Source organism: Archocentrus centrarchus, chromosome 16 (assembly GCF_007364275.1).
Source record: "Archocentrus centrarchus isolate MPI-CPG fArcCen1 chromosome 16, fArcCen1, whole genome shotgun sequence".
Taxonomy (NCBI): domain Eukaryota; kingdom Metazoa; phylum Chordata; class Actinopteri; order Cichliformes; family Cichlidae; genus Archocentrus; species Archocentrus centrarchus.
In genome coordinates this window covers 13,140,101-13,428,458 of record NC_044361.1, presented here as the reverse complement: position 1 = coordinate 13,428,458, position 288,358 = coordinate 13,140,101, and the positions used below count along the sequence as shown (strand labels likewise).

At 41.1% G+C, this 288,358-nt stretch overlaps 2 protein-coding genes across 3 annotated transcripts; both read left to right on the top strand.

Moving 5' to 3' along the window:
* Positions 1-47,858: 47,858 nt before the first annotated feature.
* Positions 47,859-60,845, top strand: has2 (hyaluronan synthase 2). Of its 2 annotated transcripts, none has more exons than XM_030750192.1 (4): positions 47,859-47,958; positions 56,791-57,417; positions 59,540-59,614; positions 59,785-60,845. In XM_030750192.1, exons 2-4 carry the CDS (start codon positions 56,791-56,793, stop codon positions 60,712-60,714), a joined length of 1,632 nt encoding a protein of 543 aa, XP_030606052.1. In that variant the 5' UTR covers positions 47,859-47,958; the 3' UTR covers positions 60,715-60,845. The 2 variants fall into 2 exon arrangements, with proteins under 2 accessions (XP_030606052.1, XP_030606051.1); XM_030750191.1 differs by having other exon boundaries at positions 59,540-59,641.
* Positions 60,846-97,167: 36,322 nt separating this feature from the next.
* On the top strand, positions 97,168-248,914 carry znf407 (zinc finger protein 407). Its single transcript, XM_030748966.1, has 10 exons — positions 97,168-97,241; positions 100,446-101,179; positions 101,373-103,574; positions 109,999-110,113; positions 164,015-164,089; positions 188,302-188,468; positions 197,058-197,141; positions 199,323-199,443; positions 205,374-205,552; positions 247,302-248,914. The coding sequence occupies exons 2-10, from the start codon at positions 100,513-100,515 to the stop codon at positions 248,147-248,149; spliced, it is 4,458 nt and encodes a 1,485-aa protein (XP_030604826.1). The 5' UTR covers positions 97,168-97,241; positions 100,446-100,512; the 3' UTR covers positions 248,150-248,914.
* The last annotated feature ends 39,444 nt before the right edge of the window (positions 248,915-288,358 follow it).

Genomic DNA, 288,358 nt, shown 5'->3' with positions numbered 1-288,358 from the left:
GTCCATGCTCGGAAACCATCAAACCTGACTGAACTGCAGATGTTTTGTGAAGAAGAATGGTCCAAAATAGCTTCAACCAGAATCCAGACTCTCATTGAAAGCTATAGGAAGCGTTTGAGGCTATTATTTCTGCAAAAGGAGGACCCACTAAATATTGATGTAATTGTTCTGTTGGAGTGCCCAAACTTATGCACCTGCCTAATTTTGTTTAAATAATTATTGCACACACTTGCAACTGAAATTTCAGATCCGAACATCCAGTGATTTATAAAAGAAAATCATGAAAATTATCAGGGGTGCCCAAACTTTTTCATACCACTAACATTTTTATAAGTTCACTGAAAAATAGTAGTATAAATACTTCACTTGTATTGTGGAAGCACCACAATGAAAAATGAAGTACAAATAAAGACAAACATGTGTAACCTAAGTCAAATATCACACAATAACCAATCCACTGTGGTGAGATGATGAGGTCAGTGGTTTGATCCATAATATGCTCATCCCATGATAGCCCATGTGAGGCAGCACTGAAATCTGTCCAGCTTACTCACAGTAAATCACGCTGGATTTGATCATGAGCTCAAACAACCAACTTCAGGGCAGTAACCCATCCAAGTCTTGTGGTTTTACATAATGAAACACACAAGAGCCAGTGAACATGTAGAGCTTTGCAGGTAGACTCTCTGATTACTTGAAAGAGAAACATCTGTTGAATAGATGTGAGAATTAACAGCAGGAGCTCTGCTGCTTGTTTGAGAACAAAGTGTAACAAAGTGTAACAAAGTGTAACAAAGTGTGACGGCGGAAGCCATTTGGCTAGCTTGTGTCTGTCTGCCTCCTGCAAGTGTCTGTATGCATGTGTGTGTTTGCATGTCCAGGTGTTAAGGGAGGAGAAAACTGTGGCAGGAAATTCTTTTTGATAGCATGAACCAAAAGGTGTTGAATGACTGACTGACCGCCTAGTTGAAACACACTGATTTGGGATTTACTCTTTGGGTGGCTAACTGACAGAACAACATGCCTGCTGGTTCCCTAACAAAGTGCATTACAGGTGACTGCAACCAGCTCATGGGATAGTTCAGACAGTTACTGGCTGGTTGACTGATGATGTTTTCAGACTGTCAATCAGTTGAGGGGGAGGTTGGTGTGAGGTGGGGGGTGTCTCTGCTAGTGTGTTGTTAACAAGGCTGAAACAACACGATCACCCACTTAGTTTCCTCTTTGCATCTATTTACAGCCATGTCCTGCACCCCGAGGAGCCAGTCCCAGATAAGACAGAGTCATGCTGTGGCATTTTAACGGGACAAAACTGGATCCGCTTTGGTACATCAAATAAGTGAAAGCATTCTCTGTTTAAGCAAAGTAGCAGGTATAAAATATAGTAGTGTGTTTTCAAATTATCCTAAATTTTCTACTGAAATCATTTCAAAATGCATGTCCTATTTAAGTTTTTATTTATTTATTTTAATGTCAATATATAATACTATCATTTCTTCCTTCAGGTGACTGTAAAGGGAGATTAACAAAATGAACTGATACAAAACCACTCAACTCAGACCAAATGAAATGGCAATAAAACTAACTTTGACAAAAACTAAATAAAGACCTTGTCAGTGTTGTGATGGATTACTGAGTCCGAGTCATTTTCACATCTGTGAAGAAAGCAAATGGATTCTTAAGGTGAGTAAGCAAACATTGATATCTGTTCCTCTTTGTGAGCAGCCGGCATGACACTTCTGACATGCTTTTCCCTCCAGATGATGTGATGTGCGTGAGGAATGTAACAGTAAAAATGTAACGAAGAGGCCAGGAGAATTGAAGCTGATTTTTTAAATTTTTTTTTTAATTTGATTTATGCATTATTTTAACATTTACTCAGCATTTCAGGTTGTAACTCTGCCATCTTCATTATTCTAAACTGTATGTGCTTTACAAAAAAAGACAATGTGTTCTCATGTCTGGGATGAATATATTGCTATTTTTCCAGATGTCACCTGTCTCTGCACAAGGCATCCTTTGGCATCAGTGTCTCTACATACTGGCTGCTGAGAGATAACCAGCCAGTGTCTGATCCTTACAAAGATCATGTTAAGAGGCTGGAGGAATGGCATTGGTATAAGTTGTTTGGTTTGCATCCTATTTGGAGGTTTGTGTTTTTCTTTTTGCATTTGCTGATTGGTTTGATTTTTGCTCACTTGCTGGTGGCAATATAAAAACTACTTGTGTGTAGGAAGAGACTATAGTTTATGGTGAACATACAGTACCATGTCACACCAGTAATTCTGCACTCTGAAATTCTGAAAAATTATAACTTGGAAGGGTCAAACATCCCACTAATACAAGGTCATTTCCCCTTCAAAGTCATCTTCTCATGCACCTCTAGACTGCTTTCAGCCTCAGTTCTTAGCTGACTGTCTTGACATTGTCAAAAAAAAAAAAAAAAAAATCAGTGTTTTCAATGCACTCTGTGTCTGCACACAACTGTGGGCACCACAGCTCAGGTGCTGGCATTGAATATTCTGCCTTAGATGCATGAAGATGTTGACAGTCTAACCTGGGGAATGAATTCACAACCTTTGTGAACCTCTGCCATGTTCTCTGTGCATGGTAGAGGTCCACAGTGAGACTCACAAATGCATATTTTTAGTATAAGGCTTCCAAGGAGTGATTGACTAGCAGCATACTTTCCATGAAAGTGGAAAAAGTGCATGAGAACATGACCTTTAAAGGGAGATCAGCCACATTTTAAGTTTTTTAATCTTTAAGGGCTTTGAGCTGATGAGCTACTACCATATCCTAAGTGTAAAGCAAATCCATTGAATTTAATATAAGTGCCCTGTGATATTTTATGTTTGATATTGCTTCATTATAAATGAAACTGCGCTTAACTTAATGCAGCACATTGATTCCCTGTTCAGCTCTCTGGGTTGGATCGTAAATCCAAAAGTGGCCAGCAAAATTCTCACCACAAATTGACATCTCTTCAAACAGAAGTTTTGTGAACCTTTCTTTACAGCGTGGCAAATCATAACAAGTGGCTTCATTTTATTTTCACGTTAATTTTCCTCCTGGGCTGGAGGGTTTGTCCCGCTGGATTGGCTTCTGTCTTGTCTGCAGAGAGAAACAGAAATCAAACAGTTTTGAAGTTTCCCACTGCTCTTTTATTTGAATAATAGCAGCTCTTATTTCACATTCCGGACAAAGTCACAGTGAGCTGACAAAAGGAAAATTGCTTCAATTTGTCAGCGTCTTTACTTTTCAGAGGAGCTGCCAGTCATAACACGGTGTTTGGTGAAAGAAAAAAAAAAAAAAAAAGAGAGAGACCGGCCAAATCATTGAATAAATACAACCAACACTGTGGAGTTTGGTGTTGGGTGGCTAAGCAAGTCTGCTTCACTTTGAATCTAAAATAAAGATTACAAACTTTGTTAGTTAGTGGTAAAACCTGAGCACCAACTCAAACTGAGTGGTGGGATGCTTCTTGTCTACTTTATGTTCTTATCAAACTTGTTGACAGAATTTGGACAAATACTTCTCTTCTGAGGCTGTTTTGTCTCCCCAAAATCTCTACGAACATCCTTTCAAGAATGTTATACATGTTATGGATACACACCGATGGCTTTAAAATTCTGTTTTTGGCAAAGGTTCTTTTGTCCCTCAAACACAGAGCATCAACTTGTTCTTCTTTGTGATTAAAAAAAAAAAGGTGTGATGGGATCTTGAACAGTCGTCTGACTGTGTGTTTACTTGCACAAATTGGTCCAATGTCTGCAGATAAGATTGTGCACCACCACACGTCCACGCTGCCGTGTCTGTCACTTTGTGTATTTGTGCTCACTGTGAGTGTCTGTGTACATTATGAGATGTCAGAAATTAAAAAAAAAAACAGCTGAAAGTTGAAAATTGCTCCTTAATTTCTTTTGAGTTCAGGACAGTGTAAGAGTGACTCGGATATTCCTTTTGGTTCACTGAATGCATTTAGTGGGATAAAGGGTGTGCATTTATGTGTCACTGTATATGCAGGCAATTTATTATGCTGCAGAACACAAGGATCATACTAATACTGTGAAGCCACTTGACTAAAACTGATTTTTTAAAGTGATTTAAGCGATCACCTGTCCCCCCTGTTTGTGTTTGTCTCTATGTTTGTATTTCTTGGATGGGTGTTCTGTTAACTGTAATTCCCCCATTGTGGGACTAATAAAGGTATTCGTATTTGTTTTTGTAAAATCTCTTCTTTGATTAGAGCAGGGGGGCATATTTTGGTTTAGTCTTAAAGCTGCTATAATGAATTTAATCAGTGAGTCCTACCATTAACAAATGCTTCAATCTTAAATATGATCAATCTATATTTATTAATTAGCTATGTACCACAGGACTTTAGGTGGCAGTAATTAAACCATTAATTAAAAAGCCATCACATGACCCAGCTGTCTTAGTTAATTATAGGCCAATCTCCAACCTTCCTTTTCTCTCAAAGATTCTTGAAAGAGTAGTTGTAAAACAGCTGACTGATCATCTGCAGAGGAACGGTTTATTTGAAGAGTTTCAGTCAGGTTTCAGAATTCAGCACAGAAACAGCATTAGTGAAGGTTACAAATGATCTTCTTACAGCCTCTGACAGTGGACTCATCTCTGTTCTTGTCCTGTTGGACCTCAGTGCAGCTTTTGATACTGTTGACCATTTATTACAGAGATTAGAGCATGCCGCAGGTATTAAAGGTACTGCGCTGCAGTGATTCGAATTATCTAATAGACTCCAATTTGTTCATATAAATGTTTTCTTCACACACTAATTATATTATTTACAGGGTTCCATACTAGGACCAATTCTATTTGCAATATACATGCTTCTATCATGACCACACTTGTACTTATTTGAGGATGTCAGTGGGGCACATTGAGCTCTTGTAGGCCGAGCTGAGATCACATCTGAGGAGGCAGAGAGCCAAGTGACCCAGAGCAGCATCTAGCTGTGTGTCTAAGATAAAATAGTATTATTTTACTATTTCCATATCATTGTCTATTCAGTACTGGTGCTCGTTTTGAGCTACAAGCACGTTTATTGTCAGATGAAGAGGTCTGATTGGTCAGATCCGTTCATTTGCACACAAAAAGCCTCCTGTTGATTCAAAATGCTGCAGCTAGAGTACTGACAGAGACTTCTCTTCATTGGCTCGCTGTTAAATCCAGAATCAAATTTAAAGTTTTCCTCACATATAAGGTCTTGAATAATCAGGCCCCATTTTATCTTAAAGTCCTCATAGTCCTCAGACTGCTGGCTTACTTGTGGTTCCTAGGATACTTAAGGCCCCTCTTCTGTGAAACCAGCCCCCAGTTTGGTTTCTGGAGACAGACACCCTCTCTATTTTTAAGATTAGGCTTAAAACTTTCCTTTTTGTTCAAGCTTATAGTTAGGGCTGGATCAGGTGACCCTGAACCCTCCCTTATTCATACCTCTATAGGCCCAGGCTGCTGATGGGTTCCCATGATGCACTGACCTCTTTTCACTCTCTCTGTTTATACACCACTCTGCATTTAATTGTTAGTTATTTTTTAATCTCTGGCTCTCTTCCACTGTTGCCAAGTGCTTGATCATAGGAGTTTGTTTCATTGTTGGGGTTTTCTCTCTATTATTGTAGGGTCTTTGCCTTATAATATAAAGCACCTTGAAATGACTGTTGTTGATTTAGTTATGCATTTACACTGTTTCTGTGTTCAGTGTTGGTTAATACAACTTTTAAGAGTAATGTTACAACATTACCTACTGAGAAGAGTAAGTCATAAGTGTACTTTTACGCATGCTAGTTATATTGTCCGGAGTATGTGCAGACAATGCCTCTCTCCGCCACCACAAAGCCAGCAACAAGCTTGTTAATGTGCCTCACAGTGACAGTTTAGCTAAAAGCTAGCCATTGCAGTTTCAGAACTGGCTGGCACTAGTGGTGAGAGTCCTCACCACTAGTGTGGTGGTTCTTTTCTTAGTTTGCAGGTGCATTTTCAATATGTGAAGTGGAGCTCCTGAGCAGCTGACAGACAAGTAGAATCACCTTGGCAGGAAATAATGTGAATACTTCCACTATGTAAATGCTGTCATCTCTTCTATCATGCTAGCTGACTTTAACATGCGCAACTGCAGGATTGAATGCAGTCCATAAGTATCAAGGAGTGGGAGGGAGAAACAAATGTGTTGGGAATTTTCTGTTCTTCTTTCTTTTTTGGACACAACAAGAGAAAAAAGTAGCATTTTTTTAACAGTAATTTATTGCTTTTTAATAGATAAATGAACGACAAAACTAATGTGTTCTTGTGAAGAAGCCAGTACAAAGGAGGTTACTGAAGGATATAGTGATCAGAGATTTCAGGCTGTATTTGGTGAGTCCAGTTTTACTGAAAGAAATAGATGCCATTCAATTCAGTTTTATTTATATTTATAATCACAACAAACAGTCACCTCAAGGCATTTTATATTGTAAGGTAAAGAGCCTACAATAATTACAGAGAAAACACAACAATCAAAATGAGCGAGCACTTGGCAACAGTGGGAAGGAAAAACTCCCTTTTAACAGGGAAAAACCTCCAGCAGAACCAGGCTCATGGAGGGGCAGTCATCTGCCGCAGCTGGCTGGGGGTGAGGGGAGAGAGACAGGACAAAAGACATGCTGTGGAAGAGAGCCCGAGATTAATAATAACTGATAATTAAATGCAGATTGTTGTATAAACACAGATAGAGTGAAAAGAGGTGAATGAAAAAGAAATACTCATGCATCATGGGAACCCCCCTCCCAGCAGCCTAGGCCTATTGCAACATAAATAAGGGAGGGTTCAGGGTCACCTGATCCAGCCCTAACTATAAGCTTGATCAAAAAGGAAAGTTTTAAGCCTAATCTTAAAAATAGAGAGGGTGTTTATCCCCATGTCATGGTGAAGTGATCACTACAAAATTCAAGTTATAGTAAGCTAGATACTTCCCTTAGTTTTGTCAATTTTCTCAACATGGAAGAGGGATGACCGCAACTGCACAGCTTCTCAGAAATGCTGTGGATCTGAGGGATGTTCAAGCTGGGTCACTTGGATCCCTTCCAGAGTGCTACAGTAGCTGCCATGGATGCTTGCCCCAGAGCTACTTCCACACCTGCAAAGCCCTGTGCTGTGTAATGGCTTATTTGAATTGCATTTTCCTGTGACATTTAACCTTTTCTCAACAAAAGAAATGGGTCATTGACACTGGATTCTTCTGTGTTGTATCTGTCAGTTGTTGTTATACTGCAATACCAAATCTGTACACTATACAGGAAGAAAAGTCAGGACTTTGCCGTGAAATACACAGTATTTGGATTACGTCCTGATCCAGATATGCATCTAATTGAAGGTAATGTTTTGGGTGCCTCACACTGCATCTGGACCTATGTGGGTCCTGTTTAACACATTAATCTATCATTCTGTCCTATGTGGAGAGGAAGCCAATGTGCTGAAGTATTCAGCAACAAGTGTGTCTACCTTAATGGAATGCACAGTGCAACATGGGACTGTTTCACAAATGATATTCACACTATGAATGTCCAGATAAGCAGAAAATGGATGGATGGATGATGGGCGGATGGGTGGATGATGGGCAGATGGATGGAAATTGTACAACATTGTCTGTCAGGCCTCAGAAATCATCAGACAGGGCAATGTTTAGTTAAATATTTGAATGTAAAGAGCAGCCACAAACGTACATTTTTCTTGTGGATTTTTGTGACTTTTTTTTTATGCCTGATCCCACTGCTGGTTATAAGCACTTACTATACAGATGACTGAAATGCATGAACAATTAAGTTTTTATGTTTAAGTGTATTCAGCACTCAAACCTTGACATATAAAAATAAAGTGCTATAAAAAAGTAATTGGCCCCCACCTGAGTTCTTGTTTTGTTTTGTTTGTTTTTGCATATTTGGCACACTTATGTGTTTCAGATCATCAAATACAATTTGACATTAAATAAAGATATCCTGAGTAAATTATAAAATGCAGTTTTTAAATGATAATTTAATTTATTAAGGGAAAAAAGCTAGCCAAACCTCCCTGGCCCTATGTGAAAAAATCATTGCTCTCCTTGTTAAATCACGAATTAACTGTGGTTGACCACATTTTTTGGAAAACTGAGTTCAGTTTTACTAGCCAGACCTGCTTACTGCCAGAACTGCCGAATGAAGAAATCACTTTAAAAATTCTGTCTGGCAAAGTGAAGCAGGCTAAAAGATCTCAAAAAAGCAGCACATCATGCCACAATGTAAAGGAACAGCTAAGAAACAAAGCCACTGACATCTAACAAAAGTCTGGAAGGTGTTACAAAGCCATTTCTAAGGCTTCAGGACTACAGTGAACCACAATGAGAGCATTATTCAGAAATGAACAAAACTTGGAACATCTTGGCAACCATGGGCATTCGAAGAACTCAGAGGCAAAAACCACTGCTGACCAAAAAGAACAAAAAGGCTCGTGTCAAATTTATTTATTTATTTTTTGCGTTTTTGGCCACAGCAGCTTTTGTTGGCAGTGGAGAGAGACAGGAAATGGGGGAAAGACACAGGGGAAGACACGCGGGCAAGGTGGCGACAGGCCGGGACGCGAACCCGCGCCGCAACACGGCATATGTATGTGGTCGCCGGCTTCACCACTAAGCCACCCAGGCGCCCTAGGCTTGTGTCAAATTTGCCAAAAAACAATCAGATGATCCCCAAGACTTTTGGGAAAATATTCTGTGGACTAACAAGACAAAATTTAAAATTTTTGGAAAGTTTGAGTCCTGTTGCATCTGGCCTAAAACTAACACAGCATTTCATAAAAAGAACATCAAACCAACAGCCAAACATGGTGGTGGTGGTGTGATGGTCTGGGGCTGCTTTGCTGCTTCAGGGGCTGGATGACTTGCTGTAATTGTTGGAAACATGATTTCTGCTCTCTACCAGAATCCTGAAGGAGAATGTCCAGCCATCGGGCTAAAAACAAAACAAAACATCGGGCTAAAAGGAAAGGAAAGGAAAGAAAAAGAAAAGAGTTTTGGAGTGGTCTAGTTAAAGTCTGGACTTAAATTCAGTTGATGCTTTGGCAGACCAGGCCATTCATTCTCAAAAAATTCCCCGAATGTGGCTGAATTAAAAGAATTCTGCTAAGAAGAGTGGGCCAAAATTCCTCCACAGCAATGTGAAAGGCTCATTACCAGCTATTGCAAACACTTGATTGCAGTTCTCGCTGCCAAGTGTGGCACAACCAGTTATAAGGTTTGGGGGGCAATTACTTTTTCCCAGAGGGCCAGGTTTGGATAATTTTTTCCCCTTAATAAATGAAATCATCATTTAAAAACTGCATTTTGCATTTACTCAGGTTATCTTTGTCTAATATTAAAATTTATTTGATGATCTGATGTAAGTGTGATAAATATGCAAAAATATAAGATACCTGGATGGGAGCAGATAACTTTTTACAGCACTGTAGTTTTCCCTGACATTCCCGGCTTATCATTCTGCTGTTTTGATATGGCTGAATGGATAAGGTCACGGAACAAGTCAACAATTAAAAATAAAAGCCAAGGATGCATATCTTTCATTTCTGCTCGATATAAAATGCTTTTTTTTTTTTTATCCTCCACACTGCTGAAGCACATTATAAGACATGAGTGTCACAGCACATGTCATCTCTCACCAAAGTGAAGCAGTGATATAATGATCCATTAGCTTAACCATGTTATGTAGCTTTGGTTTGGATGCAGAACACCAGCAAATGCTTTGTGCGTTATTATCATCAGTGGTGTTCTAGCTGTTCTTGAATCCTTTTATAACTTGGTCAGGAGAGAGACTGTCAACTCGTCCAAGGAATATAAAGGCAAAAATGGTCTGAAAACACAGATCTATGATTGCGGTTACACTCCACTGGTCATAAAACTTCAACGAGCTACAGATTGTGGTGAATTATACTCTGATTTTCCCAAGAAACTGAATCAGGAGCGGCACTACTGGTCTGCCAGGTTTGTGGGAAAACCAAGTGGGAGACTAAGTGCTGACAATTATCCACTGAAACTGTGGAATGTCCTTGTTAAGATAAATCCTAGGCAGATAGCTGATCACATTTATCTGTAATTGTGCTAATCTTTTGCCACACATTTATCAAACAAAAGAAACTATAGATTTGCTCAGTAAATATTGTGGTAACAAAGACACATTTATGCTCAAAGCAAAGCACTTGTTGGATGGTCTGAAACTCTTTTTTTCCTGACATCAGCATTGGTAGGGTTTGTTTTTATTACCAGTTCTCCAAAAGGGTTTTGCCACCTGGTGAGGTCAGACATCATATCTAGTTCGATTCAACCATACCCCTACCTTAAACCTCCAAATTAATTTTAAGATATCTTTTTAATGTCTGTTTGATTTAGATTTTTAATACTCTTAATAGACTCGTGAAAATTGGAGCATATCTGTTCAATGAGCGCATTTTTTTCATACATACATATAATTTATTACCATGTTCTTTTCTGTTGCTATTTGTCTGTTACAGAGTTGTGTCATTCCCACAGCTGGAAATGTATCTTAGCATTACCTTTCTGCACTTTCCCAGGGGTAATGACAGCTGGATGTTTGAACACAATAACATCATTATTGGGATAAACACAGAGAAATGCAGGAAACATTTAATGATAAATAATGATTTTTCTTTGTTTTTGTTCAGAACAATGGTCATCCATCAGTGACTCACTTCTTACAGACCTGACTAGTGGAAGTGATTCAGAATAGTTTCACTCGAGTTCAGTTTAGGGTAATAGCTTGAGGTATTGCAGTGTTATTACTGCTGATGTCAATTCATCTCACTGGCAACACACTGTGTGTGCATTTCATGTGAACACAACGGTGTTCAGGCTGCATTTCCATTAAGTAGCTGTTTAGGCAGTGTTTCCATTATGTATCTTCAAAGAAAGGAATTTATCTAAACTTTGTCTAAATAAAGGGAATACCATTACATCATAACCAAATACTTACATTTTCCCTTGACATGTGTCTGTATCTAAAGCAACACATTGCTGTTTGTCTTGGCATGAAGAAATCTCAATGTAATTCCCTGACTCAGATTTGGCTCTGTCTCCGGAAACATATGCAACATATGGAAGAGAAGCTGGATGGAAAAGAAGAGGTTAAAGGGGGAGAGTGAAAGGTACAGGAATTAAGTCATTGTGAAAATTAATCATTGCTTTTCTTATTTTTTTTATTTATTTATGTGTTTGCCAGTGATTAGATCAGTATTTGATGATATTTCAAGTAGTGCATTAGAGGCTTTCTGCTGAGTTTCACTCTGCTGAGAATCATGGCTTTGCACACCTATTTGACTGTGCTTGTTACATTTACAATTTACACAGGAAGTTAAACTTCCTCAGCTGTGCACCACCTGTAGTTGAGCTTCATTTCCACTAAGCTATGATGTGTTCATTATTCCAATGAAGCCAATGCCGTACTCTTTAATTGCGACACATTGGGAGTCAGTCCAGCTACTCTGGATTGACTGTGTTTGACTAAGACTCTGTAACACCTTTTAGTGAATGAAGCACAGCTTTGAAGTCCACCCCAGCTATCATCAGTTAAATGTAGTGTTTTTACATTTGGTGAAGACTGCAGACTGCCCATCTTTGCTAAAGTAGCTGTGGGAACCTGTCAGGAATAGAATTCCACCTTTGGCAGCACTGCACCAATTTGTACTCAGGCAGGCTTTAATTTAATGTTAGCATCAATCTTATGCTGTGTGCTATATCGCTCTTAAAGTTTTTCTGTGTTAAAACCTTTCAAGACTAAAATATGAAGTCTTTACCTTAGGGCTGCCATCGCCTATTGGAATATATTTACCAGCTGATTCCTATGTAAATAGATGTTTTTGAGAAATTGACTTTTGCAGCATGGACATTATGAATGAGATATATTTTTGCAAGTATTGTGGAGAAAATCAAACTCGATATACTGAGTTGGGAGCCTCCTTCAAGCTATTGCTGCAATTCATGTGACTGGAAAGCAAAAAGTCCCATTACTGCTACTGATCACATGCAATAATAAATAAATACAAGAATCTGAAATCTGGGCTGAACAAGCTGTATGCATGCAGTAAAAATGAGAAATGGCTTCTTATATAATTTTTTTAAACCTCACCTTTGTTTTTCTGATCAGTATCAGAACTTTAACCTCATGGAGCCACTGAAAGACTGGGATATTTCCAAAAGGCAGATGGAGATACTTTACTTGTATCTTAAGTTCCTCTAGCCCTGACTCTGGCACTAGTTTTCATCTAAACCTTGCTCAGATTCTGAAGGGAGGCATGTTTTGATTTGTTCTTGGCTTAGGCTGAGACATGGATTTGATCAGTGGTCATGATGTATAGAGAGGTTTATGCCTCTCTCTTTCTCTGTCTTTCTCCCATGAGTCTTACTCAGTCATCATTCAAAAGTATAAAAAAAATGTGATGAAGGCTGAAACCAAGAGTGGATTAACACAAGAGGGTGAGCTGAGTCTTGATCAGGAAAGAACATTTCCCAACAGCAAACACCTAATAGACAACAGGGTATCAGGTTAAGAGTGTCACTGATTGTGCAAAGGTGGCATCTGACAACCTTGACCTACTTGGTTCTCTGTGAATGAGTGTTTGACAATATATTGAATTGCAACAAATGCAATGCATGCAGTGGCTTTTCAAGAAAAAACAGCCACATGCTTTCTTTACCACTTAATTCAATTCAATTCAATTCAATTCAGTTTTATTTATATAGCGCCAAATCACAACAAACTGTCGCCTCAAGGCGCTTTGTATTGTGGGTAAAGACCCTATAGAAATACAGAGAAAACCCAACAGTCAAATCGACCCCCTATGAGCAAGCACTTGGCAACAGTGGAAAGGAAAAACTCCCTTTTAACAGGAAGAAACCTCCAGCAGAACCAGGCTCAGGGAGGGGCAGTCATATATATATATATATATATATATATATATATGCTGTTTCCTCTGAGCAGTCAGTTATGGGCAACACACTAAATCATAAAGATATCATAAACACGGTCCTGTAAAATCTGGTTCAGACATTCTTGTAGCTCTCAGGATATATTCAATTCAATTCAATTCAATTTTATTTATATAGCGCCAAATCACAACAAACTGTTGCCTCAAGGGGCTTTGTATTGTGGGTAAAGACCCTACAATAACACAGAGAAAACCCAACAGTCAAAACGACCCCCTATGAGCAGCACTTGGCGACAGTGGGAAGGAAAAACTCCCTTTTAACAGGAAGAAACCTCCAGCAGAACCAGGCTCAGGGAGGGGCAGTCATCTGCCGCGACCGGTTGGGCTGAGGGGAGAGAAAGACATGCTGTGGAAGAGAGCCAGAGATCAATATCAACTAATGACCAAATGCAGAGTGGAGTACAAACAAAGTAAATAAGGTGAATGAGAAGAAACAGTGCATTATGTGAACCCCCCCAGCAGACTAGGCCTATAGCAGCACAACTAAGGGATGGTTCAGGGTCACCTGATCCAGCCCCAAACCATAAGCTTTATCATAAAGGAAAGTTTTAAGCCTAGTCTTAAAAATAGAGAGGGTGTCTGTCTCCCGAATCCAAGCTGGAAGCTGGTTCCACAGAAGAGGGGCCTGAAAGCTGAAGGCTCTGCCTCCCATTCTACTCTTAAGTATCCTAGGAACCACAAGTAAGCCAGCAGTCTGAGAGCGAAGTGCTCTGTTGGGGTGATATGGTACTATGAGGTCTTTGAGATAAGATGGTGCCTGATTATTCAAGACCTTGTATGTGAGGAGAAGAATTTTAAATTCTATTCTAGATTTAACAGGCAGCCAATAAAGAGAAGCCAATATGGGAGAAATATGCTCTCTCTTTCTAGTCCCTGTCAGTACTCTAGCTGCAGCATTTTGGATCAGCTGAAGGCTTTTCAGGGAGCTTTTAGGACAGCCTGATAATAATGAATTACAATAGTCCACCCTAGAAGTAATAAATGCATGAATTAGCTTTTCAGCATCACGCTGAGAAAGGATGTTTCTAATTTTAGAAATATTGCGCAAATGCAAAAAAGCAGTCCTACATATTTGTTTAATATGTGCATTGAAGGACATATCCTGGTCATATCCTATTCCAGCGACTCTACTGATCACCCTTATTATCTCTATATTATCAACAATAAAGCAATCATAGAGAGTTTGAGTTAAAATATAGACCTATCATCCTCATAATTATATGGTTAAGGTTATGGAGTGATGGGTTGACTGCAAAAGGAAATGAAGGGGTCATGTGATGTAATAAAGTAAGGAAGATGCTAGCATTGAAGCTCTCTTACATTTTTTCGTCTCAGTAAGCTGTGGTATGGACCTGAGAACCAGAAATAAATACCAAATTCAGCTAAAAAGCACATTTTGTCTTCTGGACATAAAACCAAGCGTGTTAATGATGACCAGGAAGCTTGTAATGGCACTGAAAGAGGAATATCCAAGTAGAGTAGACATGCTAATCCTGCGAGAGATACGAAATAGCAATCAAGCTCTGGACCCCAGAATGACCTTATCTGTGCTCACTGCTGTGCAGAAACTGCTTCATTTATTCCTAAATGTATTTTTTATTATTAAAAGAAGACCCTGAACTCTAGAGAGGAATAGGATTCAAACATGAACACAACAATTGAGGAATAGCTCTGGTGCACGGTAGGGTCCGGTGTATCCTTCGTGGCCTACCATATCCCATGATTCATTGTGCAGCAAAACTCAAACACAGCAATGGTGGAGGAGAGCGACCGAAATGTTTGAAATATGACTGTTTCTGTGACACAAATTTAATTTTTAAGATTTTTTCAGGCAAGAATGTAGATATGTAAACCTCATACATTTGCTTAATCAAGATATCGCTTTATTGCAAGAGTGCTTTGACATTTTCAGAAATCCTGCTGTTCCATCAGCTCACCTCACCAGCTGTCAGCTGTCCAGGTGGTCCACACTCACTATACCCAGAGAGAACACCTGACTCCCGGGACATCCTTTTCAAACCTTCGCTGGCTTTTGCCCCTGAGAGGAAGTTAAACACAGATATAATTCGCTGAGATCATCTCTAATGGGCGATGTTTGGTTTATTTCAGTGTTTCATTTGCTCCTGAACAAAACGGTTTGACTGAGATTAAAGTTAAGCTTCATAACAGGATAGTTTTATTTAACTTTAATGTCTTGCTAGAGAGCTGTCAATATATCTGGAAATTAATCATTCATCCATCTGTATTCCTTGATGTAAAAATGTGTTGTTTTAACAGCTTATTTTCAATTAAAAGCTGACATTAAATAAACCAAAACAAAACAAAAAAAGGATCAATAGTTTGGGTTACATTTTAACAGCTTCTTTTTGTGTGAAGGGGAATGATCATTTGAATGTGTCCAGCCGGGACAATTCAAAGAGTTTTCGGGGGGGGATGAAGCTCCTAAGTCTGCTGGTCTTATGTTGTGTATGGAAGCTTGTTTCTGCCACTAAAAGAAAAATGCCATCTGTAACTCAAAATTTTAGTTTATAAGTCAAAATTTTGAGTTACGTATCTAAAATATTGGCGTTAATAACTCAAAATTTTGGCTTAGTGCTGCCAATCAGGAAACTCAGAGAAAGAGGTCATTTCCTTGTTACCCGGAAGCAGATGCTGCCAGCGTATGCGCACTCAAAATGGGGTAGCGACAGTATCAGTGAGCTAGCAGTTTCTAGCAAACGTGAACAAATTGTTGGCATCTTTTTGACTGTCAACGGTTAGCAAAAAAAACCCAGCTGCATAAAAGGTAAGGAATCAATGTTTTCATGTCGATCTGTTGGACAGATCTGATTGGCAGCACCAAGTCGAAATTTTGAATTATTAACCCAAAAATTTCAAGTTGTTTTCTCAAAATTTTGAGTTACTAAGTTGAAATTTCGACTTAGTAACTCAAAAATTCAACTTAGTAACTCAAAATTTCGAGTTAATAACTTGAAATGTTTTTTTTTTTTTTTTAGTGGCAGAAACAAGCATCTATAGTTGTGTGCTTTTCATAAGTTAACAAAAAAAAAACAACGTTTTAGTGCCATTGTGACAGCTAGTGATAGGTATTAGCTAAAAGTCCATTTTGAAAAATGCACAATTTCTAGCTAATGCTAACTAGTACCGCGGGGGAAATAATTATTTGATTCTCTGAATTTCTAAGTTTGTTCATTTCTTTGTAAGTGAGAGGTCAATTTTTTAAGGTAGTTTCATTTAAACGGAGAGAGACAGAGTATCAACCCAGCCAGAATTCTGACTCCCACAGATTGGCTGTGTGCCCATGTATAAAGCACACCTGTCCACAGAATCAGTTTCTTCCATTCCAACCTCTCCACCAACATGGACAAGACCAAAGACCTGACAAAGGACATCAGGGACAAGATTGTAGACCATGGCTGCACATAGCTGGAATGGACTACAAGACCATCAGCAAGAAGCTTGGTGAGAAGGTGACAACTGTTGGTGCAATTACACAGAAATGTAAGAAATGGAAAAAATATAAAATGACCATCAGTCGCCCTCAGTGTGTAACTCAACGCAAGATCTTGGCTCATGGGGTGAGGATGATCATGAGAAAGATGGTGGATCAGCCCAAAACTATATGGGAGGAGCTTGTAATTGAAGGTATTTGGAACCACAGCGACCAAGAACACCATTGGTAACACACTACACTATAATGGACTGAAATTTTGCAGCATCCGCAAGGTCCTCCTGCTCAAGAAGGCACATGTACAGGTGTGTTTTAAGTTTGCCAGTGAACATCTAAATGAGTCAGAGAAGGTTTGGCTGAAAGTGCTACGGTCAAATCAAACCAAAATTGAGCTCTTTGACATCAACTCGACCCACCGTGTTTGGAGGAAGAGAAATGCTGAGTATGACCCAAAGAACACCATCACCACAGTCAAGCACAGAGCTGGAAACATGATGCTTTGGAGCTGTTTTTCAGCTGAGTGTACAGGATGACTTCACTGCTACTGAGGGGACGATGGACAGGGTCATGTATTGTAAAATCTTGAATGAGAACCTCCTTTCCTCAGCCAGAGCACTGAAGATGGTCATGGAAGGGTCTTCTAGCATGACAGTGACCCAAATAATACCGCCATGGGAACAAAGCCTTGCCAGTCTCCAGACCTCAATACTATAGAAAATCTGTGGAGGGAGCTAAAGCTTGGAGATAACAAGCACAGCCAAGAAAGTCACATTTTGCTTGACTCAAATACTTTCATTCAATGTCATGCAAATGTCAAGACCTGCAGGATATGCAGACCGTTATAAGAACAGGATCCAAATGCAGATGTGTTGAAGCAGGCAAAGTGAACTGAAGATGAGTCTTTATTGGACTGATTGTGGGTGAATCAAAGCCAAATGCAAAGTCTTAATGTGTATCTGTATCTTTTTTTATTGATATATTTTATTGTAAATTCAGCATATATACAGTACCAGTCAAAAGTTTGGACACACTTACCGATTGTCCAAAATTTGACTGGTACTGTAGAATAAATTACTCTTTTAAATGATGATGATGATATGTCACTGAAAAAAAGCATGTTAGAAGTAAATCCATTCGTCAGTCTATCCACTGATGAATGGTGAGAAGTGGAGTTCATCCTGCAGGTCTCCAGTGTATCGCAGCGCCCATGACTAACATTTCCATTTACCAAGGATGAGTTATCTATGGGCAAGGGTGAAAACTGAAAAGGAAAAATACACACTTTCATGAGTCATTTAAAACAAGACAAAAAACAAGGCATTCATAGACTTTCAGAGTACATAAGGCAAAATGTCTCCCTGCACACTAGATCCCCCAAATACTTGTGAGCTAAGAGAAGGACTCAGTGTGGGCAAAGGTGAAGAGTCTTGAGCAATATCTACATTTGGAAAGTCTTGGTCTTGGGGGTTACCCTGTTCCTTACTAGACCTGATGGGAGAGATTAAAAGAGAAGTGGGGGGTAAAAGCAAGACAGAAAGAAATAGGAGGAGAGTGCGCTGGGTAAGAAAGGGGAGAATGAGTGAGTGTTGGGGGAAAATAGAGAGAAAGAGAAGGGCAAACAGGGAGGTGGAGGATTGTGGGAGAAGTGAATATATGAGAGGGGTAACACAGTTTGATTGTGGGGGGTCACATAGGCCCATAGAAGACCGTGTGCGCGCAATTCACTGGTAGGAGGCAACAGATGTCAGTGCAGGGGGTAAGGCTTTCTTCAAATTGAGCAGCCCCCCAGGAACATTACTTACTAACAGACCTAGAGGAGATGGTGGGGGTGGAGGAGAGGCAATGAAAGCAGGAGAGAAAACAGAAGAAAGAGCAAAAGTTTAGGAGAAGCAAGAGAGTGAATGGAAGGGAGGAGGTGAAAGGAGAGTATGAGGAGAGGGGAAAGAAAGAAGACTATAGCAGAGGATAAAGCCTCAAATGTGGGGCAGAAGTCACAGTGATGTTTAAAAGGTTCTTGCAGGCAGATGCTTCTAATACTGGACTAAGAGGTTTTCCTAAAAACCGTATCAAATTTAATTTGGCTGAAATTTAAAAAAAAAGTTTTCTTGCATGAATATGCTTAAATAAGTTAGTAAAATAAAAACATTTGTAATTTATCTTTTATTTTTGTGACAGACAAGATAAATAAAAGAAGTACCCAAAAGAAGGTACTTACTTGGCAACCTGCAATTTGATGATATTGAGTATATCTGCATATTTTGGCATTTATTTAATCTGTGTTTCAATAATAACTACTTTTGCTTATTTATTTATTTATTATAAGCTTAAACACAAATAGAACTGTGGATGCAAACCTTTGTCTTTAGCGCTGAAGTCCTGTAATGCCGGGACAGTACGTGTTGCCTTAATGTGTGCCTTACTTTCAAAGTAACCTGTAGTATATCTATGGTTACATGGGAATAACATGCTGTACTACATTGTTTCTAATAGGATGTGGGGGATGGAGCTGGAGTTGGAGAATCACGCAGGCTACAATAAGTTACATAACCCCTGTGATAATTACCAGCTATGATCACCAAATGTGCTGGGTCACAGTCAAAAGCCAGCTACTCTCAGCTTGTGACGAGCAAATATCTAAAGCTCCAACTTTGGCTCTATTAGCTTTTCAACTGTGCAGATGCCTTAAAAGTGTTTAGCACTCAACACAACTTAAATTTGAATTGTTTGTCCCCTGAGGCCCTCTTTACCTGTCATTAACTACATATAATGCATGCCATTTTTTACAAAAGAAAATCTGGCATTATGAAAAATCATGAACCCAAATACTTACACATACAGTACTGTGCAAAAGTCTTGAACTATCACTCATTTCTTTACATTTTGCTTGGAAACTAGGTGCAGCAATTTAATGAAACACGTGCAAACATAAATGGAAATACAGTCAGGGAGAAACAGAGCTTGTGCAATTCTAGTAAGCCTGAAAGTCAATATTTGGTATGACCACCTTTATTCTTCAACACAGTCTCAACTCTCTTAGGCAGCTTTCTTGTGATTTTGTTAAGTAATCTTCAGGAATAGTTCTCCAGGCTTCTTGAAGGACATTCCCAAGCTCTTCTTTGGATATTGGCTGCCTTTTGGCAACAGCTTTGATGTTGGCTGAGATGCAGTCCCACGCCATGACAGAGTCTCTGTTTACACGAGAACGTTTTTAGTGGAAATGGTCTCGTTTTCGTTTTGGAAACGTAACATGTTCACATGGAAACGTTTCAAAAATGATCTCCGTTCACACGGAAACGCAAGATGCTGAAAATGCTGTAGTTTCCATTGCCAGGCCACAAGTTGCCGGTGTGGATATACGAGTCGCACCCATAGTGCGCATGTGCCAGTATACCCCTGTTTTCAAAAAAGTAGTGTTTTTGTACATTTACATGGAAACGGAGGTCGGAGCATCTTGAAAAGACACTATTAAAATTTGTGTTTTAGTTCTTTGCTAAGTTGTCTGTTTTTGTGTAGGTTCATCCCTTGAGATAGGTGCCTTTTTTTATGTTTGAATCATTCATAGATCAGTGTTAAATGGCTTAACAACCCCAAAAAACATTTCTCTGAAAATGCTCAGGTACAAGGACTGGACTGAAAATAATACTGTTTTTTTTAAAAAAAAAAAAAAAAGAAAAAAGAAGGAAACAAAAAAGGAATGGGGGGGGGCTCAAGACATTTGCACAATACTGGAGTCGGAGGATATGTTCTTAGGTTCTGCGGTTGACTCTGCCTTTGAGAAAAGTATAATTACCAATTTTCTTCTGCCGACACCCACTACTATATTTTATTTCTTCATTCTGGGGGAACAGATACATATTTTCTGGAAACTTTGTTTTGACCAAATTATCCTAAGCAGATGTGTCTGTTTGACAGCTCCTTTGACAGAAAATCTGTGCTGAAAAATGTGTGAATCTGTCATAAACACAATCCAATGCTGACCAAGTAAAATGACCGTGATCTTTGCAAGCAAGTCCTGTTGGCAAACAGCGTCTTTGAAACCACAGTCCCCTGAGTGCATTCCCAGAAACTTTGAGAATTAAAGCATTCTTAGACTCTATCCATTTCCAGTCTATTCACAGAATATTCACTCCCCGTGTTTCTAGTTTTCTAATCCTAAATATTGCCTCTCCACAGTAGTTCTCACTGGTTTGCACTTTTTTTCCTGACAGCCTACCTGAGGTATGAGCGGAGATCTTTATCAGCACTGCTAAGCATTTTCTCCCCTCTTGAGCTGACCCTAGCATGAGCTAAATCTGTCACCAAATGTGTCCTGATGGAACTTTGCGTGTTCTTAAATTGGGAGAAAAAAAAAGATTCAATAACAAAGTTATGTCAGTCAGCTTCTCACTCACTGAACAAAATTAGAATTGCTTCCACTTATTTCCTCTGATGTTTGCTGAAGATGATTACATAGAATTAAGAACTGAATGTTCTACTGCACGGGAAATTTTTGAAAAAGAATTCTGAATGAATCAATTTTGAATAGATTTAAATCCCTTTACTCCTGTGAAAAGAGTCACTTGAATGATTTCCTTCTATTTACTATGATATCAGTGTTTTTATTATTTCACTAGGAGTCATGCTGCATTAAGTGACAATGAAAAACATAACTTCATCTCTCATAGTTCATCTGCTTGGTAAAGACAGTGATCAGATTATACAAAGGCTGGTGTCTGGCTACAAGTGTGAATGTGAGCCCTGAAATAGACTAGTGACTTGCCCAGAGTGTACTCTGCCTTTTGTCCTATGAGATAGACTTCAGCCACCCCATGATGACAGTGGGACAGACAGACATGTTGGGGTTACCCTTGCATTAATAATGTTGTATAAGCTTAGAATTTCCATAAGAAATTATATTAAATCTGGAAGAAGAACTCATGAATTCTCTGAGAGAATAAGGTTCCATTCATCCATTTTCATCCGCTTATCCAATTCAGGGTCGTGGGGGAGTCCATCCCAGCTGCCATAGGGCTAGAGCAGGGGTGGGCAACTCCAGGCCTTGAGGGCCGGTGTCCTGCAGGTTTTAGATGTGTTCCTGATCCAACACACCTGAGTCACATATATAAGTCATTAGCAGGACTCTGGAGAACTTGACTGCATACTGAGGAGGTAATTCAGCCATTTGATTCAGGTGTGTTGCATCAGAGACACATCTAAAACCTGCAGGACAGCGGCCCTCGAGGCCTGGAGTTGCCCACCCCTGGGCTAGAGGGAGGGTACACCTTGGACAGGTTGCCAGTCTGTTGCAAGGCTAACACAAAACAACAAACAACCATTCACACCTATGGGCAATTTAGAATCACCAATTAACCTAACCCCACTAACTGCATATCTTTGGGCTGTGGGAGAAAGCTGGAGTACCCGGAGAGAACCCCTGCAGGCACAGGGAGAACATGCAAACCCCACACAGAAAAGCCCCAGCCAGATGGTGGATTCAAACCCAGGAACTTCTTGCTGTGAGGCAACAGTGCTAACCACTGCTCCACCGTGCCGCCAATAAAAGAATAAGGTTATCAATCAAATCCACTCTTACACATGCCCACAAAAATCCACTGAGATGCTTTCAGAAAAAAATAGAAAAAAAATAACATGTTAAGTGTGGGGGGAGTAGCTGAAGTATGAGAGGCATACTACCCCACCACAAGGTTCGTCTAATCCTTTAAAACCTGCTTCAGCCTGCTGGAAAATGTCTATCTCAGTACAATGGGCTGCCAACTGCAGTGCTATGCCCTTGTCAAAGACATGATTTGCAGTGTAAAATGAGTGAGATTAATGAAGTGATAATTTTTGACTTCAGCTGCAGAAGTGGGAGCTTTGGATCCTTTCTCCAGCTCAGGTCCAGCATTCCCTACCCAGATTGCCCTGCAAGGTAGGTAGGACAGTTTGCTGGTTTACATCCAGCTGAAGAAAAGGCTCTGGAGAGGATGCCAATAAAACGGCTTCCTTCTCCAGGAAGAGCTGTCTGTAATGAAGTCAGAGCCCACTATAAATCAAGTGCAATTAGTGAACTTGCTGGTTCTTTACCTTTGTAGTTTTCACTTTCACTTATTATATTAAACAAGGTCAGGGTCAAACCATATCTAATGATCCAGACCTCAGAACCCACTCTCTCCTTTGAGGTCTTGAGCTCCAAAACTACCCATACTCTAACTGCTTAAAGCCAGAACCCGAGCCTCCCCTTTTCCACTAAATTAATCCCATCTCTAAATTAAGATGCTTTGCCTATGCTAATAACCTCTGCTCTAGCCAAAACTATCCCAGACCTAAAATGCCCCAGCTTCAGGTTTGATTGCCCACTCTTAGTCACAGCTACAGGTTTCCTTTCCTTATTCCTCCCTTCAGCAGTATTAGTTTCAGCCTGGCCCAATTCATAGCTCAGTCTGATCCAAACAAGGACCTAGCCAGAGTAAAACAGGGTGCACTTCATAAAAAGGTGATGTCAGATGGCAACAGGGACAGACAGTACTCTGTGCTCAGAGCATTTGACTGTGTGTGTGTTGGGGCACGTTTGGCTGGATGTGTGAACGTTGTGTATGTGTGTCACTTTGACCCAGTCTCCATCAACAGACAGTTTTCATTAGGTTTTAGCTGGCTTTGAAGTGATCTCATGGGAGCCATTAGCCAGAGCAACGGCCCTGCCTGAAGAAGAATGGCATCATGGAATAAATAAAATGGGGTGACAGCATTTAACGTGCACGTTTCTGCGTGACAGAAACAGTTAATGACTAGAGCCAGTTTTGTTGGACTGGAGACACTTTTTTACTTAATTATTATTATATTATTTTTATTTTACTGTACTTAATTGCTTTCAAGGCTATCATCAAATGATAAACTGATTTACACTGAACCATATCAGAAACTGTTGTTTCAGTAAATTCCATAATTTCCACTGATTTTCAGATTTTGTCACTTTAAATCAAATGACTGCTTTTTTAAACAAGTAAGTCTTTATGACCAACAGGTTTGCTTTTAACTAGATGACCTTTTACGGTCCTGTGCATCAGCTGTTTCAGCAAATGCCCCCAAACCACATGTAAGAACAATGAAATTTGCACACCATGTCAAACTTGTTCTTTTCAACAAAGGTCCTCTGACCTAAATTTATCCACAAATTTTCCTTGAACTTAACTAAGATGCTTTTACACCCAAACCTAATCAAACCTTTCCCATACTGTCATCACGCTACAATAGGGTTAGCCATTTATTGCTGCTACTGATTAACAAAAAATGAGAAGAGACAAAAATATCCTTGTGGTTGCCTCGGTTGGAGGACATACATTAAAGTTCAACAAAGAACAAATTCAAACTTTTTTTTCAGTATATGGATATTTTGATGCTGCCCTTCATCTTGGCCTGAAAGGTAATGCAGAACGTCGTCTCTTTCAGACTGAGTGACAGCACTGTGTTAAAAAACGAGGGGTGGTGTGGGGGATACAGCATGGGGCAGAATTCATTAGAAGTGTCAGGAAACAAAATGTAATACAGGAGTCAAAAAAAATAACAGCCATTCTAACCTTGATCAGAACTTGGCCTAAAACATGTGTGCTCTTGCACTTAAAGAAAAGGTCTGATATTTGCCAGCCTTCATCCTTCCATCAGATACACTTTCATGGGTAACAAATTTCTCCTGCCAGCACCTCTAAATTTCACAAATAAAAATCACCTTTTTTTTGTCTAATTTCATTGTAAGGGATTAAGGTTGTTAAAAAAAAATCTTATCAGATGGATGATCTTCTATTGCGTTCATCTTTTCATCTGTTACTCATACACACTCGCTCACTCACACATGAAGTTAAATTGAGTGATCGAGGCACCACACCCTGGTGGAGTCACGCCTTGATGCAATACAAAGTTACACCCCTGTTTGCTCTGATTCATGTTCCAAGTGGGCAGCAGCTCATTTTCCCACAGGGAGATATCAATAAGGGTGATCTGGGATTTTGAGCAGCAGCCACTCACTTGCATGTATGGACACTAAAACCCAGACAATGTGGATTTACTAACAGCTGAGTCATCAAAGACGCCAACTTGCTCAGAGACGTATTAACTCATGTTCCCTCTTTTTGTTCTGGTTTATGTGGCTTGCAGTTGGCTAAGTGTTGCCACTGCATTCCTGAATAATTTTCTTAGCATCGCTGAAAAATAAATCTTCATTTGCACCATTTTTGGGAAGTAAAGGGTAATAAAAAACGTCTGCCTGTCAACTAATCTGTGACAGCTGGAGCTATTGTACAAATGCATTTTAACCATATGTAAATACGTGGATAAACTGACCTCAGTTACCAATCTGAAAAGAAACTCAAAGGAATCGTGCTTACTTTTACATGTTACTTATTGAGGAGCAATTTCTGTTCTTAAGAGCAATAAAGACCAATAGCACCGACGTGACGTGCATATCTGCTTGAAGCAGGCATGTTTTGCCTCTTTGAAAACTCTTTGGAAGAATTGAAAAAGTGGGAGCACTTCTTTTTTTTTCTGATAAGTGGGACACTTTTGTAATTTGGCTCGGTCTGTTCACAGCTGTTGTTCGGTGTATGTGATGCGCGCAAGTGTGTGTCTGCATAAGCAGAAGCACAAATAAAAGTGCATGTACACAATAAACCTGAAAAGCATTCAAATATTATAAGGTTTATTTATGTAAGCATTTAGCAACTTCTAGAAAGTTTTTTCACTTTACATGTCTGCACTCATTTACATCTGTCTGTTAGCCATGTGCGCTAACGTGTGCACGAGTTTCCACCCAAACACAGAGTGTTTCCTAGAAGGCTAGCTTGCAGATGAAGCGTGGTGGCCTGTTTGGGCTGAGAGTGGGGGATTTTCCCCAACAGCCTAATTAGAGCCAGCAATGATGTCATAAGCTAACCATGGGTCACTGTTGTCAAGACGACAGGTACTGCATAAACCCTGAGCTATTAAAAAACAGTTTAGTTCAGTCTTCTCTGATAGTGATTTTAGTCTGCAAAGATGTGTGGCACATCTAATGATGTATAATGTAATATTAGCAGCAATCAGAGAAGTGTGTTTTCATAAGACTGTACAGGATTTCTTCAAAGTCCCCCTGCAGTGATCAAAGAAGTGATATGTTAATATAATTAATAAAGGCATGCACAGTCATGTTGCTCTGCACTAATCTTTCTGCTTAAACACAACCATGTATGCATGTATCACTGCAGGTCAAGCACACACACATGCACACACACATATGCTCTGCTGCAGGATGTTTGTGTGTGTTAGGCTAATTGCCTTCATACAATACTGTCTTTCTTTGTGCTAAAGGAGCAATAAAGGACGCATGGCCAGATGTTGCTTGGGAAATTGTCTACTAGTTTTTCTTACAAACAGACACACACATGCACATGCGCACAAACACACCAGCTTTAGTCAATGTGTTCCTAATTTTTTGAGGCAAAATGACACACCACAGACCCACTATCTCTATTTGAAGGCTTACATATTACACACAAATGAAAAGGTTCTCTGTCCAGATATTCCTGGAAATGTGTACCAAATACACACACATATACACACACACTGAGACACATCCCATCCTTGCATTGCCATGCCATGCTGTCATCACAGGGCTGACGATCCAACCATCCTTTTCCTGTTCAGCTCAGGTCAGTGTCCCGATTAGAATAGAAGTCTTTCAGAACATATTGGCTTGATGAACAATATACCTTTCTTATGGGAAACAATATGTCTCAAAAAAACAGAGACAATGGCAATATTTTAGCACAGTGTATGCAGTGGAAGGTGAATAACAGATCCTTTCACTAACAAAAGGCTAACAAAGCAATTGAAAAAGACACATTACACCCAGAAAAGCTACATTAAAAAAAAAAAAAACATAATAAAGCCTCTTAAAGAAACAAGTGGCTATGATGCTTCCAAAGAAGAAACTGCCAGAAAGTGATTAATGGTTCACTTAACAAAAAAACTACTAAGTCAAAGTAAATGGGGTTCTGGGAAGAGAGAAGAAGAGGTGACTGTGCTGTTTATCACCCAAGTAAAGACCCAGCCAACCTACTAGAAACAACCTGGTAGTGATTTTACAAGACAAAAGGTAGTCTGTCTTTTCCTAACACAATTCAAGCTCTACTTTTGAACAGTGTGCCATGTTGTATATACATGATGATGATGGTATAATGGCTTAGTCAGAGAATAGAGTAGAGCTGGCAGCGTCTGAGAGAACAAGGAGATGGTGAGGCTTAATATCCTGCATGTGGGGAGGGATGGGACAATAAAAACCAGGAAGATAAATGCAAAAGTAAGAGAAATTCAAAGAGGGTCTGCTAATGAGACAGAAAGAGAGAAACAGAAGAACAACAAAATAAGTGAAAAAGGAACCGTGCATAAGATATACAACATGAGAGATTTCATAAATAAAATGTGGAGAATGTGATGCTGTGGAGAAAACTGCTGGCACATGTAGTGACGTTTGTGGTGTGTATTGAGCGGCTTGTTTTCTGAAGCAGATGGTAGAGAAACATCTTTCAATCTGCAATCAGAGTGCATAAATGACGAGTGGATACACATCCTCTGTCATTTGTTGACAGAGGATGTGAGGTAAGCAGCAATGACTGAGTGAGCAGAGGCAGTACATCTAAAGGAAGACATTAGCTGCATTTACAGTGATTAAACACAAAGAAACCACAGACCCAATGCAATCCAGTACAGCAGCAAGTGATACTGTTATAAAGGTTCTTCCATCAGTTGAGAGATCCAGTCCAATTAACCCTCCAAGTCTCTTTGTTTCTTTGTTAATTTAGACATTCTGACACGTCAGTTAACATCACTTTTTTTGCTTTAGGTGATTTGTTCTTTGGGCTGTTTTGTTGTATTTTTGCAATAACCAAACACAAACAGAAACTTGAAAGAAGAAGAAAATCAAAAGAATCTGCCCCTAAATTTGCCCCATTAAAAATAAAATAAAATAAAAAATTCAAATAGATTTCCTAACTAGTGGTTTGGAAGTCATTAGTCAGCCTCAGAAGCCCAAAATGTGCCACAAAATAATGGAAATTAGTCTTCATATTTATGGATACTACGAGCAGTGTAATTAAAGACCTTTATTCCAGTAGTTATTGGAATATTTCAGGAAGAATGAACCCAATCAGAAAAGCATGCGTCATGTAAACAAACTGATCACGGGTGTGATTGTGGTGTGTAGCACGTGTGTGTTTGAATCCCGGACGGATTAAAATAAGCACGTACTCTTCCAGCTATTCTCTCATTTATTAGTATCTATGTTTTTGGTGATCGTGCTTGAACATGTGACTTCTATAGGTTTTCAAATAACTGAAATAATATGGATGGTTTTTTTTTGATGGGCATTTTTGAGTAAGGAATCGCATATGCGCAGGTGCCCAGTATAACTGCAGTGAAGGCAGGTTCACTGATTTCTACATATACTGGATTTAGAATCTCATGCAGAATACAGAAACAGGACACCTTATCCCACCATTTTATCCGGCACTCATGTAAATACTTTGATGGTGGTATTCATCAATTATATTTGGACAGGAAACATTTGGCTCGTGGAACCACAGCAACTGTTGAGTTCTTCAACTCTCTGAAGCCAAAATGAGTAAGCTGAGTGTGTCCTGGGACTCTTGGATCATTAACGCTTACTGAAACAGCCTCACATGTTTGGCCATAACACACTCACGTGTAAACCTATCAGCATTCTCCCATGCAAGGCCTTGGCTTCCCTTATGACCACATTCGTGGATATAAGTGGTATCAATAATACGCCACCTTTTTCAGAATCGATGGCTACTCAATTTCAGCACTGATTTCAACAATCTTTGACAAAGCACAGCGCATCATTACTTAACATGTGATGGTTTAACAACATTCGTTTAGACAGGCTATCACTCTGGCATTGAATTTAAGTGAAGCCTAATCTGCAAATTGGCATGGCAGACTTGGATATTGACATGTAATTGATTCCCTGATACATTTGCATGACACCAATTAGCAGTGTGCAGTATCAGATTAAGTTGTCCTTACAGGGAAATTAGGCAGGCTAAGGATCAAATGGCCTGAAGGAAACTCTGTGGTGGTCGAGTCTTCCTTTGTAAAATAAATAAAGACAGAGAAGTTTATTTTTACTGTGGTTAAACAGGAGAGAGGGAGAGAAAAAAGTAAAGGAGAACGAAAAAAAAGAAGAGAAGGTGGTTTGTTTTCATTGTAAAAAAAAAAGGGTTTGTTTTTAGTCTGTAGTGTTTGGAATTGAAGTTATCCCCTGTGTCAGCCAGATGAAAAGTCAAAGAGAAACGACAGAGAAAGAAAGGGAAGGTGGCCGGAGCGACAGGAAGGTGTAACACAAGATGGGAAGTGTGAAAGGCAAGAAGAAGAAAGAGAGGGAACAGAAAAAGTTTTGGCTCATATGTTCATGTTTAGTATTGGGAAATCAGAAGATTGCTACATCCAACTCTGAGAATGAATCCCTTTATATGTGTCTAACAATACCCTGTTGCTGTTGACGCATTCGCAGCATAACAGCGTCACTGATTTAATAGATCCCTGCACTGTGCGCAGAATAAAGGATTTTCTTACTCTGTGTTGGGAAACATGTGGTTTCACTGATGTTCGGCAAATAATGGTACTGATTACTGTGCTGTTGTGACAGCTGTTACATAATTGCTTTACAGTATTTGCAACTTTTGAGATAATGCCAATTTTGTTTCTCTTCAGAAGAGAATGGGATAAAAGATAGCAAAATGCCTAATGAAATTACCATTGAATATCTGTTGGCATCCTTCATCTGTTCTCAAAGTTCTAAACTGCAGCTCTACTGAATTTGATGCAACAGAGATGAAGCACAATAGATGCTACATTGAACAGTGGGATTGTTGCAGAGCAAACAACACCAATATATCTTATATTCAGAGAGATTCTTTATAACAATTTTTCTTCCTCAGGGCATGACTCATCTATAGACAGTGTAAAACTTGGTGTCATGAATCGGGCCACACAGCCATGACAAAAAAGGGAGATGCACACACAAATGCCAATTAAAAGACTTTTTTTTTTTTTTAATTAAAGGAACAAAGGTAGAACTTAAATAAACCATGTGTGTAGGCATGGCATATATAGAACACCATAACCAAGCGGCTTGCATAGTATGTAGGAACATCTATGCCCATTATGACCTAGAAATCCCGAAGTCAACATGGGATACGCCCAAGGGGTAGTGGTGAATGACCGAGCTAAGATCCTGTGGGACTTCTAGATACAAACAGACAGATCTTTCTTCTGCTTTTGACACTGTAGACCATAACATTTTACTTGATAGACTACATCGATGCGTGGGTATATCAGGCTCTGCCCTGAAATGGTTCACTTCATACGTGTCAAATCAATGTTTTCACATGGCAGTTTCTGATCTTAGGTCCGACTCTGTTTATCTTACTTATGGCGTCCCCCAAGGTTCTGTTTTGGGCCCTCTGTTGTTTCTGTTATATTTGCTGCCTTTGAGGCATGTTCTAAACACTTTTGAGGGAATATCATACCACTGTTATGCCGATGACATCCAGCTGTATATTTCTTTCAGGCATGAACATGTCTCAAAGTTGCAGATGGTTATTCATGCATTTATATCCTCATATTTGGACTATTGTAATGCATTGTTTACCTGTCTTAGCAAACATTCCCTGGAGCTCTACACGGGTTTATATCAGTGAACTCCTTCATTCATATACCCCTTCTAGATCACTGCGATCATGTGATCAGGGACTACTGTACATTCTACAAGCCTGAAAACGAAAGGAGACAGAGCTTTTGCCTCACTGGCTCCTCGTCTCTGGAACTCTCTCCCTGCCCATCTTAGAACAGCGACTCACTGATGTGTTTTAAAGGTCTTTTAAAAACTCATCTTTTTAGCTTGGCATTTGTTTAATTGTTTTTATCATTCTCTGTCCTGTTGTGAAGCACTTCGTGTCACCTGTATTGAGAGGTGCTATATAAATAATTTTACTTACTTACTTACAAATTGGTAATGGCTATCCAACCGGGCATAGTAGTCATGGAGAAGCAGAGGAAGAACATATGATGTACATAGCAATACCAAATGATGGCAACATCAAGAAGAAGGAACACTAGACATTCAATAAATACAGAGGGCTGAGAGAACAGCTGGAGAGGATGTGGAAAGTGAAGGTAACAGTGGTTCCTGTGGTAATCGGAACACTCGGGGTAGTGACCTCAAACTGGGAGAGTGGCTCCAAGAAAGACATCCGAGATCTCTGTCCAGACCACGCAGTCCTATGGACATTGTACTGAAACAAGCTAAAATTGAGTTATGATAGTCCAGGTTAGATTAAACAATAGCATGAATACCAATCACCATCTCAAATTTAGATACAATAGGACAAAATTTACTAGTTTTTTACAGCTGAAAACTAAAAGAACAATATAGAACCTTGACAGGGAATCCAGGAAAAGTTCCCCATCAAAAGTCACTCTCGGGTTTCCAGTGCTTGGTTTTGGTTTGGTTTTGACAATTAAATGATCTCAAAAGCTGAAGTAACGGAAGTGAAAACAACAGAAATAAATAAATAAAATAGGGCCAAGAACAGAACCTTGTGGAACATTGTGTGAGAGAGGGGCTGATGATGATACCCTTTTGCCAAATGTTGCCTAGCCAAACCATGGGCAAAAGAAAGTTTTCAGTGGCAGGCCCTCACCCATCTTCCTGGGTCATGACATGATCGCTGTGGGCCTGCACCTAACTCCAGTTCCACTGGCTGTCTTAGGTATTGACCAAACATTAGAAAGGTGGGACAATACCCTGTAGCACTGTGGGCTGTATTGTTATAACTCTGGGAGGTACTCTGGGCACCTAAGTTGATTTTCTGCTTGTGATGTAGCTTGTTATTTGAATATCTACAACAAATATGAATACGCCTTCCCTCTCATATTGGTTATGCCAATTAATCAGGAAATGATTTTAACTTTAGTCTTATTTCTTTCTGAAAGTACACCCCACAATATTGCTGTCCCTGGAAAAACTAGGTGCTCTCAGTTTTACACTTAACAAGGCCAAGTGTTGTCTGAAAGCTTAGCTGTTTTCACACATAAACTTTGACTGTTTCAGGGGAATCATGGATAGATTATTTCCACTCCTGTGTTCTTTGTCACATGTACTGTAGTACACAGCAGGGAGTAGTCTGCTTCATCTAAGCCCCCTGTAGTAGCGAGGTACTATGGATGGCTGCTTGGCTTTCTTGTGTGTGTGTGTGTGTGTGTGTGTGTGTGTGTGTGTGTGTGTGTGTGTGTGTGTGTGTGTGTGTGTGTGTGTGTGTGTGTGTGTGTGTGTCTGTGAATGAAAAATACATTGTGAAATGCTTTGTGCAACCTACTAAAGATTAAAAGGCAGTATATAAGTGCAGGCCATTAATCATTTGTTATTTACTGCTGGGTATGAAGAAGTACCTGATCCATTTTAGTCACAACATGTTAGCATGTTACCATGGTACCATCAATATGTATACGATTTTCAAAGTAAGACCACAGTGAAGAATAAACATCATCGGCAGAGTAGTGACACTCCAGATAATTATTTCTTGCATCACCATGAGGTGCTGCCAACTAACTGGAAGTCTAATTACTTCCATACATTACAGTGTAGCCAATATGACCTGATATTGATGCTTTCTGAGCATTACCCTGATGACACACTCGTGACAGTGCATTTTACTGCTGTCTTTCCCAACCACAAGCCTTTGATTTGAATTCAGTGGTTTAATGTTTATAACATTTTGTTGGAAACTTACTTCTTATAGTGTTCCCACCAAATCTGTTTAGCCATAAGCTATGAATAATTAATTTCTTAATGTAAATGCCTTTGAAACCTCTATTGCCTAATATGATCTCTCAAAGATAGAGTTTCACTAACAAATGGCTCTAATTATAGAGTCATGTTAGGAGTACAGTTGTGTAACTTAATTACAAAAACCACACTGAACACCAGGTTAAAACTAGGAAGGTCAGATTTTAACAGTTGGTGCCCAGACATGGCTGTGACCTTTAACCACTGCTGCCCTGCTGGATACCTGGAACAGCAGAGGAATCTGGACGTTTCATTTCTGTCCAAAGAAGCTGCCAGAAAGACAAAATGTGCTATGTACTGGGATCCCTCCCAATAAAGGGAAATCCTAAGGGCTTTATTAAGGAAAACAGGGGTGAAGTAAGGTTAGCAGAAGTGTAACACACTGATTAGTTTTGGCCCTAGCATGTGATTTGCCAAGGCTCACAACTTATTGTTTTATGACCCAGACTACCGACTGTGTAGTCTACCAAGTGCTGTTTATATATATATATATATATATATATATATATATATATATATATATATATATATATATATATATATATATATATAGTTGACCTGATTTTAATCAAGCCATGATAGATTTTGGTGGGTTTCTGTTTAATTTAACATTTCCCACGCACAAGAAAAGGTTAAGTCCAAACATGGTTTTTGACATCATTTTTAATCGATCAGTTTAAATTACATCAGAAAGCATTGTTTTGGCTGTTGGCTCAAGGGCTGATTCTGCACATCAGCTAAACATGACTTGAAAAATGTATAGTGGCATTAAATATTTCACTTCTTGAGGTAAAACAGAACTACACGCAGTATAATTGGAGCACCTTAAATCTGAGCAACGCCTTTAATACATTTTTCTTGGCCACATTTATTGAAAGTTCTGGCTCATTATCAAATCTGTCTTTTATCAATCACTGACAGAAATCACTTTACTGTCAAGAAAGCATGTGTTAACCGTCAACTGCAGCACAACTGCTGAAACCGAATCTAACCTGAGAGCCGTCATCTGTAGCATCAACATCTCCCCCTCAGACAGGCCTATTTCCAGTTTGATGATGGTAAGTGTCCACATTTAGGAAGACATTCATTAGTCTGTGAGATCAATTTTCACTTGGCTGCATAATGTGCGAGGCCGTGTCCTGTTTTTTTGTCCTGTATATGACATTATCATTGTGTCCTATTTTAATAATTCTAAATTAAAATGATAATTTCCTTGTTTGATAAGACAAAACTACATAAAACCTTCAGTTCTCTTCTTATCTCATCATGCCCTTTCTGTCCATGCTCATAAACAAAAGTGTGCATTATCTAATGAGGACTTGGAGGTTTAGTTTAAATTAACATTTAACTAAAATGACATGTTTTTTATTTTGTTTTTTTGAAATCTGAAATTTGCACAAACACAATAGTGATTTGATTAAAGCCTGTGGTGCCAGTGCAACGTGTGCCTCCTGTGGTGCTGACTCGTTATAAAATTCCTATCCAAAGAAGTTAATCATCTTAAGACAGGGCAAGGTGATTTATGTGACATTTAATTTAGTTATCATAGCCCAAAAACAATTATATTTCAGGTCAGTATACAAAAGTGCTAAAAGAGGCCGACTTCATGCCAAGTTTTAAGCTTGACCAGAGCTTCTTCCTCAGTGGAACTGTGGTCTATTTCCTTTAACCTCTGACCTGACAAATCAGAGTTTTACAACCGTGTGAAATGCATTCAGAGGTGTCATGGCTGCGATTTATGCTATAATTACCCCACAAACAACCTATGAGGTTGTTTTTTTAGGGAGTTTTGTTTTGCAAAGTAAAACTGAGTTCAGATCCCCAACAAGTCTGAACTGAAGGTTCCCATGTCAGATCGCCAGAGCCAAATAAAATTTAACCCAATGACTAATCATTCCAATTAGAGTATTTTCACTCAGGCATGAAGTCACTCAAAACAGCCTTTTTGTTTTGTTTCATACTTGGCTTTTGATTTTTTTTTCCCCTCAAAATCATACGTTAGGTTTAAAATGCTGATTTCTGGAAACCCAACAGAAGGCCGGCAGTGACAGAAAAAGATAGTAATGAGTGAACAACTTAAGTTTTTGAGCCAGAGAAAATTAATGCAAAAGATCAGATGACCTTAAGTGAGGAGGTCTGAAAGCCACAGAGTGAGGGATCAGCAGGTCGGTCAGGCGGGTTAGAGGAGGTGTAGGAGGGGGCAGCTGGAACCTCTGGATTAGTGATTACAGCAGACAGCAGCTCAGCTCACCGTGGACAGCTGCAGTTTGTCCACTCTGACCTCTGGATGAAATACCTGCACGTCGACGTGGCCTATATTCTCCCTGCTTTATCTCCACTGGGCCTGCTGGGAGGGGAATGAAAAAGAACGATTGACAGGGTTTTTCTTTATAGGGTGTGACAGGAGAGGATCTCAGAGGCCTTAACATGAAAGCTGTAAAAACGTAACTTAAATACCACTCCATTATTAGCTGTGCTTTCCCTTTTGTAAGCCGTTGGCTATTACACCATGGCTGGTCTTTAGCCTCTTATCACTAACTTACCAGGCCCCCTGAAGAATGACTGATTGCAATGACAGCACTATAATGTGTAGGATTCCCTTTGTAGCACAAAGGTAGGAAATGGGGTTCACCACTGCCAGTGATGCCGGGAATGTAGAGCTGATAGTCTTCTCTGTGGGCATGTTTTGCTCTTTATACTGGTGAACCTGGTGAATCTTACTCATAGTATCATTGCCATGTATTTTTAGTTTCCTTGGTTCAAATTCCATGTTTTATTCATTATTGCATTCCTTTTGCCAATTTTGCATCTGAAGTAAAAATCGATAGAAATCATTGCAATTTTATTTATGACAGTTTCTCTTTTATAGGAACTTACAGGAGACTTTATAAAAAGTCAAATGATAAAAGTCATCATGCTACATTGCCCAGCTCCTTTTACTTGTGAGCAGATCGCAGGAGGATTGAATCACAGCCCTGGGAGAAATTCAGACCAACGGAAGCTGGAGAAACAGCGGTGGATGACTTCATGATATGCAGCTGGGAAGTACGATACCGATTAATCTTGAAACATGGTATCTGTCTGCCAAAATCTGCAATTGTTTAAAACAAAAAGATAAGAAATCTTACTAAAACACTGAGGAAACAACATGCTTACAAGCTTTCAGAAACAACAATGACAGAGTAAAATTGTTAATAATTTAAATATTCACCTTTCATCAACAGATGCTTTTGGCTGAAGGCTTGCAAAGGTTTCTGAGCCATTTATTTTCCACTCCTTTCATACATCCAGCTGGTTCTGTGGCCACAGACCTGAAGAGTCAATTGTGACCTCAGACCTGACATTTTGCACTTTGACCCCTAAGATTAGAGATTATGCAGGAAATCATGTCTGCCCACTGATCACATCACAATCAAAGGAAAAGCAGGGCTTTGGTTTATGTGTGACTGTGTTATGCAGATAATTATGGTTAACAAGACAACTTAGGGATGAAGTTAAATTTGTAAAAGTGACTTGTGTTTGCGCTTGTGTGTGTGTCTGTGTGTGTGTGTGTGTTCTCCCATGTTCTGCGTGGGAGAGCATCTGTCTCACACCGAGGGTGGAGGTGATGCATAGAGAGAAGGATTTGACCCGAACTTCCTCCAAACCTGGGTGAGCAGGGGTCGAGGTCTGTCACATGTCATCTGTCTGTTCAGATAAGAACAATGAGCATGAAGAAAGGTCCAGACAGTGTGGTCAGGCAGCAGGATATTATTCTGATCTAATGAATAATATCCTGCTGACTTGTTGTGCTCATTGTGTCATCAGTGGGTCTTATCCAGAGCTTAAGATTAAATAGTATATACATTTAGATAACACATAAATAGCAATGCTTACGTAGAGAATTGGGTACTCTGGTTTCCTTCCACAGTCCATAGACATGTAGTTTGTGAGGTTAGGTTAATTGGTGATTCTAAATCGCCCAAGGTGTGAATGTGAGTGTGAATGGTTGTCTGTCTCTCTGTGTTAGCCCTACGACAGGCTGGCGACCAGTACAGGGTATGCCCTGCCTCTCGGTCAATGACAGCTGGGATAGGCTCCAGCCCCACTGCGACCCTGAAAAGGATAAGCGGAAGAGAATGGATGGATGGATAAGCAGCTGGCAGGATTGTCTTCCATTCACTAATCCATTTGACTCATTAGCAGACAATACTTACAAACCAGTTTGTGCAAATCTAAAAACATCCAGCAGACTGAATCCAAAGTGGGTCGTAAGTCATGTGTAAGGGGATGTGTCGGCTCATACACACTGTGTATGACATACAGTAAGAGTAAAATCAACACAGAAATGTGTTGCTGCAGCTACTGTTTGGCTTCTTGTAATAAATTATGGCTCTTTCATATACAGATGCACTGTCAGATCATTTCTTCCATTCATGCACTGGCTTAAAATAGCCACTAATCTCTTTTTATGGCCTTTACCAATATAAAGATCTCTATAAAGATCAACCAATTGGCTTTAAAACAAAAAATATGTCTCAGGTTTCAAAAAGGCTTCCTGTTAACTCTAATTCAGTCTTATATTTGTCTACTGGAGATAATCAGCACCCATAATACCACGGGTAGTATGTAAGTAATAATACATGAAAGACTGCGTGGTCGTTATGTTATCCAACACTCACAATTATAGTTCAGGTTTATAGTCATAATTTTCAAGGAATACTAGCTTCATCCTTTCTGGCATACATTTCAGGAAGCAGCACACCCAAGGGCCTGTTTCCTTTTAATATCAGCTTCCAGTCTCAATGAAAAATGCTGTCAGGTTCATTTACCAGACAGTGGTTGCATTTCCACTGTCTGGAAGTGTTTTCCAGCCAGCTTTAGCTTTAGACTCAATGCTGAACTCAGTGCCAGCAGATTACAGATGAGTAATGAGCCTTTACATGAAGTCAGCTAGAGAAAAATGTTAGTTTAAATATTTGTTAGCTAAACCGGGATGCCGTTTCCTGATAACCATGAAAATGGTGGTTGCAAAACATTTAAACAGAGTAAATTACCAATGAACTGAGTCTGTGTTTGAATCATACAACTAAATTCCAAGGGAAAATGCTTGGAGAGGTCTTTGTGTACTCATGATGATCTCAAGAGAGCCTTCAGCACACACGTGTTTTTAACCACACACAAAAAAAAGACCTGTTCAAATTTTTCTGTTTGGAGAAACAAGCAAAAAATTCCTGCAAGTCAACGTAGGGCAGAGTAACAGTTACAAGAAATGCTGAAATTGCTGTACATGCAGTAATTTCATCAAATACAGAAAGCAAAGTGAAAATGAAAGGGTCACAAAATTTTGGCTGCTCACAAATGTGCGATATTAGAAGGTTGCCCTCAAATACATTAAAAAAAAATCTGATTCACTCAAACCATGTTTCAGTCACAATTAAAAAAAAAAAAAAAAAAAAAAAAGCAGGTAAAAATAAGCCTTTAGTAACTTACAGCCTTGATTTAGCTCTCAGATAAAAGCCACGAAGTCCCCTGAGTAAAACCATTACTCTAATAATAGCAGCTCATTGAAGCAGGGAAAGGACAGCAGTAGCAGTAAAGAATGACCTGCAGACTTCCTGTTTCACGTAGGTAATTCAGTTAAATGAGTGTGTGTTGGTGTGTGACTTTCAAACTGGAAGTGTGTGTGTGAGTTCATTCATGATTTTTTTTTTTTAATCAAATCAGTGAGTCTACTTTTCTTTTATTGTCATCTTTCTAATGCATTTATGTATATAAATGATCATATTTCATGTTCAAAGAGCATTAAAGTAGCAAACCAGTGTTGACTGGACAGTTTGTTTAATAAAGTCAAAGTCAGACACTGAAGAAGAGAAATCACTGATTACTGGGCAACAATTTTTGGTTATTTGGTCCAAAAACACAAAAACAAAAAGGTAAAAAATTGTTTTACACCCCTCAAAGCACCAGATTCTACTTTTCATATAAATTAAAAAAAGATTCTAATGCAAATAACATCACTATAGTGTGTGATGATATGTGTGCACAGTACTGGAAATTTTTCACATAGACCCAGGCAATACATAAGAAACTATTTGCAAAGTTAGTTCAAGAAGAGTTCAGGTTTTTTTTTTTTTTGGCATCAGCCCTGTTAAAAGATGGATGTCTCTCAGGGGACTGCAATTACATATTTCATCTGGAATTATACATAAAGCAATCCATCAATCTGAATCCTTAATTCCATGTTGTCTTGAAAACGCGTCATGCCATCGCCCCAGTAATATAAGCCAAGCACTTGTTCTGTGCACAGGGGATATTTGAATAATACAGTCTATAAACTTGACATTGAGGGACAGTGACAAGACGCTAATAAATCATAGCTGCTATAGCATTAGTGGATTGTGAATGACACACTGAAAAAGCTGTAGCTGTGTAGCTCTTCTTTTACAAATCTAACCTGTACTCTAAAGTACAGAAAAAAAACAAAAACACTGTGTACGTGTGTCAGAATAAGCTACAGCAGCAGATGAGCCAGCTGCAGTGGAGGTGCTGTATTTTACACAGCACCTCCACTGCACTGGTCCCGCTTCATGAGCACTTTGCGGGGTCATCTTCTCTCAGAAATCAGCACACAAAGGTGTGTAGGTACGGTAGGTTAGTGTGCTCGGAACCATTCAAACGCTTACTTTATTGGATTAAATATTACTGAACCTTAGAATGGTTGCTGCTTATTAGGGGCGGCTGTGGCTCAGGAGGCAGCGTAGGTCATCTACTAATCGGAAGGTCGGTGGTTTGCATGCCAAAGTATCCTTGGGCACGATAATGAACCCCGAGTTGCTCCCAGTGTGTTCATCGGAGAGTGGTTATATGTGTTGATGTTAGATAGATAGAAGCATTCACATACATAATATTTAGTGCTCAGGTATAGTTGAAAAGTGCTATATGAGAACCAGTCCATTTATCATTCCTCCTCTCTTTCATATTATGATTTTTAACATGTCACTCTTCTTTTTGAAAAGCAGCGATACACATTCCATGTGCGAAGAGCAAATTATAAAATTTGCATGATATCAGAAACTCTGCCCCCAGTTACAAAGTACAGTAAAACTGGCACACATGCATACACTGTGAGAGCTTTTTGGCTTGACATGTTGCAAACATATGGAGCTGTTGGTAAATGCTGCTCATTGTCCTGTGAGGGGGGGATGATGATTGAATACATGTCAACTATAATTCTCACAGGTTGTGGCCCTGAGGTCTGCATGACCTCAAATAACGCCCAGCATTGGCTGAAACATCAGACTGAGGAGAGGAGAGGAGGAAACAAGATATGGAAACAGTATGAGGACTGAAAGAGAGATGCGCACAAAGAGGGAAAGAAAGAAACGGGCAAAGAAAGAGACACAAGTGAGTCGAAATTACTCAAATTCTGTCCAGTGGTATGGTTAAAAAAAAAAAAAAATGGTATTAAAACCGCACCAATTTGGGTGGAATATTCCCATCCAGACCCTCTTTGTCTTCTCTTCCCCACACGTGCACACACACACACACACTCCGAATACTCCTCCTCTTTCTCTTCTTTCTGTCAAAATCAAGCCTTTCTCACTCACTCAGTCTGTGTGGCCTCACTAATGGGTGTATATCTGACCATAGGTTCCATTCACAGACGATAACAGCTCAGCAGGTCACCATGGTGTTGGTGGAAAATCTGAGCCTGGAGGAGGGAGATGAGGAAGACGATTTCCTCTTGGGGATCAAGGGTTACTTCTATCCATTACCAGCGCTGCTCCACCTCAACAGAAGTTGTGTGAAGTTGGAGATTAAAGTGTGTACATGTGGATGTGTGTGAGCAGCCATCTCTGAAAGGTCACTGAAGGATGCTGAAAGCAGCACAGCAGAGACAAATCAGTCTGCACAGAAAACCACACTTTGTTGAAGCCTTTGTGGCTCACATTAAGTCTTGCGCTTCCTCAAATAATGGAATCTCATTGAGATTACAACATTTAGATGAAGAACATTTTGATTTGATAAAAAGAGTTCACACAAACTGCCTTTTAGTGAGTACAAATTGATTTATTGTCAATGCAAGGAGTGGCTTGCCTTGTATATATATAAATGTATCATGATTGATCAGCCTTTACTGTGCTTTAATTACTTGAAACAGTGACTTTATGTATTGTATATATCTTACAGTGAGGAGAAGGTTTGCGGTGTTTGGTATGATATGTGCTACAAAAACAGATTACTGTGACTTTTCCAACTTGCTTCACATATACTTCACTCTCAGCAGTCTCCAAGGTTACTGGCAACTTGTAAGGGAAAACACAACAAACCCAAACTAAGCAATACCCACAGTGTATCCACACTGTATCTGTGCAGCCACTGTACAAGCAATCGTCAGCTAAAGTGTAGCTCAAAAGTGGCTCCACAGTTACACTGTAAACCCTTAACACACAATTGCAAACTCATCTTTAGAATGCAGCCTGTTGCAGTTCAACTTAGGAGTTTTGACATAATCTCTATAAACCGCTATCTGCCTGTGAATCTGCAGAATTTCGGATTTCCATTTCTTGTTTGCTTGCCAAGGTCCAGACAAAGAGCGGTTCAGAAGACCCCTATGTTTGTAATAGCAAGGGAACAGTTTACCCTGCCCGGGATAGGGTTACCAGGGCCCCACCCTGGAGCCAGTCCTGGGGAGGGAGCTCGAGGGAGAGCGTCTGTCGGCTAGGCATTAGCCCATGGTGCTCGGCCGGGCGCAGCCCGAGGAGGTTACATGGGCCCGCCCTCCTGTAGGCCCACCACCCACAGGAGGCGTCGTAGCGGTCGGGTGCAGTGTGTGTCGGGCGGTGGCCCTGACAGACCAATCCCCGGCTATGGATACTGGCTACTGGGACATGGAATGTCACCTCTCTAGTGGGGAAGGAGCCTGAGCCAGTGCGTGAGGTTGAGAGATACCAGCTAGATATAGTTGGGCTCACCTCAACGCATGGCCTGGGCTCTGGAACCAGTCTCCTGGAGAAGGGCTGGACTCTGTTCCAGTCTGGAGTTGCCCTCGGTGAGAGGCGGCGAGTTGGGGTGGGTATTCTTGTATCCCCCCGGCTTGCTGCCTGTACGTCGGAGTTTTCACCAGGCCAATACCTGATGAAGCCAACAGGACCGCATCATCTGCAAAGAGCAGAGATGAGACTCTGAGGCCACCAAGGAAGAAGCCTTCCACCACCTGGCTACGCCTAGGACCATGGCCTCTAAGTCTGAGGCCATGGTCCTCAGCCAGAAAAGGGTGGAGTGCCCTCTCCGACTCAGGAACGAGTTCTTGCCCCAAGTGGAGGAGTTCAAGTATCTTGGGGTCTTTTTCACGAGTGAAGGGAGCGGGAGATCGACAGACGGATCGGGGCTGCTTCTGCAGTGATGTGGACGCTGCACCGGTCTGTCGTGGTGAAGAGGGAGCTTAGTGTAAAAGCGAAGCTCTCGATTTACCAGTCGATCTACGTTCCTACCCTCACCTATGGTCATGAGCTTTGGGTAGTGACCCAAAGAATAAGATCGCGAATACAAGCGGCAGAAATTAGTTTCCTTCGAAGGGTGGCTGGCCTCTCCCTTAGAGATAAGGTGAGGAGTGCGACCATCCGGGAGGGGGTCAGAGTAGAGCGGCTGCTCCTCCACATCGAAAGGAGCCAGTTGAGGTGGCTTGGGCATCTGATTAGGATGCCTCCTGGCTGCCTCTTGGGTGAGGTGTTCTGGGCATGTCCCACTGGGAGGAGGCCCCATGGTAGACCCAGGACACGCTGGAGAGATTATATCTCTTGGCTGGCCTGGGAACGCCTTGGGGTCCCTCTGCATGAGCTGGAGGAGGTGGCTGGGGAGAGGGAAGCCTGGGCTTCTCTGCTTAAGCTCCTGCCCCCGCGACCCAGCCCCGGATAAGCGGAAGAAAATGGATGGATGGATGATTTGCTTGCAGTCTGAGTGGTACTGAGCAGTCATGTCCGAACAGATTTTGGTTGGAGGTAAACAGTCAGTGTGGAGAGCAGAGAGGAGATTGCATTTGCTGATGATTTAGGGCTTCATTCAATTTTTTTTTAACAGGAACAGGAGGTCTTGGCTTACACCAGAAGCCCAAAATATATTGACTGTTGTCTCTAGAGTCTGAATGAGCTGACTAGCAGATTCCCAGATGGCAATGTCCACACAGGGAGAAGGGGTGGAGAGATGGGCAAAAAAAGAATAAATCAAGGAAATAATAATAATAATTTGACACAAAAGATCAATTACTCTGGTTTCAAACTGATAGTCAAGTGTTCCCAAATCCACAATCTATTCCTTAGTGGCCAGACTGTTTTTGACTCTCATATGGGTCAAATTCAGAGAGCAGAGACAAATGACTTCCATGCTTGTTTATACTGAAGCTAATAGCCTCAACCCTTCAGTGCCATTAAAGCCCTAATTTGCACATAGAACCTCCACTGTGTAAATCATTGTTATATAATGGTTCAAAAGCATTAACGGGTTTCACTGCACACACTTATGATCACTTAAAGTTGTTTTGTTTTGTTTTTTTGGTTCTGTTAAAACAATAATCTGACAAAATAAACCTTTTTGCCAAGATCAAAGTGGTAGTCTGAAAATGACAAAACTCTGACGTGAGCACAGCTGGCCTTCTCTGCAAATATGTCTGTATTTATTTAAAGGTAACAGTCAAATTGTAGTTTTTGAATGAGACAGTCACTGCTTGATTTTGGCCATCCTGAAATATTTCTTCATGATGGCTGATTGCATATTTGTGAAGGAGGACAAGGAAGAGCACCTCAATTGTCTTAAATTTGAGAAAATCACAGCCTAACATACAGCTCTCCAGAGAGATGCGAGGAAATCATAGACAGAAGGTTGTGACAAATTTAAGAGCAGCGACACATGGTACCAATTGGGCCTAAACTCCTTTGAGTAGCGCTCTTTGCGTCAGGGAGGACTGAGGACGAGAGCCTGACATGGTAGCCTGCTCTGTGAGTGTGTGTGTGTGTGTGTATGTGTCTGTGGGTGTGTGTGTGTGAGTGTCTATATGACTGTGTCACACCCAGCTCAATCCGTTTTGTGTGTGCCTGCACTCTATGTCTCTGACATAATCCCACCAGCCATAAAGGCCCTATGTTGACATCCAATCAGCGCCCGTTTTTGGTGGTTTTCTGATTAAGCTGTCTAGAAAGTGCTCTTCACGCCCTAAAACCACACTCTGCCACTCTGTCGATTCGAGATTGTGGTCAACCTACATTAAACTCTGAGCGTAACCGAATGTGCGGCTGGTATAAATCAGAGCTTTCAGCTTCTTTAAAACACAGCCCTAAGGCTGTTTTAATGCCAGAACGCATTGATTTCTGAACACTGAGGCTGATATAAGACTTCTGCAATAAACTCAGTGATGTCATTTGTTATGATGAGCACACTGTCAAACTGTGTATGAGCAACAAACAAGTCAAATCTGATGCATAAACATGATGAAGGAAAAAAAAAAGGCTCTGTTTACACTGTAAACAGAATATTTTTGGCATTTTAAAAAAATACAAGAAACATTTGAGAAAAGTTTCAACCTTTGAAATGGTTGTGACTGTGTAAAGGCATTAGAGTGAGAGCCAGTGGAATAACAGAATAACAGGGATGAAGCTGTTAGCAAAAATTAAAAAACAAAAAGGTTTAAACACATTACTGAAAACTGCAGGTTTATTTATTTTTTTACTAAGTTGGATGGTTGGTAGTTTGGCTCAAATTCTGCATCACCTCAGTGGTGATGAGAGATATGACTTGCCTTTACTTGAAAGAACTGGACTTGAAAGAGATGTCAGACGGGTTAATTAGCACACGCCTTCACACTAGATTTAAGAAAAGTAAGGGAAGACAGCTGACTACACTGGTTTCATCACCATGAGACGCCTGCTGCCTCTCATCCTACACTTGAAGGTAACTGGGTTGACAATTAGAAGCAGTAGAACAGTTTTACTGAAGGTTTTTTTTTCTATAATATGAGCTTGTTAAGGAGATGCACTTCAGTAAAATCATTGTTTTTGTACAGACTTGTTATTGGAGCAATGTACAGCTGCAGCAATGGATGTCTGCTCTATTCCAGATAAAAGCAATATTGTGGGAAAGTACTTTCTACATTATAAAAAAAAGAAAACTCAAAAGATGAAGTGGATTTGATTCAATACATTTTTTTCTTTTTTCTCAAAATTTGACTCTTTTTACTGACTTTACTAAGATTTAAACAAAGCTTCTGGCAACTTGAGTTATCTCGTTCGTCTGATTACAATATTCCTGTTCCAAATTTAGTGGCATGTCTACCTTCAAAACACACAGAAGCGATTGTTGAGCAAACAATAAAAGCAGCATCACCTTGAACTCAATAGCTTTCACATAAGAGGCAAACACACAAACCACTACTTTATTAAAGCACCGAGCACTTCAGCCGGATAAAGAAAGGTTATTCATGTTGTTGCAGCTGTAGTTAAGGAAAGCTGATTAAAAGCATGTTATACAGTATAGCTGAATGGGGCCTTGAGCTTCAACATCTTCAGAAAACTATTTAAAATAAAATTATTTGCCAAATATAAAGAGCAGGAGTCATTTGGTCCTGCTTCACTGCAGTTTTTCCTTGGCAAATACACAAATTTGAATCACCCCTATTGAATTTTTTTTTCTTGAGTTGGCTCCTGTAAAATCTAAGCCGCACTTTAGTCGGGCCTGGATGCAGGAGAGCTGTGTTCAGTCTCGGGCTGCCAAAAACATGAGTGACAGTTTGACATGTTTTGTAAAACATAGGCCTACAGCAAACTACAGATAAGCCCCAGAATAATTGCTCGGCATACTGTACTCCCCCATGAACTTCTGCTGTTTCCTGCCTATTGAGTCTTACAGTAGTAGACATAGAACACATTACATAGAAGGTGTGTACATGGACATTTTTTTGATATTATTGGAAATGCAAATGACAGGCAGTAGTGATGAACATTGTTACATATTAGCACAGGAAGCATGTTCAGCTGTTATTATTTGCTTGAAACAGGCCTCGCTGTCCTCGCTGTTGTATGAGTGAAATGTTCAGCAATGTGGATAAAGAAAAAAGTACAGGAAAAAAAAAAAGGCAGATAAGTGGTTATAAAAATGTCAGGACTTTGATTTATTCTTCTGAGTACCTGGTGATTTCAGAAAAGCTGTGTGACAAAAATAAAACCAACTGCCTCATTGAGGCTGTGTCATATGCTCTGCGCTGTGATAGCTCTACAGCCACTTCCAGGAGTCTGTAAGTCATTACGTGGCTCCTTGTTTAAATAAATACTTGAGCAAATGAGCTTGCACAATTTTTTTTTTTTTTTAAAGAGTGCAGGACTCATTTGGACCCAAAACATGCATGGCCTCTGTGACAATGATGTCGCTCACTGACCGGTAAAGTCAGGGGTGGAGCTTGGAAACTGCGTGTTTTTACTCCACCATACATAAACAATGCAGGTCTGCTGGAGGGTTCCTACCACAGGCCTCATTTGTATTCATCACTCCGGCTCAGAGAAAGTGAGGTTTATAAAAAGGAATCTTTGGAATACATTTCAGTGTTGGTGCAAAATGTATATGTTACAATTATGACCTAAATCTTTGCTGACAATATTTCCAAGTTCATTCACACAAATTATGCTTTGTCTTGAATTACTTTCTTGCCCTCTATTTACTTTTAAATCTCTTTCCTATGAAGATCCCACCTTTATAACACTAAAATACCGAATCACAGGAGCACCCGTTTAACACCTATGTTTTAGTTAAACGTGAACAGCCCTGACATCGCATTACAGGACAGGTCAGGTTTAAAAGTTTCTCAGACCAACTAGAACTGAGGAAGACTTATTTCTGGTAATAGTCAACTCAGTGCAGGAACAATTACTGTGGTGCGGCACTTTGACGTTGCTTTGTGGGATTAAATTGTCTTGTGGTAATGTCTTCTGGATGTAACTAAAAGATCTTAGTCACAGTGTGAATTCATACAGAAAAAAAAATGTGCTTTCAACATTCATAGGCCAGAAATTAATGCTCTAAAGCAGCCCTGTTTCTTTTGTTCTGGTGGGATTTTAAGAAAGAGATATTTGTTGCCCATAAAAGAACTTTTATCCCTACAGTTTATCTGGAATTTGTGTAAACCTGTGGTTTTGACTTGAGAATGGCAACATACAGCCCTTTTGTTTCCCAACTTTTGACTTTTCCAGGTAATCAACACTATGACGGTGGCGAACGCTGACTGACTCATGGCCACATGAGTACCATGAGTCCTGATTTTTTTTTTTTTTGGATAATCCCTTTAGGTTTGAGAGGAGCTACTGTACAGTTCAGATCCCTGGCTCTGGGTTCTGCATTGCACAGCACTACCTGCTGGTGAAATGTATGAACTGCATGAAACGACTGAAAATCTGTAACATCCAAAGTGCAGCTAACACGTGCTTATGTATGTCTTATAAACACGACTCTGTGAATTCTTATTATGCTTCAAATGAAACTTTTACTGTCCAGCTTCTCCTATTATTTTTGTTTTTGTTTTTTTTAATTGCATTTATGTATATATTTTTTTAATATTTACAGACCTTCGTCTTAATTGTGCCTCCCGTGGTATCATTAATGCAAAGCTCAGCATTGACATTTGAGCTGTTCCAGTTTTCATATTATGCAGCCTCAAGTTGTAATATAAAATGAATGGGGGCATATTCAGCCAGCTTCTCTCTCTCCCGCTCTCTCTTCCCCCATCTCCTCCTCCGTCCCTCCTCCTTACAACCCCCCCAAACCTCCCCCTCCTATAAAAACAACACGCCAATCTGTTGCCCGGTAAAAGGGGTTTGGGAGCCGCAGGAGCCATAAAGGAGGGTCCACACACACACATGCACACACGCACATACACACATACACACACATCCGTCTGGAAGGAATTAGACAGCTGAAACAGCGGCAGAGAGACTTTTTGGCCACTTCTGTGCGCTCTGTGTAACCTGGATGCTTGGGGAAACTATAGAAAACCTTACCTTAACGCCCCTTAAGAGCGCAAAATACAAAATCTCTGGCTCATATTATATTACTGTTTGCTGAATCTTTTTTTTTTTTTTTTTTTTTAAACTTGTGAATGTGACTGAAGCTGCCAACTTGATGGCTTTATCTTAACTTTTTTATTATTATTTTTTTTTAAGTATGAATGAAACAGAAGTTGATGGAGAAGAATATTTATCATATTTTTATAGTCTACGTTTTATTTATACTTTTTTATATGAATGAAGCCAAAGCTGACTGACATGATGTTTGCTTTCATACACCAAAGATGCGTGTGATCCGTATGGAGCGACTGCAGACAAACTTTTAAAAGTTAGAGAAGACAAGCAGTCCCGGTTGTTTTGGAAGCATCCAACTGAGCACACATAAAAGGACGCGCACGATTTTTTTCTTTTTTTTTTTTTTTAAAAAATTAGGCTTATGAGGACCATTTTAAGTGGATTCATGAGAGTCATTACTGCCCAAGCTCTCTGTCAACTTTTTGTCTTTGTGGATCGGTACCAGAGTCCCCGAAGTTAGACGCATCTTTTACTGGGACGAATAAGAGGACAGCAGCTGCTTCAAGGTAGGTGGCCAGTGATCATTTGGTCTGGCGATCATGCTGCATGCTGACAGACCACCAAGCCCCAAATATTTCACCACAAGCCAGTCATTCATTCATAAAGTGGTTTAGAAAATAATTAAGCGCACTTTTGTATGTGTGTGCGCGCGTTCCAAAAACTCTTGCAAACTGCATGCATATGGAGCTTCTTTTTTTTTTTCTTCAAGATTTATAATTACGACTGTGTTCAGTATCTTCAATATGTTTTTGCTCCACAAAGTCAGTGATGCTACAAGTTGGGAGCCTCAGCAGCAGCAGCAGCAAGTAGTGCTGAACACGCTGGTAGCGCCTCCTGAAAGTTTTAAAGTGAGACGCACTCGTTTTCTGTTGTAGTTAAAATATTATGAGACTACAAAATATGTGTCTGAAAAGTTTAATATAGCCAAAGATGCCAAGCACTTATCTTCTACTCAATCAAATTACTGACTAGTCTTTGTTAAAATAGTGACGCCTGCCTGAGAATAATCGCGCTGGTGACGTTACAAGCCATACGTCATTCTTTGAGATTTGTAAGCCAATGAGAGGACTGAATGGGGACTGATTCAGCGTGGCTTACGGTAGGCGCGCGTAATTTGACGCCCAGTGTGGAGGACTAACATTTGCATGCATGTGAATAGCTTCTTGACCAGCCTTCACATTTTGGCTAACACTTTAGTCATTGTTGATATTCATGTTCTGTGAGCAGTGGTAGTAGGCACTTGCCTTGCTGAAGAAAGCTTAGCAGTTCATTCAGTCCCTCCTTAACTTTAATACAAAACCAAAAGCTCATGTTAGGGATCACACAGACCCTGCACCTAACAGCATTGTTGTCTCCTTACACACCCACAACACACCACACACCACACGTACACACAAATGCAAATGAGCATCTGTCACACTCCCATGACATATTCTCTTTCTTCATCCACCAACTGAGTGTGCAGATACCACTGCTGACTCCCACTGTGTTCCCCACACAAGGAAAGCCATCTGTGAGTTAGATGGTTATTAGATAACTGAATTTTCCTGACATTTGTCCAAAATGTGCGATGTATAACTTTTCAACCTACAAGTAGAATCTCCTCCTTGCTGACCTGGATTATCTTTTTATTTTACTCATTTTACTTGCATTGTACTGGTCACACAATGAACCCTGAATCTGTGATGATATACTGTACTTATATATACTTGTAAGAATATCAGTGATGTGTATCTTTTAAGGAAATATCTCCTGGATGACTTATGTATGAGCCTTTAAACTGGCTTACCTATTAATCTGTGTTCACCTTTGACTTAGTTTGCAGTGAAAATGTAAACTTCAGATAAATACACACTACATACTCTCTGTATATTTGGGGCATGTGTGGACCTTATGTCCATGTCACCATGTATTCACACTAATACCCATGTGGTGTTCCTAATCTCAACCCTCCAGGGAGTTACTCTGCTGAGTGCAGGACTCAGTGTACAATGAGGAGGACAATATGACTTCAGTGCTAAGTGAAATACTCAGTGAATGTCACAGTCGTCTGCTATAGATGGTAATGCCAAAGAAGTTGTTTAAAAGTACCTTTTTTGAAGTCTGAGACTCATATAATGCACTGTAAACTCATCAGTGCTCCAGAGCGTACTCCCACACAGCATACAGAGCAGTTTACTACTGAAGAGAGGAAGCCTTTCCATGGCTGGCCTCCATTAAGGCTCACAACAAGTCTCACGTGTCATTACTGCTCTCAGCAAGGGTCCCTTAGTATAAAGGGCCGTGGGGCTGAGCTTAGAGACACAGCCCCTCCCAAACACCACCACTTAACTGATCTACTCTGTGTTAATACCACAGTTTTTTCCAGGTTCCTTTGGTATATACGCAGTAAAGCAGCACTGCAGCCAGCCAGTAAAAGTGAAAATTTGGATGTCAGTGAAGGTTTTGGGTAGAATTCTCACTGCCTCATGCTGAGTCACGCAGAGTATCACAGGGAGGGTTGATGCCAGTGCTAATTCATATATCCAGGAGTTGGAGCGTACCATAAAGTAACAAAGGCCCCTCACAAAGTAAACTGCTGGAGCAGCTTACAGCATGACTCTTGTGAATGCTATTTACAGTTGCTTCTTGTGGAAAGATGAGTGTCATAAAAGGACAACAATTCTCGTGAATCTTACTCTGACTCTTTCTTCCTTAATAATTATAAACCTCTTTTTAGTCATCTACTTATTGGATGTGATTATGCCTCTGTTATCTTTTAGCCACATTTGGCAGCAGTTTTAAAGAGTGCTATGAATAGAATCACATGCAGGGAAAGGTGTTTATTTTGGAGCGCTGCTGATAAATGCCTGTTGCCAATCTAATAAGAGAAGTGTTAGATCACTGGATGACACAGAAAGACATGCTGGATTTGCAAAAGAAGCGTATTCATTTATTTATTTGTTTATTTTTTTCACACAAAGAAGTTACTTTAGAAGGAGGAATTCCATACTCAACCACATCTGCACGTTGGTCTCTTGGAGTCTGCCGCAGTGATGTAAGTCCCGTGCCTCAGTTGGCAGTGAACAGATCCAAGTCCAGCACCATGCCTGCAATGTCCTGGCCCCACCCCGCTTTCGATGTGTGCCATCCATTCATCTCTGAGCAGCTTCCACCCAACTTCACCTCCTCCACTTTCCTTCCTACTACATGGATGAATCAAAGGGAGAAGACACGCCAAAATACCAAAAGGCATAGTTTGGCTTTGAAATAGGGAACAGATTTGCCCCGTCGTTGTATTAAATCATGTACACAACAACAGCTGTTGTGGTAACTGGATGAGATGTTGAATGCATGATGAAGAAACAGCTGGAGGTGCAGTAATGCGAAACAGTCTATGGGATGTCACAGCCTTTTACTGCTTTTCAGTTTTAGGCTTATCACACCTGATTCTAATAGCACACAGAAAGAGACGAGAAAAAGGAGCCTTCTTACTAAATTAACATAATAAATAGACATGAAGCAGCAGTCCAGCCTTAAATGTGTTAAGTATGTCGAGCCTAAAGATTGCAGCCAACTCTCAAGTCTTTCCTAGCCGCTCCCTCTCCTCTGCCTCGTCATCTTCTCAGGAAGACGCGAGCCTTTGCTGAATGCTGCTACGACCGTCAGGAGAGCCAGTTCCACATTTAATGCTTTTACAATGCACCACGGCCTTTTCTAGCCCTGCACAGCTCATACACAGACTGACACACACATACTGACAACCCAGTGCACACATAAAATCATTATCCAGGCAGTACATCTTTCCAATTTTACATAAGTGCATTTTTTTTTTCTTGGAAGTGCTCACTGCACTTGAGGTTTCAAAGGTGTGTATATCTCAGCAGGTCTGGTTTTTCGATACTAAAAGAACATAAAATGTGTTTAATATTTCTTCAGTGGATCAAGAGGCTCTTCGCAAAAACCAAAAATACCATTAATCTATATTTATTAGCCCATATCTATCTAGGCTTCGTTGAACATTTTCATGAATAATACCCTGAAAATTGTTCAATTAGAGCCCTTCCTTAACAATAACCGTGATTCATGTCTTAAGCACCAGCCACAAGTGTCAGCTTGGCCTGGAACATATAAAGTTTGATTTGTTATTAGCACTCATCCAGCCAGAGCTGCTGATTTGTGAATGTTACGCTTGTAGCCAGTGACTGCTGAGCCACACTAACATAAAGATGTAAGCTTTATGTTATCTCAGCTCCATAAAGACCAGCAGGCTGTCTTTTTTGGCTCTGCTTCACTATCACACTCTGGGCATAAAGTAATCACACACACACATTCATGCAAACTCATGCAGAAATATGGTTATAGTGTATGAAAACACACACACACACACAGTCTGGTGAGCCTTGTCATAATTTACGCTTCTATCACAGTCCTTGAGCTGGAACCCTGCTGATAGAGATTCAACTGCTCTCATGTGAGTTTAGTCAAACCATCTCTTTCTCCACACACACACACACACACACACATACACACACACACACACACACACACACACACACACACACACACACACACACACACACACACAGACACACACACACACACACACACACACACACGTCATGCTGTGTACACATGCATACATAGTATTGTTAGTGGATACATTTGTGCAGAGGTACACGTGGCATTCACATTAACCCACATAAGCAGCCTAAACTGTAAATCTGACAGCGATCCACTGATGTAACATGCATGCAGTTTATCACAAAATGCAGTGACTCTCCTGACTACTTAACAACCCAAACGTGCCCCTTATTTCACTGCTCACGAGAAATGCTCAAACTGATTCAGCATCAGTTATTTGTAGCCCAAAGGAATGACCAAATTTACAGTATTGTTCAAAAATCTCAAGTCAGCCCCTCATTTCCAGATAGTTTGATGAAAAAATGGGAAATAGGTGCATTGATTTATTGAAACATGCAAACATGAATGGAAATGCTGTACATGAAGCAAAAACAGAGTTTGTACAGTTCTAACCACCCTGAAAGTCAATATTTGCCCTGACCACCTTCAGGACAGCCTGAACTCTCTTAGGCAGCTTTCTTGTAATTTCTTTAACCTCCTAAGACCCTATGTCCACATATGGGGACATTTCATTTTGGCTTTGCTGCACCTTATACTTTATTCTGCTCAAAAGTGTTTTATACTTTGTTAAGCCATGTTGACATTGTTGTGTTATGCTGTAAAATAAACCCATTGACCCCATCTGACGACGTTTTGTTTTACAGAGATATGTAACAACCGCGTAACAAAATATAACTTCTTGTTCAAAGAGGAAGCTTTATAAAAAAAATCAGGTCAATGGCATCACAAATATCAAGGAGAAATTAAAACTGCATTGGAAATAGGAGCTCAGATCTCAGGAGGTTAAATAGTCTTCAGGAATAGTTCTCCAGGTTTCTTGAAGGACTTTCAAAGCTCTTCTTTGGATGTTTGCTGCCCTTTGTTCTGTTCTCTGTTGAGATGATCCCACTCTGCTTCAATAATGTTGAGGTCCAGGCTCTGGGGAGGCCAATCCATGACTGATAGTGTTCCACTGTGTGTTTTTCTACCCAGGTCTGCTTTTACTGTATTGGTTGTTTGGAATCATTGGCATGTTGAAAAATGAAGCAAATCAGAAGCTTTCATGATAGTGTAACGTGGTGAATTGTGAACAGAAATGTTTGGTGACCATACTTGTGCAGTTTCCTCAAAATTTTTAAGGGTACACTGCACACCATGCAGCTAATGGCTCTTTGGGATTCACTTTGTTGGGCCAAAAATACTATTTTATGCAGCCGATATCCAAAGAAAAACTTTGAAAGACCTTCAGAAAGCCTGGAGAACTATTGCTCAGGACCACTTTAAAAATACAAGAAAATCTGGCTCCATGGAAACAAAACATACCATTAGAGTTACTCAGTGGCGCCACCCTGGTGGTACTGAGTGAAATGTCTTCAGACTTATTGGATGGATTGCCATCAAAATTTGTGCATAAGTGTGCACATTTAGTACAGAATAAACTGGTCAGAATTTTGATTTAGCAAATTAAAAGAGTGGATGGATGGAAACTGTAGAAGGTCAGTATGCTGCTTCGTTCAGAAACAGAGGAAGTGCAGGCACGGTCTCTAGTTTCTGTTATAGGTAAATGCCTTGTTCATTGGTACTTGGGCACTTACACACTAATTTTCCTAATTCATATTTTAAAATAAAACAAACAAACACAAATCCAATGACATTCCTCTATGTCTACTTTTCATAGAGATTTGTTAGGGATTGCTGTCATCCCTAACAAATCCAGAAAACTATAATGTGATTCCAAATAAAGCCAGATGCACTTTTTCCAAGGATCCGGTTTTGCTAGGTGAGACTAATCCATCCACTCATTTTCTTTAGTCTTCACTTCATTTATCTACTAACTCACTAATGTGCATCCACGCAAGACTCAACATTATTGTAATGTTATCTCTGAAAGAGAGCCCGTGGGAGTTTCACTCAGGAGACTGTTAATAACGTCAGCAGGAGACTGCTCACGCTTCCAGCCCAAGGTCATTATAGGGTTGGCCACACACACACACACACACACACACACACACACACACACACACACACACACACACACACACACACACAAGGACATCATGACGAGATTCTACCCCTCACAAATGCCAAGATGTAACAACAAACAGAAAACTGGGGTGATATCATTAACATGTGTTAATGACACCCTCAGCTTGCACAGATACATGCTGTGGACCAATACACACAGATACGCATACACACTAACCCAAAGTGACTTCATTTACATCATCCATATGTGGATGACACCTCCACTGTCACAGATACAGCTCTGATTAAAAGGCGTTATCTCAAAGGCAACTGGCCAGAGTTTGGCCTCACTTTTAGTCTGCAGTTAATCTGTCTGCAGTCTGAGCTAATTGTCAGTCTGACCTCTGCACTGCACTACACACCCAAAATGGTGTATGAGAAGCTGCAAAGACCAGAGCATTGTAACCAGCAGCAATGGCTGAATTGGTTACGTTTACCTGTAAAGAGGGAACAGCCTAGATGTCATGCCTGGATGGTGGATTTCATTTCACAGTTTGGATTTCTACTTTCATTCCAAAGATTAAAGCAGAGCAAACATATATTCTTAAAGTGCAGATCATAAACAGAAAGTCAGCACTGAGGAGGGTTTCTGTCCTCATTGTCTTCAGTGCTTTTCTCAAGTTTTATTTTATTTTATTAAAGTCCAGTAGATGAAACAAAAAGTGAAAATTCTGAGCTGAATTTATCACTTTGTGTCAGATGTGATGGGCTTGTAAGCTGACAATGAAGTGCCCCAAACATCATGTTTTGTTGGCACATTTTTGCATAGTCCTAAGCAGTGGCTGAGTTCAAACAAAGGTAAGACATGGAGACAGGGTGGAAGAGTTTATTCTTGACTACTGTATATATACTTGTTATGAAGCATTATACACATTCTTACTCACATGCACATACACAAGCTGAAGGAGGCCAAAATTAAAAATGTCGTTTTTTTGTTTTGTTTTGTTTTTTGTTTGTTTTACAGACACACAAATGCACACATGCACGCACACACACAGTCTCTCTCTGCATTGGTGCAATAAGATTTTATATGTGCATTTCTGTGTATGTCTGTGCGTGTCAGGGGTCTTGTAAAAGATGGCCTGGTGTTAAAACCTTTGCCACATGCCGGAGGAGGTCTGCTACACTGGTCGTGACTTTCTCATCCAACAATCAAATGAACAAAGCATTATGTCTGAGCCAAAGGGTGTGTTTGTGTGTATTCTTCTCTGCAAGCACAGCCTCCCGCTCCCTGTTTCTACTACTCCCTCAGTGTCTTTTGCTTTCATTTTCCTTTGGATGGATGGATGGATGGATGGATGACACAGCCACTTTTCAGCTACTTTAACCAACTTTCTTATCCTCACCTTCTCTCTTGTGGCTTCTCCTGTATCTTTCCCATACTGTCTTTATTTTGCTCTGTATATGTTTTTTTCCTCTCTTTTTTTCATCCCCTCCCTTTATCTGTCATGTGATTAGGTGTGGTCCAAAGATCTCCAAAGCATGTTCACAAACATCACTCAGCTTTGTGACCATGTTATTGGTGTTCTGATGTATGTATTTCCCTCGATTTGATTAAATCTGCAAGCGTGACATCGCGTACATGGTGTTACAAACTCTGTTTTTGGCAAGAGTCACTCACTGTTCCGAATAGTATTGCATGCACCTTAATCTTAATATTGAAAAAAAAAAAAAACTGACTTGGAGACCAAAGCAGCATACTTAGCCCGTCAAAAGTCAAAGGTCTTTTCTCTGTGCTTGCTGGACATTTCTCTCTTTGAATCTATTTAATGGAAGTCATTTTCCTGTAACGCTCTCTGTACAAAGATGCAGACAGAAAGAAGCACACGTGCAGCATTAGAAAGCTCTTGTCTTCTTCTTCCCATAAAGATATAAACAGATGACATCACAGGGTGGTCCGCTCAGCGTTGAGTCAAAATGAGCCATGCTGACTGGGTCTCCGTTGGTCTGTTAAACAGATGGCGGTAGCAACATAATGAGAGCTGGAAACAAACTTCAGGAGATTGTGCAAAAGCATTGGTCCTCTCATAAAAACACCAAATAATCTTTTATGTTCTAGGTCAGAGTTTGTCATATTTGGTCTCTGACCTTTGAAATGCATCTCATTTCAAAACAATAATTTTCATTACAAAAAACAAAAACAAAAAAACATTGCTTAGTGCTTGGACCTTGATGGGTGGCAGAGGCAGCCAACCTGTTGGTTAATTAGGTCAAGAAATCTTGTAATGTGCGGCCACCCACACTAAAGGAGAGTTGGAACAATCGGCTACTCACAACTGTCTGACATTCAGGGGGATTTGGGGGAGGGGTAGAGGTAGGGAGAGAGATGGGGATGGGGATGGAGATGGGGATGGGGGAGGTAAAAAAAAAAAAAAAGGAGAAACTTTACTGCAGTCGCTTCCTGTTTTTGTTGTGTCAAAACGTAAAAGCTGTTGTGTGCCATTGAAAAGCATGGTGAAAATGTTTCTAATGCCATTATTAAAGTGATCGTATCCTGATGCTCTGAATTTATGTAAAGATAAACACTTCATTTTCTCTGCACATTTGCTTATTTCTTATACTAGGATATTTCCAGGAGGGCACTTTCTTCTTATGTTCAATTGTACTAAAACTGGAGGATGAAAGATGGCAAACTTTTCACTACCTGTTGATTCACCATAACATTTTTTAAACAACTGTTACTAAATGTAATCCTTTTCTTTTGTCCATAGATGAAGTGTCAAAGAGTCCTCACTTACCTGAGGATATTTGGGACCACCATGTTCGGCGTGTCTCTCCTGGTGGGCATCTCTACAGCCTATATCATGGGCTACCAGTTTTTCACTACATCCCAAAATCACCTGTCCTTTGGCCTGTATGGTGCCATTCTGGTTGTTCACCTCATTATCCAGAGCCTCTTTGCACTCTTAGAACACCGCAATATGCGGCGCTCCTTAGAGACTCCAATCAAACTGAACAAGTCCTTGGCGTTGTGCATTGCTGCGTATCAAGAGGACCCCAACTACCTTAGGAAATGCCTTGTGTCAGTGAAGAGGCTGACATATCCAGGGATCAAAGTGATCATGGTGATCGATGGAAATTCAGATGATGACTTGTACATGATGGAGATTTTTAAGGAGGTCATGGGATCGGACAGATCGGCCACGTACGTGTGGAGGAGTAACTTTCACAATAGAGGACCCGAGGAGACGGATGAGAGCTACGCTGAGAGCCTTCAGCAAGTGTCCAGGATTGTGCTGAACAACAAATGTGTGTGCATCATGCAGAAGTGGGGAGGGAAGAGAGAGGTCATGTATACAGCCTTCAAAGCACTGGGGAGGAGCGTGGATTACGTGCAGGTAAGGCTGCGTAACTAAATTGGTTAAAATCAGTTAATGTAGGTCACGGGGAAAAAAAAATCATAACCCTTTACATGTAAATGAAAATAATGAAACATGAGGTGTTATATTACGGTGTGCCTGTGTATCTTTGTAGACAACATGCACACACACAGAGCTGACATCTGAAGTAGGGCATAGTGTAAGCTGAGGGAGATGCAAACTAGGCAAACATAAGCTGATGATGGAGTGAAAGGGAATCGAAAGAGAGATGGCTGGAAAGAGAAGAGGGAAGGCTATGCCAAGCCAGATATGGGGTCCACAAAGAGTCTTTTGTTTTGCTTTTTAGCATGCACATAGTGTTGTGAAGTGTGGCGTGAAGAAGGGCAGCAGTGGCTAATGTCTAAGTGTAATAACAGATCTGTTTCACAGGGTGTTACATCATCTACATATTTGTATCAAAGAAAAGTGACATTCAGTATGTGTTTGTCTGCTGTTCAGAAATTTTAACTTGACTAACACAGACCTAAGACCTAAAAGCTATAGATTTGGGGAAACTGAATTCAATTGTGTGTTTGGCTTAGCTACATTGTGTTGGTGTGGCTTAAAGAATAAACTGTGGCTCGAAACATTAACTGCTTGGCAAAGCAGCATCCTGCAGGCAGTGATTGTTAAAAGTAATATGGGCTCTTGTGGAGGTATATAGTATGGCCATATTCAAGAGCATAAAAGTAATTACTAATAAATGCACCCTTGCTTGCTTCAGCACACAAAAGGGTTTTGATGCTCCGGAGTGACTTTGCCTAGTAGAATCAGTAGCCAATAGTGGCAAATGTGAACTAAACTTATCAACATCACAATGTAACTCACTTCTTTGCCACTTGCAGCCACAATGCCCCTCTTTAAAACTGCATTTACCTAAAGAATAAAATACATTTGAAGGCTGGTGAGGTAACATGTGTAATGTGGGTTGAACACGACTCCACACCTTTTCCTGAACCTCCTTTTTAATGCTAAACAGTGCATGAAAGGTACTTTCCAGTGACACTGTTTTTCTTTCCATGAGTAACTGATTGGGTATGTTGAACTACACAGAATAATCTGTATAGGCATGCCATAGGACTTTCTCCATTTTTAGTTTGCTTCACAGTTCAGCAGATGTGTTGTTATTACGTTCAGAAACCCAAGGCTAAATCAAAAATTCTCGTCTTCAGATTTATGTATAAATCACAACTGCTGAGTATCAGCATATCATTTTTGTTCAGTAATGTTCAGTGGTTGGTGTTAGAAAAAGCATTAAAGAGTGAGGCTCAACTCATGCTTTGTTCCTGTAACAGCTTTAAAATGATTCAATGGGTCGACATAACAAAGAAGGAGACTTTGAGAATATGAACTCAGAGCTATAATGTTGTCTAACACCTGCAGCTGGCTTCATCCTGCCAGAAACCATTTATTTAACAAAAGGTTCAATAGACCTTACTGCAGCATTGCCAGCAGTCATGCCAATTCTCTAAAACCTTAGGAATAGGAGGGACAGTGTTGCATGCCTTTTCACTCTCATCAGGCTCTGCCTGTAACAGATGTATTTTGTTAAACGGATTGAGCTCTAGGTTTGTTTTCATCACCTGATTTTGTTGGTCAGGAAAATTACCATTTATAGAAGAAAATGCAGAGAGCAAAAAAAACTATAGCGGGTGGCGATCAAAGTTGAAAGCAGCTACTCTGATCTTTCTTGGTGGGGATTATTATTATTCAGACCATGTATGTGTTTTGTTGGATGCATGATTATCTTTCTTATTATCTATTATCTCTTTATCTTTCTTTTGTTCTATGTACTTAATTTCATTTTAATCTCACATGAATGCTTTTGCATCTCAAAATTTTGCACTGCTTTTTGTCTCTCCAAGCACAATTTGATGCTTATCTTGGCTAAGCATTAATAAGCCAATATGCCACATTGACGGGTGGAGGAGATGTGTGGGGAAGATGTGTGGGGAAAAGACCTGATCATATAGAATTTTTTTTTTCTTGCTTCATCTTAATTTAGGGGTATGTCAAACACAGAAGACATCTTATTTGGGATTTTCTTCCACGTGTTGCTAAAACAAAGTTAATCCGCTGTTTAATATTTGTTTTTTTGTAGGTATGTGATTCTGACACCATGCTGGACCCAGCATCATCAGTGGAGATGGTGAAGGTTTTGGAGGAAGACCCTATGGTAGGAGGAGTTGGAGGAGATGTACAGGTAGACTGTCAAAACGTTCTTGCTGCAAGGGGCAAATTTTGTGAAATTTGAGTATTTAACATTAGACATGCACATTTTATATACTGTTTTTTTTTTTTTTTAACTTTTTAACTTTTTCTCTTTGTTTTTCAACCTTCCCATAGATCTTAAATAAATATGAGTCGTGGATCTCCTTCCTGAGCAGTGTTCGGTACTGGATGGCCTTCAACATTGAGCGGGCTTGCCAGTCTTACTTCGGCTGCGTTCAATGCATTAGCGGGCCTTTAGGAATGTACCGGAACTCCCTTCTGCATGAGTTCCTTGAGGACTGGTACAATCAGACCTTCATGGGATCCCACTGCAGTTTTGGAGATGACCGCCATCTCACGAACAGAGTTCTCAGCCTCGGGTATGCAACCAAATACACTGCACGGTCAAAGTGCCTGACAGAGACACCAATCACATATCTGCGGTGGCTCAATCAGCAGACTAGATGGAGTAAGTCATATTTCAGAGAATGGCTCTACAACTCCATGTGGTTCCATAAACACCATCTATGGATGACTTATGAGGCTGTGATCACTGGCTTCTTCCCATTTTTTCTCATCGCCACTGCGATCCAACTCTTCTACCAAGGAAGGCTCTGGAATATTCTCTTGTTTCTACTCATTGTGCAAGCAGTGGCACTGATTAAGTCATCATTTGCTAGCTGCCTCAGAGGTAACATTGTCATGGTGTTCATGTCATTCTATTCTGTACTGTATATGTCTAGCCTGTTGCCAGCCAAAATGTTTGCAATAGCAACAATCAACAAGTCCGGATGGGGGACCTCTGGGAGGAAGACAATAGTGGTGAACTTCCTCGGTCTGATTCCAATATCTGTATGGTTCACCATCCTTTTCATTGGGATTATATACACAGTAATACAACAGACTAGAAAACCCTTCCCCGAAACAGAAATCATTATTCTGATAATAGGGGCGGTGGTCTATGCAAGTTACTGGGTCATACTATTGACATTATATGCAGTGCTCATAAGTAAATGTGGGAAACGGAAGAAGGAAACACACTATGATATGGTGCTGGATGTGTGACTTCCAGACTGCAGTCCTCATTTACCACTGAAACCTTGAGTTGCTTTCACACACCATCTTGTTGCTATACAAGTGTTTCTTAGTTACAGAGCAGCTCTGGAGGCAAAGTGAGATCAACTAAAATGAACAAAGAATCAGAGTTTTTTTTTTTTTCAAACTTGAATGGCAAAACCATCTAAACACCAGTGACTGTGACCATGGCATCCATGATCCCGGTACATCCTCACACTAGCCATTTGGCACACTTTAAAAAAAAGTTTAGCTGAAGATCAACTAGTTTAGGCTAATTAGCTAATTTGGATAGCTCAGAATGGCAAGATTACGTATATTGCATTTGGCAGCAAGAGCGCTAGGCTTTACAATATTAGCTACCTCTTACCCTTGTCATTTTCGCTGGGCTTCATCTAATATTAGCAACTAAGCCAATGAAACTGGATTTTTAGCTTGGATTTTTGTGGATTTTGAACTGGGATTTAACTTGTTCAGTAAGAATATTTTACCTCCAGAGCACAGTCTGTCCAGTAAATGTTTTTTTTTTTTTAAACTCAAACTAAAGAACAATCTTTGTGTTTCCCTACCAAATGAAAGCATAAAGACAGCCAGTTTGTCTCCACTGTCAAAGAACTGAACAGCATCGACAAAGAAATTACGTCCATAGTGACATAAAGGTGTTGATAGAGGGTTTCACCAGGGCTATATAATTAGTTTAAGTATAGCATATACACATTTACTAAATAGATACGACACTCTATTTTACCACTGAAAAACTCACACATCCATCGAAAGGTATTTTGCTTTCATTTGATATTTTATTGCCACATGTTGAAGTTAAGTGTAACTTTGGAAAGTGCTACAGAATCCATTTATGAAGCCGGAAGGGGCGCAGAAAGGACTTTAAAGCTGCTTTCTTTCTTTTGTTGCTCTCATGTCATACAGGAAAAAAACAAACTTCCTTTTCCTCTTCACCTGTTAAGCTTTAAGGCAGCAAATCCCACATCTGGAATCGGCAAGAGAATCAGATAACCAGACTACTTTGCTTCTTATTCCAACTATGAGAAAGCACTTGGTTGGAAAAGGATCCGATTGGAATGTAACTAATGGACCGGCTGTTTAATCTATGTTTAATGTGAAAACATATCATACCATCACCCAGTTTTGGAGTATATTTATTGTTATTCCCATATGACATGACTGCAGTATTTTTCGTTTACAAAGTGAAACTGATCGCTGACCGGTAGATATAATCTCTGCCTGATCAGGTGACCAGGTGAACATATGACCACAAGAGAGAGACGATGAATCATTGCTGCTGTAACTGTTTTACAGAAACAGTGACTTTTGTTTTTCCTTCTTTTTAAAAAGGTTTTTTTTTATAGGTGTATGTTGCAAAAGTGGTTTAAACACTATTATTGTTAAGGTATGTTTTTCTACCAGTATGAATTTTAACCACCAAGCAGGCAAGGTGGACAAGTTCCAGTCCAAAGATTTTGTGATTTCTGCCTTCCTAATGCCCTTTCCCTCTCCAGTTCTTCATGTACTCATTAAGGATAATGTGGCTACATCTCTATGCTGCCTTGCATTGTGTTGACTTGCAAGGGAAAAAGTGAATGTGAGAAGATGCTAGTGTCCCCTGGGAATAGTACTACCTGATAATAGGAATGTGAATAAGGACAGTTGATGGAAGGAAGCAATGCTTTGGAATGAAACAAGTCCAGGGTTTGCTATAGACCAGGAGCAGACATGAATTTACAGTCATGCGAAAAAGTAAGCATGCCAAATCTTTTTCTTTTTTTTCTTGGACAAGCAAACACTTGATCCTCTTTGAAACAGTAGCTATAAATAAAACATTTTTGCATAATTTTTCACTATTCTTTGACATAACTGGCTGAATTTCTTTTTTTGTTACCACTTTTCCACAGAAATTTCTTTTACATTGTTTAGGGTTGTCTTGCATGTACTTCATATTTCAAATCCCACTGGCATAAAAATCAAGGCTTTGATTAGGGTTAATTAGGCCTCAATTTCTTTTTTTTGAGCCATTTCTGTGCTAGATTTCTCAGTCTGCTTGGGATCATTAACCTATTGAAATATCCACTTCTGCTCTTCCGTCAGCTTTCAGACAAATGGAGTAACATAATTTTTAAGCACACGTTAATAAGCAGTACTGATAGTTGAATCGATGACTGTAAGCTGTCCAGTCCATGAGACAGCGAAACAGCTGCAAACACAGCTGGCATGAGGTTCTCCGAAAAAGAAACTTAAACCAAGCTGTCTTTCTTTGTGCAGCACAGGTCTGTGATTACTGTGACTAAATATATCCTTTGCTTTGTCCATCTAGAAGACATTTTCTTTTCCAAAACGCCCGGTCTTATCTATATGTTTCTTTGCAAGCTGGAGTTTAAGTCTATTGTTCTTTATTTACAGCAAAAGCTTTTTCTAGTACACCTGCCATGCAGATCAAATCACCTCCTGTTTGTAGATAAGCATATTTTAACATCAAGCGACTGCACGAGCGCTGCCAGGTGTCACACAGATATGTTTTAGCGTCAGTGCCTCGACGCACCTCCTTGACACGTTGTGTTTCTGACAGCAACGGTTTTGTCAAAATAGCAAAGAGATTAAAGGCTTGCTTGTTCAAACATGTAGGAAAGGCAACAATTTTCATGGGATGTACTTACTTTTTTTTTGGACTGTTATTCATATGCACTTTTACGTCTCTCTCATCATTCTGCGTGATGCTTGACATAATGAAGATTAAATACCTCAGTGGTTCTCTTTGCATTGCATCAAGGTGTCAGAGTGCTCTCCAAAGACTGGTGCATTCTGATGGTTTCAAGTAATTTATGACCTGTTTGTGATATTAAATATAAAGGTGTCCTTTTTTTACACACAGTACCTTATTGAGTCAAAGCTGGATTTCTATGCCGTGTCAGCCCTTTGCTGTAGCCGTTTACTTATTTTACTATGTATTTCAATGCATTTTTATATATAGACATTTCCATTCTATTTTTCCTTAGCTACCAAAGATTCTTTATTTTCATTCATGTTTTTGTAAGAAAAAAAAAAGATAAATGTATTTGTGTGCTTTCGACTGTTCTGACAATGACTTGTATATCTGACCAAATAATGTGAAATTTTGAGCTGGGGGGAGGTTCTGCAATAGCAAAAATTAAAAAAAAAAAATTGTAGGGATAAGTTATTGATTTCAAGAAAAGTGGTGAACCTTTATATTTGTTACTTTGTACTTAGAAAACAAAAATATTTATTGAAGGCTGTTCTGTGGTTTTTAGGATTTTGTACTTAGATGTTTTCTGGTATCCATGTAAAACTTCTAGGGCCCCATATGTCCACACAGCAAATACAATAAATACATCCAGGCAAAGTTTTGATTAACACATATCATATGCATTTATACAATATGCAATAATGACTTCTCTACAATAAGCAATAAAATAAAGCAGACTGGAAACTTTTGTCCAAAAACATTTGTATATTTCAAGGTTGTGAAGTGCCTTACAGAACAATGACAAATAATAATTAAAAATAAAAAAAAAAGTGGCATTTTTATACAATTTTAAGGTTTGGATTTTTTTTTTTTTTTTTTGATGTGTATTTAATGAGACTGACAGTTAAACCACAAGATTGTTTTCATGTCAATTTAGTCATGGGCAGTGTTATCATAAAGCACTTTTGTGTCGTGCCAAATAAAAACAACTATTCTTTTCATTTGCTGTCAAGACTTTTTATTATTCATCTGCATCTTAGAGTAGCCAAGGAATTGCTTTTTTAAAAATCAGAGCACTGGTAGTCCTCCTTTCCTTAGGATGTTGCTCTGTCATGATAACCAGCACAAGCTAACTGCACACAGTGCAACCACAGAGCAGCAATTGTTACTAGAGCAGGTTTTTGTTCATTATGCATGGAGAAAACCCACATAAACTGCACTTTTAAGACCAAAAAGTCAACCAGTAGCTTCTAAGCCACTGAGCTATGTATCTTCTGGATAAAGATTAGTATTTTATTAGCTTTTTGTTTATACCGTTCCCTTACACCATCTTCATCTATGACTAATAATTTGGATGGGGAAAATGCAGAAGAAAATTGCTTTGTCTTCTTTTATCTTTTTTTTTTTTTTTTTTTTTTAACTCATGTCTGCTATTGTCAGCTTCTGCCAGCTTTATTGGAAAGTTTGGATCATTTTAAGTAGAAATGCATTCATTCATCTGCCACATTAGAAACTTCCAAATGAACAGTGATTTCCATGTGTGAGAGGTTTTAGGACTGGCATTGCTTTGTACAGCACTTAAATGAAAAAGTCACAGATTTTCTGTAAGATTACGAAGACTATGAAAAATTGAAAAATGAAGATTTTTTTTTTTAAATTGGTAGTTAAGCCAATATAATACATGATGACAGAACTGTTCTTTGTGCTAATCCACGTCACAGTCAATTAAATAGCATTAATTCAGGTACAGCTGATGTGTTTAGCATGTATTGCTTTGACTATTGGCCTGATAGACTATCAAAGAATCTATAAAAACATTTAAATGTGCGATATTTTTAAGTGCAGCATGAAAGAAAGGTCCAGAGGAAGTATAACAATGTTTACCTATAATGACATCTCAGCCGTAGTGTGGATTTATTATCTACTAAATACCTTACAAGAGTATGTAAAGCATAAAGCCTAAAGGTGAGTCAGCCCATGAATTTTGCCAGATTTTTGAAAATGGCCGACACAGACGCACATTTGGATCCAGATCCACTGGGAGGAAACTTGATTGCTTCTGTGTTATGTCTAACAAAACAAAACAAACCATAATGAATGGCCTTCAACAACAAAAAACAAACAAAAAAACACGTGTAAACACATGTCATGTGATTTGGGCGACTTATGTGCAAAAGCCTCTGTGTGTTGAATCAGATGAATCGTGGGGTTATTTTAATCTGAGGATACACAACAGTCAGGAAAGAAAAAACATATATGACTTGGACAGGCAGCCACAAATATAGTATCAGGAATCTGAGTTTGGCATAGCGCAGTAGGATGTTGTGCACATGTTACCAAATTCTGCATTGCTGATGGTGACGTAATTGTCTCTCTTTAAACATTTATTTGCTGTCAGACTTCCACTAGTGGTGCTCTTCTGGCTCCAGCAATAGAAACATTACAAGAGGCCAGTTCTTGTGTTTTTAGAAGATCAGTTGTCCAAACGTGTTTTTTTTTTTCCACCAATAATATCAATATTGTATTGTTGATATTTTTCTTAAGTAGAATTTTCCATTAAAGGTGTTATAATTCTGACAACATTCTGTGTGGACACAACAAAACCAATAATGTATTGATCACCTTATACAGTTTTGTCAGTGCATTCAAATTTTGATGTGTTCTATTCCTCTGGGCCACTGCTGTCCAAAAACTATTTCAAATCAATGAACAACACTGCTTTAGGTAGCATGTTCCTACGTGACCATGAACGTACAATAGCGAGTCTTATATACATAAACACTACTCAATAAATAAATAAAGAACACTTTTTAATCAGAGTTTAACATCAAATCAATTAAACGTCTGGGATATTGATCTCGTTAATGAAGTTAATGAAGTAACAGTTAATCAGTTTCAGCTGCTTTGGTGTTAATGAAATTTACAACAATGGGGCAACAATGAGACAACCCCCAAAGCAGGAATGGTTTTACAGGTGGAGACCACTGATATTTTTTTTTCCATCATCCCCTTTTCTGACTTTTTTTTTGCGCAGGTAACCAACTCCTCCAGGATGGCACATCAATATGTACCAATGCCAGAAGGTTTGCTGTGTCTCCCAGCACAGTCTCAAGAGCATGGAGGAAATTCCAGGAGACTGGCAGTTACTCTAGGAGAGCTGGACAGGGCTGAAAAAGGTCCTTAACCCATCAGCAGGATTAGTATCTGCTCCTTTGTGCAAGGAGGAACAGGATGAGCACTGCAAAATGACCTCCAGCAGGTCACTGGTATGAATGTCTCTGACCAAACCATCAGAAACAGACTTCATGAGGGTGGCCTGAATAATCGACGTCTTCTAGTGGACCCTGTGCTCACTGCTTGGCACCATGGAGCCTGACTGGCATTTACCATTCAATACCAGAATTGGCAGGTCCACCACTGGTGCCCTGTGCTTTTTGCATATCAGAGCAGGTTCCCCCCGAGCACATGACAGACGTGAAAAGGTTTGGAGAAGCTGTGTAGAACGTTTTACGGCCTGTAACATCGTTCAGTATGACTGGTTTGGTGGTGGGTCAGTGATGGTTTAGGGAAGCAGATACATGGAGAGACACACAATTCTCTACAGTTTAGACAACAGCACCCTGGCCACCATTAGGTATTGGGATGAAATTCTTGTACCCATTGTCAGACCCTACACTGATGTAGTGGGGCCTGGGTTCCTCCTGGTGCACGACAATGCCCAGCCTCATGTTTCGAGAGGATGCAGGCAGTTCCTGGAGGATGAAGGAATTGATGCCATTGACTGACCCCCACAGTTGTTCAGTCCATTCACATTGAGCTCTGATGTGTTTGAAAATGTTCCATTAGTTTTTTGTAGCAGTGCACTTTGGGATATAATTCATGTGACAAAGAAAGTTGTCACAGGACTCTATGCAGTCCTGAGAAAAACTAAGTACACCCCATGATTCAATAGCTTGCAGAAAGTAGTCATTTTCTGTATGACTTTCTTAGTCTCTCACCATTGTGAAGGAATTTTGGCCCACTCTTCTTTACAACATTCACTGAGGTTCACAGACATTTGTTTATGCTCTGTTAAGGTCCCGCCACAGCGTTTTATCAAGTTGAGGTCTGTACTTTGGCCAGCCCATTGCAACAACTTGATTCTTTTCAGTTTGTCAGCCATTCTTTTGCAGATTTGCTGCTGTACTTGGGGTCACTTTCCTGTTGAGCAACCCAGTTTCATCCAAGTTTTAGCTGTTGGACAGATGTCCTCACATTTGGCTCTAAAATACTTTGGCATACAAAGGAGTCCATAGTTGACGCAATTACTGCAAGGTGCCCAGGTCCTGTGACTGTAAAACAAGCCCAAATCATCACCCCTCCAGCACTGCGCTTGGCAGTTGGTACGAGGTGGTTATGCTGTTTTTGTTTTTTGCCAAACATGGCACTATTTATTATGACCAGATATCTCATCTGTCCAAAGGACATTGTTCCAGAAGTCTTGTGGTTTGTTCAAAAGCAACTTTGCAAACTTAAACAGTGCTGTCATACTTTTAGAGAAGAGGCTTTCTCCTGGCAAACCTTCCAAAGAAATAATACTTGCTCATTGTGTTTCTATCATGAACTTTAACATTTAACATATTAACTGAGGCAAGTAGAGTCTGACTTGTAGCTCATGAACGCTCCAGACCAGCAAAATGCCAAAGCTGACACTATAGAGGTGGTCACACTTGCTGATGATCAATTAATCAAGTGCATTTGATTATCAGCACCTAGCTGCTATACTTACCTTCTTAAGGACTAAGGGTGTACTTAGTTTTTCACCTAACTGCATAGATTCCTGTGAAAACTCTCTTTTTCACATGGCTGTACTGGCCTCTAGGGTTTGTAATAGAAAATCACATGTAAAATCTTATTGACAGTAACTGTTTTTGTTGTTTCTGTTTTGTTCTGTGTTTTATCCCAATCTTGTATTGCTATTTACTGCATTTAATTGTGATTATTCTTTGTTTTGTTTTGTTTTTTATTGTTTAGCACTGATTTTATGTCTGTGAAAGGTGTTTTATAAATAAACTTTACATACTTACTTCCTAACAGAAAATATCAGTGCTGATGTAAAAAACAAATTACAAGAGAAAGATGCTCGAGCTTCATATATCTTTTTTTCCCCCCTTTAATCATCTATATACTAAAAGTTATCAGCCTTGCACTGTGCACAAATCATACAAAATATGTCAGCTGCAACTTGGTGCTTACTACTGTTGTTTCTTCTTCCACAGTTGATAGTAAAATATTTACTGACTTTTTATCTAATCAATCCAACTACAAATCTCATAGTACATAAAATAAAGCCATCGTTATGGGTGGTTTTACAACTGCCCCCGTAGCATTTTCTCTGTTTCTGTTACTCTTATGGTCTTTCTGTCAAGCATATAAAGGAGAATAGCACATGTGGGCAAAGCAGAAGAACAGAAGAAGAAGCCAGACTTTCTTTCAGTGCGTCAGCACTCAACGCTAGCACTGACTGACTCTGCCAAATACATTACAGCACTGCTTAGCATTGTTGCTAGTTGGATAATGGCTCCCTTCTGGGATTCTGATTCCAGCAGCTGACCAAGTCTTACCCTCCTTGTCCCTCTCAGCTGGTTGATGCATTTCTTAGATTTTTGCAACTGCAAAATCCCTACCTTTGAACCCTAGCCCTACTCTTACCTTTAACCTACCTACTGTTAACTGCAGGACAAATTGCACCACAGAGTTCATATCTTCACAATCCCCCTGTGGTCATACCATGTCTAATGCTTTTTGTATGACCTGGAATTCAAGTTGCAGACTTTTTTTTTTCTTTTTTTTTTTGAGGTATTGCATTCATCTTTTTAGACATGTATGTAGCAATGTTACAAGAATCATAGGGTGTGGCATTTAAGTGCTGGAATAATAGAACACCACCTAAAGAAACTTTGATCAAATACAAGGACCCCACTTCAACACACCAGGACGACACCAAGTGGGATAATTCTTACAAAACAGTTAATCATGACCATGTCAGCATATGACAGCCAAGCACAAAATTGCACATTCCCTGAATAAGTTGCATTACCTTGACCACACAGGTAAGTATTTGTGACATTAAATACACTTGATCCTGTGGACCTGATTCTACAGGATTTTTAGCAAATGCATAATTTAAAGTTTGTTTGATTTAATGATTCTCTTTGTCCCAGTAGGAAAAGGGCATCCGCTTCTGATTGCTGGTCATCCAACATCTATTTACTCTCAGATTGCTAGTAGTAATTATGTATAATAATTGTGTGCCAAAACAAAACTGTAAAACAAAAGCTGGTGGAAAGAATGCTAGCTGATTTAAGTTGTAGGTGAATTTGTAAGTACACTGTGAATACTGGGTTTGCATTGTGCAAATTGTAATGTTGCACAAACATGCAGTCTAAATACCAGTGCTGACATGAGCAAAAGTGTAGCTGTAAATTATAAAGTTCATGCTCGGGATGGAAAATTTAAGACCAGAAACAGAAAGATGTGCAATTCAAGTTAGATTAAAGATGATGCATGAAAAAGAGATGCAACAGTAGCTTTCTGTTTTCTGGGACAGAGATTTATTTAAACAAAATGCTTCGAAATTGGAGGGCAAAATGACCGCAAAGTTGGCTGCAGCATTTACAGTGTGTCTAAAGTCATACAGATAGTTTAGTTAGTTTAGTTAATTCTACAGTATAGGCTATGGATTCTTAATTAGTGGTATTTACATACGTGAATTTCACAGCAAAGATATACACATCTATAAATAAAAAAACAGGCTACAGGTGCTTCACAAAGAGAGCGTGACATTAAAGAAAAAAGGAAGATGATGTTGCTTTTAGGATTTCTCCTTGGGAATCTTTGGTTTGGGGAGGTGATGTGACCGGATCCCTTCAAAGACTGTTAACTGGTTTTTTGTTTTCTTTACTGAAAAACTATTTTTCATACTTTTCAGTTGTCTAAGCTCACATCTGTTTAGCTTATTTATAAACACAATTTTCTCTGTGGATTTTAAATACAGTAACTGGGGTCTGGGGTCTTTGCAAAGCCACATGTCAGGGTGGAGTGTTTTTCTCATTTTGATGCACCCCATACACCCCTGCCTCATGAGTTTTCTCACTGTGTTTGGGGATTAAAGCACCTTTAATTCATATTACTTAACTTGAGCCTCCACCTTCTCCCTTACCTCCAGTCTTAACCACTCTTGCTTCTCCTCTAATATGATTTCCCCTTTTGCCATTTTCTTCTCATTCATGTCTTTCACCATTTACTTCCATGGCTTCAGTTTTCCCTCCTTCTCCCCATCTTACTCCAGCTTGCCTTTCACTTCCTTTTCTTCCCTTCAGAGCTCTGTAACCACATAATGAGCTTCATTTAGCAGAGCTAATTGTTTTAAAAACTCCCATGTGTTCTTATGCCTCAGGGGGATTTAAATTGGTCCTCAATGATAGTTAAAGTATCTGCCTTTTTGCATTTTGAGCACATTATAACATATAAATCTTATATCAGTTGTCCCTGAGATTCAGTATCAAATATTTGATTGTATTCTGTCTGTCTGTGATACCTGGAATAGCTGAATGGAGCTTTAATGGGTGACGTTGGCAGAGTCCAGATGTCTGTTGCCCCAGGGCTAACTAACAGGCCACCCAAGGTTTAGCTGACTCTTGATTTACACACATAATCCTGTGATGTAAAACATGCTTTGTTGGATGTTCTGGTGTTTTAAGCTCTATTAGGTCAGAAAATAAATAGCAAATGTAACTCCTGCAGAGTGCCACCAGTGAAATAAGATACAAGTATGAGGACCAAAGAGATTTTGTTGTTTCCACTGATTTTACTGAAATAAACATTTAAATTTCAGTCTAACAATGCAAATGATGAATTAAAAGAAAAGCCAGCAAACCAGCCTCTCATGTGGTTAGAACTGCATCACCGTTGGGAAGGCTCAACTTGAAGAAAATTGTGCTCATTCTTACATATAAATGCAGAATTTTTTTCTGTAGATGCGCGCGCTCGGGCGCGTGTGCATGTGTGTGTATGCATGCATTTAATATAAAAGGAACAAAATGAGAAATCACCAGCTGGGGCTGGATTTTCATGATGATTCTGAGTGGAAATGAGATCACATCTGGGAGGACAGTGCTTGGAGGATTGCAATGTGTGTGTGTGTGTGTGTGTGTGTGTGCGCGTGCATGTGTGTGTGTGTGTGTGTGTGCATGCGCATGTCTGGGAGGAAGTGTGTGCATGTATGTGTGTGTGTGTGTGTGTGTGTGCACCTGCATGTCTGGGTGTGTGTGTGTGTGTGTGTACCTAAAATACTCAAATTGGAGACATAATTCTGGTTAGTGTAAGTTTAAGTTTAGGGAACAGTTTGGGTGGAACAAATGTAATCCTGATTTTCTGTTCAGATGGAACATGTGGGCATATTGGTGCCTATTCTTTTTTTTAAACTGGGTCAGCACGGCGGTATGGCGGTCAGCACTATTGCCTCACAGAAAAAATGCCCTGGGTTCAAATCCACCACCAGGACCTTTCTGTGTGGAGTATTCTGGTTTCCTCGTGCAGTCCAAAAACATGCAGTTAGTGTCTATGGTGATTCTAAATTGGCCGTAGGTGTGAGTGTGACTGGCTGTCTTTCTCTCTGTATTAGCCCAGGGTGAACCCTCCCTCTTGGCCTATGACAGTTGGGATAGGCTCCAGTCCCTCAGTGACCCTGAAAGGGATAAGTGAAAAAAATGGATTTTTTTTTTTTTTTTTTTACCTTTACCTTAAAATCCAGTTAGTAAGTATCTTGGGACGTAATTAAGTAAGAAACTGGAGAAATATAGTAATTCAGAAGTACGGGAAACATAATTTCATGATTCCTTTTGAGAACTTTTTATAGAGTATTTTAAAATTTTACTACTCTTAAATTTTCCGTTTGCACAGTATATTGCAACTGTCACATCTTCAACTTATATGCAGTTTAGAAGACGTAAATAGTCTTTTATACCTGAGCATTTGTTCCAGTAATCTCTGTGCATTAAATGTTAAAGATAAAGAAAGAAGCGTTCAAAGAAAGAACAAAAGGAAGAATTGTTTCTCAATGATGAATGGTGGGGAAAAAAAATACCACTGTTTGGTATGTTGTCCCTCAGGTCCCTGCTTGTACTGTAACAGGCATACTGTCAAGCTCTAAATTGGGCCCACAGTGACCAGTGAAACCAAAGGTGCCAGCAATCGTGAGCTGTGTACGTGCATTTTGTCTGCATGTGTGTGATAATCAAGTTGCAAAGTTTACCCAGTCTCCCCTACCATGCCCACAAGTCTTCTTTATTTTTCTATCTCTGTATTTGTCTTCTCTGTTTCTTTGTATAATGCACACTAGCCCGTTCCCACAGTGCACATTGCACAATGTCTAATTTGATGATGCAGAATGAATCTGACTTCTCCCCAGTGGAGGCTGATTAAAGGACCACTGACTCTTGCAAGCTGTAAGGAAAGGTCTCCTCAAAAATGCCTGACCACAGGTTTGGGATATGGTGATAAAGATGATGACAATTTGGGGATTTTGGAGACATTAAAGGATTCATCAAATTCTATGCAAAGAAGATGTAGAGCAGATGCAGAAAGCAATTTCAACTCTCAGTACAAATGCATGAATTTAGAAAAGGAAGAAGAATGTTAATGATGGGCCTAAGATCCACAGTTAAAACTATTTACACATGCAGTGTTTCTTCAATGCTGTCAGTTATGATAATGAATAATGAGGGTGGGGTGGTTTCACGTGTTTGAACACCAAAAATCCCCACTGGGATAAACAGTGAAACAACTGTTGATGCAGAAAACGGTGGAGAGGGCTGAGAAAGCCCTAAGATGAAGGAGGCATGAGGCGCACACATCTTGACAACAGACAGTCATAACAAAATGCAGAGGCACGGATTCTGCTTTGTTTTAAGGAAAGTCAGAGACCAACACCACAGCTCTGGCTTCTCTGGTCTACCAAAACCCATCCAGTCCCCCAGGACTCTGACCAGTGCAAATCAAAAACCGAGCTGGATCCATGGGAAACATGAAATTTTCTATTAAGGTTTGTTCTTGGTTTTCTTCACCTAGACCCACAATAATGGGGTTTTGAACCATATCTCACCACACGATGACTCAACGAAGAAGCGGCCTTCATCTGTTGGTGGTTTGGATGCGATGTGGTTAAAATGTCCAGAGAAAGAAAGGACATTATTTTAGATTTTTTAAAGCTTCATTTTAATTGCAACATGCATAATAAAAAGCTGCACATTATACACATTTTACGATCACACTCCATTTTGTACTAGTGTGATATAGGGTGGCAACTTTCCTGCCTGTGGTAGTCAGGAAAATTGTTGGAATCACTATATTCAATTACAACAGTGTGTATTAAAATATTTGTACATTAGGTAAAATATAAAAACATGTCTTTGATAATAAGAAGCAGAAAAAAAATCACAAAAGCACAGAGTTAAAGGTATTTTTGGTGGAATGCTCCTTTAAAAGTATAATTGATAAATACAAAAATGTGGAGGTAACAAAAGAAAGCAGCAAGCAAAAGACAGGTGAGCATGACAAGCAGCTAAGGATCCCAGAGGTGCACGTAAAGACTTCAAAACTTCTCCCTTATTAATAAAATGTATTACTAGCACATGAGGGCATAAACTATAAAACTGCTGTAGGCTTCTAAATAATCCAGTGATGTCTTACGACCAATCTTTTCTGTAATTTATCAATTTTATACCATTATGTCTTTGTATAATCATACCATTTTATGTCACTCCAAACCCGTGTGAATGTATCAGAAATCTCAGTAAAATCCAAACTGACCTCTGATTGAGCTTTGATTGTATTCTTTTTGCTCTCAGGTTCTTACAAGAACAATGTGAGAACCTGGATGTTCTCATGTTCACAACTCTCCTCTGAGCCATCTGCCCCCTTGCCAGCTTTTTCTCATGAGGTTAAATGCCTTTTCATCCCCCAAAATTAAATTAGGTCATTTTTCTGTTAAAGTTGACAAGCAATTTTAATAGTCACTCAAACAGAAGTCACAAGGATCATCTAAAAGAGAAATGTATTCAAGCCGAGCAGAAGCTGGTTATTTACCAGTCACAGATGTGCTTTTAGACTTCAAAGCGGGGAAGCTGGAAAGGTGTGCTTTGGCTTGACTGTCACATGAGGATGATGAGCATGAGCTTTAGGCCTTCAATATGTTCCTCGCAAAAAATGTTAAAGCCAAAGTGAGTCATCTCAATCCTGGTCTGTGCAGCTCTCCGATCTGCTATACATGTTGCAGAAACTATACAGACATTTATCTCTCGGGGTGCGGTAGCCTTGATTGCACTGAGGAATTTCAAATAACTTGTTCTAAGACCACATAATGTTACCTATTCATATTTCCCAAAATGCTTTCCACCAGGATTGAGATGAAACAGTGAATAACGCTTTGATAAAAAGTTTCTCAAGGTCTCATGCGTCATTCTAACTGCATCAAATTTCCTAAATTAATTAAATTTACTCTGCACAACATTTTGGGGTTATTTAAAGACATGTCATATGATTGTATTTGAAGGGAAAATTTGATGTTTACAGAAATACATGTATTCACCTTGTAATCAAGAGGGAGGATAAGACTGACACCAGTCTCACAGAGAGCTCTTTTCTACTGGCTTCCGTTGACTGCTACATTTCTTTCTCTTTAGAGATCGTCCTCATTTAGGACTTTCACCCAGTGAATTAGGGTCCAATTTATCATTCAGGCTCTACTTCTAACTCATTTCTACAGTTCTTGTTTTCTTGTCCTTCAATGCACCTGTGACTAATCCACCAGTCAAGCTTCTGCGCTATGTGCAATACTTCAAGTAAAACTTTCCTTGTGTGTTCCTGTGCCTTCAGTCTACCTGCCAGCCACACACAGCTGAACACCAATGCTCCCACCCATCAGTCACACCTTTGCTGGCCAGGCTCTGGCAGCTTCAGGGTCGTGGTTAAACCTGATTTTCTAATTGTTTTCTGTTGTTGCTTAGTTTATTTTCATTAAAACTTATTGGTTAGGTTTAGAAAAAGGTTGTGTTTTGAGTAAAATGTTGGCATCTCACATCTTATGATATTTATAGTAAAAAATTGTGTATTTGTGGTTTAGATCAAGGTGCCTATGGTGCATTTTGTTATGTGGCTGGCTAACTTAGCTCAGAACAAAAGCTGGGAGCAGAGAGAAATAGCCAGTGCCTCTATATACACTTAATATGCTATTTTTAGTTTGTTATGTAAAAATCAACTTATAATAAATGACAATGCATCATTTTATGGGGGGGGGTTATTTGTTAGCTGAAAAAATTCCAGCCTAATTCTTGGCAAAAAAAAAAGTCCAAAAGTAAAGCTTTTCCTATAGCTCTTTATTTAAAGAGAAATCTAGCAGTATCCACAATGTAAGACATAAAAAATGAAGAACAAGATAACATGCAGTATAATTTATGTGCCAGATTTGGAAACAGTAACTCAACCATGGCTGCTCTCGTGTTATTGGAATAATTTGCCTGAGCTGTTACAATGGAAGGACACTGAATGAGTGTCTCATGACAATGAGTGGCTGTTAAGTTGTATTCTTCTGCCAAGAAAAGCTTTGTGAGGATAATGTGCTGATGAAGAAGTAGACATGCTGCGACTGCTGTAACCACGCCATACCTAATCTGTTAAAATTTTCCTGACATCCCACTCTCTTTTGCACACAACACTTAGGCTACAACCATTCTGAATAAATCAGGTTTACTGGTGTGAGTTTAATGTCATTCAGATTGGGTTTTCTCTTTGCATACGCAGAGCAAATCAGCAGGTATCTTGAATTTCTAAATGTCATAAGAATCAAAAAACCCTGGCCATTCTGATGCAATTTTAGTCCTCACATACACTATACTGCTAAAAGTATTTGCTCGTCTGCTTTCACACACATATGAACTTGAGTGACATCCCACTCTTAATCCACAGGGTTTAATATGATGTCGGCCCACCCTTTGTAGCTAATAACAGCTTCAACTCTTTTGGGAAGGCTTTCCACAAGATTTAGAAGTGTTTATGGGAATTTTTGATCATTCTTCCAGAAGCTCATTTGTGTGGTCAGACACTGATGTTGGATGAGAAGGCCTGACTCACAGTCTCCACTCTAATTCATCCCAAAGGTGTTCTATCAGGTTAAGGTCAGGATTCTGTGCAGGCCAGTCAAGTTCTTCCACACCAAACTCGCTCATCCATGTCTTTATGGTCCTTGCTTTGTGCACTGGTGTGCAGTCATGTTGGAACAGGAAGGGGCCATCCCCAAACTGTTCCCACAACGTTGAGAGCATGAAACTGTCCAAAATGTCTTGGTATGTCAAAGCATTAAGAGTTTCTTTCACTGGAGCTAAGGGGTTGAGCCCAACTCCCGAAAAACAAACCCACACCATAATCCCCCCTCCCCCAAACTTTACACTTGGCACAATGCAGTCACACAAGTACCGTTCTCCTGGCGACCATCAAACCCAGACTGATTCATCAGCTTGCCACACAGAGAAGAGTGATTTATCACTCCAGAGAACACGTTTCCAAAACTCTAGAGTCCAGTGGTGGCATGCTTTACACCACTGCATCCGACGTATTGCATTGCGCTTGGTGATGCAAGCCTTGGATGCAGCTGCTCGGCCATATAAACCCATTCTATGAAGCTCTCTATGCAATGTTCTTGAACTAATCTGAAGCTACATGAAGTTTGGAGGTCTGTAGAGATTGACTATGCAGAAAGTTGGTGACCTCAGTGCACTATGCACCTGAGCATCCACTGACCCCACTCTGTGATTTTATGCTACCTAACACTTCGTGACTGGGTTGCTGTCATTTCCAAACACTTCCACTCTGTTATAATACCACTAACAGTTGAGTGTGGAATATTTAGTAATGAGAAAATTTCACAACTGTACTTGTTGCACAGGTGGCATCCCATCATGGTATCACACTGGAATCCACTGAGCTCCTGAGCGTGACCCATTCTTTCACAGATGTTTGTAGAATGAGTCTGCATGCCTGGGTGCTTGGTTTTATACACCTGCGCCGTGGACGTGATTGGAACACCTGAATTCAATGATTTTGGATGGGTGAATGAATAACGCAATATAATGTATATCATAAGATAATGCTTGGTCCCCAGTATGACTCATGCTTAGAAATGACCTCTTAAATATCTGGGTGTTGTGCAATATTTTTTATGCAATCATGTTTGCTCAATGCGTCACACCAGAACCATTTTTTATACTTCAGACAATGATTCTGTTCCTCCTTCATTTAGATAAAGTACTTTTACATACAGCCTTGGTTTGTGACCTTTATGTGGCTGCAGACACAAGTAAACATTACAAAGACAGATGCAAAAATTCAAGACTGCCAACAAAGACAGGCACCAGAGAAAGGCTTTGAGGCCCCCCCTGTAGAATCCATTTGTCATAGTTATGATTTGACCCCTTGGGACCTCGCAAACATGCTCAAATTCAAATGTTTACATGCAAACACTCACACACACAGTACACACACCCTCTTTGTTCTCAGTAACTAGACTGACTAGACTTTTGGTTTCAATTTACAGAAGAATCAGGAGCTTTTCAGCAAGGCCAGATGAAACAGTGACTCTAACAGAAGGATTGTATCGATGAGTTTTTAGAGCAGTTTCATTTGTGGTCAGTGTCTTGATTGCATCACAGTGATCTTTGGTCTCAGATGTCTCTGTGGTGTGGTTCCCATCATTTTGATTCCCTTTTGGAAGGGACGGACGGAAATTAATCACGGACTTGCGGCTGAGAGAATAAAGAAGTCAAGGTTACTGTCATTTCAGTTAATGGTGTATCTAATGAATATTTGGTGCGGTAAATTACTTTTTAACACCTTCTTTTGTCTATGTGTAAACCAGAACAAGGAGAGAAATAACTGACTTTACTCTGAGGGGAGTTAAGAGGGGACGGCTGAGGTCAGACTACAGGGAAATGACCTCAGACTCAATGCTTCCATGTTAAATTCAGACATGCCTCATTTAGCCTTACACTCCAAACATGAGACTGCTGCTTAAAAGAATCATTTGACTGCAAACGCAACAGCGAGTCAGTTCCCTAACTAAACTGTCGTGTAGGACAGTAACATTCATGGCTGAGAAAAGCTTTCAAGTTTCTTTAAAGAAAAGATCAAAATTTGTCAATTGAAATAATCCTTACCTTATGTCACTTACAAAAGTTGGTTCATAGAGGGCCGGGTGAAAATGTCTTGCAGCATGTTGTATCTTAGGGCAGACAGTGTGCTGGCTGTTGATTTAAGGTTGCCATGGGGACCTGGGATTCAAGGATGTGCTCCAGATGTTTCATGAACAACAAGGGGACTTCCTGGTTCCTTAAGGACCGAAAGCACACGTCAACCTTTGTGTGTGTGTGTGCGTGTGTGTGTGTGTGTGTGTGTGTGTGTGTGTATTTTGGAGCTTCGAATGCTCATCAGCTGTAACTCCACCAGCATGTGTGTGACATCAGAGTAAACCTTTTCCACATCTATCTCCTCCCAATAGGACAGCATGTTTTCTTCTATGACTGGGGTGGGTAAGACATAAATTCTTACCCACCCCAATCATACAGAGGAAGAGCCAGTGAGTGGAAAATGGATAAAAAGAAAAGTCAGAGAGGAGGCGAAGTAATACGACTCTGACAGAAAGAAAAAGAAAGAGAAAGCAGTGTGTATTACAGTCAGTATCGGCAAGCGTGTAGTACAAAGCTACTACAAATGATGAGAACAAGATCCTGCAGAGTATTTACATCTTATAATTTAAGGGACAGGCCTGTTACCAATAAAATGTCCTCTTGCATGACTGATGACAATGGAAGGAACATGAATGAGAGCAACTACGTGCCCAGCAGCTGGGAGCTGATCTGATACCTTTAATATTTGTGCTCCAAGATGTAGAGTTCACTCTAAAGAAGTGAACTACAGCAACTCTCTGACTTGTATCTAGACTATTGACCTTGCAAACTCAAACTTATATTAACAGTTATATAATAGATGTCCTGGAATGGACTGGCATATGTGTAGCATTTTTCTAGTCTTACTGACCACTGAAAGCACTTTACAGTGCAACCCAAACATTCATACAATATTTTAGTCTATACACTTAAGCGCTTTATCTACCACACATCCACGGCTAATTTAGAGTCAGCAGTTAGCCTAAAATACGCATCTTTGGACTGTGTGAGGAAAGCAGCCAAGGAAAACCGACGCAGGCTGAGGAAGAACAAACAGCACATAGAAAGTCCGACACAGCCCTGGAGCCCAGGAGGTTCAAACCAAGAAACTTCTTGTTGTGAGGGAACAGTACTAACAACTGCACCACTGTGCCAATCCTGGAACATGAATAAGCAGCAGGCATTACCACAAACCCCGAATACTCACATCCTGTACCAGTTCTGTAGTTTTCAAACAGGCAGGAACTAGATGGATGCTGAACGCTCCCACTAACAACCCACTCATCATAGACTTTGACAAATAATTACATAGACACAGATTATGTTGTCTTTATTGTGTTCTCTGAGCACGATCCCTTATTTGTTTAAAGACATGGTCCCTTAATGTACACTGATATACATTACTGTATACTGAGTATGACCTACAGACTACACAGGAGAATGTCTTCAGCCTATACGTGTTTTCGGATATGGGCTGTTGTGTCCTGTTTTAAGACCTGAGAATGTGTTAATTCAAATGATGTGTCATCCCACGTGCCTAACAGTAATACAATGCTTTAATTTTTGCTACAGTCATAGCTCACAGAGTCTTCTGGCAGCCATCCAAGTTTCTGCTGAATGATGCTGTCTCATTTCATGGTGTGAAAGAAAAACTTGCTGCATAAACCACTTGAATAGAGGCTGTCAGGAAAGATCTGTGTGTCTGGTGTTTTGATGGCTCCTCTGAGGACCCGCTCCTCTCGCACAGCCCTCTACCCTGGAAAGTCTGGTCAGGATTATCACGTTACACTTTTTCAGACTCATTTTCTAGTCAGAAATGACGACTAAACAATTTAACTAACTATTTATCACTTTAGCCTTAATCACTGAAGCATGTGCTATTTGGTTCTGGCTGTTATTTTATTAAATGTATTCTTACATGTGTATTACATGTATGTATGACATTGATAAGCAATATATTTGAATGAAAAGTTTTAAAATCAAAGTAAACATTTAAGTACTCTGACTTTGCAATTTTCTCTTCAAACTCATGTTGCATGATGAGGGTTTGTTGTAAAGCATTGAGATTACATATTACAAGTAGTCATGTCCTGAGTTTATTAACGACTTATTTTACTAAAGTAACTAAGAAAAGTTTATTTATATAGTGCTTTTCAAGAACAAAAAAAGTGCTTTACAGTATAAAATAAGACACAACAATTAAAATGTTAAAACGTGCACGGGTGGGTCTGAAGCTTCTTTTTAAAGGTATCAACAGTGTCCACAGATCTTAAGTCCAATAGAAGTCCACAACTTGGGAGTCACAACCTCAAAAGTGCAGTCTCCTTTTGTCCTTTACCTTGACCTAGATACCACCAACAAGCATTGATCAGCTGACCTGTAATTATGTACAGATGTAGTAGTTCGCTAATATAGGGTCAGACCATGAAGAGCTGATCACCAAAATCTGAACTTTATGGGGGAGCCAATGTAAAGTGGACAGAACGAGTGTCACATGGGATCTTTTAGAGGACCTGGTGAGAAGCCTCGCAGCAGCACTCTGAGCCATTTGCAAGCAATCCAGAGATCATTTGCTCAGACAAAGGAGTAATAAATCACAATAATCAAGGCATGACAAAACAAAAGCTTGCATAATCATTTCCATTTCACACTGAGATACAATATATTTAAGACGGGCAATATTCTGGAGATGATAAAATCAAGTCTGTACAAAACAGCCGACATGTTTATCAAAACTGAATGCCTGAGCAGAAGCTACACCCAAATTTCTCACAGTTGGGAGAACCGAAAATGAAATGGATCCAAAATTTTCAATTACTGTGGGAACAAAGTTGTCAGGGGCACAGATAAGAACTTCAGTTTTTTTGTGTGTCTGAGGACAGATGACTGGCTGCCATCCAGTTCTTTATAGCATTAATTTAGTCCTGAAAGACAGATTATTTGGCAGCACTCTGGGGTCTGAATGACATATACAACTGGATATCATCTGCGTAACAATGATATGAAGTGTCTCCAGAGATGCCCACCCAAGTCTCTCAATCGGGACAGTGTGATCAACCGTGCCAAAGGCAACAGAAAGATACAAGTGCAAGAACTGAATATTCACCTACATCTTTAGGCATTAAAATATTTGAAAATCTAAGAAGAGCTGTTTCAGTAGAGTGCATCAGGGGATGCTTTCATTTTATCAAGCAAACCTACGAGAGCATTCGAAGATATTGGTGCAAAGACTGCCACCCAATTAAGGCATGGGGACAAAGAAGGAGCAATAATATTTCTCTAACATGATGGTGCTTATTAATAAAAAAAGGAAAGAAAGCTTTCCCACTGTTCGTTTGAGTGAATCGTTGGAGGAGGAGATACAGTTGCAACAGTGTTTCTGATCGTGTCAAATAAAACTTTCAGATTCCCTCTGCTGTGAAAATACGGGGCCCTTGCATCTTTCACCATATAATCCTGAGAAACAATCCTCAGGACACACTTCAATGAGGGGGCGTGATCCAGTTCAGTCTGCCAAGTTTCAGCCAGAAACAAGAAATCCAACTCTTTGGACTGAATTAGATCATTCAGAATAAAAGTCTTATTTGGAATACACATTTATCAGTGTCATGTTTACAACACTTCTGTACATTATTTCTCTAGTTATTATCATTATTAAAAGTTGCAAAATCTACTTGACTAGCCAATCAGAAGCTAGAATAACTATTTAAGTCTCAAATGAGCCAGAATAATGACTGCTTAAGAAGGGAAGTGGTCATTAATCAGTTATACTGAAATGCTGCAGTGCTGACCTACTGTGACCTATTATAATGCCCTGCTACAGTATACAGAAAAGTGTTTGTAAGCTGGAAAGTCATTGCATATCCAACAGCCTGCCTGTGGGGGATGTCATTATGGGCCTCCTTATAAATATGGACAAATATGAATTGTGTGAGCCAATCAGGACTAAGGGTTTGCCTTTGACTTTACTATAGCTAGCAGAAGAAAGTGGTAGTTAAAAGCCATAACTAGAAATGGAACAACAGCTATCTAACTTTTTTTTGCTACAGTGTTTCAGACCTTTTGTAAAGAACAATGTAATGAAACAAGAAATCCAATTAACAAGAACAATGTAAAGAGTTGTTCAAAAATCTTTGTGAAAGCAAAAAAAAGTGACCGTGGGTGCTTCGTGGATCTTAACAGACGACAGGTTACCATCTAGGACATTAGTGATGTTGTTCTTCTCTCTGAACAGCATACTAAAGACATGATGACAGAAACAGTTGTCTTCATGGTCCTCGCTTCAAGAAGGTATCTTTTAATGCCTTTACTTAAATAAGCTGCAGACACATAAAAAGATTTACTGCTGGTTCATAAAATGTATACGCTTATGGACATGCAGGGCTGTTTCCAAAACAGAAAGAAACAGCTCTGAGGATCTGCCACACCCTCCTTCAAAGGAACTGAACACAGCTGAGCAACAAGAACCTTAATACAAGCTCACAGTGCCATGTTGCTGGGAATTAAACTAGATATCAAAGAGCTGTTGAATCTCTACCAACATTTGAAATATCATTCCATCTGATCATATTTATAAAAGCTTAATTCTCCTCTGAAGTAGATCACTTTTAATGTTCTACGTTTTAATCATTCCCTGTCACGTACTGATTTAAATCCAGCATGTAAAATGAAGCTCACACCAAGAACAAAGACATGCCCTCAATATAGATAAGAAAAGAGTGAAAAGGAACTCGTTTGACTCGACTCCAGGTTTTGATCATATGGTCACAGAAGTCCTTCTTATACGTTCATCACCCTCTTTATGGTGTCCTTATTTTTCACATGCTAATCATGATAATGTTACTCTCACATCATCTTTAGAAAATCTGAAAAAAAAAAAAAATAGCATATAGTAGCATAACATTAGCATTAGCACATTATCAAGAGCACTGATGACCAAACCAGTCGCTCTGTATCTTAATTTGAACTTGAGCAGATCCTCCTGTTGTGTTAGGTTTCTGCCATGTGATTGGCTCATATTTGCTTTAAAGAGCAGTTGAACAGAGAGCACCAAACACACTAAACACTCTGCTGCAACTCTAATTATTAGCAATAAAACTTAAGAATGTGAAATGTTTCAGTTTTGGAACTGGAAAACAACTGTCAGTTTCTCTTTGTTGTTCCTTTACTCACATCAGTGGAGCACACTTTACTCCCAAGCAGGGCTGCATTAAGTGACTTTCCCAAAAGCTCAGTAACATTATAAAACCTTAGTCCTCCATCCACTCAACAATAGACTGAAAGAGATCAAGGTACTAAATCTGTTTGGGAAAATCACCCCTGCTCTCTCTCACCCTACCAGACTCCCTCCAAATGGTTTCAGTCTAACCTGGTTATCTAACAACGGAGCAAAGTCTTTAAAAAAAAAAAAAAGAAAGAGAAAAGGCTGATCTAAATTTCTTAAACAGACAGTCTAATAATTAGTGGGATATAGCTCATATTCTGACTATAGTTAGCAGTTATTCAACTGTTTGAAGAGATGATGAATAGAATAAATCTCTGAATATCGTGCAGTGTTTTTGCATCATGTACTCAGTCAGAAATACCTCTTGTTGAAAGCATGTGGGGAACTGCACAAAGGATAAAATCTCTTTTCACAAAGTTTGTTTCAAGATTGAAGTCATTCTTTCTCTGTCTATCTTTCTTTGAACACATGCTGCCGCAATTTTTGCTTCTTTTTTTCTGCACAAATTCTCAGTGTAGCTGTCCAGGGGCAAAGTGGGCCTTTGAGACCGTGACACACTTAAGCTGTAGGGTTGCTGGCCGGCTTCGGTGTTATGCTAGACTAAACACTCGGTAAACCGCAACAGATATAAACATATTCACAGCCGGCACAACAGCGAGGGTCTAAAAGAGACAGACAAAATAACAGAGAAGGAAACAGAGAAGGTTTGTGTGCCTAGGCCTCAATGAATAGCCTAAAGCTTGCACTTCTGTCAACTCCAGTAGCTCATTTTTTTTAATCCTCTAAATGTGAGTAAAGATTTTTCTGTTGAAGTCTATTTGCAGTATCAATTTTGCTGGCAAGTAATTTTTCTGGAGGCAACTGTGGACTGTTGATCTGGTTGTTCCTGTTAAACAACAAATTACTACGTTGATCAACCTGCAATAATTATTTTGGCAATTTTCCACTATAAAAGCAAGCTTGCTGAGCACCTGTGTTGTTCTGCAGTTAAACTGCCAGCCACTTGTGAAGGAATTTCTGAATTTGTGTTTCAAATCTTGGAGGTTCTGACTCTGAATGCAAGAAAGTAGTTCATGTGAAAATCTGCAATCTCCAATTTATCACAGTTATACAGTTACAGTTTTATGTAACTGCTGACCTTACCCCATTCAGTTGCAAACTGATAGCAGACTGACTCTGTCTTCGCCATTTTAATGCAACAAAGTTGCTCTGAAGTGACTGTGAGTGGTCGCAGACCTCGTCTTTGTAGCAACCATTTCAAAAGACAATGAGTTCACAGGTTTATTGCACTCGGTCACAGTCATTTTTGTTGCGCCTCAGTCTCCAATTCTTAGTGTGACTGTAGCATTATGGAGAACTATATAAGAGACTGTCATGCCTACGTGCTGATATGATGCAAATGTAAAAAGTTAGCAAGTTTCTTTGTTGCTGTGCTAAGCTAATTAGCTGCCGGCAATGGCCGTTCCCATTTGCAGTACAGACACAAGTGTGGAAAGAATTTTCTCATTGAATAACTGTATTTCCTTAATTTTTTTACATTCCACTGATCTCCTTTAACCTGCGTGCTAGTTTTCATGTACGTTTATCTGCACATCCACGTCGTATGAGTTTCAGCTTCACTGTAGTTCACTGCAAGGTTTAATTCACAATGTCATAAAAGCAGTTTTCTTACATACATTCATACTCAGTCACACATGCATTTCTTTGACCACACACCCACACACACACGCACACTCACTCTGAAACAGAAATACATACACACTGAGTCATAGGTTCTCAGCATTACTTTCAGTTGTGACTGTTACCGACAGAAACGTCTCCAAACATCAGCTGTTGAGGGTCTGCAACAGCTCAGGAACACTAAACAGGCTCAGGCACTCTGAAGACCCATTTAGCGCGAGTCACATGTGTGTAACTGTTTGTTAACATACTTTAAAATGCAAGTCCCCTTCTACGTGTTTTTAAGTGAGGACGGCGAATGAGTGAGTGCATGTTTGAGGGGACAGACGGTAACTAAACGGTTTCTTGGGTTCAACCCTAACACCAGCAGACGTCATGATGCCATTATCACCTTCACACATATAGGGTGTACACAGAGCCCTCAGAGCTAGGATACTGATTTGCAAAAGAAAACAAGAAACATTAAAAGATTTTGAAATGCAGTCTATAGCCCAGAGTATCATTTATCACAGTGCAATCTCACAGAATTTTTGGACTGGGTCAGAGACTGGGTTGTAAAATTTTCATCAGTTGATATGAGCTCTATGGATAAATGTCCATAAAGCTCTGTGGTGTTGCAGTGCCCTAATAATTAATATTCTGGTGAGACATGACATTTCCCATCACCTCTCTACTATTCCAGTGTGTAATAAAGGCATTAACTACACCAAAATTAACCTCAAACATTTTGTTATGTAACTATCACCTCTTTCTCCATATTATTTTAATATTATCTCCACTATTAAAACATATACATTGCAAGTAGGAACAGTTTAAAAAACTAAGTTTGCACGCAGCACCAACACCTTGAGGACCATTCTGACCAAATTCATGCCATTCTCACCCATACTTTAGTACTCAGGACTGAAGCACTATGCTCTTAATTCTGGCTGTAATGCAACAGAAAGTCATTTAGCAAGTTTCTGTGAAGTCTAATTTAATATCTGTAAGCGTACTCTACCAAAAGATCATTTCATACAATGGCTACTTTATTAGAAGGAGAATAGAATAACATAAAATGTCATATTTCAGTTGTAAAGGCCATCCTCTTATTTTATATCCTAAGTGGGTTGTGTCTGATAGCTCTTCAGATCAGTGGCTTTTACAGAAAGTAAATGTCACCATGTGTATTAAAACATATATAAATTCAAAAATGGGAAAAAAAATCAGCATGTGACAATTTCTACAGTGGGATTAAAAATATTAGTGAAAATCAGCTGGTTAGTCTTAGTACTTACTGAACTACTTGGTCAAAAAAAAAACAAAAAAAAGAAACCCTATGTGATCTGAAAGAACACCTGTTTGACCTGCCTGTTTTATTATACCAGACATGGCAGGATTTGAGGTCTCTTTTCTATCATCAAGACTTTCTGTGCTAACATGCTAACGGAGTACTCTAACTCCTCTACATCACACATGTTGAGCAAGTGCCATGTTAGTCAAACTTATGTGTTAGGATTATAAATCACAGAGTCCTTATGCTAGCCCTGTTTCCACACAATGCACCGATGGCTGATAAACTCAGAGCAGTAAAATCAGAGCCGGTGGCGTTTCTCTAGCAAACTGGAATCTCTTCAGGTTTAGCTACAATCTGCATGTGCAGACAACCAGAAGAAGCTGCTGCTGTCCCCTCAGCTTGACAAGCTCAAGCCACTGTTGGCATGGACATGTCCATGAAAACTGCAGATGCTATATGATTCCAATGACTCAGGCTCAAACAAAGTCAAGACCGCTTCCAGAGACAGTAGCCAACTGCAGCCACAAGATGGCAGTAATTTAAAGGATGGATGGAAACAGGCAAGAAACTTTCTGAACAGAACAGATGTTTGAGATGCAAGGAGAGAAATGGCTTTCACTTTAGTATGTTTTAGTTGATGTCCACTTTTTGATTTCACTGCTTGCCTTGCTGCCTGACAGAACGCTACTGCTTCAGATTCATAGACCTAATACTTGATGGTACGAAAAGCAACGAGTTCAACAGATGCAGCCCATTAACACGTAATGCATTGTTGTTTTAGGTCGAAATGCCCAGTTATACATGACAAAATTCCTATTATGTGTTGGACTTTGTCATGTTAAGACCTAAACCCGGTCACCACTATGGCCTAATATGCTATATAAAGACAACCATTCACACTAACATTCATACCTAAGGACAATAAAGTGTCACCACTTAACCAGCCTGGCTTAGACTGTACAGAAAATAATCAATACTGTGATTATTTTTGCTTCACATAAAAAAACAAGGTAGTACATGAGTGATTATGAGAGAAACAGGTTTATGTGGGCACTGTAGATGAAAGGGATCTGTCAGACAGTGCAGAACTAGACGGAATGAATTGGGTTACAAAGCAAAAAGAGAGATCAGACAATAGTCAAGATAAGACAGAGAGACTGATAAATACATAGCGAGATGATGAGAGAAACCACTCTCAGTCTGATGTCTCTCTTCTCTTTGGGTGGGCTGGGGGAAACACTGAAATTTAAATCATGGCTGTTTGACTGCTGTTATACACAGTCACTCACAAAAGCATCGGCCATGAGGATGTTTAGATGACCAGCAGCAGTCATAACGTGTTGAGTTATGCTCTCTGTGTTTTATGAGTTTGTTAACAGCAACCTCTCCTGTAGGAGCAATTAACTTCTCTTTTCTCATGCCCTTCATTTAGGTTTGCATTAACGCAAATCACAATATTTAAGTGGAAACACCTTTCATCTTTCCAGATGTAACATGTTATTCATTCTCTCTACAATATTTAGCCAATCTCACCATTATATAAAAAAGGTGGGACTGAAATGAAACACCTCTCGGTTGCAGTTCACTGCGAGTGTGCTGATGCAGAAACATATTGTTCTGAGTGCCGTTTGAGCTCAGTGATGGAGTGAGCGTACATTTATTGTCCGCCGCTTGATGCTGGAAACCTGGATGGTTTTATTGTGGGTGTTTGTGATAAATATCTCGAGCCACAGAGGTATTGATATCACAACGGTTGCAGAATGCATACCAGTTCCTTGAAATAGGTTGTCCATGCTCAATTTTTTAAGATTTCTTTCTCTCTTTTTTTTTTTTTTTTTTTTTGTGGCTTTGTAAGTAGCTGGAGAACTGAATTTCCAAGAAAGGGGAGAAGGGAGGATTAAGTCTACTGTGCTCCACCCAGTGCTGTAAAATTGCACTTTTAAACAGACACATTTTAGAAGCAGCTGCTTTAAAAAAAAAAATTTAAAAAAACTTTCCCCACACTCAAACATGTAGTACATACACATAGATACAGAGCTCAAATGCACACAGAAATATACTCCCCAGGTGATACCTCAAGCTCTAATGTGGTGTGAGGTAATGTTTCTAGGAAAGGATGGAGAGGTTGGAAAGTAGGGAAGGGTGGGGGTGTGACGTGTCTGAGGGTTGAGAGAGACCCTTAGTGTTCTGCAGCTGTACGGCCGGCATGTGTTGTTGTGTTTGCAGCCAGAAAAGTAAGGAACTCCCCCCAATGAATTCATCATCACGCTGTTTTAACTCAGACACTCAGAGTGTTTACTGAACACACAGGACCTTGATTTTCAGTCACCCTGCTCATGACTCAATAAAGAATCTCTTTCAAGCTTTCATTGCGATTCAGTGTCATGCTCTGACAGGTCGCGTACCAGGGCAAGCTACTGTAGGTAGTAGTCTTTCTGTAATGATACATCCTCTCTTTCCCTCTGTTCAGTTTTACTCTAATCCCTCACACATATTCAGCCCTGGATCCTAAGAAAGAAAGGCAGCTTTATTTAGATCCACCTGAAACTTGATCGGCCCCGTTTTGGCACAGATCTCTTGAAGAAAATGTCAGAACTTGAGTGACAAGGATTAAGAAGCTAGTCTGAAGGAATGTTACTGCGCATGCCATCCATTTTGCAAGCAGTTTATTTACTACGGATGGGACCAGCGTAAAGGAGCAGGCCATAGCTGAGTTTAAAAGAAGGATAATAAAGAAGCTTAATAAAGTTTTATCACAATTCACCATCTAAAGGGGAACCACTGAAGAAAGAAGCTGCTGTCTCCTGAAAACCTTCACACAGAATACATAATGAGGGGGTGTGAGTTTCTAATGTCCTGGACAGTTTTGAAAACTTTATCTTTTAAACTTAAAGCACGGCGCATATGTCCTCAAAGTCCTCATCCTAATCCAAACATTACAGCGCCCTATCCTGAGACTAACCTTTAAAATAAAGCTGTGTTTACACAGTGAGGTGATGCATTTGGGGACAGCTGTGACCTCATGCTCTTTGACTGGTGCTGGTATATAATAAAGGAAAAACTAGTGCAGGCACATATGTGCATTTTGGGAGGGAAAACTGGGGCACTGCTGAAGCCCAAGTTACTCAGGTCCTTCTAAAGAAAGAGCTCAAGTAATTGGACCACATTGAATGACAGTGGAGCGGAAAGTATCAATATGTTGTACGCAAGTGAACAGCTTGATACAGGGAGGTAGAGTAAAAATATTGATTGAAATTACACTGATATGTACTACCGCCAGAAAATATGCTCACTCTAAAATAAGAAATGACAAGGCTCCCACCTTCTAGTGCCTACTGCACTTTTTTTTTTCATTAAAAATGTAACTGTCAGCCTTCACTTTAAGTCATCACCTAGTGTATGAGCAAATGTAAACTTTTACTGGAATAAAAACTTTAATTCAAATGTGGAATCGAGGTTTGTGGCTGCTTCAGACTTTTAATATGCTTTTAATGAGATCGGAATATGCTGTGTTCAATTCAGTTTTATTTATATAGCGCCAAATCACAACAAACAGTCGCCTCAAGGCGCTTTGTATTGTGGGTAAAGACCCTACAATAATACAGAGAAAACCCAACAGTCAAAACGACCCCCTATGAGCAAGCACTTGGCGACAGTGGAAAGGAAAAACTCCCTTTTAACAGGAAGAAACCTCCAGCAGAACCAGGCTCAGGGAGGGGCAGTCATCTGCCGCGACCGGTTGGGCTGAGGGGAGAGAAAGACATGCTGTGGAAGAGAGCCAGAGATTAATAACAATTAATAATTAAATGCAGAGTGGAGTATAAACAAATTAAATAAGGTGAATGAAAAGAAACAGTCTATTGTGGGAACCCCCCCAGCAGCCGAGGCCTATAGCAGCATAACTAAGGGATGGTTCAGGGTCACCTGATCCAGCCCTAACTATAAGCTTTATCATAAAGGAAAGTTTTAAGCCTAATCTTAAAAATAGAGAGGGTGTCTGTCTCCCGAATCCAAGCTGGAAGCTGGTTCCACAGAAGAGGGGCCTGAAAGCTGAAGGCTCTGCCTCCCATTCTACTCTTAAGTATCCTAGGAACCACAAGTAAGCCAGCAGTCTGAGAGCGAAGTGCTCTGTTGGGGTGATATGGTACTATGAGGTCTTTGAGATAAGATGGGCCTGATTATTCAAGACCTTGTATGTGAGGAGAAGGATTTTAAATTCTATTCTAGATTTAACAGGGAGCCAATGAAGAGAAGCCAATGTGGGTGAAATCTGCTCTCTCTTTCTAGTCCCCGTCAGTACTCTAGCTGCAGCATTTTGGATCAGCTGAAGGCTTTTCAGGGAGCTTTTAGGACAGCCTGATAATAATGAATTACAATAATCCAGCCTAGAAGTAATAAATGCACGAATTAGCTTTTCAGCATCACTCTGAGAAAGGATGTTTCTAATTTTAGAAATATTGCGCAAATGCAAAAAAGCGGTCCTACATATTTGTTTAATATGTGCATTGAAGGACATATCCTGGTCAAAAATGACTCCAAGATTTCTCACAGTGTAACTGGAGGCCAAAGTAATGCCATCCAGAGTAAGTATCTGGTTAGACACCATGTTTCTAAGATTTGTGGGGCCGAGAACAAGAACTTCAGTTTGATCTGAATTTAGAAGCAGGAAATTAGAGGTCATCCAGGCTTTAATGTCTTTAAGACATTCCTGCAGTTTAACTAATTGATGTGCGTCATCTGGCTTCATTGATAGGTAAAGCTGAGTATCATCTGCATAACAATGAAAATTGATGCAATGCTTTCTAATAATACTGCCTAAGGGAAGCATGTATAATGTAAATAAAATTGGTCCTAGCACAGAACCCTGTGGAACTCCATAATTAACCTTAGTGTGTGAAGAAGACTCCCCATTTACATGAACAAACTGGAGTCTATGAGATAAATATGATTCAAACCACTGCGGTGCAGTACCTTTAATACCTATAGTATGCTCTAATCTCTGTAATAAAATGTTATGGTCAACAGTATCAAAAGCTGCACTGAGGTCCAACAGGACAAGAACAGAGATGAGTCCACTGTCAGAGGCTCTAAGAAGATCATTTGTAACCTTCACTAATGCTGTTTCTGTACTGTGATGAATTCTGAAACCTGACTGAAACTCTTCAAATAAACCATTCCTCTGCAGATGATCAGTTAGCTGTTTTACAACTACTCTTTCAAGAATCTTTGAGAGAAAAGGAAGGTTGGAGATTGGCCTATAATTAGCTAAGACAGCTGGGTCAAGTGATGGCTTTTTAATTAATGGTTTAATTACAGCCACCTTGAAGGTCTGTGGTACATAGCCAACTAATAAAGACTGATTGATCATTTTTAAGATTGAAGCATCAATAATTGGAAAGACTTCTTTGAACAGTCTAGTAGGAATGGGATCTAACAAACATGTTGCTGGTTTGGAGGAAGTAACTATTGAAGTTAACTCTGAAAGATCAACTGGAGCAAAAGAGTCTAAACAAATACCAGCAGTGCTGAAAGCAGCCGAACATGAAGAATAATCTTTGAGATGGTTATGAATAATTCTTTCTCTAATGTCTAAAATTTTATTTGTAAAGAAATCCATGAAGTCACTACTAGTTAAAGTGAAAGGAATACTCGGCTCTACAGAGCTCTGACTCTTTGTCAGCCTGGCTACAGTGCTGAAAAGAAACCTGGGGTTGTTCTTATTTTCTTCAATTAATGATGAATAGTAAGATGTCCTAGCTTTACGGAGGGCTTTTTTATAGAGCAACAAACTCTTTTTCCAGGCTAAATGAGCATCTTCTAATTTAGTGAGACGCCATTCCCTCTCCAGCTTTCGGGTTATCTGCTTTAAGCTGTGCGTTTGTGAATTATACCACGGAGTCAGGCACTTCAGATTTGAAGCTTTCCTTTTCAGAGGAGCCACAGTATCCAAAGTTATACGCAGTGAGGATGTAAAACTATTGACGAGATAATCGACCTCACTGGGAGCAGAGTTTAGGTAGCTGCTCTGCACTGTGTTGGCACTGAAGAGCATAACAATGAAGGAATTAGATCCTTAAGCTAAGTTACAGCACTTTCAGAAAGACTTCTTCTGTACTTCTTCTGAGAAATCAGACAGAAACTCTGAGTAAGGACCAGGTGGACGATAGATAATAACAAATAAAATAGTTTTTTGAGTTTCCCAATTAGGATGGACAAGACTAAGAGTCAGGCTTTCAAAAGAATGAAAACTTTGTCTGGGTCTTTGATTAATTAATAAGCTGGAATTGAAGATTGCAGCTAATCCTCCTCCTCGACCTGTGCTTCGAGCATTCTGACAGTTACTGTGACTCGTGGGTGTTGATTCATTTAAACTAACATATTCATCCTGCTGTAACCAGGTTTCTGTAAGGCAGAATAAATCAATACGTTGATCAATTATTAAATCATTTACTAATAGGGACTTGGAAGAGAGAGACCTAATGTTTAATAATCCACATTTAATTGTTTTATTCTTTGGTGCAGTCGATGAAGCTGTATTATTTATTGTTTTTGAATTTTTATGCTTAAATAGCTTTTTGCTGATTTTAGCTTTGGTTTTTGGTGGTCTGGGAGCAGGCACCGACTCTGTGGGGATGGGGTTTTGGGGGGATGGCAGGAGGAGAGAAGCTGCAGAGAGGCGTGTAAGACTGCAACTCTGTCTTACACGTTGTGAACAAAGCTCTAAACTCTGCAGGGCTTCACCTCTGCGATGTAAAGATCCGCTTACTAACGAACAAGATTTAAACAAGAGTCCAGTTGGTTCACTTAAAAAGAAAAATCATTCAAAAAGACAAAACAGAACTATGCTCACCGCTTTCATGTTCTACATGAAAGCGGTGAGCATAGTGCTGATCCCAGTGCAAATCCACTCTTGCTGTTAGTCAGTGTTCAAAAGGACAAAATGATCCAAATAACAAAAACAATCTGAGACAAACAATGAACATTCTGACATTATTATTATTATTATTATTATGGAAACTGGATGACATGATGCAGCTGTGGTTGCTGACCGGCAGTGTGTAACAAAATGTGCAGATTGCTCCATCTGGTGGGTGGGGTGAAGTAACCCATTGAAACCTATGCAGCTGAACACAATGCTACATAATATTCCATTGTGTTTAACAGGTAGCATTACCACCCCTAACAGTAAACTGACTCATATAACGGCCCAGCAGCCTAGGAGATAAACAAAGTCAGTGTCAAAGGATTGCAGAGAAATGAGGGGGTGATATAGTGCTCAGTCATAACTTCCAATGAGCCACTCCTTCCAAATAACTTAGACTGGATATCAATTTCTTGGAGATTGGAGGTCCATTTATAGGACAAGTATAACATTTCCCTGCATATGTTTTCCTGCTGCCTGTTCACCATGTGTCCTACCAACATGTTAAGATCTAACAATGCATATAAGCAGCCTTCAAAGTCTGATTGAAAGTTAGAGTTTAGCAAAGTGACAACTTGGTGGAAGCACTGATTACAAGAGCATAATATTTCACCTGAACTGCTTTTTACATGGATAGTTAAGGCCCTGCAGTCCTACATATGTTTTTAGTTATTCCTTCTGATTGGAGTGGCTTAGTTTAAAGTTACCTGAGGTAACCAAATGCCTTAATAGGAATAATTAAGGGGTAATTTTATCCTAGCTCAAGGTCTACAGTAGAACTTTAGCAAGAGAGAAGGCAATGGTCCTTTATCACAGAAGAACTTTTGTCATGTGACAAAATGAGATTAAAAATGATGATGGAATTTCTGAGCTGCTTCTGTTTTCAGCTTCAGTGTCCTGGCATTATGTGTGCTGGCTCACTGTCACACTGTCACGACTTATTGGGATACTCAAATGGAATAGCTGCCGTTGTTAATATTATAAGTAACACCTGTGGCTTTTCTGCTGCGCTAACTCAGGCGTCTGCTGTGAAATCGTTCCATTAAACATGACCTGCACAGACATTTGGTGCTAAGAAGAGGACTTAGGTTATAAATGGAAAACACCTGTGTGGATGGACCACTGCTGGAACAGCTATTTAAGACTATGGAATTCATTTTATTCTAATTTAATTTACTGAACAGTACCTTAACAATATTAACAAGGAAGTACACTATGTTCCCAAAAGTATTCACTCACCCAGGCAAATCATTGAATTCAGGTGGTCACTTCCACAGCCACATATGTATAAAACCAAGCACCTAGGCATGGAGACTGCTTCTGCAAACATTTGTGAAAGAATGGGTCGCTCTCAGGAGCTCAGTGAAATCACAGTCAGTGGATGCTGAGGTGCGTAGTGTGCAGAGGTTACCAAGTTTTCTGCAGAGTCAGTTGGTACAGACCTCCAAAGTTCATGTGGCCCACAGATTCGCTCAAGAACTGTTCTTAAAGAGCTTCATGGAATGGGTTTCTGTTCTTCAGGAGTTGGGCTCGGTCCCTTAGGTCCAGTGAAAGAAACTCTTAATGCTTCAGCATACCAAGACATTTTGGACTCACATCATATTAACCACTGTGAACCTCAAGTTCATATACATGGGGAGGCAGATGAGCAAATACTTTTAGAATAGAATAGAATGCCTTTATTGTCATTATACAAGAAGTACAATGAGATCTATTTTGGCAATAGAGTGTATATTTATAGGTAAAATATACATTTATGTAAATGTATGTACAAATATTGGTTGTATATATGTGCAGATAAATTTTGATGACTGTGATTTAGTACCTCTGTTGTCGATTTGACAAAGCTGTGAAATGATGACAATTACTTTAATTCAAGTGATGAACCAGTGTCGTGTCTACAGATGAAAGATGACTTAGGAAAAAAAAACATTTTAAATTGTATCTTTAGGCATTCTCAAAGAGCTAGTACCTGGAAACTTTGCTGTGTTGAAAGGTGGTCATACCAAATATTGACTTTCAAGCTTGTTAGAATAATACAAGCTCTGATTTTGGCTTATATGCTGTATTTCCATGTATGTTAGCACATTTCAATCACTGCACCTATTTCCCAGTTTCTGTGCAAAACATAAATAAATGACTGTTGACTCAAGACTTTTGCACAATATTATATTGTGGAAAGTGGGCCAAAATTAAAATGGAAAGACTGGACAACAATTTATATTAGTCTTAGTGACCACTCAACATGCCACTACGAGGCATATTTACGCAATCAAAACACACATTCATACAGTGTGTGTTTTTAAAACACACTGAATGCATGTAAATGAAATGAATGCTTCTGAATAGGAAAGTTTCATTTGTGTCTTTTGTGGGTGTGGAGATGTAAGTGGAACAGTTAGTGAATTTTATAGTAAAAGTCACTGAGGCAGCATCCATCGAAGCCAGCCTCTCCTCTTTAATAGACAACTAATGGAGAAAAATGAATGATTAATCCTTATGAAAAATGGGGGACAGGGAAGAGGGCGTTTGTGTTTTAAACCATCCACGTCATATAATTTTGACTGTGATGAATTAAAGAAAATTATTGGAAAAATAAACTGCATATTCATTCCGGGAGGTTTCATTTATCACCTCCTGACCTGTCAGACTACTTAATCAATTAATGCCCGTGCATTAATCTATCTTCAGTCATTATAAAGCTAACACTGTGTGTCACATGGAAGTGGTGATTCATCACAGACTTACCAATTAAAAAAAAAAAAAAATACTGTGACAAACTGTTCTTATTCAGTGGTTTTCATTTTTTTTCTTTATTTCTGTCTTTTTTTTTTTAACTTTCTATCAACACACTAACAGAAATAGTTTGATCACAGTACAAAACTGAAAATCTTTTCCAGCATCAGTTACTTGAACACTGTAGTATAGTCTATTATTAATATTGCGGAAAACAGTAGTTTAAAATCTACCAGAAAACCACTGAAAAAAAATTTAAATAAATAAGTAATAAAAAAAAACATTTTTAAAAAGGCAAAAAACAAGATTACAACATAACTTTGTGATATTTTTGAATGGCTGATTGTAGCTGTTTTCTGTAAACGATGAATTTAAATACATCACGCACTAACTGGTCGCGCTGTATAGCATATCCAATCACGTTACATTATTGCTGTTAATTAGTAACAACAATAACTAACCTATGTTCACCGACAGCAGTTCCAACAACTGCCGCGTATTTTACCGCAGTACCTTTACGCCGTGTTCCGTGTTTTTGTTTTCCCATGGAACCAGAACGCATCCCGTGATCAGATCAGCTGATGTAGAAAAAACAAGAAGCCGCGGGCAGCGAGGCCGCCCCCTATGACGTATGGCTCACGCTACGGTACGCCATTTGTGTCTAGCATCAAAAAGCGCGGACAGTGGAAATAAGCGTGTAACAAGAGGTAAGTTAAACTAGTATTTCACTGCATTCACATCTATTTACTCGTGTTAGTTTTATTTAAAGGATAGTGAACTCTCCAAAGTGTTATAAAGTACTGTTTCTGCAGCACAGAACACAGTTTCCGAGGTCGACGTTAGCCTCCTTTTTGGGCCTCTGTGCTGCCGTCGTTTTCCAAGCCTAGGTGCCACGTAGACCCGCCTTATCCCCGCTCTGATTGGATGTCACGGCTGGTATCGAATTTTAATTGGATGCCTAGTCCGTCTATCAAAAGACTGTTGGGGAACGTGTTGCTAGTTAGCAAGTTAGCAGCGGCATCCAGCAGTGGAACTACAACCTCTCTGCTCCGTGTCTGAGAGCATGAATCATTCAAGCGATGAAATGAGCGGCTTAGCAACATTTAAGACTGTGACACTAGCTGTCTTTGTGTATCGCTGCAGTTTCTGACGTGTTGTATGAAACATTTGCGGCTAACTTTGTCATTACTTTCAGCTAGCACTGACGCGCAGTGGTTAAACAGCTTCAATGTTCACTTTTTAAAAAGAGTGGACATTGAAGCCGAACTATGCTCACGCTCTTGTTAAGTACTGTCGGACGTTTACAGGAGACAGAACGCCTTCATTTGCTGCAGACACAACACCGACATCATTGCCTTCCGCTGTTATAATGACCTCCCTGTTTTGAAATGAGACTCTATAGTTCACTCGGAGTTCGCTCTTAAATTTGGCGTGTATGCAGCTTGGAGCGTAAATGGACAATCTGTTTCTGGAGAATCTTGATATGATGATACTTGTGGTAATACTGTAATCGGGTTTTACCAAAATAAACGGTAGACGGCGGTAGCGAGCAGAACGAAGATCGTATGACCTTTATACTTTGGGGCGAAACCCCTGAGATATATGCTGTGGCTCTTAATAAATAATATATGAGTATAAAAATGTATAGACACACTTCTACACACATGGGCTTGTTTTCTTAAACAAAGGGGGATGTACTATAAAAACAAAACATTTCACATGAGCTCACCCACAGACAAATACACAGACTATTTATGTGCATTCTGATTCCTTCCCACGGCAAAAGTGTGACTACCTGCAAAGCTTGCTTCTTAAAGTGACATCACTGCTGGCAGTCAATTCTGGTGTGCAATACAGACTACAAAATTTAACATTCCACTCGTCTAAGTTACCAGTTGTATCCGGACTGGCTTTCAAACTGCTAGTGATGTCCCAAAATCTGGTTTGCAGGCACAGACCCTAAACTGAATACAGTAAAATGTTTCTGCACTCAGCAGATTCATTTGAAAACACATGGCGTTGAGAGCTCAGTGTGCTGCAGCTAAAAACACCTGTATTGAAATAGAAGAACAAATTAAGAGAACAATCTTAAATTTCACGATGCACAAAACAAAGCAAGCACGTACTTGTTACATTGGTGCTTGCCTGCATGTGACTGAGGGGTCTTCATTTTAAAATGTGTAGTGCCTCAAGATGGTTATTGTTATGGAGTTATTTAATTTGAACTGAGCGTTGGCTCATTTTGCAGCACCATTGATGGCTGGTCGACTTCAGTTACCTTGCAGCATTTTTCTTGTAGTTTTTGTTCACCTGTGTATTTGATTGTTTTTGTATTTGCAACACATTTCTTTACTTGCAGCAACATTTACTGCAAAATTTAAACTTAAAGTGAATATAAAATGGTTAAAATGGAAGCAATGAGAAGAAACAAGTTAAATAGACTGCACTGTGAATATTGGAACCAAAGTAAAAACTTGAGTGCCAAAAAAAAAAAACACCTACAGTCATGTGGAAAAGAGTTTTTCACAGGACTGCACAGCCATGTGAAAAACCACGTACACCCTTACTGCTTGCATATGAATTAAGAGGGCAGTCAGGTACTGCTGATCAAATGCACTTGATTAACTAATCATCAGTAAGTAGTAATCACCTTCATAAAAGCAGAAGTTTGCAGGTCTCGAGTCGTCAGGTGTGTGTTAACACAACGCTACAATCTTCCCAGGAGTGGACGTCCCAGCAAATTCACCTCAAGGTCAAACCGTGCAATGTTCAGAGAAACAAAAATCCCAAGCGCTACATTTCAGACTCTAAAGACCTTAATTAGCATGTTAGATTTTTGAGTAATCACAGTACAGTTAGGAAAAGAATGAACAAGTGTGGCCTGTGGTGGGACCTGAAGAGAGCTGTGCATAAACAAAGGCCTGTGAGCCTCAGTGAGCTGAAATTCCTCCACTATGTGAGAGACTGATAAAGGCATAGAGAAAATGATTTCTTCATGTTATTGCTGCTAAAGGTCGTTCTGCAAGTTACTGAATCATGAGGTATACATAGTTTTTAACAGGACTCTACACAGTCCTGTGAGAACTTTACATATGTCCTATGAATATCACAGATTTGTAAATTTATTTCTGAATCTAATGGGAAATGCTGCACATTTGAATTAACTTCCTTTGCGAGTAAGAAAGTAGACTGTGAGAAATCACAAATATAGGAGAGGATTTGAAAGTGTCAGTAACCTGAGATATGTTATTTACAAACAAAATGACACAAAACTTGAGAAGACAGAAATATGGGCTCCAGCATGTTTGGCAAGGACCTGACTGCGACCACCACGGTGACTCTGCAGTGCCGGTTGAAAAATATGGATGCAAGAGCGTGCTGATGTGGGTGTGGAAACTCACTGATAAATCATATAAGCTGCATTTCAACTTGAAAATAATACAATTATTTCAAGAAGATACTATTTTGAATCTCTAATATTTGATTGGTATTAGATTAAGTTGGGTATAACAAAAGGAAAAGTACTGCAAATACAGACACATCAAGTAAATAGAAGCTCAGAAACAATACTTCATGTTCAGTACCTGATCTGTCTTGGCCATTGTAAAATTGTTTTGTATATTTGTCACACAGAAGGTTAGAATTCCATTAAATGACTGGATCAGCAGAACTTGAATAAGCAGCAGCCAGTTTTCATGCTGGAATCCTTCAACTAACAGTTTGTATTAGGAAGCACTAGATGGCAACATTGACTTGTGCTTGGCAGAAGGATCACTTTTCAGATGCTTGTTAGCTATACAGTTTGTGGCCCTGCACTTAAGTTTTTCATATTTTATTTTATTTTTTTAAACATATGCTAAATTGTGTTTCAGACAAATGACGGCTAACATTTAGTCTCCCACCTTCTCCAGGATTTGGATCCAGCTCTGATGATAGCGATCAGCTTCACTGTTGTGTGTAATCATAACAGGATATGATATGGATGAAACAGTGATATCAGGGAAGGAAGCTATCGAGGAGAAAGTGGCTGAAAATGACAGCAGTGGGAAAGCGCATACAGATGATGTAGAAATGGAGGAAACTGCAGGAGACTCACCCAGTAGGGTTGCTGAGCTTGATGAAGCAGATGAAGAAGTCACTGAGAGGCCAAGTCCAGATTCTGCACCTAAAGATGGGGACAACCTCTGCACAGTTTGTGGCTTCTCAGCCAAATGCCCAAGATCACTGAAAATCCACTTTGCACGAAAGCATGGAAAGATGTCTGATAAAGTTGCAAAGCCTTTGGAGAAAAGTACAAATACCTCTGATGTGAGTCCTGCTGAAATCCAGCGGGAGGCAGACATGGAAGCAGAGAGCGGCGCTGAGCTTAAACAGAAACAAGATTCTGATCGTGATGAACTGAGATCAGTTTCCAGTGACAGTGGCACAAACATGAAGAATTTAAGTAAAAAGCAAAGTGTATTAGACAGTCAGCAGGTAGAGCAAGAAGCAATAATCCCTACTACCCAAGAGAGAAGAGTAAGCAAGCGAACCCCAAAACCTAAGATTATTTATTCCTGCAACTACTGTGGGCAGGAGTTTAGGGACAAGTCTCCTCTAGATGTTCACATCCAGAGATACCACACCAAAGACACCCCATACACATGTGAGTATATCCTGTTCTCCTCTACATGGTTCTAAGCCCTCAGCATTACACGTGAGTTAAGTATTGGGTTGATATAATATTTGTAAAAATTATTAGAATTTTAAAAAAGTCCCAGTTTGTTTGTTTTTTCACCTTTTTTTATATTGTTGCCGAGGAAGACTTTAAACAACTGTGTCCTTGAAATCTCTTTCAGTTGACGCTGAAAGCATCGATGACAAAGAGGAGGACGTGGATCCAGGCAGTACCGTGAATGCTACTCCAACACGAGTGACGCCCAAACGTACCCTCAGCAGGTTCCAGCTGAAGTGCGCAAACTGTGATTTTCGGGTCAGCACCGCTGCGCTGCTGGAGAACCACACTCGTGTCAAACACCTCGAACAGGAGTGGTACCGTTGCAAATTGTGTAACTTTCTTTCCGCCACATCTGAGTGGATGGATTTTCACCTGTCCTCAGATAGCCACATGCAGCAGGAGAAAGAAAAGAAGAGCACAAAATCTGAAGTATGTGTCGAGAGGGTTAGCAGAGACAGCGCTGGCGATGGTGCTATCATAGATGATGTGGCTCAGATGCCTGGTGGAGAAGGGGTAGATACTTTGACAGCAGGGGAACAGGAAACTGATGAGGCAGCAGAGGCTGCCAAAGCTGTGTTAGCTGAGGAGGAGGAGTTGGAGCTGGGTCCTCCCAGTAAGAAAAGAGGAAGACCAAAGCAAGGTTCCACAACCACATGCGGATACTGTGGCCTGGTAGTGTCCAACGCTACCAACCTCAGTGTTCACGTTCGCCGTAAACACAGCAAAGATTATGGCTACAGCTGCACTCTGTGCAGCTACAGCTGTGTGACCAAAGGAGACATGGATCGTCACTGTTTAACAAAGAAGCATGTTAGACGTGCGCAAGAATGTGCAAGTAAGAACCCAATCACAAATCACATAAGTGCATCACTGCAGGAAACCAAGGACCCGAATACCACCTCACAGACCACCAGCAAAGAAGAAGAATCTGACGACACAGCTTCCAAAGACCACGATGGAGAGGAGCAAACTCAGCCAGACACAAACCAGAAAAAAAGCAAGTACGACTCTGTTAATGCTTGCAGCCTCTGCGATTTTGTAGCTCAGTCTATACCGTCTCTCCATCTTCATGTCAAGAGAAAACACACCAGAGATTTTGAGTATGTCTGTTTAGCATGTAGCTACTATGCTGTAACAAGCAGGGAAATGTCTCGCCATGCCAACACAGAGAAGCACAAGCAGAAAAGTCAGAAATACATGGAACAAAAGGGGAGCGAAGGACAAAGAGTCATAGCACTCCCACTAAAGCTAAATGATATCACAGAGCTTCCTGAGGCCAACTCTAACCCTGAATGTGAATCTGTGAGCCCCTCGGAGGTGTCCGAGTCCTGTTCTGTTGACAGTCAAGCTACGGAAAGCCAGAATGCACCTACATCCTGTGTCACCACGGAGCCTAGTAATGATGTGGTTAGTGTGGCTGGAAGTGGAGGTGAAAAGCAAGCAAACGCCATTACATCTTCTGCTGGTGGTGAGCCAGAGATTACCACTGAAGCAACTGGGCTAACTGCTGTGTCCGAACACCAGCAGGCAGAAGAATGTTCGCTTTCAGTCTCTGATTTGGCACAGCCAGATAGCCAGGAAGAAGAGGTTAAACAAGCAGATGATGAACAGTTAAAGGCAGGTGTTGTGACTACATATACGCAAATGTCCAAAGCCCTTCCCTTTGATCCCTGCATTGTATCTGTGAAGACCCTAGCAGAGCAGGAACAGGCAGCACAAGAAGGCCTGTCTCTGGAAGGTGAGGCCACTGTGATCTGTTTGACTGGAGGATCGCAGGTGACCTCTGGCTTGGTGTCCCCCAGTTCTGCATATGTCAAGAAGCTCAAACCCAAGGAAGGGAAAGTAAAGGAGGAAGCCAAATGGAGCAATTCTCGCATACGCTGCGAGGATTGCGGCTTCATGGCGGATGGCATCAGCGGCCTCAACGTCCACATCTCAATGAAGCATCCGTCCAAGGAGAGGCATTTCCACTGTCTGGTCTGTGGCAAGTCCTTCTACACCGAGAGCAACCTGCACCAGCATCTGACCAGCGCTGCCCACCTCCGCAATGAGCAGAACAGCGTGGAGGAGCTGCCCGAAGGGGGTGCGAGCTTCAAGTGCGTGAAGTGCACAGACCGCTTTGAATCGGAGCAGGATCTGTTTTATCACATTAAGGAGAAACACGAGGAGCTCCTGAGGGAGGTCAACAAGTACGTGCTGGAGGACACGGAGCAGATCAACCGCGAGCGTGAGGAGAACCAGGGCAACGTGTGTAAATACTGTGGCAAGGTGTGCAAGAGCAGCAACTCCATGGCCTTCCTGGCACACATTCGCACACACACCGGTATGTACGCTAATTTTGGTTACTGAAACACTTCCTTCTCCCTCTTTTTTGCATCTTATGCGCATATATTATATGCACATCAGTGTTGTCTGTTTGATATTCTTCTTTTTACTTGTGGTATTAAAAACAAGGACACATTAATGAGGCACCTGCAGCCCACAGTGAGTTTGTTAAAAGATTATATGACAACATAGGTGCTCATAATCCTTTGTATATTCAGTGTAAACGTCACCTCCTTGCATATATTGAAATTATTAACTTGGTAACGCATATTTTAGATTCTTGGCATTACAATTTATCAACTTATTTTGGCTTAGAAAGCTGCTTGTGATTAGAAAACTGAAAATGCATCGTATATATACATATACGTTTTTAACAATTATACTTTGTAACTGTTACATAAATTATTAAACCTCCTGTAACTGATACAGATTGGGTTTTTTGGGGGATATTAATGCCGTATGAACGCCCGAACACATCAGATTTAATCCAGAGATTGTAAAAGGAAAGAAAAGCTGCTGTTGGTGTAGCTCCTCAGCTATTACGCCTTTGTTTTAGGTCCAAAAGTATTGGGTGCCTCTTCTTTTTGGCAGTTCAAGCTAATGTTAGAACTACTATCTACTTGAGCCAGGTAATAGCCGTTTCAGTAGAGGTGAAGGTAAAGACTGATTGAGCTTCAGACCAGCAGGAGAGACGCTAATGGACCCCAGATTGGGATTCCCTGAGCAACGCTTGGTCAGAGACATGTGCGACTCATAATTGATGTGTCCATTACTAGGACTCAGTTGTAATTATAGTCAATAAGTCTCTGTAAATGTGTTAAAGCTTAGGCTAAAAGCATTGGAGGTCCAAAGAGAGGTGGGCTAATAATTTAAAATAATCAATGCAGACGTATTCAAAGCCTTTAATTTCCCTCGTGTCTGTACGTCCATGTTTGTGCGCTCGTATGCCTGGTGAATGTGTGTATATGTCAGCCTTCATGGCTAGCTGATTATCCTCAATCCATTAAGATTTATCTTGTCATTTATAATGCAAAGCAGGCCTACGTTTGGTCAGGGCTTCGGCTGGGAAATGTCCGGCAGGTTAAGAACATGGGGCGCTCCATTACTTTTCCCTGACCATGTGTATTAATTGCTTTTAAAATCAACTTAATGCAGGAACGAGATGTGAGGGCGCCATCAATAAATGCCCCTCTCTGCCTCCTATGGTCCATCCCCCTTTCAGCCGAAACTTTAATGGGACTTTAATTGAAGTCCATGCTCTGTGCTTACCATGTGTGTACACGATTGTGCCTCTGTGCGTGTGTGTTGAAGGGAAGATAAAACAGGAGGGTTTCAGATTCTGTGACAGTGGATGGTTTGTGTAGGGATTGTAGTTTTGTTATGTAGCCCTTTTGTACTGCTACTCCCAGTGTGTCTTATCTAAGCACTGAAGTTGATATTGTGTGCTTTGCTCCATAATGCCGGCTAAGATGATTCTGCAGTAAATGCAAAAGCATCCTTTCTGTTTTTCTCTGGTATGTATGCCAGTCACCTTGTGTGCCAAAGTCATATTTCTTACAGCTAAAACCCAACTGCTTAAAGCTGTAAGAATTAGAGGTTAAAATCTTGATGATTAATGTTGAGCCTCCACTTTCTTCTTATTAATGGTTAGTCTATATGTATTCATAATTTCACCCTCTGTCATAATTCTTGAGTTTTGAGGGCACTTACTTAGTGTTACTTAAGAAAATGAAAGCTTTGACACCGCGGTCCCAACTGAAGTCATCAAGTCAAGGGCACATCCTGAGGTTTCAACCGATGAATACTTCATTTTTTTAGGTATACCTCTTTTTATTCAATAGAGTTATGTTCTTCTTGTTTATGAGATTACATCTCCACTTTCATTTATGCTGTCTTGTTTGTGGGAAGCACCCATTTCTCTTCATTTTGACAACATATGCCAGTTGTTATTATTGCTAAGTTCCCTCATTACAGTGAATTATTCACCTTTTTATGTGGTGGTCATTTATTCTGGGAGTTTGTTTGTGGGGCTGACTGCGGAGCAGCACGGTGGGGGTCTGCCAGTTTCTGAGCTGGGAGCACGTCCAGATCCTTTTAATTAAGACCTAGTTTTTATTCACTTGATTAATCAGAGAAATCAGGAGACGGCAGTGGGAGGCTGCACACAGATTTGTCAATTTGTCCCTTAAAGGAATCGCATACACATGCTCGCATTTTGCCAATGAGGGCGCAGCTAGAATTTGCATTTTGAGGTAAATTGGTCACTTTTTCACTGGAGCGAGCTGTCTGACCTCAGACTGAGCCTTAAAGCAATGATAACACATGCTATGCATGCATGCTAGCATGCAGGATGTGGTTAGTTTTTTTTTTAGTAGCAATAGCTAAGAACTGTGTATATTTTAATGTTAACACGTCAGTACTTGTGATGGTTTAAGCTATGCTGGCTTTTGATACAAACATGTCTTAAGGTCTTTAAATCCTTAGAGTTGATTTTTATATTTCAGCAAGTGTAGAAGCACTTAAAAAGCCAGCAGCTCTGTTCACCTATAAGCAACACAGTGTATTTTACATTTGGTTGAGTCCACTTTGCAACAGGATAGACAAGAATGTCCAGAAAGGTTACATAAAAGCTGCTGTTGGCTTTATTCAGAAGGCGGCGCCACAGCAGGTAGCGCCGCATGTTTGATCTGGCAGATTTATTTATTTATTTTTTCCACAGATGCCCTTCCTGATGCAGCTCCAAAGCGATTTGTGTCTCATCCTGGAATCAAACTGGGAAGCTTTCACTTTTTAGGCAAACCACTATACATAAAACCTCTCCACGCAACACATTAAAAAAAAAATGTCCCAAATAGTTTTTTTTGTTTTTTTTAGAATAAAAGATGACATACTGATCTATTAGAATAGATAAAATTGATCTGAATAGATGAGATGCTGATTTATCAACGTTAAACTAATCAGCGAATTAAATTTGGGCAAAGAAAAAGTTGAAGGCTGGAGAAAAGCAGAAACCAAACCGATGCTAAACTGAAGCATTTACAGCTCTGGATTTAATTGCTCGCTTTCCATGCCAGTGCGTCGTGCTGCAGGACCCACCGTGCAGTGGAGGACCTGGGAATAAAAAAGCGTACAGTGGGAAGCTTACTCATACCTCTACACACCATCACCATCTACCCCTGAGGTGGTACCATATGCTGCTCTATAGACCTCAAGTCCAGAGGGAGAAGACAACATTTTTAGCACTATAGAACACAAATATGAGTGCCAGTGCCCAGGTGATTATGCAGAAAAGCGGTTCCTGATGACTCTAGACTTCTCCCTGTAATGGGTACAGGAAGTGAATTGGGATGAGTCGGATGGAAAAAGAAGGCATTATCGGGAATGTCAGTGTAATGTTTACGGAGGTGCATCAGATCTTGAAGGACATTTCAGACCTGCAATGGAAAAGTATTAGATTTGTGTAAATTCAAGAAATTCTAGGGAGACAGTGCAGAAATGTTGTTTTTCTCCTTTTTGTTTACATTTGCCTTCTTGGATATTCGTGGAACTTAGGTTTGCATTTTGTGTAAGAGTAAAATCCCAGTTTGCTCTTACCCATAATTTTTGTAATATTTCCTCCACCTTACTTGATTCTGGGAAATGTTAGACTTGGTAGAATAGGGTGGTTTTTAAGTTGTTTACAAACATTTATGAGCCTGATAAATCACTAGCATGTTTGCATCTTTGCCCATTAAGCTGAGTTTATTCAGTGTGAAGTTTGAATAAATATGCTTGGTAATGTCACAAAGTTTATTTTGACTTACAGGCTTGAGACTTTTTAATAGGAAGTCGGGGATGAAGTAGCAGTATGAGGCACTGGGTGTCCAAAGAATGGTGGTATGAAATTGCATTATGGGAAATCAAGGGTATTTTTGGATCCTGGGCCATATTAAGAGGCAGAGTCTTTGGGATTGTGTTGCTTCAGTGTTTCAGTTTTCTTTTAAATGCAGCTTCTGTTTGAGCTTTATAGAATGTAATGCTAAACTCCTATAGTGCTCCTTTTAATAAAGCCACATATTTTAAAGATTTGTGGGGTGATGCCATCAGACTTTGTTCGTTGTGCTTAGTGCTTCCTATCCTCCCCCTTGCATTCTGCTAAAGTATATTTTTCACACTTTGGTGCTGACGGGAACAGGTGAAATTTTCCTATAAAGAATCATGTTTAATATTTATGTGACTTGTGGCACTGCATTAACCATGTTCCAATCCACCCACTGTAATGCAAAGTAGAGCTGTTTGCAGGCTAAAGAAGGAAAAAAACAAGGCAACAGATTAAAATAAACTTTGATTGAATACCTGCAAGGCTGTTAACGGGTGTAACTCTGTATGAAACCAAAATTGTGAAACACGTAAGTGGAAACAAAATCTGTTTATTTATATGAAATTATCAGCTATTATTCTTTTCCTCTAAACATGGAAGTTGAAGCCAAGGCTGTGACAGGAGTGTGCACCATGTGTAAGACTTATGATAGCACGTTTTGTGTGTGTGTGTGTGTGCACGTAGTGAAACATTGCATGAGGTTCTTCTCTCCTCTCAGGAAATTAATTAGTCATTCCCTGTCTCATCTGGGATGTGCAGGAGCCACATCGCCCCTATGTGGATGGCAATATTAATTTAACATGACACTGCATTGATGGTCAATTTCAGTTTCACGGAGGCTGTTTAAGTGGAGTGGTGGAGTATTAATGTGATAAGATGTGAGAACTGAGGGACGTTACATCGCTCTCCTTTCTGCCATGTTTCATACTCAGCCAGCCATCTGGACAAATCAGCTCCCCACACGCCTCTCTCTCACCTCAACTTTAGGTTGCGTGCGTCTGAGAGTGTGTGTGCGTGTCTGTGTGTGAGAGTGAGAAGGGGGAAGAATGATTGTCTCTCCTTCTGTTTGTCCATGGGTGATTATGGTTTGTGAATATAATGCGTGTGTCTGCACGCACATGCATAGGTGTGAGGTGGGGCTCTGAATCTAGATGTAGGTAGGTGTAAGTGTGACGGTGGGTGTGGTGTGAGTGTGTGCATCTGTCTTTTTTTTTTTTATGGGTGTTGTTGATTTTGTTTTGTATTCTTTTTGTTTTTAATGTGTGTGCCTGAAAGTGTCACCACATTAAGGTGTGAAGGGTGTCGTTTTGAAGAGGGATATTATTTGTTTTTTGACTTTATTTGCTCTTCTGCTTATGCTGTGGTGATGTGTGTGTGTGTGTGTGTGTGTGTGTGTGTGTGTGTGGTATACTATGGGGACGTGAAATAAAGAGGTTGGCTTTGCCGTTGCCCATGTGTTGACCCCCCCCTCCATCCCTTGTGTTTATGGGCCTTGTTAGCACAGGCTTGCCTTTCAATCTTCGTTACCGGCATAAAATTCAATGTGTCGTACTTCCAGCTCACAGCAAGTGAACCGTGTATGAACGAATTAGTAATCTACACAAAGTGCTTAATCAAATCAGCAGCTGCCCCGGGAATAAATATTGCACAACGTCTTGGGATATTCACCAGGAGAGGCTGAGAGTTTGCTCAAAGATGCGTACGTGAATATTAGACCAGTGCTGCCACTTAAATTGGAGTGTCGTACTGCGTCAATTTGGCTCTCCTTGCTGAACAAAATATTCATTTTACTTTATCAAATTATAGGTTTAATCTTTGAAGAAATGTAAGCATTTATACATTTTTTTTTTTTTTTTGGTGCCAAACTTAAAATTTGGCATGGTCTAGCATGTCATATGTATGAGCCACTTTGTTTTTGCTTCTTTTCTTCTTTCTTTTTAACTTTGAGCTCGTAGATGTGTGTGTGTATCACACAGATAGTACAGGCATTGGCCCTCACTGCTCTGCTCTTAAATGATGAATAGCAGGAAGAAGCTTTGCCACTCTCTCAAATGCTACCCCGCCCTCAGGACTTATTAATGACAATAATTAGGGAGAAACCTCCCTGCGAAGCCCGCCAGAGTGATTAGCGCTTTAATGATGGAATGGGCGGTAGTGAGCGCACACAGAATTGATTTACGTATTCGCCCTGACCTTTGGAATCCAATTTACGCATCCACAGGCAAAGGAAGAGTAGGTAAGAGATGAAGGAGAGTGACAAGGATAGATAGAGAGTGAAAGAAGAGCTGCTTGGCACTTGGAGTGTGACTGTAGTTTTTATGGGGGCTGGAGTAAGGGCATCTGTTTCTATAATTCTGAAGTCATTTCGTGGCCGTGAAGTAGATTGAAGCCCTCGCACAGAACTAATAACAGTCTTCCATGCCTGGCATTGAAAAATGATCCATAATGTAAAATCAGATTTCTGCCCAGCGCTTATGCAGTCGTGTTTTATTAAAATTGCCGTTTCTTTCTTTCAAACACAGTAATATTGTTGCATGTGATTTCTCCGTGCTGTGTTTTGCAGGGTCTAAGCCCTTCATGTGTAAGCTCTGCAACTTTGCAACTGCTCAGCTGGGAGACGCCAGGAACCACGTGAAGAGACATCTCGGCATGCGGGAGTACAAATGCGACATATGCGGGTGAGTTACTCGAATGTGCGGTCTTTAAAAGTAACTTCTTAAGGGTAACAATTCTCAGTGTCAAGGAGTCAAACAACAGCTTGGATCACACAAATTGGAAGGATGATGAAATCATTAAAGCGCTGACCATTTACAATAAAAAGTCAAGTAATGACTCTCACCTCAGAATTGATTTAGCCCAATGAGACAAATCGCAAGTCACTAAGCAGGTATTTAGTTATTTGTCTCACATTTGATTGGATACACATTTATAGAAGAGATATTTTAATAGTTTCAAGAGAAGCTGCCATAGTTTTCAAGTTGAAATTTGAAATTGAGACAAGCATTTGGTTTATTCCTGCCATTGAGTGTGGCCTGCTGATTATCTATTGTACAGCCCACTTTAAACTGCATTTGTCTCAGGCTGATTCATAATTCAAACCCATTTAACCCTGCCTGGTCATAATAAGAGAAGTGGCATGGGTTTGCTAATGTGATGCAGACAGCTTTTTATACTGTCATACACGTCCACAGATTGTGATCTGTATGCCTTTTGAGAATCTTGCTGTCGTTTTGATGCAAACCCAAGTACATATGCTCCTATTTAATAAGACAGTAATTTGATCAATGTAAAGGCATTCAGTATTCACAACAAATGGCAGCGGTCCAAAAATAATCGAAACATTTCAGTAAACGCCTCAACGCAAAGAGCAGGGTAACAATAAAATGATGAAACTGTTTTCTTGTGTTTATTAATCTGGAGTGTTTTTGGCGCGAGTTCTCCAGTTTTGAAGATACCAGCTGTAGAAATGTCCGCTTTCTCTTGAATGTTCTGGCCTTGTGATGTTCATATCGGTAAAAATAAATAGATAAACCTGGGAAACTCAGCAGCATGTCTCTTTCCACAAATTATGACCCAGTTACTCAAAAATATTCCCATTTCAGTTTTTGGGTACAAGCTATTTATTTATTTGAACATTATCTGGATGGTTAATGTAAAGTTGACACTGATGTTCAAAAGTCTGTAAATGGTTAATACAGTTTGTGTAATGCAAACGTTAACTGATCTAGTTTGATAAAGATGTAAATTTTTATTATACTTGCTTTAAGGAATGCTAAAGTAGGCAATCACAAGACTGTGAACTGAGTGTGGTTGATGTACTACTTAGAGTAAACTGTAATATTTCATGCCCCGGGGAACAGTTACTGTTGATGAAATCTTGAAATCATGGTCAGCAACGATACTCAGGTACACCGTGGCACTTAAATGATGCTCAGTTGGTATTAAGGGGCCCTAAACATGACAAGAAAATATCCCCCACACCATCACACCACCAGGACCAGCCTGAACCTTTCATAGAAGCCAGGATGGATCCACGCTTTCATGCTGTTTACGCCAAAGTGTGACCCGACCATGTGACTGTCTCAGGAGAATTACTCAAGACTCGTGGTGATATGGTTGGCAGGTGTAGTTTGGCAGAAAGAAAATAGTTCCTACATTAAACTTTTCACACTGACGTTGGTTGATTATTTGTAGTAGTGGGAACACACACCCCCCCCCCCCCCCCCCCTTTAACATGTGACTACACTTACTCTAACCTTTACCAGACCTTCAAAGATAATTGTATTGCTACTTGTCAGTGTTCCATTTATTTTGCCTTCTTAGCTATACAAATAATCTTAATTGGAAGTTTATGTAGGTAACCATCATGCCATAAATACCCAGTAGTGCAAGAGTACAGTTATTATTGCACTGCTTTCTACCCCCTACATGTGGACCATATGTTGTGTTCAGCTCCTTTGGTTCCCATGGTAGACCTCCTCGTTGCCTTACCATGTTCAGATGGACGTGCTTAAGCTGTTTAACATGCAGACTGGGAATACAATAAATTGTGGGATTTCCGGCTTTGTTCCATCGAGCTTCTGTGGCTGCACGTTCGCTAAGATGAAGACATATGCAGCGTTATTAGTTTCTCCCACTGTGTAAACCGTTCCGTTTAGTTCAGTCGTAGGCCGATTTTGTTCTTCTAAAGCCGAGCGGAGCAAATGTGTTTATTTGCTCCCGCTGATGTTCGCAAACATATTACAGCAGGAGCAAACAAGCTTTGGTTTAAACACAGCTTCTCCTTTAATGAGAGGAAAGTCTCATGTTTCACAAGCCCTCCAGCTGAAAAACCCTCCTCTCCCAAGTGCTGCAAATGTGCTGCGCTTTGACCAAGTGTCTGACTTTACACGCACGCACACACACACACACCGGCACACACACACACACACACACATATATATACATACAGAACGGTTCTCCAATATGCCTTTAAATGGGACTACTAAGTACAGCCTCTGGTTTCACAAATCATGCAGATGGAGGAGCTATGTGCTGCCAGTGCCAGCCACTGGTGACAAATCGGCCCTGTGTGTGCTTTCAGTACTGACTGATCACCGGGCCATCCCTCGTCTTGACTAAAGAGCAGCAAACACAAAGAAACCCACAGACACACCCTCATTAAGGCCAGAGCCATACATTCACATAACCTGCTCCCCCTTCCCAAACTTTTCACATTTCATGATATGTCCTTAATCTGGATCTAAAGCACGCTACTAATGGATGACTGTGTTTCAGGTGTAATGTGTAATGTTATTACCCGTTTTGTTTTGGGTGACCTAGAAAAGTGAGATTATAGCGCGATTAAGCTCTGCTTTCTCTGCCAGCTGCTAATGACAGGCCAACTTTTTGATTAACCAAATGAGTTTTTGTGTGTGTGTGTGTATGTGTGTGTGTGTGTGTGTGTGTGTGTGTGTGTTATTCCAGTTTGTCATGTCAATTAACGCAACACTCAGTTGTAGTTGTATCACTTTATTTCATGCTTGCAGACTCCACAGCCTCCATGTGCCACAGAGTTTCTGGGTTAAGTTTATTGTTATTTTGTTTAGGCTCTGCGCATTGCTCGTGTTTTTTCTTTTTCTTTTCTTTTTTTTTTTTTTTAAATCTCTCCTCCCTGCTCACTCACACCGATTGCCGTGTTTCCTTGTTAAACTTTCAGACTCAAAGATCACCCCGGCTCTGACTCTGTGATCAAATGGACGCTGCGCCTTAGCTGTCCGCCTCACTTTAGCTTCAGCTCACCGCCGCTGCTTTCTTTTCAGCAGCGGGGGCAGGGAAGTTGTTGATAGTTAAAGATCATATTGTTGTGGCATTTAATTAACAAATGCAAATGCAAGGCCAAGACAGATTGGAACCCTTGACCATGCTGCCAGTCAGACCTGAGTGTGCTGGTCAGTGCTGCGCTCATCATCCTGACCACTTTATAGGCTTTCTGCCTCACCACTTCTTCTACTTCCTCCACATATGTTTGTCTGTGCTCCTCCCTATATATCTGCCCATATGAATATTTTTTTTTTTTTTCATTTTAAACACCAGTCTCTTGAAACTTTGCCTTAAAGAGCTCTTAAGGTGTAAAAACAGCAGAAAGGCAGATATTTGCTATTAGCATGCAAGATAAAATTTCTCATATTTAATTGGTTAAAAAAAAAAACCCTCCAGCATGCGAGATGGCAGATTGTTGCGTTTCCTCCTGGCATGTTTTGTCCACATTGGGGCTTGGCCACTTAATGAGCTTCCTCCTCCTTCTCCTCTCCTCCATCATCTAACAGAAAGGCCGTGGATTCAGCATTTCCACCCTCCCGCTCTCTAGTCCTCCCCAAAGATGCAATGGAGATCCAATGCTGTTGTAGGTGTTAAATTATGCATAAACAGTCTAAATGCTTTGAGGCATTGGTTTAATATCTCAGCCCAGACCTTAGAAGTATTAACACTATCATGGACGTGGATTGTCCTCTTGTGGACTGCAGTTTTATGATCATGGGTCATAAGCTGCCCGTTTGCTAGTGTCACTTCAGGAATTTGAACCCAAAAAAAAAAAAAAAAAGTTTCTTTCTTGCAACACAAAAAGTTTACAGCGTGCTTAAAACTTGTCTTCAGTATAGAGGAGGCTGAATTGTGTCCCCCTCCCCTCCAGTTTTCTTGACTTAGTGCTGGAGTATATATAGTCATGTTTTCATGTCGGGTGTTGTGTGTGTGATTTGACTGTTAACAGGATGGGGTTGGCTCATGTCAGGGTTTTTATGTCCCCCCTGTCTTGTGAGATTGTCTGGTCTGTTCCCAGAATAGCCCATCAGTTCCGCCCTGCGTGGCTCATCCGCTGTAATGTGCCTTAATGCCCAGGCCTGTATGAGTAGTGTGAGGCCTGGCAGTGACAGTGGAGGAGCATCTTAGCTTGCTGCTTATCCAGAGAAAGCCGTCACTTAACTCAGCCCCTCTATTGTCTGTCCACACCCCTCTCCTTCTCCCCTGACGTGATTCTCTATAATCCTCAAACAGATTCTGGTTAGAACTCCCTGAGAACTATTTTTATGTTTTTTTTTTTTTTTCCCCTTCCTTCCTCCCATTTAAACATTAATGGTTGTTGCAGATGAAGGGAAGGATCCCTATGAGGATGATTATAATGTCACTCCGCTGATCTCCCGCCGCCCTGAAATAATTGTACATCATCGCTTCATAACGTGTCACGGGGACACGTTGGTGGCGTGCAATTAAAACCGCAGAATATAATACACCAAATTACTGCCTGTCAGGCCTACGAACAACACACTCGGTATTTGAGTTACACTTAATCATCACGTACATTAGCGATTTCGCTAAGATCCCTCCACCCCACCCCCTCCGCTCGTACAGCAAGGGCGTGAAACACACTGCTCCTCGCAGGCTGCTGAGGGATTGTGTTGTGTGATACAACAGCTCCAGGATAGCTACGTATTTATGCTAGAGTTAGACCTTTTCAAAACTCATTGTGCTCCTAATGATTTAGACCAAGAGTATGTACTGCATGCTGGCAGGAACTGTAAGCAGGAATTTTGAATTTATTAACGGAGAACAATAAGCCTTTAGTGTTTGAATATTTCACTGGCTTTGTTTTCAGCCTTCAGATGCTTGTAAATATGCAACTGGATGCTCTTTAAGTGAGAGAATTAGAAAAATAAAGCATGAACACTTGAAGGCACCCTGCTAATCTTTTCTTTTTTTTTGTCTTTGAATGTTCTTCATTAATATTTATGTCATACCTAGAAGTTTGTGTACTGACCTTGACCCGCAAGTAGATCCATGAACATCTGTATGGATAAAATGGCAGCCACATATTCATATATCTGTTTTATGTATTCCTTATGTCGATTCGTATGACCCACTTACTTGATGAATCTGCTAAGATTTCTGCTCATCACACACAGAGCCTGGTACTTACTCCCATCAAGAAGATGTATTGCTGTTTACCGCTTCGGACACTTTAGACTCTCACTCTGGGAACACGGTCCTTGTCAGTCAGCGTAGACCTCTTCACCAAAATAAACACATTTTGCTCTGATGCATTTAACTAAATTTAGTGCGCCATTATCGGAAATGAAATAAGTAACGCTAAAGGTCATTTGGAAAATAATGCAGAAAGTCTGGTCTGGAAAGGTTAAGTATGTGACGGAGCTGTTCTGATGATAACGAGGCCTGCGTATGGCTCGGAGAGCTCTGCGTTCTGGTTTGACTCGACACTCTGCGATCGCTCTTTATGACCGAGACAGCTTTACAGCCCGTTACCCCCCATAACACGATAAAGCGCAGCATAATGGATTGGATGTGTTTAGTAGCCTTGGGCTGATGTTTGTAAAATTAATGTTTTTTGCAATAGAAACACACTCTCGCGCAGGCACACGTGCGCACACAGAAAGAGAAAAGAGAGGGGGGAGAGCGAAATCTAGACAGCATCGATGCATCAGTATAAATCCACCGGTGTACAGCTTCACACTTTTTTATGCCGAACTGTCAGACTCTACTTCCTCACTCGTGGCGTGTCCTCACAGGTGCCTCTGAGGTGAGATGACAACAGACACACGGCTTCATTAGCTGAGTTCGTGTTGTGAAGCCTCGCGTTCAGCAGAAAGGCAGCAAATGCTATTAAATTTGTGTTTCAGATTACACGGCACAAGTGCTCGCGGACGGTAAAGTCTGTTTGCTCGCTTCAGTCTCACGTTGGCGAAAGGATGCTTTTGAAGAGTTCGAATGGGACCCCACTCAGCATCTCTGAGCGCGAGAAACAAAGAGAGAAATCTCTGTCAGCATATCAGTCCTATTAGGTTTTAATAACAATCTCATATTCTTTAGTGGGTCCACAACAGGGGCCTCTGGGCTTCATGATCAAACCATTTCCCTTTAATCAAACGCAAACCAAAACAAACACTGGGCTCACACACTAAACGGCAGCATCAGTAGTTATGCTGTGCAGCCAACACAGCACATAAGCGTATGATTGTGAGTTATACAACTCTTGAGGACTGGCTAAGTTAAGAGGCGCATGTAGCTCCTTTTCTAAAAACATTAAACTTGTTGTGGTCTCAGCCTTTTCTCAGCTTTTTTATCACTTTTTGTTTTTGCTAAATCTTAACTTGCAGGACGAACAAAAAAAAAAAAAAAAAATGAAGAGAAGTAGTAACTTTTGTCTCACAAGACCCTTTCATGGTAGCATTTTTTTTACACTTTTAATTTACCTTCTAAAGACAGATAGCAGCTAACAGATGCCCTGTTAGTTAGAAAGTGCGAGTACAATAAGTTTAAAGCCTCCACCAGAAACCAGGACAAAGGAAGTGCAAACTTTATCCTGTAAAGTAGTTGAATTATTCAAAAAAATGTTGCTGAACAATCCATTCTATAGAGCTAATCATGTCATAGGTATATTGTAGGAGGGGGAAAAAAATAGAGAGAAGGAAGTTAATGAGTGATTAACAACAGCAATTAAAAGATGAAGAGGAAGGCAGATGAAAAAAGGGGTGTAATTAAAATATCAGTCCTCTCATTGTCAGAAGTGCGAGTGTCATCCATTGTGCACTTATTAAAAAGCTGGGTGGAGGGGGGGGAAGGAGCGAACGGCGCTTAATTCCAGCAACCCAAAGTGTCTGGTAATCTGCCCATGGATGGAGCTGGAAAAGGCTGTAACTCATGTTTAAGTGTTGGGGCCGTGTCATTGCAGGTTCACAGTCATGCATTTCTGTGTTGACACCCATCGGGGCAGGGGATATTTGGCAGTCAGGAGTAATTTAACTTAATTAATGGGATGCATATTTGATGGAGGAATAAAATATCCCAGCTCAGCAAAGTGGAAAAGGGGAAAGATTTAGTGGGAGTTAAAGGTGGAGGGGAGAGTAATTTGTGCATTCAGTTACTGGCTGCTTGAGAGACAGAGAGGGAGAGAGCAAAGGAGCAAAGGAGAGAAGAGAGAGAGAGAGAGAGGGAGCGTGCGTCAAGGCTGATAAAGATGGCAAGTGGGAGAGAGGAGGAAGCGGAGGGGAGGATGAGAGATGAATGGTTGACACAAAGCTAAGCTGATGTGTAGAGGGGAATGGGCTGTCCCTCCATTGAGAGGGCCATCAGACTGACAAAGCTTGATTTAATTGATATCCGGACTGAGCCTTTCTCAGCGCAAACAGACACATTACGCTGGTTTGCAAACTTGTGGCAGAGCTGCCGACTGCCAAAGGCCTTTTTAATATTCATGAGAGGGCTTTTAAGGGTGTTCGGCAGTGGTCTCCTTCCTCCGCTGCCGCTCGCTTTTCCAACACGTCTTTACTACCAACACACACACTTTTCCTTCCACTCACTCACATGGCAGACACGCAACGCACCGGTTCTTCTAGACAAACCCGTGGCCTGATGAAAAGCTGTCACGCTGCTCTTAATCTCCCCTGGCACTTTTTAATTGACTTCCTGTAGGTATAGATTATTTTCATGGCGAGTCTGCCACCGAGATGTTTGATACCGTCCTGGAGACTGGCATCTGGGATGTTTGTAGCTCACCGAGGATGACGCTGCTATCTCTGTCTCTGTCTCTCCTTTTCCCTTTCCTTCTTCTCTTCCATCTCTCTCTCCATGTGATGGCCAGACTTATTGAAGGAACAGGGGAGACGTAAAATGCAATCAGTCATTGCCATCATCATAATTGAACTGATGTACCTGCTGGGAGTGCTGGGGAAATGTTGGCTTGGGTGGAAGAGAGGCTCTTTTTGTCTGACTGAAGCTGTTAGTAGCATTAGACCGATGTGCAGGGCAGGTATTGCCCCTCTGTTAAGTGTTGGATGTTGGCCAGTCAATGCTGTCCAACTGATATGATGGATATGATGTAGTTTCTTTGATTACATACTCTATTTATTGTAAAATTAATCAACACTGCTGCCTGTTTGATGTAAGCCCTTAAGTCTAATGCAACAGCTTGATCAGATTCCAAATAATTATCCATAGATTATGATTAGTTGTTAGGTCCAGTCAGGTTTATCTGAATAGCCCATTACTATGGCGCCTCAGTGAGCTTTACAGTAAGCAACACGCCATGCATCTAATGCTGTGGTGTGGTAAGAGGTGTAAAAGCTCTGGAATACTGCTGTGACACTTCACTATATTACATTAACCTGGTGTTATGGTCTAGTCTCTTTCCACCCTTACTTTGACTCAAGTCTCAGAGAAGCACTGAGTTATAAGTTTTAAAATATTTTGGCCCTGAAAATAGTGACATTTAAAGTTATGAAGTACTAGCACAAACTGTCAGCTGTCAGCGGCTCGAGTCCAAAAAACATTGTTAGGGATAGAAGACTTCATATCCACTGGTACGCCAAATACCGCTCTCACTTTGTGTATCACATGTGGTCTGGCCCACACACGCTCATGCCAGGCACACAAGCGGACACGGCCTCCGCCTACATGCTACCAGCTATTTACACATTTGTCGTCTACACGCACCAACTTGCCTTTTTCTGTTATGATAAAAGCCTATTGATATGGCATCATGATTTAAACAGGCGTGATATCTCTGTGTTTGTGGTTTCCTCATAAGTCTCGGAGACAGCCAGAACCATGGTGGGGGTTTCATTTTTATTATTTTTAACCCATTCAGACTAATCCAACTATATATAAATTTCATGGGCTCCTCACTAACAAGTGCTACAGCAGGGACAGTTATGTGATCTGTATATTATCAAACCAGCAGGATCCTAGGACACAACAGTTCTCAGATGGCATTTGTTTGCTGTGGTCTTCATAATAAGGGTTCTATTTTCTGCTGAGGGATTACATAAAAAGTCTGTAGCCCTCGTGTGTAATCCGTCACATTATGTTGAACACTTGTTTCAGCAGGCTTTCTCGTTAAATTTGGCCCTCATGCTCTGTAGCCCATCATTTGGTGGCATCCTTCGGGCTTAATATCACAAGATCCCCATGATTCTCAGATTTATGAAGTGATATTGACCATTGTCTATGCGAACCAGATAATAAGCCGTGATGAATGGGTGACATTAGTGATGAAATTACATCAGCCTTAACAGGCTATTGTATTAACACACCTAGCCGATCCAACTCCTCCCCGCTGCCCGTTTAATTGATTAATTGCTGACGTGGATGGATGAGGGGTTGTAGGTCCTGAATCGGTGGCTGATTGCTAGTCAACCATAAACAGGAGCAGCCACAGTGGGCCCTCAAGGGCAATATTCATGCTCCCCAACCTTATGGTGATTCCTTATCCAGCTCTGACAAGAGGAAAAATATTCGGCCATAAAAATGCTGGTATCACTGGCCTGACATATAAAGCCCTCTGTCACTCCCTCTCTCTTTCCCTCCTCGCCTTCGCTGCTTCTCCTTTAGCTTTCGGTCTCCCAGCACGCCCGTCGGACTCTGAAATCACCCACCCTGCTCTGCATGTGTAGCTCCAGTCCCTCAGGTAACCCCTGCACCTCCCCAGCTTTAAATATGAGGAAATAATAGTGGAGTGAGTGATGCTGCCTGTGTCCTTGACTGGGATCCTCTGTGTGCTATAGCCACATCTCACTGTCTCCGAGCCCTTTGGGACGCATAAAACACCCCCGTAGAAAAACTCCCAAGGCTTGCTGGTGGCATCCGTTGGATGGATGCAGGGATGCAGAAAGGCAACGGGTTTCTTTGTGTGTGTGTGTGTGTTTATGCAAGTGTGGAGGAGGGTGGATACTGTTTACACTGCTGTGTGTTTAATGAGAGGGGCACTGTGTCCACTTTAATGTGTTTGCATTTCAGATGTGGTGCGACAAAGTTATTAAAATGTTATACAGCGCATCACATATCTTTAAGGTCTCGCTGTTTGTTTGCCTGCGTCTTTCGTGGCCCTGGTAGCTCGTGTTGTGTTGAGCAGCAGAGAGGTTAGGTTAAAGCTCTGTGGCTGCCACTAAGATCTTCTCATCAGCATAGCTGCTACCAAATTGTGCTCAACCTTGTGACAGGGATAATTTTTGTGGAGAACAAATTGTAAGATTGGGGGTTGGATGAATATCGGGGGGCTGCTTGCCTTCCAGTCCAGCATCCACAAGTGTCAGGCCTGTTGTGAAAAGAGAGGACATGTGGCCAGAAAAGTGGAAGACCCCATTGTCAGCTACAGTATCTGTGCTCTGTCCCGTGCAACGCCATGTTAACCTCTGCGCCACTGAGCCCCCTCCAAGGCAAGGAGTAGGTCTAAACTCCTGCAGCCAGCCGTGAAAATGCTGACACATCGATTACCCCGCTGGAAAAAAAAAAAAAGGGGTTGAGCGTGATGAGGAGGAACGCACCGTGTGAAGAGGAAGCATTTATTCATTTATTCTGTATATTCAGCACAACAAACAGAGGTCAGAATTATGCTGCAACACTGATAGCTTGTTGTCTATTACAGTTAAATTTCAAATTAAGGGGTCCACTCTGCCCACTTTTATGGTCATTTCAAAGCCTGCCTGCCCGCTTCCTTCCGAGCCCTGCAGCAAAATCAGATTACTTGGACTTTTACAGGCTACGTAAGCTTCAAGTAAAGCCAGGAAAAAGAACTAATTTGTTACTCTGAATGCAGTTTAAACTCAAAAGAAACAGGCGCCTGTGCGACTTGTGGTCTTTTTATTGAACATTAGATGGCGCCATTCAACTTGCTAGAAAGCCACAGTCACAGAACTCATTTGCAATATGTGACTGCTGGGTGTGTGGTACATCTGGGTGTCTAGCATGAAAGAAATGCAGTTGAGAGTGTGTTCACTTTGTTAAAAGATTAAATCAGACCTGTAACTCTCTCGACATTTATTTCATATGATATTTGTCAATTTAAAATAAGATGCGACTAGAATGCATTTGGGATATAACTGTTTGAAGTCAGTTACAGTCCCAAAGCTGATGGAAGTCAGATAATGAAGCAAAAGTTTCTTATAGACGGAGGTGATTTGTTTACAAGCAACTTAAACAATTAATTAAACGTGTGCATGCCTTAAAATGTATTAAATGTGAAGGCTCATTTAAATGTAGTTCACTGTCCACCTCTTGCCAGAGTCATACTTAGAAAAAGAACAAAGTTTGCGAACAGAACATTTCCCCATATCATTGTCGAGCCTGTAGAGTACCACTGAATGTTGGTGCAGCAGTAAATGAGTCAGGTTAGAGGCTGGGCAGATGTAGTGTTGGGGGGTGGGGGGTGGGGGTGGGGTGTCCCTGCCGGTGCTGCTTTAACTAGGACAAGCCTCTGTATACCGGTGGACCTCAGGGGCCGATCAGCAGGTCTCAGGAGAGACTCCCCACACCGCCGTCTCACCAGGCCTGTCACGAGGGGGCTGATGCTGGGCTGGCTGGCTGGGTGTGGGGCTGCTTATGATGATGGTGGGTGGGTGGGAGCTGACATGCCGAGAGGGCAATTACAGCAAGGACAAAGACTACACAGTGATAAGTCCCCACAGCACCCTAATGAAGAGAGCAGGTTAGCCTGTTAAGAGGACCGGGGAAATGAGCATGGCCTCAGTGCGTGTTTGTTTGCGAGCGAGTGTGTTTGTGTGTGTTTAACCTACCCGAGGAGGATACATTTTCTGAGGTCATGTTGCTACTATGCTCGCTAACCCCCCCGACTGATGCCTTCCCGAGCTGGTATTTTCTCCTTATAGAGCAAAAGCAAACAACAACACAGAACTGGAAACCAGTTCATCTTTAGGGAATTATATTCCTTTAGCTGTGTACAGTGAGAAAGAAATCCCCCATGCAAGCTATTAATGAAATGAAATCTTTAAAAAAAAAATAATGCCTTTGGTGGGTAATTGTTGCACATTAGCGGGTCTACAATTTGTTTTTATCACGCTACGTAATGATTTTTTTAATAATACCCCACTTAAAAATTCAGTGTATTATATTTTTGTATTTTACACATGAAATAAATTAAGAGTCTGTACGTCAGCAGATGTAGAAAATATATTTTGGATATGAAAAGAAAGAAAGAAAGAAAGAAAGAAAGAAAGAAAAGAAAACAAAACAGGGAAAGGGAATCATTTCCAGAGAAGGATTAACTGCTTTCCTCTTTTGGTCACTTTTGCATAACCGGCCTGGATGTGATTATAGCCAGATCGTGTTATCAGACAACAGATCCCAGATGCAGCACAACTCTTCTTCTTCTCGCTTTTCTTCTGTTCTAAGTTTTTTTTTTTTGCTTTTTTTTTTGGGGTGGGTGGGTGAGGGGGGGGGGCGCAGAAAGAGAGATGGTGTGTACCTGATACTGCTGTGTTGGCACACCCGTCTGGGATCTGATAAGAGAGCCTTTGGAGCGGCGCTTATTCAAATCAGTGCATGTTCACAGTGAATAGGAGCAGGTAAAGGCAATAAGATACAACGCGATAACCTTTCTGGAGAGGGAGAGAGAATAGTTTTACACTCTGTTTCACAGCTCTGCTACACCAGATGAGAGATTTTCAGCGTGGTCTAATTGATTTGCTTGATATGCAGTTTTACCAAATAAGGAAAAAAAACAAAACAACAAAAACCTTTCTTTCACTAGTGGTACTTGAAACAGATGTTGGAAGAGTTTACACAGTTTTGCAATGCATTTCTGCGATTTTTATCTGTAAGGTTTTTTTTTCTCCTTTTCTTTTTTGTGGCTTTGTAAATTCATCATTTTTCAACTTCCTAACTGTTTCGGCCCTGTTCACGTGTGTGTGTGTGTGTGTGTGTGTGTGTGTGTGTGTGTGTGTGTGTGTGTGTTTGTGTGTGTGTGTGTGTGTCTGTGGTCTGCTTTGTAAGAGTGCAAGCGTGTAAATATGTAGATCAATTTCTATGTTAAATGCATATTCAAACATCACATAAATCAATTTATTTTTTTTTTAATATTCACCCACAGTAATTTCTTCACCCCTCACATATCAAGTAAAAGCACAAGCGCACTGCAGAGTTTGGGTCTGTGTCTGTCCATGTATATGTAACAAACACAAGCATCACATTAACTCAATTAAATGTAAGAGCACTGATCCGCAGTGATCAGTTTTAAAGCCACTGTGAAGAAATCTGAAGTGAGGCTTAAAGTTTAATTGCATGGTGGAGGGTGGTGTGCCAGGGAGGCATAGGGGGCAGGGTGGGGGGTGGGGGTGGGGGTTAACATATGTTGCATGCACTCAGTGCAAGACTCAGCAGTGATGGTTAAACATTGGGGTGAAATGCATCCTCCAAGGGGCTCCGTGTTAATGTGTTTGCCTTGTACTGAAGTCAGCCTCTCTGCATCCCTGCATTTAGAACTGCAGCGCTGTAAAGCCATCGTCCACGCTGGATGTATTTGATGGAGAAAATTAAAAAATCATTACAGTACTAATAATAGTAATAGTAATAATTATCATGCTGCTGTAATATATAGTTTTTAAATACATTTTTATTTTTTAGGTATAATTTAGGAAATAAACATTTGGCTTTGCTGTGTTATTCTTGCTGTTGTAACTGTTGGATTTTTTTTTTTTTTTTTTTTTTAAATGTTTGTGTTTGAAAAATTTGTTTTTGTGTGTGTGTGCGCGCACGAGTGTGCGAGAGAAAGAGAGAACGCAAGAGCGGGAGGGAGAGAAAGGGAGAGAGAACAGTGAAATGTGCAGACTTGTGGTTGTAAACAGGTTTTGATTCAGGTCTTACAGTCAGACGCAAAAGTGATGTGCGGTCACAAAATATGTGCAAAGGGAAAATGGATCATATTTCTCACAGTTAATACATAAATAGTAGTAATTATAATAGTCTAGACTTAAATGCCTTTTAAATTCTGCACATATTGATTTGTGGAATTCTGACATGCAGTATGATAATACTATAATTTTCAATGAAGTAGGGTATTGTGCGGCTCATTATGGTCAGGGGTCTAATGTGCAGGCTCTTTTGTTAAATTAATCCCTATTTTCATATCGACTCTCACAGTATGCAGCCTACCAAGTGAACAAGATAATGAAACACCCCCTTTTTCCTCTTTTGCAACCAAACACCACTAATCTGATGTATTAGTCACCCGTGCTCATGAATGGGTGAGCTATTATTCTAAAAAGTTTCAACACCGCGCCGAGGTGACAAAGGGAATACGGCCAAGGAGGACTGCATGCACATTTGACGGCTGCTCGGTGACGCTGATAGGCCAAACGGTGGTGGGAACCCGCCACTTTTAATCATGTGGAGGGTGACGGCTTTCATAAGAGCATGCGGCGACTCTGACAACTCTAATAAGGAGAGGTGACAGAGAAAGTTTCTGTGTTAGCGGCAAAACAGAGGGGGAAGGTCTTGTCATTATTTTTTATTAAATGCGTGTGTGTGTGTTTGTGTGTTTTCTTTTTTTTTTTTTTTTTTTTTTTTTTTTTTTGGGTTGCGCATAAGAGACGAATTTCACAATCTGAGACTGGATTTGTGGTGAAAGAATGTCAGCATTAATAAAGGGCTTTGGGGACAAGGTCACACGGGTCCCTGTACACCAGAGCACCTCGAGTCTGTTTGTGGCTTTGGAGATAGGCAAAACATGCTAAGACGTCTCCCGGTGCATACGGTAACCGAGTTTTGCCCGTCAATGTCTCATCGCACACTCTAAATTATGATTCCTCAGCCTCTTTTATTCAAAGACAATCTTAGCTCTGGAAAAAAAGGAGCGAAAAGGAATGATGCTTTGAGGATATAATTAAAGATATCGTTCAAAGAAGAACTTTTTGCATATTTGAATTATTACTGTCGTTAAAAACCACACAAAATATGGAAATATGATTGCCGGAAGCACATAAATCAATGATCAGCAAGGCCTCAGAGCCCAATAAATATGGGGAGTTAAATACTTTAAAATGCAAATCACATCTTAAAATTTGCATATGGGTGAATTTAAAGGAAGTGTGCTTCCTTAAGAACCTCTGAGGTAGAAACTGGTGGAGCTGGAGGGAGTTCGTGCGTTGGGGTGGGGGGGAATGACACAGACAGGCAGCCTGGACCCCCCCACCCCCCCCCCCCCCCCCCTTTTTTTTTTTTTTTAATTTCTTATATTTTTTTCTCATCATTGGTCAAGTTGTTGGATCGCTCCAAATGATAGCAGCTGAAGTGGGCTGACAGACACGACTGCATCTCTTTTGTGGATCCAGAAAGTGCCTCAAGTGATCTGAATAATTAGGAGTTAATTATTCTTCATCCATCTAAATCAGAAAAGGACAGATATGGGAATGGAATTTATAATTTTAGCCCGACGTACTGTCTCGTTCTAATGTGGTAAACTAAAGTGACTGTGAATAATACCTACTGACCTTCGAGTAATTACGCCTCGCTTGGCAATTTGCTTGGTGTTGCTAATTGAGGGTATTGATTCAGTGATATTCATATTAAAAATACATATGTTTTATGGCTGGGATTTTTTTCTCTTCTGGTTGTTTTTAATGTATTATTAATCCTTATTATTTTTTTTTTAACAATAATTAGCAGAAAGGATGTGCTCCACTGGAGGGTTAGAGTAGTTTCTTTGTCCTACTCCTGCCCACTGTTGCAGGTAGTGTATATTTTGCCAAACTTCTCGCTGAATCTGAATCAATTTCTCTGTAATATGAAACACTGCATCGAACAGAAGTGCCATATGTGAAGCCCAAACTAGAGTCAGCAGCACAGTTTAATAAAAAAGAGTTGATTTTTTTCCCTATCAAATGGTAATAATGACTGCAGTAAAAAAAAAAAAAAAAAAAGAAAAAAGAAAAAGTGCTGCTAAATGCGCTGTAAATAATTTTCCACATGAAGGCTCTGGTCCCACTAGTTTAACATAACCCCCCTGTGTTTTCCCCCTCAGACATTTAAAGACGCTCTGGCGGCACCACTGGATCAATGGACATGATGTTGCTTTGTGCATTAACACTCAGGTTAGAGTTAGGTTAAAAATCTGCCCAGCACCTCCCTTCAAAAAAAAAAAAAAAGTAGCACAACAGGAAAAAAAAAAAAAAATCAATTTTGCCTGTGGAGTCAGAGGGGCAATCTGCTGGTTCTGAAGGCATCCCTTTACCAATACGTATGTGTCTGTGTGAGCAACGTGGGGGTGGCCGGAACTGTCAGCCGTGAGCGTTTACATGTGTGAATGCCCTTCTTGTGGCGCCTGCAGGTATTGACCAGCACAGAGGACGAGGTGGTTTGCCTCAAACGCATCTCTCCTTCCTCTTTAGCCCGTAATATTTTAAGCTTTTTCGACCAGCGGAGCTCCAGTGGCAGCTCACAGCCTCGTAATAACCCAGATAGGGATCGATGGCACTGGATTTAGGCACTTACCCCTGCTAAAACTGGTAAACTCATTTGTCTTTCCTAAGCAGTGTTCTCTCCGTTGTTTAAGGAGACACTTAAAAGAATCCCGTGAATTAAGATAATGTGACTGTTGGTGTGTGATCAGGCAGGCTCAGCTGAAAGGACAAGCAGCTTTAGCTCTTTTATTAGCTCTGTTCAAGGGGCCATACATGTTTTGACGGAGTCCAACTCTCTTTATTTTATTTCTGTCATGCCGATTAGTGCGCCAGGGAACACCCGCTCTGCTCCCGCACCCCCCCCCCCCCCTTCCCACAGGATGAGTGTACGTGTGTGTGTGTGTGTGTGTGTGTGTGAGAGAGAGAGAGAGAGAGACCGCATTAAGCATGCCAGCTCTAAATGAGATGGACCAAAGTGTGATGGCCCTGCTGCTCCTCGTGTTCAAGCCTACATGAACGCCTCAACACAAATTCTTGGTGAAGGACTCAATGGATGCTGTGAAATCGTATTTGCTGGATAACTAATGGCATAGGACTGGTTCTGCTGGAATGTTCCTCAGAGCAAGAAAACACATCATTTGGCTATGATGCACATTGACCACTTACACACACCACATATTGTACGCATGTTATACGGTGGTACGCGTAGCCTTTGAAGAGAGCCCACGTTTTGAGGAATTTGGACAAATGAATGCATTTTTAAACTACATGGCAATATTTTAAAGCTTTTATGGAAATATACAAGTGGTTAATGTTTCCCCCTAACTCTTGGCTGAGTGTGAGCTGGACAGCAGGTGATACACACAGCCGTACAGCAGCACAATGCGCCCGTGTTCAGCACACAGGGTAGAGAGACTCACTGAATTTTTGGAGGTGCAGTTAAAGGTGTCTTGTCTGGCAAAAGTAGGACAGAGTGTCACTTTGAGTGGAGGGAAGGGGAAAAAATTTGAAAACAAAGGAAGGAAATAAGGAAAGATGGAGACATTTTGATGAGTCAGAAAAGTGACTCTTATGAGAAGATGAGAAAGAAAAACAGCAAAAACTTCAAGACTTCAAACAGACCTCACTTTATACCAAACTACCTCCCAGCACGCACATTAACACACACACACACACACACACACATGCCCCATCGGCATCATATGGGTGTCTCTCTTTCTTTTTCTCTCTTCCCTTGCGCGTGTGAAACTACAAAGCGCTGTCCATCTGAAGGAGCCGTTCTGCCGTCGGTGCTGCTGCTGGTGGTAATTAGGCGTCACAACACTTAGGCCGGGTGTCTCGCGCGGCGCTGAATTCCTCCTGACGTGACGGAGGGATGGAAGAGTTATTCAGTTCTGCAGTTTCTTCTGCTCTGCTGGTCATCTGTCCTCTTCAGGGCCCATCAGCCTAAACAGCCCACCCAACACACAACATACACACACACATATACACTGCTGGACAAACCAACCCCTCCAACACCCGGAGGCAGCTGAGAGAAGCAGTGAGAGAGAGATATCAAAGCCCTGGAGGGGTTAGCGGAAGGGCCATGGGGGGTTAGTCAGAGGGATGGGGCGCGTGTGTGTGTGTGTGTGTGTGTGTGTGTGTGTGTGTGTGTGTGTGTGGTTGGAAGTTGGGTGCTGATGGAGATAGTGGGGGTGTTGGTCAATACTTAGACCTCTGCATCACTAACTGTACAGACAATGTAGATCAATATTAGGTGAAGGCACATATATTTTACTAATTACTGCAATAATTAAAATGGTCTGTTGTGATTAAAATAAAATCAGTACACGGTCAATTTTTAGCTAAATGGATCCAGACAGAGTGGACTAATTCTGTTTCAGCCTTGTTGCTCCCTTGTCATAAAATCATTTGAGAAAACAGCATTAGTGAGCTGAAGTATTTTTTTCCCCCCTCTGTGTCTCTCTCTTGATAGGTCAACCACGTAGACTCTGTCAGTTAATTGTTATTGCCACAGTTACCATTGTTAGTCAGTGGAAATACACCTGAATGTGATGTGGTCACTCAGACTGAAAAGAGTGTAAAAGTCCTCAGCATAGTTTAAAGCTTATTCACTGTGATTTTACAAAGAATATTAATCAGCTTTGGCTAGGGTTTCCTTGCTTGTGTGTTTCCATTTGCATATAGTTGTCGATCTGCTATTAATAACACACACATTAATACCCGCAACAAAAAGATTTGATTGAATAATGTAGAAGGCAGGATGGGGGGGAGTGTTCAGGGTTGGGAGAAATTTGCTGTGGCAGTAAATTCAGAGTTTGTGTGGCGTGCCGAGCACGACGCCGGGCTACAGGAGAGAGAGACATGCTGCTTTTATGTCCCTAAGCCATGTACACGTCCACTGAAGACTTCTGTTTTTACACAGGTAGGCAGTTTGGGGACTATCTCAGTAAGGAAGAAGAGAGGGTAAAAAAAAAAAAAAAAAGAGAAAAAAAGGGAGAGGAATCAAAGGATGTTCCCCCTTTTAATAATGTAACAAATATTCTAATTTCTAAAAATAAAACCTCCTCTTCATCCTTCCTGCTAATCTGAGCAGTAATTTATTCCAACCCAAGGCCATATTAGTATGCTAGCCAAGGGCAAAATGATTATGACAAGACCAAGTTCCCTCAAAAAACTTAGACACATATAAAACGAGAGTGAAAAGATCAGGCTGCAACTTGTAGACACCAACTGAATTTAGGATCGGCTCTTAACTCATTAACCACAATGTATTGTTAGTCTTATAAGAAATAAAGAAAAATTATAGCCTTATTTATTTATTTTTTTTGCTTGCTGAAATAACTCTAAGCAAAAGCTACACTAGCATATTAGATTTCCTTTGTACAGGTAGTAATAATTAATAGATGGAAAATTAAAGATTAACATTTTTTTTTCATATTAAATACAAAGGAATAGGGCAAGGTAACAGTTTTAGAGCTAAAATAAATGTAGCATAATGCTGCACTTGGCTCTGCGCATGCAAGCATTTTTATTTCTGATTAATTGCATCTGAACTCTGAGTTTCCACGTCTGCTTGTGCGTGTGTGCGCGCGCGTGTGTATGTGTGTGTGCGTGTCCACATGGATATATTGATGCCATTTTATGAAAAGCAATTGAGCAATGGGACTTTGTACTAACCATCAAACAGACACTTCATTATGGGAGCAGTGATAACAAATACATTGTGTAGGATAATGATGGCAGTGGTTCATATTGTTCATTATACGTCTGGGTGTCATACGGCACTTGCAAATTTATACGTGTGTGTGCTTCTGCATACGTGTGTGTGTGTGTCTTTGTTTTTGTCATTTTCATGTTTCAGCAAATTAACGTCTGAACCATTGGGAAGAAAAATATACCATCATTTGCCATCGGTGACAAACAATATATTTTGGATAATGATTGCATCTATTGGCTTCTGCATTTGTAAATGTGAGGTAATGAATTTCCTTTGTGAGCAATGAAAGCAAACAGACATATTATGTCACTTTGCTTGAACAGGCCTACTGGATGCGTGATGGGCTGTCATTTGACAACAAACTGTATCTGAAAGAGGAAAAAAAAAAATCTCCTCTTATAGGACAAACATGCTAAGTAACTGATTTGTATAAGGCACATACATTTTCCTATAGATTCTAATGCTGTTCAGACACATTGGCAACATCCCATGCAGAAAGCAGGTGGTGTGTGATGTGGAGTCTGACTGGTAGAGGCCTCTGGCGTGGTGGCTTCCTCTGACTTGTGGGCCTGTCAAAGGTTTTGGGGCACTGGACTGAGTCGATGCCTGCCACACACATGTCATGATTTCCCTCCTTGATGAGCCCCGCAGTGCCGCAATCAACAGTATTATTGCTTGGAAATGTATATATTTAATTTGTGAAACAATGACAGTTTCGCTTGATTTATGGTGCAAGGCAAGGTTTAATTAATTGAAAAATGCATATTACCCCGTGACTTAATTATTAGCTAATTAATCATCGCGTACTTATTCCGAGTTCCCCCTCTGTTCCCCCCCTCTTTTAAGGCATATTTCTGTGTGTGTTTGACACTTGAATTTTCTCCCGGGGTCATTTTTATGTGAGGTCATGCTTTTTCTTTCTGAGTGGCTGTTGAGATGGAGACCATGCACGGCAGAAAGCCTTTGTAAGAGCCAAGCGACACACACCTGAGGTTAAAACACGTTGAAATGGGTGAGAGGTGTGACTTTAACACTGACACTATGAATACAACATTCAGGACAGGATTAAATGTTTGATATGGAGAAGTGTGCATCTCACAAGTCCTTTCAGCAACTCTTCATCCTGCCACGTGTGAATAAGTCCCCATGCTGGTGGATTTTGCTCACTTACTTTCCATGCTGGAGTCTGAATGACAGTAACTTTACCTCGAGATTTCCCGTTTATGTGGGGGGCTCCTTTTAGCTTTAAAAATATGATTGCTGCCTGCACGGAATACAAACCTTCTTCTGGACTATCCCGATACTTAAACATCAAGCCTTTACTCGCAAGGGTGAGAAAACAAGAATTTAACCAATACCACCCCAAGCCCTGGACCCAATCACCCAACTGATGTGGCCTTAACCCTGGAGACCAGACTGCTGCTTCTAAATGTAGCAAAATGGGCCACCTCAGTGCCACTCGCAAACACACACCCACAGATATAAAAGTGTTTGCACGTAATACTCACTCGCCTTAATCATTATATTAAATTATACTCTACACTTCAAACTCTATAAAAAGCATAACTGCTGGCTTGTTGCGCACATAGAAAGTATTCATATTTTCTGTAGTAGCCTTGGGAAGCACAATTTGCCAGAGGTGTAAGCTGATCCTTGGGGTCATGGTCGAAAATGGTGAATAAATGTCTCACTGTTACAGCTGTCTGTGGTTTACTTCTCACTGGCGGAGGGTCTAAATAGTAGTATTTATGTAGTATGTTTGTTTTCTGCTGAAAATGCATGGCAGGTTGTTCTAAAGATCAAGGATTTCCTCTTATGAGAGCTTTTCCAGATAGCTGCCATTAGAAAATGATAGGGAATAGAAACAGTGGATGCATGCATGCAAGAGAGGGGAGGAGTTGCGGCTGCAACTCGAGTCCGGCCTGCCAAAACACTGTACCTCCAACAACTGTTCAGACTGCCCGGCCACTATCTGGCCCCCATGTGTCTGTGCCTGGTAATGGTAAGCGTTTTAAACTATTAGAGCTGCTGTGAAAAAGGCCTGTTTGAGTGCAGAGCTGTCAGTCTGCAATGAGGCAATTGGGGGTGGGGGGGCTGTCATGGCTGTCACTCAGTGAGAGGATGAGAACTATTTGGCCCTAATGGATTCCTCCAGGCGGACGGCTTACACAGCGGCTAGAAGTAAAATCGATGCGTTGTCATGAGCGAGTGAGGCATCATCAAACGGCCAGGTGGACGGGGAGGCAAGAAAGGGAAGGCCTGCGCGGGTAGTTACGTCTATATCTCAGCCTGTGTGTGTGTGTGTGTGTGTGGTTAGGAAAGGAGAGAAGAGACAGACAGATGCTCAGCTCAGCTTTACACGCCCAATGGGGTTTCTGCTATGATTGTAAGCATGAAAGGGGGCTCTGACCTCCATCATCTCTGTTGCTTTTATTTTCCGGTTCTCTTGGAATCAGACACAGATACACACAGACATACCCCCACACACACATACACATAGATAAATGTGAAGCTGTGCAGACAAGGGGTATGTTGCCCTGACGAAAATCAAACATCATCTTGTAGGCAAAAATCACATTTCATACAGCAGATTTCCATTCAGTGATTCCAGGTTTTGACTGGAACCTGCAGAGAATGAAGCAACTGAAGGCCAAATGGTCTAACTGTTGATGACAGACTTTCACATCTACACATTTTTCTGCAAACTGCAAAAGATTTAATGTAGCAAGACTGTGGTATCCTGACAGTATAAGGTGAACACAGGCAAACTACAGGAGAAAAGAGGGAAAGGATAGAAAGTGTAATTTGAAAGGCACCAACGATGACAGGACTACTAATGAGATATTTCACAAGTATGACCACGGCCTCAGATAACCAAAGATCTCAGCCAGATCAACTAAAAAGCCTTTGAATGAAGGTCAAAGGTGCCCTGACACTTAGCCTGCTGTTTACTTGATTTTTATACATTGTTGCATTATAATATAATATATACATATTTTTGTATGTTGAGAGACGCGCGGCTCATTTGCTTTCCTAGGAACACACGTGGGCAGATAACTACTGGTGAAGCTCATTTTTCGTCTCCTTGCTATTCACCCCGATAAAAGTGCACCTCAGGGAACTCCCCAGGTCCACCCAGGGCCCCTGACTAGGCCTTAGGGGAGTGGTCTGGGTCCAGTGATTGGCAGGCACAGTTGGAGGAGATTGTTCCAAGCTGGTTGTAGTAAGTTGCTGATGCTGAGCAGAAATGCTGGACTTCAACTTCCCCACTTGGCCTCTCCGCCTGGCCTCAGTCAGCCTCTAAAGCCCCGTCTGCCACTTTGTCTCTGAGTTTAAAGCATGCCTGGTGATCTTCTGTATTTTCTTTGTTTTTGCGAGAAATGCCCCCCCCCCCCCCCCCCCAAAAAAAAACCAAACCAAAACCCAACAATGATTCCATCCTACAAACAGCTTCTTCCAGTGCTAAAGCCCGACAGAGCTCATTCCTCTCTTCCATAGATCTAATCTAAAAATTACTAAAATGCATGAATGAGGCACACTGTTGTAAAGGGTCACACACACGTTGCTTCATTCCAGTGATCAGAGAAAATTAGCTTATTTTGGGTTAATCCATTTTACTGATGTAAAAGCATCTTTTCCTCCAGTTGATGAAAGCTGGTGTTTGTTTGAAACTTTATATTTGTTATATGCTTGTACAACGTCATCTTTACTGAGAAAGTCCGGGGAAGGAAAATGTGCATTCTTAAATTTCTACTATTTAGCAGCAATTGCTGGCTACAAAAACCCCCCATAAAGTAATACCAAACTTATTTTCAAGCTGCTGTTTTATAGTAAACAGCATTACTCACTTAAATAGATGTTCTCCATCTATTGCAGCTGGCATCTTTTAGTTTAGATCAACTGGTACTTCTTAAAAGGCTACTTTTTAGGATGCTTAATAGTTGTAGATGCAGACTAACATAAATGAAGCTGTTAAGAAAAATCCAGGAAAATGTATTGGTCCTGTATATAGCTGGACTGGTGTGGTTTTATAAACGGATTAGATAAAGTAGGGGATTTCTTCCCACTGTTTACTCAGCACTCCACCAATCTTCAGTTTAGAACTTGAGTCAAGATGCTCTCAATAATCTTCTTGTTAGCCTTTGGAAACAGGAATCTCTTTTCTTTATTGCTGAGCACATGAAAGAGTTGGTGTTGATTAAGGAGGCCTTTTAAGCTGTGAAAGCCCTAAATGTGCTGTGTCCTTAGTAAGATGAAAAGGAGTTGAAGTTAGCCCGAGTTGTTTCTTACCTTAGCTCTTCCAATGGGAGAACCTCTGGGAGCATGCCTAAGAGAGAGACAAACTAGAAGCCCTTTTTCTCTATGCTAATTTCTCTGCATTTTACTTGTAATTATGCCCCAGCATCCTTCTTTCTCTCTGTCCTTCTTTTCCCCCCTCTTTTCTTCTCTGACTGCACCCTCCCTTCTTGTCTCTTCTTGCAGATGAAACATTTCTTGCTCCATCTTTGTCACTTTCAAATATCAGCTGCATCTCTCAGACCTTCCTCTTCTGTTCACTAAAGAGAATTTGATTATATCCATCCTTATTGGAGTAGTTCCTTCTAGATGAAACAAAATACTTTTTTTGGTTCTTATTTCATAGCTGCAGAGTGAATTGGAACAACATGCCCCTTTATCGATGTGCTATGGGATGTCTGTTTAAGCCGGAGTGTTTCCTGGTGACGTATGTCCCCTTTCTCCTTCTAACATGTCACTTCCCCTCCATCTCGGCACTGCCATTGCCCATATTTATTTTATCTCGCTAATGTGGGTCACCTCTGTATGGCGGCCATCAGCAAGAAACAGTCAAATAGCTGTGTCTGAAGCCTACCTTTGGCATGATTTATGGGCTGGTGTGACGTTCAGCTCTCAGAAGGACCGCCATTGTCCTGCTACAGCTCTCAACTCTCGACGTAGGGGCGCTTTGTCTGCGTTGAGGCAAACCAGACCCCCGTCTTTAAAAAGAATCAAATTATTTCATCATGTTGGAAATGAAAAGGCTGTAATTACTCCTAATTAGACCCTGACTTATTTTTTTTCTTCTTTCTTTTCCTTCTTTTCCTCCTCGCCTCCTCTCTTTTCTCACTCCGGAGTTTCGGAGGTGAATTCTTTTTCTAGTGGGCCTGAGATTGCACTAAATCCAAGCCGTTAGGGCGGAGAGTAGGGAAACAATTTTCTGTTCAATTTGAAATTGATTAATATAGGCTTTTGACAGCTCTTCTGGCTTTGATATTCAGTGAGTGGGGAGGTCTGAAGTGGTGTGATGACACTGTAATGTTTCCGTTAAAGCTCTACCTTAATGGGGCTGGCTCCACAATGTCATGATGTTTCTCGAAAACCAGGGGGAAAAATGAGAAGCAAAAACACACCATTTGTGGAGTATTAAAGCATATGTCTGTGCTCTGGTGTGCGTCTGTGTGCGTTTAAAGCCTTAGCGGACCATCTACCTCATCGCGCTGGTTAGAGAGTGCCTGTGCAGTCGTGTAGGGTTTCCCTTCCAATAACACCCCTCCACGCTGGAGAGCACTAGTCTAATGGCCGGCTATCATGGAAAATCATTTTCTGCCCGTCAACTATTTAAATGTATCTTTACCACACAAGTCTTGTCGTTTTAGGCGGCACAACAATTTGCTAAGCAAATCCACTCACCATTTATCTATCAAGGGGGAGGCTGTTGGTGTGGTTCAGGAGGTGTGCATGCGTGTCTGGAGAAAGTTGGAGGGTGGCAGCTGGTGGAGGAAGAGGAGGAGGAGGAGGAGGGCTTTTTTAGTTGGAGGTGCGCGGGGGGTGGTGGTGAGGGGTGAGGGAGGCAAATATTTTCTCTGGCTTGTGACAGCACAGTGAAAACACTCCTGATGCTGATGTGTATTAGAAGTGAGCCGGGCAAATATTAGCACTGCCTTACAGTGGCAGAGTGGTAGTGTGGGGATGTAAGTGTGTGTACTGGGATGGGAGGAGTCTGCTGGGCTGCTGTGTCGTGTAACACAAGCAGATTTGTAACACAAAAAAAATGAAGTGGCATACACACATCCAAATTTTGATTTTTCTTTTTTAAATAAAATTCTCACTTCTAACATAAACATAATGAAGAAGGCAGCACCTCTTATGCAAAATAGTTTAAACTTAACAATGCCATGGCCTGAAAATAAAATAATTGATAAAAGATCATAGTTTAATGATTATTATTTTAATTAAACTCACCATTTAAAAAATGGTTTTCATTTTCTGTATGTCTTTGTTATCGCTCTATTATAGCTCCATATAATAAACTTATGATCTTCAGCCCTAAACTGGAGTTTGGCTCCAGACTGAAATGTGGAAAATAAAGGTCAATGTTTAAACTGTGACTGACATGCCTACATACACGCAGAACTACCCACCAGCCCGCCCAGTACTCCCAAACAAATCATAGCATTTATTCAGCCGGACATTAACTTGTTCAGGTTGGCATGAGAGCTCAAGGGCACAACAACAACAACAAAAACAGCACCAGTTAACTCCACCCACATTTCCTGCATAAGTCAAATACTTGGGAGGGAGGGAGAAAGGAAAAGGACTGCGAAGGGGGGCGGTCAAACAGAACGGTGATGCGTCTTGTTTGTCAGCAACAGAGTGCAAGGAAATGTGACAGAGCGCTGGAGGAGGTTTCCAAATCCATTTCCTGCTCTTGTCCGTCCAGATCAGCCGCTGACGACGGATCTGCTGGTTCTTATTGTGTTCTATTATGGAGGGGCGGAGGATGTGAATGTGGAGGGAGAGGAGGGGTGTGCTGGTGCACACATGCCCAAAAATGATGCGTCTCCTTTGATCTGTTCCAGTGTGAGCCACATGAACAGCACCGCCGCCAGGCACATACACACACACATGCACATACACACATAGCCCTGCAGTTTGGCCCTTTGCACTTTTTATAGCCCTGCTCATTCTGTGTGTGTGTGTGTGTGTGTGTGTGAGGTTTTGACTTACTTTGGCATCTTGTTTTTTTTTTTTCGTCCACATGATTTTTTTCGCAGATACATTTGTAGACTCACTGTAATATGAGCCAGTGTTTGAGGTACAGTGCTTATTAGTTTCTTATCTCAGCTAATTACCCATTAAATAACCACATGCGCGCACACACACACACACACACACACACACACACACACACACACACACACACACACACACACACTCCTGTTACTGGATAATTAGCAACTGGACAATTATGAATATGCATTTCCCACTGCTTAATACGCAGAAATATGAATATATCCATTCTAATTTTCTCAATTGACTTGTCATGCTTTTCATAAGACTGATAAAGGCTATAGTGGGTTTCTCCACTGCTATCCTGGGATCAGAGTTTGTTAACTAGACTGCATGTTATGGGTTCTCTTCTGAGTGAGGGATGAACAGTTTCGCTCAGTTCCTGCGGTATTCCATGCATAGTCAGTTTGATACTTCATTAGCAGCAATTGATGCTGGTGGTCTGCAGGCGACCTCAAGAGTTGGTCCAGCAGCTGCAGCTGTGCGGTCTAATTCAGCCCTCACTGGGGCTCTACCAGTACAGTGCACTTATTGATGCTTATTTCCGATTTGTTTTGCATATCTCCATTCACTTCAAGCTTAGAATTTTAAACAGCAACTTAATAAACTTTTCAATTTTTGATTCATGCATTGCTGCAGGACTGGACAGCCTGTTCTTGTTTCTCTTCGTTAGGAGCGCGGCATGCTTTGTTGTTTTCACTGTGCCTATCCTCTCTGGCCTGTTGTGCGGAGAGGGTGCTCGGAGCGGTGTGTGTCACATCAGGTGCGTCAGGATGCCCATTGGCTACCAGCCGCCGACTACAGCCATCCTGGCCAATCAGCTGTCGGCGAGCTGACCTTTTCACTGCTGCCCTGACCCTGATGGGAGGTGAAGTATGTGGCTGGTAGCAGTCAGTACTGGCACAGCAGGAGGAGGAGGAGGAGGAGGAGGAAAAGGACCAGGCCTCAGGGCGAGAGATTTTCTTGGCCAGTCACTCCTGTTCCTGTCCTCCTTCCTGCGCTCAACTCCTCTTTGGCTAAAGTCATGTCAGGCTTTCTTGGCCGGTGCACACCATGTTTCACATGCAAAGACTAACTCTCGGCTCTTGTTACAAAGTCAGAAGTAGAAGAGTATAATCACATGAGATACTTTGAGGTTTGTCCATTGTGCTGTGTGTGTGTGTGATTTTGTGACTTTGTGTTTATTTGAAATGGTGACTCGTCCCATTTCCCACCAGCGTATTTTGTCGTCTCAGAGGTGCTTAGCAACAATCTGTCCTCCCGAACGAGAAAACAAAAATCAGAGGATGCTCGAAAATCCTCTGAAATGCAGTAATGAATATTTTAGACATAAAGGACCACTCTCTCAGCCTCCATTTGCCTGGCTCAGTCCTCCAAACAGCCCTTTTAAAGTCAAGTGATGGGGGTTAAGTTAATTATGCACATTAGGGCCAGCCTCCCTCCCTTGCTCTCTCAGTCTCTGTGTACGTGTGTGTGTGCGCACAGGGCTGCGGCGGTGGCTTGGGATGCCAAAACTCTGCCTTTAATTAAACACAGATGCATGGAGGGAGAGACTGTCTGTCACACACACTTTCAACAGCAGCTGCATGCATGCAGACATACATGGACACATACACAAGTGAAGGAGATGAAAGGGTGTAACAGAGTCAGTATACGTGTGTATGTGTGTGTGTGTGTGTGTGTGTGTCTGTGTGTAAGTGGAAACAACTGCTTTCTATCTCTGCTCTGCAGCAGGATAAATATCTTAATCTAAATTAAGCTTGAAAATGATTGGCTTTCAAAGGTGCAGCAAAGTTGCATATTTAAATGTGTGTGCGTGTTTGCTGGGTAGTGTGTAAGCCACTGTAGGTAGCTGGTCTATTTGTCCATATACTCATTTTTTTTTTAATTCTATCATTAAGTTTTTTTTCTCATTTCCATTCTGTTGATCTTCCCTCTGCTTTACTTGTTACTTTTGCGGATCATCCAAATTCTGCTTCCTTTTGTCCATTAAGCTGGATTTCTGTTTCATTGTTCTGACAGTATTTGATCTTCCCTCACAGGACAACTGATTGACGTAATCAATTTGCAAAGAGCAGAGGAAGGCAGTGTTTCTCACTGACAAGCCTTTGATACAAAAACGTCAAGACCAAAAACAATCAAACAGAACAGAGTCCAGTCGCTCAAAGCAACTCAGAGTTTTTAATGAGTTTCATGTCTAAAAAAAGAAAAAAAAAACTAATGGAATTGCCATAATCCAGGGTTTGAGTGATCATAATGACAACTGGACACAAGTATGTTTCTAATAACATTTACTGTAGTGCTTTCTGGCTTAAGTATAGTGTTGAGGTAATTGTATTAAAATTTTATTCTACTCCTTTTACTCCGCTACATTTATCTGACAAATCTTGTTACTAGCTGCAGATTAATATTTTAAACATTAAACCCCAAATGCTGGGTTATAAAATTATAGACTGTATATTCAAAGTAAATTGTATGTGCTTTGGCATATATATATATTTTTTTTATGCATATGTGCTTAAATTGACTTTGAATTGACTCAATTAAATTGAATCTAATTCAACCAGCTACACCATTAAAAACTGTGATAATATATTTAAATGAAGGATGTGTGTATTTTTCCTCATAGTGAGTAATGCAAAAACAAAAAAAAGTAAACCTGCAAAAAAAAGTTTTTGGGTGTCTCAACATTTACATCTCACTTATATCTCATGATTTTTGATTTTCATAATGTTAAATGCTGCTTTAAGTACAATAAATAGTAATTTACTTTTCTTTTAGATTCTCCCGTTCCCCAAAATATTCCTGCTTTCATCGCATATAAGATTTCATTTAATTTCGCCTAATTACTGATCTGCACCCAACAGTTCTTTTCGTGTAGGAGGAGGGCGTTTGCTATCCTTGAAAGCCTTAAATTCCGAACCTCTTTCTGTCCTCTTTGTCTCTCGGTCTCTCCTGTGCCGCAGCAACTGTCTCATTTTTCATTAGAGGATTGCCCCATTATTTCATTTCTTGTGATAAAATGACAAAAGATTACTCTCGAGAAATACTAAATACAGAGCCGGACCGATGGGATCTCCCCTCATATGTAACACCGCCGCGGTATGGCTGAAGGCTTCATATTTCCTATTTCTCTCTCTATTATATATATCTGGCAGAGTTGTAGATACAAGGGCTGTGTGTGTATATGTGTGTGTGTGTGCTGTGTTATATTCTAGGTTTCCAATCTGATCAAACACCACTAGCTGGTCAGCAGACATGGCTGCTGCTTCTTCTTTTTTTCCTTTTCTTTTTTTCTTTTTTAATAAGAAAAGCTTATTTTAGCTGGAAAAATTGAGAAAAATTAGTTTGTACCACTGACAGAAATGTCAGCAAGTTAGGGGTGGAATAACTTCTTTCACAAAGTGAAGGAAGAGGAGGGCAAACGCAGCAAACACAGGCCACAGATGGCTAACTGGGAATTAGAAAATAAAAAAAAAAAAAAACATACTAAATAAATAAACAATAACTGCACCATATTTTTATCTAAGATGATTCATATTTTATTTCAAAACAGCGCCGGCATTGGTCACATTTTTCAGTAGTGGATAATAGAAAATGTAAAGATACGGGCGGTGAAATATGAGTCGGTTTGGGGAGGTAAGAATGAGAAAAGATTAGCTTGAGATTAGAATAAGAGAGATGGAGGAGGGCAAAGAGTCGTGTGTGTGTGTGTGTGTGTGTGTGTGAGAGAGAGAGAGAGTAGTTTTCGGAGTGCTGGTTTGTGTGTTTGTCAGCATCTGTGTGTGAGAGAAGAATGATCTTATACACTCCCACCCTACTTTGTTTTCTACCTCCCTCCACACCGGCACAGATTGGACATCCTTGACTGACCTATTCAGCTGCACTTACACCTGCCCACACGTGGTGTTTATTCTCTGACTTATCACTCTCTGACCCCTCTCACGCAACCTAAATTCAAACGCATGCTACCCGAAGTATCCGAAGAGACGCAATACTGTAGTTTGTACAGTCTAACTTTCATGCTTACAAACTAATAAGCATATGTTTGTTTTATGATACTGACACCTTTGTTTTTTTTGCATATTCATTTGCCTGTTTGTATCAAATAACCCACCTCGAGCTGAGCTCCCGCTGTTGTTTATTCTGTGGAGTTGACTTTCTTTCTGCAAGTCCTTCAGTAGTTCAGAGGCTAGCAAACCGTCCCCTGAGTGGCCCCTTGCCTTTAATTTAACAAGATACCCACCAAGGAGAGTTGTTTTGGCTGCTCCCCTTCATCCTGAGAGTCATTAAGGCCGGCCCATGGTGAGGGAGACCCAGCCAGGCATTAGCATAACCACTGCAGAGCGACACAAAGAGCCCTGGGTCAGTGGAAACTTCCAGATCAAATGCTCTCAGTTACCCCAGGACTTGGGCTCTGTTTTACACCAGCAAGAAGCAGCAGCCCTGGGGACATGTTACCAGGCTAGCCCTTTCCTTTTTATTTACCTCTTGTACTCTGTGTCCTGTTTTCTTAGCAACTTGAACCCCTCTCCTTTTATTGTTTTATCATTCATCTTGATGCAAAAGTGATTCAGTTAGAAGTTGCAGCTTTGACAAAATCTTTATTTATGTCTTTAATTTTTTTTTGTTACCCTGGATGGGCGAGCACAATTGCTCACTCCCCTTTTTGAAAAAAAAAAATCCTCTTTTAGCAGGTAATGATATTTTTTTCCCAATCATCTTTTTCTTTTTGACATTCTGATCAGTGTATTTTTGTCTTCATTGACACATTGGCTATTTGTATATCTATACCATAGCAAATTTTCAAGATCTTACAAATAGATTTTGAATGTGAGGAGAAGATGTCGATGCAAGTGACTCTAGTGTGATATTCGTAAGCACACAAAGAATACACACCTGTGTTCTCCTCAGTAACAGAGATCGTCAGGCTGCCTGTGACCTCATGTTTGCAACAATAAAATTTGTTTTATGCACTCAAGAGTTTTTGTTTTTCGTGTTCATCGTTCTGTTCGTGTTTCTGAGTACACACTCTCCTCAGACTGGCAAAGGGTGTGCCGTCAGAGTTTAGTGTTCTCGTGACATTACACGTGGAAAGGTCATTTCAATCCTATAGCTGCTGTCAGTGTGTAATCCACTAGACAGCAATTTGGATCTGTAATCCTAAAAAAAGCTGTTCAAAAAAGCTGTTCATATAAAAAGCTCTCTGTTGTTTTTATCACTGTGGTATGAAGTGTCCCTTACACAGTGCCTGCTCTGATGGCATCTGCTTTGCTTTAGAGGAGAGCTGAGTGATTCACAGTGACGGACGTGGTCGACTCATCACGCAGGGCTAATTTACTTTAAGTTCGGCCACGTTTGCGTTGCTTCAGATCTGTCACGGGATCACGTTGACGTTGCTATAGCATGCTGTTGTTTTGTTTTGGGCACTAAGAAAGCAAAACACTAGGATAAGGCATGAGGAATAATGCTCTCTGACAGACAGGGCCTGTTGTTGGTGGACATAGCTGGCACAGGCTGTGACTGCTGTGTGTATCTGTGTGTGTGTGAGACCATAAGTTAGTTAACTTGAAGAAGAAATGGAATACAGTTGTTCCATGGAATTCCTCCTCTGATTGTTTTCCGCCACTCTCATAAAGCTGTTTAACAGAGACACTGAAGGCACTTAAAGCCTGCGAGAACTCTTCAGCAGCTATTTGGATTTACATGGATTAAATTACTTTGTGCAAATGAGATTACTCTTACCTTGTGTTTACATTTTAATGTGACACTATAGCCAGAGGCCTAAAGTTTTTCACGTTATCTTTCTGCCCCTAACTAACTAAATATGACAAAACACAAGTGTCTAACAGGATAAAATGATAAAGTTGTGGCATTTTATATCCAGAAGGTCAAAGTTCAACTTTACTGTGACATCATAACTCTCTGCACACCATTTTTGTGGCCATTATTCAACGCAGTAACTGAGGAACCATATTTCACATGGTAAGATATTGAATTTATCACACTAATCTTTGGTGCCCACCATTTAATTTCTTTCAGTCTTTGCTATCCCCAATATTCAAACTCATGTGTGTGTGTGTGTGTGTGTGTGTGTGTGTGTGTGTGTGTGTGTGTATATACACACACACATACATGAGTTTGAATATTGGGGATGTTAAGTGCAACTTGGTTGGCGGTGGCGTACAATTGTAAGGCATTAGTGAGTCAGTGGCTAAATTGATTTGCCAGGCTGAATACATTGTTTCTTTAGCCTAGTCTTGTACAGTTAGATCTATAGGTTTTTGGAAAAATATGCAAATTTTGTAGTTTTGTGTACACCACCACACTGGGATCAAGATCAGAGAATCAGACAGTGGATACTTTCAGGTTTAATTAAAGGGGTTTAACAAAAGTATTTCATTAACTTTGGAGGAATTGTAGCCATTTTAATACCACGTCTCCCATTTTCAGTGGCTCAAAATTAGACAGTTGACTGACAAGCAGTTTCACTGCCAGGTTAGGACTGAATTGTTTATTTCATGACATATTAAGAAGATAAAAGATCTGGACTTGATTTTCAGTGTTGAAGTTGTGTTCAGTAGTCATTCACTGGAATTCTCAATATGAGGCCCAAAGAGATGAAGCTAAATAGGCCTATCAGAGGACAGCATAAGCTTTTGGAGAGGCCAAATCAACAAGCCAATGGATTCTTAAAATTAATTAAATTACTGGCCCGCTCAGCAACACTGAAATTCCTGAGTACTACAGAAGACAACTGAAGTGCACGATCCCAGATTCTTCCCTTGATTAATAAAAAACCTGTGACATTATCGATGTATCACTGTCAAAGTCTACAATCAAGAGATGCTTTCATAAATGTAAAGGCAGAGAATTTACAGCAAGGTGCAAACCACTGGTCACACTCAAGAACAAGCAGGCCAGATTAGACTTTGCCAGAAAACATTTTTAAAATAAATCTATGGACAAATGCAATCAAAATGAACTTGTACCAGAATGATGGGAAGAGAAAAGTATGGAGAAGGAATGAAAGCGCCTGATCTGAAGCATACCCCCCCTCCCCCCCCCCCGTCGTCCATATGGTACGGTCAGTCTGCGAATTTTTTCTAGCTAGAACCCTGCACTGACATGGGCAGCATTTACCTAGCATGTTATTCATTAATGTCCCAAAGCATACTGCAAAGGCAACCCAAGAGTTTCTGAAGTCAAATAAATGGGATGTTCTTCAGTGGCCAAGTCAGTCAACCCAACAGAGCATGCTTTTCCATTAATAAATACATATCTGAATGCAGCAACACCCACAAACAAGCAGCAACTTAAGGTGGCTCCAGTAAATGCCTGGCAGAGCACCTCAAGGTAGGAAATGCAGCATTGGGTGATGTGCATGGGTTCTAGGCTTTAGGCTGGAGCTTTTCCCAGCTACCATAGGGCAAGAGGCAGGGTACACCCTGGACAGTTTTACCAGTCTGTGTAACACAGAGAGAGACAGACAACCATTCATGCTCATGCTCACACCCACAGCCAATTTAGAATTACCAATTAACCTAACTCAAGTATGTTTTTGGACGGTGGGAGGAAGCTGTAGTACCAGAGAGCCCACACAGACACAGGGGGAACATGCAGACTCTGCACAGAAAGGCCTCAGTCTGGATTTGACCCAGGACCTTCTGGCTATTCGGCAGCATTACTCACTACACCACCGTGCTGCCCTAAATGAAGATTAACATAATTAAAAGCCTGGAACTGTAAAAATCTGAATGATGAGTTTACATTTTGTAGAAATTAGTTGAATTTTTGCAATTAAATACATTCTCATTTTTGTTAATTTATATGTCTTAATTTTTTAAAATGTGACTGTTCATTTTATATATATATCAGTGCGTGAAGTACACTCATAATTTGGAACAACTTTTGCACTTACCAGATGGAACAAGTGTTCACGTAACGAATCCACATAATTAATATCTAAAGACTGATGACGCCATGTTAAACTATTAACAAATGCCATTAACAGGTGCAGTTATTTTCCTAAGCTGTTACTTGTGCTGATTGAATCACAGTTTCAGCCCAGTTGAAGAGTTGCTGAGAGACCTCTCTCTCAACAACTGCTGCGCTCTCATATGACCGAACCAAACGAGAAATCCCTCTAGGCTCGAACGTAGCACTGGTGTAGGAACGAGGTGTAAATAAGTCTTTAGTTATAATACCGCCCTTGTAGCTATGCTGAATCGGTTTCAAAGCTGCCGACCAGTTCTGTTTTGAGAGAAAAATGGCATCTTCCTACGACAGTCGTTACAGATGTTGAAGAATTGTTTATCTAGTTAACACATGCCAGTCGATGCTTCAAAAAAACAAACAAACAAAAAAACCCCTCTGTCTAATTAGAGATGGGAGAGATGGGAGTCATTGTCATCTGTCTCATAATGAGGAATCATGAAGGCTTCTTATTTTTCTCTAGTGCCATTTGATATTTCACTGTGTCTACAAATGAACAGGGGACAAGTTTCCATATTTTAAGGCAGTGGTGTAAACAGGGCTGCTTGCCTTTTTTTTTTTTTTTTTATAACATGCACTGTCAATTACAATGTGGCGTTGCAGATACAGCAGAGCGCTGGCTGGCTGACTAGGTGACTGGCTGGGTGGCTGACTTGGTGCCTGACTGGCTTGTCTCTTGGAAACCTCTGAAATATGATTTACATTGAGAGCATGTTGTAGCAAACCCTATCCCACGGTATGCATATTCCCCCATTGTTTGTGACAGTTGGTTGTACCTGCGCTGGGGGGAAGAGCGCCAAGTAGGCATGCGACTTTGCATTTCAGTGGCTGAGCTCAGGGTCAGGAGCACATCTGGTTGACTAAGGGGGGAGGGGGTTGTGTATGGTGTGTCATTTTTGTGTTTCAGGTTTCATAACTTACACACACATACAGCCACACTCGCACATTCAGAGCTCACTTGTTGCTGTGCAGCCGGAGCCTGTGTGCATAAAGCAGCAGCAGCCGCGGCGGCACACAAACAGCAAACTCGGCACACCGGTACACTCCTACACAAACAAACAAACACACCTGCTGCTCCTGGCAAGTCGCTCTGACAATCAGCCGAAGGAGGGAAGGCAAACAAAACAAACAGTTTAATTTACATGACAGTAGCCTGCTTTACATTAGCATGCCGTGGCAATGATAGAGTGAAGCTCTGCTGGAAACAGCAGGTAATGAAAAGTGATGGTCCTATTTGCGGTATACTGTAAGTACAGGAATGGGAAGCTCGAGCAGTCAGAACTAATAGCGTGCACTGTGCTGCATATCTCCCAGACAGTCCTTTTGCCTTGTTGTTTTGGGGGAAAAAAACGTCTACTCTACCGGTCCTTTTTAAAATAACTAATTTTTTCAGCATTGCAGAATAAATATAAGCAATTTGTGGTGGGGAAGAATTCAAGATGTGTACATGTGTTAAGAAGGCCCTGATTTTTTTTTTCCCTCCAGATATTGCTTTCCATTCCTCACAAACTTCCCTCCTTCAGACAGAACATGAAATGTTTACGCAGTTTGTGCAAAACAATTCATGTGCAATTTTAACGAGCAATTAACTTCATCAATGAATAAGTAAACAGTTTTTGGTCCGGTTTGTAATTGCACGGAATGGTATTTGTGTCTTGAGACTACTGTTTTTACATTGTAAGCTTTATTTCTGTGGGCATGTGTGTGTGTGTGTGTGTGTGTGTGTGTGTGTGCGTGTGTGCGTGCGGTTTGTGAGGAGCTTTGGTTTGTGCGAGTAAATGTATCGTGTTTATGTTTTTTGTCGATGATAGGATACACTCATTGTGCCATGTGTTTGTAGGAATCCTATTTATATATGTCTGTACATGATTTTGTGTGTGTGTGTGTGTGTGTGTGTGTGTGTGTGTGTGTGTGTGTGTGTGTGTGTGTGTGTGTGTGTGTGTGTGTGTGTGTGTGTACTGGCTCCAGCGGTCTGCTCTTCATGTAAAGAGATAGCATCTTCCCACAACAGATCAATAAGGGAATATTTGTAGAATCCTTGCCTCTGTCTCAGATTTAACTAAGCTGTGTGTGTGTGTGTGTGCAAGTGCTCATGCAAAAATGTGAAGAATACTCAGGCTGACAACCTCACTTGTGTCCTGGTGGTTGGATTGAACTTTGCTGCCGTTATTGAATCTATTGGCATATTATCAGACACAAAAGGGGCGTAGAGCCGTATTTCGTATTGTCTCTGCTCTTCTGTGACGTCGGTTAGATCTGTGCTTCCTGTTGTTTTGTGACCTGTTCATCAGTCAGTCTATTTTTGCAATTACCCCAGCAGCTTATATATTTGGCAGAACCGCCCGGTCCTCTCTAGAAACATGCGCTAAATATTGACAAACATGTTGATACATCTCTGTCTTACTCAGACATTTTTCACCACCACCACCACCCCCACTCTTCACCTAGTTCATGTTCACTTGCTATAAATTGTCCTAAAGGGACACAGACACACATGATATATGGTGCCAGATATGATTAAATCCCACATATTTTTGCACATTGCACACATTTTATTTTTTATTTTTTTGCATGCGGTGCCTTAAGAGGGAGCCAATGGTCATTAACGACTGAACAAACAGCATGTTCCTTACTTATTATTAAAGAGCTTCATCTTTCGTTCTCTCTGACGGTCGTGGCGGCGGCGTCTTGGCAATCGAGAGCAACCTGCTCTGAGTGAAAGTAAAAATATTTATCTAAGAATGTATATTATGTCTGCAGAAGGCCAGCATGTGTTGGGGGGGAAAAAGTATGGAATTGACTTCGACATTTTCTGGTAAATTAAAGTCCTGACTGACTGGCTGATGGTCTGACAGCTTTTCTTGAGCTATAACTATTTAGCTTGTCCTTTACAGGGTCATAAGCAGGTTATTGACAGCATGTAAGCGAAAAAGATAAAATATCACCCTGTGATAATATACTTGGCTCATCAAAATAACCTTTTTAAAATTAAAATTTTCATGGCAACTTAAAATTGGTCGATGGTGATGGTTAGGGTTATTTTTTAGGGATGCACCAATTGTGAAATTTTGGACCGATGCAGATGTTACAACATTTGGGCAATAATGTGTCTGGGGAAATAAAGAAATAATTATTCTAAAACCACTGTAAATGCCATCCTGTGTGCCAACATACCGATGTGGGTCAGTAAGGCCAACACTGGCTAATAACTGATGTTTGACTGTTCATCACATATAACCAGAGCCCAAGGCGATGTCCTTAAATATCATTCCAAAACCAAAGGCAAAAGAAAGGCAATGAAAAACAGCTGGAAAAATATTCCCCTACAACAACTGAACAAGTGATCCCACTTTGGTGTGTAATATTTGTCACAGAAGCCCTGCTGTTTTTAAAAAAGGTGTTTTATGGTTAATCTCTGTTGGATCGGTCAAACTTGTGTACATGGAGTCCATGTAGCATGCCATGTGTTTAATTCACCATCCATATCTTTGACCCGTTTACTTTTTGCTCAAGAGAGTATTCAGACCTGTTGGTATGTCTGCCCACACTCTTTATGTCTTGCAGAGGTTGGACACAAACCGTTCAAGGTTATTCTCCAGTTCAGCTCACGAATAATTGTCAATAAAATTGATCTTTATGATTTTTTTTTTTCCTCCCCCAACTCTGCTCATATTTTTCCATCCTCCCCTCCCCTAGACACTTCCCTTCACTCCCTCACTCCACTCTCCTTTGGCTGTGTCCTTCTCTTTCATCTTAAGCCACATAAGTCTGCTTCGACTGCCAAGAGCAACCAGTATCACCGCTTGCTTTTTTTTTTTTTTTTTTTTTTCCCTCCTCCTCTTATGTTCTTCTCACAGTGCACTGAAGCCATGTCGCAATTTCTCAGTGAGTTTTGATGCCTGGATGTCTCCTGTCTGGGTCCATCTCGTCTGAGCCACAGCGCTGGCCCTATGCGATCTGAACTGCGCTGCCTCGCTGCAGGTCAGCCTTCACGGCCGATTAGTGTCGAAGCGCCACTTTGGTCACAAGTTGTCGGGAGCGCTTATCGTGAAGATCAACAGCGATCATTCTCGCCGCTGCACTCTCCCTCTCTCTGTCTGAGTCCTCTGCATCTACTCCCTCTTTCTCTCTTCTTTCTGTTTTCTGCCCTCTCCCCTTTTGGCATTACACCCCCCCCCCCCCCCCCCCCCCCCCATATTTCCCCCCCCTTGAATCACCATATTTTCATCTCTATCTTATCATTGTCATCCTTCCTTTCTCCCACCTTTCTCCATCTTGTTTTATTGTTGGACTGAAACTGATTTTTTTTTTCTTTGCTTCGCAATCTCTCTTCTTTTTTTTTATTGAGAAAACATGAGCTCCACTGAGATATGAAAGCATAAAAAAGAAGCTACGATAAGCTAACTAAACCTAACCTATGCTGTTAATTCCAGTTATGTCTGTTGTAACCTGGTGTTGTGTGAAATGATGTGTCCTGTACTGTCACAATGATTTCAGTTTCCACACTTATTTGGTTCAGTTTAATCTAATCTACATTTAATCTGGCCACACCTTCTTTTGTGTGCAAAACTAAAAGCTAACTTTTCACTTTACATTCAAACAGCACAGTCCTCTTGTTAGGTTTCTGTGCATCAGAAACAGTAAGTAAGCACTTCTGTGAGTTGGGAAAAGAAGGATTTTTTCAGAGGACAAAGGAGAGGAAATGTTTCAACACTTGTCACTATTGAATGTAAAATAAAGTGGAGAGAGCATTGATTGGTCTCTATTCGGTCAAAACAGGCTGCCATAAATTCAGCCAATCAGCTTAAAGGGTAACTATTGTCAGTGATTGGGGATTGCATTCTTTCTAATGGGTTTTTAACTAGCATGAGTTGGCTTTATTCTCAGATTTTTACTAGTTTCTTTTTTCTTGTGTGCTGTCTGTCCATTTCAGCATACACAGATTCAGTTTGTATTTATTTGCTCTCTCCTCAGTCATCCCTCCGTCCCTCCTTCTCCTTTCGTCTCTGTGTGCCGTCAGGCCTCGTCTGTGGCGAGAGCGGAGACGAGTCATGTTTGGCTTGTCAGTATGGCTGCTAGTGTCAGTATCTGGAGCTGCTGGTTCCTCTGACAGTGCTGGAGGGGCTGCTGGTCCTAGCAGAGTGCTGCCGTCACCCTGTGACACGCTCAGTGTCACCGATCCCCTCCGTCTGGTGACATGGCATCCCCTCCTCCCCTGTCCTCGTCTTTGCTCACCACTCCACTACAGTCCCCCCCCCCCCCCCCCCCCCAGCCAGTGGCCTTTTCACTGCCACTCTGCAGTCAGTTGCTCAGTCAGTCACTAACTGCCTCACTGAGGACTCTTTAGTAGGGGTTGACCTACATGTGCTCTGAAAGCTGATACCAAGATCGTTGGATTGATGCTTTTCTCTGTCCTTCACCTTCAGCCTTTTCTATGAAGAAAGTACAGTTAGCATGAACAAATACCCTAGCAAATCATCAACATCTCTAACATTTCACAATGTTATGCAGACTCTGCAAAACAAACCCCAAAGATGGAAACTAATATATTAAGCATAAACATTTTTTTCTTTCTGTCCACTTACATGTTGCCTAGTTTTTAGAACAGGGGACTGGTTGGTCAGATATCCAGTCTGGCTCATTGCACAGTGTAACAGCTGCAGAGAAGGAGGGCACGGTATTTAGACTTTTCACTGTTTGCTCAGAATTGTGTTGAAACTCGTTAACAATGGATCACGTCACGAGAGTCTGAACCTTTAATTTCTTCTGAGCCGGGGATCTGAATAATTGTCAGTTTTACAGCCTTTATGCTGGCAAAGACACTGCCCGTGCCATACTTCAGCGAAGTAAAGTGGCTCAGTCAAGGAGCCGTGCCAACACATTTCACTGATTTACCACTGTAGCATTTCTTTGCAATGACAATAGACTGAATGTTGAAAACAAATGAAACACCCAGTTTGGGTGATTATTTAAAGAAGATTTTAGATTTATTGACTAAAAGGAATGCACCAGGCAGATAGATAGATAGATAGATAGATAGATAGATAGATAGATAGATAGAGCCGGTCCCTGTGCACAGCAGGACTAAATATGTGTGAGATTTAATCTGGCCTTGGCTAGTGTACAGCAGTGACAAATGGATGCTCACTGTGAAACCCCCTCATCCAAGAGACAGTATTAGTTTTTGCTTTAATTACCAGCAGCAGTAATGTTTCCTATCCATAACTGTCGGCCTGCTAGAATGCAGCCTGGCAGAAGGGTGAGGGCCTTGTCTTTTCTCTCAGTGGGCCTCCTGTCTCTTCTCCCCCACAATTTGTCTATCCTCCCTCTTGCTCTCTCTCTCTCCCTCTTTTTTCCTCCCCCTCTCCTCCTCCTCCTTCTCCTCCTCCTCCTCCCACATCCTCTGTGCCCCACCGCATCTTTCATTTCAATATTTCAATATTTATGCCTCATCTCAGAAAGTTCAAAGTCACAGTAAGGAGGCATAACTTTCTCCCGCCTCCCTGCCGACAGCACAAGACCCTGCCCGGTGGACAGGAGAGGGGAAGGCTGGTGACGGCTCGTTTCCCCTCCCCTCTGCTGGTCACTCGTGACAGAAACAGAGAAAAGAGGCCAGACAGACTGTCATCAATATGGGTTTTAAAGCCAATAGTGACAAACCTCTTTAAAATATTTTGCGCTTTAGAAAAATAAATCAAAAATCCTTTTGAATGTGTATACAAATGGGGGGAAAAAATCTAAAAACCTCACATTTTTAGATTTTAAATACCCTAAATGGATAATATTTAATATTCAAGTTGAAGCTGGTATCAGTCTGTACAGATACAAGACTGGACACTCCCAGCCAATATTAGTTTGCACAGCATGTAGCACCTCAGAGGTCCAGGGGCAGCAGTAAGGTCCCATGGGTGCTGCTGTTATCTGTGTCTGAGCCCATGTGAATGTGTGGGTTTTTTTTTTTTCTCTTCTGTGGGACTAACTGACCATCTCTTTAGAAAATCCAGAGCCAGTTTTAATAAATAAAGTGTCTGACAAGTCTGTCCTTTGCCATAAAGATCTCTGACAGGCACCGTCTGGTAATAGATTAGCCTAATTACAGCGTCCCTGAGTTTAGATCACAACGTCACGTACTCAGCCTGTCGCTCTAATAGCCATTACAGCCACCACTCTCCACTCCCCTCATCTTAATGTAAAGTTGTAAAAAAATAAATAAATAAGAAAGAATCAGAGAGAAAAAAAAAGGAAAAAGCCAAAAGGAAAAGGTCGTCCTCATTTGCATGTGAGCCTTCATTAGAATATGCGAATATGCTAAGGACCAGAGCCGGCGCTTTGCATCTGCAGGTGATGAATGGCCAGCGCATCGCAGAGTAGGCTGAGATGGAGGCTTCGTCACCCTCATCTGCATAGCATACTTTATTTACTTATTTATTTATTTATTCATTTACTTTTGAGCACTTGCTCTCTTTGATACATCTCACGTCTGTAGATGGTGACTGAGGATGCTCGTTGCAATTTACCCCACTCTCTTCCCACACGCTTGTACACACACTTCAATGAGACGAGGCTTTATTAAATGGCTGAGTGAGAACCTGGGAGTTTTCACAAAGGCTCGCTTTGCTCTTGAGAGAAAGAAAAGAGGAATGTTTGGATGGCTCGTACCGTTAAAAAAAGCAAAAAAACATTTGTGCTTATTTACCACTTTATACATTGCAGCAAAGACTTAAGCAAGGCATTAGAAAAGGTAGAAATTGGCTGTTTATTGAGCAGTGATTCAACCTGTGGCGCGTCAGAAAGTGTTGGCAGTGGGAGGGAGGCCAGTGCTTGTTTGAGTGAAACCTTGCAGGGTGTTTTTTGTCAAGAGGGGGAGGAGAGGTGGGGTTTGGGAGGTGGAGGGCAAGTTTCCAGAGAGAAACTCATCTCTTCACTCTTCTCTGTTGCTGGGGCGGCAGATGGTAGGTGTCAAGACAACGGCGGCAACAGCCAAACAAAGACATCCTTTGTGTGTGTGTGTGTGTGTGTGTGTGTGTGTGTGTGTGTGTGTCTGTGTGTGTGTGTGTCTGTGTGCGCGCATACTTTCTGAGAGGTGTAGAAGTGTGCTGGCTTTGAGTAGGAGGCAGCGGCATCTATAATAACACTTGAACGATGCATTGTGTAAATTCCTAAGCTGTACTCTCACTCAATCTCCAGAAAGTCCATTGTTTTATACCATTTGAGAGAGCTGACACCCCACTGAACCTCTGTGGAAATACACAGAAGCTTACTCCTGGGTTAGAGAAAGTACTTTTTAATTCAGCCACCCAGAGATGACAGGTGTCACATTTACAGTTCAACTTTCCTTATCCAAAAAAGAAGTGTGAACTTCCACTTTGAGAAATCTTTCCCCTCCAACAACAGTTCCAGTTCTTTGAGCCTAATAAGTCATTCTTTGATAGGATTGCTGAATATTAGATTAGTACCATAGCGGTTTATTTTGCTCCTCTGGAGTGTGACCTTAGCTGCCCTTCACAGAGGCGCGAGGATAATGAGAGTGGTAGCTGGCCGACAGACAGTCCTGACATCCCAGCTACGCCCTTCACTCAGCTGGCTGAGGAAAAACGTCAATATGGAGGCCTTATGTTTTATGGATTATCTGCTTTAGCAAAACTATAGTGAGAGAAATACAACTCTCGCTTGTCATGTTGCTTCAGTTTTTTTTAATGTGCGAGACCACTCACCAGAACAACAGCACTGGAAATTAAAAGCTGTCTTCAGTGCATCTTTCCAATTTTCACTGTCTTCAACTCTCCCAATTGCTGAGGACTGAACATGGTCACCAGGTGTTCTTCGATTCACTTAAACTTTCTTTGCATCCCTTTTTTTTTTTTCCTTTGAGGAGCTCTAGTTTGGGGTTTTTGTAGTGTGTTTACATTCGTCATGCGTCTCTGCTAATATAGTGTAATGTGTGTGTCATAAATAAAGTCATTATGAACCTTTAGCTTTAGGATTTTTGTGCGTTTCCTTCTTCTCCTATTAAACAGTTCTTTCTTTATCCTCTTTTTCATACATTTAATTTGTTCTCAGAGGACAGGCAGATAGAGTGTATAGTAAACAGAATGAATAAATCATGTCTGAGCTTTTTTTTTTTTTTTTTTTTTTTTTTTTTAAACATATATATTTTTCTGGGTGGGGGTGTACCAGGGATACCAGTTTACATCCCCAGGAGGCACAGGGGAGACTGGCTGTTGTAAATGGACCCAAGTGCAACCCTGTTATCTGCAGTGTAATCTGCCCACTGGGGGCTGCTGGGGGGGGGGCTGGTTCATAAAGGAGCTCAGAGGGTTGCAGAGGTGAGTGGGGTGGCTGGTGTCTTTCCCCTCAATTACACTGTTTAACAGAAGCTAAGGCCCTGCTGGGGTGTTTTCCTGTTATAATGAAGCTAGCCTTAATGGCAGTGGCCATGCGGAAAAAAGCTAATATCAATCTGGCTGATTAGAAATATAATGCTAACATCTGCAATTATATAGGAAGCTATACCTATAGCTAGAGCTAGAACTAAGAGAGTCAGTTTGTGTTTATTCTAGTTTTTCCTTCAGATCAGTCTCACTCATATATAATGCCAGTGTGTACATCTTTAAATATCATGTTACTTCAAGGAGCCTCTCATGTGAATTACATTACATTGGCAAAAGTATTCACTCAGCCATCCAAATCATTGAATTCAGGTGTTCCAATCACTTCCATGGTCACAGGTGTATAAAACCAAGCATGCAGACTGCTTCTACAAACTCTTAATGTTTCGGCATACCAAGACATTTTGGACAATTTCATGCTCCTAACTTTGTGGGAACAGTTTGGGGATAGCCCTTCCTGTTCCAACATGAGTGCACACCAGTGCACAAAGCAGGACCATAAAGACATGGATGAGCGAGTTTGGTGTGGGAAAATCTAACTGGTCTGCTCAGAGTCCTGACCTCAACCCAGAAGAACACCTTTGGGATGCATTAGAGTGGCGACTGTGAGCCAGGCCTCCTCATCCAACATCAGTGTCTGACCTCACAAATGCTTCTGGAAGAATGGTCAAAAATTCCCATAAACAGTCCTAAACCTTGTGGAAAGCCTTCCCAAAAGAGCTGAAGCTGTTATAGCTGCAAAGGGTGGGCCGACATCATATTAAACCCTCTGGATTAAGAATGAGATGTCCCGAGTGAGGCAGACGAGTGAATACTTTTGGCAATATAGTGTATTTCAGTATGTGTAACATATGCAACATGTTGGCTGCCGTTCTTTCAATTCAAGCATAAAGTTTTAACCCTAGCTTTTAAATGTTATCCTGTGTGATGTCTTTTGCTGTCTTAGCAGTATTATCTACTTTGTAAAAATATATTCAAGGTTGTAAAGTAATTTTGCTTAGTGCTGGATTCTGTGCCAAAGCAAGCTTAATATTGAAGAAACACAAATAGACTCTTATTTCACTCCCCACCCTTCACCTCTTCTCCCAGCATACACCACACACACACACACACCTGAAGAGACCATATAAACATAAGGAAACCTGCATTACAAATTACTGCACATCATAGAAATTGTGCAGCAAGCTTTTTAAAATACCAGTGCTGCCAGTGAGGCGCTTTGTAATTTATCCCTTCACGGCTGTTAGCTGCGCAGCGCAACGGTGATTTATTTGGTTTAAGAGAAGTTTTGTTTAGAGAGATAATGAGCAGGACTTCTCTTTAATGATTTAACACGGCGCAGTGGAAAAGGGGTGGGGGGGTGAGGTTGGGGTGGGGGGTTGGGGGGGGGATAAAAAGCACATATATTTTTCATATCTTTAACTGCACTGCAGAGAGGAAGGGAAGAGAGAAAGATGCATTAGCAACAGAAGCTAACAGCCTTTAACAACCAGCATTTTTTGATTCATTTTGTTTTGTTGTGTAAAATGAGACTTTTTCACCTCCTCCCAGCACAGCATAATTTTAGTATGTTATGTATTTCATTTAAAATGTGTCTCAGGACATGTTGTGTCTTCATAGCGGATAGTGTTCCCCGCTTTTGTTTAATCCATAAAAGTGAATCATATTTGTGCTGATGCCGCACAGCTACGCCAGCTTTTAGAAATCTGTTTTGAAAAGTGCTCTAAGTGTCTGCACCTTGTTCGTTTTTACACCTCGCTTTTCATCTCGACGCCAAATACAGTATTATTCTTTCTTGTTCAGCATTTTCAAGTTTCTTCCTCTCACTTAGGATTTAAATCCCAAATTAAAGGAGTTAATTAGAAAATATAATGAAGCTGAGTAGCATAATATGCAAACAGTGCTATGACGCTCAGAGCTGGGGGCTCCGTTAACGCTGAAACTGCCATCGGCGCATAACGATGATGATATCAATAATAGATTACTTCATCAATCGACGTTCTCTTGAAGATGGAAATGCGCTGTTGGGAAGGGACTGAATTTTTATTTTTCATTATTATAATTCCCTCCACCCCCCCCCACCCCTTCTCTCTCCCTTCCTGTAGCTTGAAAATATCTGTTTCATCTCACATTAGGGTGTGCTCTGCATAAGTGCAGGTGGAACTTGCTCTCTCTCTAAATGATCCTTTAATGGAACGGTGTGCACTGGAGCTGGGAACTCTATGGGGCGCTGCCACTGTCAATGAGAACTTCTCCTCAATCAATCCGTCAAGCCCCATCACCTGCCTCAGCAGATGATCCAAAAAAACCCCTTTGGAGAAGCGAAGTGAGCTTTTTATGTACCTCCTCTAAAACTAGAGGACACGCGCGCACGCGCGCGGGCGTTGTGCGCACACACGAGTGGCAGCGTCACAAGTGAGAGGTGTCTGTTTCATTGAGAGGCTCGACGTTGATCAATCGTCAGAGAAACGCCTTGCCTCTCTTTTATTTTTATCAAGATCATCTTAGAATAGATCAAGTGCTTTGCTTTGCTCCGGTACAGGCTTGAAAAACAAAATCAATTTGGAAGCTTCATTTATTTATTTTTCTCCCTAGTATCTGTTATGTTACGGGACGTTTCCATAAGTGCATCTCCTATAAGCCCAAGCAAGTATTGATGCGAAGTCAACTCTTGCTTCTGTCAAACAAAGCAACAGCACCGCAAACTGCATTTGCCTTTGATTCTCACCTTAGTTCACATTCACTCCCGCTTATCTATGTACTCCATCATGATTTTTCATATTCCTTTATTTCTCTTCTTTCTCTCCTGTGGCTTTTCTTTTTCCACCTTTCTATCACCATCTATCTCCACATCTGCAAATTTGACATCACATTTAGTTCTCCCCCCATCTACCGCTATAGGCTCGCTTGTGGAACATCCATTAAACTCAGCCTGTAAACTCAGCAGAATCCCTCCTTCCTGAGTCCTTATTCTTGATGTCTGCCTGTCTGTCTCTATGTCAGAAAAGCAAGTCGCTCTCTCTGTCAATAAATGTCTTATCTTTCGACTTCTGGTTCCTGTCTGTTTATCTGTCTGTCTGACATGTCGGCAGCTGTCTCAGCGCTCCAGGGTTGCTGTCAGCCAAGTGTTGGTTTCTGTTCTTCTGTCAGTTCACCTGCCTGTCAAAGCTTCGCAGATTAGACATGTCAACTTACCTCCAGGTTTTCCGCTTCTCCAGGATGGCTTTATAAAAAAATAAATAAACAAGGAAACAACACATTGAGTTTATTCTGAAGAGTGAATTAGTTGTGGCATGGTGTTTTTTGTTGTTGTTTTTTTTGTTTTTGTTTTTTAAAACCTATGGATCTCCCTCTTTGGTTGTAAATATAATATGTGCGCTCAGTATTCTTGAAATTAAAGGTGCTTAGTTTGCTACTGTAAAGAGAACATTGCCATATTAATTGTAATGATTTTATAGACTTTACTATTTTATAGTGCTATGTTGAATACCTGTAGAACCTACACCAAAGTGGACGATGCCATTAGCATTTAGACTTTAGTCATCATGAGTGAAACTGAGCTGATCGTGTTGGACTTGGAGCTAATAAATCTTGAACAGTAGTTATTTTTTTATTGAAATGCAGGAAAGACAGAAGACTTCAGAATGGATTAAGTCCCTACATGACTGTGAGAGCTATGAAAAATAGTGCAATGGAAGAATACAACTATAACATTGAGGTATTGTCTTTTCAGTATACTGTTTTTACATGCATATTACTATCAAACAAACATATCACAGTTATGGTGGTTTGCGTTGATGCAACATGTAATTACGTTTCGGGAAAGGTGCATGTCAGATTACTCTGTAGGCCAGGGTGTTAGGACATGGCGCAGGCTATAGGAGTACTATGAATCAGGCATTACATTGTTCTAAGTGTGGAAGTAGGAGGATGTATTGAAAAGGAGAAACTGAAGATGGAAGTGAAGGGAGATAAAGGAAGCTGAGATGGAGAAAGGAGTGTGCTGAGGGGAGCTACCTGCTGCTGATGGCAGTCAGAGTCAGTGAAGGATGGAGGGCGATCCAGCTGTGACATTAAAGCAGCAGGTGGAGGCCATCATTAGGACTGGCACAGGAGGCTGGATGAGCCCGCACACACTCATTTCTTTGGGGCCCAGCGGACCACTGCAGAGCGTGTGTTTGTGTGTGTACGTGTGTGTGTGTGTGTGTGCTCCTCAAAAAGAGCTGAACCATAGTGCCATAACTTCAGAGTTCAACCCTACCTCCCTTGTCATCTTTCCCCGATGGAACTGCTCTTCCTTGCCGAGGTTTTCGGTAGTTTCGCCCAGTGAGGGCTGAGCAGTTTCTACATCTGGTAGTTCTCGTAATGGCTTTTCAGTTACCTTTTAACCAAGTAGAATACAAGGCTTTGTTTGCCTTCACCTTCATTTTTCACCTCATAGCTTTTCCCATGTTGCGTTCTGTTGTTGCCTGCTGTGCATGGCAACAAACTGGATGCTCGAGCATCTTTCCATTGTTCATTGCAATGTTTTGGAGAATGCTCTGATTTAGGAAATGCATTTTGTTTCACTTTTTTGACTCACACAATGTAACAATGCATTAACTCAACATAACATGCATGCAGTCACGTATCCGTGGACTTGCCTAATTATTTAACAGGAGACACTGAAACTATTTTCTGTTTGACATTGAATTTGAAGTTATTTCTGGCTAAACAGCTGTCTGTAACAGCCACTGTGAGCACTGCTTCACAGTAACTTCCCTTGCAATGCCACACTCGCTCAGGATGCTGCCTTTTGTGATTTTTGTAAGGCAAAAATGTGAGTAGAGATGTTAGATAAATGTGAAGTTAACAGTCTTCCGTCCTTTCAAGGGTCACTGTCAAAACATTATGAAACAAGTTGAAAGTAACTCAAGAAAAAGTTGGAAAACTACATTATGTCCGGACTGGCTCCAACCCACCGTGCCTTGTGTACAGCTGTTGGAAACAGGACTGTGTGATTTGGGGGCGGGTGGCTACGGTACGTATAAGCGGAGGTTTGCTTGAGGCCTTTTCTTAGATCTTCCATCCCTTCCAGACCTTTTGATGGGCCTATCCAGGAACACCATTAGGCAAATGAAGTTGTTTGTATCAAATATTGACATGTTATCTCTTCATCGTCAGGCAGCGGGAGGGAAGAAAAAGAGAAAGATTGTAACTGTGGGTAATTGAGCCGTGTCTCCCCTGCTTATCGGTAAAGCTTTGGCACGTCACGGACCTAACGAGCTGTGGCGCGCCGATTAGTCTGAAGGGAAAGTCGAACGTGAAACACCAGAGCCTCGGTTTTTCTTTTTCTTTTTTTTTTTTTTTTTTTTCATATCTGCAATGGATATTATGAGCCTCCCTGGAGGGCAGAGGCACAGCCTTATTAGTTCAATTCATGGGGGGAAGAGAATTGATATGGATGAATGGCATGTTAAAGTATCCCTTTGTTACAATAACCATCAAGGCTGATGGCTCGGGCTGATGATGCAGCCCAAGGCAGCAGGACGACAAGCTGAGGCCTTGACCTGGATGGCAGAAGATGCACACACACCAGGGGCAGGGGGCTGATTACAGACTGCCTTAAACAAATGGATTTGCCCCTTTAACATTTAGATATGGGATCTTTCTGTGTGTGTGTGTGTGTGTGTGTGTGTGTGTGTGTGTGTGTGTGTGTGTGTGTGTGTGTGTGTGTGTGTGTGTGTGCGCGTGTGTGAGAATCTGGGGACTTTTTGTGAGTAAGGATTGCTATTTGTCTCTATTTGTATCACTATTTGTGTGTATGCTTGTGTTTGCTGCCTGCTTTCTTATCAGAGCTAGTCATTTATGTGTATTAGATAACACATGGTGAATGGCTAATTGGGATTTTTTTAGTGTGTGTTTGTAATTTTCCATTTGTGTATGGTTATTTAGGTTTGCATGTGTTATTATTGTACATGTATGCGTTTTAACATCCATTTATGTGTGTCTGTGTGTGTGTGTGTGTGTGTGTGTGTGTGTGTGTGTGTGTGTGTGTGTGTGTGTGTGTGTGTGTGTGTGTGTGTGTGTGTGTGTGTGTGTGTGTGTGTCTGTGTGTAGCCCGTGCCAGGTGCCTCCACAGGGCATTAACCATCTTGCACTCTTGCCACTTTGAGAATAATCCAGTAAAAAAAGGGTGAGATGAGAATCTCTCAACATGCCAGTTTAATTTGTACCCCTTGCTATCAAAGAATGCTAATTAAAATCATATTTTGCATATGTCTTGTCTTTCATGCTCATATGCAAATTGCCCCTGTTGCCTTTCAGCACTCTGTAATTAGGTTTATGAAGGACAGCTGTAATACATAATTAACAGAAATGTTTGCAAGCTCTTTTTTCTCCACGTCTAAACACGACGACTTAAACAAGCACATGCAAAGTGTTCCAAGGCCGTGCTATTCTCTCAAATGTATTGATTAATTCTTTTAACCCCCCCACCCCCACCCTCTCAGAAACATCTTAATTATGATGTTTGTTTATTTATAGATGATCGTGTCAGTCAGAGGCACTTCCAGTGGGCCAGGGAAGCTCAGCATTTTGATCTTGCTGTTCTTGCTGATTGGAGCATACAGGGTTTAGTCATTCATTTGCTCCCAGTTTAACTCCAAGGCAGCATTCTGGACGGGTGGATGGATTGAGTTAGAGAGGATTGAGAAAATCTTGAGTGATGATAACGAGGCAAAACAGTGGAGCATGTTTGAATATTTATATGGTAGTGTTAGTTAGAGTCGGCCTCAGGGGCCTTGATGACGGACGGGACTCTGGGGCCATGATGGGATGGAGGACATGGCTGTGTGTGTGTGTGTGTGTGTGTGTGTGTGTGTGTGTGTGTGTGTGTGTGTGTGTGTCCAGACGTTGGAGAATCTGGGGTAGGGGGGGTTGTGACATAATTAGTGAAATAATTATGCTTTTGCTTTATGAGAGTCTGATGGGAGGAAAGCTTCAGAAAGGTACAAACAGGCTAGCCGAAGAGAAACTAGAAGAATGATGTGCTTGCAGAAAAGAAAAGTGAAAACATCCATATAAAAAAAAAGAAAGAAAGAATTGGGAGGAACAAGACACAGGGGGAACCAAGCGTATGCAGTGACAGTGCCAACCACATGACTGTCGGTTCAACTCCCTCTGCTTCTTTTATGCAGCTCCTTCCTCAGCTCTCAGATGTGGTCATTGTCTCTCAGTTGCACAGTAATGGGAAGTGATGGGTGCTAAATGAAAAGGCCAGAGGATGAAAACACTGGTGAAGCTGCTTCGATGTCAGAGTAGTTAGTCCTGTCATCCATTCATTATGTTTTCATATTCTGTTTTGGAGACATGGTAAACTCGGGGCCCTCGACAAAGTCAGGACATTGTGGTCACTGTCGAGCAACAGCACCCTGGTATTTTTGACTGTGTATGCGTGCTACTGCAATTACTATAGATACTTGTGCTTATAAATCCTTGCACATGCATGTGAAACACTTCACCTAAAACAATAGTTATTTTACCCAAACCTGTTTTTATTAAAGCTTTCTGTATATTTGCTGTTCTCATAAACTTATTTCAGTCTTTTGCTCTGTATGCAAGAGAAGGATGGCCACGTGTTCTCATGCATTTATTTGAAATAGATGGAAAAGCACGACAGTTCCTCATAATAAAGTAAATAAAGGGATTACCAAAACAAAGACAGAATTAGTATGTCTCAGCTGGGGTACTTTAAAGAATAATTCCATTTTACTTCCATGGTATGTGAAGTAGGCTGTTTTTTTTTTTTCATTTTTTAGCTTTTAGTCAGACAGGACAGTGGAAAGAAGAAAGGAAAGGTGTGAGAGAGAGCAAGGAAGACACGCAGTAAGTGGCCTCAGGGCAGATTTGAACCCAGGCTTCTGCAATAGCCTTAGAGCATATGGTTTACTTGCTAAACCAGCACCCAGTGAGGCAGTTTAAATACCAGTTCTGCACATCATAAATGACAGTGGCACATTTCACTGTGAATAACGTGAACTGTGAACATTTAAAACTTGTTGTGCCTCTGAACATACATGGTCAACTTCAAGCTTTAGTACTATCAAACATTGACAACTAAACACAACAAAATGTGTTTCCTGTTGAGTTTTATTGTAAGAGTTATATTTTATTAAGTTCAATACACCAGAGTGCAGTGGTCTATCAGTTCCAGCCAGTCTGTTATAGTGCTAGGAAAAAGTTTCCTAGCATGTGCTTTACACATTCACCTAACAAGCAAAACCTGCTGGTTTGATTCTGGGAGGAAAGGCATCACTTTAAAAAAAAAAAAAAAAAAAGAAAAACCACTACTTGTGAATAAGGGAACAGCTGAAAGTAGCTAGCAAGACATAAAAACAAAACCAGAAAAATAACTGATTTTGACTGCAGTTGTAATTGTCTGATAATAACTGGATCCATTATTCTTAATGTTTTCAAGTTCAGATTTTACCTAAATAATCTTTAAGCATTACAGCTTTCACCAGGAATCAATCACCAACAGTTTCACCTCACTCGCAGGAACCACATGAGGTTCAAGGTTCGAGGTTCCTTTTTGTCCTTGTACAATACAATATACAGTGATATAGGAACCTCGAACCTTGAACATGAGCACATGGCTAGTTAGTATGTGCATGTTAATAAAGCTGTCCCAACATGGGGAGGCAGAATGTGACACAGTGGTTTCAGAACTGTTGCATCCCTATACAGCACACAGTGTGGTGGCACATCAGTATTTTTATACACTTCATTAGCTACACCTTAGTAGTACCAGGTTGAACCCCCTTTTTTGCCTTCAGAACTGCCTTAATTCTTCATGGCACAGATTCAATAAAATGTTGGAAACATTCCTCAGAGGTTTTTGGTCCATATTAACTTGAGAGCATCGCAAAAAGCTTGCAGATTTGGCAGTTGCACATCCATGATCTTAATCTCCTGTTTTACCACATCCCATCTCTGTTGGATTGATTGTGACATCTGAGTACAGTGAACTCATTGTTATGCTCAAGATGGTTTGATCTTTGTGAAAAGGTGCGTTGTCCTGATGGAAGCAGCCATCAGAAGATAGGTACACTGTGGTTATAAAGGGGTGGACATGGTCAGCAACACTACTCAGGTAGACCGTAGTGTTTAAATGATGCTCAGTTGGTACTAAGGGGCTCAAAGGGTCCCAGGAAAACATCCCCCGCATCATTACACTACGAGCAGCAGCCTGAACCATTGATACAAGGCAGGATGAATCCACGCTTTCATGTTGTTTGTGCCAAATTCCAATCCTTCCATCTGAATGTGGCAGCAGAAATCGGGACTCATCAGAACAGGCAATGTTTTTCTAATTTTCCAATATTCCATTCTCTGTAAACCCTAGAGATGGTTGTGTGGGAAAATCCCAGTTTCCTTGGCACCAACAACCTTCCCACATTCAAAGTCATTTAAATCACCTTTCTTCCCCATGATGCTCAGTTTCAGCAGGTCATCTCATCCATATCCGTACGCCTAAATGGACTGCATTACTACCTTGTGATCAGCTGATTAGATATTTGGGTTAACATGCAGCTGTGACCAGTGAGTATGTGTTTTTAAATACACAGCTGTAGAACAAAATGGTTTCCGTGAGTGCTATCTGGTTAAAATGTGTTTTTAAACTAGTATAAATTTCATTAAAAGTCCTTTGTTAAAAGTGTGGCGTTGTGTTTTTGTGTGTTGCAGGTGGGCCTTTGTTATGAAGAAACACCTCAGTACCCATCTGCTGGGAAAACATGGAGTTGGACAGCGTAAAGAGAGGTAAATCAAACACACGCAGCCGAATTTTCAACACATCACACTCAGCTTTCGGTTTGGTAGGAAAAATAATTATTTGGATTGCGTGCAAAATGGTTCCTGCATGTTCTTGACTTTCTTGCATAAAAAAAACCTGTCGGCAAATAAAGAAATAAAGCTCTTACAAAGTATTTCTTTACCTGACTCTCGAGCATCTGTTTTTCGAGAAATGAAAGTAAGCAATACAGAAGGCAATTAATTCTAGATTTTGGAGGATGGCTGCTTCAACCCCGATGGAGGTCTGCAAGCTTTTAAGCACAAAATTTCCCACAAGTTAAATTTCAAGTTAAATATAACTTGAGATCCTCCCTCTCCCTAATGAGTTAAATGGCTTTCACTCATTCTGTCTCCCTCGCTCTCTTGCTTGCATCCCTTTTTTCTGTCAAACTTTATCTGGCTCCCTCCCTCATCTTACTTTCTGCTCTCCCTCTTGAATTAGAGATGAATGATGTTTCTTTTACCATTTTTGTCTGTGCATGCGAGTGTGTGTCTCTGTGTATGTGCAATGTCTCCCGCTTGGCCCTGTCTATCAGAAACAGAGCCCTGCTGTCTGTGTGCGTGTGTGCGTGTGTGCGTGTGTGTGTGTGTGTGTGTGTGTGTGTGTGTGTAAAAGAAAGATGAGGAGATGAAGTTGTGAAGCCCCCACCCCCCCCTCCACCCTGACAAGTCAAAATGAGACGTTAAACACCTCTCAATCTGTCAAGCAAGCCGCTAAAATAGAAACAGACCCGCTTTTTCATTACTCCGCAACCAAATTGATACTTTTGACAACATGCAGTATTAGATATGACAAGTGGCTTCAGATATGGAAGTAAGCATCCCGACCAGATGCCTCTCCATCTCTCAGACATTATCATCTAAATTCCTACTGTCAGCTGTTCATCTGGATTAGATGGAAACAGATCCTCATATCCTCGACTGCTTCAAGTCTCTGTTTCATCCACATTTTTGTTATTGTAACCTTTATTTATCCAAGGACTGCTGACAGAGCTCCATGCTTTTCTTTTGTAACAGTATACATTGGCCTCTCAGTTACACATATTTACATATGTGACTTGCCCACTCCAACCACGTATTCTGATGTTTGCCTTACCAGGGACTTAAATCAATTAACTTGGAGTCCAATATCTTTCGTACACTTGTACACTTGTCACGTGTTCACTGAGAAATGAATGAAAAACAGGATACAGTACAAAAAGAAGATTCAAGAGTAGCAGCAGTTTTACATTTTTTTTTTTATTTAATACGTTGAATATTATTTCCCTTGTGATGGAGCAGATTTCTCCCGTTTACATTGTCAACCAGTATTTTTTATAATTTAACATCTAAAGAAATAATTTTTAAAAAGACCAAAATTAAGAGACATTAAATCAGAGATTTTTGCATTCTACATGAAGAGAAGAGACAGAGGTAACCGGCTTGCATGAATAATGTCGGACCATCTGCCATAACCTGAGGTATTGGTGGGCTTGATAGAAAATTTTGAGATGAAGACTGCAGTAGAAAAGCCTTCAGTGCCAGGGTGGCATTTTCCTGGTAATTGCACACAGTACTGTAATTTATGTAAGTTCTTTCTTTTTCATTTTTAAGCTACTTTTGCAAAGGACTTGGTTCAGACGATTCTTCAGACTTTGTTTCACATTGTAAGGCTAGTGATCAAATAGGATCAGAATAAAGTCTTGATTGCTGTCTAGACTTATTTTCACAAACCACACTGCACAGTAACGGTAACAGAAAGTATCTGCTTTTTGAAATCACATAAACATGTATTCATTTCTTTTAAATGATCATATTTGCTTTATTAGCATCTTGTCTACAAGGCCAACCGTGAAAGCAGAAGAGTGATGTAAGGCACACTGCTGGCCAGACTGGGTGCACTCTGCATATTTTTTCTGACCTTTTCTTTCATGATGTCTCAGTTTCTTTCAGATATCTAGACTGTGGAGACAATTACTGACCGTGTCCATTTAAATATTTCTAATTTCACTACTGGTGAAAATGCAGTGAAATTCAAGTTTGCTGAAACAAGTGCTTAGTGCTTATGAGGTGGGATCAAATTATTTCACAGCTGCGGTCTTAAAAATATAATCATAACAAAAAGAAAAAAAAACTATACCTGATTTAAATATGGATAATTCGCCTACAAGGTTGTTTCCATGTGCTTTGGTGCACACAGTGGTACCACACAGCTGCTATTTATAGAGTCCCCTTAAGCCCCATTCTGACAACTTGAACTTGTGTGTATGTGTGTGTGACACAAACTTGAAGGAGAGATCAGCAAAATTGCAAAATGCTTTCTATGGGTGAGGTCTGGTATCTGAGTGCACCTCTCACGTCCACCACATAGTGACTTCTTGTTAATTTTGTCACTCTGAGAAGTACAGTTATAGGTAAAACTGATGAATTTATCAACTTTCATTTCAGTTTTATTTTTTTGTGATTATCAAGATTAACTGTACATTTAGTTGACCAGCCACATGATAATACTTCATCTGTATCATACCTTTGCCCCCAAGCAAGAAGCCCCAGTACTGATAACGTAAACCAATGTTGAAGTGCCCAAAACTGCAGTTCCTGGAGTAGCCACTTGAGGCCGACTCCAGATGTAAGCCAATCCCAGTGGACTCCAATGTTAAAATGCCCTACTTTACAGCTTTAAACAAGCATGTCAGCAGTCTAGTCTGAGAGATCGTTTCCCCCTTGGTAAAAGCTATATTAGCTGAATAGCTAATACTAGCTAGCTCCTGCTCTCATATTTGGATAAGAGCACTCCACCCTCTCATCCAAATGTGGTCACTTCTGGGTCCAAAACACCAACCTTTTAAATTGCTGAGTTCAAAGTAACATAATTGTAGCTGTCCTTCTTTTATATACAGTCTGTGTACAACATTGCTGGGCATCAGTGGAGTGTGTTTATCTTAAAAGAGTGAGGAAAATAACCTACGCTTTGCTAATCTCTAAAGTATTATGCCAGACATCATCATCATCATATCATCACATAAACACACACACACACACACACACACACACACACACACATACACACACACACACACACACACACACAGGCACGCACAAAATATGTTAACTCCCTACCTGCAAGTATGCATACACTGTAGTTACATTTATAGACAAGTGCAAAGAAACTCTTTACTTCTACTCTTACCACCATCAAAAGCTCATTCTTTTATCTTGTTTTCTCTCATTGTTTATTGCACTACTTACACCCTTTAAATGTGTGCAGACAGAGACATGCGTGCAGCCATCCTCACATACACACACAGACCCATGCATGCACACTTAGAGGGAGGACGGCCACAAGGTTTGTTCTATTTAAACCTGTAAAACACGGTGTCATCATTTTTCTGACAGTCCCGCAGACAGAATTTATCTCATCATTAATTAACCATCATATTTCCAACACAGTGCAGCTTAATTAGCACAAGGTCATTGGGGAGGGCTTTTTAAGTGGAACAAATTTGGGCAAGTGTAAGAGAGGAGGCAGAGGATGGAGGACGGAAGAGGGAGAAGGAGGAGAAAGGGGATGGAGAGAGATGGGATGACAAAGAGATAGGCAGAGAGGGAGAGATGGTTTGGGCTGACCTGACAGTGGTACCTCAGTGATTGATAACTGCACTGGTTTTGAAAGCCCAGACCTGGAGACGAGGACAGTAGCTGAGGGAGAAAGAAAGACAGGGAGAGGTAAAGGATGGGGACTTGTGTGCATGCGTGCGTGCGCGCGCGCGCGTGTGTGTGTGTGTGTATAGGGGTGGGTATCTGAACCAGCAACTGGGGACTAGGGGGGTGGGGGGTGAGAGGCAATGGGGGTTGTTGGGGAGAGCCAATTGCAAACATATGCTGGCTGGCAGGCGGTGGAGAGATGGATTGCAGTGGGACAGTGTCAGAGAGGCAGTTTCATCACCATCTCTACGGCCCTGTTCACCAGGTATTTTTAGAACACTGGGGAGATCTGTTAGTCAAAGGAAGAGAGGAGGAGGACCAGGAGGAGGAAAAGACCTGAGTAGCCGATGGGTACACCGGGTTCCACTTAGCCAAACCTGTCCGGGATCTCAAACACCCAGTTATTGCATGTGGGTGATGAGGATTTCCACTGAATGACAGTTTTTGGTATCACAGTTCTTGTTAGGTTTATCAGCCTAATCTGTTTGGCCTCTTCTGGATCAAAGGCATTTGGCAGTTTCAGTGAAGTGTGGTGGGTTTTTCCTGTTCTCTAAATTGTAAATTTAAAATTCAAACTGAACTCAAAGTGTTAAACATTGCTGTGTGCTTTCTTTCCCTGCTTTTGATTCAGGGTTGAAGATAACTGAACCACACTGAGAAAACCCAAAACAGTGAGAAGTCACAAAAATAAGTTATGCTGATACCTCTTTGTTAGAGCCTTTCCTCTCTCCTTACCTTCATGTCCTACTAATGAATGTATTGGGCAGTGGTGGCTAGCACTGGTCAGATCTGACTGAATAATAAACGGCTAATATTAGCCGCTTATATTGTTCTAACCCCAGCGGGAAGAAAAATGAGGAAGATGAATTGGAGGGGAGGAAGGGTGTGATGACAGACTCCAACTATCTGACGGGTTCTGGGTGAGAGAGAGAGAGAAAGAGAGAGTGAGATAGAGCCTGAACTGTTATAAAGTGACACAACTAGGTCTTCGTCTCAGTCACACCACTACTCCTCACTGCAGGCACTGAGTGGAGATGAGGGCTTTTTGTCCTTTTATCTGCCTGCATGTTTGTGCTTTCTCATAGAAATATACTTATGAGGACATCGTGTCCTCCTAAGTTTACAATAATCTGGCTGTATGGTGTCTGACTTAATAGCTTGCAGTCATCTCAAAAGGTTTATATTGTAATGTTTTGCATTACAGCTCAGGCTCATAATAAGAATTTGTTTCTTTTGTTGCACCCACTTGTAATATCTTACTGAGTTGAATTATCCCTGTTCCTCAGCCCATTTTCATCTGAATATATAATCTCCTTTATTCAGTTGACGGATGCAGGGTCTGAGCAAGCCTAGTGGGAAAAATTATTGCAGTGTCTAAAATCTGTAAAAGTAGCCCTGTTGGTTTGATTTTGATTTAGTTTTACACATCAAAAATGCTCACGCGCAAGAGAACAATAGAGTTATCCTGATTATAAAAGCAGCATAGAATCTGGAGAGGTTACAGTCATCGGTTTTGAATGTTTGGTGTTAACTAGTACAGCAAAGACTAACAGCCCCTGAGGAGGAACAGGGAGGACCATCACTTTTGAAGTCAGTAATGAATAATGAGCATCACATCTTTTAAGTAACAACCCTGATACTTTATATAGGAAGAAATCATGCTATATTTGAAGTTATTTCTGCATATGTGTGTGTGTGTGTGTGTGTGTTTCAAGGCTTTTGGAGAACTTATCTAGGACTGTTTAACACAGCGTGATTTTTAGTCCCTTTAATCTTTACTGTTGTTGTATTTTACTGCTCTAAACTTGGTGTACATCTCTATGTTTTCGCTGTTGTTCTGTGGGGTCTGCGAGCACCTAAAGCCACACTTTAATAACAGGGGAGTGGCTCGAGAGTGTGACTGACAGCATCGACCTTGACTCAACTGCTTGTAATTAGTTCTTTGAAAACAGGGTGCCAAAAGACTACTGACCTGTCTCGCATACCTGTTTTCATAGGTAATTGTTAAAACGCCTGCCATTTTCACGCTTGTAATAATAAACTCCTTGAACTAATACACTCATCACTCTTGAAACAGGAGTGCTGACAACCCAGAAGAAAGATATATTTGTTTAAGTAGATGGCGGGGGGGGGCTGTAACACATGATACAAGCAGCTGGAGAGTGAGAGTTCGCTGTTTTGGAGATTTCTAATCATAAGGGCAGTTGCTATTTTTTGTTCCCGTAGCATTACTGTATGTCTGTGCCAAATATGCGGGTGGTAAAATCCCGCCGAAGGAAACAGGTGAAAAGGCACGAACAACAATCCAGAAATAGCTAGCATGATGCATGCAGCCCAGGTGTGATGACTAACAAAACGAAGGCAAGGAAATTCAGAGCATCCACTAGTACATGACTGCAGTGAGAAGTGTGTGGAGAATGAGAGACTTTGTTATATCTTTATTTGTCCCTTTTTTTTTCATTTGTAATTAGTGCACATTCTGATTTGGTAGGAAAAAAATCAGCTGTAAATATATCACATACTATTAGAAGTGAGCAGCAGTGATGCAGTGATTTTGAGCTCTTAAAAACTGCCCTGACATGTCAGTGAACCAGTATTCCAGTTTAGATAATGCACTACATTTATTTTTGTATGTTCTCATGACAGAATTGATATATAAGCTGCTGTGCCAGGGGCCAAACTTGGGTGAGCGGGCATCTGGCTTTGGGGCGCTGGGCTCTGGGCTCGCAGCCGCATCCCAGCATGCTGTGCAGCACGGCCATATTGCCCCGGCACAGAGGGCCGCGACCGTCCAGCCTGGAATCGGGGAGCGGGGGCGGAAGAGCCGTGCCTAGAGCCAGCATGGTGGCAATATGGACCGCACGGAGCAGGCAGGGGTCAAGTCACACAAAAACCACGAGCCAGTGTGTGCGCAGGGCATGTGCATGTGTGTGTGTTTGGGGGAGGGGGCAGAGTTAGTGGTGTGATGGGGAGATAAAGAGTAGATAAAGACAACCCCTAATTCATTAGAATAAATCCTTTCCCTTAATTATTGATAATGAATCTGCTCTTTAATCTTTCTCTTTCTTCCTTCCCTTATCTGCCTGTGTCAGCACTTTGCCTCTCTGGTTTGGTGTTGGGTGGTAAGGCCTAGTTTTCAGCCACCCAAGGGCAGCAGTCAATAACATCCTGTGCTGCTGGTAGTGTAAGCAGGAATGTAAAAACAGCACGAAGAAGCATGAAAAAAGCAACAGCAAGATATTAACTTAAAAGTAGTCAAGGATTTTGAAATATTCTTGAGCATTCCCCAGCCCACCCACCAAAAAAGAAAAAAAAAAAAAAAGAACAAATCAGCTTTTCTTCTTTAATAATACAAAACAACATAAAAGACTCTACGGCCCGACACTGAAGCAGAATCACAATAAACCAATATTCAGTGCCATGTACTCCTCAGTCCAATATCAGTGAACCGCTTGCACGCAAAAAGCTCCATTTCCCAGAGGTCTGTGCAAACCACATTTTCCTGGCGTGGTACTGGCAAGGCCTCAGCGACCCCTAGATCACCTTTGTGTTTGCTGGCTGCTTGTTTGAACAGCAGCCAGCGGACAGCTCCTCCCTGTTTACCCTACTCAATATTTCATGGAGAATGAACACTCACAGAATGAGGGATCGCGTTAATATTGCTGTTAAAATTAAGCGATAATTAAAATTTGTTAGTTTAAAAGCCATCGCAGTCTATAAAAGTTTGATTACTGGAAAATTAGGTGCATTAAGTTTTTATGGGCTGGCCTGTGCTATCGCTTGGGAACGATTTTTATGCACTTGTCATGGGCATATGGTGCAGAATTGTGAGAGTGTGTGTGTGTGTGTGTGTGTGTGTGCGTGTATGTTTGTGGGTAGGGGTGTGAGGGAGGCATGTTACTTCGCTGAAAAGCTGACACAGTTTAATGCTGAAATCTCCACCCCTTGTGGTCTTACTCAACATTAGTTAAAGCACAGCAATACCAATGCTTAAGAGCCACTGCTGTGACAAAATGCCAATTATAAATTTAAGCCGGTGTCTTCAAGTAGAGCGGTCAGAGGTCATGCCACACTGTAGCCACTTTATGGTCATCAGCGCTGTTACATCAGCACTCCTATAGAGGCTGTGTGTTGTTGTTGGTCGCTCTAACACCTAGCTCCTTGTTGCAGGGTGCAGCGGGGTCCTATCGGCTCCTATTACTAATAATAATTATAGTTAGGAGTCGACAGCTCGTCCCAGAGTTGGAAGCCACTCGTCATGTCAGAGCAGCATGACCTTGACTTGCAGAATTAATCTGCAGTAGCAGTTCATCTTCTCATAACAACATCTACCTCATCTGGGTAGTGCAGCTCCAAGAGTCCCTCCAACTTTTTAAGTTTTTCTTTTTCTAAGAATGATGTCACCCACTGCTGAAGCCCAAGTGACATTACTCAACCAGACAAGAACAGAGAATGTGCACAGTTCACCTTCGTATTCATTTCACATCCTGTGGCAGAAAACCAGGCAGTTATTCAGTGACACAATTGTGCGGCTAACTGTTGACAGCGGTGGACATTATGCACAGTGGGACAGTGGAAAAACTGGGCTGTTGCCAGCCTGTTTTTCTTCTCTATTGAAACATCAGACCGTCATAGCAGAAACGGATGTTGCCAGGCATCACTAATGAACCAATTAATCAATGAATTAGCTGAGCAGCGATTAAATTAATGTAAGCTGGACGGGCAAACGGCAGTCGTGGATATATCCTGGGGAAGGTGATTAACACGCACACACAGAACAGGCAGCGATCAACAAGGCCACTATTAAGTTGGACAACTTCCTGAACTTTTCTCTTTTCAGCTAAATATGGAACTGCTTAATTCATTTTATTTTTATGTGGACTCGAGATTTATTATATTTCCCCATGTGACTGCACACTGATGCTATTATGCTGTGAAACATTTTTCAGCGGAGATTGCCATTTGTGCTTCAATGTATCATTTGTATGTTGCTTTTGTTTCTTTTTCTGCCTCTCTGTAACGTGTTCTGAAGGCTAAGGCACACTTGCCAGTAGGTCACAGTTAAGATTAATAATACATGAATCTCTAAAATCTTATATTGTCAGAGAGACCAGACTTTTGCTCAGTGTGAAAAACATTTTCTAATGATACTCGAGTCCTTACTGATTTTTTTTTTTGCTAATGTAAGTGCTTGAGGAAAAGTTCAGGTTTACATTTCACTAGGAATACTCATGCATCCTGAAGAAAACCTGCTCCAAACCTACTGATATAAACAATTGCCTGTCCTGGCTTAATATACAATACAAGGTGGTGTGCCTGTGTGAGCTGTATGCACATGTTGGGCATCTTAGGAGGTTGATCAACAGTAGTGTAGTTTATTTTATGGTTTTGAAAGTAGGGTATGGGACCCATGCACTGGACAGTTTGGGGCGGTCTTTAGAGAACATCTAGGGGCCTCCACGGAGTGTTTGACAAAGTAAAGAAAAATCCCTCTCCACTGTACATGAATTCACTGGAAAGCATTATTAAAAAATGGTTTAATACTAGATTTAAAAAATATATATAAATATTATTATTATTATTATTATTGCCATTATCATCTCGTCATATACAGTGTATCTCTAAAATTCAACACCAACCAATGATAACAGTATTACCATATTACATATACAATGTGGGTCATGTACATCCAACAGTAAAGAACTTGTATCTGTTCATAAAAGATGCGTATAACCTCAGTCTGAAAATTAGTGAACACTATGCAAAAGTGTCTTAATCCTTAAATCTTCTTTATAATGGCAAACACATAATAAATGAGTGGTGACTTTGCAAAAAGTCACCACTCATTTATTTATTTTTCCAAGGAACCAGACTTGTAATTATTTTAAAGTGGTCTTGAACCAATGGTTAGCCAGGATCTTTCATGTTTGGTTTTGGACATTTGCTGCTTGTTCACTCCTATGTAGTCTAGTCCTTGTACTAGACCATTTTTTTTTTAATTAAGTCACTCAACACTGTCCTATGAATCATTCAAGCATAAAACAAGTCACCTAATGCAAGGAATGAAACATTATTATGCCTACACATGAGACAACTTGGTAACTTGAATCTATGAAAAATGCCAAAGATAAGACAGTTTGACAAAATCGTATTTCTGCACCAACAAGGTGATTCCCAAAGAGCGATTAGCTGAAAACTTTTCATATCTTGGCATGGCGTGCAGTGTTCCCTTAAAAATTTTAAGGAAACTGGACAAGTGGAGGACAAAAGAAGAAGTGACAGGGCTAAAAATCAGCAGATGAAAAGTGTCTGAAAGTCATGTCCTGAAGAAACAGGAAAAAGTTAAGCAGAGACCTGACACAGGACCTGAGAGATGCATCTGGCCCTTCAGTTGATCCATCTACTATTCACTGAAGCCTCATCAGAAATGGACTCAGTGAAAGGGTGGCTGTCAAGAAGCCATTCTTAAGGAAAGGAAACAGGGAGAAAAGGCTGAGGTATGCTAAATTACACAAGAACTGGATTGAAAATCAGTTTTTGGTTCTTGGTTCAAATTGTCATCGGTATGTACGGAGGAGGTCAGAAGAGAGGTGCAACAGTGGGTCTCTGCAGCCATCTGTAAAACAGTAGTGGAAGCTCTTTCATGGTTTGGGGCTGCATTTCAGCCAGGAGAGCTTGTCAGAATTGATGGAATTAGATTTTGATCCACCATGCAGTACCATCTGGAAAGTGTCTGATTGGCAACAGCTTCATTTTTCACCATGACAATGATCCCAAACACACTTCCAATGCAGTAAAAGTACCTGGATAGAAAATCATCAGTCATGGATTGGCCTCCCCAGAGCCCGGACCTCAACATTATTGAAGCAGTGTGGGATCATCTTGACAGAGAACAAAAGGCAGAAACCTCCAAAGAAGAGCTTTGAATGTCCTTCAAGAACCCTGGAGAACTGTTCCTGAAGACTACTTTACCCTATAACAACAAATGTGTCGTCAGCGACACAGCATACTTCAAAAGTGCCACCGTTTGTGGATTTCAGGCAATAATTACCATAATAACCCTATCTTGGTTGTGAAGCATAATTTCTCAGCTTTCAGAAACTGTTTGATTTTTACTATAGGACAAACGGTTGCAAAATTACGGTGATTCAAAGTTCCTTTGATCAGCCGGCTCAGTGGGGATATGCTTGGTCTTAACCAGCTGTTCACGGCTAATGGGGGCAGGTAACGGGTAATTCAGCAGCAATCGCCTGGCGTGATAGGGTTAAAGAAATGCTACCTAAGAGAGTTCAGGCTGTGTTGACAAATAAAGGTGGACTACCAAATCTTCACTTTCAAGCTTGTTAGAATTGTACAAACTCTGTTTTTTCCTATGTATGTTTGCACATTTCAGTAAATTGCTACATCAAATTCCCATTTTTCTAGCAAAATATGAAGAAATAAAGGGTATATCAAAACATGTACATATGTTTCTGGGGCTTTTTTAAGATATTTTTTCTCTATCCAAACTATCATCCCAATTAATGCACCTGGCTAACTGAGCGCTGCTGTATTGTCCTGATATGATCTGGTTTAAAAGACCAAGTTCGGGATTCCAAAATGCCAGAGCCGCTTTAAGGCAGTAGTCCACATACCAGCAGTTGATGGCTCTGTGACCATGCCCATCTTTTATATACAGTCTATGTAAAGAACATATAATTGGTTTTGTGTCAGCTGTCGTCCAGCACTGTACAGCATCATCCCCATGTTAAAAGTCTCAAGCCTAAAAGGCTCTAGTTGAGCTCAGATTGGGGGGAGGTCAGTGTTTGGGGAGGGGAGCTCTCCCTTGATTATCTGACATCCTCCGGAAGACCACTGGAGTTGTTTCCTCCATTACTTAGAAGGAGGGGAAAAAAGAGGCCTTTTCACTATTGAGACTGTCACTCCCAATTTGGGGTAACGGTAAGCATGCACAAGGCCTCCTAGATACCCCACCACCACCACCACCACCACCACCTCACCTGCTCTCACACACCTCCCACTGCCCACCAAACACACACACGCGGACATACACCAACACCACCCCATCCTCCCCTCCCCCTGCAGCAGGTCGCTGTGGTGACAGTTTGATTAGATCATCAATCGTGGCCGTTAACAACGGTTTTCCTGAGCACCTGGACCGGCAGGTCACAGCTGGCTCTGAGCTACCGCTGTCCCCCTGACCCAGCACTGTGTGTGCGTGTGTGTGTGTGTGTGTGTGTATGCTTGTAGATACAAAATTGCACATGCAGTTTGTGTTTCTGTGCTGTATATCCCTGAATGTGAGCCCATTTGTGTGGTAAACACGGTGATTTCCGTGCATATGTCTGTTTTGAAGTGTCCCCAGTACGGTGCAAAGCTTTGTTTGAATGTCTGCTGCTGTATCAGTTCGGTACAAATGAGAAAATGCATTTTCCAATTTAACAAACAACAAGAGCAAAATAGTTTTATTCTTTCCATCGGCTGTTAGACACCACTCTCAAGAGGACAAGGGTGATGACATGTAAAACATACATTTTATAAAAAAAATATAAATGTTTCTACATGCAGAGAGACTACTGAAAGAATATAAATTAGAGGATTGCAGTAATACAGTACCCTGTTTAAAAAAAAAAAAATCACACGCACACACACACACACACACACACACACACACACACACACACACACACACACACACACACACACACACACACACAAGACACACACACAAGACACATCTGTATCTGTGTGTTCTTTACTAGATACTTCCCAGAGTGCATTGTTCTCTCTGTTTGCAGATACACAGATACCAAGATCTAGCAGTTATGGCTATTCATCTGTAACACCACACACACTCTTTACCATAGCTGCGACGCAGTGTGCTTACAAGCACACACAGACATAAATTCACCTGCTTCCCTGCGTTGTCTTCAGCAGCTCTATCAGGTTCCTCATCGTACTGGTAAAGCAGTTAAATTTATGGGCTAACAATAATGGGACAAAGTGTGTGTCTCATTGCGATTCCTCAGGTATTCCATGATTAGATAAACGTCCCTGGTCTTTTCATAAAGCTTGTTTATGGCAGCGTGGCACCATATGCTACTGCTTCTGCCCACCCACCCATCTCTCTCTCTCTCTCTCTCACTCACTCTCTCTCTCTCGCTCTCTCTCTCTCTCTGTTTAATTCTCTCCCTTTTTCTTTGTCCCTCTCTCTGTTTCTCTCTGTGCTTCAAATACTGCCCTACACCGCCTCTACCAGATGCGTGCTAGTCATTATTCTGTACCGGAGTCCTGGTGGAGAAGCTAAAGTTGTGAATTAACATGTAGGAGCCATTACGGAACGCTGATATCCATCTGCACTGTTCATAGGTGCTACTTAGTAAATTGTCTACGCTGTAGTGGCACAGCGGTAACGATATGATTGTTTTATCAACTCCAGGATCTGTTTGCGTCTTTTCTGTTAAGTTAGGTGCTCGTTTTTAATATGTGGCCTATGTGGTTGCGCTCATACAACAGGGCAGAGTCACTGAAAGGTATTTTAATTGTGCTCTTATATTTGGTGTGTAGTTCTATAAAACCCACTACAAATGCTTTGACTACGTGAACACAGGCAAAGCAGCAAAAGTTGGGTCTGGTAATTAATTCTCAAAAGCAGTATACAACTGTGTGTGTGTGTGTGTGTGTGTCAAGGGACAGAAAAAAGAAAATCTACAAAACAGAGTCAGAAAAACAATTAACTTCTCCAGCCAGGACATGACAGTAAACATGTGATTGTTCACTTATTGTCTTGTTTGGTTGTGTTGTGTAAGAAGCCAAAACACCGAGACACTGAGTTTGTACGCCGCAGACTTTTGTTATTAATGGTAATTTCACATTAACCTCACTCTGCTAATATACTCGACAATGGCCCAAATCACCTGAGCAGTGAGGACGATCGAGGCGGCCCTGTCCCCCTTGTCCAGCCAGTGCTATTGCAGCTACACTACTATCCCCCCTACCCAATGACCAAGATTAATGAAACCCCCGCCGTTTTTAATTAGCATGGCCACAGTCATCAATTACGTCTGCCCCACCCCAAATACAAATATTGTTATATTTGGTGGGGGGGGATTCTTGATTTATTTCATTGTGGTGGCCGAAGGAGTGAGATGAATGGCCTCCCATCATGGTCATTTGCAGAGATGAGGAGGAGGAGAAAAGGAAGGGAGAGCTGGGGGGGGTAATGTTGCACATACAGTAGAGGATGTGGACATGGTGGACCAGTGTAAAGTCAACTCTGTAGGGAGAGTGCAGTTTGGATGTCAGTCCCTGTAAAGTGACCTCAGCTGTTTACAAACTTAATTAGACTTTTGCTGATCCCAAAGCTGCGTGATATCAGTTTTTCTGGAGCCAAAACGAGTAACAGGTAGTTTTGCATTGTATAGTTCAAGTACCAGTCATAGTACTACTTAACATTTGCAGTAGAAATCAATCAAATCGGGTTGAGTCAAAAATTGTGCTTATTTGTGATTTGTGAATTGTGATTTTTTTTTTTTAAGTAAAAAAAGGTTGCAGGCTCAAGGTTAATTGGTGTCTACTTCAAGAAGCCATTTAATTATTATTATTATTATTTACAAATAATAAAAATACTGCAGTGTATTATTCTAATAACTGAAATCACCAGGGTTAAACAGGACTAAAGAGTCTGCTGCCAGACATAGAAATGACTCGGGATATTAATTTAAACCATATGCAATACCAGTCAAAAGTTTGGACACACTCATCCATTCATTTGAATGGGTGAGTGTGACTTTTGGCTGGTACTGTATGTCAGCTGTTACAGTGTGATGTGTGATTAAACTGTAAAATCACTCATACCAGACTGTGACTTTCTTTGCTATTTTTTGATGATGTTTAATACAGTGTTTTGTGAGAACATATTCAAGTGGGTGACATTTTTCTGCAGTTGGGTTTGATGTGTTTTTTCTATCTGCACTGGCAGACAGGTTAGGGTTGCTGCCTCAGTCTTTGCACAACATTCCTCATAACAGCTAAGCACCGTTTACTAAGACGTGGGCACCGCATCCAAATAGATAGCATTAGTAAAAAAACTATGCCATAACCTAATACATTTGTCCCTGAACGTGCTCCATCCAGAGCAGTCATAGTGTTAGTGAATGCAAACTGCACTCGTGTAATTAAATCGTACCCAGTCCAGCTTGTTCTGCTTATTCTGATCTGATGCAGCAATGAAAGGAGGAAAAAGTCCAGATGCTGTATTTGGCCTTTTTTAGGGGTTTCATGTCTCTGCTGGCTCGTTTCTCAAGCCAGTCTAGTTTGGCTCAAGTCTAGACTTGCTTTTGTTATATTAGCATTCTTGTATAAATTGAGTTAAGAAGAATAACAAACTCCCTCAAATCGCTTATTCGGAAAAGGAAAAATAAAAGGCTATTGTCGACTCGCTCATGAACGATTAGGTCGGTGCAGCTCTTTTCTGCAGTTTCTCACATTTGCTAAAATCTGACTTCAGTGTGTAGTAATAATAGTGGGAGTATGCTGCTTTATGACTTGAAGATGTACTCGGCTCCTTTCTGTGGTTTGGGAGTTTGGGTGTTTGCGCTGCGGTGAGCCACCAGCCATTTCACTTCTGCTGGCCACACACACACACACACACACACAGATTTTATACCCTTACTGTCGTGGCCATCGCCTGCCCACTGACTCAAGAGAGAACGGTGGGAAACATCTTGAATATTTTATGAAGCTCGGAAACCCCACCTCTGTCTTCCCCACCCAGCAAGCCACGGCTGCTGTGTCCAACAGTGCACACACACCAGCAGAAAACAGAAATAATGTTTTAAATGCAATCATTGTCAGGCCCAAACAATGTCATTTATCAAGGGAGCATTTGGGACTGTATAATAAGTTTCACATTATTAATACAATTTTTCATCCTCTGTCAAGCCTATCTGATTTATGGCACGCATGTGATCTAAGGTGATCATTGAATTACAATTCCAGTAATAAGAGGGAGAATGGACCTGGTCTTTTACTTCTGCCCACTGGAGCACAACCCCCCCCCCCCCCAAAAAAAAAAAAAAAAAAAAAAAACCTACACACACACACACTCAAAATCCTAGATAAACACCCTCCGGTTGCAACATACTGCAATTATGCACAACATGCAACCCAGTCACAACAGTCGTCTTTGTGTGTAAGTTTTACCTTTCATGGCACGGAGCAAATTTGTTAAATATTTGAGAGTTAAGCAAATATTCCTGCTTCCTAATTTCAGTGAGGGGGGGGGGGGGGTGAACAACAACAAAAAAAGAATGAACCCTTGCCTGTTAATTAGATAAGGGACAAAGCTCATTATTCTAAAATGATATTGGGGCCTGGAGAGTAAATATGAGTGGCCTGTTAAGGGCTCAGTAATGGGACGGGGATGCAAGTCGTTACAGGGCCGAATGATTTACAGCTAGATGCTCTTTGATGTATAGACTGTACCTTTTATTAAGTGGCTGTCGTTACGGTCACTGGCTCAGTCATTTCCCTTTGTATCTAATCAAAATCCACATCCAGACACCCCGCCATCCTAGCTGCTCCAGATGGGAAAGAAAATGGAACTGGAATATCAGCGTTCCTTCCCACAGCCAACTCCTCTCCTGCCTCCCCGCCTGAGCTCACATTCAGCAAATTCTAGGAGAGATTCTTATGATCTGGATAATGCAATCTAACAAACAACAACAGCAAATAAACAGATGGAAATGTGAAATTCTTTTGAGGTAATTAAATAATAAAGACAGACTCCTATCATAACATTTTGGATCCAGTTTGAACAAGTATTTGCACTATTAGCAGTCTTGCTTTGGCTTTATCAGATTAGCTGGTTGTCGAGGGCCTGCTGATCGGCGTCATACATCATCCTGTTTGATTTCTGTTTAGAGCGAATTTGGGGAAGCTGCTAATTGGATTGCGGGAGTCTAGCCCCGGTTAAAGATGGTAAACAGTGGAGCAGGCTTGTCCCCCAACTCTCAGCCCCACAGGCTTCCAAAACGCCAGCTCTCCTCAGGATCGCCACAATTTATGACACATTTTCTCTGTATTCTTAAAAGATAATTAGGTTTATCACCCATTTCTTTGCCTCTCAGCCCCTCCCTCTCCTTCCCTTTTGTGTACCTGAGAGAACACAATCGCAGCATAAAAACATAAATATTTCTGCAGCACAGCAGCGCTGGCAGGTGAGCCTAATGAAATTCTAGGAGTGTAATTTGATTTACGAGGTGCTAATGCGGCCTGATATTAGAGAGAAAAAGCTCTGATATGGCTGCCTTGTGCTGTATTTAAGGCCTATCAGAAGCCTGATAAAGAGTATCCTGTCCTCAGCACTGCGGCTGAGTTATTGTTGCAGATATTCATATTGATAGTAATTCTTCCCGACGCAATTTAGTGTCGGCAATATATAAATATGGAGATAATAGTTAATTTTGGTGGCTGCTCAGATTGCAACGCTTTAAATTCAAGACTTAGAAAAAAAAACTTTGAGCTGCGAAGCATCTGGACGCTTTTTAAAGTGCCGTTTAAAGACGGGTGCTGGGGTTGGGGAGAGGCCTTTGACCGAACCACGTCACACAAATCAAATTTTCAGTCCTTTTCAGCGGCTGCTAATTTCAGCAGGAAGCTTTTTGGAGCTCTTGATTTGCAGTTCTTTTGCTTGAAACATTTTGATTAATAGTCTGAAATGTGAAAAACATATTAAGCTTTTAAGTTAACTGCATCTGGACGCAAGATGTCAGGCCCGCGTGTGCGTAAACAGGGGGAAAGAGCTCGATTCAGGTTTTATTCAGATTCGTGGTGTTTTCTTTCTTTTGCAGAAAAAAAAAAAAAAAAGGTCTTGTAATTTAAGTCCGCGTGTGTGGCAGGGTGCGCGCATGCTCGTGTTTACCCTTTGTGCGTTTTAAAGTGTGTTTGTGGCTACTGAGCTATGGCTCATAATAAAAACAGGCAATAACAGGGCCACCACAGAGGGACCTGGCCTTTGTGCCTCCACTCACTCCCCTCTCCCCTCCATGCCACCTCGTTGTAGTCATGGCCTCTCCCCGTCCCTTAACTTATGGTCTGAATAACATTGCAACAATATTAAGATAACATTTCCTGATTGTTTGTCAGGCAGCAGGCTCCTTCACCCCGCTTTCATCACGTCCACCGTGTTCATTAAATTGACAATTTGTATTTGCCCTACAGCGGGATAAACAGGAGCTTATCTGATGGGCCTGGTCTTTTATTATTTATTTCATTATGTTCTCTTTTTTTTTTTTTTTCCTCTCCTCCTCCTCTTTCTCTCGGGATTGAAGGTAAACATAAATCAGCAGCAGCATCTCTGTTGTGTGCCGTTGTTTATATTGCAGTCATATGCAGCGGCACTCCTCTCCGAGGAGATTCATCTACAATGCTCTGCAGACACATGTGGCCTCTTCATGGAGGTTTTAGCTGTTGTTTTGTGTGACATGCTGGCTTTACACTCCTGCTGGTCTCAGTGTGATATAACTCAGTAGCTATTTCACTTTAAAATGCCCTTCTGCGTGGACCTACTCCTAAGAGAGTCTCCTCTTCTTTTTTGCTGCAGTTTGTACTTTTGTTTCTTGCAGCAGGCCAGAGATGGATGCCTTTGTTCATTTGAATGTTAAACTAGCACCATCCAGGAAACTGATTTGAGTACCCACAGACCACATTGACTACAGCTCTCTCTAAAGCATTTCTCCTAAGCACCGTGAGCGATGATGTTGCCCTGTTCAATATCTTAGCCCAGGAACAAGCCTGTCGTCGGTCAACATTGTGCGTGCAAACGAAAAATAACGAAGCCAGCACCCTTACTTAGGAAACAGTTGTCCCAGGAATTTAATCTTTTAGCCATTTTTTACCCAACACCCCCCTCTAATCAGGTTTCAATTGACTGCCACTGAAGGAATAGCTTCTCCTCAGACACATATATAGGTCCGAACCCAGTCAGACACCATTTAAGGCTTACTCAGTCTTCCTCCCAATATCTTGGAGAGCTCAGGGCCAAATGATTTAATCTTCATTCAGCTAATTTAGTCTGGATTTAAGCTGCTGGGTTGTCGAAGTGCAGAGTGATGGAGTCTGAAAACAGGATGAGAGAGAAAAGGGATAGAGGGGGAAAAAACGGAAGGATGGAGGGAGGGAAACGGAGAGCAAGCGAGATAAAGTTAGAGCGATGGAGGGAGAAAGAGAGAGGCGAGGGAGGAGGAGGTGGGGGCTGAAGATGATGATCCATCCTGACCCTAGTGAATGCTGTCATGTTCCTCCCTCTAGGTAATCTCTCTCACTCACTCGCTATTTTGCATGTGAAAATGCTCTCCTGACAGTTGCATATCAGATAAATTTTCTCTCTTCCCCCCCACCCTCTTTCCCTTCGCCAAATAAACAACAGTCTTCACTTTGAAGTTGTCTGTTTGTGTCAGTTTGGCTTGAGGCGAGAGTCGGCCTCTCTCCCTCTTTCTGTCTTTGTGTTACTGTGTGAGAGCATCGACAGATTATTTCGTCTTACAGCGACCGGCCAACACAACATGGAAACCAGGGAGAGAAATTTTAGTTGTCCAAAAATCCAACATAATTAATACAGTCGATTAAAAATAAATAAATAAATAAGTTTGATGAACGCTTGCAGTCAAGGGGAGCAGAGGTGTCATTGCCACCCTTACCTTCAACATCAGGGATTGTGCATTGTGTGGTTAGAGGAAACATGTGAATCATTTTTTGCACCTTTTTTGTCTTAATAATAGTAAAATTTTCCTTTTTTTAATACTCTGTTGTTCAGTTTACATCCAGAGCACATGATTGTTGTTTATACTAAACAACACCCTCTGTGAGGTTCCCTAAACACGGCACCACCTCACCACTAGGGGGTGATAGTATGTACGTGGTAATGAGTCAGGTCCTCCTTTCCAGACCCTGTTAGAGATATGGAGACTCCTCCTGAGGGATTTCTGTCACAATTAAGGCCAGTGTGGCCTGTGATGTTCTGACAGTAGCTCTATATGGCTGAACTGATGGCAGGATCACATTACTGTATAGATATGGTAATGAGTGGCAGTATAGACACAGTAGCATGCAGTTTTCTGAATGCAAAGGCGAGAGACTTACCTGCATCTGAATAAATCTGCACACGGTGTCAATCATGTCGTGTTGGCTTGTGATCAGGAGGGGAAAAAGAAAAGGAGGAGGAAAGAGATGTGAGAGGCTGAAAGGCAGTGATATAATGGCGAGAGGTAGAACTTGCTTCTGATTACTGATGTTTTTTGCCTTCTGTGGCCTCAACTAATCAGTGCTTGACAGTAATGTGAAAAAAAGCCAGAGGAACCGTCATGCAAAACAAGAAGGTAAAATGGTTTTAAGGTAAAGTGGTTTTCTCTGTCTGTCAGTGTCTCTTTTTTTTAATATTTGAATGTATTTTTACAGGTAAAATCTCTTGACTTTGTCCTTTTCAGTACGTGGTAATTTAACACCAAAGAGACTAAAAAAGCTAAACAGAGTACCAAGTTGTTTTTCAGATTCAAGAATACTTTCAATCAACTAAGAAATGTATTTTTTTTAAAAATGGTGGAAATTGGGGCTGCACAATTAATTTAATTTTCATCTCAATCCCGATTTTGCCTTTCCGCAAATTAAATGAACATCATTGAACAATATTAAAAATGCATGCTTGACCAATTGAATGCAAAAGCAAATCCAAATCAAGCACTCCCTAATCAGCGCCTGCATGGACCAATCACAGCTGTTTCCTGCTCCATGCAGCTTTACGTTTCCTGGACGCGATGCTATGCTAAAATATAGCTATACAACTAATAACATACCAGAGTAGAAGGTGAAGAGCTTGTACCTAGGAGCAGGTCATCATCCTTTGAAAACACTTCAGATTTAGAAGAAGTGTAATCCAGGTGATGCTTGGATTGCAGGACGGTGGGCGCAGCACGGTTACTCATCATGAACATCATGTGTAAAAGTGAAAGCAGTGCCCTCTTCATTTGATTTTGGGTTAAGTTTTGGACATTTTTTTAATTTTGATTTTTACATTTTTCTTCAAACAGATGTACTGAATTGAGGCAAATGAGGACAAAGCTTATTTTGATGTAGACATTTAGCAGAAGTGAAGCACGACATGGATGTGAAAGCAATGTTACTAAGATTAGAACCATTGTAACCTAATATAATCTGTACATTTAAATACCTCATTATTAATTAAAATATTTGGGAAACTGAAGTCCCACGATCACAAACAAGCCATATTTACGAGAGCTTGCGATAGATGGTTACATATATAGATACAAAGATTACGTCATTCTTACCGGCCTCAGTATTGTCTGTGGTGCTTATGTCTTTTTGTTTACATAAGAATGTCACCTCAATTTTTGACAAAATTCAAAATGACCAGCCCGAGCTGAGGTAAGAGGAAAACAACTGTGCTGGGACATGTTTTTGTCATTTCTTGCCAGGCTGGTTTTGTCTATTTGTTTGCTTTGCTTTGAGTTTTTGCAGCATCTGCTCCGCTACACACGAGAACACGTGCATGTAGCGAAGCAGCTGTAGTTAAGATAACCTGTTAGCCAAGCTTTGTAAGAATTAGAAGATTTAGCCCAAATGGATTAGGTTTCAAAGTCATGGTTCAAAGGTTTGGCTTTGAGTCGAATTAGCGAGGAAAGACCATTAATGTGAACTAGCCTGTACGGGAACTTTCTTTGAAAGGGTTGGCAACCAAAAGTGGTGCTACAACTAAAGCGACTTTTGGTTGCTCCCTTGTCAAAAGGGGTCGCCACAGCGGTTAGCTCCACCTGTTTGATTTTACAGTGGATGCGCTTCCTGACACAGCCCCAAAGGGTTGAGGGTGTATATCCTTAATGTGGTCACTGTAGGCACACAGATCTGGCAGTGATCAGAGAAGCCCCACCCACCTGTTCAAACCTTCTGTTTGCAATGGGTAGCCAATCAGAAGAAAGGTGGCTTAAAGGGAGAGGAGCTCAAACGATTTGTTTTATACAGTGCATGAACTGAGTGCATGAACTGAGGCCCGGTATGAGAGAAAAAAAGGATTATTTTGAACTGTGAATCATGCAAAATGGCTCTAATAGAGTGCAAGAATAAAAATATGGAGTTGGGAATGAGCATAAAGGGTCCCCCTGAAAAAAGAGTGACAATCATATGCAGGTTTGAAAGCAAAACAAGTCATTTCCTTATTACATACTTTACACTCACAAATCCTTAAATGAGTTTCAGAACTTTACTGGGTTTTGTTGAATCTGAATTGGCAGCTATTCATTTTTTTCATGTAAGAAGTTTCCAGATATTTTTCATTGCCAAACCTCTATCTTTGTCTTACTTCTTTCTCTCCGCATTTCCCTTCCTTGCTCTTTCACATGCATGCATACACAAACACATTCACCAAACCTCTCCTCTCTCTGTCTGTTTCTCTCTCTTCCCGCTACCTTGGTTCTTTTGCATGGTGCCTGGCTGTTTAGAGGAAGTATGCATATGTATGGGCGAGACGGTGGATCGTGACGGGATCTGACATGCGGGGACAAGATCAAAGCGCTCCATCTGATCCCATAAAAACAGACGCAAACCCTCCTCTCATCCTTACAAAACCCCCACTGATAGTCAACTCTGCCAGCACTGACTCCTCCATCTTCTCTCCTCTCCTGCTTTCCTTTTCTCTCTTTTTACCTCCATCCCAGCGTGCCGCGTTCCCACGTAAAGGCCTGCCTGCCTGACTTTGCGATTATGCCCTGTGATAAACAATGGCCCGTTTAGCTCATAAAGCAGGAGTGTTGTGCATAATGCTTACAATAAAAGATAGCATCTCTTCACTCATCTTATTTACCTCTCCCATGGTGGCATGGGCGACGAGCTGTTCTATAAATACCGCAGGGAGGAAGGAAAGGGAAGGAAATGCAGATGCAGACATACATCTGTTGGTCAAATAAAATGTCTTCAAAGTCACTTGATGAGAAGAAGAGGAAAACAGAACTATTTATATATGCGCTTGCATTTAGCGTCAGGTGATAAAGGTGCCATTTAAAATCTGCTCCATCCTTTCTGGTAAGTGAGGTTAGCCTCAACCGGTGCAGGCTGACATCCGTATCACATTTTGACTCATCTTTATGGAACATATAGATTGATGCGGAAGCCGGGACACATTTTCCCCCCGATCTCTCCTCTTCGCCGCCACCCCAGCTTTAATTCCCTCCTTTCTCCTTTTTCCCCAGCCTCCCTTTCTTTCTCCTTTTCCTCCCCCCTTTCCAGTAAGGAAGATGTATGAGTTTGAATTATTGATTCAGACACATGCTACATGCTGCTTGGAGTCATTATTTGTTCAGGTGAGTGTCATGCTGCTCGCTATGAAACAGATACCACGGGGATTAAGCGACACAATCAGGACTTAAAGACAGCCGCCCTCCCTAAAATAACATGGCCCTCGCTGCAAGACGAATGCTCCCCAAAACCCGACTTCATTTGTTTATGACTCGCACATTAGTCATTCTGCGGCTAAATTATAGCGCGGGGGTAAAGATTAATTCAAGCACAGGCTTTTTCTATTGTTTTTACTTCTTTGTGTTTTCGTGAAGCCTAATAACACAGCAGATGAATATAGGTGCAAGCATCCTACACACTGATTAAAAAAAAAAAAAAAACGAAAGAACATGCAGCTTTTGTTGGTCGTAGGCGTGCGAAAAATAGACAGATGTCCAGAGCAAAGACAGAATGACATGCATATTCACATTTTTGCCCTGGCTCTCATTATGGGCTTTACGGCAAAATACCTCACCAAACTCTAAATCTTGCTTTACATTCATTGGATTGATACTGATAATCTAAAGCTAGGTGAGCGGTGATGTTGATCATGTGAGCAGTTATTAAAAAAAAAAAAAAAAAATTAGATGGTTTAGTTTGGGTGGAGGAAAGCTCTAATACAAAAGCCTCGAGAGAATGAAGCAGGAGGTAAAATGTTGCTAACTGTTCATTTAGCCCTGGCTAAGTGGTCAGGGACGCTGGACAGGTGAACTCTATTCTCCCCACTGGCCCTGCGGGGTGTGTGTGTGTGTGTGTGTGTGTGTGTGTGTGTGTGTGGACTGTAACAGAATTTCTCTAGTCCTCTGGGCCCTGGTGCAAAGCAGAGAATAAATGGTGGAGGTGGCAGGCCAGGACAGAAAAATCAATGCCTGCTTATACAGACATGACACACCAGCAGCTAACTGCATTCTGTGTGTGTTGTGTGTGTGCGTGCGTGTGGGCGTAGATGTACAGCGTGCAATCATATGGTCCTCTGCTCCGCGGTTGTGAGTGCAACTACCCAGCAACCTCCATTTCCTTTCTCACAGGGTAGATTTTTCTAGTATTTTGCGTCAGCTTTGGGATCAGTAAATAACCCTTGTTTTTTTTTTTTTTTTCCCCCTCCCCCCTCCTCCTGATCATTCCTATCTGCCCCTCTTCTTCTCCTGCAGGAAGTTTGAATGTGAGTTGTGTGACCGCTCCTTCAGTGAAAAATGGGCCCTGAACAACCACATGAAACTGCACAGTGGAGAGAAACCATATAAGTGTGCTTGGCCATCCTGCCACTACGCCTTCCTCAACCTGTCAGCCATGAAGGACCACTACAGGACGCACACAGGTGAGACACAGTTAGCCACCACCACTGTGAACCATTACTGCAACTCCTCCATAAACACATTGACTGACACTCTAAAGTGCAGAATTCATGAGGCTGGCTTTAAAAAAAAAAAAAAAGCAATCAGTGCTTTTATGAGTCTGGGACAAAGGGTTATTTATCAAGAAAGGCTATCCTTGGATCAGACAAAATGTACTTTTTCATTCCTCTATAGCGGCTATCAGCTATTCAACAAAATGAAGTTTATGTGAACTGTGAAAATCTCACATTAATTATGAATCTTCACAGCTTTGTTTGGAATAAATATACACAAGTTTTTGGCCGATAATAGCCTCGACTTGTCCATCTGTACTGATTTTCAACATCCAGGGAAAGTCGAGAACTAGTTCTTGGCGCCGTTGCAAACACTTGCTAGATGGTTAAACACACCTTCTGAACCCGATAGGACTGTCACTGTTATATGATGTTATATCAGCCAATTTATAGCCAAAACAAAACAGCACAGGGATGTTTGAATTTTTGTGTTTGTTTTATTTTGTGCCATCCTCCAGACTTGGATGGTTGAATGTTGTGGAAATTAAGGTAGTGTGTAGTTCCCAAATCCAACTGGTTGTCATGTGTATTTCCCCCAAAATCCATCTGGTCGCCAAGTGTGTCTTCCTCAAATCCAGCTGGTCAATGAGTGTGTGTTCATCAAGTCCATCTGATCCTCAAGAGTATTTTTTTTCTTGCTTTACACCAGTCCTCTGTGTGTGTGTGTGTGTGTTTTTTCTATGATGCAAAATGGGCTGCATTTATATAACACTTTTCTTGTCTTATTGACCGCTGAAAGCTCTTTACACCACAGGCTTTTTTTTTTTCTTCGATAATTGGATCAAACCCTGACCTTCCGATTAGTGGAAAACCTGCTCTGCCGCCTGAGCTGCAACTGCCTCAGAAAAATAAAAAGCGGATAAAAACCCACTTGTGCTTTGGCATGTGTTCATTCAGGTATCCAACCTTTGATCCAAAAAGAGAAGCATTAGGAATTAGAAGCTTCCCGTTTCTTTAAAAATATGTTTTCCCTGAGTTACAGCTATCGGATACAATATTGATTCTGAGGTTTTCTTTTCTAACCTCACCTGGAATTTCAATCTGAAGCCTATTTGAAAATCATTTACATCACTTTTGAACATCTATATGCAGTCATTAGTAATTTACCCACTTTCTTGTTAACCACCACTACACTGGTTCCACTACAAAGTGGATTGCTTGATTAAAAGCGATGAAACCAGCCCATGACTCTTTCCATTGAGATGAATGATTACTTTAATTGTGCATTTTCCCTCTGATTCCATTCTTCCCTTTCATTTCTGTACATACAGTCAAGAACACTGTAGGACTGCTTTGAATTGCGTGGTTTTCTTTTTTAACTTACTAAAAACTTTGGATAGACAGATGGTGCAGTGGGCGGTGGGAGGATACTGTCTTGAATAATAGCCCCTCGATAGGAGCCCAAGTCAGTTTCTTTGAAAGTGTCTTTATGCTGCAGCCCAGCAGTTTCCCCTCGGCCTCAGTAATGTCCCACACATGGCTCCTTGATGCCCTTTTAAGTCAATGACAGAAGCAGCAGCAGCCAGTGGCCTGACAGCCTGACTGAGTGCTTGCAGGAGAGCCCTCCATCCGTCACGGGTGCCTGGTGTGTGTGCGGGTTTCTGTGTGTGTGTCAGTGTAAGACTTGCTGAATGTTATTTTAAATGTGTTTTAACAGTGATGTAACGTCAAGGCGCCTCTGACATAATTAGATGTTTTATTTTCATTTGTTTCCAACTCTCATCATTCCCCATCAAGTGGCTGGCGTCACACTGTCACTTAGCTGTCATTTCAAGAGGTGTGTGTGTGTGTGTGTGTGTGTGTGTGTGTGTGTGTGTGTGTGTGTGTGTGTGTGTGTGTGTGTGTGTGTGAGAGAGAGAGAGAGAGAGAGAGAGAGAATTTGACAGGGGAAACACAGACTTGAGAGTGAGTTAAGTGATTGAGAGGGGAAAAAAATGATTGAATAAGGGAACTTGAAAGATCAAGGGTGACCAAATAAGAACATATGAAGGTAGGAGAATTAAGATTGAACCTGGAAAAAAAAAAAAAAAAAAAACTAATTTTAGTCAGCAGCGAGACCTGACTTGATTAGCGACACCCAAAAAAGCTAACACAATTTGCTCTGCTGTGACCTCCGACACTCCTTTCCCAGTTATAATTGGTGCAGGGTTAGGGCGGCTAGCTGTAGCTTTACAATCACGGCAATCACATTCCAGCAGCCAACCTGACACACTGAAATATTATCTGCATGTGTGTGATCTGTTTAAAAGTTATAAATCGTCTCCTTCACAGGGCCGAGATGCAATACTAATAAAACAAGTAGGAGATTTAAAAGTTGAACTAATCTGTCCAGGGAACAGAGCAGTCAGTAATGGAGGGGATGGAAGTTACAGTACATGCATCTGGGTTATGTAGAGGCTCCCAGGACGGTGACTAACTGCAGTGTTTGTACTGGAGCTGAGTGTAATGATACGTAGCTCATTAGTTGTAAAGTGTAAAATTAAACGTCACAAAGTGAGGAAGGAAAAGCCAAAACATCCCCATACCAAGAACGTTATCATGGTTACAAGCATTGATTGACTAGGTTTATGTCAGGTGTGTATAATTGGATTATAATCCTTAAAATAACATTCCTAATCCCTCAAAACAGCAGTTGAGGATCATTTTTGAAACATTATGTGCAGATCGAGCATATGCTGAGCAAAGAAACAGCATGCAAATATGCATTCATGAGTAATGCTAAACCCTTCCTCTCAACAGTTGACTGATCGAATCTGATTTGGCACAACAGGGTAAATTTAGGTTTTAGCAGTAGGGTGTTTTCTTAAATAGTGACCAGGGCCAGAGCATTTCCAAATAAAACGACCACTCTGAACTTTTTAAGAAGTCACTTTACGACATCAACATTTAGTGTTTACTCAGCAACAGATAGAGTGACATAGGGTGAACAGCAGAGCATCTGTGACTGATCCTCCCAGCTGATCAAAAAGCCAAACAATGATCAACTGGCCCAAAGGAAAAAAGATGTTACTGCTGCATAGCTTGATATATAGTATAATTTAATAGTAGATATATTATTTTGTGATGTATTTTATGTTAACAATTTAAATCTGCTACATAATTCAGTGGTGGACACCCCATGATCCCCTTTAGACACACCCCCACATCCTGTAGGCATCAGTGACAGACAGGGGGATGAGTTCTGTTAGCCTGCAGCAAAGTTAACAACAAATGTGACAAATTTAAACTTTGTGGCACACTAAATTGTTTGTCTGCACACAGGCACCTTTAACTTCTTCTTAATTCAATTTTTCTGTTGCGTTAAAAAAAAAAAATAAGGTAGAAGTGGATGCGAGCAGGTGAAAGGATTGCTTTTCTTCAGATTTAAGCTTTTTGAACAGCTGGGTTGAAAAAAAGACTTTTTACCCGTAAAGTTACGCTAGTGATTGCAGTAATAAGCACTGCTGTTGTCAACTCTAGAAAAACATTTTCTCACACTCAGCCTGGGTTCACTGTCTCAGCCGTGGCTCTGCCTCTGCCCACTGTGTGTGTGTCTCAGAGAGGAGTGGCTGGAGCTTCAACATAAACTACACCGGTGAGCTCCGGGTCAGTGTTTCTGCTGGGAAACACAGAGGCTTCTAGGGGTGAATCTTATAATACTTTTTATTCGGACACGCGCTCTAGAATAGAGTGCACGCAAATGCCGAGTGAAACACTCGCACCCCCCACCCCCCAACTTTGCTCCACTTTCCCTACTGTGTTTTCCCACCACTTAGAACAGCCTCTATTTTTCAGTAACCTCATATGCTTCCTTTAATGTGAAAACATACTATTGACTATAGGAAATACTACTTGTTAATGAGGGTTTCCTTTAACTACATCTCTTCTCATGTGAACTTGTAGCTGGGATTGGTGTGAAGATCGTGGGAGGCCCTAACGGGTCAGTTGGTGGACACTTTACTTGCCTGATATACTTTTTTTAAATTTTACACCACTCTTCCTCCATTTCCTTTTCAATGTATATCAGTTTTTAAAAGCTGCTTGATAGAGGCCAAATCACAGATACATATTACTGATATGTACACTGCAGCCAGACTACCAACCAACACTGGTGTCATCCCGTGGATAGAGTTGCTGGTTGTGACATGCAGAGCCCCCCCCCCTCCGTGAAAAACATTGGTTTAAAAAAAAAAAAAAAGTTAAAATCTTGGTGCTCCTTGTCCTGCCTCTAATGGTATTCACGGTTGCTCTGTGATTTGTGTGTTTTTTATGTTAATCGTTCCCCGCTCACAGACCAGTCATGTCCAAGGGAGGGGTAGAGGGCGTGGATGGGGGATCAAGTGGTCGACAGCCGCCAGGGTCATTTGTAACGGCTGATGAATGAGCAACTCAAAAAAATAAATAAGTGCACTGAATCCGACCCACCCAGTTTTTCCCAGGCTCTTGGGCATTGTGTGGTGGTGGTGGGGAGGTTGGTAGAGGAGGTCTGGACACAGCGACAGGGCCACAATTGATTTCCTCATTGCTTCAGTTTGTCGCTTAATCTGGCGATATGCTGATAAATCTTCGCACTTTGTCAATTAATTTCCCTGAAAAATGAGACCCAAAATGGCGAGCACATCAATACAACAGCGGATTCCGTGTCAAAAATTAAGCGGTAAAATTAATTGCCCTCCCATCCGCTCCTGCTAAAACATAACTAATGAGGGAGGCAATTATAGCTGCATGCAGACTCCTCCGGGGTTATTTAAAACGCACACACGCGCACACATATATACGCATTCACACACACATGCAAAGAAGGGTTGTATATTTTGACTTCAAAGTTCTTTTATTGTCTCGCAATAAGGCATATTTAATTCCAGTAAAGGGCGGAGGGTTGAGGTGTATCATGGGAACAAAGGAGACGAAGTGATAGCTATTTTCAAATAGCCAAAAAAAAGTTTAATGGCTCTCAGTGCAGATGCATTAGCAGGAAGTGTGTTTTTAGGACATTTTAGGGTGTGGCGTTCGATTTTCTGCACATTGGATTGTGTGTAGCTTTTTGCCACCTGCAACTTGAATTGCATTTGTTTGCAACTTTGTATGTCTGGTCATCAGGACTGATGAAAGAGGTCAGGGTGCACGGGCTCAGATGCATTCAGGTTGGACTTAAAGTTGAAGCTGCTAAAGGATACAGATAGGTTTTTAAGGTTAACGTTCTCCTAAAGTTTTTAGAGTTGTTATTGTGTAAAGGTAAAGGTTAACACAAATTGTGCATGCTTGTAGTCAGTTCAAGGTTATGAGGTGTCTACCTGAAAGCGTCCAGCAGCTAGATCTCCCGTTGTTGATAGCACCATGTCACTCTTTTACTACCCTACCTGACCATCCCCACCCTGGACCTGAGAGCGTTCAGCCCCACAGAACAACAGATGAAAAGCACACATGTAATTTATCGCCAACGTTTCCTCCTCAAGAATAATTGTGGTGACCGCGGCTGGGCGTAGGGATCGATGGCTATGGATTTTTCTGTGGTGGGGTCTTGTAGCGTTGGGTGTAATGAGAGATGGATAGGAGGGAGGGTGGAGGAGGGACCAGTGCTGTTATTCTGATGGGGGAGAAATGGTCTGATCAGATGCTTAGTAACTCACGTAGAGTTTAGAGACACAGCAATATAGGTGTAATTTGTTTATTTATTTTAATCAAAGGCCATGAAAACCCATTTTCTCTTCTATCAGTAGCATGGTAGATGGGGGGAGAAAAAAAACTTATTCCACAATTACAGCTTTGGTCGTTTATTGGGAGGTTTGTGTGGGTCCTGTCTGTGGTGACCAGGGCTCAGAAGGGAAAAGTAATGCTACACATTTATGTGTATCAATCAGGGTTTATTCTTTTTAAGTGACAGTTGGATACAGAATCATTGTTGGTGGGGTTTTTTTTGTTTTGGGTTTTTTTGCATATTTTGCCAATCGATCAAACCGCACTTTCACAATCCAAGTGAAGGTTAATACCTTGTTTTTTGACATTTAAACTCATGCTAAAGATATCCAGGGATGTAAAGTAGTCTTGTTGCTGGCAGTATTTAATCATGATTAATCCATGTCATGGAGAATTGCGATGCTGTTAGGGCCTTTAAAAATTTTTGCTGCTACACTTCAGCTTGTTCTGCATCAGTGCAGTCCATTCGTCCTCACTTTCCAAGAAGCAGAGATTTCTAATAGATTTTATCTTTCTATAATAAATTTGTAAATTCTATGAATCTTTTTTTTTTTCCAGTTTATATCAGATACAAAGAGTTTTTTTTTTAAAAATGTAGCTACATAAAAAAACAGACTTGGACATTCATTGCTCCTTTAAAGGCCATCTACACTGGGACTGAAAAGTGAACCTGTATGAATTGGCGAACAAATCCACCTTTTTGAAGGCTGTTTTTCTCCCCTCTAAGTGGCACTGCATTAAAACTCTTCTCACAGTCGAGTGGCTTTAAATGGGTGTAATAGAGGAAACTTGAGGCTGCTTTGTCTCTGCGGATTCGGTGAAAGCTGCTATCGGTGCAGAAGAGGAGCAGAGCACTACTGAGGCCCAGCTGGAAGAGTCACCCAAATGTGTTATCAGTATGTGGCAAGAGCTGGAGTTCAACATCAGCATTTAGATGAATATTTAAGTGATGGAGAGCTCAGCTGCACGTACCGCGTGTGTTAAAATGTGTGATGTGGCACCCACAGTGTTTTTCTACATGTGCAGGTACACAACATGCACATATATCACACCACATGCAGTTTGATTTGCGCCAGGATTTGCATACACATCTGTGTCCATTCTCTAAATGCGTGCATGCATTTCCCTGAGTGCGTCTTATCGCAAATGTTTCAGTGTTGTGTGTGTGTGTGTGTGTGTGTGTGTGTGTGTGTGTGTGTGTGTGTGTGTGTGTGTGTGTGTGTGTGCGCGCACAGGAGTGTGCGACTGCCTGTGTGCAGTGGCAGACACAGAAAGAAAGAGAGAGGTAGAAAGAGGGAGTGTGAGAGAGAAAAGACCATCATGCTGTTAATGACAGAGCCAGATGCAGAGAAGAGAAGAGGAGTGTAAAAAAGCTCTCTGTGCTCCCCATCTGGAAGGCATCGCCCCCAAATGAAGTTGTACAAAACCATCCCATTGATAATAAAGCTAATTTTTATGGCTCTGACAAGTATGTAATTATGTTCAGCGGTGCTTTTCAGATTTTATCACAGTCAATAAACCACACTGGCAATTTCCCGTCCCCCATTTGACATATTTACACGGATCCATCTGATTGGAGGAATTAGTTAGCTATGAGAGCTCTGATGGATATACACTAGTGATCTGTGACTTCTGCTTGGCTCATCTGTTAGCCAACTAGACCCTCTGCTCATCTGTTCAGTCTGTCTCTTCGTTTCTCGCCTTCTGCCTTTCTCCCACTTTACACATTTTCCCTGTCTAACGATTTCTCTCCTCTTTGTCTTAACTTCAGTTCTCAGATTTTGCTCAGCGGCTCCTCGGCTGCCATTTTCACTGAAAGGCGGGATTGCTCATTCTTTCCTGCACCAAACTTTTCCACTCGGAGGATTTTATAAATCAAATTCAACAACCCTTCACTTAGTGCCACCCTGTGATAATTGAGATTGCAATTTTACTGTTTAGCTGGATCTTTTTTTTTTTTTTTTTATTCATGTTAATTCAACATTAAAATTAAAAGCGATTAAAAGTATAATTAAAGGACAGATTAATTATGCTGATCTTTATTTGAGGCAGGCAGATGGAAAACACCTGAAACAGGATCAGTTTCATGAGCAGTGTAGATTACCATGCTTGTGTGAATGAAACCTGCTGTAAAAGCCTAGTTTTTTTTTTTTTTTTGTGACTTCACATTTCTAGCGAATCAAATAAGTTTAAAAAAGTCAAGAATGATACAAAGCCACACTAAATACACGTTAAACTAAAGGTTAAAGGTTTGATGTCCTTCTACATTTTCAACAATGAAAAATAAGCAGTTTTGTTGCTTTAGGTTGTCTTTCATAGGCATCTTAGTTCCAGGTTAAATGCCCCCCCGTCAAGAAACATATGTGTAATACTATAAGGTGTTTCAGATTAAGTAATCGAAAGCTGATATTCCACTTTCAGGTCCATAGATACCAGCAGATACCCACTATTACGGATTTAGATGAGATTTTAAAAAGTAATATTTAACTGTTTACGTTTTAAGTTCACTCACGGTGGTGTGGTAAACCTTGGGTTTCTTCTGAACCTCTTTAATTGCTTCAGCTCCAAATTTTAATTGACTGAAATTAATCTTTAAACCATTTTTTTTTTTTTTTTTTTTTTTAATCTCTCGAATGTGATTTGGATTTGAATGAGAGCATTTCTGCAAAACAAAAGCAAATTAAGCAAAACATTTTCCCTATTAAGGTTCTCTCTGCCTGTTTGTAATTCTGGTTTCTCATACAGTCTGTTTTTCACAATCACTGATATCCCTAAAGCGCTATCTTTCTCTCTCCCTCCCGCTCTCTGTCTCTGTCTCTGTAGGAGAGAAGTCTTATTTATGTGACCTGTGTGGTTTTGCGGGAGGCACCAGACATGCCCTCACCAAACACAGACGCCAACACACAGGTAAGCATCAACTCACACAGCCTGAACTCATGTTGTAAACTTGTCTGAGCACACAAACTGATTCTTCTATGTGCAGGCCTTCATAATGTCAGAAGGTGTTTGGCACTGAGATCTGAGCAGCCATGTGGCTCAGGCAACTGTTGTGCCCTCCCTCAGTCGCACACATAGACTCGCATGCAGGCACATCAGTATGACATGCTGCTGTCAGTGATAGGCATGTGTACCAGTGTGGCTGACTGAATCTGAGATTTTTAATTTCAGTTATCATTTCACCATGTCATTCTGTCGCTTAGGGAAATTGCATTTTTCAGATAGGCTGTCAATAACGAGTGTTTTTTTGGAAATTGAGATAGTGAAACAAATACTGTTCTTAGCCGTTGTCTGGCAGGCGTCCAAGGATCAAGAATCCTGTTATAAATATTCATTTAGGTTTTCATTATTCATTTTGTTTGCTCCTCAGTTTTGCTGCCATTTTCCCCTGAAACCGCCAATTTCTGTCCTCCTCTGCTGCGTTGACATGTGTCAATTCCACTGATTTAGCTGCATGCCCAAATCTGTTGTGATACAGGTTCACGTGAAGGGACCGTCCCGCTCGTCTCTGTTTTTCCTGACAGTTTGACAGATGCAGATTTTTAAAGACCACTGCTAATGGGAATATTTTTGTGTTTCAAGGCCACTTTGTTCAGCTAGTTGGTGTCATTTCCTGTTTCTAAGCTTTCATACACGAAATGCACCAGAAGTGAGTGGTTAATGTCATTCTCAGTATGGAAATGTCACTGAAGCAGTAATTAAACAAACAGTGGACGATACATATGTCCATTAAATGTCATATCAGTGACAAAAATACACGATTGCCATATGTCTGCCAAATAAAAGTAATTAGAAGTAAAAAATAAAAAATTCCAAGAGCCTCTGTTGACAACATAAAATTGTTACACTTAGATACATACACGATAAGCCACATCATTAAAGCCACCTGTCTCGTGCAGGTTTTCCCTAGTGCTGTCAAAACTGATCTGACCATAGCATGGACTGAGCACTTCCTCTGAGGGTATCAGATACCAAGATGTTAGCAGCAGATCCTTTAACTGATGTAGGACATATTTTGTCAGGGCGCGACCCACAAATGTTTTTTCTCCTGTTCCTTACTTCATGTCTGAAACGTTTGCAGTTTGGTAGCCTTCTGATAGAAGGGTTACATGCTGGCATTGTTTAGGTAAGTGGTATGTTTCAAAGTGATGTCCAGACAAATGAGTGTCAAGTGTCATCACACTTGCATAGTTCATCTGGGTGCTATCTCTTCCCCAGGTAAACAACAAACATCCAAGTGTCTACACACCATGTAAAAGAAAGTGTTTCATCTGACCAGGCCACTCTCATCCATTGCACCACACACGTACCCACTCTGTGTTTTCGGAGTTGCACGTCGATCGGGATGGGCACTCTGACAGGTCTTCGGCTATGCAGCCCATATGCTACTTCTGTTAGATTAATGGCTGTGCTTCAAATACGGAAATCACAGTACAAACAGTAAAAATCCTTATCTGGATAACCAGCAAAATGTCGCTCATCTTATTTCTTGGAGATCCATACGTAAGTTTCCAGTGTATCCTGCTGACAGATAAATTGTTTTGGGTGAAAACACAGCACTTAACAACCCACTGACACTTCCACTTCTTACAGAGCACACATTTTAACTGGAACTAAAATATCTGTTTACCTCTCAGTTTACACTGCAGCCGACATTTAAACTACTTTGTATTTTTACATGTATAGTTTTAATATAAACTTTGAGTTCATTTGAATTTCAGACTTTATTTTTTATTCAGCTTGTACTTAAAAATGTAAAAAAAAAACAACACCTTTCTGCAGTTACACCCTTACATGCCCTTTCTTCAACGGACACAAACTGTTGCTTTACCTTTATGTCTTTAACTGATTTAAAATTGTAACTTCCATACAACATACAACTTCTTCTTATTTATTTATTTCAAGTTTTGGCAGCACCAGGGAAACCAATACATTGTCATCAAAATCATGTCAGATATAGCCTGCTAACTGGCCTTGCATCTTTATGTCTCTATGTATGTATGTTTACTTTACCTCACATTAGTAGGTCATTGTGGTCTCATCACTGTTGTCTGTCTGTCTCTCTTATCTTTTCAACCCCACCACTCACAGGAGAGAGACCCTTCAAATGTAAGCTCTGCAACTTCGCCTCCACCACGCAGTCCCACCTATCACGGCACAAACGTGTTCACACAGGGGAGAAACCGTATCGCTGCCCCTGGTGCGACTACAGGTACCGCCTCATTGACCCGCGCACGGTTGGTGGCGCTGATGGCTGCCACCATGGCACTGATGATCAGGGGGGTTGATAGGTGGGGATAGGAGGGGATGTGGGGGTTATATAAGAGTGTGGTTTGTGTGTTGGTGTGATAGCAGGTGGCATTGTGGGGTAGTTTGGAGGGATGAGTGGGGGTGGTGTTAATGCTAGTGGCTTTGTGTGCATGTGTGTGTTTGTGTGTTTTTATGGTTTCTGTGTGTCTGTGTGTGTATGTGATGGGTGGGTGGGAGACGTGGAGGGCAGACAGGTCTAATCTCCACAGCACGGCTCCATCTCATCACTCTGCCATCATCAACAGGCCCAGCCAGATCTCCCCAACACACACACACACACACACACACACACAGACACACACACACACGCTCTCCCTCACACGTACACACACAATGTCACTGTCACTGGCAGGTCCCTGTCATTAAAACACCATCATACCGCATCAGTAATTACACAGGAAATTGTCGGTGAAATTGAAAAAGTTTTGGCTGGCGTTGCACATCTCCATCTCTCTCGATCTTTCTCTGTCTCTCGCTCTCTCTCTCCCTTCTGTCTTCCTCTCTTTGTCTCACCCCGCACTTCCTCGTCAGGATGTGGCAGAAGAGTGTGAAAGGGAATGATCTCAAACCCATCATTGGTTTTAGATGTACTCTTCATTCGTTTTTTCCCCTCTGTGACAAAGTCATTTCAGCAGCTTGCTACACCTGCTCCGCTGTAGTGAAGCTCTTGACTCGTTTCATAAGTCTTTTGTATTCAGTTCAACTTAGAAAAAAAAAAATGAAATGCTGAGAAGTAATAGCTTCAGTCAGGCTATTCTTTAGCAATTATCAAAAGATTTTATCACCCTGTGTCCAAAGTTATCACAAAGTGTCTCTTTTGGGTATCAGTTAGAGACCGGCTAGAATGGGTCTTTTATTGTTTAATTTAAGTTTAATTAAGTTTCATTTCTGAGAGGATAAATCTTACTGAGATTTGGTGATTCTCGATTTTTAACTGTGGCACTCCCGGGAAAATCAAATATTTTAACATATCTTGTGAAATTTGTCTTCTTGATTGATTGGCTCAACTTTGTATTTCACTCCTACAGATTTTTTCCCGATATTTTTTCAGAGTGAAACAATGAGATTGTCCTTGCTGCTGTTGTTGTTGTTAGGTACTTTCTAGCATTGAGTGTGACGACCTTGTTGTTCTCCTGACTCTGTTTAGTATCATCATCAGATGAAACATTTGTTTATGAACAAAATGCTTCTAAAAGTTTGTAAATTTCCATCACTGTCATGCATTTTGATGTTAGGGGCCTGAGCACAGTTTCACAGTCTTATTGCTTTTAATTTTACACTTTGAAGACATTTTGGTGTTTGAACCAGAATGCCACAACATTATAAAATAAAGAAGTTGCTATTTTGTATATGTTTGTCCAGTATGATCAAAATCTTGCCAATGTGGATTTCTCATTAGGTCTGGTAAGGAATAGATTTTATACAATTCTCAGTTTGAGAACACTGGCCTGTGTTTTATGTTTGTTTAAATTTTGTCTCATATTTAAACCACCCCACTGAATTAATGCCACTATGGGAAAGATGCTAGCCAAATGTTCCTGGCCTGATTGATCTTTCACTGATACATAATGATCGTTACAGATAGTAGCAAATGAAACAGTAAATTAGAAGCCCAATTAACATTTTGGTGGGCCCAAGGGTTCAGAGAGGTCCTGAGGGGAAGGAGAAAGGTGGGGGGGGGGGGGGGGGGGGTTGTGGAAATGCCCTGCTGGGCTTGCTAATGTGAGGATGAGGAATTGAATGCCGTGAGGGGCCCTGTCTTTGCCTGGCTTTTACACTCTGAATGCATGTTTAAAACCGTGACGTCTCTTGTGGCCTGACCATGATAAGGAGCTCCTCGATGAGTTGGCACGTTTGACCTTTATGAAATAAATATGATGCAGCTGTAAAGAAATATTTAGGGTTGAGATGAGAGAAGCAGCTATAAGACTGACAGCTCTTGCCCAAAGAAAATATATCTGTTTTCTGGATATACCATAGATCTGATTTGCAGTATTATATTATCCATGTTAAATGGCAGCTATGTTTCTCACTTAATACAGTATTATCCCCATCAAGGCTGCTCCTCAAATGCATGTAAATGAGCAGGGAGTAAATGATCTATCAAATGCCACTCATCTACCATTCAGACAGAGATAGATAATAGAGGTGGATAATTATAGTTGGGGAATAGTGTTAAAAATATTCTAATGATATTGCACTGGGAGTCCTGGGCTGTCAATTAATGATGTCTACAGCTGTTTATGCAAGCTGCAAAAACGTCTTTACTTTAGTTTTAAGGAATCGTTTTTATCGTTCACAAAGAGGAGGATTTTTTTTTCTTTCTTTTTTTTTTCTCATTAAAGTCACAGTGGTCTAATTGATATGTCGCCTCTGAATCCTGCCATGTTGCCATGACTCTGGGGCTATTTTTGTTTATTGAATGCCTCACCATTCATTCTTCAATCTACCTGTTATAGTACTGTTTCAATTCAAGGCAATAGCGGCTTTGAGGATGACACGTTTGCTGTCAGTGGCAGGAAGGTTTGCGACCTTGTAAAGTGAAGGGAGAGACGAAGGAGGAGGGAAAGGCATTAATGATGATAACTGGGCCTCCCTGGCAGAATAAGATCCAAATAGCACCAATGATCCAAATACACTCCCTCCCAACTCTTAACACACACAAAGAAACACATTTAAATCTCCTCTAACGAAGCGGCTCTCAATTACACCTCTCCCATTACCATACAGTCTTCGTGAGGAGGAATATGGAAATAGCTTAAATAAAGGGGAGAGAGAGAGAGAGGGGAGAAACAGAAAGTGGCAGAGAAGGGGTGATGTATCCGTTGAGCATCAGTATGGCTGATTCCCATGGTGAGTGCATGGGTGGGGGAGGAAGTTGAAACAGTGTTGGACTAATTAATACAGTGTATAGTAGGAGGGCTGGTGTGGGCTTTCACTAACTGTGACACCTGCTGACTCCTAAACGCACATTGTGTTGTTTTAATATGACAATTACGCCATTACCATATCTGAGAGATAGCATGGCCCCCCTAGGAATCCACCCGCGCTCTCTTTAGAACCTTTTAGCTCCGCTTCAAATTTTATCTATTTATGCTCCCGCTTTCGAATAAGAAATCAGTTCACTTTTGGTATTAAATGCATTTTTTAGCAGCATCATTTGTGTTAATTTAAGTGCATGAGACAGTTTAAAGTTCTTTTTTTTTTTTTCCAGAATGCCAAAGAAAAGTCAACAGATGGCCATGATTTGTCTGTGAACCTCTTATTGTTTTTGCATGTGATGGCTGAAAAGAAAACAATCACAGTGATATGTGCAAGTTTGTTGGATAAAATATAATTAAGAAAATTAAGGTCAGTCAGTATACACTTTATGAGGCACACTTTGCTGGATTGGACCCTGTTTTACCTTCAGAACGGCCTTAATTCTTTTGAAGCATAGATTCAACAAGATGCTGGAAACATTTCTCGGAGATTTCGGTTCATGTCCATTTTGGACATAATGGCATCACACAGTTGTTGCTGATTTGTTGGCTGTGTATCCATGATGGGGAATCTCCTGTATCACCACATCCCAAAGGTGTTCTACTGGGTTGAGATCTGGTGACTGCATTGTCACGTTCAAGAAACCAGTTTGAGATGATGTGAACTTTGTGACATGGTGCACTATCCTGCTGGAAGCAACCGTCTGAAGATAGTTACACTGTGGTCATAAAAGCATGGTCAAGAATACTCAGGTAGGCTGTGGTGTTCAAGAAAATACCCCCCCCCCCCCATATTATTGCATCACCATCACCACCCTACTGTACCATCCAAGTGTCACAGCAGAAACTGAGACTCATCAGACCAGGCAATGTTTTTCCAGTCTTCTATTGTCCAATTTTGGTGAGCCTCTGTAAATTGTATCCTCAGAGTCCTGTTCTTAGGTGACAGGAGTGGCACCCAGTGTGAGCTTCTGCTGCGGGAGCCCTTCTTCAAGGTTTAATGTGTTGTGCATTCAGAGATGCTCTTCTACGTACCTTGGTTGTAATAAGAGCTTGAGTTACTGTTGCCTTCCTATCGACTCGAAGCAGTGTCACCGTTCTCCTCTAACTTCTGGCATCAACAAAGCATTTTGCCCCAGAAAACTGCTGCTCACTAGATATTTTCTCCTTTATGGGCGATTCTCTTTAAACCCTAGAGATGGTTGTGTGGGAAAATCCCAGTAGATCACCATTTTCTGAAATACTCAGACCAGCCTGTCTGGCATCAACAACTCTGCCACGTTCAGAGTCACTTAAATCACCTTTCTTCTCCATTCTGATGCTCAGTTTGAACTTGAGCAGGTTGTCTTGACCATGTTTTGGTGCCATGTGATTAGCTGATTAGATACTTTCATTAGTGAGCAGCTGTATCTAATACATTTGCTGTTCAGTGCTGAGTTTTATTTATTCTTTTGTTCCGATTGCATCCAAACATGGTCTTCAGCTTTGTGAAGAGCCCTCATTGTTAACTGCTGGCTGGTGCTTATGTGTTTTGTGCAGCATAAACAGGCACCAGTAAGGACCTGCTCTGTTTTTTTAGGCAGTGGAGCCAGGCTGGACTGTGGCCCCCATGATGGAGAGAGGTGTCTCTGCAAAAGTGAAAACAAATTCTCTCCTTGGCTGGTGTGAGCTATGGTACTGTGAGGCTTTATTGTCCCAGCCAAGGTGATAAGGGAGAGTAATTGCGTATTATACTGTCCGGGAATGTCAGGTCCAAACTGAGCACGAGTGCCCCATCCATCAACGCATGATTGTGTGTGAAACTGTGCTCTACACTGCACATGCTTGCTTGCATGATGCATTAAATGTGCTAGCGTTTGTGTGTGTTTATGGATTCATGTCTGTATATTCGAACCTGTGTAGTAATGTCAGAGATTTATTGTTTTTATTTTGGCGCAAACTGAGCTTTCTGTATGTCTGTATTCCATATGTATGTATGTGCATACGTCTTAATCATTCAGGGCTTCACTTATGTATGTGTGTGTGTGTGTGTGTGTGTGTGTGTGTGTGTGTGTGTGTGTGTGTATGTGTGTGTGTGTGTGTGTGTGTGTGTGTGTGTGTGTGTGTGTGTGTGTGTGTGTCCATGGGCAGGTTTAGATAGAGCCTGGGAGCAGGTCAGGCAGCATCATTAATCAGCAGAGGTTTGTGTGTGACTCTCTGGGCTGACATAGTTACATCCTATACCCTGCAGTAGCTCTGTGCCCTATCTGACCGGCCCAGAGACCCACAAACTCAAGCACACACAGCGTACACCGCTAATCCTATATAGCTTTCATACAACTGCAAATGATACATACTGAATAACAGATGCCTTCAGACATATCTTTGTAATGCATTCAATGGGCCTCTAGATGCACAACAGTCTCATAGCAGGCACTGTCCATAGCACCATTACACACACAGCTGGAAAACTGTAAAAAAAAGAAAGTATCGGTGGAAAATATAATGGCATGAAAGAAAATCAAACATATCTGCAAAATGTAAATATTGTTTCTGTAACAAGTTGTGTTTGCGGTTTATGAAAAGAGTCTTAGTCATGTGCTGCTTGTAGGCTTGTTTCATAGAGATGTATTTAGACTATGAATGCTGGGAGAGCCTGTCCAAACATGGCTCCTCTCTCAGCTCCAAAGCCCAGCTTGATTTTTTTTTTTCTTTTTTCAATCGTGTGTGTGTGTGTGTGTGTGTGTGTGTGTGTGTGTGTGTGTGTGTGTGTGTGTGTGTGTGTGTGTGTGTGTGTGTGTGTGTGTGTGTGTGTGTTAATTCTAAAAAGGAATAAGTCCTTTTTTTTTCCATCTTTGTTTGTCTCCCATAGATCCAACTGTGCAGAGAATATCCGAAAGCACATACTCCATACAGGAAAACACGAGGGTGTGAAGATGTACAACTGTCCCAAATGTAGCTATGCTACCAACTCGCCGATGGAGTTCCGCAATCACCTGAAGGACAATCACTCTGATATTGAGAACCCAGACCTTGCCTACTTGCATGCAGGTAATGTGCTGCTAAAAGAAATATAAAGTGTCTTTGTAATTCACCGAAATGTCCGTGCCTGATAAACAAAAGAGAGGTTTCTTAAAACATAGTGTCCATTCAGAACTAGCAGTGCTTTTGAGAAATTCTGAACACTTCTGTGTTTCAAGGTCATTTGAACCGCAAACTTATCTCCAGCCGTGCCTTCATCGGGTTGCGCACATTTCCTCTTGTTTGTTCTTCTTGGATGGTGTGCAGCTCCATTTGTTCAGCTGAAAGTTAAAGGTTTTTTTTTTTTTTTTGTTATTTATTTATTCAGCATTCATGTGGGTACCACTAAGCATATGGGAACATCTGTAAAATAGAGCTTTCTAGTCCAAGAAAACAACCTTGATTTTGTCATGTCCATCAAGGGTTTTCTTAACCCTGGCTTTGAGACCTGCATTTTTGTATAAAACCTGTGGCACAAACTGGAAGTATGTGAAAGACAAGTGAGCAAAGAGGTAAAAAAAAAAAAAAAGAAAAGAAAAAAGATGCATTATTGAGTTTTATGGAAAGTGAATTCATTTTGTCTGATCTTGACCCATACTAAGAATCACAGGTCATCTTACTCTTCTTGCTGCATTATTTCAGCCTATTCATCTTTGGAATCCATATCTGTGAGTCCTTCCAACCAATCCCTGGATGGGAGCATATAGATGGATGACAAATTATAGGAAAAACCAACGTAAAGACCAACTTAAAGGCTCCTAGTGCCACCAGAAAGACTTCAGTTTGACTTGACATTGATTCTCCTCAGTATAGGGATAGAAAACCAGTTATAAAAAAGATATTGTTATTCGGTATTTTGACAATGATGGAGAATGTTTTGGGCCAACGTCTTCTATAGGCATTCAGCTGGCTTGATAGCCAATAACTGCAAAGCCCATAGCACTGAGTGGCCCTTGTATTCCATAAATGGGTTAATGTCATCCTGGGAGAGGTCATCCTCATCAGGATAAAAATGATTTATCACAGACTAAAGGTGCTCACTCAGAACAACTTTCTATTGATTCGCGGTGACCGATCCCCCTAACAAACAGTTCTTGTAGCAAATATGTAAAAAAATCCAACCCAAAACAAATTAACTTCATGATAAGATAAGAAATTCTGACCCCGCATTGATTTAACGTGACTGTCACGTTGCTTTCTCTTTGCAATTTCAGATTTTTCCTTTAATTTCTTCACCAGTCTGTGTGTTCTACATCCACTGCATCCTCTTCCTGACTCACCTTTCTGTACTTATGCATGCCATGTTGATGTGCACACAAACATCTGCGGACACACACAAATTTGTACCAAACAGCAGATGAACATTTGAAGTCATTGTGCTGAATTAAACCACCTGGTTTCCTCTGTAGCACCTGCCCTTGCTCTTTTTATTTCACAGAGGTCTGATGTTCCAGACCCTTTGAGTGCTTTTTTGTCAGTGGATCGAGTCTTCTTATTCAGTGCTGATGGAGGGCACCCAGCCACAAAGAGGCAGTGCTCAAAGATTGCTGCTGTAGCCATCCCTGCCAATCACTCAGGCCATAGTGACAGATGAAATCTTGTTCCTCCTCTATTGGTTCCTTTGTATCCCAGTGTTCTCCCTTTGTCCTTGAAGGCCACCAAATCCAATTGGCAGAGTGCTTGTCCTTCAGAGGAGCAGAGAAGACAGCCTTTATCCTGTTATCCCTCTGACCTTACATAAAGGCAGTAGAGTTGGAGGAGAGCACCATGGGAGAAAGGCCAGTCAGGGACATTACTGGAAAAATGGCTGCTTTCTGGCAACACTGTGGTTTATTGCCTATTGAAATAGAATGGATCTGGATTGTGTCCTTGAAAAGTTTGTAGTTTTGAATTTCTGAAATGGACTTATTCTTGGTATGATTTCCATTTGTCAAATTTAAGGACAAACTTATGTCTTTGAGCCCCTTTACTGCCACCTCCTAACCTCTCTATTCAACCTTTTACCTTCAACTACTTTTAAACGCACCTCCCTCAATATGCTCTGTACCCTCTCACCTTTAACCAAAGCATGCCTTTATGTCTCTTCTTACCCTTTCACCCCAGAATCCCCCCTCACCTCTGTTTGTCCTTATGCACGGCTGACCTTTGATGGAGAAGACTTTTTCACAGTTTAATTTTATATCCTTGTCTCTTTTCAAGTGACCCACTGAGCCATATGAGAACACAGCATTTATGCCAAGTAAAGGACATTTCTCTCTATGTGTCCATGCCAGTGCTTCAGCAGGCGTCATACAGTGTGGGTTTTGGATTTCAGAGTTGTGTGCGAAGGTCAGATCTTGTCTGGAATGTGCGTCGTCTTTCAGTCATCTGGAGGAAACACATCCTCCTCTTTCAGTCAAGTTAAGCGGCATATTTTCAAGATGTCATCGTTACACTTTTATTCATATTCAGCTCACACCACACCGCAGATGTGAACCAAAGAATGACAGCAAAAGAATGAGATTTAAAAATGCATCTGATGGTTTCTCACCCCAGAAAAAATCATTTATTGCAAAGTTTTCTGAACCCCCCCCCTAAAACTATGAATCCCACTTTCCTATCATAAATCTATTACAGTTTGTTGAAACGTTGCAGTTTGATAGTGACACATAAATACAGCCTTGTAGAAGTTCAACAACTTTACCTGGCCAAAGCAGTCAAACTATAGGGGATTTGAAAAGGCACTGAAAGTACACCTGTGATCTCTCCCTCCTTCAAAAGAGGGGAAAAGGAGGTGGTAGCAGAAGGAACAATTCTTCATCTAAGTAGACAGAACGAGACCAAAAGAAAGAGACAGGGGAAGAAAAGATTAAGAAGGTAGATGTTGAATTAACCTGCTTGTGATTGCTCTCTGTCAGAGTGGCACCAGGGCCAGCAGCGAGAGGCAAATCGTCTGTGATGGCCCTTCCCGCTGTTCTCTCTTTGAAAGACACAGATCAAACGCACCCTAGTCACGGGCCCTTGTAGCCCCTCGTGCCGGATTGATTGACACCCGAACGTCTCCGCTGCTGCTCTGTCTTTCCGTATCACTCTCTCTCTCCCCCTTCTTTATTCACCGTCGCACTTCGAATTAAAGCTCTTCTCGAGGATGAAAGCAGAGGTCCTTTGCAAACCGAGGAAGAGAGGGAATTAGACCCAGCAAGTGATGGAGGGGAATGATGATTAGAATTTAAGGGGAAGAAAGAAGGAAGGAAGAAAGGAGGTTAGATATGTGATGTGAAAATGTTGCTGATAGGACACTTTTTAATAAAATGGTAATGGCAGTTGTCTTCCTTGTGCGATATGCAGAGAGATATGCCAGAAAGACGTGGCGACACCTGTGTGATCCCAGCATAGATAGCACTGGAGCAGAACTAGAGCTACAGGTACTTCAGAGTGCTGCGACTTTGCTAAATTACCCCTTGACTAGAACTTTCTTTTAGTTAAAATGCTGCAAGTATGGCATGTCTGGCTCAGCTTTGGGAGATGGTATATCCTCTTCTTTTCTTTGCTATTTCCCTCCAGCGAGGTCAGCTGTGTTTGCCGGGCATTGGCTTTGTTAAATCAGCCTCATGTCTAGTCCAGTACCAAAAAACTGTGTTTTACACACACATACACACACAGGTGAGATGTCGCCATTAGCTTTGTCAGAGCATCTTCATCCCACTATTTTTAATTGTGAAATATTTCCCTAATTTTCGACCAAGGTTGTAATTGCACATCCTGGGGGCATAGAGATCAAATGCTTTGTAATTAGCTAACAGCAACTGAGGATCTGCTGCTTAGTGCCTAAAAAGATAAAATAAATAAATAAACTTCTTCAAGGCATTGTTGCTGCTTTATGCAGATTCTATTTTTCCTTAATAATGCATGATGGATGGCTACTGTAGAGGGCTAGAGGAGGCCTGGCCTTGTAAGTGATGATCTTAATACACAGTTATAACCACAGGCAAATTCATTTGTTTGCATATATTTTTCCTTATTAAACAAATCTGTAAACAAATCTGGGTTTCAATGGCTTTTACTTAAGCTATGCATCTGAGCGCCTCCTTCCTCGCTCTCACCTTCTGTTCCTCATGTAATGAAACATTACTCTCATGAGTTTTACTTGCCTATTGTGTTACAGCAGCGTGTTAGATTGTGGAGGACAGGTGTGTGTGTCATGCAAATGCGTCCTGGTATCCCAGCGCATATGACATTGTGTCGACGTTGTGAAAGAAGCCACAGACACCGGTGATAAAATCAACATCTGCTTCTAATAACAATGTGTTATATGTGACACTTTTCTATGTTGGAGAATATGTGGAAGAAAACACCGTCCGTCACAGGTTTTTGAAAAACAGCGATAGGACATCAAGTCGTCATCGTTCGGGATAAACTTGTGTCTTTGTGTCACCGTCCTTATGTTGCATTCATATGATAGACATTAATGAAAAAAGTGACTCTTTTCAGTATTATGGAGGAAAACAAAACAGGAAAGAGTAACTGTGCTGATGCTGTCACAAGACTGATTTAGTTATATTGAGTCAACACTTAGAAAGATTTAATTGAAGAAAAGAAAAGAGGAAATCAAGGTAGAAAAGTTTGAATTTTTGACTAATAATCTATAGAAGTACATCACAAATAATTTTTCTGCTGTCCATATGTGGCATTATGAATCAATATATGGTTTTGTACTCACAGTATGCTGGCTTTTACAACACTGCCAGTTAGTAAAATTATTAAATCTGCATGTATAAACTTAAAGATTGAAGAATCTTTATGTAGAAGCATCTTTAAGCTTCTGCGTCTTTAATGTGAATCTGTCTTGATGAGAAGAGAAGTGATCTCAGTGGGTACTTTCTGACTAAATAAAAAAAAATATAAATTAAAATCACGTCCCACTTTTGAACAGCAGATCAGTGTTTAATACAGTCTTCTTTACATTCACGCCCTCCTTACGCTGTCTTCTTTGAGATATTATAACTGAAAAGCAGCTGCTCACCGCCAGTGCCCCAGGAGACAAGCGGCAACTGATGTGGGGGTTAGCAAAGCACAACCATCAGTTGAATCTCAGAAAACCAATACAGGGCCGGTCTGGGCCGAGCAAGCAGCGATTCCTGCATAATGACCTGCTCCAATGAGCGTGAAAACTTCCCCAACCGGCTGCATTTATCACACATAAGCTGCAACAAACGGTCTTTTGTTTCATTCACTTCTTCGGTTCCCGTCCTCTTGGTGCCAATCTCAGAGCCTTCTCTCAGCCTTTTAGAGCTTTTACTGACAAGTTCCATCCACTGAGTTTAGAGACACAGAAGCAGTAGGTTTGTGGCCGCTTCACGTGTGACATGATTTCTGAATTTTGCTTTTGTTTTGGGCGTCACGGGCATAATTTTCACACTCGGGAAATCTTGACTAGAAGAGTATTGTCATCTACCTCCGTATGAGCCTCTGAATAAGTTCTGTCAGTGGAAGAAAGTTTAAAGCAGATTGATGACACATGATATAGTAGGCTCCCTGGTGTTGCAGTGCCACAGTTAGTTTAGGTGAATGCTTATGTTGCACTATTCTAAAATGTTGCAGATGGTTTATGTAGGACACTTGCACAGTGTGATAGCAGGACAAGAGAATGAAAATTGTAGGAATCTCTACAGGTTTTTAGTTTAAATTATTATTGGAGAGTATTATCATGCCACTAAGAGAATATTGGTCAAATTGGCAGCCGTAAACATTTGTGCAGGTAAAATTTTGTTCAGACACCCTAAATGGGGTGCGCCTGTGCACAGAATTCTTTTCATTTTAATCAGAAAATTAGTAGAAAAATACTTGCTGTCTGTTTGCAAAAAGACTTTGGATATGCTTTTATGTGAACACTTGATTTTGGCAGAAATACACACAGACACACAAAGACACCTTGTGTGAGTGACATGAGGTTGGGATGCTCTGAGGCAGGCCTGCTCCTCAAGTATGGGACAGTGAATATGGGACCAGACAGGCCGCCGGCTCCTATAAAACCTCATCCATAATTCAGTCCTCCTTCTCCTTCAATTCAGACACACTGTACACATCCAGCTGCAGATAACAGCTAACCTGCCTGAGACAAGGCACAATGACAAAAAGTAGTAGTTATTGATGAGAAAGATTAGTTTAAAAAAAAAAAAAGGAAATTTAAAAGAAAAAGGAAAGAAAAGCAGAAATTGTTAAGGAGAGCATGTTGAGAGATAAAGCCAGACTGCTGATTTTTACTTTCAGTCCTGCTTGCCCCATCTTGACCTTTACTGAATCAACACTGCTCCATAGTACCATAACATGTTTTCCCTGATCTACACCCTCATTGGCTGAAGTGCACTTCTGAGATCTCCACCGTGACCTTTGCCCTCTTTCCTGCGCCAAGGACCCTTGTCTTCCTCCTTCGCCTCTCTGTCCTCCTTGTGTCGTCTCTTTGGTGGCTCTCCAAACGTCTCAGCGTCTCTAATTACCAACAGGCTCAACTTTCCCAACTAAACAACCAATTATCAGCACTTTGCCCAGCCCAGTCCCATGTTTCCTGATACAGTGGCCTATTAGGGCCCCTTATTTCTACCCCAGCATAATTGAATCCCCTGGCTTCTCATCAGTGGGCTAATTTAAGCCAATGTGCAGAGTTGGTAATCAGAGGGGCTGCCTATTAGACTATCAGACCCCAATTAAGTGGCCTCTTATTTCCAGCATAACAAGCCACTATCTGTACTGCTGTTATTGCAGTTCCCTTTTTAGTGCTCGGTTTTGTTTGTGTAAATCTGCGGTCTGTTTAGAGAAGAAAAAAACAAAGAGGAAAACAGTGAAAGAAAGAGTTTCTGTGTTAAGATGATGCAGGTGGTGACTTCGTAGTAGAGCTGCTTATTAAGCCTAGTTTATGGTCACTGCTTTGGTTGTGTCATCTGTGATGTCACCAGAAGCCCATCACTGTTTATGCCGTCACTGGAGGTACTCCGGAGTGACTGCAGTCTTCACCTGAATCACAGATGTCTCCAGCGCTGATATAGGAGTAGAAGAAGTTGGTTTGGGTGACAGTCTCGAGAGCAAAGGTCCACCTGATTTCTTCTTCTTATGTTTTTATGGACAGCTTTGCTGACCAGCCTTGTCTACATGTTGTGACTCTGTTCTGTCACCAGGGGCAGTGTCACAAACAACCACTGTGGGGGCCGCTCTCATGCTGTTGGTGGTCCTTCAGTGAGCCGCAGAGGAGAGCAAATACCAAGAGCTAAAGTGCAACCGAGTGTTAAAAACAATGAAAAGCGTCCACTGCAGCCACCGTCGGTGCTTCTCACGCTGTTTTTGATCATCTTTGATGTTTGCTTTCACTTCTCCTGTTCGTGGTGAACTTCCCTTTCCTGTTCCAATCAACTTTTCAGCCAGTCAGCATTTGATCTATACAAAGTGTCATCCATGTTGAGCTATGTGCTGTTATTTTTTGGGGGGATTTTTTTGGTTCTTTTTTGAGCATTGAACTCAAACACGTTTGTATAGACCTTTATGTAAAGTTGTGATCACAGATATAACTGGCCAAGCAAGGGTTTTCTGTACCATGAAAACTCTTATGGAAGGATTGTAGTATTGCAGTAGACCTTGCCAGAGGGTGTAGCATCAAAAAACTTCACATAATTAAAAATCTAGAAGGACATTTAGAGTCTGCAGTCTTGCACCGAGGTCGATAGCTTGATGTTTTTAATGGAACTGATCTCGATCAGCTACAAACTCAGGTGGTTGTTTTTGTTGTAATCCTGTTGGATAAAAAAAGAAAAACAGAAAACATAAAAAATATTTTGCTGAGAATATTTATGGCAAACGTATTGAAACCAATTATGTATGCTGTGATGGCCACACACTGATCCAAAAACAGTGACAATGCTTTCTTCTCCTGTCATAAGACAGTGCCTTGCCAGTCTGTGGCACAGACCTTTTTTCACCACATCATTATGGATCAGTGAGCGCTCATACCACCAAAATCTTGTTAGAAAATTAATTGGCACTGAAGTCTTTAAACTTAAAAAAAAAAGAAAAGAAATTCAAACATCTATCTCCCACTGCCACTTGGGTCTGCCAAAATCTGATGCGGCTTAATGCAGCTTTAACTTGACAAATAGATCTGAAATGGAAAAAGTTCAGAGATGAATGCTTTCAACACCAGCACCTCTTTTTCTTCTCTCACAAGTATAGAATATCTCATTTTTTCCCCTTTTGTAGTTCTCCCTTTCTTTTTTTTTTCCCCTGTCCTGTCGTGGTGACTGGTGCAGTTGAGGGGAGCCAGAGTGTGAAAGAGGCCCACAGAGGGCTGATGAGGACTGTCTTACCAAAGCGTGTCTCAAGTCTAGGACTGTTTCTTTAGCATTTGTGTGGGTGCGTGTACATGTGTGTGGTAGCAAGAATTAGTTTGTGCGTGTGTCTCGAAGTGCAAGTGTGCACGTTTACTGTTGGTGTCGACTCCCCATAGCCTAATTAAAGGGCGAGAAAAGCCACTCACGGGGAGATTAAACCTAAAAGGCTAAATTAGTACTCAAAAGGGGTGTGGCAAATTCACACATATGCACCGGCCATGAAATCTCTTCTGACACATGTGAAAAAAAGGAAATGAAGATTATGGAAAGAGAGAAAACCCTTTGTGTATCCATAGCAGAGCTGTGTGTTATGAATTTGTTAAGATGAGGATCACTTTATTTGAGAGTTTGGGAATCGGCAGAATTCTTGATGTGCTCGAATTGGCTAATCAGACCTGTTTATTTTCTTTATTAATTTACTTACTCATTGTAAGTCGCTGTGGATAAAAGTGTCTGCCAAGTCAATGTAATAATATTTTATGACTGTAGAGCCAGAATGCGAAGCTCAATATCATATCTAAATATGAAACTTGAGCTTAACTTAATTTTGTTGTTATTTGGAGTCTAGCTTGAAGCCTAAACCTTGTCACAGACTTTGTGAAGTTTAAAGCATTACTCTTATCATGTTTGAAAAATTCAGCCCGATTACTACAGAGATCACTGTGAATTGTTTATTTCCAATAAAATAGAAAAGAAAACCACAATTTATGTAAGCCTGCTTAAACAGGCTGTCCTTAAAGAGGATAAGGCACATGAATTTAGTAGAATATTACGAACTTGAAAGAGCTCTATTTAAATTCAAGTTAAATGCACTTCATGCAACCTTTGCACTTCTGCGTAAAGTTACATTGTGTGTCACATTTCTGTGGCACAATGTAAAACCTGCACATCTCAGTATGTGGGCAAACAGTGCGGATAACTCAGTATAAATAAACTTACATTTGTGGTGTTGCTTTCCATAGTACGACTGGTACAGAGTTGTGATACAGAAGGTTGTTCCACAGCGTAGCATTTGTGTTTATTTAATTACTCATTAGTCTTCTTTGTTCTTAACAACTTCTTAGCTCCAAGCGTAGATCCACTCAGATTTACCGAGTTGTTTTGAAAATGTGTTATCCATGAGCCGCTCGTTTATGCCTTCTAATTCATTGCTGATGGTGTTCCAAATCTCACTGACATCCTTCCTAGAAAATAATAATGCACAGTCATCAGCATACAATAAGAGGTTGCATTTTACACAAGTTAGTGCATTCAACCATCCATTTTCTTCCGCTTATCTTTGGCTGGGTCGCGGAGAGGCCCAGACCTCCCTTTCCCCAGCCACCTCCAGCATGTCCTGGGTCTATCCCGTGACCTCCTGGTGGTAGGACATGCCTGGAAGACCTCACCCAGGAGGCATCCTAGCCAGATGTCCGAACTACCTACAGTGCAGAAAAGAGGGTCCCTTTTTTTTTAAAATCTTTTACATTCAGTGACTTTTGATACCTAAAACATATGGAGGAGTGTTTTGAACATGTTATGCTTCAAAACAGGCCTGCATACACACACACACACACGCACACCACATCATTGGTCACCCCATTTCATAAAAATCTCCCACAATCCAACAGTGTGCATTAACTCCCCGGGCTACACTGATATCTCTTTATAACTGTCTGCTCATTTTTTTTGACCCCCTTATTCCTCTGTCTCTGCATGACTCTCTTTCTGCTTGTGCCTTGTGGTTTGTGTGTGTTATGATGTTTTACCATTTTAGTGATGTGTCTTGTGTGTGTGTGTGTCTGTGTGTGTTGAATGAGTGATGTGACTCTGGGCCAGCAACTGAGCTCTTCCACGCTATCTGTCTCTCTATCTGTTTGCCAGTCTGTCTGTTGTCTCTTTTGTGTTGTCTCTACTCTGTTTGACTACTATCAGACAAGTGTGTTGTTTGAGAAAGTGTATACATTTTTTTTGTTAGTTTTTGTGTGTGTGTGTGTGTACATGTCATCTGTCAGTGTCTTTCTCTAGAATCAGACATCTAACAGAGAATTTCAGCTTGACTCACACAGACTCTCACACACCGTTTCACACAGAACTTCATCTCCAATCTTATAGTTCGCCCCAAGGACCAAGTGTGTATGTTTGTACATATAAGAGATTTTTATGTGTACATGTTTTTTTTGTGCATGCACATACACTCTTGCATGTCTTTCTGTTTGTGGGTGTAAGAAAATAGATCTTGGTTCTGTCACAGCTGGGCCTGCAGGCATAAGAGGCCTTAACGGATGTCTCTCTCAGTGAAACACACAAACGCACATTTTCTTTTACATGCACAAACACACACACACACACACACACACACACACACACACACACACACACACACACACACAAACACACACGAACAGGTCTCAGACCCCTCTCCCTCCTGGACTCGCAGTGAGGAATACAGATTCAGGCTCTTTTCTAGATAGTCATCAGCCTTGCCGTGGCTTCAAAAATGCTATCTTTACCGGGCTGCTGAATTGATAATACTCCCCCCTACGCATTTTATTACAAAAGCCCAGTTTGTAAAAAGGTAATCATTTACTGTTGCCACTATCTCCCCTGAGCCATACATCTTCTGTCTTCACAGGACAAAGTTCTTCTGCTGCTACTGCTGCTGTTTTTTTTGTTGTTGTTTTTTTTAAACTCTGCTAGTGGGTTTGTGTATGGCTACTTTTAGGTTTATCACCATCTGCTGCCTGAGTTTTACACATACAACAACCCACCTAGTAGAATTAGATCTTTTTGTTAAAGTAAGTATTTTGTGTGGGCACTCAGAGTGTGTGTGTGTGTGTGTGTGTGTGTGTGTGTGTGTGTGTGTGTGTGTGTGTGTGTGTGTGTGTGTGTGTGTGTGTGTGTGTGTGTGTGTGTGTGTGTGTGAGAGAGAAGGCAATAGGAAGGCTGAAAATGACAGTGAATGAAGGGCTAATCCCTTTGGGCACCCAGCGGAATCAAATACCAAGTACCAAAATCTCATCATTTCAATTATCATATTTATCATGTTTATTCATTTTCTCCTAGCCGGGCTTAATGCTGTCTCTCTTCCCCTCCCTGTTCTTTCTCTCACTGCTCCTCTCTCTGTACATTAATCTATTTTTTCCCTTCATTGCTCTTTCCACTGGCGACATGTGAGCCTGCCAGTCATGTTGACTGACAGCACTCAAGTGGCCTACGGAAAAGCAGCTCATTTTTTCTTTTCCGTTTTTTTCTTTTTTTGGTCAGACGTTGCGCTGGTGATGCCGAGGCCTTATCAGGAAACCCAATTTATTGCTGTTTCTCTGGGCAAAAGAGGTTGCCACTCACAGTGATTGACAGCTCTCAGATTTGCTTGCTGCAGTGTAGGGATTTCCTTTAAGTTGTTATGTTTCCCCTCCTCCCCCCCCGTGCTATCGGGGATTATTCTGTCATGCGTGGACGTGCGTACACACTTACCACACATACATGAAAACATAGCAAGTAGCCCAGCTTCCTCTTTTCCCACACCATTTTGTTTACATCTGACCTAGGCAGTAAGTTTGACTGACGGAGGGCAATCCACGGTCCACAGCAGGTCAAGTTCAGCCTTGTGAACGTCTTTGTTTGTGTAATTGTTTCATTCTTGATGGAACTACCAGCAGGTAACAATAAAACCTCTTGATTTTTCCAGAATTGGTATTTTCATAATATTGCAGTTTGTTGTCATTCCCAAAATGTGTTTTTTGTTTTATTTTTCCTTTCTCATCTTAACTTTGCTTTAGCGTTTCCATGGTCCTGCTTGCCACACAGCAGGTCAATTATGTGAGTGCACACATACATGTAGAAGCCCAGATGCAAAACGGTTTGCATCTGTCTGTCATCTTTTTTTTTTTTTTTACACATATCCAAGTAATGCCTGTGTATGTGTATGCGTCAGCTCCCATAATGTTTGCATTCATGTGTGTGTCAAGTATGACCTCCGAATCCTAAGGCTTATCGCGGTGGTGTTCCACATTATTGATAGCGAGCGGAGATATCGACAGGCCAAGCGCCGGCAGCTTCCAGCAGTGCCGGCAAGCGGGATGGGACTTTGATATGACATATTGTGCGTCTCAGCACAAGCCATAAATAATTCTGACACGTTTTTGTATGCATGGGAAAGTCCTTGATTCAGCCTCCCATAAAAATAAACTTCTATTATGGAAGGTATTTGTCAAGTGGGTGCGTGATGGATGGCCCGGCGTTTACCCCATGGCAGGACGATGGGTTATGGATGCCCGCCGCCTCTTGCCGGGGGAGGAGTCGCACCCAGCAACGCTGACACCAGAGTAATTACTGCCCTCCTCACCACAGCAACGGAGGGAGGGAGGTGGAGGGGAGGGGTTCTTGATACACACACCTGCACCTCTCTCCGAGCCTCCCTCCGCACTGTCCTGTAACGCCGTCGGCGTAAAATGGCCAGGGTCGTGAAAGCTGGAAGGGCTGTGATGATTGGACATAGACAGATGTTATAGACAGATACAGGGAGCGGATAATAGACAGCTTCCCCATGAGGATGTTACCATTTGAGAATTTTATATATCAGTATACTGCTGAATTAGTTCTTATCTCTTTGTTTGGTTACTGTAAGCAAGAGAGCCTGTGAAAGTGATCACGTCTGCGTCGCTGCTTCATAACACAATTATATTTCTTATAAATCACACGGCTTCTTCTTTGATCAAAGAGAATTTTATTTCTCTTTTTTTATTCTGTGCCTAAAGCAATTAGTTGATTAAATCATTACATTGTTAGAGGAAAGTAATAGACAACAGTTTAAATAAGATGAACTTTGTCAAACCATTTCTTGGGAAGTCGAGGCTTCTCCAAGAAACAAGATGTGGATAAAGGTTTGAAAAAAGGTTGTGGAGCTTGATCTGAAAAGTACCTAAGCAAAAAAAAAAGTAGTAAAGCAGGGTAAAGTGTTCTTCCTGCTCATGTACTCTCATGTTAGCACACTTATGAATATGTACTGCCATTTTTGTGTGCTAATGAGCACGTGTGTGTTTGTATGTCAATCTGTGGGCCCAGCAGCCAGATTGAGCTGAGGCTAGAATGCCATCTGAGGAAGAGGAGGAAGGTAGGCGTGGGGAGAGGAATTGGTAAGAAATGGGTTCTCTCCAAACCGCTGTTACCCCGATACCTGCGTGGGTGTGCAGGTGGGGCGGGCGGTCAGGGTGGGGGGCACGGTGGAAGTCAGTCAGTGGGAGTGACACCTGTTCTCCTCTGCCCACCCCTTAATCCTTACATCTGCTTCGCTTCAACCTTTCCCTCCCTTCCATCTTTGTTGCCTTCCCGCTCCCCCTCCTTAGCAGGCAGAGTGTTGAAGAAGCTCGTCACAGCAGGCTGAGGAGCAGTGAGTAGGACCGGTCCAGATGTTGTTACACGCGAGGAAGGAGGAGGGTTTTGTCAGGACGCAAACATAAACTCAGACAATTACTGTAACATCAGCAGATTGCCTCGGTGCCACTAAGGCTGCTGTTAAGTGAGATGATTGGTACAAGATGCTGTGTGTAAGTCGACTGGCATAAGCCGCACACATGCATGCACAGACTTAAAAACACAGGTGAACGTGGACCTCGGAGGTGTTTTGTATACAGTTTGTCTGGTTTTAGAAACAGTAACAGTTTTGTTAAAGCTTTTTTTTTTTTTTTAGTATTCCAAACTTAACATTTATTTCAAATTTCAACCAGTAGTTTTCATTTTGAACAAGAGAAAATGGCTTCTGGAGCCTAGTTTGATAATAATGAATAAATAATTAATACAAAATAAACCTCATCCCAGCATCCTGTGGTGATGAAAAAAATTGATGAAGATTTTTGGCTTTGTTCTTTTTTTTTCTTTTTTCTTTTTTTTTTTAAAAATCCCTGTATGTGTGGCTTTTAATTTTTTGGTGTTTTTGTTTGTTTGTTTGTTTTACGTTTTTGTGAAGCTAATAAGCTATTTCACAGGTTAACCCTTCACTAAACCATGTGCATACAAATGCAGACAGTATTGAGAAATGCTTGTTTGCATGAAACAGGCCTTGTTTAACCTGGTAACCCCCTCCCAAGGTTCAGATTGGTGGACTGAAGCTGCTGTCGGCTACTACAGACTGGGGGTCAGGGAGAGGAACAGGCTTCGGTCAATAGGCTTAGAAGACCATCAGGGACTATTGATTGTGGCGGACAGTGAGGCCAGCTCTGCACTAATTGTTTCTTTACTAGCCTGTGGCAAAGACAACAGTCACGGGCAGAGACTCATGAATCTTACATCTGTTTTGTTGCGAAAGCACCGGGAGTTAATAGCCTTTGATTACTGAGGAGTGTATGTGTGTTTGTGTAGGTGTGTAGGGAAAGAAACCCATGTTAGAATGTGTTGGTGTGTGTGTTGGTGTGTGTGTGTGTGTGTGTGTGTGAGAGAAACTGAAGGATTTGCAGATATAGAAAATAATTGATAGATTAAGTGTATATTAAACATGCATGCATTTTGCTTGTGGTCGTTTGCTTTACAGTCACTTTTTATATTTAGATGGTTTGTACCACACAATGAGCCAAATTGTTTGTTAGACATTTCCATTGAGATGTTCCAAAAGGCACCATCACCGCAAACACAGTTGAGAGATCCAGTCTGTAGCAGATAGCAATCCAACTGCCGCTGTCTGTGTTGGCGCACTTGCCATTCAAAGGGGCCATGCCGCTAACTTTAGGTCACCCACATGGGTGAGTTATATAATATACAGAATTGTTAGGGAGAAACTATCCATAGAACCCAAAACTGTTTGTTCGTACCAGGCTGTAAACATGCTTTTTTATTGCTGTTAGACATTTTTATAGCATTGAGAAATGATATGGGTCTTCTAGACTTTCAAAGTGATATCTGGCTGAATGTGATTTCTGGGCATTTGTGACATTCAGTGAATTGTTTTAGTGCTCAGCCACTCATTTTCCAATAATTGCCCATACCAAAAATGAGCTTGCGTGCATGAAATGATGATCCTGAACTTTGGAATGCCGCCTCCTGTCACTATGCTGTTCCTCAAGGGAAGTTTTACTGGAGGAATAGTGTCTTTCTTCTTTTATGTGGCAAGTATATCAGAGTACTGGTAATGATTTGGAATCATTAGTAGTACTAATAAGTATGTTACCTTAAATGAAGAAAGAGTACTCAAGTACTCTTTCTTCATGTAAGTCTAAGTCACTAACACCACTTCAACGGATATCAGCAGAGTTTAGCTGAGCTCACCATTTACAATGTTATAAATTGCTCACTCACACATCCCCCCTGCTTGATTCCTTTAAGGCCAGTATCAGTTTTACTGATGTTGTGGACCTTGTCAGGGTTTCAGAGGGCAGTGTCCTGCACAGGAGTCATATCTGCTATTCTAACCCCCCACCCCCACCCCCACCCCGCAATGGCCACGCTGAATAAAACAGTGTGGTTTGTTTATTGCATACAGCAGCAGAGTTTGTTTGTGGCCGGCTGTCAGAGCAGCCGGCCTGTTGTGATGAAAGACACTTGGACCTTCCCATCCATTTCACATTTGCTCCAATCAATTATTCAACAGGACAGCCAATTAAAAATGAGGGAGAGCGGTCAGGGCCTCGCCCCCCAAAGGCCGCCACTAGACAACTCTCTCTGTGAATAATTGGTGCAATTAATTTAGCATTGAGCAATAAAGGAGTTCTCACTCTCCTCTCTCTCTCTCCCCCTATACGCCACGGAACCTCTCAACACACCAGTCATTACAGACACACATCACAACAACACACACATTGCAGCAGTAATAATAATAGCAGAATGTTCAGGCACTACTGTGCAGCATTCAAGGATGCAGGTGAGGCCAGAGCTTTGAATTGAAATTTGCCCTCCTTTTTACTGAAAGAAGAGGAACTCAAACAAGAGTCAAGAGCCATAAAACTGAAAAACTAACAAATATGGATTTTATTGGTGGATACTTGCTTTATAATGATCACCAGTTGGAGGTAATGCTTTATCCAGCTTGTTATTCCCCAGCTGCATCACTAGAAATGTACACAAAACAACCCAGCTGTGCCCTCTGGGACACACACACACACGTACGCACACACACACAAACCATTGTGGGATGCATTAGTAGGAAATCTAAGCTTTGAGAACTATGGTCAGCCTGTAAATTATTGCTGTACAAAGGAATTATTCCATTTTCTTGATTCTATACATTTCTCGTTTCTATTGTCCCTTATCTGCAATTATGGTTAATTTGCTGCTGCCCTCCCGAGCTGGTGCCTGTACTAGTAATGGCACCCACGCCAGGCGTGCACACACAGCAATAAGAACACTCCAAAGGAGGGCAACAGCGACAGCTAAATTCCACAACAGCTTTGTTCATTTATTCAATCCCAACAGAAATATTATGATGGGCCAAACACCCTCCTCACTCTCCTTTCTCTCACCCCCTACCCATCCACCTCCCTCTATCATCCTCTCCTTATTGATCAATCTCCAACTCCTGGTATAGCCCCACTCCCTTCTCCTTCACCACCCACATCCGTGAACAACCCCCACCCACCTCCTTTGATAGCCAGATTGACAGTTGAGTAATTTCACTGTCAGTGCTGACTGACGCATGGTAATGGGAAGACGTTTCAGGGCGGCATTACAACACAAAATAATTTCCAATTTACCGCTCATCAAAAGCATTCACAAAAAAAAGAGAGAGAGCAAGGAAGGGATGGCAGAGAGAAGGAGAAAGACAGAGAAAGAGGGGATGGGGAGGAGGTGAGGGGAAACACAACAGTGGATTTATGGCTTCAATTACTGATATTTCACATTTAGTTTAAAGCGACATGTTTTTGTAATGTGACAGGCTTCACTGGATTTGAAAACCTCTTCAGACCTCTCCACTCTCCTCTTCTTGTTTTTTTTCACCTCCCTTTTCTCTCTGTTTTTGCTGTAGAGATAATGAAAGGGAGAATCCGGGGGGGCTGTAGGTATGAGGTTTAGGAAAAGAGTGATAGCTGTGACTCATGTGCCTCTTCACAGAGCCAAGGAGGGGAAAAAAAAGACAAGGCCTGAAGCTTTTAATGTAGATGGATTTGACTGCAACTCACCCCATCATTCACTGGGCGGACCTCCATCTCTACCTTACCTGTCACTGGCAGGATTTACAGCTGAACCACACTCATCATTGATGTAGTTAAAGCTTCCCATGTTGATCATTGGTACATTTTAATTGTTTTCTCCTTCCTTCCAACCTCCTTGCAACTAGGAAACATTGGTAGTTGCCCAGTGATTGCACTGAATTTTTTTCGCATTTGGCAACCAATTGCAAGTAGTTGTAGTGACCAGTTGGTTGCCCACAGGTAGAACATGCAACATCCTCAACCTTTGGGCAACCACTTTAAATCACATGGAGACTGCATCTGTCTCCAAACCATCATGGTCCAGTTCTGACTGACTGCAATCACTCCCCCACAGATTGTCAAAGGTTTGCAAATAATTGCCATCTAATTTATAAACGCAGACAGATTGCCAACACATTGCAATCAATCTGAGTCAGTCTGAACTGATGAGTGTAACTCATTTAAAATCTATGAGGTTCTTGCTGGACTCTGAATGTAAGTTAGTGAACGTGAATTTCGGTGTGTGTATATGACAACAGATTTCCAATTTCTGATGATTTATGACAGTTAATTGCTGTATTATTACAAACAGATTGCATGTAATTGCAGACTTGACCCAGTTGAATCATATTGCCGTCTTATTGCCATCTTGACACACCAGAGTGGCTTTGAAGGCGGGAACTGACTGTGATTGGCCGCAGACCTGTACATTACACAGCTGCAATCATTTTGGTCATGCCACAATCTCCAACCACTGTTTTCCCTAGTTTGACTTTGTTACAGCCTGGACTTCCTGTCAGTATGTCTTACTGACCAAACTGAACTAAACGTTGAAAGCAAGAGGCAAAGATCACCATTTTTGAAGGAAGAGATGCGCTGGATTTAAAATACAAGACAAAAAAGAAAAGGTTTATTGTGAAAATCTTGCTTTCATAAGCCTGGCCATAAAACATGCACATGGCGCATACAGATGCATAATCTGTGTTCAGGTAGTGATTGTTTCTTTTTCAGCTTCTTCATCAATATGCCGATGTTGTTTGATCGTTGAGAGTCAAGTGACATCAGGGTTATAGAGGGAATCCTGTTTTAAGCTCTCCTGTGAATGCAGCGTTACTTGCCGACAGTGTCCTCGTTCACGTCATTTTGTTTAGCTACACTTCAGCTTCTGTTCTCATCTTTGTACCCTTGTACAATGTGCAAATGTGTGGATACGGCTGTGCATGCCGCAACCTGCCCTACACCCAGCTGTTAGCTGTAACACAGCAGAGATTGATAAGTTGATGCTGAGAGCTGTTTGTTTGAGGAGTCTCCTGCTGTGAGGGTGAAAAAAACACCTGCTTGCTGCAGCAATATGAGAGCACACATGCATATTTATTGTACACACATGCCCCTCAATACAGATACTGATCAGTGTTTCTTACCCAAACACTTGACCATACAGGAGAGGTCCAAATCAACAGCAGTTATGTTAATACAATATTAAACCCAACTATACCAAACCTCTTGACAACCACTGATTTCAGCAGCTATTATTTACTGTGGACAGTAACGGGCAAATATTTCGCACATTGTTGTTGAAGAACGCTAGATCATTTCCTTAAAGTAGGTCAGGTAAATTCAATTCAAATCCAGTCAAACCTTTACCTAAGCATCCAGAGGCTCGAATGTCCGCTGATGAGCAGAGATGAGCGAATCGCTCCCTGTGTGGATACAGGTTTAGACTCATCTATCCCAAGCAGAATTCCTTCCACTAAAAAGCAAATTTAAAAGACTGTGTTGTGTTTGGATTGTTTGTCATTAAGTTCTTTTTTCTTTAGCAGACCTTTTAGTTTACTTGTATGTGTACTTTTATTTAGGTATAGCTAAGTTTTATGTTATTCTTTATGTATGGCTGCATACTTCCCCCCAGCGGAAGTCAAAATGTCTAATGTGGGAATGAAATAGCAGCCATCTGTAACAGTATGGTGGCTAAGTGTGATATGTAGAGTGTGGTCCAGCACGATGGTGTGTGTTAGCATAACTAGGCTGCCTTTTTGTTTTTTTTACTTTTCGCTGTGTTCCTGGCCTTTGGAAAGCCTTTCTGCCTAAGTCCTTTGTTGCCACTGCCACACTACAACAGACCACACAGACATATAAAGACATGGCCTCTTGTCATTCTGCTAGTCTTCACATATGACATTTCCAGCAGCTGTACTGTACGTTCAGCTCACTTTAGTGTGCAAATGTCTGTGCACGATTGTGTAAGCGTATGAGTGTGTATGTATGCATGTTGATGCCATATGTCTCTTTCCCCAGATACAGCTTCATATCAGCCAAAAGTCACTAACAGTCAGCTACTGTACGCTGCAGTCAGCACACACACACCCTTTACACAAGCAAGTAACAGAGGAAAACAAGATACCTACCAATGAGGAATATGCTATCAAAAAAAAGAAAGGAAAAAAAAAATGTAGAAAGGTTTTTATGCATGCATGTGTGAACCCGTGTGGTTTTTCTAGTTCTGGACCGTGACACTTTATCCGTCCTCTATTAGAATCCCTGAATCCAAACTTGTGGTATTCAATCATTTTGATTAAAAGCCGCGGTCTCTAACAGAAGTGTTGGGAGTGGAGCTGCACGGCGGCCTGCCACGTTTGAGAATTCATATATTTTCATAAACTTTTAACAATGTCAATGAGACACGTCTTCAATCTTTGGCCGCGCGATGGCGGGGCATTCAATCTTTCTTTAGCTTTTCGACAGAAAATTTGAATACGAGTGCAGTGTTATTAATGTGACAGTTCATATGGGGGGCTTCATGGGGGGATTTGTGAGGGGTTTTTTATTAGTTTTGGAGACACTTGAAGCAGAGAGAGAAGGAAGGGGAGGAAACACGCTCTGTTAGGTCAAATAGAGCTGGAGGGGCCTTCTCTGCATTTCCAGCTAGCAGTGATGTTAACATTTTAATTTTACACGCCCAATTAACAGAACTAACTAACCAGGGACATTAATTTCTGCTGCAGCTTCTATATTAGAGATCCAAATATTTTTTGTCCTGCTGTGAATCTCTTATTTATTTGTCATTTGGTTTGGTCCACCCCCACCCCTCTGTTCCACTCACTTTCTTTTTTTCTTTTTTAAATTGAATTGCACTTAAATCAACATTTTTCAAATGCTGGTTTATTCAGAGACATATACCCATCTCTGCTCTTGGTCAGTAAATTGTAAAATCAAGAAAACAGATTTTTTTCCCACCTCAGTCTGTTAATCTAACTTTAATCCTGTTATTAAATAATCAAAAAAAAATTTCTTCCTTTTGAATTAATTCTGAGGTTCAGATTTAGCTGAAAGTGACCCTCGTGAGTGATTAAAGCAGGATGACTTTGAGTGTATCACATTTGGATTGATAGGAGGTTAAATTTAGCCTGATGCAGTGCAGTGTATCTGATTGCCCTTGATGCCTTAAAGAGCAAACCCTGGCTAATATGAAATGGTTTGTCAATGCCAGATCAATGTGTACATCTTAATAGAACACATGCTGGCTGCATAATCCATAAGAGTAGGTAGGGTAGAGCACTGCAGTACTGTATTGAGTGTCTGTTGTCTTTGACACATCTTTGGTGTCATGGGTGGTGCCATAGAGGCGCCTGAGAAGCAGGCCAGTTCCCATTCATATAGCCTTTATTATCATTCTCTGGTTACGTGCTATAATACAGAGCATTTTATCAGCATTCATTTTATTGGTGTAGATATCCATCTGTCAATATTCAAACTCTGCCTGTTAACCATTTAGGCAATGTCCATGTGTCTGTTTTGTTGCATCTGAGTTGTTTAGTACTTACCAATGTGTGCACATCGGTAATTGTATCCTTTTCACTCTATTACAATTTGTAAAATTTGATACATATTGTGTTGCTTTTATGTAAGCTGAAATGCACTGAACCCTAACCCTTACTGAAAGGCTTACAGTCACGTAGTGAGTTAGAGCAAGAATCATTAAGTGACCAGTCTGTGTAGGTATCAGATAAATAGTTGTGTTTGTTATAGTGCTGAAAAATTACTTCATTACATAAAATACATCATTTTGTGTCAAGGACAAGTTTGGCGATCTTCAACAGGCAGGGTGAATATATCAACTTTATATGTTATAAAGATGTATTTCTAGACAAGATATGGATATAATAGATATATAGATACAGGTAAGGGTGTAACAGTTCTGAAACTGAGATGGATTGTGTGATGCAATGTCCATTGTCTCAAGATACAGTTCAGTCTTCCATGTTGTGCTACCTTGCCAGTGCTCTCATTACCTTTGGAGTCATTGTTAGGACCTTTTGGAGAAGAGTAATACAAGTTAAGTGAAATACAGTAAATCTAAACACAGAGCAGAAGAACTGTGTGGTAGCCCTAGTGGAGAACCAGTGGGATTGCTTTATTATTGGTAAATTGATTGGTACTTATATTGCACCTTTCTACTCAATTTGAGCACACATACACACATTCATACAGTGCTTTTATCTACACCTGCGCTTTTTATCTAACACACTCACCGACACACTCGCACTCCAATAGATGCGTCGAGAGCACCTCAGCTCAGTATCTTGTCCAAGGATAATTCAACACGCTTGGACCTCATCATCCTTCCAGAACTGCCTTAATTTTTTGTGGCACAGGTGCAGCATGGTGAAACATTTCTCAAAGATTTTGATCCATATTGGCATACTAGCACCACACAGTTGCTTCAGATTTGTTGGCTGCACATGGCTCGATGGATCCGTGTTTTCATGTTATTTACGGCAACATGTTTCCAGTTCTCTGTTGTCCAATCACGCAAATTGTAGCCTCAGTTTCCTGTTCTTAGCTGCCAGGTATGGCCTTCCACTGCTGTAGTCCAACTACTTCAAGGTTCAAAGTGTTGTGCATTCAGAGATGCTCTTCTGCATACCTCGGTTGTAACGAGTGGTTATTTGGGTTACTGTTGTCTTCCTATCACCTGGAAGCAGTCTGGCCGTTTTTTTCCAGACCATTCTCTTTAAACCCTAGAGATGGTCACATGGGAAAATCCCAGTAGATCAACTGTCTCTGAGATACCAGCCTGTGTGGTATCAGTAACCACGCCTCATTCAAAGTCACTTAAATCGCCTTTCTCCTCCATTCTGATGCTCAGTTTGAACTTTAGTAGGTCATCTTGACCATATCTACATGTCTAAATGCACTGAGTTCCTGCGATTGGCTAATTAGATATCTGTGTTAACCACCAGTTGCACAGGTGTACCTAATGATATAGCTGGTGAGTGTAGTTTAGAGAAGTAGTGGTTAAATCTCCCAACTGTCCAAGAAAATCTTGTGTAACATAACAATTAACAGAAGCATGTTCATCAGCCATGTACTCATGTTGCTTATTCTAGTTAACCCTGTGGAGCTGTTAATGCTATAGCATGCTGGTCTGATGGAAGCTGTAATGTTTAAAGATTATGCAGGCAAAAGAGTGAGCTGGAAAAACATCGATCCAATTATGCTCATTAATGTGGTGAAAAGATTTCTTTTGTTTGCTTGTTTTTTTAGCTTTCATCCTCTGCTCAACCATCCCCGTGCTCTCTCTACTTGCTCATTATTGTTATTTTTGCCAACTTTATTCAGCAGCTCTTTTGTATTTACAGCCTATAGATTGTAAATACAATTAAATGATGTCATTGATATGCTAATTGGCACACATTTACAGGTTTTGCTGCTCACATTGAAAGTTCCCCATGTGTATTTTAATTACATCTGAACAGCCAGGTCATTAAGTAGAAAATACAAAGATATATATAAACACTGTGTCAGCTGTGCTGCCATTCAGCCAGAAATTACCCAGGTATGATTTTTGGTTTGTATGATGTAACTTTATACATTTACAGAACTAAGTAAGTGCAAACTTTCAAGGAACTGGAAAAGAGAAGAAGCTATTTGTTATGCACTGTCTTTCATTCACTTTTTAAGCCTCTGTCAAAGAATTAATTAATGTTTTTAAAACCGTTATGAGATAAAGTAGTCATTAGGATAACCTGAGGACTCATAGTCTGGTTAATGACCCAGCTGCCAAACTGACAGGTGCCAGACAGTTGCTTCAACTTTCTCTCCTGTCAGATCCTTTTTTGTTGTTGGTTTCTTTAATGTGCACAGTCCAGAGAACAAAAGCACAGTACAAAGAACACACAAATAATAATACACAAATGCACATGAACTGTTATAATCGATGAGTGGGATGTTGTGATTTGGCTAGTATGCCTTAATCTTATCAACTACAGTAGTTCACCAGCTAGCCAGTCGGTCACCAAGCTTCAGGTGCCAAATATTTCACATTAACGTGCAGATAAATTTTGCTGTGCCACCTTCTGGTGCGACCAGCTCGTAACAGCAGCAGTTTTCTGGGAAAGATGTGTTGATACTGAATTATTAAATTGTAAGGTTTAAATGTGGTGGGTAACACAGTTTCTTTCACCTCCAGAGGATTTGGTATCAGAACAAAAATCTCCTGGAAAAAAAACTACGGCATAACTGAAAGTGCGTACGTCTTTGTGTAATTTAGATTAAGCTTTAGGTAAAACTGACTCCTCCTAGTCCACCCTGTAAGCACACTGCAGTACTACAGATATTCACAAAGATTACTTCATTTTTAATATGAGGCCAGGCTCAACCTAACTTACTTGTCTGACTTGTGCATATGCTTTCACTTACACCTGATTATTTTGTTATTTTTTCTTAGTATCGTGATGTGTGTTCTAATGTTCCACTTTGTTGCACACTGACTTGCACACAGCCTGTGTAATGTGTGTTTTTTGTTTTTTGTATCTTTTTTTTTTTTTGACTTGCGGACCCTCCCTTGCTCTGAGCGGAGTTTCTCCCAGTCTCTGCTGTGCATCACCAGTCTGTTGTCAGGAGAATGGATGGAGTCCGTCCCCCCCAGTGAAAACCTGGCCAGACACCGAGCGCTAACCCAGTGGATAACAGATAGACACAGACACCCCACATCCCTTTTGGGGATTTGAAAGGCGGGTTTGCAGTCTGTCTGTGTGTGTTGTGCCTGTGTGTATGCGTGTGTGTGTCTGTGTGCGTGTGTTTGTGTGTGTTCCAAGAGCAATCCCGCGGTCGTTTGTAACCCTGGCACTCTCATAGCACCTGCTGCCCAACCCAGGCAGCCTAGTAATGATGCAGACTGATGATGTTAATAAGAAGAGGTGCCCCCCTTGGCTACACAGCTCAGGTAGGACACACGTGCCCATACATGCAAAAGGATGCTTGTGTGAACACAAATTGCGAAAACTAAATGTCATTTAAACATTTTACAGTATTCTATAATCATATGGTTCTTTGGTGCACGTGTACGGTACGTTATATCTAAGATTCTTCAGGAAGACGGCGTTTTCGTTTGTTCAGAGTGGGAAGCGGCTGAGCTGAGAAACACTATCTGTACAGAAATAAAGAAATAATAATGGGAATAAAAATGTGTTTGTGCTCCTGTTAAAAATCTTTCCGCTGGAAGGAAGAAATGGGAATTATCACATATAGGGATGTCTTCATGCATGTAGCAATACTCTTCTTTTTATTTAAGAGATAAACATCAGTAATTGGTGGCTGATGTACGGTTTCCAGGCTGCATTTACTATAGGTGTGTGTGTATAAATCACAGTTTTCTTTTAATCTGTGTGTGTGTGTGTGTGTGTGTGTGTGTGTGTGTGTGTGTGTGTGTGTGTGTGTGTGTGTGTGTGTGTGTGTGTGTGTGTGTGTGTGTGTGTGTGTGTGTGTGTGCGCGCTGCGGTTTCACAGGTTTGTTTGTGGTCTTGAGAGCTTAATCTCTTCTCTCAGTCATGATGGTACTGTGTAGTAAAAGCTGGCTGGAACCTGCCTAGAACAGGTTGGTAGTTACTTTGTGTCTGCCTCTGCGGTGTCTTCATTTTTTTTTTATTTTGCCTCGCAATCCGGAAGAACTGATAGAGTAGCTGTGTTTATTCGGGCAATGTCAGTACAGCATATACACACTTTCACTCTCTCCCTTTCTCCTTCTCTGCTTCTGTCTCTCGCTCTCTCGTTGACTCTCACGAGGTAAACATATTTTGCAGAAAAGCTGACGGAGAGCTTGTTTTAACAACCTCAAGGTCAGCAAGTCAAAGCTTGCAGTCGTCACGCCACCCTCACTGTGTTTCTGCGGCCTGTGTGTGTGTGTGTGTGTGTGCATGTTTGTGTTACAACAGTGTGGCATCTCCATGGCAGATTTATACCTCACTGTGCACCTTCAATAATTCAATAACAGTGCTGTGTCTCCTCCCCAGTTTTCAGTGTCATTATAGAACAGGGCTAAATGCCACCATGCCTGGTCCATCTCTCCGTCGGTGTCTCTTTACTGCAGACCCAGACCAGCACACACACACACACACACACACACACACACACACACACACACACACACACACACACACACACACACACACACACATATTCTGGTGCGGTCCTCTGCTGCCCCACTTTTGCTCGAGCTTAGCAGGCTGGCTCTTGTTGCAGCTGTTGCTAAAAGGCTAAACCTAGTACTTCTGCAACATTTTGATCAGAATCATCTTTTGTCTGCAGTGACCATAATTCGCATTCAGCCACAATGAGCAACAAAATCAGTCAGTTCCAGTGTTCCCTCACCTCTTTTATGGGCTTTCGGTGCCTCCTCCCTGTGGTGTGAGGCTGTTTTAACCCTCCTGACCTGTCTAGCGCTGCTTAGCTGTATTCTGGACATCCGTGACTCCTCTGGTATTACGGAGCTCCTTCAATCTCTCTCATCGATCCTGCTCCCCCTCTGTTGCTGTGTGTTTCAACCTCTCTCTGACCCATCTTCTACTGCCTCATAGTCCTGTCTAGTAATGTGCTCCATGAAATGCCCTCCCCATGCATGTGTCTATGCGTGTGTATGTGCACGCATGGGTGTGCTCGCCGCTGACCTGAGTGATGAGTGGTGACCCTCTGGCTGGCGCCTGGCATCCTCCTCACTCCTATTGATTAGATCTGAGGTTTCATACAGTAGCCGCCTCACGTGACACTGTCATTTACTGTCTCTCCACTGTCTCCAACCTGTCTTGCACACACACATGCGCGCACATTCATTCACTCACTTCTAAGTGTCGAGCTTGTTCTTGTCCGCCTAATGAATGCGAAAGGGGTTAAAAGGCCAGATTCCATATTGTATGTATGAACATACACAGGCATCTAGGAAAATGAGTTTAATTAAGAGACAACAGATGCAGCATGCTAACTGCCTGTATCATTTAGCTTATAGCTACAGAATGAGTCAGCAGCAGAGTGAAGTGTGAGTGAGGGATCAGAGAGAAACCGAGGATACAGCTGTCGATGTTAATATACATACAAGATATATACAAGATTTGATTTGATTTGATGGAGTGCAATTTACAAGTCTTTCATTTCTCAACGTGCCAGGTTGTTTCAAGCCCTCACAGACTTTGGTAAACAGCATTCTGAGAAAAACTAGACCTTTGAGTGTGTGTGTGTGTGTGTGTGTGTGTGTGTGTGTGTGTGTGTGTGTGTGTGTGTGTGTGTGTGTGTGTGTGTGTGTGTGTGTGCGCGCGCATGTGCCTCTTCCACTCAGTCTTTGCCACAGTAATGCTCAGGTTAAGTGTAGTTGCAGGCTATTATACATCATTAGGGTAAGTAAGGCTCAGGCAGCGTGGCAAGAGAAATGGACTCTTTCAGATGCTTCATTCCTCACCGGCCGTGGCTGAAATAGGACCTGACGTCACAGTATGCACACACGTATACACACATGCTTGCATACAGGCGCAACCTGCTACACGCTGAAAGCAGCTAGCCACTTATCCAGTCAGTCCGTCAGTCAGTCAGTCACAAATCACCCTGTCGATCAGGCAGTTTATAGAGGCTAAAGCCTCCTGATTGCTGGTAGGCAGTCAGTCTTGCCTGCCACTTGCCTGCCACTGCGGAAATTAAAGCATTCCTAATGGAGAGATGTGAGTGTTTTATTATGTTTTCACATTTTATGATACATGTTAACATCAGCCACGCTGGGCTCAGAGTTTGGTAATTTCTTCTAACTGCATCAATTAGAGTCAGGTGAATAGATGGGCTAGATATAGGCCTTTTAATAAAATTAGAGATAAGACATCCAATATGATAGATAGGATACAATTTATTTCTGTTTTATTGTAACACTTATTAATAATAAATTTATTCTTATGAGATACTTTTGTCATTATTATATTATATCTTGTTTAAGACTTAATCCCAACTGTTCCTTTTTGTCATTAAACGGTCATATTCAAACTGGATGCAAACTTAATAAATGTTACTTTATTTGCCCTTTTTTTGTTTTAAGTCCAAATAATGATTTTAAAGACTCTGGCGATCAAACCCTACTTTACAAAACTCAAACTAGTTCTATGCACGTGTTTAGTTTCAGGTCACAATAACATGATAAGAGTGGCATGTCTTCCATTAATGGTCTCTTGTTGTCGCATTTCCTATGCAGAGGGGGTACCGCGATGTCCTCTGCCCAATGAATGGACCTCCAGCTGGGTTTAAAGACAGAGGCCGGCTGGGTGGCAGAGCGACAGGAACTTGGAGGTGATAGATGAAGGAGGGCAGGAAAAAGACTAATTGTTCTCATTACCGAACAAATAAAAATCAATATTTCTCAAAGCAAAGGGGAGGTGGTTGTGGTCTTGAAGGGCACTGTAGTTATTGCATAGGAGTGGATTTTGTTGGAATTACAAGTGGTGGCGAAGGCGCAGTGGAACCGATCACATTTGAATGCTAATTCCGATAAAGGACAGTTAGATTAATAGATGTGGCGATTCCAGCACTGGTCCTTCTCCGCATAAAAGCAGTGGGGGTGTTTGAGGTTGAAGTCTTAAATGCAATTAAATGAGAAAACACATGGTAAAAAAAAGGGGGAGATATTTCCCCAATTTTTTCAAATTAAAGCAGGAAATTTCATTACCAAGGGAGCATATTTTACACAGGCAATTACAAGGTTAATACATCTTCAACATCCCCCTTAAAGTCCTCATATATTTGCTCTGGGATTTTGTTCTTGTATTTTAGTTTAATTGGCTATGCAGAAGGTCTGTGTAGTACACAAAAAAAAAAAAATACAACACACGCACACACATACACAGGCACTCAAATGCAATAGGTTTGTATGCATTCATTCCCTGGAGATTTAGACTTAACCTTATCAAGGCCACTACACATATAACCCTAACCAACTTTAACCCGAGTCAGTCCTCAGAAGTATAGCTGAAGCAGGCTACATGTGCACACCCTTACACACACACACACACACTGTTTCTGCATAGAGTTGCTGTAGCATGCTGGCAACAAAATGTGGATGTTGCTCAAAGAACGTACCTCTGGTCTGGTTTCTCTCTGACACTGATGACAGCATGCACAAACGTACTTCTGTACGTTTGTGCATGCTGTATATGCAAGTTTATGTGGAAATGGAGAAGACTCTGGACTGGCATGTGCATTTTCAGCTACGGTGTACATATAAAGTAATTGGAGTTGGTCTACAGAGTCCGTTTACACCATTTTAATGTATTTATAATGCATCATTGTATAAACTCACTAAAAATACACACTAAAGTTTTCAAAGAAAGTTCTTAGAGCACTCTGTGTAGCTTAACATGACCCTGCAGTCAGCACAGTTTCATGAAAAATAATTGTTAAAAAGTTTAAAATAATAAACTGGTTTATGCTGTAACATGTCAATACCAGGCTTTCTCCCTGTCAGGTTGTTTTTCTCTGATTTAGCCTGTCTTACTTCCATAGAGACAGCGCAGTGTATGATAGAAATTCAACAGTGAAGCAAATTGGCAGAGCCACAGAGGGCGGATCGACAGCGAGAAGACAAGCTGGGAAGGAGGCGGAGAGCAGAGGAGGCAGTGTGAAAGATAGAGAGCGAGCGAGATGGAGATGATGATGGAGGGAGAGAGAGGCTGTGGTGGTTTATATAACATCTCCAGGATGGTCTTTGGCATGCGTCAGGGGGCTGAGCCATCAATCACTCCATCTGTGTAAAATCACGAGCTGACTCCAATATTGCTAAATATTTATACTGTCACATACACACAGGCGTGTAGATGAAAAGAGCCATTCATTAGGGCCTTCTCAGGCCTGTCAGCCTGGAGATGGAGATTAGAGAAGCAACCTCCCACTGCGCCTGCCTCTCCTCTCACCAAGCTCCTCAGCCCTATATATAGAGCCATCAGGACGATAAATATCTCCAGCATGCCTCTGTTAGGTAAATACCCAGTAAATATAGCAGGGAGGATCGGAAACTAAGCTAAACAGACCTGTGTGCCTGAGAGTGTGTGTTGTGGTCGAGTATGAGTCACTGAATAGGGAACAATAGGGACTTGTCATACTATATTTTGTATGGATAGACTGTGTGGATGACCAGGCTTTGAATTAGCTGGCATCAGTGATGTTGTAGTAAATAAGAAGCCGGCTAAAGATCACATGCCACTGGACTATTCCTATAAAGTGGAAATCAGCTCTATTTTCAGCAAAGCATTATTGTATGAATTTGTTCCTTATTTAAACTTGTCATCGTGACTCACCTTAGTTTGAAACCACTAACTTGGATGTGTGCAGGAATGTCATGTTTTCTTGCCATCCATGATGCAAGGATCCAATGTTTTTGGGGACTTGACACAAGCTGACCTCTACTCATTATACTTTATGGAATGGGAATACCCCTCTAATGTGCTGTATTGCCATCAATATTATTTGTCGTCATTGTGGTGTTGCTCCAAACAAACTAATTTGCAGAACAAGTTGTATGATCACATCTGTGAAGCAGTTTGTCTCCTGGAAAGAAATGTATAGTCTTTTACTTATTTGAACACACTATGGGTGTCACAGTAACGTTTCAAATCAACAGTATATTGTGGCAATAATGCATATGTGCAAATTAGAAGTGCATTGTGTTAAAACAGTCACAATTTTCTTTGAAATGTCAGACAATAGAAGATGAATATGATCAAACTTATTTTAAGTAAAGATCACCCTTCAGGTGAAAACGGTAAAGTCCTCCCGTTTACACGAGAACGGCATTCCACTCTGTGAAAACGATACTTTTTGAGAGCGGGTTCCAGAGTGGACCGTTTCTGCGACTCTTCCAGCCTGGCAATGGGAACTACAACATTTTCAGCGTCTTGCGTTTCCGCGTGAATGGAGATCGTTTTTAAAACGTTTCCATCTGAACGCGTTGCTTTTCAAAAACAAGAAGGACGCCGTTTCCACTGGATTGTTTCTCGTGTAAACGGGGTCTCAAACTTTCCTTTTTGATAAGTTGGATCAGGTGACCATGAACCATCCCTTAGTTATGCCATTATAGGCTCAGGCTGCTGTGGGTCTTAACAGAATACACTGAGCATTTCCTCTTTACTCGGCTCTTTTCTCTCCCTAACTTTATATGCCACTAGTGCATGTCATCAAATTCATTTTGTCTCCTGTTTCCCTTAGATTATGTTTGGTCCTTGTATCTCTATGTCCACTTTCCTTTGAATTTAAGCGAATAATAATAATCTGTCTTTTTGAAACAAAAAAAGCCAGATACTTGTTACTTACAGAACTTTAATTGTAAAGATTTGCTGCTTTTTTGTGTCTACTGTGGTGGTAAAAATGTGTTTTAATAGTATTATTTTTGACTCTGAGGATGCCATCTTGGACCTAAGGGAAATATTATGGACATATTTTACTATTTTCCAACATTTCGCACACCAATAAATCAATTAATTAGTTAACAAAATAATCTACAGTTTAGGAAAGAAAGTTGCAACCCTAAATGCATTTTTAAACTGAAGCTTTAGACAAAGGAAATAATTCCTGAATGACTGATGGCTGTTCTCTTTGTTTCCCTTTCTGGGCCTCTGTACTAAGATTTTCTAAAGCATTCTGCTTCTGTCTCTTTGTTTATTCCCTTTCTCCCTCAATCCAATTGAGACCACTTTGACTTCATTTCTCCACCCAGTTTTTTAGAAATTCTGAAGCAAGCCATTATGTTGCGATTATTCACTTCATCCGCCTTGACGGACCTCAGATCACTGCGCAGTTCAGGCCTTGGCAACAAAAAGACATCAGCAACATCATCTTCACACTGTAATTACCAGAATGGGGGGGAAATTTCATTTTGATTAGTGAAAAAGCTTTTATTCTCAAACTCACATCCATAATTAATCATTAAATCATGGGAGAGTGAGTGAGAGGGATAGATAGGGGGACAAAGTGAAGGAACTATGGAGGGATGGATGGAGGGAGGGAGGGATGTAGCAAAAGAGAGAAAGGGAAAGGCATGCAATTATCTGCAGAAGTTCGACATCCTCAGTAAATCCACAGAGCCGTCTGACATTGCTAATTAAAGAAGCAATCAAAGGTCCACCTCCAGAGCTTTTGAGAGAAAGACGCGAGAGTTAGAAGAAGGAAACAGGACAGAGAAATAGGAGGAAGTTCTAATGGGGAGAGTGAGAGAAGGGAAGGAGGGGGAATATGGGAAAGAAAAGTGTTATGATCTTTGTTATTGTTTCATATGTCAACCTCCCCTCTTGGATTCTTGGATGAGGCTCTTACACGCCTCCTCGCTCTATTCTGTTTCATTTTTTGCTACTCGCATCTGGCCATCACACTGTGATCATTTCTGACCTTCATCTGGAGAGTGCAAATAGCTGTGATTTACAGCATCAGGGAAATAACCGGCACTCCAACAAAAAGCAATACATTAGTCATATCTGGTTACTCATTTTTAAAGTTGAAATGATGTATCTTCTGATGCTTTTCTAGGGCACATAATCAGTGATGTAACCTGCAGTCATCAGGTGTTTCAGGCCTTTCAGCACCAGACGCCCTCTCACTGACAGCCCTGCTGAGGTTGATCAGGCCTCACTTTGTGTAGCTGTATCAACCTCCCACACGTTTGCCTTTTTTTTTTTTTTTTTTTTAAATCCACAGCCAACCACATCAATTCTCAGCAGCCTGTGTTTTGTGGTACAAGATGCTCATGTTGGGATGTAAAGCACACCATTGATCTTGGAGAGGGACTCTCCTGCAAAGCCAGTGCATCCTGTATCAGCTGTACCGGATAACGGAGCCTTCATATTTACACTTATTAATTTGAAAGTCCGCTGCATCTGGTCTTGGAGGAAGTGATTAGTGCAAGTTTTCTTGAAACATCTAATGATAGCTGCCTGCCCAGGTCACCCATTAACTGACAGCACTATCATTTATACTTAATTCCTCTGTGAGACCATTTGTTTCCTTCTTTATAACTGAAAGTTTGTTATTTAGACATTTTATATCATATTCATTGTCCAGTACACATCACTGTGTACTTTATAATATGGTTTCTTGGTCTTCATTGAGTTTAAGGAGACATTTCCTTCTTACCTGTGTAAACTCTTAGTACCTTCAAATAGCAGCTGTGATTTGCAGTCTTCTGGTTGGCTTCTCTTTAGAGTACTCAGGATTTCTCTCTGAACTTGGTCATACAGCGTTCTCTTATTTTGCGCCTCGGTCATGGGACAACCTTCACAGCGCATTAAAGCTGAATGCTTTTGTCTCTCTGGGAGAGTTTAGAGCTCTCCTAAAGATTTCAGTAACTGAAGAGTGTAATTGCTATTCATAAGTTGGACCTCGTATCATTTTGGTTCCACTTGTGTTTTGGGGTTAGATTTAATTTTAACATTGTAATAGTGTGCCTTCTTGGCCGGGTCTCCCTTGAAAAAGAGATGTTAATCTGGAGGGGCTTCCTGGTTAAATAAAGGTTAAATAAATAAATAAAAACTGTTATTTAACATACTGTAACTACTGTAACTCAGTGACCACAAGAAACAGCAGCTCTTTGAATGATGAAACATGTTTTGTTTTTTTCTTTTACTCTTTACCTTTCACCTCGTGTCTCTCTCCCTCTCTCCCTGTGGGGGCACACGGGGGACATGAAGTAGATAGAGTTAGTGTGGAGCAGATTAGACTCACACTGGGTCATCCTCCGTCAGCAGAAAAAGAGCTGAGAGCAGGACACCGACCTGTGCTCCCTCTGACCACACACTGTGTGTGTGTGTGTGTGTGTGTGTGTGTGTGTGTGTGTGTGTGTGTGTGTGTGTGTGTGTGTGTGTGTGTGTGTGTGTGTGTGTGTTGTATTTCTCACCTCTTGAGCCCTTTCAACCTCAGCTGTTGGGACTACTGTATTTTATTGTTCAGGGTTTTATGTGTTATTACAGTTATGGTAATTTTGTTCATTCATTGTATACGTTGTCATTAATATTCTTGTCTTTCTAATGAGCAGCTAAATACTGCGGCATCTGTGTACTTTCAGTGCCAGCATAGACTATTGGTTTCTGGAGTCTGTATGTGGAGTTTTTGCAACCGCCGTGTTGGTTTATCGAAGCCAGAAGTGACCGTATGTGGAGGGTGAAATGCTACGTTTTGAGCTAATGGTGGCTATCTTGGTTCACAAGCTGCATCAATAATCTGGGTGAAGAGCACTGCCACGCATGCTTTCATTTAGTGCTGAGTAACAGGTTAGTAAAATATTCAAGTTTCATTTCCCAAAACTGAAGCACAGACTGTGAGACTGTACTTCACAGCAGACCTTATTATTTGTCAATGTAATTAAAAGTGCTTTGAAAAGCACCCGTGCTTCAAACACAGTGATGTGCCCCAGCTCAGTCTGTTAGCAGAGGTGAGACCTAACAGACAGCACTTCTGCAGCTTTCAATCTGCCCCTAAAGCCGCCTCCGCTCTGGAAGCGATTCACTGCAGCACAGCAACCGAAGACCATAGAAGGTGAGCGACTTTGGGGGAAAATAACTGCTGACGATGCAGAATGGGCGGGGCCTGAAAGAAACTTTTCTCATCTTCCAGGTGAGTGATTAGGTGACTACCAATGAGAGCGCAGGATACCATTGATTGACATATGATCTGGTAGTAAATACATTAGAGGGTTACCTAGGCAACTGGCACCTGAAATGTCTGCAAGCAACCGGCCATCAGCTTCAGAGAGATATGTGACAGCTTCCAGTGTGGATTGTAAAAATAAAAACTGTCACCCACATAGAGTTGTTGTGAGGGGGCAAAGTGGTACCATGTTGCCTAACAGCAAGAAAAGTTCTGGGTTCAAATCTGCTACTGTGGCCTTTTTAAGGTATTTTTTTGTCTCTCTGTGTTTGCCCTGTGATGTCCAGGGTGGACCCTGTCTGCTGTCTGCTGGGATAGGCTTTAGCCCACCGTGACCCAGGTTGAATAAGCAATTTAAAAAATGCTGGAAAATTGTGGGTGATTTTCTGAGATTTCCTGAGAGTAAATCAGGCAACATTCGGCTTCTTTGCATTCTTGTTTGTTGAAACTGTTATTAGAGAAAACATATTACACTACTCTTACACTCTTCTATGATGGATTTTAACCCTTTTACTATTTTTTATGTGGATCAGAAATGCCAGTTCTTTGATTATATGTTGCTGACATTTACTATATATTTTGAAAATATGGCTAATTTGAATGTTTGTGTGTGGGAAGAAGGATAATAGATTAGTAAACATCAATATTTTTTTCTGTTTCTGTAGTTTTTATTAGTTCTGGGCTGTTTCTGTCTTTAAGCCATTGTCTGTAAGTCTTGATTTTGAGGTTTTGATGTTGATTGATTGATCGATCCTCTTAGCTTCCATAATCCACAGGACAAAATGGACAAACAATGGGGGAAAACATGAAAGAAATGGTTGTGGTTACTTACAGCTCTCCCGCCAGACTAGAACTCTTCACTCAGTCTCAGAACATTTAAAACAATGGAAATAAAAACAGCCTGTAATCTATAGGAAACACTTAACCTTTCACAGGAACCAGGAAACACAATAGAGAACACATAAATCTAACTTGAGTGGGCTAGAGAAAATACCAATCCAGACGTGCATTTCTGTCACAGTTTAGCTAATTATGAAAAAGACATTCAACATTTTCTTTAAGTTCCACTTAGCCGCTGATGGATTCATGTTGGTCTTCAAAGTCACCGTGTCAGTGTTACAGCCCAGAAGGCTCCCTGTCAGTCTGTGGCCTCATTCTCCTGTGTTTATTCGTCCTTGGAGTGTGTTCAGTGTGCCTCCATCTCTCTCCCTGCCCTGTCCACCCAGTGTCAATCTGGATGCTGTATAATTGGTTGTTTTTTGGTCTGCCGGCCTGTCCCTCCTTGGCGTTGATTCATAGCATTTGTAAAGGTGACAGTAGCGGCTGTCCCTATCAGACAAAGTAAAGTCATCACTAGCTGGACCTCGGCTGACCTGCTAGTTGGTCCACACACACACACACTCGGGCAGACAAACACACACCTGCCCCAAAAGTATAGGAAACACATGTGGTAATGTGCCTGCAAAGTCAGTCATACTGTATAAAACTTAAGACAACAGTCGCATGTGCATGTATTATATAGTGATGATGCTAATAAAGATTTAAACTTGTGAAAATTTTAACAGGTAATATTCACATTTATATAATGACTGAAACAAAATAGAAAAATCAATCAAAACGCTGTTTGACAAAGAAAACTAAAATGATCTTACTACATTTCTGTGTGAAACGTTTCCATAGTTAAGGTATGAATTTTTGAGTTAAAGCCAAACATGTTTTTGCGCACAGACTGTATATAAAAGATGGACATATCTGCCAGCTCTGAAAAACAGAACGGCTTAAACACACATTCTTTCTAATGACCGAAGGATTCAACAGCCAGGAGCTTCAAGATTAGCCTTTTCTGACCACTGATTCACGGTGGGTATGTCCATCTTTTACATACAGTGCTATGATTTAATGAGGTCACAGTGCCGTGACCTTTGACCATTAAAATTTAATCACTTCATCTTTGAGTTCAAGTGAGTGTTTGTGCCAAATTCAAAGAGTTTCCATCAATGCATTCCAAAGATACTGTACTCAAGAATGGAAGTGTATGTATGGATGACCTGGAAATAAAATCACCACTGTTGCCAGCATGTAGGCAAAATAATAAAATAGACACAAACATACATTTATATGCATTAAATACTCACACCCAGACATGCACTGAACCCCCATATGCAGGCCATCCCCGATGACCTGGATCCACCTAGAACCAATACTTTATCTACTTAGCAGTGTCACCTTCAAAGGCTTCTGACACACACACACACACACCACCTCATCTCCACAAATAACAGCCATATGTGTGTCAGTTTTAGGGGTCTCCATCATGCTCCTTTTAAGGCGCTGGCTTCATATCTATAATTGAAGGTAATCGGCTGGTAAAAGGATTGTAAAGGGTTTTGTGCAAAATTCCCAAAATAAGCTCTGGCTTTTTCATGGTCCTGCCATTGACCTTGTAATTGATTTGGTGAGCCTTTTTTTTTCCTTTCTTGTCTCAAGAACTAGTTTGATACCGTATAATTGACTTTGCTTGCTGTAGTATCTATTCAGGTTGATTTCTTTGTCTTCTACACTTTCAACAACCAGTTAGGATTTACTCTGAGTTGTTTTTAAGTTAACGTGAGATGTTAAATTTGAGTTTAGGATCCTAACTATTACAACGTCCTTCTGAATTTAACAAGACTAACATTGTGCTCTTGGGTGGCTGAGCTCAGGAGGTAGCGCAGCTCATCTTCTAATTGGAAGGTTGGTGGTTTGATTCCTGGCTGCTCCAGTCTGCATGCCAAAGTATTATTGGGCAAGATATTGAACCCCGAGTTGCTCCCGATGTATTCATCAGAGTGTGAATGTGTGTACGAATAGTTAGAAACTATTATGGGTGTGAATGCAAACGTGTTGTGTAAAGCGCTTTGAGTGCTCAACTTGAGTAGAAAAGCATTATATAAGAAAAGTCCATTTACCATTTGCCTGATTACAGGTGCATGTGCAAGTAGGCTTACATTTGCAGCACCCTGACCTGTGTTACAGTGAGTGTAATTGATTGTGTGTGTGCCAGTGTCTTGGTGTTAAGGTTAATTTCTCTAACTGCTGGTAAGTGCTGTCTGACCGCTCCCTTGGCGGCCTCTCCGAGCTAAAGTAATGCCACTTAGAGCCCCTGGGCCCCCCGCCACTGGCCAGCCCATTGATCCACTGATCAATAATCACATCTGTACCATACACAGAGCAGGGAGACTTCTGCACGGGCTCGATGCTTACACACCAAGTAGTGTAGAGAACAAAGTGCCACCAAATGATTATCAAACTGGGGTCTAGGGATCACCTAATGGTCATTAAAGGGGTTCCAGAGGAGCCTCCAGCAAAATAAGGTTATGTTTAATTCTTGTAGCATTTCATTCATAAGAGGTTATCACATTTGGAGAACAGAGTCACTTTCAGCACGTTTATCTCCCCATACAGCGCACACAGTTGTGTTCTCCTTGGATTCTTTTCTGACCACGCTCCAACAGTTAATCAGACTGTGAACAATGAGCAGTGTTTTTAAAAGAATAAGGGGATTATAACAACTTACTGTAAATGCGGTAGACATCAAATTTAATCAGGCAGTTTTTGGGAGCACGATCCTGTTCTACTAGCGCAGCTAGGACTGATCTTGAAAGGTGGTTGTGCCAGCAACCCACTGTACTCTCTGGGATTAATTGGAAAGAAAACCTGTGTGTCAGATCAAATCAAAAGTGGCATTTGATTTATTACAGAATGTAGACTCCAACTAAAAGATCATCTTTTCCTTTCACTTATCAGGCTCTTCTCTTCTTTTCCACTCTTTAAATTTTTGCCTTGCAAATTCTTCTGTAAACTAGTCATCCTGATAGTTAAATAAAAATGACAAACACGTACCCCTGCAGGTCCCAAACAGATATAAAAAGTGAAAATCCTTCTCACATATACAGTATTATATGCTGTGTAGAAATTGATTATCAGCATTAAAAACATACCTAAAGATATTTATTTCTCTCATTTGGACATCCAGATGACATCATTGCCTGTCTGTGTATCCTTTTCTTCCTCCTGTTCTTTTATTCTTCTCAGGGAGCCTCCATCTTGTCTCAGATCACAGCCAATAAAGCAGACTGCACCTCTCTCTTTCTCTCACCCTCTCTCCTACTTCCTGTTAAAGGAGTCAGTCAGTCAGAACACTCAAAACACATATTAAACAGGCATCAGCCTCTCGCCGGGGCCAAATCACGCTGTTCAAATGTTGTTCTTCCACCGGGAGCGCAGGACAACTGAAGAGATGGGATCTGCAACATTAACTTGATTCACGGCTGCAGCGACTGAGTGACACTCCATAAACCTCAGCGGGCCGCCGCTGGGCCCCGCCGACAGCACCCCATGGCTAATGTGACACACACTAGCAACGCGTAGCCTTGCCACCCCCACAGCACAACACCACACATTTTGCAGCACAGCGAGCGCATGCAGAGACAAATACAAATAGGAGCACATGTTGTACAGACGCACACTGGTTAGGCCTGACCGTAACCCTCCACCCAATATAAATACAATTCATATAAACACAATAATGCACCGACACATATTTGGCAAAAACTGGCAGAGACCGAGCTTTAGTCATCCAAACTTGTATTCATTACTTTCTACACTAATGTGCCTTTTTGTGCCTAAAATCTCACGCACACACACACACACACACACTTGCAAACAGATTCAGTGATACAGTGGTAGAAAAAGCACATCCACTGAGTTATTGTCCTCTCCAGCTGACCTCTCAGCTCGAAGCATTTTGGTGTAGGCAGTTAGCATCAGCCCTGTAGCTCTGTGTAAATAGGTAACCTCTGCTGCTCAAAATGCCACCTTCTTCTGGCTGCCTTTGACAGAACTGACTCCTTCCACACACTAACTATGGCGCTTGTCACTTGGGTTACAAATAGCGGAGCCTGAATTGATATTTACTACACAGACTTGTTGCCTCTGTGCTGCAGTGCCACAATAAATTTTTTTGGTGATTTGCCCTTAAACAAATGCACAATGTTAGCTTTGCCTGCATGTATAATGAGATAGAGATATAGAGTGGATTTAGAAAGACACTTATAGCATGAGAGAAGAGACAGAATAAAGAGGGTTGGAGAAAAGGCAGACCAACCAAAACAGCAGGCTGACCTAAGGTTTATCAGAAACAGGGAATTGAGCACTTCACATGTGAGTATTTAAGCTATAATGCCCAATGTATACTAGATTATCTTCCTAAAACATAAGTGCCGCTCCCTCTCGATAAAGCCCCAGCCTGATTGCCCTCTTCATTAAAGTTACTGTTCCACGTAGAGTGGAAATATCTTGATTTAAAGAGAATCACCTTGTCTATCTACACTTAAACTGCTATACTATCTCTTCAATCCTCTATTATCATTTTTTTTTCTTTTACATGTAGATTAATTTGTTAATTCATTATCATTTCATTAGCATTCTGCATAAATCAGTCCTGGCTTCATTCTTTTTATAGCTTCTCTCTAAAATAAATATGGCAGGTGTGGACAGGTGTAGGCGTGTGTGTGTGTGTGTGTGTGTGTGTGTGTGTGTGTGTGTGTGTGTGTGTGTGTGTGTGTGTGTGTGTGTGTGTGTGTGTAATAAGTTTGTAGACCTCGATTTGCAACGAGTTCCCATCTTCTGGCTCTTAGGATAAACTTCTATATAGGAGACACAGATAAGCAGTCAACTTTATAACTTCTCATTAGCTGAGTGAAACAAAGCTATTGTTATTAATAATTTTAGTCTTTATGATGCCTGAACAGACTGTATATAAAAGATGGTTTCTGAAGTCTGTTTTGAAGCCTTGGTTTTGGCATTTCTGGTTACCACCGTGTTGGACATTTGGAGCCAGAAGTGACCAAATAGTTGACCCATAAAAGAGGGTAAAGCGCTAAGTTATGCGCTGACGATAACAAACTTGCATAGTGGCTTTATGAGAATGCCTACTTTTTTAGCTCTGGGTTGTTGCACATTTATTTGTGCGTACTGTATTGAAAATCTTTAACTTTGGTGCCTGCAACCAGAATTTTCTCCTCTATCCATCTAAGCCTCAGTAGTTCACTCCTATGTCAGTAACAGTCATAACACATAGTTTCCTTTTGTTCACGTACAGCTGTGTAAAATGTTGTTTATTCCAAAAGTGTACCTGTGCAGGATTATCTGCTTTGCTGTCACCAAAGAATGAGTGGTCATTTTCTACTTGTCTAGTAAGTGTGAGAGTTGAAATTAATGTATCTCAGGTCCTGTTTACACTCAAGGAGGACATGGCACAGTTGGGTCAGCAGCTGTTTGCAGCATAACTCTGACTTTCTGATCACATTGTCAGTGTAGGACATTAAATGTCAGGTGAAAATAGGAATATCAATGATTGATGAGTTTTTTCCTTTATGTTCTGTGAGATCAGTGAGATCTGTGTGATCTCGCGGTTACCCTTGGGTGTAAACCTTGTACCTCAGTTTTTTAGAAACTATGTTTAAAAAAAAAACAAAAAAGTTTTATCTTCTAAAAAGTTATGGTTTGGAGGCAGATTTTAAGTGTTTGGAGAATCTGCAAACTTTTGGGTATGACTGTAACATTGTAAATAAATATACACTTGAACTGACAGTGTGTTTTTTACAGTTATTTTACAGTAAGTTCATCTGCATTTAGAAGCCGAGGTATGAGAGTCCCCTTTTTGCTCTCTCAAATTCCCATTTTTCTGCATAGATTAGTCTACAAGTGTCTGAGCCAGGCGCTGTTTAAACAATGGCATTTCTAACACTGTTCCTATCACCTTGGAAACGCCATGGCAACCTGTGATCTGAGAGGGCACAGTGTGGCTCAATTAGCACCAGGCGTATCTTACCGCACTCTCCCGCCAGAAGAATATCTCCATATTCTGTCTCCTTTCATGCATTAAGTGACACAAATATGTGAAGTGTTACATCACCTTTTATGTCAACTTTCCATGTAGTTTTTCTCTCCCCCCTCCTTTTTTTTTTTTACACAGTGATGGATGCACACACACACACACATACACGGGTGTGTGCACACATTGGAAAGAAAGAAGAATATATGCCATGTGTGGTATAGGCAGTAATTGCCACTCCTTATTTACCACTTTTAAATGAGATCCTGTCCATCTAGCCACTAAATGATTTTTATCCTGTGATTGGGCTTCAAAAAAAGTCCTCAGTGTCATACTGGCTGCTAGAAGGACAGGGAGGGTGCAGATACAACCAGACACCTTTATTATTTTTTATTTTTTTTAACAGTAAATTGTAGCAGTCTAGCAAATGGAACATCCTCCTCTCATTACTGGATACTTAAAATAAGCATATTAGCTAAATATTAAATAAGTAATGAGAAATGTATTATTGTGTTCCCCAGGTATCGTATCCAAGTCCTTTGAGTGTCGTCTGAAAGGCCAGGGGGCTACATTTGTGGAAGCAGAGTCTGTGGGCTCCCCCTTGTACAGAAAGGAGTCTTCTGAGGTTCCCGACCATGACGAGGTCCAACAGGTTATCATCATCCAGGGCTATGATGACGGAGAGGTGGCTATCGACCAGGCCCTTGAGGAGTCAGCCGCTGCCACCCTGCAGACACTGGCCATGGCCGGCCAGGTGGCCGAGGTGCTTCATATCACTGAAGATGGCCAAGTCATAGCCTCAGGCAGGGAAGTGGCATCCGCAGGGGCCCACCTGGCCGGAGGCAGCACCCAGTACGTGGTTCTGGAGTCAGGGGAGGCAAGAAAGGAGTTGCAGGCTGTGGCCAGAGGAGGGGTAGCAGTCACAGCTGCCACTGGACAAAGTCACATTGTCTCAGAGTCATCCACTGCTCTCGATGCTCTGCTCAGTGCAGTCAGCGAAATGGGCCATCAGGAGGAAATACAAGGAGAGGCAGCCATCGTTCATGAGGTCTTGACCCCTGAGATAGCTGAGGCTGTGCAGAGTGAAGTGCAGGCGGATGTGAAGCAGGAGGAGCAGGTGCAGGTCATCCAGGGGACCGGCCAGGAGGACATGCAGGAAGTGCTGCAACTCGCCGCGTCCCAGATGATGAAGGAAGGCCTGACCCAGGTCATCGTCAATGATGAGGGCACCCACTACATTGTGACTGAGCTGGACAACTGCACCTTACAGGTGGAGGGAGGTGTGTATGGAGAGGCTGGGACAGGTGATGGGGACGTGCACCAGGAAGAGCAACAAACAGGAGAAGAAATAGTGGTGTATTTGGATTGAGCTGCTCATAATATCGTCCTGGAAGGGTGAAAGGAGAGAGACATTACTTACAGATTTATGTTTGATTTTAGTTCCCGTGTTTCGCTATGTTAAAGCCCACATTAGACCACATGTTCACCATCAGTTGAGTTTCTCTGCGTCCTCCTCTTCCGTTGTCCCGTTTAATTTCACCCTGCTTGATTCAGTTTGTACATCACTCCCGACTTTTACCATCTTCTCTTGGGCTACGCTGAACTCAGGTTAAACATCATTTATTCAAAGCGACAGTGAGGGAAAGAGCTTTTGGTGCTAAGCAAGTTAATCTGCAATCCACACAGCCACCAAGACTATATTAACGGCTTTAATTAATTAATGCAACTTAAGGAAATGAATGAGTATACATCCTCATGAGATATTTTTACAGTGCATCTAATATGCTAAGAGTTAAATGAGTTATAAAGAAAATATGTTTTCTTTTGTAGCAGAAGTAACAGTTTTCTTGATTTTTGATTTCTTTGTAGTTCATTTTCAACCTAAAGTTTTGTTGTGCTATACGCAAATTCTGATTATTTTTGATCCCTGTATAACAAAATGATTTAATTTGTGTAATCTTTATTCTTTAAATCCTTTTTTTTGTGTGTGTATTTACTATTAATTACAAATCAGTAATAGAATGAATGACTTATACATATTTTCTGTGTAGCAATGACAATTATACATTTCAGGTTTTTGTCAGCCCTTCATCTTTTGGATGACTTCAAAAAAAACATGAATGCAATTTCATTTCATTTCTGACAATAAAGTTTGAGCCTAATTTTTAGCAAGTGTGTCCACATTTATTTTCTTGGTAGTAACTGCTTTTAATTGTTATGTCAGCATCAATGCTGCTGTTATCCATACAGTACAGCAGCATCATGCATGCGACATGCACATACGTGCATCGACTGATGGTTCTCATCACGCTTTCTGATCACTAACACAGTCATTATCATCACCATTATCATTATCGTCATCATGATCACCATCATCCTAATCGTCCTCCTCTCATCTCTTCCCCCCATCAGGCCCATTCTGTTCATTGCATACAACCCCCCCCACCCCCCCCCCACCCCCAGCAGTATTCAGCACTGGAGGGAGAATCAATATTCATTTAAGCCCCTACACAAGCCTGGTTTCTGATGGAGTGAGTGGGAGAGCAGTGTGACGGCTGCAAACACAATGGCCAACCACTGAAAGTAGAGAGAAAGCACTCGTACACACTGAGGGCATCAAAAGATCATCCCTTTAACACACACATCCCTTTAACACACACACAGAGCAAGAAGGTGGGCTGAGAGGGAGAAAGTGGTGGAGGAGTGGGCAGGAAAAATGAGAGCATTACGGATGGATGTTGAGAGAGGTGAGGCCAGAGAGAAGTGAAAGAGCAGTGAAATCCACAGCCACACAGAGAGAAGGGAGCCTGTAATTTCACATAACACCTGTCTGCCTTTCAGCCTGTCTTTGTCTCCTGCTCCCAGCCTCATGTTGCATTTATAAGCTCACACAGTCTTTTCATGCTCTTCTTCCTCCCATTCAGCAGAGATAGGCACATTTAACGGAGGTCACGTTCTCTGTGTGAGCAACCAAACCTGCCTGTGAGAGCCAAGGTTTGTCAACACCCACTGAGTAGTGAGAATGCAGCAATAACATTTAAATGCCTCGCATTTATAGAACTTACAGATAGAGTTTGTTTTTTATAATACTTCAAAAATATTTATTCAAAATTTGTGTCACAATAACAGCAGTATGTGCGACTTCTTTTGTGACCTCTCAGTGGGCTCCTGATGCCGAGGTTAAGCAGCTTTAAATAATAAGTTTTGGACAGAAGTTCTGAATTCTCTTTGGAGAATAGATCCATTATTATTGGTAATATTTATTTTGGTGGGTATGTTCCGAAAGTATTCACTCGCTTGGCTTCGCACTCATATGACCTTGAGGGACATCCCATTCTTAATCCATAGGGTTTAATATGATGTCGGCCCACCGTTTGCAGCTATAACACCTTCAACTCTTCTAGGAAGGCTTTCCACAAGGTTTAGGAGTGTTTATGGGAATTTTTGATCATTCTTCCAGAAGCACATTTGTGAGGTCAGACACTGATATTGAATGAGAAGGCCTGGCTCACAGTCTCCGCTCTAATTCATCCCAAAGGTGTTCTATCGGGTTGAGGTCTGGATTCTGTGAAGGCCAGCCAAGTTCTTCCACACCAGACTTGCTCATCCATGTCTTTATGGACATGCTTTGTGCACTGGTGTGCAGTCATGTTGGAACAGGGAGAAACTGTAACCACAAAGTTGGGAGCATGAAATTGTCCAACATGTCTTGGTTACAGTTCTTTTCACTTAAAACTTAGGGGCCAAGCCAACTCCTGAAAAACAACCCTACACCATAACCCCCACCACCACCACCACCACCACCAAACTTTACACTTGGCACAATGCAATCAGACAAGGACCGTTCTCCTGGCAACTGCCAAACCCTGACTCATCTATCGGATTGCCAGACGAAGACTGCTCCAGAGTCCAGTGGTGGCGTGTTTTACACCACTGCATCTGACACTTTGCATTGTGTTTGGTGATGTAAGGCTTGGATGCAGCTGCTTGGACATGGAAACCCATTCCATGAAGCTCTCTACTCACTGTTCTTGAGCTAATCTGGAGGCCACACGAAGTTTGGAGGTCTGTAGCAATTGACTCTGCAGAAAGTTGGTGACCTCTGCACACGATGAGCCTCAGCATCTGCTGACCCCACTCTGTGATTTTACGTGGCCTACCTCTTCATGGCTGAGTTGTTGTCATTCTCAATCACTTCCACTTTATTATTATACCACTAATAGTAAACATTGGAATATTTAGTAGTGCGGAAATTTCACGAGTGGATTTGTTGTACAGGTGGCATCCTATCACAGAACCACTCTGGAATTCTCTGAGCTCCTGAGAGCGACCCATTCTTTCACAGATGCTTGTAGAAGCAGTCTGCATGCCTAGGTGCTTTGGTTTATACACTTGTGTCCATGGAAGTGATTGGAACACCTGAATTCAATGATTTGGATGGCTGAGTGAATACTTTTGGCAATATAATGAATATAGTTTACATCCTGCACTGCAAAACCTTAAGTGCCTTGGTTAAGCTCTCATGCTGCCCTTCATAAGGTTGCCAGTTCTGTGATTTTTTGGTTTTTTTTTTTTTTTTTCCTGTCAATAGGAATGTCTGTATGTCTGTGTCCATGCTTGCAGATTATTCTACACGTCCATCTGAGTGATTGTGTACTGTATTGTGAGCATGCCCACCCTCCCCATGTATCTCTCTAATCAGGGCTGGATGGCTCATTATTAACTGCAGCAGGCCACTCCAGTGACATGGAAGAGGGAGAAATTAGCAGCTGTCATCCAGTGATGAGTTCATTTCCTGACAGGCCTCTGCTCCGAAGAGTCCTGCTGCAGACGACCAGACGGCTGATGGAAACCTGCCGCTGAAGCTTAATTGGAGAGCCGGAAAAGGCCAGTGGGGGAGGAAGGGAGGGGCAAGAATAGAGAGATGAGGGTAAAGTCATAACTGTAATGTTAAGAATGTAGCTCTTAACTGAGTTTTACAGCAGTAATTCAACTTCTTTATTGACTGTAGGCAGCTTTGTGGGTCCAGTTGATGAAAGCAGTGCACAAAAGTATACTTTAATGTAGTCCTGTAGTTGTTAGTAACCAGCTGCAGGTAGATATATGTATGCAAGACTATTTTATCTTCCAAAATGTTAGGCATTGTAAATTAAACTACCCAGAACTTCATAATAAAGTTAATGTGTTGAATTGGATATAATCAGTATTTTTATGTTACATTTAAATATAAGTAGCACACATGATGCTGTGTATGTATAGTCACTCACAGTCTGATATTATAACCACATCCTGCAGTTCTCTTCAGGTCTGTATTGTCCTTTGTCCATTGTTTTGGCCTGCAGCTTTAAAACTGGGTCACTTATTTTCTGGTGCTTCAGCCACCGCAGAATGTAGTTTTTAGCAAAACTGCACTTAAAAAGAACAAAACAAAGCAGGACACTACTGATTTAGCACCAAACTGCCGACAGGCACTGTTAACTGGTGATAAAGAGTGGAGCATATATCAGCTGAAGACTCAGATTTTTCCTGATAGCTGGTGGAGACCAAAAATGGAGCTTCAAGAGAGAATGGTAACTCAGGTTCCATGCTAATGCTAATGCTAATGCAAATGTTCCTCTGAATATAGACCCTTTTCACAATTACGTCAGACAACTTCTATTCTGACTCGATGCGGTTATCTTTACTTCCAGTTGGATTTCGCCTGTCCGGAAAATTCACGGATGCTCATCATCCCTATGATATAGCGAAAGGTAAGGTCAATAATAACACTATTTACTCCATCATTGTCAATTTACCGTTCTGTAACCGTGGATAAAAGAAACAGTCTCCGATTGGAAAGTAAGTTTTGAACGTGTTGTCAGTGAAAAACTTGTCTGCAAGTCATAGTATATTTAAAACCGTATTTGTGCAAATGTATTAGACTGTGTAAACTCCATCCACCGGAAGTAAAGATACCTTGCATCAAGGCCGAAAAGGGTCTATTCTGGGCATGTGAACACCATGTGTTTATTAACACATTCTGACTGGTCTGTGGCTATGCAGCCCGATACACAAAAGCACTGTCTGACATCTTTCTATCATAACTAGCATTAACCTTTTCAGCAATTTGAGCTACAGTAGCTGGATCAGACCACACATGCCAGTCGTCTCTCCCCATGTGCATCAGTGAGCCTTGGCTGCCCATGAACCTGTCGCTGGTTCACCACTGTTCCTTCCTTTGACCAACTTGATAAATACTGACCACTGCAGACTGGGAACACCGTGCAAGAGCTGCAGTTTTTGGCGATGCTCTGACCCAGTCGTCCAGCCATCACAGTTTGTCAAAACCTTACAGTTGCCCATTTTTCCTGCTTCTAACACATCAACTTTGAGGAAAAAAGTTCACTTGCTCCCTAATATATCCCACCCACCAATCAGTGTTATCCACTTCCCCAGGTTATACCTGGTTGGTGTAAATTAAAAAGTGGTTTTAAAAAATCAATTGCAGGTTTGAGCCTGTGTTTCTAACCTATAACTCAAGACATGATTTTGTTTTAATGTTTCAATGGTATACTCTGAATTGCTGATTTATTTTTGATTGAAGTTGTTGACATTCGAGGCTATAATTCAATCTTGTTTGGTTAATGCCTTTGCAAGTGGATAAGGATATCCACTTGCAATGTGGTATTTTTTTAAAGCCTTCTACCACCGGCTTGGTGCAAACGTGTAACATAGTATGATGGGTAATGCACACACACACACATTCAGACACAGAAGCACTAACTTGCATGGTCTCCTTGGGGCAACTCTCATCACTCTCCTGGGCACAAAGGAGAGGGACAGGAGTGTGGATGGAGGTTTCTCTTTTTTGCTTTCTCTGTTTCTCTGAGTATGATAAATATGGCAATTCTGTTTAGTTGCCATCTATAGAAAACATATCAGCCTGGGGATCATTTCCTTAATGTCTCCACTATTAGTTTTGGCTTCCCTTTGGCTGTATTAACATGCCGGCTGATATGCTCTGTTTGTGTGTGTGTGTGTGTGTGTGTGTGTGTGTGTGTGTGTGTGTGTGTGTGTGTGTGTGTGTGTGTGTGTGTGTGTGTGTGTGTGTGTGTGTGTGTCCTCGGGGCTCCAGGTACAATTCTATTAAACCAGACTTGTTTGTTTATTTCCTGTCTGCCTCCCTCTACATGTTCCCTGCTTGCTAGAACCCTGGATCCAGGGCTGTACATACATCCATGTTAACAATAGGCCGCACACGTATAGTCAAATGTACAGTGAGGATCCAGTGTTTGTTTTTTGTCATTTTTGTAGCTGTAAATCGATAGCTGTTTGAGGCAGTGGAAGCCACAGTTCAGTTACGGTTCATCTCTTCCATGGGAGTTGTTACGGGAAAATGGAGAGAAGGCGGGGAGGGAAGGGAGGGTATGTGGGGAGCCCTGCGTGGCTCTTCTCCCTTTCTCTTACTTTTCCTATGTGGCTCTGCATTTGTGTCTTTGATCATGTTAATCCCTGCCTAGCGCCCACCCCCCCAGTCTCCCTGCCATAGACTCACTGCCACACACACCTCAGTGCCTGACAGAAATTGACAGCCCACTCTATCCCACACACCCCCTCCAAAATGGCAAGCATTCTTCATTCCACCATTGAGCAGCTTACCCCAACCCCAAATAAAGAATGAAATAAAAACACTAGGCAGGCAGGCAGGCAGGCAGGAATTGACAGGCTGCAGCACTTCATTAAGGAATAGCAGTGATTGAAAAGGGATCTGATTAGCTCACTATGATGAGATAGCAATGTTTCAACCTTGAACCAGAAACAACTGTAAGTGCTTTTTAATTAGGCACACAACACTGAGGAATAGCACTTCATAACATAAAAAGGAGAGAGTGAAAGACAGAGTGTCTCCAGCAAAAGGGAAAGCAAATGACGAAGCAAAGAGAGGATCAGTGGGAAGCCTATTCCCTCTGCCCTCACAAGAACATCACTATTTCAACATTATGCGCATCTAGGAAATGTTCTCAAAACAATTTTTTTTTTTTTTTCGTTTCTTCTCCATTTAGATTTACAATATTTAAAATTAGATACACCTCTAGAGGGTAAGAAAATGTTGGGCGTTAAATCTGTACTCTTGAATTAAACAATTTGACATCGTCAATTTTATATCAGAGGCCTTCACAGACTCTGATTCACGTGTATAGACTCAGGGAAGTCGGCACGCTACCCTGCGCCAACACACCACTCTGTTTAAATAGCAGATCTTCACTGTCAGCCTGCGATAACACCTTTCTACATAGCTGCTGCAGCCATCTGCTTCATGTCAGCGCTGCCATATAGGGGTTAATTCTGTTGGTATATTCATTTTAGCAAAACAAACAGCGTGACAGATGAAGAGAGGGAAAAAAATGATTTGATTTTCTTGATTCTGAAAATATGTCATGATAAAGTGAAACTTTAATGTTTTATTTGCCAAAAAATTGGGTCACTTCAGCAGTAAATACTTACAGGAAGCAGCAAAGAGAAAATAACAACCTGTACCAGCACTGGAAATATCTGTAAATAATGCACAAAATGAACTGAAGGGATCAGAAGTAAAACTGTGATTGTAAAGTTTGTCATTTGAGTTCACTTCTTCACTTCAGAATATCTAATATGAGAGTGCAAAAAACTATAGTTATACATATTATAGTATGACTAGTTTTCTTTGCAGTTTATTGGGTATAAAATACTAGCAGCTGTGTTAGTGGCACAGCTACTGACTTCAATATGTTGACATGGACATGTTTAGCATTTCATTCACTAGCTCACTTTAACATGGTACAGTAGCATGCCTAACAATCCCTACAGTACAGTCACACAGCTGATGCAGGTATTTGGTCATAAACTGGACTTGGTAAATGTTGATCAGTTACTTTAATGATAAGGATGCGAATGTCCCAGTTCCATGGCAATCCATCCAATATTTCTGACATTTCATGGCAAATGATAAATGTCAATCTCACTGTGGCTCTGAAGACAGAACAAAGGGCAGCAGCCTAAGCAAAGAAACCCAGACCTCCCTCTCCCCACCCACTTTCTCCAGATTATCACCGAGGCATTCCCATCTGAGAGATATAATCTCTCCAGCGTGACCTGGGTCTGCCCCGGGGCCTCCTCACAGTAGGACATGCCCGAAATACCTCACCCAAGAGGTGCCCAGGAGGCATCCTAGGCAGATATCTGAACCACCTCAAATGGCTTCTTTCGGCCAGTGGACCTTCTTTTATACTTTAATACTAAAATCACATGCTCCAACATTTGCTTTCGCAAAACAACAAAATCAACCTGATTAAAATTGTTCCATCATTCTATAAATGTTATTTTAAACATTAATATCGCTGAAATGGTGTAAAGATAGCAAGCAAGTCCCTTCCTTTGAAAATGTTGGCCATCCCCATGGAGACAGGAGGGTAAGTGAAACTAAAAACAGCGGAGTGGTGGCGTGCACTGCAGGGATTCAGCCTGCGCTCATAAAAACAAAGGAATTTGAAAGAATTTTGTTGCTGTCATTTATGTAATTTAAATACAGTTGATTCATTTGAGCACTTTGTGAGGCTATTCTGGGGGTATTGCTGCTCTCCTGTGCTCTGTGTTTCACCGTGTCCCCTCTGCCACATGAAACGCACACACGCACAAGGTGAAACAGAGAACAAAGGAGCGCAGCAAAGCAGTACATAACTGTAATCTTGATGCCACTTGGCTGATAGCATAGTGAAGCCATTCAGTGTATTTTACTTTGTTTTTTTCTCATGTACACACCTTTGTGGTTTCTCCTGCAACCACAAAGGTGTGGTTTTTCCAAGTGGCACCAAGCTGTTCTCATCACGTTTCTCCTGCAACCACACCTTTGTGGTTGCAGGAGAAACGTGATGAGAACAACCACAAAGGTGTGGTTGCAGGAGAAACGTGATGAGAACTTGATGAGCAGGAGAAACGTGATGAGAACAGCTTGGTGTTAATGACATGCCTTTTCATTTCTGTTTACGAGGGTGGCACTCCAGTGTGACACTGAGTGTTTATGAATGTCTTAGCCTGTATTAAAACTGCTCCCATTTTTGTCATGGATCTGCCTGTTTTGGACATTCACAAAGCTGACTGAGTGATCACAACTAAATTCTCACTGCATTTTGAAAGTTGGCCAAAAATGTGCATCTCAGTTGGATGGTAACAAAACTGCTATTAATTTAACACTGTGAGGTCCCATACAAGTAATCACTGTCCCCATCAACTCTCCTGAGAACTTTGGCCTACTTACTCACTACATATCCAATCATCAAACCAACAGTATCACTAAAGTACTTGAGCAGTTTTAGTATCAATGTGTCAGATTCCATATGGACAAATGGACTGCTCTCCAACAAAACAGTTTTAATTTATTACACTTACAGTACAGACTGGTTCAATTATCACCAGTGTATGAAATGTGAAAATGGGCCCGTGTTTGCAATTTTAATTTGCATTAGGCTTTCTTCTTAGTCATCCTCTGTCACTTCTGTTACATTCCTTTTTCTGTATCTTTCTCCTAATGCACTACAAGGAAGTGAGGCCTCAACTCTCGGGATGATCTCATTTGCTGGATTGAGTTTTAGTGTCACTGATATTGGATTTGATGTGATACTACTTCTGACTGTGCAACGGAAGAAGTGCAGTCACAAATTTATGGTGCTGCCAATGGGTGGTGTCTGTGTCATTCAACAGGGCTCATTTTATTGGCTAATTCCCTCATCCCTGGTGATCTAGTTGGCATTTCAGCTCTCTAAAAAAAACTACATAGGAGTTTTGAGTATAATATTCTCAGAAAAGAGGAATATGTCATTTGTGGGGATTTATTCCCAAATTGATCTTAAACATATCTGAGCTTGTTATAATTTCTCTGGTTCTCTCATAGAGGAGATTTTCAAAGCAAGGCATAATTGCAGTGCACTTTCTTCCCAGCCACCCTGACCGTCTGCCTTTTAACCATCTTGCATGGTGAATTGAGCCCCGCATTTGTGAAGTGTAGCCCTGGGAGTCCCCTAGTGGCCCCTGCCTTGCTGTAACAAGCATGGGGGGCCCCTGTGGTAAGTGCTCTCTGGGGACCCCGGCTCTGATCTGGCTGTCCCTGGGGCCCTGTTAATTCCTGCTCTGCTCAGAAAGCCTCACCACTCTCCAGTGCTCTCCTGCCCCTTCTTTTTATACTGCTCTTCTCCTCTTCTTCATCCACCTATCATACTCTTGCTCTCTTTCTGTTCTTTATGTAGAAGGTGTGCTGTCAACAGGGAACTTGGCCAGTCTCATTAAAGAGCTGGTGGAGGTTGTGAAGTTGCGACAGTGACAGAGATGTGGAGATCAGTGGCAGGGTAGTGTCGTGGTTGGAGAAGCAGTCCATTAGCCAAATCCTGCTGATATACAGTTGATATGATGTGGAATTAGTCTGGTTTTCTCCAGGAATACATCAATATTAGATGATTCTGCAGTTTGTACTCTGCACAGTATATAGTAACATGCAAAGGTACAGATTGAGGAAATGGATGGGCATTAGCACAGATCGCATTTTAGCAAAGTTTTAGTTTCTTTTTTTTTCCAACCACAATTTTTCCCTTCACCATAATTCCATTTGCCATCCACATGTTGCCACAAAACACTTTAGAAAGCAAGAACTTCCAAAGGGTTGCAAAGAACTTAACAACAACGATGATAAATAAAACAGATGATTTAAGACCTTTCTTTCTTTCTTTCTTTCTTTCTTTCTTGCTTTCTTTCTTTCTTTCTTATGTTGTTACAGTTAACAATGTGGTAGGTGATTAAAGAGAAGGTCTTGGGCCAGTATCAAATCCAGTGTGTAGTAATTATGAGTATATTAGTTAACTGAGCCTAAAGATGCCTCCAGCTGCTTGTCCAAGCTGATTTAATGTGACCGGTCCATAACAGAATCATGTAAAATTTTAGGAGCCCCCCCAAAGTGCCCCTCTAGATAAGAGAATCCTCTAAATGAGGCCCTAGTGACCTTCCAACCATCTTGCTACCAGCTTTTCTATCTGCCCATTTCCTTCCTTGTCCTCCCTTCATCCCTCCTCTTCTTCCACCCTTGTCCTGTGGCTGGGCTAAGAAGGGGATAGAATATGGGGGGCTGGGGAGGTGGAGGGTCGAGGGGAGGCAAGGGGAGGTGTGTTCATGTGGAGAGGAGGAAGGGGGAGGCATCCAGATCATGCCGGGCGACTCCACAGGAGTGATAAGAGCGAATAAGCTGTCAGCGTGGGCGTTGGATGGTCCTTATTGTTCATATTTAGATGGAGGAACAATGGCGGGGTGTCAGGCGCCTATAGTTCATAATCTGCTGATGCTGACCAAGTGTCAGTGTGATCCATGAGCACAGAGGCTCCTGAATCCTTAAGCAATCCCCCGTAGGAATGTCATGGGGGAGAGTACAAATGGGACAGCATCTGCCGGACTATAGATAGATAGGTATAGCAGAAGGGGAGGGAGGAGAGGGAAAGGAAGGAGGGCAATGAAAAAAGAAAGAATGATATAAAGAAGAAGAAGCAGAGAGAAGGAAAGTGAGACAAATTTAGAGGAAAACATAAAAGACATTAAAGGAGATTTACCAAAAGAACAACAGAGACTAATTTTCCCTAAAAAAAATGAAAGCGGCTAATTGTGAACAAGTGTGGAGGAAAGCACCTGCGAGGAGAGAGCGATAGATGGATGGATGGGGGATTAAAACGAAGAGGCGGGAGGGAGAACGGGAAGAGGAGGGGGAGAGAAAGAGCGCGCTGATTGTGAGGAGGCCTTTAGCAGTGTGAGCTCCCACCTGCAGGTGAGACAGAGAGGAGAATGGGTGTCAGATTAGAAGGACGCCCTGAGAGCTCCTTCCCCCACAATGAAGGCTTGATTCTGGGCAGAGAGATGCCCCGGAGACGCCAGGCGCGCCCTGGAGCCGTCACAGCCTATCAGCCACTTTTCTGCGCTCGTCTTGATCAAAATGCAACCACGCCGCCCTCACACCGCTTCAGCTGTGACAGATGACAATTAATGGTGATTCTTTGATGGAGTTTTTGAACAAATCTTATCAAGCTGGAATATGTGTGTGTGTGTGTGTGTGTTTTGTGACAGTGTTTTGAAGAATTATAAAGAGGCATGCAAAGCCACACACACACACACACACACATGCACACACAAGTCACGTGTTTTGCTGGCGTTCTTAAATGTGTCACAATGAAAATGCCCCCCCAGGCATTCTTCATTTACTGTCACAACCATTAGACATGGAAGGGGAGAAAAATAAGAGATGGTATCAGTAACGCATGAGCTACAGTAATTAGCCTCCTGATGCAAGTATGTGTACGTGTTTGCATGTGTGTGTGTCAGTGTGCGTTTGTGTGAAAGAGATGGCGTGCTAAGGCTCACAAATGCATGCACAAATGAATAACAGTGCATTCCTACATGAGCTGAGGAGTCTCATCAACAGGAGCAGTGTAAACTGGAATCACCATTTTAAGGGCTGAGTCCCACATTCTCTAAATTAAACATCATCTTCAGTGTCTTGTAGTCATACTATAAGCTATGCTAATGCTTCCATTAGTTTATGAGCTGACACGTGATGTAATGGGAGCCTTGTCGTGATTCCTTTTAAGGCCCCAGATCTTCATTTTCTCTTCCTACTTCTTCTCCATGCCGCCACCTTAACATCTTTATCATCTGAGCCACCAGTTCATTAGCTCCATATTCTGTATTGGCCATTAATAACAGTGCACTGACTTCCATTTCGGGGCAGCACGGTGGTGTGGAGGTTAGCACTGTCACCTCACAGCAAGAAGGCCCTGGGTTCAAATCCACCAGCCGGCCAGGGGCTTTCTGTGTGGAGTTTGATTGTTCTCCCTGTGTCTCTGTGGGTTCCCTCCCTGTCAAGATGATTCCACACTGGTTCAGTAATATTGAGCTCTGGGCTCTGGAGACGCCAATACATGACTGGTTGTGTTCCATTGTGTGTTTTTCTTTCCAGGTGCTTTTACTGCATTGCCAGTGTGTTTGGGATCATTGTTATGAAGCTGTTGCCAGTCAGATGCTTTTCAGATGATACTGCATGGTGGATCAAAATCTGATGATACTTTTCTGTGTTCAGAATTCCATCAAGTTTGAAGAGATTCCCAACACCACTGGCTGGAATTCAGCCCCAAACCATGACAGAGCCTCCTCTGTGTTTTATGGATGGCTGTAGACACTCACTGTTGTACCACTCTCCTGGCCTGCTCTGTACAGGTTGATGGCAATATTGACCAAAAATTTCAAATTTAGATCTATCGCTCCATCAGACTTGTTTACCACTGATTTTCAGTCCAGTTCTTGTGTAGTTTGGCACACTTCAGCCTTTTCTCCCTGTTTCCCTTCCTCCCTTCATTGCTAAGTTGTGTGTAATGTGTAGACACAACACTGGTTCATCCCTTTAGTTAGGTGCTTTTCTTATGCTTGAATGATTCACGGGTCAGTGTTAAGTGGCTTAACAAACAAACAAAAAAATCCTCTGAAAATGGTCAGGTAGGCCAATGCCCAAAGAAAAACTTTAAAAGACTTCAGAAAGCCTGGAGAACTATTAAGACCACTTTTAAAAGAACACAAGAAAGTTTGTGCCTCGGAAGCAAAATATAAAGAAAAAGACTTTTGCACAGTACTGTAGTTATGTAATTTTCTCTACACATTTCTCCTGATGTAAAAATAGAAGAAATTTGACTTACTGTAAATATCACAAGCAAATTAAGCCAACACTAAAGGCTGGCGTTTTTAGACAAACATGAATGTCCTCCTCAGTTCTCCTTCTGTACTTTTTTTTTTTTAAATTCACCACACCTCAGGCTGAGGTTTCACAAGTAAAGACTTCTGGGATGTGGGAGCTGTTAAGGAAGCTTTTAATATGAATATGAAACACGTTCGGAGGAAGTGATTGGATTCACAGACAGTAGCTCAACTAGAAGAAAAAAAAGGCAAATATAGAAGTGACTGCGATAAGTGGATAATTTCAAAGTGTGTTTGCATGAGAAAGAGCAACTTTGGGTGCAGAGAGAAAAAATATGACATTCATATATTTAGTGACTCAAAAGTTCAGTGACCAGGTTTAAATTGGACCCTTGGGCAGCACTGCACCTCTTCAGCTCTCTCTGCTGTTTTTAGGCAACAACTTCTGAACTTGATTTTTGTGTTGGGGAAGAGGACTTAGGATTAGCAATGAGTGACGTCTGTGGTTACAGGTCTAAAAAACAAAAAATGCCTTTTTTGTGCTTTGTGACTATGCACAGGCATCAGCCAGAGTTTGGGTTGTTTGCTGTACTCCTGAGCTTTAAATGGACAGATTTGGGAAACCTCTTGGTCTCTCACCCCATTTCATTGTTATAGACTTCATGCGCTAGACATACCCTGTATTTTACCTGAATTCAGCAAGTCAACAAACATGGCTCCGTGTACCAGAAACAAAGGCATTTATTTAATAAAAGCTTGTAAAGAAAACATCCAATACGTGATAGTTTACAGTAAAGCGCTGTCACCTGTCTTTTTTAAAGACTTCACAAAACAAAAAATGACATCAGACTTTTGTTAAAGAAGTAAGTGTAGAGGTAATGGAACGGTGACCCTGAACTCTGACTTCACAACCATAAAGCGTGGCAGGTTGCTATGATCCAGTCCCCAGTCTCATCGGATCTTGTTTCCCAGCATGCCCCAGGTTCTTCCGCTTGTTCCCCTTTTTACTGTGTTGGCCTAGGTCTGGGGTCTGTTCAGCATCAAACGTCGCACAGTGACGTCCAACACAAACACGCAGCAGTCAGAATCTAGCTCGCTGAGCGACACTGCAGAGGCTTTCCCCCTTACGTTAAACATCACTGACATCACTGAGAGCTTAGCCAGTGCTTCACCGCCCTCCCAAAGGCTGAGACTCGCCCTCAATAATCAGCGGATAGATCCCGTAACACAGAGATACACACAGATGCATGCTCACGCGCACAGAAGAATCAACTGGCACACATTCATTCAGTAAAAAAAACAAACAAAAAAACAGGACAACTCAGACATTCAGTCAAAGCAAACAATTCAGCCTGAAATCATTTCATCTGAGTGCAACTGCTGCAATTAGTAGATTCGTTCACACAGGTGAAAAACTGTGGTGAACTTTGACATGAAAATTAGCTGAAAAAAGAAAACAAGAGCTGAAAGCCTGGAATATGGCAACGCTGTGTTGCACAAGTTGCTTTAAAACAAAGTTCCGTGTTTTGCAAGAATACATAAATGAGTTTGGCTGTGTGGTGTACATTTACATGCATAGTATACAATAAAAAAAAAAATCAAAGTTCATATTACGGCCTGAAGTCTGCCTGCAAATTCAATACATTGAGCCAAACAAACATAAAAAACCTCCCAAAATAACAAAGACAAAAAGTGAAACAAAATTGCTGCACACACCCATTTTCATACTCCCTATTTCCACTATCCCTACATAACAGTCTTAAAGGTCAAGGGAAGACTGTGTGCTGAGCTGAAGCTCATGTTTTGATCCTGATGTTATTACCCTGAAAGACTGACCTCAAAATGCTGATCAATGATTTAACACTGCATCTTTGAAAATCAACATATCCATCTCCCATCTCCTTCCATCGCTGATTATATACCATTTATATGCAACGCTTGCACGCTGACGTGTGCGTCGCAGCCATACAGCTGATATGAGTATTACTTCACCCATGCTGTGCTGCATTTATCCCCAAAGAATGAATAAAATAAGAACACCTACTCAGTGTGCCCAAAAGTATTCATTGTATTCCGAGGATTCAATACAGTGCTCCAAGTTAGAATAGGAAACAAGAGGCTATGCCTCATCTCTGACACTTAATCCCATTTTGCATGGCATGATCAAAGGAATTTGTCCTATAAAAGAAAGCAGACAAAAGCACAACTGTACACCTAATGTAATGTACTGAATTCCAGGTTCCATGTTGTGACTTTCAACCCCCCCCCAATAAAACAGTGATGTCATAATAAACAATACTCTTCAGTTTTACGCAGTCTAAGGAAAGTGAGGATGCTTTTGAAAATGTTGCCATAAACTGTTTTTATTTATCATTTAACTTCATACAAGGTGCAGAAAAAAAAAAAAACAATTAAAAACAGCAACAATTCCCCAGCACGCTTATTCACACTTTCTCAAAGTACACCTGGCAGGTTGGTTGTTGGTTGCAGCATTTGGACAGTTAGCCTGAGCTCTTCTGTGCATTCAGGCTGCCTCAGTTCCTTCTCTCTCTCTCTGCTTATGTAATTACAGACTGACTTGATGACGCTGACATTGAGGCTCCTTGTTCATCTTGTTGCTAAAGACACAGTATCTCTTCATGACTCTGACTGTATGTTTGCCATGCAGCAGAATGAATTTAGGATTGAACAGATGTCTCCTTGATGGTGTTACGTGATGGATAAAAATGTAAATATCTTAAGTGCTTAAAACCTTAGCACAGTATTGTACATCAGTGACAAGATTATGATTGAGCTTCTTATAATTAATGAAGCTCAAAAACGTTTACACGTGATCATGACCATTAAAGCATATTTCCCTTTACATGATTAGCTGTGAAGGCCGACTTCCTTCCTCCAAACTGTGCGTGCACTGGGTCCCTCGAGTGTTTAATGGCAATGCATTTGAAATATTACCCAACTTCAGAGAAGAGCCTCTTGCCTCAGTAGAGGTGTGGCAGCTGCCTGTAGTGGTGGCCTCAGACATCACTGTAGGTGAATGGGAGTGGAGTAGCAGGGGCCCTGGAGAGCACCTAGTGGAAAAACAGTGAGTGCAGCACCTACAGCAGAGCTATAGTGCAACTATAGTAAATCCACAGTACTGTATGTGGCAGTCTGGGAGCTAGCTAACTGCCTCAGGGTCAACTTAAGGGCTCTGACTGCAGGACGGCTCAAAGTTTGCATCAGACTGTAATTCTTCTTCAGCAGTTAGGTCACACTTGGCTATAGGAGTTGCCAGGCAGACATTTGGGGACATAGTAATATTTGCATCACAAATCCATAATTCCCAAATATCTTTTTTCCTTTCCCCAGTAAAACAGAAGCACATGACAGTTGTTTTACACTATTGCCATATGTTCTATTTTTATTGCAAAAAACAAAAGAATTTCTGTGATTGACAACCTGGAAATTCTTTCTTTCTTTCTTTCTTTCTTTCTTTCTTTATTAACAGATAATTTCTCACAAAGAACTGATGCTGATGCCATGTGTGCAGAAAAACAAATGTGCGACCTTCCAATAGAAAAATGGACATTTATTTACATTAAAATGTTCTTTTCTTTTCTTACATGTGGATGATTATGAAGCTGACGCACACACGTTTTGACTAAATGATATTCCTCTCTTTCTCACACAACTCTCTTGCCAATTTAAAGGGAAAGTAGCTCGCGTCAGTTATGGATGTGCACTATTGAAACGCGCGTGTGATAGCAGAGAACATGTTTTATTACTTAATTGAGTGGAGTTCCAGCAGGCCTTGTAAATGAGGAGTGACAGTAGGCGTTATCGCAGAGCGCCCTGGGTAATTATGTTTGGCTAAGTCTGGCTCGGAGGAGGTGAGGCTCTCGCCGTGGTTACAAACAGCGGAGTCAGAGGAACGTGCATGCGAAGAAGCTGTTTTACTTCCAGAGCGAAGAGCTCAGTGCATATGTAGTGGGAAGAATGTAATTTATTACGCTGAATGTTTAGCAATTTAAACTTCCATCTGAAGGCTGACACGTGCTCAAACAGGTTTGCATGCTACAATTAGCACGTGTAACGACTTTGCAATCAAAAACAAAAACAACTGTTTGAAGCACTCGGTCCTGGTGAGAGGTGTAATCATGTTCAGGGTAATTAGACAGGTTTGTTGTTCTCTACAGCCATGTTACGTACCTGTGGGATGCTGATTGACTCAACAATCTAATTAGGTTTCGTTATGTAGGCACCACAACATGCTACAATTGGCAGTGAGACCCATATGGCACACAGGGCAACATATTCTTTAAGCGTCACACACAAGTGGCTTCCATCAACCTCACAGAGGAGAAGCTCTCTGACAGATACACTCTCCAAGACGTAGTTAACACTGTTGAGAGGCTGTTTTGTAACCCAAAACTTTGCCTAACCCCAACCAAGGGAAGGGGTTGTGGCCTAAACGTATCAAACAGCGACTGAAAACTGAAAGTAAAATAAAAGGAAAGAAAACCCTGAAGGATGACTTCACTCTGGCCTCTCAGCCTCACACGGACAAAGAAACGCTGTCTTGATGTTGGCTCACATTTGAATAATGCTGTTGCTGTGATTAAAGGAAGCATATCTTTCTATATAAAAGTCTCTTTTGCTATTTGCTGAGGAACACCAGCTCATCCTAAAGACAGTTTGTGGCAGATATTTGATAAGCTGCCAATAAGAATTCTGTGTTTTATAAGTAAAAAAGAAAAGGTCTTATTTATTGTTCATAATTGTTCATTTTATTGTGGTAAATTAGTGGAAACCAATTCAAACACAAAATTTATTCAGTTTATTATCTTGTAATAAAAAGAAGATAAAGAAATAAAACATAAGCTGAAATCAACTTTCTTTCTTTCTTTTTCCATTTTTTTTTTTTTTTACTAAAACCACTAATCTGTCCATCCATCTATGTGCGTAACTTTTTGTCCAACACTAGAGTCAGGGGGAATCTGGGGCTAATCACAGCTGACCTTCCAGCACAACATTAACACGAAGAGCCAGAAACCATTCACGCTCACATCCACACCTACAGCCAATTAAGAATCACCAATTAACCTAACATGCCTGTGTTTTGTAGGACTGTGAGAGGAACCCAGAGTTCCTGGAGAAAACCCGCAAAGGCACCGGGAGATTATTCTCCAGCTGAGCAGCAGACTCAAACCCAGAGCCTTCTTTTTGTGAGGTGACAGCAAAACCACTGTACCTCTGTGCCACCCTGTCAATATAATTACATTTTTTATTCAACTTTATGCTATTATGATAATAAAACTTGGGGACATACAAAAAAACAAAACAAAAACAACAGACAAACCAATTAAATGATCCCTGTAAAATCACACATCATCTGCGCGACTCCGTCGAGAATTGCCTTTCCGTCATGTGATCTATTTGATGAATAAGAAAGATAAAGACCTGGAAGATGAACAGTGTATGATGGAGAATCACAGATGTTATGGGAGGGGAAGGCTCTGGCCGTGTGACACTTTATCTATGAAAATGGATAAAGCAAGAAGAACAGAGGATCAACACAGTGAGGGCAAAGTCTCCATAGACTAATTATTCCTGTGACAAAGTGGAAACTGTGCCACCATTGTCCTCGCTCCACCCAATCACACATGTAGCACTGAAATGAAAAAGAAACTCGTTCTTCTCTGAAACTCATACATTTTTTTTTTCTATATAACTCTAGGTGAGAGCAAAGGAGAGGCTCTGATTAAGGCGGCGTATAGTGAAGAGAATCCACGGTGTCGCCCACCTTTGGGCCCTTCTTAAGTGGCCTTAAATAAGATAATAAGGGCGATGGGCAGAAAAGAGAGGACTTTGTCTGCTGGCATTAGTGCGATGGCCATGTTAGCCGTGATATCTTTGAGGGGGGATAGTGTGCCAGTAATGAGACAGGGTTGCCTTCCCTTGCCGGCCTAATTAATCCTACATTTTCATAGCGTATAATCACTGCCCACAGTGCAGCCTTCTACTGGCCAGAGAAGAGAGATGTCGGAGGAGTCTCTATCTGTTGCTCTATCTTTCTCTCTTCCCACTCTATCGTTCCCTCTCCTCCTTCCTTCTCTCTGCAATTTATTACACTGGTATCCAGAGTGAAGTGAAACCTCCCAGTATGGACCTATCTGTCATCTCTACATTATCAGGAAAACACACTGCCTACCATATTGTGCTACAAGGGGCTCCAGCAAATTACTATTTTTATGGGACATGATAAAGGAAATGCTGCCTTATGCTCAGATATGTTACTGTCTTGGAGGAAATGGGAAGGATTGAGTGTTGTAGATTGCCGTGCGGTTTGATCTTTGTGTTTGCGTGTGGCAACCAGCGCTGTTACGGTTGATGGATAATGCAACGATTGGCTGAAGCTCATAAAAGTGTGTTCCTACAGGGTTAAAATGCAATAAAGCTTTTAAAATGTAATACCCTGCCAAAAGATGGGACTATGTCTTCATGATCGTATAGAAACACGGATATTTTCTTTTTAAACACTAATCGTGTTTACAGAACTAAGAAAAAAGTTAGAAATATTCAGAAATTTTTACTCTCTTTTATGACTTAGGCTCAACTTTTTTAAAAAAAGGGTATCATAACATTTGGACGTGCACTTTCTAGCCAATGTAATTCCATGCTTACCAAAAATAAACTCTAGTAGGAGCTCAAAATGCGTGTTAAAACACTGAATTAAGACACCTAAAGCATTTATGTACCCACACAGTTCATTTACAGTATTATTTGAAATGAGTTTTTTTTTCCCTCCATCTCTGCAATAGCCCCTGGACTACAAATGCATCAAAGACTACAGTGTCTCTCTGTTCGGTGGCATTGACGCCATGTTGCAGAACGATCCCTGAGATGATAAAGAGAGGAAAGTGAAAAGTCACATCCTGTCACATCTCATCATCTCCCGGCTGAAATGTGAGGCTTGCAGGGCCTTGAGGGTGACATCCTCCATATACCAACACACCACAATGCAGTGAATGAAGGAGGGGGGTGGATGTATAGAGAAGAGAGAAAGAGAGAGACAAGAGGGGTGGAGCATATGGAGGGAAACAGTGGAGGATTTACTAGTAAATAAGCCTGTGCAGAAGGAACCGATCCTGTCCCTCCCTATCTCTCTGAAATTCTACTTTCCTCTCTCTCTCTCTGTCTCTCCCTCTCTCTTTCTATCTCTCTCTCTCAATCGCTGTCGGTGTGAGACAGATACCCCAACCTCAAAGTGACAGGCCCTCAAACGACTTGGCGAGGAAACCAAGCATTAATTAAGTCATTGCCGGACTGTAATTTCCTTGAGAAGTGAAAAAATGCACGAGAAAAGGTTACTGAGACCTTTTCTGTGTCAAAATTACCATTCGTCATGAATATTAATGCACCTAATGAAGACAACCTTTGCTTCATCAAGAATGTTCTGGAGCAGGGTGCCACGCTGATAGACTCTCCCTGGCTGTTTTTCTCCTTCAGTCAGGAGGGGAAACTGGCACGCACGCACACACACACACACACACTGAGGTTTACCTATCTGAGTCACCTGCAAGTATCTTGGTCTTTATGTGGAGCGTCACATCCTTTCAAAGGCAATGGAATCATATTTGACATGCTAGTTAAAAAATAAAGGCACATAAATACTAAAGCGGTAAGTAAGTTGTGTGTTAATATTTAAAGACTTAAATGGTTTTGGTGGAGCTTTGTTATTTGAATGCTTTTCTATGTTAAAAAACCAACACAAAGGGCAAAAAATTTGTAAGCTATAATTTATAAGACATATGTCACAGTAAGTACACCCTTACTCCTGAAACAGGAATTAAAAGGGTAAGTAGCAGCCGGGCGCTGCTAATCATATGCTCTTCATTAAGAGATCATCAGCAAGTGTGAGCACCTTTAAGAAAACAGAAATTTTGGCAGTTTGCATTTAAGTGTGTGTTAACATAATGCCACAATTGTCCCAGGAGTGGACATCCCAGCAAACTCACCCCAAGGTCAGAGCATTCTCAGAGCAATTACAGTGTTAAAGTTCATGAAAAGCCTCTTTGCTCTAAATAGGACATGATAGCATAGCCTAAGCTCGCAAAATTCCATCTGAACAAACCTCAGGACTTCTGGAATAATATTCATTGAACAGAAGAGACCGAAGTGGAGATGTTTGGCCGTAATGCACAGCATCGTGTTTGGAGAAACTCAAACACAGCATACCAGCACAAACGCCTCATACCAACTGCCAAGCACGGTGGTGGAGGGGTGATGATTTGGGTTTGTTTTGCAGCCACAGGACCTGCGCACCGTGCAGTCAGCGAGTTGACCAGGAGTCAAATGTGAGGCCATCTGTCTGACAGCTAAAGCTGGGTCCAAACTGTTTAATGCTACAGCACGATGATCCCAAGCACAGCAGTAAATCAAAAGGAGTACAGAATACCCGTTACCTTGCTGCTAGACCGTCCACTGTACTGTCTTTTTTTATTACTTTTTAGAATAAGAACTTTTTCTGTATTTATTGTAGTGTATAATTTTTTGATATTTATTGTACTGTGACTCTGCACTGTGTACTGTATCTGTCTTGCACTTTTTGTTCTGTGTAGCACCCCTGGTCCCTGGAGGAACATTGTTTCGTTTCAATATGTACTTGTATATATCTGAAATGACAATAAAGCCTCAACTCAACTGGTAGCTGCCAGTCTCAGAAGATAAATAGTGTTTTCTGTATTGACTTTAGATGGCACCATGACATTTTCATTTTTTTTTTTTTTTTTGGCAAAAATCTTGAAATCTTGGCTTATCATTAATCTGGCACAAACATTTTTGTAGCCCCATGTAGCTATGTTAGAATTTCCCCCACTTTAAATCTAATAGTTTTGTTTTGTTTTCTTCTCTTTTGGTCTAGTGCTAGGTCTATGGCCAGAATACCTATAAAATTAATGATATTCCCACATTGTACCCCAGCATTACATGTGGTAAGTGCACTAAATATCAACATGTAAAATTACCATTGTGAGCATGTTAAAATTTTAGCACTACTGTCTAAGCACAGCCTCACAGAGCTGCTAGTGTAGAGCTGCTATACTCTTGTCTGTCTCTTTGGTGCTCAGCACAATATTGCAGGTTTTTTCTTTTTATTCCAACTTGAAATCTAAATGATGTCATTTCTTGTGCACCACAGACTTTTTCCATTAAAAAATACACTTAGCTTTACAAGGACAAATCCAAAAGCTTGGTCTATGTACTGTTTACTGGTGTGTTTACACCAGGATTATAGAGTATTAAGACATGGTTTAAGGATTCATGATGACTGATTCTGATTTCACCTGAAGTAACCAGACAGGAAACATTTGAATTATTCTTTAAAGTGCCATTGCTACATACACACACACGCTGTAGTCGCCACTACTCATTCACCATCTTTGCCCTCTTTACTCTTCAACGTCTCTCCCTCCCCTTGACACATACCTCTCATTAATTCAGACCTGTCACATCTACACACATATGCATGCACATACGCACACACGCGCGCACACACACACACACACACACAGACACTCTTGGCATCTCTGCAGAAGGTGACAGCTCTGTGTTGAGTGACAGCAGCTCTGTCTGTCTGCTACAGGAAGATCTTCTGCTGCCAACAGTTTTGTAAAGTAACCCTCGACTGTCACTGCGAGAGAGGGAAGGGTCATCTATTCATATGTCTGCCTCCTCAAACTGTAAATAGCTTTCAGTGATGTCTTCCCTCATCCATTATTAACTGCTTTTGAATTAATGACAGTCTTTTATTTTGCACAAGTGGGATTGTTTGCCGTTGACTTATCCATCCAGCAGCAATTCTGCTCTTGCCTGTAATTAGAATGAGTTGAAAATTGAGGCATTCTCTTACAGCAGGATGATCTCTACTGTTGCAAACTTTTTTCCTTTTAACTTCAGCGCAAATTTTTCTACCATCTCAAAAAGCTAAATTTATGTGACTTGCTGCTCTAGCTTCCTTTACTGATGTCACTTCAAAAAAACAAACAAAAATAACTCAGTTTTGGAGATATCCAACACTATGGTTCCATGTAGAGTTTTTGACCTCTGAATTTCAAGAAATAAGTCCCCATTTAGTCAATTTCAAGCGTACACATGAGCATGCGCATACAGTGGTATGAAAAAGTTTGTGCACCCCTGATAATTTTCATGATTTTCCTTTTTAAATCATTGGTTGTTCGGAACGGCAATTTCAGTTAAATCTATCATATAGCAGACAAAAACAGTGATATTTGAGAAGTGAAATGAAGTTCATAGGATTTACAGAAAGTGTGCAGTAATTATTTAAACAAAATAAGGCAGGTGCATAAGTTTGGGCACCCCAACAGAAAAATGAAATGAATATTTAGTAGATCCTCCTTTTGCAGAAATAACAGCCTCTAAACGCTTCCTATAGCTTCCAATGAGAGTCTGGATTCTGGTTGAAGATATTTTGGACCATTCTTCTTCACAAAACATCTCCAGTTCAGTCATTGATGGTTTCCGAGCATGGACAGCCCGCTTTAAATCACACGACAGATTTTCAATAATATTCAGGTCTGAGGACTGAGATGGCCGTTCCAGAACGTTGTACTTGTTCCTCTGCATGAATGCCTTAGTAGATTTTGAGCAGCGTTTAGGGTCATTGTCTTGTTGAAGTATCCAGCCCCGGCTCAACGTCAACTTTGTCACTGATTCTTGAACATTGTTCTCAAGAATCTGCTGATATTGACTGGAATCCATGCGACCCTCAACTTTAACAAGATTCCCTGTACCTGCACTGGCCACACAGCCCCACAGGATGATAGAACCACCACCAAATTTTACTGTGTGTACCAAGTGTTTGTTATGGAATGCTGTGTTCTTTATCCGCCATGCATACTGCCCCTTGTTATGTCCAAATAACCCAGTTTTAGTTTCATCAGTCCACAGCACCTTATTCCAAAATGAAGCTGGCTTGTCCAAATGTGCTTTAGCATACCTCACGCGACTCTGTTTGTGGCGTGTGCACAGAAAAGGCTTCTTCTGCATTACTCTCCCATACAGCCTCCCCTTGTGCAAAGTGCGCTGAATAGTTGGACGATGCACAGTGACACCATCTGCAGCAAGATGAAGTTGTAGGTCTTTGGAGCTTTGGAGCTCTGTGGGTTGACTATGACTGTTCTCACCATCCTTCTCCTCTGCCTATCTGAGAGTTTTCTTGGCCTGCCACTTTGGGCCTTAACTAGAACTGTTCCTGTGGTCTTCCATTTCCTCACTATGTTCCTCACAGTGGAAACTGACAACTGAAATCTCTGAGAGAGCTTTTTGGATCCTTCCCCTAAACCATGATGTTGAACAATCTTTGTTTTCAGCTCATTTGAGAGTTGTTTTGAGGCTCCCATGTTGCCGCTCTTCAGAGAAGATGCAAAGAGGAAAAACACTTGCACCTGGCCACCTTAACCCTTTCTCATAATTGGATTCACATGTGTATGTAGGTCAATGGTCAATGAGCTCCAATAATTAATACTAAAGCTATTCAGATCAATAAAATGACAAGGGTGCCCAAACTTACGCACCTGCCTAATTTTGTTTAAATAATTATTGCACACTTTCTGTAAATCGTATAAACTTCATTTCACTTCTCAAATATCACTGTGTTCATCTGCTATATGATATATTTAACTGAAATTGCTGATCCAAATAACCAATGATTTATAAAGGAAAATCGTGAAAATTATCAGGGGTGCACAAACATTTGCATACCACTGTAAGTCTGTACAACTCCAAGCATTTTTCTTGACATTTCTTTAAGTAGTCTTCAGGAAAAGCTCTTCTTTGGATGTTGGCTGCCTTTTGTTCCGTTCTCTGTCAAGATGATCCCACATTGCTTCAATAATGTTGAGATCCGGGGTCTGGTGAGACCAGTCCGTGACTGATGGTGCTCTATTGTGTTTTTCTATCCAGGTATGCTTTTACTGTACTAGCAGTGTGTTAAGGATTACTGTAATGCTGCTTTCCATATGGTATTACATGGTGGATCCAAATCTAACTGTACTTTTTGTGTGTTCAGTTTTGAAGAGATCCCCAACACCACTGGCTGGAATAGATCGATAGATACTTTATTGATCACAAAGGAAATTAGGGCAGCCCCAAACTGTGATGGGGCCTCTGCCGTGTTTTACATGGCTGCAGACACTCACTGCTGTACCCCTCCTGACCTCCTCTGTACATTCTGACAATGACCAAAAATGTCAAATTTGGATTCATCACTCCATCAGACTCGTTGCCACTGATTTTCAGTCCAGTTCTTGTGTAATGTGGCATACCTCAGCCTTTTCTCCCTGTTTCCCTTCCTTAAGAATGGCTTCCTGACAGCCGCCCTTCCATTGAGACCATTTCTGATGAGGCTTCAGTGAACAGTAGATGGATCAACTGAAGGAACAGATGCATCTCTCAGGTCCTGTCAGGTCTTTGCTGGATTTCTTTCTGTTTCTTAAGGACACGACTTTCAGATACTGTTCATCTGCTGTAGATAGTTTTCTTTTTAGCCCTGTCACTTCTTCTTTTGTCCTCCATTTGTCCAGTTTCCTGAGATGTTTTAAGGACACCATGCTGAGATATGCCTGGTTCTTAACTAATAGCGCTTTGAGAATCACCTTGTTGGTGCAAAAATACTATTATCTCTGGCATTTTTCATGAACTCAACTAAAGAAATTAGAACAAATTATGTGTTTTTGCAACATTCTGCTAGTAGCAAAGTGCCTAATAATTTAACCTTGTAACGCCAAGTGTATCATATTTGATACACAGGTTTTTGAGGTCCCTACATCATCAGCAGAATTTTTTTCCTGAAAAACCTGATTCATGCAATCAGACACATGCAGTGCTACTGCGAGCAATAAATTGCACAAAAATGCCAGATTTAGCAAAAATTATGCAAATTGATATTTAATTTCTTCCTTTTTTAAAAAATTTGTCAGAAGGTTCAATAAACACTCCAGTTTCAAATAATTTGAAAATTCTAGCAATTTTTGAATTGTTCAGGCTTCACAGGACTAAAATAGGTTCTTTGCTAAGTTGTCTGTTATGTGTAGACACAACACTGGTTCATCCCTTGAGTTAGATAGCTTTTTTGTGTTTGAATGATTCATAGGTCAGCGTTAAGTGGCTTAAGAAAACATTCTTTTGAAAATGGTCAGGTAGGAGGACTGAAAATGAGTGAAAAAGCAGCCAATGTCCAAAGCATACCTTTGAAAGCTCTTCAGAAAGACTGGAGACTTATTGCTCCAGACCACTTCTAAAAACTACAAGAAAATCTCAAGACTTTTGTACGGTATTGTAGTCGAGTAAAACGCGATGTTAGGTGCAATTTATGTCATGATGTTGTATTTGTTCAAAGACCTATGGTAAGTAATTGGTATAGAAGCTAAAGAAGTAATCATTGTGTAATCATTAAATGATGCGTAAGGCCTTACAGTTAAATTTTGATGAAACAAGCATGATAACAGCATTATCTAGCCTCCTGTGGCTGACATGCAAAATGGAGTAGACCTACAGAAGGAGGAATAAGCAAAACATGACTTGGTGGAGAACTCTTGCTGGCGAACTCAGCGGTAAGATGTTTCTTATAGTTGGTCACCAGGTTTGCAGACATTTCAGGAGGTATTTTGGCCCGCTCCTCTTTACAGAAACTCTCTAAATTCTTTAGGTTACTTAGCTGCTGCTTGGGAACTTGAAGCTTCAGCTCCCTCCTTTGGGCAGAAGTATCTGTAATTGACTGACTGACTGATTGTAATCTGTGTGCCACATGGACACACTGTCAATCTGTGGGAGTCAGAATTCTGGCTGGGTTATAGGCAATCAAATACTTATTTCACTCAATGACATGCAAATCAACTTATAACTTTTATTCAATATGTTTTTTCTATGATTTTGGTTAAAACTACCATAAAAATAGAGACTGCTTATTTCTCTGGAAGTGAAACAATAACCCAGAGAACATAAGTCCCAGGTTTTTTTGCATTCTCTGCTGGTGTCATCATTGTTGCTGGACTAATCTCTGTGGTAGCAAATAAAATGAAAGAGAATTGGGAGAGCTTTGCCTTGTGACACATAACTATGATTTCTTAAACCTAACTAAAGAGCAAAAACCAAAATGTCAAAAACATAAGTGAAATCAAAAAGGCAGTAGTCTAGTGTTCCATAAAGTCCTGCGATTTATGCCATAACACCCCACCTGCCTTATTTTGCAGGCTTTTGTCTGTTTTTCTACTTAGTTGAAAAGAAAAAAAAAAATCAGCACACAGATTAACCTGTGGCATTCTCATTTGAACTGAGTGACCATTCAGAAGGCTCTCGTCAAATGCTGTCTTCCTGTCTTACAGACGCTCCCTATGACAGGCGAACCTAAAGACATTCCTGAAAAAATTCCATATGTCAACCAAATAAAGACCAAATAGGTTATACTCAGCTGCTGACACGGACTGCTGGAGACCCGACGGCCGAGTAGTCATTTCTGTTAAGCAGGGATTATACGGATGAAAGAAGTACAACAGGAATGACCATTCGGCCGTTGGGTGTCCAGCTGTTCGTGTCCATGTCTGCAGCAGAGTATAATCTGAGCTTTATACTTCTTTGAAGTCAGCTTGAAGTCCACCTGGGCATGTTTAGTTGGTTAACTGTAATGTAAATTCTCCATGGACGGGTCCACCCGGTCACAAAAAACAGGAAGGCACAGGGACATCTGCACAGACCATCGCAGTAACAGTCTAATGACAATATTTACGTAACTGGGACCCAAGTGGGCTCGTGGATGTGGAAAATACAATTCCCACCTAATGAGCAATCCACATCAGATTTTCAGTGTCACATTGCAAATCCACAGGTGACCTGATGAAGGGAAAAGAAACACTCCCAAACAACAGAGAACCACTGCAAAACACACACAAGTGCAAGGTATGATACACGTTATTTTAGACATTTTTGGGTAGATATTTGTGTCTTTAAGGAACCTGTGTGTTCCTGATGTGGATTTGGACTGAGTTCAAATTTTGCTACTAGGACTATGGAGAATCTCTGGCTTCCACTACGTGAGAAGAATAAAACTGTGATTTGTAGTCAGAAGTTCTGCCAAGGAAGGCCATAGCTGGAAGGCTCAGAGACTCACAAGACAGACAAGAACGTACAGTAAATCGGCCCACCAAACGTCAAAAACACAGGGTTTGTTTCATCATCTGATCCTCCCAACATCAGTCTAAAAGAGAAAAAAAATTAATTGGCCGTTTGGAGGCACAAAAAAGAAAGTTTGCCTTTGTTGTGAATCTGCATAAGAGTCACCACCATACATTATCATGAATAATACATCCATATCTCCTCCATAGCCACGGGTGGTAGGGATTAGATAAAGCGCCATAAATAAGCTTCAAAGCCTGCTGTATGCCATTTTGTTACACCTCACCATAGAGGCCTTTTCTTTAATCACAAACTTAGCCTTAGCTAGTGGGGCCCTTTTGTTGCGATTGTGCTGGTGTCGCTATTAGTGCGGGGCAGCCCCGTCTGTACACATGTATTCATTTACCTAATTAACACGGAACTCACACTGGGAGTCAAATGAAAGCTACCGTTGGGGAGTCACAGAGAACAAAGCCTGGTGAGGAAGCCTGGCTTCCTACTGTTGCCAGCCACTGGATCACTGGGAAAAAGAAGCAGACACCCAGACAGGCCTTTGGTTATGTAGTTTGTCTAAGACATAGGTGATGAACTGGCACAATTCTTGAAAAGTATTTTATTTTCCATTTGTCAGTCAAAAGTTACTTCTGCAAAGTACGCCATATGTGAAAAGGACCTGTTTAAAGGAATTTATGGGTTTTTGTTGGTGACTGTGGAAATTATACAAGTTGACCTTACATTATGAAATTGTACCAAAGGTTCTTATGGATTTATGACAAGTGTATCTATTTATTGATAATTTATATTTACTGGGAACACCGGGCCTAACTAAAAAAAAAAAACCCTGCTACACTCAAAATGTAATATCTTTGGCTCTTTTGTGGCAGTGACTCAACTAAAATGATGAAAAGACCTTGTAGATGAGCTGAAGATAATATTGATGGCTGTCTGAAAGAAGAAATCATATAAACTTACCAGCCTCAAAACCATTTTGCCATTTTGACTCCTTGTTTTGAATTTTTTGTTTGGAGACTTTATAATACATTTTTTATTTTTTTATTTTTACTCTCAATTTTGCAACCATCTTAACTGTAACGTGACATGGTGTGCACACTTTGAGGCTTTGCTCAGGGTTCAGTGACCGCGCACTGCATAAATTAAACAGATTAATTACTTAAAACCATAAAACATACAGTAAAAATATTATTTACCAGACTGAAGCTGAACATACTTGAATCAAAGTATCCAAAAATGTGAATTTTTTCAGCTCTGAAGTCATTTTCGAATAATAATTTGAATGCAGAATTGTAGGCTTGGCCATGCAGTCCGTATATAATTGGTCGTAGGTCGAATGATAATATTATACCACTATCAGCAGCCATGCGAATTATGAACTATCAAATTTCCCATCAGATAATCCAAAACTCACCATCACCTGTGCTGTTTTCCTCTTCTTTCTTTCATATTCGTCACCAGTGCCGGTGGAGCCCTAAATCCCCCATTCCAAATTCACCGTACAAGCACATTACTGCACTAAATTCAGTACAGTTACTAATCAAGCAATTATGGGTTTTTTTTGCATTACATAAGTTCTTTAATTGCATGCATGATAGATGGATTAAAAATCATCAAACCATTCTGAACTCTTGCTCAGCTGACTTCAGTTTGTGTGGTGGGAGAAAAACAAATAGCAGAAACTGGCATATAACCTAACTTTCATTTTTACTGCATGCAACATAACAGTAAACTGCCAACTGTGCCCATACTAGAAACTACAGTGCACTGCTGTTAACACAACACAGACTATTTGCAACATTTGCAAAGACAACAAAGCTAGTAGTGAAGAACCCTGGACCCAGCATGATGCTGAAGCTGAATCTAAGTCAACTCCAGCCAGGCACCCAAAATCCTGATGTTCATCAGAGCAGTGATTCGCAGTCAGGCTTGTACCTGTTTCTTCAGTGGCTGTAACATTTTTCTATTGTTCTGCTCCTTTCCACCAACTTTTCTGTCGGCTTTGTGTTACTATTCAAATGCTGAAAGAAAGATCTTTTGTGTGTTCGCTGCATTATGATAGGGATTTGTGTCAGTGTGTGGGCATGTAGCCTAAGGTTTATATTGTTAACTGGTAATTATGTGACAGTGGATCTCAGGCCATGTTGCAGAGTAACATAAAAGTAATGAGTAGGCTAATAAAGTACTGCGCATAATGCATTACCTCTTAAAAAAGTAATGCATATGAAAAGTAAATACTTTACAGACTCTAGTGCTATGTTTGTCTTCATCCTGCTCTTACAAAGCTTTTGAAAATGGTAGATAACCACCTCTGCCTGTTAACACAACTCAGTGGTTACGATTGCCTTCCTTCCTGAAGTTTTACCCTTTAGAAACTAATCTTATAAAAAAAAAAAAAAATGTTTGAAACAAAGCCTCAAGATGTGAGCAGCTACTGACTTTGGGTCTAAAATAACTCAACTGGTGTTAGAGTGACACAGGACTTGATATTAAGCAACGCTTAATTAGTAGGTTCTCATACGCATTTTTTGTACTCACTCTCAGACAACATGACATGTGACTACATCAGCTATGAATAAATAATATGCTCATCAGTTTTAGCCATCTTCTGTGTGTATTTCTGTTATAGATCTGTTCTATGTTTAAGAAGCCTATAGTGACACCATCTCAGCACAAACACACGTAATTAACATTTTACTTTTTGGTGACATTTTATAAGTCTTTTTGACAGTTGCCTGGAAACAGTTTCTATCTCTATTTGTGTTTATATCTCTGTTTTCTGTCTATTTCCCTCTGAGGTGGGTGCTAGGCTCACCATTTTGTGTTAATTTGAAGAGTTGGATGTCTTTAAGGACTGATTATCTTTAATTAACACAGTAAGATAGATGCTCATTCTATCTGCCTCTTATCTCTGCCTTGTACTCTGTCAGGTAATTTTCATGGCTTATCACCAACTGCAATGTAATGACTTGAACTACCGGATCTGTATTATGTGAAAAGTTATACTATAATATTGTTTTCAAAAAAAATGTATTCTAATTAACTTTGTAGAATAATACACCATTCTTTGCAAATTTTACATAAAATTATCCCATAAGCTGATACTCGAGTGTTTGCCAGTGGATTCGAGAAGAATGAACAATATACCGTATTGCAAATATCACCATCAACATGATTTTGAAATTAAATGCAAAACAGTGTTGTCTAATCATTGGTTGAGTAAAAATAATAAACATTTGACACTAACTGTTCATTAAAACCTGGTCTTTGAAAGAAAATAACATAACTGTGTGTAATTCTACCTTATTGCCAAACAAAAAAATGCTTATTATGAAGTATATTACATCCAATACACACTTTTTAGAAATGTTTGCTTCATTTTCTATGTGCACATGGCAGCTATTTGCACTGGTTAAGGATTTGGTTTTGGCAGAAACATTTGGCCTGATATCAAATGGAGTTTTCAGTTTGTTATTCTTCTCTCTGTCTTCAGTGTGACATTGTATCCAGTTTAAAGTTTGAGGAAAAAATCAAATATGTGTTTGTCTTAAATGTTATACAGTCATGGGAAAAGAAACTTTTCACATCACTCTCTGCAGTTCTGCAAAAGAGTAAAAAATAAAATAAGTACATGCAATGATTCAGTAGCTTGTAGAACCACCTTTAGCAGCAATAACTTGAAGAAGTCTCTCACGCTGTTGTGGAGAAATTTTGGCCCGCTCTTTTCTTAGAACATTGCTTCAGTTCATTGAGGTTTGCGGCATTCATTTATGCACGGCTCTCTTAAGGTCCCACCACAGCATCTCATTCAGGTTGAGGTCTGTACTTGGTTCTGGACCTTGATTCTTTTCTGTTGTAAATTTGTTGGGATCATTGTCCTGTTGCATGATGCAGTTTGAGCCAAGAGGAGTTTACGGGCAACTCAATAACTGCAACAGGCACGGGCCCGGTGGCTGCACAACAACCTCACATCATCACTCCTACCAACCACTGTGTTCAGTGGTTGGTATGAGGTGTTTGTGCGGCTATGCTGTGTTTGTTTTTAGCCTAACACGGTGCGGTGCATTATAGCCAAACTTCTCCATTTTGGTCTCGTCTGACCAAGGGACATTGTTCCAGAAGTCTTGTGGTTAGTTCGGATGCAGCTTTGCAAAGCTGAGACGCTACCATGTTCTTTATAGAGAGAAGAGGCTTTCTCCTGGCAACCCTTCCAAACAGTTATCATGCTAACTGAGGCCTGTAGAGTCTGAGATGAAGCTTTTGGGTTTTTCAAAATTTCTTTGAGCCTTGCACAGTCTGACCTTGGAGTGAATTTGTGGCATTTTGTTAATACACACCTAAATGCTCCAGAACAACAAACTGCCATAATGAGCAGAGTGGGTGGCTCTAAATGCAGACCCAGACAAATGATTTATTTATAAGCAGGTAAGTTTAATAAGCAGCCAGGATGCAGGTAAGTATTGTAATTGGAGATGGCTGTGGTGAGTGGCTAAGCAGGTAGGTATCTTCAGGTAAGAGTCTGTATACTAGTTGGAACTTTTTAGAGTGAGCACTTTGTCACTGTCGGCAGTTCATGACCACTGATGAATGAACGTTTCTTATTGTCATGAATAGTTGATTGGTTAGTCCAGGGTAGCTGTTTCTTATGTGTGTTGGTTCAGCTTAGACAAGAATTAATATGTGCAGATCAAGATTTTTTTTTTTTAATATTAGCAACAATGATACTTCACCATACTACAAGTCACTAGTCCATCACAGGGCTAATGCAGAGAGACAGACAATAAGCTGCAATCCAGACACTGGCATAAGGCATAAGTAGAACACACAAATTCCACACAGAAAGGCCTCAGTGGACTAAAAGGACCCACGGCCCTCTTGCTTGTGCGGTCCCCATCACTGCATCTTCCAGCCACATTCTTGGATAATTTTAAATTTAGCTTTTCAAAGTGACCACATCAAAAAAGAGCTGCAAAGTGACAAACATATTCACTTTGTGCTTCTCTGTGTTGTTGTTTTTTTTTAAACAGGCACAAGTCTAGTTAAGCTGATCTGAGAACTGTGAATTAGTGCCCTTAATGGACGTGACCCCAACATTTCAAAGCTGTGAATGCTGCTCCTTTTTTTTTTTTCGCCTCATGATTTTGAAACATAATTTATAGACTTAGCAATTATTTGAACCATTCCAGTTGGTGGGCTGTTTATAACACATTTCTCTTTGCTGTAGCAAACTTTTTCTCTCCCTTTCACAGAATAATTTTGATCGTGGAGAGGATTCGGTTTTCTCTAACCAACAACAGAGATCATTGTATCTTTCTGAATCCATTGTTGCTTTAAGCTGGAATTGATGTGCAGTCATCCCAACATACTGAGTTTGCTGGAGTGGAATAAAAACAAACAATGACAGCTGTTCCTGATATTATTCCTCCTCTTTCATACAGACATAGCTAGCATAACTTCAATGAGTCTGTTTAAGCAGAATGGGTGTGTGTCGTGAAATGAAGTGGGCGTATCATGCAGCAAAGCTGCAGACAGACCCCCCTATCTCTTTTCATGTCACAATATCAGGCGAACAAGTGAACTGAATGGTGAAGTGGACTGATAACAGAAAAATATTAGGTATTGTGGCAACCAAAGTGCTTTTTAAGCAAAGGGAATGGTTGTGGCTTTATAGACTAAAAAAGGCCACAGCCTTATCCCATCTTGTGTTTTGCATAAGAGTGGGTTTGATTATAATGTTGATAACTTCCGCTTCTTCACGTTTTTCAGATGTGAACTGATGGGATGGGATTTAAAAGTGTGTCCTCAAAGAAAATGTCCTTTTCTGACTTCATTAATATTCAATACCAGGACCAAACAAAGTGGATTAATACATATACTTTTAAAATGTGGGAACTTTCTTCAGACTCATTGTGTCTAATGAACTCAGATTTTTACAGTAATCAAATACTGGACCAATAAAGCATGTCAGCAGTGTAATATTTTCACCTAAGAAAATATATTACAGTATAAAGTGAAAAAAATCCAACTCCATGTATGTGTGGTTTAGGGATAACCTCCTATTACTACCAAGAGAGCTACTGTGCCACGGATTGCATAACATAAGATAATCATGGTTGTGATGCTCGCACACACAAACAACAGCAACAAAGATTAATTACGAGGGGCTGGATGTTGGATCAGCAGCCAATTATCACCTGAGGAGAGTCAGTTGGCCTTAGTCAGTTGGCAGCTATCTTTTCCTCTTCTCACACCTCTCCTGGAAACAGCCGCCCGTCAGCCCCAAGCAAATTGGATGAGGAGCCAGAAAACAAATTTTCACCCAAATACAAAGTGACAACAAATCTGGGATGGCAGTAATAAACTCTAATATAAGAAGAAGACTGAGGGATGAGGGATGCTGCCTGGTCAGTACATTAAAATGAGAGCGGAGGAGCGTGAGAGAGAGACAAGTGATCTGCTTAAACTTCATAAATGCAGGGAAAGTCCTCAGTGTTTTAGTGGTGGCTGCCGGCTACTTCCACAAGAACACCTGGGGCACCGGTGCTCTTATTCATACTGTTAGGGATTTTGCTAGCTGATGTGGGAACACCAGAAAATAGTTTGAATGGGAAGGATAAGTGATTGCGCTTGTGGAAGAGGGGAAAGTGCAGCTTAAGAGAGAGAGAAGAGGTGATGGACACACAGAGAGACAGACAGGCAGAGAGTTGTGGAGGGCATTTCATGTAATGTTGATTTCAGTGAACCCAGATTCGCCTCTCACCAGCGGCCTGACCTCCTCTGACTTGGATGAGCCTTGTTGCCATGGAAACTGGCAAAACAAGTGTGACAGCCCCCCCGTATCTGAGTGATGAAAATGAACGTGGCCCCAGGATCAACACGCAGCCATATTGGCAAAAAATCAATACTTTTCGCCTCTGTCTTGCATCGGTCCAGTAAACTGTAACATATCAATCCATATGTGTGCACGATCTACACTAATCCCCCCACCCCCACCCACCCACCCCGTTTGTGTGAGTTGCGTGCACGCATGTGAGGAAGAGAAAAAAATGCTGCATTGAACAAAAGCTGCCCAGTGTGTTTGAACTGCTCCATTAAAACAATCTTTGTTTTTGATACAGACAAGGAGAAACAGAGCAAGCTGACTGAACACAGACTGCATGTCAGTCTAAGATTGAGCTTTTTTTTGTTGTTTTGTTTTGTTTTGCTTTTCTTTAAATTCTGTTTCTCATTACTGCACCGAGCCTCAAGCAGTGAGGAGAAAAAAAAACAAAAAAAACAAAAAAACAAAACGAACCAGAGCAACTGTGCCTGAGCCCAGGGGCCCCCAGGAGCCACAGGGGGTCCCTACTTTGATGGAGGCCTGAGCATCATTAGAACAGATAGCATGATGGGGTCAGAAACACAGTTACTACCGCACTGCTTCTGCAGATTCCTAGCAGCACTCTTACTGACAAACACACCAGACACCAGAAAGTATTTCCATCTAGCTGTTTGCTGAATTATGATTTTTCTAAATAGAAAGAAAAAGTCCTAATCAAACACCTTTGATTAGAGGACTCTGGATAAATAATGGCAGCATTGTTGAGCTTTAAAATATGGGCAAAATGGATAAACAAGATTAAAGAAAAGACCAAAAGAGCAGGACTTCAGAATGTATGGCAATGGGCTTGCAGAAAGCAGAAATTAATTATGTAACCCATCAAGGTTCTTTCCAAAAGTTCACTGTTCATGAAAAAATGAATGTGGGCTACCACTGCCTTTATAGGCCTCATAAAAATTATACTGTTGTACTTAAATTTTTTAATAAAGTGACTGAGAACATTTAGAGAGACTGGCATATGTTAATAAGACTGAGAAGAGCAGGCAGCCCAAACAGCATTGGGGAGGAACGATCTGGCTCTAAACCATCCCTGGTCCTCAAAGGTCAACCATATTTTTATAATAGCAGCCCTATGGCCAACTCTAAATCTGTCCCCCGGAAAATGGAAGCCATCCAATGAGAAGGCGCAGGAGATAAAATCCAGTACCTGTGCGAGGCATTGTTACGACACGCTCTTTACAGGTGGGCAGGGTAGAAATATGGGACTTGTGGGTCCTTCTGTGTTTTATAGGCTGGCTTTAAGTAAATTTCTGTTGTAAGTGTGAAAGCAGTAGCAAGTGTTAATCTCTTACCTGTACATATATGGCACTTGTCGATACCTGCTTTTGCGAGATGATGCTTCTTACTTTTCGTTATAATATTATTAAACTAACTAACAATCACTAACATTGATAAAAGCTACCAGTGAAACTAAACTTAAAATGCATTTGTGGGTTGAGCAGCAGAGTTGAGTATGGGGGTTGCGCCCATGAAAATTTGCCAGATCTCCTCTGCCAATGCCAAACAGCTTATTCTGCTATATTGTTTGGTGTCTTTTATTAGACTTTTTAAAAGACATATTGGCAATTTAACAATTTATTCATTTAACAAACAGCAGCATGTGGAAGAACCACACACAGCTACAACAGCCTGGCACCTCCTCCTCCTCCTCACACACTGCTGTGGGATGGCATCCCATTCTTCAAATGTGGTTGCGTTGGTCACACTGGGACAAACAGCACGCCCGAGCAATCTCATTGTACATCCTGTATAATGACAATAAAGGCTTTCTATTCTATTCTGATCCCACAAGTATTCAGTGGGGTTGAGGTAAGGACTGCAGGCAGGCTGTTCCATCCTCTCCACTCCCAAATCCTGGAGGTAACCCACTCTGTGAGGGTGAGCCTTGTCATCTTGGAGGACTGAGTTTGGTCTCAGACTGTGGAGATATGGTATTGCTACTGGTTGCAGAATCTCATCTCAATATCTCTGCATTGAGACTGCCTCCAATGATGACAGGCCTGACTGTCAGCGCCTGCGGTACCAGAAGCTCAAAACTAGAGTCAATAGCAGAATAAGCTGTTTGGCATTGGCAGAGATTTGGCAAGTTTTTCATGGGCACAACCCACATTCAACTCTGCTGCTCAACACACAAATGCATTTTTCTTACAAATGTGGCTCCATTTAAGGGGAAACAAACAGGCTTTCCAACAGTATAAGATTTTTTGCCAAGAAGCATTGTTACAACAAAGAAATAATTGACCAAACATAAATTTCCTTACTTTTTGTGCTACGTTTAGATCATGTAAATCTGCGGCAAGCAAACCCCTGAATGTGTTTCAGTCTGCAACAGTAACTGTCCTTGTAGCCCTGAGACAATGTCCTTAGGCAGAGCTAAGGACACAAATCTCCCTGTGCACATAGTGCAGCGGAACTTAAAAACTACTTTTCCATTTTTGCCCTCAAAAGAAAAAAAATAAATAAAGAGACAGCTCAAATAACAAGAATAATAGGTTTTATCTAACCCGGTAAACTTGGCAACAAGCCTTGACAATATTCCCCACAACACACACACACACGCACGGTGGGGGTGGGTGGGTGAGAAAAAGAGAGAGAGAGAACGCGAGAGCGAGAATTACACAGAATGGCATGCTATGAAAAAGCCAAACAAACAATAATTTTGCAATACTGCAAAAACAGAGGTTTGTGTTACAGTGAAAATATAGCTTTTAAAAAAAAAAACAACACTACAGCTTGCGTGTGTTGACAGAGTAAGCTGCAGATTGGTGGTAGTGATGGTAAGTCCTACCTCCTCTCAGCAGAATTGATAAACATTATGTTATGCCCAAGTTAGGTTGACTGACTGGAAGTATTCATATTATTTACAAAATAACAATTATAATTAGTTTTTAATATATTGTAATTTTAATGTAGTTAAAAGCTATCCCGATTGAGATCCTGCCCTCTCACTCAAATCTATTTTACCCTTCATAATACCACCATCTGAGTAGAAAACAGCATCATGTGAAACAGTGTGTGTGTGCGTGCGTGTGTGTATCTCTTTGATTGTGTCTTGTCCCTTCAACTGCGGAAGTGTAAAACTAAACCCTAATGCCTCTTTTTGTCCTGTTTCTCTATGTTTGTCATTTATATTGAGTTTGTGATCATAGCTAATGGTGCCTGTAATATTTTTCTTTCAAGCTTGTGATGCCAGAGAATGTAAATCTGCGGTACACGTAAGGATCAATACTGAGCTGCACTTCCCGATGTCTGTCAAAGGAAATTGGTTTCCCTGTGGGACGTCGCAGCGATGATGAGTGACAGTCGTCAAAGAACGAGTCACCTGTCAGTCATTTATGTCTTCTTTTTCCTTCCTGTCGATTTAAAAAGCTGATGTGAATACCAACTGGACCGGAATTAGCAGGTAATAAATTATCGCTGTCTCCCTGGTCAGCAGCAAATGAAGTAAAACGCAGTTTGGAAGTTAAGCACACCTCAAATAAAGATGAGGCTCTCACAAAGCAACACAAAATTCTTTCATTATAACAAGTGCAGTCATTCACTAATCAGTAAATAAGTAATCATTCAAAGAACATAATAAACAACACACCAGAGATACATGACAGTTGCTTAGTTGTTGATACTTGACTTTTAGGATCACCTGACTTATCTGTTTTTATTCCCAGGTTGGAAAATGTGCTGGGTGTTGATATCTGGGCTGTCGGGATCTCTGAAGGGTTTTCTGTGCGCATAAATATTAGTGTGTGTGTGTGTGTGTGTGTGTGTGTGTGTGTGTGTGTGTGTGTGTGTGTGTGTGTGTGTGTGCGCGTGTGTGTGTGTGTGTGTGTGTGGGGGCCGTGATGAGACCCTGTCTCTGACACAATGTTGCTCTGTTAAGGTCAAGCCCTACAGAATGTCAGGGATGATGACACGCACTGAAAGGTTTCATCTAATCCCTCCATTTCCCCTCTTCTCCTGCGTCCCTCCAATCTGTCTGCCCAGCTTCCATCTCCGGCCCCGCTCACTCACAAGACAAGACAGACATATACTGGCCTTCACCTACAGTCTGCATCAAAACTCTTCGTGGGTGTGTTTGTCCATGTGTGTGTGTTTGTGTGTGTGTGTGTTTAAATAGCGTCAAGTCATGCCATCCCACAAGTAAGGCCAAATCAGAACTGCCCGAGGCCACTGTCTCTGTGTCTGCATGGCTTGCCTGGTCTTTACAACCCGCTGTCAAACATCTTTGCTTCATTCCTCACCAGCAACACATTTACTTATTTTTTCTAGGTCTTCAGCTTATGCTTTAATATAGTAGGGCCCGCAGTGGAACAACCAGCAATCGCAAGCAAATGAATGTAAGAAAAGTAAACTCACCACATGTCAAACACTGAAGATTAAATCAATTACATAAAATGTTTTGAGGTGACAGTAGAAATGGGATTTATTCCTCATTTCCAAGTCAACAGATGGTTGATCGTTTTGATGCCAAATGTTTTGCATTTTGGGGTATTTATGTGACGCTCCCATGCAGATAATAGACGACTTCTGACCTCCTCCCCAAAAAAGGCAAACATCAGCGGGTTCAGAGGTTTACAGGAAAGCACGAGTAATCCTCTGTTATTTCAATTATTCTCATATCTGATCCCCCCCCCCTCCCCCCCAGATGTGTTTGAAATAGTAAACTTTAATTCCATTTCTATTCACCTTCACAAAGAACTCCTTGTGACATTCTTTGGTTTCATGTGAAAGCAAATCTAATTCTGTTATTTCTAAACAGTGTCAAATGAATTCAATTAAGCTGCCATGAAA

Bases quoted from the DNA above. Each gene is read 5' to 3' on its own strand.
- has2 (XM_030750191.1), top strand. From the start codon at position 56,791: ATGAAGTGTCAAAGAGTCCTCACTTACCTGAGGATATTTGGGACCACC. The intron at 57,418-59,539 runs GTAAGGCTGCGT...GTTTTTTTGTAG, and splicing joins GGAGCGTGGATTACGTGCAG to GTATGTGATTCTGACACCAT. The intron at 59,642-59,784 runs GTAGACTGTCAA...ACCTTCCCATAG, and splicing joins GAGTTGGAGGAGATGTACAG to ATCTTAAATAAATATGAGTC.
- znf407 (XM_030748966.1), top strand. From the start codon at position 100,513: ATGGATGAAACAGTGATATCAGGGAAGGAAGCTATCGAGGAGAAAGTG. The intron at 103,575-109,998 runs GTATGTACGCTA...TGTGTTTTGCAG, and splicing joins ACACATTCGCACACACACCG to GGTCTAAGCCCTTCATGTGT. The intron at 199,444-205,373 runs GTACCGCCTCAT...TGTCTCCCATAG, and splicing joins TGCCCCTGGTGCGACTACAG to ATCCAACTGTGCAGAGAATA.